General features: G+C 40.0%; 2 protein-coding genes and 1 long non-coding RNA gene across 5 annotated transcripts; 2 read left to right on the top strand and 1 right to left on the bottom strand.

The window, feature by feature from the left end:
* The first annotated feature begins 14,303 nt into the window (after nucleotides 1-14,303).
* ZNF674 (zinc finger protein 674) lies at nucleotides 14,304-50,102 on the top strand. The gene is given in 8 exon segments (XM_089904983.1): nucleotides 14,304-14,769; nucleotides 15,521-15,682; nucleotides 16,948-17,016; nucleotides 17,610-17,653; nucleotides 19,171-19,297; nucleotides 19,606-19,704; nucleotides 48,510-49,730; nucleotides 49,733-50,102. Coding segments are annotated over 6 exon segments (1,800 nt in total). The 5' UTR covers nucleotides 14,304-14,769; nucleotides 15,521-15,682; nucleotides 16,948-16,973; the 3' UTR covers nucleotides 49,999-50,102.
* KRABD4 (KRAB domain containing 4) lies at nucleotides 45,495-74,759 on the bottom strand. Of its 3 annotated transcripts, none has more exons than XM_089904989.1 (9): nucleotides 74,647-74,759; nucleotides 72,390-72,458; nucleotides 71,753-71,796; nucleotides 57,977-58,103; nucleotides 57,561-57,659; nucleotides 55,455-55,498; nucleotides 53,807-53,933; nucleotides 53,400-53,498; nucleotides 45,495-52,208 (listed from the first exon to the last, which is right to left on the bottom strand). In XM_089904989.1, exons 2-9 carry the CDS (start codon nucleotides 72,430-72,432, stop codon nucleotides 52,141-52,143), a joined length of 651 nt encoding a protein of 216 aa, XP_089761115.1. In that variant the 5' UTR covers nucleotides 72,433-72,458; nucleotides 74,647-74,759; the 3' UTR covers nucleotides 45,495-52,140. The 3 variants fall into 3 exon arrangements, with proteins under 3 accessions (XP_089761115.1, XP_089761116.1, XP_089761114.1); XM_089904990.1 differs by lacking the exon at nucleotides 74,647-74,759 and adding an exon at nucleotides 73,731-74,552; XM_089904988.1 differs by lacking the exons at nucleotides 72,390-72,458; nucleotides 74,647-74,759 and having other exon boundaries at nucleotides 71,753-72,358.
* Nucleotides 74,716-175,872, top strand: LOC111165583 (uncharacterized). Its single transcript, XR_004024906.2, has 5 exons — nucleotides 74,716-74,862; nucleotides 81,039-81,169; nucleotides 153,603-153,688; nucleotides 160,801-160,969; nucleotides 165,653-175,872. It is a non-coding gene; the product is annotated as an uncharacterized LOC111165583 (long non-coding RNA).
* The last annotated feature ends 112,486 nt before the right edge of the window (nucleotides 175,873-288,358 follow it).

Consider the following 288,358-nt stretch of genomic DNA (forward strand, 5'->3'; position numbering starts at 1 on the left):
CCCTATTGCTGTGCTCTCCTCTGTGGCTCTGAAGTTTCCCCCCTACCCACCCCCCATCTCCACCAGTGAAGAGTCTTCCTAGTGTGTGGAAACTTTTCCTCCTTCACAGCTCCCTCCCAAAGGTGCAGGTCCCATTCCTATTCTTTTGTCTTTGTTTTTTCTTTTTTCTTTTGCTCTACCCAGGGGCGTCGTGATTTTCTTGTCTTTGGGGAAGTCTGAGGTCTTTTGCTAGCATTCAGTAGGTGTTCTGTAGAAGTTGTTCCACACGTAGATGTATTTTTGATGTATTTGTAGGGAGGAAGGTGGTCTCCATGTCTTACTCCTCTGCCATCTTGAAGGTCCCCCTCAGCAGGTTAACTTTTTAAAGTGTAACTCTCATCCAGGCCTGCCATCTCTCTTAATCCTTCAGTTGTATCCAATGTCTAAAACCCCAAATCTAACTTAGTCCAGCATTTAAGTACTATCAAGTCTGGTCAAAGCCATCTTTTCAGCCTAACTCTCCCCATTCCTTTCATACCAAATCTGGGTTTCCTACACAAATGCCCTTTACTCATTTTCACTTCTGTAGTTTATTCAAGCTATTGGGTTGGCCAACAAGTTCTTGTTTTTCCATAACATGGTATGGAAAAACCTGAACGAACTTCTTGGCCAGCCCAATCTTTCCTTTGCCTGCAATACCCTTCTTTCCTCTCACTCCCATTCACATCTCTGCATGCTAAACCCTGGCCATTCTTCAAGGCCCTGCTCAAATGTCACTTCTTCTATGGAGGCTTCCCCAATTTTCCGTTGAAGCTCTTTTGTTCTTCCAAAGTCCCCCTTAATGCATTTATTATTCTCCTATAGATGTAGCATTGTTAGACAGGTTTCAGCCCTACTGGAAGACTCTCCATGCCAAGAGCTTTGTCTTATGCTCAATTATCTTATGTTTAACAACTCATTGTCTGTTTTATACCTGTTATAGGACCTCACACAGTAGTGTAGTAGAGGTGGATGCTCACTCAACAAATATTAATTCATTACTCTGAACTACCCACCAAAAAAATACAGCAAAATTCCCCTCTTCCTACTGCACTTGTGAGTGTCAATCCTACTAGGACTCTGGCTGGATTCAAGATACCAGACAGGGGACTCTCAACAACTCTGCAGAAAAGCCTCATTACCAAAGGAACATTCTCAGAAAGGACATGGGTGTGAGGCTCTTTGCTTGTTTTTTGAGTTAACATTTGTTCAGGCCTTGAGACATGCATTCATACCCTTGCTCATTTAGTTTTCTCATGCTGGGGAGACACCTTGTCAGGAGTCAGTGGCCGAGTCAGGGTGACTTACTTCTTACTGGCTTGAGCTAGAACTGAAGCCAGGAGTTCATGACACTAGAGCCTCCCAGGCTTACCTGTCATTCTTGCAAATGGACTTCCTGAGTGGAAATTTTTTTTTGGCCACCCTGGCTTGTGGGATCTTAGTTCCCTGACCAGGGATTGAACCCGCACCCTCGGCAGTGAAAGCACAGAGACCTAACCATTGGATCACCAGGGAATTCCCCTGAGTAGAATTTTTTGTTTTGTTTTGTTTTTGTTGAGCAGAACACTGTGTACTGGTTACCAGTCCCAGGTGAGGATTCCAAACACTTCTGCCCACTGCATCTTGATATTGGAGTCACCAAGGAAAATACAATGCAGTCAAGTACTGAATGCAACAGTACTTTACTTACATAGAGAAGAGACAGCAAGATGAGCTTCAGTAGTGTGTGTTGGTCCCCCGTGGCCACTGGGTCTCTCTCCACAGCTGACTCAGGGCAGTTTGCCTTTGCACACCTCTCTTGTACCTTAGTAAAAGGCCCTGTCCCCTCCCCTCATTGGACAGATACAGCAGTGGGGTTGGCCAGGTGCCATATGACACACATGCTTAAGTGGTACAAAGGAGCATACATTGAGCTGGCAACAGGGAAAGATATTCACTCAAGCAGAGGTTGTGTGGGCTCTTTATCTCTTGATCAGGAAGTGTTCCAAGCCCAAGGCCCATTCTTATATGGCCAAATGGGGGTCAAAAGACTGCCTGATAATATTGCCTGTCCCCCAAACTTCTGTTTTTGATAGGGCCGGGGAAGGCAGAAGAAAGGTTTACTATGAAGAGAAACTAGGACTAGAAAATGTCAGCAAACATCACAGGCATGTGAAGAGGCTGGCAAGGGCCATCAACACTGAATTCAAGAGGATCTCAGATACACTGAAATAATGACATTAATAGCTAACACTTATAACGGTGTTTACTGTATATCAGACACTGTTCTAAATACTTTATGGATATTAACTCCATTTAGTTTCCACAATAGCCCTAAGAAGTAGGTACACTTATTATTGTCATAATAATATAGATGAGAAAACTGAGGCACAGAGAGTTTAAGTAACTTGCCTAAGACCATGCTGCTAGTTAAGTGGCCGAGCCAGGCTTCAAACTCAGGCAGTTTGGCTCCACAGAACATGCTTTCAATCACTGTTCCATGGTGACTCTTGAGAAGACAAGGGACTCACTGCAGTCTGACCAAGACAGGACCAGGTCACCAAGATGGAAGAATGGCCCCGGGTCTGAGAAATACAGAGATTGTGATGCCAAGGAGAAGAAGGTGAATACAACCATAGGCTATATGCCTGTGAGGCTGATAGTTGGACTAGGCGTTGTCAGTGTCATGACTAAGCATTGTTAATATGTTCACATTTCCTTATAAGTGCTTTATTTACTGATTATATAAATGTGATGGGGAGAAAACAGGGTGTAGGTCACTTAGCTCTTTTTTGTACAGTCGAAAGTGTTTATTACTTCTTATGTATTGGTTTTGAAAAAATTCATTTTGAGTAAAGCATTTGATTAGTATTCCCTTTTCAAGAGTCTAGTTGCTATGTAAATCTAGTGATAGGTACAGTGTGTTGATGTAAGAGCTTTGGAATAGGGCAAGAGATACGCAGTCACTTTAAGGTTAGACCGCAAGGATGTTGGAAGCTCCTGGAAAGGAAATGTAGGACTTGAGTGCTCTAACCCAGGCAACTGAATCAATTATAAATAAAGTATATACCAATACCTCTCATGAGCAAGGGATGCAAAAATCCCCAACATAATACTAACAAATTGAATCCAGCAATATATAAAAAAATAATAATTACCATGACTGTATGGGTTTATTCCAGGTACGCAAGGAAGGTTTGACATTTGAAAATCAATGTAATGTGTCATATTAACAATTTAAAGAAAAAGATGACCTGATAAGATCAATTGATGAAAAACAATTTGAAAAATATTTGACACCCATTCACAATAAAAATCCTTAGCAAACTAGGAATTCATCCTTTTGACCAGGGTTTGACTTGTGTTAGACGAAGTAGGCATTTGACAATGGCATAATAGGGACTGATGAGAACAAAACCAAACCAAACAAAATCTGCCTTAGGAAAATTTTCCTCCTCCAGATTCTTTTGACAGGCTTTTCTTCTTGTCTGCCTATCTGGGCTCACAGCAGAACTCCGATGGAGGATACGAAGTCACCCATTTTCACTCATAGGAGGCCACTGTAAGGGAAAGATCTCATCAATCACTGAAAATCTAAAGAACCAATCACTTGTTCTTCAGTCTTTAATTCTCATTGCCTTCCCTTTCTATCATTCCTTGGCTGTCATTCGGGCTCCAGTTTCATTACTTCCAACCATCATCTACTCCCTCCATCTCAGAAGAATCACATGGCCTTGATAGGAAATGTAATAAACTGTAGTGTATGCGGTAGTGTGCCTCTCAGATGTCTCCCCCTTTAGGACTAAGTTACTCATTCTCTCAGCTGCTTAGAGATTCAGCAGCCAATAACTCTCAGCTGAGTCTCTCTCAGGACTTGCCCTTGGCTCAAGAAAGTCATCTAATGGAAAGTCATGCCCCATCTCCACATCCAACAACTGTTTCAATGCCTGGCACCTTTGCTTCAATTAGGGATAACACTGAAGGGCCTTTCCAACTCCAGGAAGACTTAGTACAATTCACCAATCAACATAGGGTTCCAAATGTTAACAACTCTACCAAATCATGTCTGTGCTGAATAATCCCCTTTTCTTCTACAGTTTCACTCACCAACCTTCTCTACCCTGCTTTGTGTGTCTTAGGAGCCTCTCCTCTGCATCCACCAGGCTCCCTAGCCTTCTGGCTTCTAGCTGAGAAAATGGGAATCACAAAGCAAGTCTTTTAAAAAAATATTTTATCTAGGGTCTTAGTTGCGGCAGGTGGGCTCCTTAGTTGTGGCTTGTGAGCTCCTTAGTTGCAGTATGTGGGCTCCTTAGTAGTGGCATGTGAACTCTTAGTTGCGGCATGCATGTGGGGTCTAGTTCCCTGACCAGGGATTGAACCTGAGCCCTCTGCACTGGGAGCGTGGAGTCTTATCCACTGCACCACCAGGGAAGTCCCACAAAGCAAGTATTAACAGAGTAGGAACATGGGAGATGATCCATCTGAGAGAAATTTTTTAGAGATGATGAGTTTTGCTACTTTTCTGTATTTTCAGCTAAAGAGCTCTTTGAGCAGTGATGACCCTGAATTAGACTTTGCCATCCCTCTCTACTAAGGCTGCAACAAGATTTCTGCAATGAGAAGATTATTAAGGCACTGTTTGACTGTAGTATTTAAAACCAGATTAATTTTAAAGGTTACATATTTAAGATATTTTACCTCTCGGATGCACAATTTTAAGACATGGTATAAAACTCTCATTTATTTATCTATTAATTCAACAAATATTTATTCATCATCTATGATGTTTCCAGCAGTATACTAGGCACTAAGATACAGATTACACAAAAATCCTTGTCCTCACGGGAGCTTATATTCTACGTAAATTGTGAGGAATAACATTGCACCCAGGCTTGAAAAAGACAACCTTGCCAGAGGGTTAAGGTTTTTTGGGGGGGTAATTTTTAATTGAAATTTAATTCACATAACACAAAATTCACCATTACAATGTTCAATTCAGTGGTTTATAGTATATTCACAATGTTGTGCACCCACCACCACTCACTAATTCCCAGAACAGTTCCATCACCCCCAAAAGAAACTCCATACCCATTTGTTACAGGTTGAACTGTGTTTGTTCCCCAAATTTCATGTTGAAGCCCTACTTCAGAAAGTGTCCTTATTTGGAAATAGGGTAATTGCAGATGGAATTAGTTAATATGAAATCATACTGGAGTAGGGTGGGTCCCTAATCCAATGTGACTGATGTCCTTATAAAAAGGGGAAATTTGGACACAAAAACAGACACACACACAGGGAGAACACCACGTGAAGATTAGTATTATTCTGCCACAAGCCAAGGAACTACCAGAAGCTGGGAGAAAGGCCTGGGGCAGACACTTCTCTAGTGCCTCCAGGGGGAACATGGGCACTGCCAGCACCTTGATCTCAGACCTCTAGTTTCCAGAATTATGAGACAATGAATTTCTGTTGTTTAAGCCACCCAGTTGTGGTACTTTGTTATGGCAGCCCTAGTAAATTAATAAACCATTAATAGCCACTCTCCACTTCCCCCTCCCCTCAGCCACTGGAAACGAATCTACTTTTGTCTCTAGGTATTTGTCTATTCTGGATATTTCATATCAATGGAATGATAGAATAGGTGGCTTTTTGTGTCTGGCTTCTTTCTTTTTTTAACTGAGGTATAGTTGATGTACAATAGTATATGTTTCAGGTGTACAACATAGTGATTCGATTTTTAAAGGTTATATTTCATGTATAGTTATTATAAAATGTTGGCTATATTCCCTGTGATGTACCATACATCCTTGCAGCTTATTGATTTTATACATAGTAGCTTGTACCTCTTAATCCTCTACCCTTATCTTGCCCCTACCCCATTCCCTTTCCCCACTGGTATTTTGTTGTCTATATCTGTTTCTGTTTTGTTATATTCATTAATTTTTTAGAATCCACATATAAGTGATTTCATGTAGTATTTATCTTTCTCTGATTTATTGCACTTAGCATAATACCCTCCAAGTGCATCCATGTTGTTGCAAATGGCAAAATTTCATTCTTTTTCATGGCTGAGTAGTATTTGACTTCTTTAACTTATAATGGTTCATACACATTGCACATTGTATCAGTACTTCATTCCTTTTTATGGTTAATATTTCATTGTATAGATACACATTTTTTTATCCATTTATCAGTTGATTGACATTTGGTTTGTTTCCACTTTTTGGTTATTAGGAATGATGTTGCTCTGAACATTTATGTACAACAAGTTTTTTTGGTGAACATGTTTTTCAGTTTCCTTGGGTATACACCTAGGAGTGAAATTGCTGGGCCATATGGTAACTGTTTAATCTTTTGAGGGGCTGCCAAACTGTCTTCCCAAGTGGCTGTATTTTTATTCAATACATTCCCACAAGAAAAGTAGGAGAGTTCCAGTTTCTTCTCATTAATTTTAATACAATGATTGCATGTTACTCTGATTAAAACTATGATGAGTTTGTTTGGCTTTTAATAGGTTTGAGGTGTGAATTAGATTCCCAAGCATTATGTGCAGTAGGAAATGTAAGATTTTATTTTTACATCTTTATTGGAGTATAATTGCTTTACAATGGTGTGTTAGTTTCTGCTTTATAACAAAGTGAATCAGTTATACATATATGTATGTTCCCGTATCTCTTCCCTCTTGCGTCTCCCTCCCTCCCACCCTCCCTATCCCACCCCTCTACGTGGTCACAAAGCACCGAGCTGATCTCCCTGTGCTATGTGGCTGCTTCCCACTAGCTATCTATTTTACGTTTGGTAGTGTATGGAAATGTAAGATTATAGTTTAGAAAAAATTCAGAGTCAGAGATGCAAATATGAGATTGAGCACACCTCCCCCTCATAAATATGAACTTCCTTTATTCCTTTGAAGACTATATCCACATGGTATACCATCCAAAAGAAAAACCAGTTCAAAATAGTTACAACTTTTTTCTTATTCTGTGACTAGCTTCTTCATATTCTTTGTCCATTTTTCTATTTTTCTATTCTCTCTTACAACAGTTTGTGGGGATATTTTTATTAGGAATAGTAGTTCTGTTGTAAGTGTTGCAAATATTTTCCCCAATGTCCATCTTTTTTTAAAAATTTATTATTTATTTATTTATTATTTTGGGGTGCATTGGGCGTTCGTTGCTGCGCCTGGGGTTTCTCTAGTTGTGGCAAGCGGGGGCTTCTCATTGTGGTGGCTTCTCTTCTTGCAGAGCACAGGCTTTAGGCGTGTGGGCTTCAGTAGTTGTGGCTCACCGGCTTTAGAGCGCAGGCTCAGTAGTTGCGCCACACGGGCTTAGTTGCTCTGCGGCATGTAGGAACTTCCCAGGCCAGGGCCGTGTCCCCTGCATTGGTAGGCAGATTCTTAACCACTGTGCCATGAGGGAAGTCCCCCCAATGTACATCTTACCTTTTGATTTTGTTTTTATTTTAAAGATGTTTTAATGAGGTCTAGGATTTACTTCATGGCTTCTGAGTTGTTCCTATTTATCCTCCATCACAATGTTATATGATATTTTCCTATATTTCATTATGACATTTTATTATTTTGTCATATTTAATTTTAATCCATCTGGAGTTTGTCATTGTATACGATATGATTTAGGGGTCCAGAATTTTTTTCCCTTACAAATAGATTTACATCATATCAGCACTATCAGTTTCCACAAACTTGGAACAACACATTTGTCATGTTATTTTCCATATATGCATGGCTATGCATTGGACCTCTGCCTTCCACTGACTTTTTCATCAACCATCATAAACTAGTTTAAGTAGATTTATAACTTTATATACAGTAAGGCAAATTCCCCTCTCAATTTCTTAGTTTTTTCACAGTATTGTTAGCTAAACTTCATTTAGTATTTCATATACTTGACACTGATTCTGGATTTTTTATTCTGTTTCAGTGATTTCTTTAATTCTGCTCTATGCCACATGTTTTATTTACTGTAGCTTATAATGGAGTATAATATCTTATATGTCTTCCCTTATTATAACTATCCTCAAAATACCCTTGGCTGTTTTCATATATATTTTTTCCTGCCAATTAAAATGAAGAATTGTACCAAAGGCCCCTGATCCTATTTAGAATATTGATTCAAATTGCCTGAAATTCATGGATTAGGTTTATGGACAACTGGGGTTTTACAGTATTGAGTCTTCATTCATGAATACAGCTTATTTATTCTCTTTTATATAGATGACATACAATCTTCTTAGGTTTATTTATAGTTGAATTCTTGCTTTTTGATGTGCATTATTCTTCCTAGTATATATATTTTACTAGTTATCATTGACATGTACATGATGGCTAATCTTGATTCTACAAAGTCCCTAGTTGGTATCTAGCTAGGATATCTGTGCATATTAACAATGACACAATTTTCATTTCAGAAAAAAGTGACAATGCAAAGGTTAATTTGAGATGCAGAGGGGAAATGCGAGGCATTTCAGGTAAAAGTTATCTGTGCTAAAGAAAAAACTGGGGAAAAAAGAGGCAAATGTAACAAACCTGGTAAAGGTTTCCATTTGAAGCCAGTGGTTCAAGAGCATTTTCACAAAAGGAATTAGAGAAACTCAGTATTATATATATGATAAAAAAATTCCCATATAAATTTACTCCCAATTAAACAATATTATATATGTGATATATATGATATATATCAGTATTATATATTAATACTGTATTAGTTTATACCCAAATAAATTTACTCCCAATAAAACAAAGTTGCTTATGCTAAAGAAAAACCCTTGAAATATAATGAGCGTGAAGAGAATTCTACTCTTGGGAATTCCCTGGCGGTCCAGTGGTTAGGGCTCTGCACTTCCACAGCCATGGGCCTGGCTTCCATCTCCAGTCAGGGAACTAAGATCTCACATGCCCGCGTGGTGTGGCCAAAAATAAATAAATGAATAATTTTAAAAAAGAACCCAGCATGTTTTAAAAAAAGAGAGAATTCTACTCTTGTGCTCAAGGACAAAGATTTATTTTGAGTAAAATCCTATAAGCTTGAGAAATGGCAAAGACTTTTTAGTTAATGCTCAGCGTAAACATCAGAGAAAACATGGTGTAGAGAAAACGTACAATTCAAAGCAATTTGCAAATGCATTTAGTTCTGGATCACAACTTATTCAGCATTATAAACTTTCTACTGAATAGAAAACTTATTAAAGGAACATGGAAAGACCTTAGCCAATACTCACTTCTTACTCAACATTAGAGAATTCATATCAGAGACAAATCCTGCAAATATGTTGAATTAGCCAATCCCCATATCTTACTCAACATCGTAGCATTCATACTGAAGTGAAACTCTGTAAATGACATGAATGAGGGAAGGCCTACAGATATGACCTCTGTGTTGCTGCGATATGAGAATTCTTGCAGGAGAGAATCCTACAAATGTATTAAATCTGGGAAATCCTTTAGATGTGGCTGCACTGTTGCCATTACCAAGCATGAGAGAATTCATACTTCAGAAACCCTGTGAATATAGTGAATGTGGATGGGAGGGATGTGTTCTTACTTAGAAAACTCATATAAAATAGAAATATGAATCTCCTCTATACTCTTTTAAGCATACCTCATACTTTATTCACCAACAGATAATTTAATAAAATCTAAATAATTGTAATTCATAGGTTGTCCTATTTTTTTCTTAAAGAATCAAGCATTTTTAAGGGAATTCCCCCATCTTATTATTATTATTTTAAAAAATTATTTTATTTTTGGCTGCGTTGGGTTGTTGTTGTTGCACACAGGCTTTTCTCTAGTTGCAGTGAGTGGGGGCTACTCTTCGTTGCGGTGCACGGGCTTCTCATTGCGGTGGCTTCTCCTGTTGTGGAGCACGGGCTCTAGGCGTGCAGGCTTCAGTAGCTGTGGCACACGGACTCAGTAGTTGTGACTCGCAGGCTCTAGAGCACAGGCTTAGTTGCTCCGCGGCATGTGGGATCTTCCCGGACCAGGGCTCGAACTCATGTCCCCTGCATTGGCAGGGGGATTCTTAACTACTGCACTACCAGGGAAGCCCTATAGGTTTTTCTTGGTTTAGCATGTGAAATTCACACTGGAGATGGACATTAAGAATTAGTTTTGTGCTACTACATTACAAATCAACAGGAAACTCGTACAAAAATAACTGAAGCAAGCAGAAGTATAAAAATACATTTGGCTACAGGCAATAATTTTAATATATTAACCAGTGGTAAGACATCTGGCAAAAACCACTGTTAAATTCAGATGAGATAGTGACATCAACATAGGACATGACGAGTACAGCAAAATGACTGAAGAGAGGGGCACAAGAGGAAAGGGCCTTCACTTCTGAAAACAGCAGCTCTACTCACTCTACATACTCTCCTGCCTGTTTCCCACAGTACATATTATTACACACTGGGCTTATTACAACATCCTTCAATAACAGAAAGAGACCTTGAAAGTAGAATCGTCATCAGCTAGCTGAAGTCTTCCTCCTTTGGGTTTCATTGTGGTACACACACTTCTCAACTAACAGACACAGTCATCCAAAGACTGAAGCTCTAACCTCTGTGCCACCTGACAGTCATGTGATTGGCTTCATGCCAACATACTGGAGCCATCAACCAGTTCCCTGGGGTGGATTCCCATTTTGTCTATTCCAGCCCCATTCACTCTGCACACTCTCCTGCCTGTGGGAAATCTGCAGAGGCAGTGGCACGCACAGCGATGCAGTGCAGCAGGAGATGAACACTTGCAACTGGCCTTCCCTTTCCTACAGGAACTCACCCAGTTCAAAGAGCAGAACGTCATCAAGACATTGCTTGATGGACCTGTCACCTCAGTCACTGCAGGGAAGACTTCCAGGAAGAGGCATGTACCAGGGACCCTCAGCAGAGCCCTGCACCACAGCAAGAAAGCAAGCTCGCTCAGCTGCCACCCACTGCAAGTACTCAGCACCTCTGCTCCTCGGAGGCGGGAAAATCACAGCAGTACCCTCCGGCTGCTGCTCCTCAGGTCTGCAACCTCCGCACAAACACCAAGCAAGTGTACTGCTGGGGGCGGAGTCACACTGTGTTCATGAGGTCCACCCACTGGGATGGTTGAAACAAACGAACCTCAGAATCTACAGGAACAGTATGTTCGGGTTCCCCAGGACCACCCTCAGGCTTAAAGGTTCCCTAGAAGGACTCGGAACTCAGAAAAGCTGTTAGTTCTTTTCAGAGTCTGTGAGTCCAGCTGAGCTGTTATATACAGAATTATTATTATTTTTAAAAGAAATTTATTTATTTGGCTGCACCAAGTCTTAGTTGCGGCATGCGGGCTCTTTAGTGTGGCATGCGGGCTCTTTAGTTGTGGCATGTAGGCTTTAGTTCCCTGACCAGGGATCGAACCCAGGACCCCTGCATTGGGAGCATGGAGTCTTAACCACTGGACCACCAGGGAAGTCCCATACGCATAGTTAGGATTTATGACAGTGAAAGTAAAATCAGCAAAGGCAAAAGGTGCAGGGCTGCAGTCCAGTGGAAACCAGTGGTGAGATCCAGTTGTCCTCTCCCAAAGGAGTCACATGGACAATGCTTAATTCTCCCAGAAATGATGTGTGACAACACATGCAAAGTGTTGCCAGTCAGGGAAGCTCACCCATGCCTAGGGGTCCAGAGATTTGACTGGAGGTCAGTCATGCAGGCATGCAGCTTCCACGTCACTCACTTTAGCTACTCGGTCTACAGCCCCCAGGTGTCAAACTAATACAGCACAGCCGAGGGCCTCAGACATACAAAACAGACCCTCACCATACGTCACACCATTAGCATGAAGCACCTGGTCAGATGGAACAGAGGTGCCTGGATTACAGAAATACCCTACTAGGCAGAACACGCCAGGCTCTTTGTGGTGCTCTCCCAGGAGTGGGACAAGGACCAGTCTTCCTGAGACAGGCTTTTCTTGGGAACGTAAGGGCTTGAGTAACCTGGGCCTGCTGAGGTTACACTTTACAATGAATTTTAACTTAGAGGCCTAACTGCCATTTAAAAACATGTTTTCAGGGAATTCCTGGCGGTCCAGTGGTTAGGACTCTGTGCTCTCACCGCCAAGGGCCCGGGTTCACTCCTGGGCCCTGGGCAAAAAAAAAAAACAACAAAAAGACGTTTTCAGTGGTGACCCTGGGCAAGGTTGGTGGCGAAGGGGAGGGAAGCACACAGTGCAGGAAGGAGCAGCACTGGCACCAGCATGCTCCCTAGTGTTGGGGAGAGGACAGCAGAAACTGCCACGGTAACCAAGCAGGACCCTAGAGGCCTTCCGGGGACAGACCCCTCCCATGTCCTCCACCTGCTTCTCATCTGTAGAAAAACTCTGGCCTCTTTGGTCTTCCCCAAGTTTCAAAGAATAATTTAATCAGAGAAGTGAGAAAATGCAGAAACAAAGGAAAACAGTCAAGCAAGACAAAATAATAGTTTAGCCATTAAACAAAGTCAAGGACCTTTAGTTCCTCCCCAAGGGCTATAGATAATATCCAGAGCCATATCCTGTGAGCTGTTTTGCAGATACTGAAATCCCCATCAGGCGGAAGACCTTAACTGCATGCTGACCACAAGCACTTAGACCCCAGATTGGTTGGAAGCAGAAGGTTGATGAGGTTGACTCCCCGATTACCTCACCAGCAACCAATCAGAAGAATGGCCATCAGCTGATCACACATCCCACAACCTCCTGCCTCACTCTGTCTTTAAAAACCCTTCCCTGAAAGCCATTGGGGAGTTCAGGCCTTTTGAGCACTAGTTGCCTGGACTCCTTGTTTGGTGCCCTGCAGTACACGCTGTACTTTCCTTCACCACGACCTGGTGTCAGTACATACGTTTTATGGGGTGTGGGTGAGTGGACCCAAGCTTGCTTTGGTAATACCACCACTTACCAGGTGCCTGCCTTAGGACACATTCTGGGCTGGGGGCGCTAGAGATGTTCCTTTAAACAATCCTGACAGCCCGTTGGGATGTGCGGTCTTTAGCTATGACATACAAGAGGCCCAAAGGGCCGGTAAGTGGTGGAGCCAAGCCTTCTCTTCTACGGATCGGTAGATCCCAACAGCTGGGCGGAGTGTGGGCTGGAAGAACACCTTGGCATGTTTCTTGGTTCCTGGATGCCCAAGTCACACTAGGAAATGCTGGCACGGTATGAGCAACAACTGCATGCCCTTCGCCAGCCCCTTCTCTTTGAGAAAGCATTCATTCCTGCAGAGTCAGGATATGGGGAGCGTCTGACCAGGGCCAATGACCAGGTCTTTCTGCAGCTGGGGGTTTCTCTACTGTCCTCAGGACACTGTCATACTAATTCTATTAACTTTCTCCTGCCTCCTGACAGTGGTGTCAGAAAAACTTATCAGGTCACCTCTCTTCTGGAAATAAATAGGTTACCATCCCTAAACCTGGCCAACATTTAAGGTACAAAGAATCACAGTGGGGGGGGGGGCAAGTCCCCAGTCACGTGCCTGACAGAAAACAGACTCTTCTCCCGGGACTTCTACACAAGACTGGGACAGAGTCACTTCCCAGGAGACCTCCAGGTTGTAGATCTGGGCAATGATTCATCCAACCAACCTGGGAATATCACACATGCCACCACCTCCTCAGAGGCGAAAGGGAAAGACAGGAAGAAAGCAGTATGTTCAGATGGAAGAGTAAATAAATGTATGTTGGCTTCCATGACTGCTTTTGTCACTTGCTTCTCTCAACAGTGCCTGGCACCTGTTGGCTGTAGCACAGAAGGAATTGGGTGTACTGAGCCCAGACCCTGTCTTGCCCAGCCCAAGGAGTTCTGCTTGGTGACCAGGCAGGTACCACAAGCACACGGCACACCCTTGGTCTCTTTCCCCAGACCCCGACAGGGAACAGAAAACTTTCCTCAAGGGCACTACAGGACTTTTAGCAGGCCATGTTGCCACTGGCTGGCATCGTCAGAGAAACAGCTCTCCCCCCACTTTATGCTGTGCTTTCCAACCGGCAAAGCCCAGATTCTCCAAGGATCCCCAAGGTCCCAGAAACCGGAGTTCCTCGACTGATTTCAGGAGAATCAGGCATCATGGTTTCCTCCTCATTTGTGCATGCTGCCTGCCCTGCAGCACAACTCCCAGCCCCTCCTGCATGCTGCTTCCCCGACTGAGCTTGAACCCTGCTCCCCGACCCCTGGCCTGAGACCAGGGCCCGGCTCCGACGGTTCCACCCCGCGCCCAAGACGGCCGCGCCCATGTGCCGCCGTGGAGGCAGCAGGCACGACTACCGGTTTCTTTTTCTGAGGATCTAAAGAAAGAGGAGAGCGTGGCTTTGGAACATGGAGGGGCGGGAACTCCCCAGGGAGCACAGCAACAAGGAGGCCCGGCCGCGCGGGAGAACGGACTGGGAGAGCGGGCCTCGGCCTCGGAGGCGGCGGACTCGGATCGCCACGACAGTCCGCGCGGAGCCCGCTCGCCTCCCGCCGCCCGACACGCCTCCCCAGCCTCTCGTACGACTCGTCGCGGAAAATGCTCGCACGCTCTCGTCGCTCCATCTAACCTCAGAGGGAACCACGTCAGAATCCTTTGTCCCCGAAAGGCGCCGTGTTGCCCATTGGCTGTGTTGTCCCCGCCCCCAAAGCTAGCTCCTGCGCGTGCACAGCGCTCGGGCTCCCGGGACGACGGCGAGCGGAAGTGCCCTGCTGACCCCGAGGGCGGTGCGAGTTGACGCTTCCGGTTGTTATCTGCCCTGAGACCTCGGGTTCCTGGCGGTGGAGTAAGGAAGGGCGGAGTTGGTGATGGGCTGGATGCGGAGGTCGGAGGGGCCTTGGGCAATGAGGTCGCGCCCCTGGGGGGTTGAGTGACAGGGCCGCGGTGGTGAGGGGAGGGGGGGGCTACGGGAGTCAGCGAGTGATTGGTTCATTGCTTGATTCATTCAGCGACCGTTTCCTCAGTGCCTAGTAAATGCCGGGCACCCCTGTGTTTCACAGTAGTCTGTTCACAATAGCCCTGTGAGTAGGTACTACGATGCTCTTTGTTTTACGGAGAAAGAAAGAATAGAAAGGATGGGAAACCTAACCAAAGTCACACAGTAAAGTGGAGGGATCCTTTTTCTTTTTTCGTTTTTTCGGCATAACGTTTATGCCTTTCCAACAAACGCACCCTACATTTATCACTTTGCTGGCTCACTGTCTGTATCTCCCCTGCTAAGAGTATGGCTCCGCAAGATGGCGGAACTCTGAAGTTTTGTTCACGTAGAACAGTAGAACCCGTAGAACAGTAGAACAGGCACACAGTAGGCCCTGACCTCTTACGAAACGAATAAAAGCGGCAGAGCAGGCGGTCAGTTTCGTTCCAGAGCCCAGACCTTATCGGGCGGTAATTCAGCTCTTACTGAATGTCAATTCTTAAAACTACAGTGAGGCACTGTGCCTTCTGATGGCAAGGAAAACTTTGGGGTTTTCCTCAACTTCGCTCCATCATGGAGGTTGCTAATTGCATCGCCTGTGTGGTCATTGCCTTTCCAGGGTCAGGGTTCATAACTGAGCCCACAGCTCAGCAGCTTGACACCAGCTGATCTGCCATGGGCTTCCTTAGACTACAGAAGACCCAGCCTGAGGCCTCAGAAGGAGGTGAGCTCCTCGGGTCAGAGGCAGAGACATGGTCCTGAAGTGATGGTCCCAGCAAAGGTACCTTTGTCTTTGAATCCTTGGGTCCTGCCTCCTTAGAAATAAAATAGCTCCTCTGAGGGGAGTTGGAAGAGGAGCGCCAGCCCAGACCCCAGGGGCAGAGGGGGAAGGCTCACAGGACAGACCCAGATGCTCTGGTTAGAGGGAGGGGGCTCACAGGATAGCAGGTCCTAGAAGAACTGGACCTGCAGTGCCCTCTGTCCCTTCCTTCAGCTGAGAGAGAGCAAGGCTGACTCGGTGACTCAACTTCTAGCCACCATCAAGAGCTGTGTGATGGTGGTCAGTTGAAGCCCTATTGGAGGAGAGGGATGAAAGTTACAGACGGATGAAGGGATGCTGCCCTGCTGTAGTGCCTGCAAAGGCAGGATCAGGCTGGAAAGATTGACCACCTGCCTCACGGGACTTTCTCCACTCTTGACACATTTGTGCACATATCATTATACTTCCCTCTTGTGCCATGGGCTATTTTTGTTTTGTTTTTGGCCGCCCCGCATGGCATGCGGGATCTTAGTTCCCCAACCAGGGATGGAACCCGCGCCCCCTGTGGTGGAAGCACAGAGTCTTACCCACTGTTCGGCCAGGGAAGTCCCCTGGGCTATTTTTGGATTTGAGTCAGTCCCATAGTATAAACAACCCACTTACCTGTAGCAGAAATGTTGAATCTCCTCTACCCTGACTAGATGACCAAAGAGGTGTCTTTGGTTTGTCTGTGTGTGTGACCTTTCAGCGTGGTCTCTAGGTAGGCCATCACCTAGCTCTGCTGCCTCTCATTTTGATGCTAGTAACTGGGTCTGGGAAGTGACTCATTAAGCTGCATCTTGCTGAGCCCTGTTGTCCTGATCTTAAGGCAGGGATTGCTACGGTAGCAATGGTTAACAAAAGCTCCTTGCTGAAACTGTGTTTTGAACACCGCCAAATAAGGGAGAGCATGGCGATCAAATGGACATAATAGGAACTAAGGAAGTATTGGGGCGGGAACAGGGTGGCGGTGGCCCACTGACGGTCCGAAGGAGCCTGGCGCAAGGTCAGTGGTTTCCAGCTCCATGTGGAAGTGACCAATGCCTGGCCCTTAACCTCCCTCTACCCCGCACCTCTCCTCCCTCCTCGCCCCTCCCCTCGGCCCTGCGCTCAGCTCTGGTTTGTCTCCTTCCTCCAAACCACAGCAAGCTGTCCCTGTCCTCCAGACTTTGCTCAGGGTCTATCACCTCCAGGGCTCAGTGTGATAATAGGTGATTTGTAATAATTTCTCCTTTCTGTTTTACTAGTAAATGATATTGTGAAAAATGAAAAAATGCAAGTAAATAAAAGAGGAAAGGTGGAATTACCACTGGAAGGTAAGCAGTGTCAACGTTTTCATAAACGCCCTTCTGCACTGCTCTTCCTCAATAAATGCATATTGCTTAACAAAGGAGATCGCACTACACTTGCTTTTTGGTAACCTACTTTTAAATACGTTAAGAAATGAGAACAGGATTGCATTGCATTTTTAAAGCCCATGTGGTATTTCCCATGTTGCGTGTCTAATTTTTGATCTGAGTCCCCTTTGCTGGAGGTTTAGTTGCTTCCAAATTGTTGAATGGTGGAAACACCTACAGTTAACATCCTTGTAGCCTGTGCTTATTTATGATTGCCTTTTTACGATAAATTTCCAGTCATAGAATTCCTGAGAGAAAGGAGATGTCAGGTTGTTAATGGCTTCCGAGGAGATGTCTTTAAACACAAGTCATAAATCTGTCCAGGAAGAGAAAATAAATTGACGTGGAAAACACACAGGATCTTAGCCGTGTCCCAGGGGAACAGGCTGGAGCTACCAGCCACGTGTCCAGATCATCCCCGCTGTGGGGCAAGAGCGATTGTTATTAAGCTGGTGATGGTGGTCTCATGGCTGTATGCACTGATCTCGACCCTCCTAATTCTGCCTTCCTAGATCTCCATCCTTTGTCAGGGCAGAGCCAGATGGCCGTGTCCCAGGTGAGTTCCTAATTTACCCCCTACTTTGTTTCCAGTGAATTTGAGGCAGCAATTAGGAAATTACATTGCAGCCTTGAAAAATCTATTAGTCCACTTAGCTCTGGCTGTTTTCTGTTCAACCTGTCATCCACCTCAGATTCTCCAGTCCTTCCCCTCCTCACCAAAAAAAAAGAGAAAAGAAAAAGGAACAAGATAGAAAGGAAAAGACTTTTAAAATCTACTTCTTACTCTTGGGACTGCTCTTCTTCTTTTTTTTCTTTTCCTTCTCAGAGAAGATTGTTTAAATACATAGACTCATCTTGCTTTTTCTATTTCTTCACTTTCAGTTCACTTTTTGCTTTTTCATTATGTTTGAAATAATGAAAGTAAATCCATGTCTCATGTTCCAATATGCATAAAAACAGTATCCAAAAGATCCCTACTTCTTCTCTCCCCAGTACCACATCTTCCTCGCAGATGCCCACTGTTAACAATTTGGTGATAAGGTGCTGTAGATGCATTTACATCAATTTAACTAAAAATAGACATATATGTAACATGTGTTTTTGCACAAGTGCCATCACACTCCCATACCCATCTTGCTTTTCCCACCTGATTGTATTCTGGGTTTTGTTCCTCATCAGTACATAAAGATTATTTCAGTTCCTATTTCATGGTATAGAAGTATCATTTAACTATTTCTCTACGAATGGACACTTAGATTTTTAATTTTCTTTTTCTATTATATACAGTGCCTCATGAAGAACTTTCTATGTATCTCTTGGCCCATTAGTACAGGTATTTATGGAGAATACACCTGGAAGTAGGATTTTTGAATCAAAGGTGTTCACACTTTACATTTGCTCTTCCAAATCCTGGACTAATTGCTGCTTTCACAAAATTTTAAAGAGCAGATAATTTCTGTGTTCAACTTTTCCAGGCTGTTAAAAGGTGAAAAGGAATCCAGTACATGTTATGATGCCAGTTAACTTAAATTCAAGGAAGATACTACAAGAAAGCAAAAAGTGAAAGACCACTTTCACTTAAGAATATGGATGCCAAAATTCTAAAAACATGTTCTGAATAGAGCATTAATAAATTGAATTGAGTATTTTAAAAAGTACTCTGTGCATATGGCAAAAAATTCAAACAAAACTTTGTTCATCAAAAGGTGAAAAATAATTTTCCCTCTCACCCTGTCTTTGTGTCTCCTTCATTTTTTCATGCATTCTTCCGAAAATCATGTGTGCCTATTTATCTATCTTAAGAATCCCTTTTTCTTTTTATTTTCTTCTTTTCGCATATTACAGCACATTCTAGTCCTTTTCATGATCATTCCATTTCACTGCTCAACCCCAGGTTTTCTCACCTGTGCCCTCTTGACGTTTGGGCAAGATAATGCTGTGTTGTGGAGGGCTGCCATGTGCATTGGAGGATATTTAGCAACATCGATGGCCTCTACCCTCTAGATGCCAGTGCCCCCCCCCCACTGCCCACCTTGTTTTGACAGTGGGCTAAGGAGGAGTGTGCTGTTGCAGGAAATGTTGACCTTCAGGGATGTGTTTGTGGACTTCACCCTGGAGGAGTGGCAGCAGCTGGACGCCACTCAGAAGAACCTCTGCAGGGATGTCATGCTGGAGAACTACAGCCACCTTGTCTCCGTGGGTGAGGGACCCTTCACAGGGTGACTGGAACGCACCCCCCGGGGCTCCCTCTCTGTCGGCTGCTGCAGCTCAGGGGCGTCTGGGCCCTGAATGAATCGGGCCTTAGGCTCACGGTCAAGAATTCATAATGGCGTTTGCACCCTGTCTGTGCTGTCACCTTCTCTGTGGATGGTCTGCACTGAGGGCCCACTAGCTGGGCTCACGGGGCAGTCACCGAGGCCAGACCATCTCTGCCCTGCAAGGATGGGCCTCGGTTCCGGAATGCCTCATGTGTCAATTAGAAAGTCCTCTGTCATTTCCCCTTAACAGGATTCCTCGTGGCCCAACCAGGTAGGATCTCCAGGTTGGGACAAGGAGAAGAGGAGGCCAGGATGGCAGCTGGAGAAAGCGCAACACGGAGGTGTCCAGGTGAGCCCGTGCCGGGCCAGTTGGGCCAGGGCAAGGGGACCTGGTGGGTCAGGGAGAGCTTGGCCTCGGGGGCGCACCCAGGAGTTCTTCTCAGAAACCCCAGACCTGGGGACACAATTCGGGTCTGATGGAACGAGCTGCTGTGATAGCCACACGATGCCCCACCTGCTGCCCCTCTGCAGCCCCTTGTTCTTGGGGTTCAGACAGAGGCAGCCACTGCTGTTCTGTAGATCCCGTCTCCACCTTCCAGCATCTGGGTGGCTAGGGAGACGTGCCCAGCCTTGTCTCCTTCCTCCTCCCTCTCCTTTCTGGAAGCTGTTGGGACTTTCCCCATCTCTTGGGCATTTGTGTGTTCATCAGAAGACAAGCAGATGGAGGGGTGATGTTTCCTCTTTACTTGGCATACTGTGGGCCCTCGAAGTCTGAAACGCAGAGTCTTTAACCTCAGGGAAATTATCCTACCTGGTTTACTGGAGTTGGGATGGACAAAAAAGCTTTGCTAGTGACCTTCAGCTCCACCAGGCCAAGTACCACCATGTCCTTTTCTGCCCTCACTTTGTGGTTAAACAGTGCCCACTTCACACAGGTTTCTGTTTTCTTATTTCTCTGAGGCTCTTCCAAATCTGACTTGATTCCACCTGTTGTTAGATTCCTCCTCCTGTCAATACTTCCCTCCCACTCAATTATTTTGTCTTTTGTGTTATCTCTATTTATTAAAAAAATAAATAAACTTGAGAGCATATTACTCCCACGATGGCATGCTTCAGTGAGCAGTGTCTCAGTTCTGGACAGAGCTGCTTCTTTCCTTTTCTGTTGTTTCTTTGTTTTTTTTCTCAGGGCCCCTTATCCAGAAAGTCTTCAGACATTGGTCTTCCTCCTTTTCCCTCCCACTCACAGTGGCCACTCAGTGGCCTCTCCCGAAGAAGTCTGTCTGGAGCGCTGTAACTATTCACTGTGGTTCGTGGACCAGCAGCCTGGGCATGGCCCGGCCTCAGAGTAGAAGTGCAGACTCTTGGGAGCCACCTCAGATTGACTGAATCTGAATCTGCTTTTCAACAGCTGTTTAGAGTTTAGTTTCACAGCTGCAGCTATAGTCAGACGCAGGCCCAGCTGATCCCAGGTGACTCCCCAGCTGTCTTTCCCAGAGCCCACTCCTGCCTGGCAGATGCACCCTGTCGCTCAGAGCCTCCACAGTTTTGCTGGCGTGTGCACCCACCTCCCTGTACCTTCTCCCAGGGACTTTTTGGGCTACAATTCCCTCTTTATTGCTCCGTCAATCCCGTATCTGCTGCCCTGTAGAGATTCATCAGGGTTTCTTGTCTGGTAATGGCATGCCTTATCATGCTTCCAGTGTTTACAGGAAGGAGGAAGCAAACTCAGAGGCACCTTCCACCCTTTGAGTCACATTTCACTTATATTACAAGCTGTATTATATTAAAAGTGTCACATGCACATGTTCAGTCTAAGTCTGCAGAACATTATGGAGTACAAAGTAATCTCGGTGCATTCCCAGTCACACCTCCAAGCACAGCTTGTTTTCAAGGTTTTTGTTTTCAATTCCTCTCATGTGCATCTCCATAGGTCCAGCGTATACCTACACATCTGCATTTCTGGAGCTCTCAGTTTTCTCTCCCCTCTATGAAAAAATAAGGACTTACCTCAGTTACACAGCCTTCTGCTCCCCTGTTCTTCTCAATGTTTATTAAATTTTTATTTTTTGTTTCTTTGTTAGCTACATTTGTAACTTTAAATAACATAGCTAAACTTCTAGGTTTGCATTCCATTTGGTAACTTTTTTAAAACCTAGCCAAGTGCCTGTGGCTTTTTTCTCTGCCTGGAACACAAACCCCTAGAGGCGAGAGCCTGCATCTTATTCTCATTCATCCAGGCGGGGGGCTGGTAGAAGCACTGGATAAGTATTGCTTTCATTGTTTTGGACCGGAGCAGAGGAAGGAGGTTTGTTATTCTTCCACAGCCCAGTGGTGAAGAGCTTGGGCTTTGGAGCTCACAGCCTGGATTCAGATTCTGGCTTCTTCACTCACAAGCTGTCACTTTGCACGCGTGGCTTAGCCTTTCTCTGCCTGTTTGTAGAATGGGGCTAATGCTAGAATTTACAGGATTGTCGGAATTTAATGAGTTGATGAATGTATAGCACCAAAAAGGGTGCTTGGAATAAGGGAAGTTCTCAATATATATTATCACTCTTTTTATTATTGTTATTAGCCATACGGAATATTTTTTTAAACGTAGTGGTCGTCAACTGGAGGTGTATCACATAGTGATCTGTGGAACCCTTGGGATACTCATGAGTAGGCCCCACCCTCTAGAAATTGTTTCAGAAATCTGGGGTAGGCCTAGTTATGCACGTTGTGAGTAACACCCCAGATAGTTGTGAAGCCCATGTCTAGTTCAGATTCATTGCTTTAAATGTCCGCTGCGAAGGGTTCAAAGGACTGGGAGACTTAGCAAGGCCATCACCTAGGAGCACAGGTCAGGTGGGATGGAAAACAGGAGCGCAACAGCTTGGTTCTCTTCCCCCATTCCTCCATTCTTTAAGCTACTTCAGGGCCTGTATTCTCCTCTGGCCCCTGGATGAAATCTCTGACAGGTCTCATAAATTCTCTGGTCATTCTGAGATAATAAAAATCTTCTATCAAGATCCAAGTATCAAGAGTAGCCTCACTGTCATATTTATTATTTTAAGTTTGTTGAGCTTTTCACAGAAAGAACTTTTACCTTTGTTAATTTTCTCTATTGTGTGTTTTCCATTTTCCTTTTACTTTTATTTCTACTTCTACTTCTTTGAGCTTACTTTGCTGTTCTTTATCAGCTCCTTTTTCCCCCAACATTTTATTATGAAAATTTTCAGACAAAACAAGCAAAAGAATTATGGTTTGAACATCCATATAATACCACCTAGATTCTACAATGAATGTTTTGCTATATTTTCTTTATCTCCTATTTGTGTACTAATTCCTCTGTTGTTCCATCAATCTCCCTTATTTTTTGTGTGGGATGCATTTCAAAGTACGTTGTGGAGATCAGTACACTTCACACCTAAATATTCCCACAGGCATATCATTAACTAGAATTAAATATTTGTTAGTATTTTTTCTATCCTTAATACTTAACAGGTAGTTTAATAAAAGGAAATGCATAAATAGCACAATATGATAGCGGGTTGTATATGGTAATGTTTTAACGTAATTTCCATATGCATTTTCCATGTATTGTCATGATATATTTATTCTGATGTAACTGCATTCTTTTCTTTAAAATGAGGTTTATTGAGGTATAATTTATATACCATGAAGTTCACCTCTCAAGTGTACAGTTCTATAGGTTTAACAAATATATAGTCATTTAAACACCACCACAATCAAGATATTGGACATTTTCATTCCCCCTAAAACACTCCCTTGTTCCCCTTTACAATTAAACTTCTCCCCTACTCCCACACCTGATCTTGTTTCTTCTTCTAGTTTTGTTTTTTCTAGAATGTCATATAAATGAATCTTAGAGTATGCAGCCTTATGTATCTTGCTTCTTTCATTTACCTTAATGCTTTTTAGGTTCATCCATGTTGTGACGTGTATCAGCAGTTTGTTCCTATTTGTAGCTGAGTGGTACTCCATTTGCTTATCCATAGACCAGGGTATGCACTTTTGAATTTTTTCCAACTTTTGGTTATTATGAAAGAAGCTGGTATGAACATTCATGTTCAGGTCTTTGTGTGGACATATATTTTCTTATTTCTTAGGTAAATATCTAGAGTGGGATTGCTTGGTCATGTGGTAAGTGTATGTTCAACTTCACAAGACGCTACCAAACTGTTTTCCAGTGTAACTGTACCATTTTGGATGCCCAGCAGCAGCATATGAGAGTTCCGGTGTTTTGCTACTTTGCCGGCACTTGGTATTATTAATATTGTTAGTCTTTCTTTCTAGTAGCTGTATAAGAGTATCTCATTGTGATATTAATTTGCATTTCTCCAGTAACTGATGTTCAGCATCTTTTCATGTGTTTATTTGCCACCTATACATCTTTGGTGAACTGTTTCTTGTAATTTGTTGCCATTTTTGTTATTATTAAGTTGTGAGAGTTCTTTATATATTCCGGATGCAAGCCCTCTATCAGCTATGTGTTTTCCAAGTTTTTACCCCCATGCTGTGGCTTGATTTTATCTTAACAGTGTCTTTCCATAAAAAGATATTTTTAATTTTGATAAAGTCCAGTTTATCAAGTTTTTCTTTTATGGTTCATGCTTTTTGTGCCCTATATAATAATTCTGTAACCCAAGGTAACAAAGATTTTCTCATGTTTTATTTCAGAGGATTTATAATTTTAGCTCTTATATTTAGGCCTATGGCCAATAATGAGATGGATATTTTTACCTGGTATGAGGCAAGGGTCATTGTTTTTCTTCTTTATTTGGCATATGCATATTTAATTGTTCAAGCAGCATTTTTGGAAAGACTGTCTCTTCTCCACTGATTTACCTGGGCACCCTTGTCAAAAACAGTTGAGCACATAAGCGTTGGTCTACCTGCCAATACCACAGTGTCTTAATTACTGTAGCCTACATTAAGTGTTCACATCAGGTACTGTGAGTCTTCCAACTTTGTTCTTCCTTTTCATAATGTTTTGGTCCTTGATATTTTCATATAAATTTTAGAGTCAGCTTGCCAATTTCTGCACAAAAGCCTACAGGAATTTTGTTTGGGATTACTTTGAATCTGTGGGTCATTGAAATACTAACAATATTGAGTGTTCCGATTCACAAACATAGTGTATCTCTCAATTTATTTAGGTCTATAAAAATTCATCTCAGTAATATTTGGTAGTTTTGAATGCATAGGTCTTGCATAGGGAATGCAACTGCAATTTAAATATTTCATTTTAAACCTATCTATTTGCTTTTTGTCAATATCTCCTTTGTTTTTTGTTTTTTTTACTTTAGTGGTTGCTCTGGGGATTAAGATATACATACTTAACCCTTTCACCACCTGTAGTTATATTTTAACTTTTCAAGTCATATGTAGAAGGTTTACAGTAATATAGGTCTCTTACCTTCCCTCCTTTATGTTATAGGTTTTCATATTTTAAACTGCTCAGACGATGTTATAATGTTTGCTTTCAACTGTCATACATACCTTAAAGAATTCAAAAGGAGAAAAATAGTCTCTATATTTACCAGATATTTTACCATTTCTGTTGATCTTTATTTATTCCTGAAGTTCCACGTTTCCTTCTGATATGATTTCCCTTCACCCTGAAGAAGATCCTGTATCATTTCTCTTAGAACAGGTCTGCTGGTGACAAGATCTCTTACTTTTTGTTCTCCTGAGAATTTTAAAATTTTGTCTTCGTTCTTGAAGAATATTTTTGCATCAGTGTAGAATTCTGGGTTGACATTTCTTTTCCTTTAGTATTTTTAAGGTGTTCCATTATCTTCTGGCCTCCATTGTTTCTGATGAGAACCTCACAGTCATTTGAATCATTGTTTCCTCATATGCAGTGTGCTTTTTTTTTTCCTGGCTATATTCAAGATGTTTTCTTTAACTTTGCATTCCAGATATTTGATTGTCATATTTCTGGGTGTTTCTTTGAGTTTATGTTGTTTCTGGTATGCTGAGCTTCTTGAATCTGTCAATTTACGTCTTTCTCCAAATTTTGGAAGTTTTTTGGCCGTTATTTCTTCAGACCTTTTTTTCTGCACTAGTCTCTTTTCCTTTGAGGACTCCAATGACATGAATGTTGGACCTTTTGATATTGTCCTAGGAATACCTGTTGCTGTATTTCTTTCTTTTATTTTTCCCATTTTTTTTTTGTCTCTACTCCTCACCTCGGCAGGTTGGATCATTTCTGTCAGTTTAACTCCAAGTTCATTGACTCTTGCCCCTGTCGTCTCTGTTCTGCTCAGTTCATCCCATGTGTTGTTTTTGTTTGTTTGTTTTTAATTTCAGATATTGTCTTTTTTAGTTCTAAAGTTTCCATTTCTTTTTTTTTTTTTTTTACAGTTTCTGTATCTCTGTTGAGAACTTCTGTTTATCCATTCATTTCAAGTGTGTTTGCCTCATAGAGCTTAGTTTCAACAGCTGTTTAAATGTCTTTGGTATTTCCAGCATCTGGCATCTGTTATCTTTTCCCTTGAGAATTGGTCACATTTTGCTAGTTGTTTGTTATGTTGAATGATTTTGGATTCTATCTTAGATAGGGGTGATAGTTTTGTTCCTTTTAATCTTTGTTTATCATGTAATAAACCTAGTTAGATTCAAACCACTAGTTTTGTCTTGCCTTCTGTGGGTGTTGATTCCGGTTGGTTCGGTGTTCAAAGCCTTTGCTGTGCTTGTTTGCATCTGTGTTGTGTATGCACCATTTGGGGGTTAATTTGAGACTTTAGTCTTGTGTGGTGGTTTAAGTCTTTGTGCAGTTTTCAGAGCCTTTGCTCTCCTGTTTTACGGTTGTCTCCATGCATTTCTCACTCAGGTGTTAGACTTGAGCTGTGGTTGAAATCTTAGTTTTGTTCAGTTCTTAAAGCTTTGGTGTGAGGCTTTGCTTTCCCTTGTACACACAGCTCTTGGATGAGCTCAGGACTTCTGGAGTTTTGTATGCCATTGGGACAAAGTCTTGTGAAAAAAGAGCAGGGACAAAAAAGAAACTCACTGGTGTATGGGCTGCTTCTCCACTTTTTGACTCACCTTCAGAGTCTACCTGCTTTTTTTTTTTTTAACTTGTCAGAGTCCTAAGTAGCTGCTTTATATATTTTGTCCAGAGTTTTTAGCTGCAATAATCAGCAGGAGACAGGGGCTGTAGTAGACATACTCCACTGTGGCTAGAAATGGAAACCTTGATTTCATTCGTTCTTGCTTTTATCTTTATTATTTCTGTTTTTCTGCTAGTTTGAATTTAATTTTCTCTTTTCCTAGTTTCATAAGGTAGAAGCTTAGATCACTGATTTGATAGCTTCCCTTCCTAATATAAGCATTGTGAATGCTATGACTGCCTCTAAGTACTGATTTAGCTGTTTTAGCCTCTGTATTTGTGGTATAACTGACATACAAAAAACTGCATATATTTAAAGTGCATAATTGGATAAGTTTTGACATGCACACACCCAAGAATCCATCACCACAATCAAGATAGTGAAGTCATAGAGTGAGCTAGGAAGTATTCCATCCCCTCTTTAGTTCTTTGGAAGAATTTGTATGGAATTGGTGTTATTTCTTCCTTAAAAGTTTGATAGAATTCCCCAGTGAACTCATCTGGGCCTGGGGTTTTCTTTGTGGGAAAGCATTAAACTACAAGGTCAATTTCTTTAATAGATATTGGGTTATTCAGATTATTTCTTCATGAACAAAAACTTTGGTAACTTGTCTTTCAAGGAGTTTGTCCATTTCACCTAAGTTGTCAAATTTATTGGCATAAATTTGTTTACAATATTTCCTTATTATCCTTTTAATTTCTGAGGGTGTGTGGTAGTCTCATTTTAGTTAAAAAAAAAAGTCTAATCACACGTAGAAGTGAAAACTATGAACTTCATTTAAAGGGAAATCTCTCCCCCAGCTAATGCCTGCTTCAGTGCTTCAGGCTGGAGTTTTTAGTAGCAAAGGAAGCATGCTCAGCTTTTTCTTTCTTTACTCCCCCTCACTCCCCTACACAACAACTAGGCCATCTCTGGCTCCTTGGGTGAAGCAAGTGAGGAAGGAAGGACATACAAAGGACAAAAACAGTTTGCCCTAACTGATAAAGATGTCATCTGATATCGATGCCCTCAGCATGTGGCAGATTTCCAAAGACTGATTCTTCCTGTCCCTGGCATGTTTATGGTTTCCTTGGAGACGTCCCAGCTAGGAACCTTGACTGCAGTTTCCTCAATATAGACAGTGCCTCTTTTCCAACAAGTTATTTAATATATCTCCTCCCCACCCTTACCCTGCAGCACCATTGTATACTTCCAATCTCTTTTTGCTGAGGTCACCTTGATATTAGCAGAAAGCTCTCTCTCCAAAGTAACCCAATCCTGTTCCTATCCAGAGGGTCCACATCTGGCTTGTGGAGTTATGTGTGTGTGGTGGGATCTGCACCTTGATCTCTTCACCCCCCATGCAACCTCTTTTCTGTGGTCACAGACTGCCTAACCCTGCCTGTCACCTGTAGAGGTTTTCTAGGTGCAAATCAGGTGCCAAGTCCCCTGCATCCCCAAAACTCTACTGGGCGTATATCAAGCAAGTTGTCTCCTTGAAGATTTTCTTACTAGATTAGGGCTGAGGCTAATGTACTCCTCCCGCCCCTATTTTTAGAGAAAACGCCACAGCTTTCCAATAGCTCTCTCTGAAGAAAGTTTCTTCCTCAGCTTCTTCAACCTTAATACTCATAGTTTTAAGGTGTCTGTTACTGCTGAGGGACATTAAGTGGTTTTGGCCTACTCATTTTAAGTCCTGCAAAGGCCTCTGGACTGGGGAAGCACTTGGTAGTATTTTATTACCAGCCTTTGAAACAAAAAGAGTGGGGTTTTAAAAATGTTTTTATTTTCTTGTGATGAGAACATTTAAAAAATTGTTTATAAAACAATTTCATAATAGATTTTTTAATTGAGGTATAGTTGATTTACGATGTTGTGATTCAGAGATACATATATACATACATATACGCATCCTCTTTTATATTCTTTTCCATTATGGTTTATCACAGGATATTGAATGTAGTTCCCTGTGCTATACAGTAGGACCTTGTTGTTTATCCATTCTATATATAATGGTTTGCATCCGCTAACCCCAAACTCCCACTCCATCCCTCCCTCACCCCGCTTCCCCCTTGGCAACCACAGGTCTGTCCTCTGTGTATGTGAGTCTGCTTCTGTTTCGTAGATAGGTTCATTTATGTCATATTTGAGATTCCACATATACGTGGTACCATATGGTATTTGTCTTTCTCTTTCTGAACCTACTTCACTTAGTATGATAATCTCTGGGTCCATCCATGTTGCTGCAAATGGCATTATTTCATTCTTTTTTATGGCTGAGTAGTATTCCATTGTGTGTATGTACAATATACATACTTCTTTATCCATGTGATGAGAACTTTTGAGATTCACTCTCTTAGCAACTTTCAAGTATGCAATACAGTATTATTAACTATAGTCACCATGATGTTACATGGGTTTTAATAAATATCATGTTAAACCAATTCCCTAAGAGCATGGATTGCAGCTGGGTTGGCAGATGTAGCTTCTCAAACATCTGAAACTTCAGCTTTTGAACAGGAAGTGTCAATGTAAAAATGCAAAGCTCTGTAACCTTATGCAGCCATACTGATGATACAGACAATGTATGACTCAGACCACTGCTGCCCAATAGAACATTCTGCAGTGATGGCACTGTTCTTTCTCTCTAGAATTGTAGTATGGGCACACTCTTTACATTTTGGTAATCTGTTAAGTATGAGTTGGTATCTTATTATAATTTTCGTTTCCCTGATTATGAGTAAAAGTATTTGTCATTTCATATTTGGTGTTGACTGTTTGGATTTCCTCTTCTGTGACTTAACCTGTGCATACCCTATATTTGTGTTTTTGTTGGGGTGTTTGTCTTTTTTGATTTATATAGATTCTTTTTTTTTAACATCTTTATTGGAGTATAATTGCTTTACAATGGTGTGTTAGTTTCTGCTTTACAACAAAATGAATCAGTTATATATATACCTATGTTCCCTTATCTCTTCCCTCTTGCGTCTCCCTCCCTCCCACCCTCCCTATCCCACCCATCCAGGCGGTCACAAAGCACCGAGCTGATCTCCCTGTGCTACGCGGCTGTTTCCCACCACCTATCCACTTCACGCTTGGTAGTGTATATATGTCCATGCCACTCTCTCACCTCGTCATAGCCTCCCCCTCCCCCTCCCCATATCCTCAAATCCATGCTCTAGTAGGTCTGTGTCTTCATTCCCGTCTTACCCCTAGGTTCTTCATGACCTTTTTTATTCTTTCTTTCTTAGATTCCATATATATGTGTTAGCATACGTTATTTGTTTTGCTCTTTCTGCCTTCACTCTGTATGACAGACTGTAGGTGCATCCACCTCACTACAAATAACTCAATTTCGTTTCTTTTTATGGCTGTGTAATATTCCATTGTATATATGTGCCACATCTTCTTTATCCATTCATCTGTTGATGGACACTTAGGTTGCTTCCATGTCCTGGCTATTGTAAATAGAGCTGCAATGAACATTGTGGTATATGACTCTTTTTGAATTATGGTTTTCTCAGGGTATATGCCCAGTAGTGGGATTGCTGGGTCATATGGTAGTTCTATTCGTAGTTTTTTAAGAAACCTCCATACTGTTCTCCATAGTGGCTGTATCAATTTACATTCCCACCAACAGTGCAAGAGGGTTCCCTTTTCTCCACACCCTCTCCAGCATTTATTGTTTCTAGATTTTTTGATGATGGCCATTCTGACCGGTGTGAGATGATATCTCATTGTAGTTTTTATTTACATTTCTCTAATGATTAATGATGTTGAGCATTCTTTCATTTGTTTGTTGGCAGTCTATATATCTTCTTTGGAGAAATGTCTATTTAGGTCTTCTGCCCATTTTTGGATTGGGTTGTTTGTTCTTTTGTTATTGAGCTGCATGAGCTGCTTGCAAATTTTGGTCAGTTGCTTCGTTTGCAAATATTTTCTCTCATTCTGAGGGTTGTCTTTTGGCCTTAGTTATGGTTTCCTTTGCTGTGCAAAAGCTTTGAAGTTTGATTAGGTCCCATTTGTTTATTTTTGTTTTTATTTCCATTTCTCTAGGAGGTGGGTCAAAAAGGATCTTGCTGTGATTTATGTCATAGAGTGTTCATGTGTAGTCAGTATCTTTTCTTTATCTTGGTTATTGCTGGTGTCTTTTTAATAGAAGTTTTCATTGTAATTAGATTGATCAACTTTTTACTTTGTGCTTTTTGTATAATTTTATGTAACTTTTTTCTGACTGAGCTCATAAAGATGTTGTCATATAATTTTCTTCTAAAAGTTTCAAATTTTGCTTTTTATTTTCTTAAAATCTGCCTGGAATTTATTTTTATATAACTCGTGAGGAAGGAAACTATTACATCACCTTATTTCCCCACGTGGACATACACTTGTATCATGCTGCATACTGAACCCTTTCAACAGTGGGTTGTGATGCCCCTTCAGCTACAGGTCAAGGTCCATATCCATGTGGGTCTGTTCCCAGGCTATGTTGTTCCATTGGTCTGTTTGTCCCTTTTCCATTTGCACGTTTTTATAACTTTATTCTAATGAGCTAAAGTATGTAAAGCACTTACAAGTGCCTGATACTGAGTGAATGCTATTTAAATGTCAACTGTTACACACACCATTCTTACTGTTACTGATGTTGTAAATAGTTGGTAGGATGATTCTCCTTATCTCTTTGGACTCTTTGGTCTTCAAATAGGAATCATAGGATTCGTTTGTGAAGTTCCATGGAAAACTAGTAGGGATTTCAATTGCAATTGCACTGTGTTTGGAGATGAGTTGGAAGTACGTTGGGGTTTGGTATCTTTACTCTATTGAATTTTACCATCAGTGAACTCTTATTCAGCCTGTGTTTTCTGCCATTTAGTAATGGTTTGAACTTGTCTTCAGGAAGTGCTTGCACATGTTTTATTAAATCTGTTCCTAGATACCTCTTAGGTATGATTGCAGTTGTGTTTGGGATCTTTTTTCCTATTATGGTTCCTAATTAGTTAATACTAATGTATGACAATGCAGTGATATTTATATATTCAACTTGTGTACAGAAACCTCTCTGAATGCTTTTATTAATACTAATAGTTTTTAGATTCTCTTGGGTCTTCTGTGTAAACAATTATCTTCATAAAAACAATTTTGTATTTTCCTGTCCAATTATACATTTTCTTTTTCTTCTCCCATTCTATTAGTCAGGGCCTGTATTACAGTGTTTTAGATACAGTGATAGCGAATTCCTTGTTTGTTTCTGATTCTAATGGAAATAATGATGAAGACAATGCTAGAAATGTAATGATAGTCAATGTGTGAGCACTTGCTGTGTGCCACAAATGCAGCATTCTGTGTGCTTTGTACACATTACAGAGTTTAATCCTCCAAATGACCCTGTAAAGGAGACTGGTTGTTATCCTTATTTTATAGATGAGAAACTGAGGCACAGAGAGAAAATGTAACTTCTAAAACTTTCACCATTAAGTATATTTGCTGTGGTTTTTTGAAAGATACCTTTCATCAAAAGCTCCTTTTATATCCCTAGTTGACTAAGACTTTTTTTTTAACATCTTTATTGGAGTATAATTGCTTTACAATGGTGTGTTAGTTTCTGCTTTATAACAAAGTGAATCAGTTATACATATACATATGTTCCCATATCTCTTCCCTCTTGCATCTCCCTCCCTCCCACCCTCCCTATCCCACCCCTCTAGGTGGTCACAAACCACCTAGCTGATCTCCCTGTGCTATGTGGCTGCTTCCCACTAGCTATCTATTTTACATTTGGTAGACAATGGAATATTACTCAGCCATAAAAAGAAATGAAATTGAGTTATTTGTAGTGAGGTAGATGGACCTAGAGTCTGTCATACAGAGTGAAGTAAGTCAGAAAGAGAAAAACAAATACCATATGCTAACACATATATATGGAATCTAAGAAAAAAAAAGGTCATAAAGTACCTAGGGGTAAGACGGGAATAAAGACACAGACCTACTAGAGCATGGACTTGAGGATGTGGGGAGGGGGAAGGGTAAGCTGTGACAAAGCAAGAGAGAGGCATGGATATATATACACTACCAAACATAAGGTAGATAGCTAGTGGGAAGCAGCCGCATAGCACAGGGAGATCAGCTCGGTGTTTTGTGACTGCCTGGAGGGGTGGGGTAGGGAGGGTGGGAGGGAGGGAGATGCAAGAGGGAAGAGATATGGGAACATATGTATATGTATAACTGATTCACTTTGTTATAAAGCAGAAACTAACACACCATTGTAAAGCAATTATACTCCAATAAAGATGTAAAAAAACAAAAACATTAGTTCCTGTAAGAAAATAGTTTTCATTCAGAGTTTCATTTTATTACCTTAAAATAAGGAGTAATATAATATTGATTTTCCTGAGAAAGAATGTCTATGAATATACACAAAGTTTTTGCCAAAGATCTAGAAGATGAAAATTATATTGTCTAAATTATTTTGTCTTATTTCTGGTTATTTAATTTTTTTTCAGCTTTATTGAGATATAATTGATATACAACCATGTATTTGTCAACAGATGAATAAACAAAATGTGGCATATATGCACAGTGGAATATGTTTCTGCTTTAAAAAGGAAGGACATTCTGACACAAGCTACAACATGGGTGAACCTTGAAAACATTATGCTAAGTGAAATAAGACAGTCATGAGAGGGTAAATGCTATATGATTCCACTTATATGAGGTACCTGGAGTAGTTAATAGAGACAGAAAGTAGAATGGTGGTTTCCAGGGGTTAGGGGAAGCAAGGAATGAAGAGTTGTTGTTTAATGGGTACAGAGTTTTGGTTTTATAAGATAAAAAAAGCTATGGTGATGGATAGTGGTGATTGTTACACAACAATGTAAGTGTATTTAATGCCACTGAACTATATACACTTAAAAATGATTAAAATGATAAATGTTATATTTATTTTACCACAATTAAAAATAAATAAGAAAAAAATCATGAATGTGTGTTATATTTTCTGAAATGCTTATTTTCTGCATCTATTGGGAAGATAATTTTTTTGTCCTTTAATCTATTAATGTGGTGGATTATATTAATAGATTTTCTCATGTTGAACTGTTCTTGCATTCCTGCACTAAACTCTACTTAGTTGTAAAACATGTTTTTAATAAATTGAATTCAGTTTACTCATATTTAATTTCAGAGTTTTCCGTTAATGTTCAGAAGTGAGACAGATCTTAGATTTTCTTTTCTTGTACTCTACTCTTACTCTGGTGTCTATGGTTATCCTAGCTGCATAAAAGAGACTGGGTGGTACTCTTCCCTTTTTTTTTTTTTTTTTTTCCTAGTTTCTGAAGCTGCACTGACTGAAGTATACCTGTTCTTAGGAGTTTGATAGCAGTCATCTACAACAACATCTGGATAAGAGGCCCCATTTTAGGGCAAGACTTTTGATTACCTAGTGAATTGTATAGTTATTTAAAATAATTACTGATTTATTCATGTTTTCTGTATCTTCTGTCAATTCTGGTCATTTTTTTAGACAATTATGTTTCATCTGAGATTTCAAATTTACTGACCCAAGGCAGTAGTCTCTTTTGATTAAAAAAAAGTTTAATTTTTATCAAATTAAATCATGCCCGAAGTTTAAAGAATAAAATAAATGTGATAAAACTATAATGAATGTCAAGGGCATGATAGTGTACTTGGTCTTAGCCAAAAGGCTGAGAAGCAGTCAGGGCATGACAAACATAAAAATTCAGAATAGTGATTATCTGAGAAGAGAATGAAATGGGCACATGAAGAACTTCAAAGGTAAAAATAATTTGTTTTTTAATAAGTGGTGGATGCGCAGATACTTTTTGGTATCTCTGTTCTTTATAATTTACATATATCTTACAAAAATTATTTAAAATTTTCTGCTATGGAAGATGAAGATTTAGCTCACTTCATTGTTTTTGCCACTCATACACATACAAACACACAAAGACTTCTTTTTTGAATGTTTTTTTTTCTTTTTTATTGAAGTATAGTTGATTTACAATATTATATTAGTTTTAGGTGTACAACACAGTGATCTGATATTTTTATAGAATACTCCATTTAAAGTTATTATAAAATATTGACTATATTCCCTGTGTGTACATTACATCCTTGTGTCGTATTTATTTTATACCTTGTAGTTTTTATCTCTTAATCCCCTGCTCCTATCTGGCCCCTCCCCCTTCCCTCTCCCAATTGGTAACAACTAAATTGTTCTCAGTATCTGTCAGTCTGTTTCTGTTTTGTTATATTCATTTGTTTTAGTTTTTAGATTCCACATTTAAGCAAAAACACGGTATTTGTCTTTCCCTGTCTGACTTATTTCACTAAGCATAATACCCTCCAGGCCCATCCATGTTCTTACAGATGGCAAAATTTCATTCCTTTTTATAGCTAAGTAATATTCCATTGCATGTATGTGTGTGTGTATGTATGTATGTGTGTGTGTGTGTATCTTCCTTATCCATTCATCTCTTGATGGACACTTAGGTTGCTTCCATGTCTTGGCTATTGTAAATAATGCTGTTATGAACATTGACATGCATGTATCTTTTCAAATTAGTGTTTTTGTTTTCTTCAGATGTATACCCAGGAGTGGAATTACTGGATCATATGGTAGTTTCTATTTTTGACTTTTTGAGGAACCTCCATAGTGTCTTCCATAGTGGCTGCACCAGTTTGCATTCCCGCCAACAGTGTACAAGGGTCCCCTTTTCTCCACATCCTCACCAACATTTGTTATTTGTGTTCTTTTTGATGGTAGCCATTCTGACAGGTGTGATGTACTATGTCAGTGTGATTTTGATTTGCATTTCCCTGATGATTAGTGATGTTGAATATCTTTTCACGTGCCTGTTGGCCATCTCTATGTCTTCTTTGGAACACAAAAACTTCTTGTTCTCCCATGTTCCCAATATGATTATACCATAAATTTGGTTTACATCAGTACTACTGTTTATAATATAATGACCATATAAACACTATAGACAGCTTAGCCATGTAGTCATCTATGATTAATTTACCTTTTCTGCATAACTTTTAGTTTCCTTTGGTTAAAAATTGTCTTGTTTCTTTCATTTGCTTCTTTCGCTATGTACTTATCACCAGTTTAACTTAAACATGACCAGTTGTCTAGAGTGATTCTGAATGCTTTCAGAGCTTCAAGTGTCCCATCAATGTCATACCCCTGAGTTTCTCTGGAGGCCTCTGACCACTTCCTTCTGGGTGGATTATCCTCATTCCTGTTTGCTCAGCTACCATCCTGACATCTCTTCACCATCATTCTGGGAATTCCCTCCACTTTCTGCATTGTTGGATTCCTTCGTTTGCTTTATGCCATGCCTTTTTCCACATTTCACTGGAGCACATTCTTCCAGTACTTTCCTAAGAAAGAATGTAGGTCCATGGGAGGTAAATTTTTTGAGATTTTTGAATATCTGAAAGTGTTGAATCCTCATCCAAGATGGAGAGTTGAGCTTGGTTGGGGTAGAGTTCTAGGATGGACATTTCTTTCCCTTAGACTTTTGAAGGCATTGTTCCATTGTCTTCTGATTGTAATTTTCCTTTTGAGAACTCTGAAGCCTATTCTGATTATTGATACTTGGTATCATTTTTTTTCTATCTGTAAGCTTGTAAGATTTTTTCCCCTTTATTTCAATGCTTGCTGACATTTCTTCATGTGTCCTAATAGGGGTTCATTTTCACCCGCATTGCTGGGCACTTGGTAGAGGAGACAAATCCCCGCAGGGATAGTTGCTCCTTTCTCGTGCAAAGCCAAGATGCTACAGGGCTAGACAGCTGCAATTCAAGTCCAAGTGGCAAGTAAGGCTTTATAGAAAGCCCTTTTCACTTTGTCTGTGGGAGATTCCAAATTGACCCACTAAAAATAGGCACCGCCAGGCATCTAGTCACCCAGAAGAAAATCAGGTGTTCAGTGCCCCAGGCAGGCAAAAAATCATCTTATCAACATAGGGAACATTCTACAATCTGCATTCCCAAACTTCAGGCAGGAGCCAGGCCTGACATGTTAACACTTTGCTGCACATTACCTTTACTGGTGCTGTTTATTTCTTCATGGGGATTGGTGTTACCATATACTGTCCCTTCTTTCTTGGAGCTGAGCTCCAAGTTAGGTCAAGTAATGACAGCACTCTGGAGATGAGGCTTTTGGTGGAACTCCCTTCAGTTGCTGTAACAATGCCAGTTTTCACTGCTTCCGGACCACAGAGCTGAGGAGCCAGGGGTTTGGGGTGGAGGTGGGGGTGGGGGAAAGTAGCACCAAGTGGAAAACCACACACTTGGCTGCTCTTAGTGAGGTTCACTGGTTCTTCTTGAATAAATGATTTTTAATCTGTTGTGTGCCTTTGGTTAATTTCCAAAGTCCTGAAATGACAGATTTTGATAATTTTGCCAGTATTTTCATTGCTTTTATGGGGAAGAGGATTTACTAAGGTCCTCACTCCACTGTTCCAGAAGCCCTGCCTTAAGGCATTTCTCTTAAAACTGCAGAAAAGTATAGAAAATCATAGTTATAACAAATACCCTTGTAGTTACCTCCCAGAATTAGCAAATGCTAAGATTTTGTCATTTGGTGGTGGTGGTTTTGTGTTTATAAAAGAAATAGAGGTTTACAATTAAAGGTGAAGCCTCCCTTTTCCTCTCCTGAATCCTGCTCCCTTCATTCCCACCCCAGGCAAACAATATCATGAATTTGGTGCGTTATCTTTCTAACCCATGTTTTTAAACTTTTACTACATAAATTTGCATCTGTAATCAATATAGCATTCTTTTTTGTAAATTTACCAGATTAGTGCTCTAGAACCATAGGGGTCTTTCTACAGCTTTCTTTCAGTATTCAGTGTTACCCTTTGAGTTTAGCTATGCTGATATGTTAGATTTAGTTCATTCATTTTTCACTCCTGCATAGCATTCCAACATCTGAGTATCACAGTCCATCAATCCAAGCCTCTATTGCTGGACATTTGGTTGTTTCTAATATCTTGTTGCCATTCTTGTACATGTACATATTTGCAGAATTTCTCTCTGGTATAACTATAAGTGGAATACATAGTAGGGTATATACATTTTCAACATTACTAGATGTATAACCTTTTTTCTGTCATAAATAGAATCAATTTGCCTTGTATATTTAAGAGTTTTGCATCTATGTAAGTGAAATTGCTTTATAATATTGTCATATTCTGTCCTTACTTGCTTTTGGCATCCAGGTCATTCTGTTTTGTATAACATAAGCATTGTTTTACCAATTTTCCTTTGGTTAAGTGCCAAGTATATTTCTATGATTTTATTTTCAACATTTCTTTCTTTTTGCTCTAATTGTCTTTTGAAAACTTATAGCTGATTTTTAAAAGTACAATTTAATACGGTTGGCCTATAATTAATGGGATTAATATTTATTGTGCTACTACTTTATTTGTATTTCTTATTTTATTGTATTTTCTAGATATCCTGCTTTTCCTTTACCTCTTTTTTCCTGCCTTTGCTGGATTTTCTTTACCTTCCCCCCTGCCTTTTTCCCCTTTGGTCATTTTCCTCCTGAATAATTCAACATTAAGCATTATTCTTAGCAGGCTTTGTTTGTGGCAAATTCTCTGTCTTTTCTTGTCCAAAAACATCTTTATTTTGTCATCTTTCATTGCAATAATTTATCTGGGGATAGAGTTCTAAGGTGACATCTTCTCTTAGGACTTAGAAAATATGTAACCTTTTGGCTTCTTTTTTAGCTGATGAAATCTATTGCTGACCTAATTGTTTCTTTATAGGTGATTTTTAAAATTTCTTCATGGTAGCTTTCAATACGTACTTTCTTAAAGTCTTACAGTTACACAGAACTGTGTCTAGGTACAGATTTGCTTTTATTTACCACACTCAGGACTCTGGACATTTAAGAGTAGGATACATGCCTTTCTTCCATACCAGGAAACTGCCAGTCATTGTTTCGTCAAATATTGCCTAGATTGGGGGTCCCCCAAGACCACTACCACATTCAGAGATTCTCGAGAGGGACTCCCAGGACTTGGCATCTAGTTGTATTTACAGCTAAAATTTATTACAGTGATATAGTAAGGATATACAACTAGAGCATAAGGGAAAAAGACATTAGCAGAATCTGGAGGACTCCATGTACAGGGTTCCTTATGCTCTCTCCCTCCCACCTAGGGTCACACAGGGCACACTTCTCCCAGCAGTGAAAGTGCAGCAACATGTGTGTGATGTTTATGCCCAGGGAAGCCCATTAGAGACTCGGTCAGCGTCCTCACATCACAGACTGCCTAGCACATACCAAAATTCCAGACCCCCAGAAGGAAAGGAAATGTTCTGCTTAAATCACATTGTTTGTACAAGCAGCCATATCAGTTAGGCAGTGGTGGGGACATTCCTGAACTCCAGATTCCCAGATGGCAGCCAAGGGCCAACCTTGCAAGCTTCCCTGTCTAAGTATAGCAGTCTCAGGGTTGCTCTGTTAACCCGTTTCTTGGCATATTGCCCCCTTTCCCTTTTTCTCTAGTCTTCCATTTGGATTTGGTATTAAACCTATTTTGGAACTTATCATTTCTCTATTTCTCTTACCATATTTCCATTGTTAGCTCTTCATGCTGCATTTTGGGTGATATCTCAAGATCTGTCATCTAATTTGTTAAATCTGTCTTTATCTGTGACTAGATAGAAGTAGTAGTTAGAAGTTCAACTTCTATCTACTGTTCAACCTCTTTATTTAGAGTTTTTAAAATAATGCCTGTATATAATTTTCCTAGTTTTTTCCCCCATAGTCTAGTTCTTACCTTATTTCTTTGAATAGTTGAAATATATTTATTTTGAAGTTCACATGGTTCTACTAGCTACAGTTCTAGGAATGGGAGTATCTTTAAATGTATCTGCTGATTCTCTTTCATGATGGGTCATTTCCTTGTGAAGTTATTAATTTTTTACTGTGAACTCTTCAGTGAAAATTGGTATTCCATAGATATCCTGTGATTCCTAAGCTATAAAAACATAATATATCTTTTGGAAAGCTTGCCACTACTAGGAACCTACTAATACAGGACCAATTTTTAGTTTAATTTTTCAGCTTATGGGCTCTGTACTACACTTATAATCATATGGATTGAGTTACAGAACTAGGCTTTTGATTTTTTTAAATTTTATTAAAGTATACGTGATTTACAATGTTGTGTTTAATTTCTTCTGTACAGCAAAGTAACTCAGTTATACATATATATTCTTTTCCATTATGGTTTATGACAGGATATTGAATATAGTTCCCTGTGATATACAGTAGGACCTTGTTGTTTATCCATTCTATACATAATAGTTTGCATCTGCTAGTCCCAAACTCCCAATCCATCCCTCCCCCGTGCCCCCTCCACCTTGGCACAGAGACCCTGGAACAGATCACAAGTCTGTTCTCTATGTCTGTGAGTCTGTTTCTGTTTCATAGATATGTTCATTTGTGTCATATTTTAGATTCCACATATAAGTGATATCATATGGCATTTGTCTTTCTCTTTCTGACTTCACTTAGTATGATAATCTCTAGGTCCATCCATGTTGCTTCAAATGGCATTATTTCATTCTTTTTATGGCTGAGTAATATTTCAGTGTGTGTGTGTGTGTGTGTGTGTGTGTGTGCAACATCTTCTTTATCCATTCATCTGTCAATGGACATTTAGGTTGCTTCCATATCTTGGCTATTATTAATAGTGCTGCTATGAACATAGGCGTGCATGTATCTTTTCGAATTATACTTTTGTCCAGATATATGCCCAGGAGTGGGATTGCTGGATCATATAGCAACTCTATTTTTAGTTTTTAGAGGAACCTCCATACTGTTCTCCATAGTGGCTGCACCAAGTTACATTCCCACTAACAGTATAGAAGGGTTCCCTTTTTTCCACATCCCAATGCAGCTTTTGTCATTTGTAGACTTTTTAATGATGGCCATTCTGACCGGTGCGAGGTGGTACCTCATTGTAGTTTTGATTTGCATTTCTCTAATAATTAGCGATGTTGAGCATCTTTTCATGTGCCTATTGGCCATCTGTATGTCTTCTTTGGAGAAATGTCTATTTAGGTCTTCTGCCCATTTTTTTTATTAGGCTGTTTTTTTGTTATTGAGTTGTATGAGCTCTTTGTATATTTTGGAAATTAAGCCCTTGTCGGTCACATCACTTGTAAATATTTTCTCCCATTTCATAGGTTGTCTTTTCATTTTGTTTATGGTTTCCTTTGCTGTGCAAAAGCTTATGTTTGATTAGGTTCCATTTGTTTATTTCTGCTTTCATTTCTATTGCCTTGGTAGACTGACCTAAGAAAACACTGGTAGGATTTATGTCAGAGAATGTTCTCTTCTAGGAGTTTTATGGTGTCATGTTTTATATTTAAGTCTTCAAGCCATTTTGAGTTTATTTTTGTGTGTGGTGTGAGGGTGTGTTCTAACTTCATTGATTTACATGCAGCTGTCCAACTTTGCCAAAACACCTTGCTGAAGAGACTGTCTTTCTCCACTGTATATTCTTGCCTGCTTTGTCAAATATTAATTGACTGTAGGTGTGTGGGTTTATTTCTGGGCTCTCTGTTCTGTTCCATTGATTCATATATCTGTTTTTGTGCCAATATCATGCTGTTTTTTTTAACATCTTTATTGGGGTATAATTGCTTTACAATGGTGTGTTAGTTTCTGCTTTATAACAAAGTGAATCAGTTATACATATACATATGTTCCCATATCTCTTCCCTCTTGCGTCTCCCTCCCTCTCACCCTCCCTATCCCACCCCTCCAGGCGGTCACAAAGCACCGAGCTGATATACCTGTGCTATGCGGCTGCTTCCCACTAGCTATCTACCTTACGTTTGTTAGTGTATATGTGTCCATGCCTCTCTCGCGCTTTGTCACGGCTCACCCTACCCCCTCCCCATATCCTCAAGTCCATTCTCCAGTAGGTCTGTGTCTTTATTCCTGTCTTACCCCTAGGTTCTTCATGACATTTTTTTTCTTAAATTCCATATATATGTGTTAGGATACGGTATTTGTCTTTCTCTTTCTGACTTACTTCACTCTGTATGACAGACTCTAGGTCTATCCACCTCATTACAAATAGCTCAATTTCTTTTCTTTTTATGGCTGAGTAATATTCCATTGTATATATGTGACACATCTTTATCCATTCATCCGATGATGGGCACTTAGGTTGTTTCCATCTCCAGGCTATTGTAAATAGGGCTGCAATGGACATTTTGGTACATGACTCCTTTTGAATTTTGGTTTTCTCAGGGTATATGCCCAGTAGTGGGATTGCTGGGTCATATGGTAGTTCTATTTGTAGTTTTTTAAGGAACCTCCATACTGTTCTCCATAGTGGCTGAACCAATTCACATTCCCACCAGCAGTACAAGAGTGTTCGCTTTTCTACACACCCTCTCCAGCATTTATTGTTTCTAGATTTTTTGATGATGGCCATTCTGACTGGTGTGAGATGATATCTCATTGTAGTTTTGATTGGCATGTCTCTAATGATTAATGATGTTGAGCATCTTTCATGTGTTTGTTGGCAGTCTGTATATCTTATTTGGAGAAATGTCTATTTAGGTCTTCTGCCCATTTTTGGATTGGATTGTTTATTTTTTTGTTATTGAGCTGCATGAGCTGCTTGTAAATTTTGGAAATTAATCCTTTGTCAGTTGCTTCATTTGCAAATATTTTCTCCCATTCTGAGGGTTGTCTTTTGGTCTTGTTTATGGTTTCCTTTGCTGTGCAAAAGCTTTGAAGTTTCATTAGGTCCCATTTGTTTATTTTTGTTTTTATTTCCATTTCTCTAGGAGGTGGGTCAAAAAGGATCTTGCTGTGATTTATGTCATAGAGCGTTCTGTCTATGTTTTCCTCTAAGAGTTTGATAGTTTCTGGCCTTACATTTAGGTCTTTAATCCATTTTGAGCTTATTTTTGTGTATGGTGTTAGGGAGTGATCTAATCTCATACTTTTACATGTACCTGTCCAGTTTTCCCAGCACCACTTATCGAAGAGGCTGTCCTTTCTCCACTGTACATTCCTGCCTCCTTTATCAAAGATAAGATGACCATATGTGCATGGGTTTATCTCTGGGCTTTCTATCCTGTTCCATTGATCTATCTTTCTGTTTTTGTGCCAGTACCATACCGTCTTGATTACTGTAGCTTTGTAGTATAGTCTGAAGTCAGGGAGCCGGCTTCCTTCAGCTCCCTTTTCCTTTCTCAAGATTGCTTTGGCTATTCAGGGTCTTTTGTGTTTCCATACAAATTGTGAAATTTTTTGTTATACTTCTGTGAAAAATGCCAGTGGTAGTTTGATAGGGATTGCATTGAATCTGTAGATTGCTTTGGGTAGTAGAGTCATTTTCACAATGTTGATTCTTCCAATCCAAGAACATGGTATATCTCTCCATCCACTTGTATCATCTTTAATTTCTTTCATCAGTGTCTTATAATTTTCTGCATACAGGTCTTTTGTCTCCTTAGGTAGGTTTATTCCTAGCTACTGTATTCTTTTTCTTGCAGTGGTAAATGGAAGTATTTTCTTCATTTTTCCTTCATATTTTTCATCAATAGTGTATAGGAATGCCAGAGATTTCTGTGCATTAATTTTGTATCCTGCTACTTTACCAGATTCATTGATTAGCTCTAGTAGTTTTCTGGTAGCATCTTTAGGATTCTCTATGTATAGTATCATGTCATCTGCAAACAGTGACAGCTTTACTTCTTCGTTTCCGATTTGGATTCCTGTTATTTCCTTTTCTTCTCTGATTGCTGTGGCTAAAACTTCCAAAACTATGTTGAATAAGAGTGGTGAGAGTGGGCAGCCATGTCTTGTTCCTGATCTTAGTGGAAATGCTTTCAGTTCTTCACCATTGAGGACGATGTTGGCTGTGGGTTTGTCATATATGGCCTTTATTATGTTGAGGAAAGTTCCCTCTATGCCTACTTTCTGCAGGGTTTTTATCATAAATTGGTGTTGAAATTTGTCAAAAGCTTTCTCTGCATCTATTGGGATGATCATATGGTTTTCTCCTTCAATTTGTTAATATGGTTTATCACATTGACAGATTTGCGTATATTGAAGAATCCTTGCATTCCTGGAATAAACCCCACTTGATCATGGTGTATGATACTTTTAATGTGCTGTTGGATTCTGTTTGCTAGTATTTTGTTGAGGATTTTGTATCTATGTTCATCAGTGATATTGGCCTGTAGTTTTATTTCTTTGTGACATCCTTGTCTGGTTTTGGTATCAAGGTGATGGTGGCCTCGTAGAAGGAATTTGGGAGTGTTCCTCCCTCTACTATATTTTGGAAGAGTTTGAGAAAGATAGGTGTTAGCTCTTCTCTAAATGTTTGATAGAATTCTCCTGTGAAGCCATCTGGTCCTGGGCTTTTGTTTGTTGGAAGATTTTTAATCACAGTTTCAATTTCAGTGCTTGTGATTGGTCTGTTCATATTTTCTATTTCTTCCTGGTTCAGTCTCGGCAGGTTGTGCATTTCTAAGAATTTGTCCATTTCTTCTAGGTTGTCCATTTTATTGGCATAGAGTTGCTTGTAGTAATCTCTCGTGATCTTTTGTATTTCTGCAGTGTCAGTTGTTACTTCTCCTTTTTCATTTCTAATTCTATTGATTTGAGTCTTCTCCCTTTTTTTCTTGATGAGTCTGGCTAATGGTTTCTCAATTTTGTTTATCTTCTCAAAGAACCAGCTTTTAGTTTTATTGATCTTTGCTATTGTTTCCTTCATTTCTTTTTCATTTATTTCTGATATGATTTTTATGATTTCTTTCCTTCTGCTAACTTGGGGGTTTTTTTGTTCTTCTTTCTCTAATTGCTTTAGGTGCAAGGTTAGGTTGTTTATTCGAGATGTTTCCTGCTTGTTATGATGGGCTTGTATTGCTATAAACTTCCCTCTTAGAACTGCTTTTGCTGCATCCTGTAGATTTTGGGTTGTCGTGTCTCCATTGTCATTTGTTTCTAGGTATTTTTTTATTTCCTCTTTGATTTCTTCAGTGATCACTTCGTTATTAAGTAGTGTATTGTTTAGCCTCCATGTCTTTGTACTTTTTACAGATCTTTTCCTGTAATTGATATAGTCTCATGGCGTTGTGGTCGGAAAAGATACTTGATACAATTTCAATTTTCTTAAATTTACCAAGGCTTGATTTGTGACCCAAGATATGATCTATCCTGGAGAATGTTCCATGAGCACTTGAGAAAAATGTGTATTCTGTTGTTTTTGGATGGAGTAGCCTATGAATATCAATTAAGTCCATCTTGTTTAATGTATCATTTAAAGCTTGTGTTTCCTTATTTATTTTGATTTTGGATGATCTGTCCATTGGTGAAAGTGGGGTGTTAAAGTCCCCTAGTATGAATGTGTTACTGTTGATTTCCCCTTTTATGGCTGTTAGTATTTGCCTTATGTATTGAGCTGCTCCTATGTTGGGTGCATAAATATTTACAATTGTTATATCTTCTTCTTGGATCGATCCCTTGATCATTATGTAGTGTCCTTCTTTGTCTCTTCTAATAGTCTTTATTTTAAAGTCTATTTTGTCTGATATGAGAATTGCTACTCCAGCTTTCTTTTGGTTTCCATTTGCATGGAATATCTTTTTCCATCCCCTCACTTTCAGTCTGTATGTGTCTCTAGGTCTGAAGTGGGTGTCTTGTAGACAGCATATATATGGGTCTTGTTTTTGTATCCATTCAGCCAATCTGTGTCTTTTGGTAGGAGCATTTAGTCCATTTACATTTAAGGTAATTATCGATATGTATGTTCCTATTCCCGTTTTCTAAATTGTTTTGGGTTCGTTATTATAGGTCTTTTCCTTCTCTTGTGTTTCTTGTCTAGAGAAGTTCCTTTAGCATTTGTTGTGAAGCTGGTTTGGTGGTGCTGAACTCTCTCAGCTTTTGCTTGTCTGTAAAGGTTTTAATTTCTCCATCACATCTGAATGAGATCCTTGCTGGGTAGAGTAATCTTGTTTGCAGGTTTTTCTCCTTCATCACTTTCAGTATGTCTTGCCACTCCCTTCTGGCTTGCAGAGTTTCTGCTGAAAGATCAGCTGTTAACCTTATGGGGATTCCCTTGTGTGTTATTTGTTGTTTTTCCCTTGGTGCTTTTAATATGCTTTCTTTGTATTTAATTTTTGACAGTTTGATTAATATGTGTCTTGGCGTATTTCTCCTTGGATTTATGCTGTATGGGACTCTCTGTGCTTCCTGGACTTGATTAACTGTTTCCTTTCCAATGTTAGGGAAGTTTTCAACTATAATCTCTTCAAATATTTTCTCAGTCCCTTTCTTTTTCTCTTCTTCTTCTGGAACCCCTATAATTCGAATGTTGGTGTGTTTAATGTTGTTCCAGAGGTCTCTGAGACTGTCCCCTGTTCTTTTCATTCTTTTTTCTTTATTCTGCTCTGCAGTAGTTATTTCCACTATTTTATCTTCCAGGTCACTTATCCGTTCTTCTGCCTCAGTTATTCTGCTATTGATCCCATCTAGAGTCTTTTTCATTTCTTGTGTTGTTCATCATTGTTTGTTTCATCTTTAGTTCTTCTAGGTCCTTGTTAAATGTTTCTTGCATTTTGTCCATTCTATTTCCAAGATTTTGGATCATCTTTACTATCATTATTCTGAATTCTTTTTCAGGTAGACTGCCTATTTCCTCTTCATTTGTTAGGTCTGGTTCATAAATCTTGCTCTCAAAGTCCACCTCCTCAATTTGGGATGATTCGTTGTCTCTTCATGTATTCCACAGATGCACGGTACATCAAGTTGTTTGTGGAGCTTTAATCCGCTGCTTCTGAGGCTGCTGGGAGAGATTTCCCTTTCTCTTTGATCTCACAGCTCACAGGGACTCAGCTTTGGCTTTGGTCCCGCCTCTGCGTGTAGGTCGCTGGAGGGCGTCTGGTTTTTGCTCAGACAGGACGGGGTTAAAGGAGCCACTGATTCGGGGGTTCTGATGCACTCAGGCCAGGGGGAGGGAGGGGCACAGAGTGCGGGGCGGGCCTGCGGCGGCAGAGGCCAGCGTGACGTTGCACCAGCCTGAGGCCCGCCATGCATTCTCCCAGGGAAGTTGTCCCTGGATCCCGGGAACCTGGCAATGGCGGGCTGCACAGGCTCCCTGGAAGAGGGGTGTGGATAGTAACCTGTGCTCGCACACAGGCCCCTTGGTGGTGGCAGCAGCAGCCTTAGCATCTCCCGCCCGTCTCTGGGGTCCGTGCTTTTAGCCGCGGCTTGCGCCCGTCTCTGGGGTCCGTGCTTTTAACCGTGGCTTGTGCCCGTCTCTGGGGTCTGCATTTTTAGCCGCAGCTCGCACCCATCTCTGGAGTTCTTTTAAGCAGCGCTCTTAAACCCCTCTCCTTGCGCACCAAGAAACAAAGAGGGAAGAAAAAGTCTCTTGCCTCTTAGGCAGCTCCAGACCTTTCCCCGGACTCCCTCCCGGCTAGCCATGGTGCACTAACCCCTTCAGGCTGTGTTCACGCAGCCAACCCCAGTCCTCTCCCTGTGCTCTGACCAAAGCCCGAGCCTCAACTCCCAGCCCCGCCTGCCCTGGCGGGTGAGCAGAGAAGCCTCTCGGGCTGGTGAGTGCCGGTCGGCACCAATCCTCTGTGTGGGAATCTCCCCGCTTTGCCCTCTGCACCCCTGTTGCTGTGCTCTCCTCCACGGCCCTGAAGCTGCCCCCTCCACCTCCGCAGTCTCCGCCCGTGAAGGGGCTTCCTAGTGTGTGGAAACCTTTCCTCCTTCACAGCTCCCTCCCACTGGTGCAGGTCCCGTCCCTATTCTTTTGTCTCTGTTTTTTCTTTTTTTCTTTTGCCCTACCCAGGTACGTGGGGAGTTTCTTGCCTTTTGGGAGGTCTGAGGTCTTCTGCCAGCATTCAGTAGGTGTGCTGTAGGAGTTGCTCCACGTGTAGAGGTATTTCTGGTGTATCTGTGGGGAGGAAGGTGATCTCCGCGTCTTACTCTTCTGCCATCTTCCCCCTGGATCCCATGCTGTTTTGATTACTGTGGCTTTGTAGTATTGTCTGAAGTCTGGGAGGGTTTTGCCTCCTGCTTTGTTCTTTTTCCTCGGGATTGCTTTGGCAATTCTGGGTCTTTTATGGTTCCATATAAATTTTAGGATTATTCTAGTTCTGTGAAAAATGTCATGGGTAATTTGATAGGGATCGCATTAAATCTATAGGTTGCTCTGGGTAGTATGGCCATTTTAACAATTCTTTGAATCCAAGACAATGGGATATTTTTTCTTCAAACCCTCTTCAGTTTCCTTTATCAATGTTTTATAGTTCTCAGCATATAAGTCTTTCACCTCTTTGGTCAAGTTTATTCCTAAGTATTTCATCTTTTTGATGTGATTTTAAAAGGGGTTGTTTATTTACTTTCCCTTTCTGATATTTCACTGTTAGTGTAAAGAAATGTAACTGATTTCTGGATGTTAATCTTGTATCCTGCTACCATACTGAATTTATCAGTTCTAGTAGTTTTTGTGTGAAGTCTTTAGGGATTTCTATATATAGTATCATATCAGGCTTTTGATTTCTTATATATAATATCCTTCTTTCCAGTTTCCTTGACCAGTGGGGAGTCTTTCTAGTTCCTGTTTAACACACATGGATGCCCTTTGTGGCTCCTACTTTAAGTGCAGATTATATTCTAGTTTCCTGAACATTTGTGCCCTGTGGTCTGGATTCCCCTGCAAATCTTCAACCTTCAGTTTCTGTTCACCCCATCACTTTAAACTCTCACTTCAGTTTTGACACCTAAAAACTTTCTTTTCTTGGTTTTGAGCTTGACTGGGTATTAAATTATTTTCTGTTAAATGTGGGCCAGCATTTGTTTGTATTTACAGTTGAGGGAGGTGGTGGTGGTGGAGCATAGGGAGGGTTCATCCACATCAGCTCAGGTCCATTAATAGGAGTTCACAGCAGGGCATTTATGAATGAATTTTATGCCATAACATTATAGTAGAAATATTTACAAGTTTGATGATTCATTGCATTTTTTCCCTAGAATTCTGGCAAGTTGGTGACCCAATAGATAATCATAAGGAAAGCCAAGACAAACCTCTGTGGCAAGCTGCATCCGTTGATAAGGAAACACTGAAGGATGGAAGTGGCCCAAAATTCAGAACATACGGAAAAATCATTTATCCAAGCACAAACTTTGTTTCTATAAGACAAAGACTCCCTAAATATGATTCATGGGGAAAGTGTTCAAAACATAATTTAAATTTTCTTAGTCAAAGTAGAAGCTATGTAAGAAAGAAAGATGATGAATGTAAGGCATATTGGAAATTATGCTTCCATTCTAATCTTGATAAAGCTCAACCTGGAGAGAAATTCTTTGAGCCTAATGAACATGGAAAAGCCCTCCACCATAAGCAATTCCTTAATAAAAGTCCAAGAATTCAAACTGGGGAGAAATTCTATAAATGTTCTGAATGTGGAAAAGTATTTATCCAGAAAGCAAACCTTGTTGTACATCAGAGAACTCACACCGGAGAGAAACCTTATGAATGCTGTGAATGTGCAAAAACCTTCAGCCAAAAGTCAACCCTCATTGCACACCAGAGAACTCATACAGGGGAGAAGCCGTATGAATGCAGTGAATGTGGGAAAACATTTATCCAGAAGTCAACTCTGATTAAACATCAGCGAACTCATACAGGAGAGAAACCATTTGTATGTGGTGAATGTGCAAAAGCTTTTAAGAGTTCATGTCACCTTATTAGACATGAAAAAACACACATTAGACAAGCATTTTATGAAGCTATCAAACGTGGTAAGTCCAGCCTTACACATCAAAGGACTCATACAGATGAGAAACCTGAGTGCAATAAACATGGGAAAGCCTTTGATGAGACGCCCACCCCCATTAAACATCAAGGAACTCATACAAAAGAGAAACCTTATGAGTGCAGTAAATGCGGAAAAGGCTTCAGGGGAAAGTCACACCTTTCTATTCATCAGAGAGTTCATACAGGAGAGAAACCCTATGAATGCAGCATATGTGGGAAGACTTTCAGTGGAAAATCACACCTCTCTGTCCATCATAGAACTCATACAGGAGAGAAACCTTATGAATGCAGAAGATGTGGGAAAGCATTTGGTGAGAAGTCAACCCTTATTGTACATCAGAGAACTCATACAGGAGAAAAACCCTATAAATGCAACGAATGTGGGAAAGCCTTCAATGAAAAGTCACCACTGACTAAACATCAGAGAATTCATACAGAGAGAGACCCTATGAATGCAGTGACTGTAGGAAAGCATTCAGTAGGAAGTCAGCTCTCATTAAACATCAGAGAATTCATACAAGAGAAAAACCCTATGAATGTAGTGAATGTGGCAAAGCCTTCAGTGCGAAATCAACTCTCATACATCACAGAACTCATACAGGAGAGAAACCTTATGAATGCAGAGAATGTGGCAAAGCCTTCAGTGGGAAGTCAACTCTCATTAAACATCAGAAAAGTCATACAGGAGAGAAAACCTATTAAGATACTTTACTGTGAGATAATTTCACTAGTTACACCTCATTATATTATATATCAATTCATCCTGGGGAGTAACCTTATAAATATCAAAAAGTGTCAAAAACTCTTCATATATTAATGTTCATTTAACTTAATAAAAGGCACAAAAGTATAATTCCAGAAGGATATAATAAATGTGATCAATTTTTCACGCAGAATTCTTACACAAGTGGAGAACTGTATACCAGAGAATTCAAAAGTGGCAAAACTGTGAATATATTGATGTGGAAAAGACTTTAGAAAGAATTTAAATATCCTTGCCTATCAGAGTATTTTTGCTGACCTATCAGAGTATTTATGCTGAGGAAAAACAAAGAATTTAATGAGTTTAGAAAACTGTGTTAGAAATTATGAGAGAAATATGTTCCATAGTCTATACCACACATTTTGTGTGAAAGGTGCAGAGGTTGCAAACAAGCACTCAATAATTAAGATATGTTCACTGTGGAGTAGAGGATGACATTTTTGAAAGAAAAATATAAAGCAAAAATTGTTAATCCTAGCTAGGGCAAACTCCCAGTTTACTTCTTAAACAAAATAGAAAAATTGCTTCCTTAAGTGGTGTGACGGAGGATGACTCATCATGATCCCTGAAACAAAGGAGCTCAAACAGGAGATCTTACACATATTCATCAACACTTTCAGTGCAGAAATGCAAACCCCTTACAGAAAAGTCATATATTAAGCTTTGACACACCTCACTTAGGAACAGTGCTTATAACTTAATATTTAAGGGTAATCATTTTATGGTTACATTTATGCCTCATTTTATTAGTCAGTAAAAGGTCTTTAATTTTCAGCTTATCTCCCTTAACATAATACTATTTAAAATAGAAAAAAAATAAATTGAATATCCAATAGTCAATTGATTAAAAACTGACATATCAATAAGATAGAATAGTATGCACTAATTAAAAATTTTTTCATGTTTGAGGATTTGGGGAAATGTTCATGGTAATTGGCTAAGTGAAAAAACATAAAACAATGTACCACATAACTTACATTATAAAAAAATACATCAAGGATGGATAATGCACCATTATATCAGTGACTCTGGATGGCAGAAAAGTAGCAGTTTTATGCTGAGTAAAATTATTTGCACATACATATGTATACAAATATATTTGTTTTATATTTGTATCTGTTGTAGGTGTGTGTGTATAGGTAGACACAGAACAAAAAGCTCGGAAGGAAATACAACAAATTATTAAGCAGATTATCCAGATTATCACTTGGGTGGTAGGATTATTGAGTTTTTAATTTTTTAAATGTCGTCTGCAGAAACTACCAATAAAATGATCTTGTGCATAGTTGATTCTGTCTTCCAATCCATTTTCCCATTCAGCTTTGTCTTTAATATGTGACACAATTCTCCTCTTAAAAGGACCCCATTTTCACATATGTCTATATATTCCCTATTCCTTTTCCATGTGGTTGTTTGAGTGTATGGTTTTGAGTATATGTTTTGCATCTTAAAAATGGGTATCCTGTGATTGTAATATCTGTATGTGATTTTTTTGGATAAAAATAAGTTATCTCCATAGTTCTTTATTCTGTAACCACTGAATACTGTTACATAAATTATCAGCTAACAAACTTTACAGGTGAGGAGAGAGGTAGTAAATGGTCCAACTGATAAGTATATGAATTCCAATTGTACACTAGGAGACTGAGGAAATCACCACTGGATGGGTCTGCGTGTGCAGTGGGCCACTGTGAATCAGGTTTAAGTGAGGACTCAGTGTAACACCTCTACCCAGTAAGCCCCCACTCTTAACAGGAGGGCCATGGTGATGCTTTGCATATCTGGGTATTAATGTCAACTCAGAAAGCTGTGTCCAATAGTCCTAAAAATATTCCCTTTTCCCCAATGACCATAGTCACCCAGATAAATGGCCATAGGTTCCCTCAGAAAGGGACTAAGATAAGTATTTTATGTTTGCTACAATGTTGTAGGGTTCTTCCTATAAGGGACATGGGCACCTCTCTAGACAATTGGTTCCAGATCTAAAATTTGGCTCAGGTCTGGGAACTCAGCAAGGGACCCTCACTTTTTAATGAAGCACTTGCCCTCAGACTTCTCTCTTTGAATCTTGCCTTTTTTTTTTATTTTTCGCCGTACCAGCTGGCTTGCAGGATCTTAGTTCTCTGACCAGGGATCGAACTCGAGCCCCCTGCAATGGAAATGCGGAGTCCAGTGGTTAGTCCCTGGTTAGGCCAGGGAATTCCCAAATCTTGCCTTTTTCTGATTGTAATATTAAACTGCAATTCTGTTGGTGCCCATCAGTCTTACTCCTAGGGATGCCAGGCTCATCATAGACTCATTACAACCAAGGAAAGAATTAATGAGCTTGAGAGAAAGTGTTTAGGCTTGTACCATTCAATATGGTGTTGGCGTTTTATAAATGCCCTTTAACAGACTGAGGAAGTTCCTTTCTATTCCTAGTTTATTAAGGGATTTTTTAAAATCACGAACATATATTAATTTTGCCACATTATTTTCCTGTAACCATTGAGATGATCATATGCTTTTGCCTTTATTCTGTTAATATATTTAATTAAATTGAATTCTGAATGTTAACCTTGCATTCATTTTCAAATGTTATTGGATTCCATTTGCTAAATATTTTGTTAAGGGTTTGTACATCAATATTCATGAGATTTATTGGTCTGTACTTTTCTTTCCCTTTAATTTCTTGGTCAGGTGTCAGGGTAATGCTGGTCTAAAAAACTTGCTGGGAATTATTTCCTCCTTATTTTCCTAAAGGGTTTGTATAGGATTGATATTATATCATTATAAATATTGGAGGACAATCTCCATGAGACCATTCTCACTTGCCTGGTAGAGCTGAAGGCCACTAGCAAAGCTTTTTTTTTTGTCCATCCCAACTCCAGTAAACCAGGTAGGATAATTTCCCTGAGGTTAAAGACTCTGCGTTTCAGACTTCGAGGGCCCACAGTATGCCAAGTAAAGAGGAAACATCACCCCTCCATCTGCTTGTCTTCTGATGAACACACAAATGCCCAAGAGATGGGGAAAGTCCCAACAGCTTCCAGAAAGGAGAGGGAGGAGGAAGGAGACAAGGCTGGGCACGTCTCCCTAGCCACCCAGATGCTGGAAGGTGGAGACGGGATCTACAGAACAGCAGTGGCTGCCTCTGTCTGAACCCCAAGAACAAGGGGCTGCAGAGGGGCAGCAGGTGGGGCATCGTGTGGCTATCACAGCAGCTCGTTCCATCAGACCCGAATTGTGTCCCCAAGTCTGGGGTTTCTGAGAAGAACTCCTGGGTGCGCCCCCGAGGCCAAGCTCTCCCTGACCCACCAGGTCCCCTTGCCCTGGCCCAACTGGCCCGGCACGGGCTCACCTGGACACCTCCGTGTTGCGCTTTCTCCAGCTGCCATCCTGGCCTCCTCTTCTCCTTGTCCCAACCTGGAGATCCTACCTGGTTGGGCCACGAGGAATCCTGTTAAGGGGAAATGACAGAGGACTTTCTAATTGACACATGAGGCATTCCGGAACCGAGGCCCATCCTTGCAGGGCAGAGATGGTCTGGCCTCGGTGACTGCCCCGTGAGCCCAGCTAGTGGGCCCTCAGTGCAGACCATCCACAGAGAAGGTGACAGCACAGACAGGGTGCAAACGCCATTATGAATTCTTGACCGTGAGCCTAAGGCCCGATTCATTCAGGGCCCAGACGCCCCTGAGCTGCAGCAGCCGACAGAGAGGGAGGCCCGGGGGGTGCGTTCCAGTCACCCTGTGAAGGGTCCCTCACCCACGGAGACAAGGTGGCTGTAGTTCTCCAGCATGACATCCCTGCAGAGGTTCTTCTGAGTGGCGTCCAGCTGCTGCCACTCCTCCAGGGTGAAGTCCACAAACACATCCCTGAAGGTCAACATTTCCTGCAACAGCACACTCCTCCTTAGCCCACTGTCAAAACAAGGTGGGCAGTGGGGGGGGGGGGGGCACTGGCATCTAGAGGGTAGAGGCCATCGATGTTGCTAAATATCCTCCAATGCACATGGCAGCCCTCCACAACACAGCATTATCTTGCCCAAACGTCAAGAGGGCACAGGTGAGAAAACCTGGGGTTGAGCAGTGAAATGGAATGATCATGAAAAGGACTAGAATGTGCTGTAATATGCGAAAAGAAGAAAATAAAAAGAAAAAGGGATTCTTAAGATAGATAAATAGGCACACATGATTTTCGGAAGAATGCATGAAAAAATGAAGGAGACACAAAGACAGGGTGAGAGGGAAAATTATTTTTCACCTTTTGATGAACAAAGTTTTGTTTGAATTTTTTGCCATATGCACAGAGTACTTTTTAAAATACTCAATTCAATTTATTAATGCTCTATTCAGAACATGTTTTTAGAATTTTGGCATCCATATTCTTAAGTGAAAGTGGTCTTTCACTTTTTGCTTTCTTGTAGTATCTTCCTTGAATTTAAGTTAACTGGCATCATAACATGTACTGGATTCCTTTTCACCTTTTAACAGCCTGGAAAAGTTGAACACAGAAATTATCTGCTCTTTAAAATTTTGTGAAAGCAGCAATTAGTCCAGGATTTGGAAGAGCAAATGTAAAGTGTGAACACCTTTGATTCAAAAATCCTACTTCCAGGTGTATTCTCCATAAATACCTGTACTAATGGGCCAAGAGATACATAGAAAGTTCTTCATGAGGCACTGTATATAATAGAAAAAGAAAATTAAAAATCTAAGTGTCCATTCGTAGAGAAATAGTTAAATGATACTTCTATACCATGAAATAGGAACTGAAATAATCTTTATGTACTGATGAGGAACAAAACCCAGAATACAATCAGGTGGGAAAAGCAAGATGGGTATGGGAGTGTGATGGCACTTGTGCAAAAACACATGTTACATATATGTCTATTTTTAGTTAAATTGATGTAAATGCATCTACAGCACCTTATCACCAAATTGTTAACAGTGGGCATCTGCGAGGAAGATGTGGTACTGGGGAGAGAAGAAGTAGGGATCTTTTGGATACTGTTTTTATGCATATTGGAACATGAGACATGGATTTACTTTCATTATTTCAAACATAATGAAAAAGCAAAAAGTGAACTGAAAGTGAAGAAATAGAAAAAGCAAGATGAGTCTATGTATTTAAACAATCTTCTCTGAGAAGGAAAAGAAAAAAAAGAAGAAGAGCAGTCCCAAGAGTAAGAAGTAGATTTTAAAAGTCTTTTCCTTTCTATCTTGTTCCTTTTTCTTTTCTCTTTTTTTTTGGTGAGGAGGGGAAGGACTGGAGAATCTGAGGTGGATGACAGGTTGAACAGAAAACAGCCAGAGCTAAGTGGACTAATAGATTTTTCAAGGCTGCAATATAATTTCCTAATTGCTGCCTCAAATTCACTGGAAACAAAGTAGGGGGTAAATTAGGAACTCACCTGGGACACGGCCATCTGGCTCTGCCCTGACAAAGGATGGAGATCTAGGAAGGCAGAATTAGGAGGGTCGAGATCAGTGCATACAGCCATGAGACCACCATCACCAGCTTAATAACAATCGCTCTTGCCCCACAGCGGGGATGATCTGGACACGTGGCTGGTAGCTCCAGCCTGTTCCCCTGGGACACGGCTAAGATCCTGTGTGTTTTCCACGTCAATTTATTTTCTCTTCCTGGACAGATTTATGACTTGTGTTTAAAGACATCTCCTCGGAAGCCATTAACAACCTGACATCTCCTTTCTCTCAGGAATTCTATGCCTGGAAATTTATCGTAAAAAGGCAATCATAAATAAGCACAGGCTACAAGGATGTTAACTGTAGGTGTTTCCACCATTCAACAATTTGGAAGCAACTAAACCTCCAGCAAAGGGGACTCAGATCAAAAATTAGACACGCAACATGGGAAATACCACATGGGCTTTAAAAATGCAATGCAATCCTGTTCTCATTTCTTAACGTATTTAAAAGTAGGTTACCAAAAAGCAAGTGTAGTGCGATCTCCTTTGTTAAGCAATATATATTTATTGAGGAAGAGCAGTCCAGAAGAGCATTTATGAAAACGTTGACACTGCTTACATTCCAGTGGTAATTCCACCTTTCCTCTTTTATTTACTTGCATTTTTTCATTTTTCACAATATCATTTACTAGTAAAATAGAAAGGAGAAATTATTACAAATCACCTATTATCACACTGAGCCCTGGAGGTGATAGACCCTGAGCAAAGTCTGGAGGACAGGGACAGCTTGCTGTGGTTTGGAGGAAGGAGACAAACCAGAGCTGAGCGTAGGACAGAAGGGAGGGGCGAGGAGGGAGAAGAGGCGGGGGGTAGAGGGAGGTTAAGGGCCAGGCATTGGTCACTTCCACATGGAGCTGGAAACCACTGACCTTGCGCCAGGCTCCTTCAGACCTACAGTGGGCCACTGCCACCCTGTTCCCGCCCCAATACTTCCTTATTTCCCATTATGTCCATTTGATCGCCAAGCTCTTCCTTATTTGGCAGTGTTCAAAACACAGTTCAGCAAGGAGCTTTTGTTAACCATTGCTACTGTAGCAATCCCTGCCTTAGGATCAGGACAACAGGGCCCAGCAAGATGATGCTTGATGAGTCACTTCCCAGACCCAGTTACTAGCATCAAAATGAGAGGCAGCAGAGCTAGGTGATGGCCTACCTAGAGACCACGCTGAAAGGTCACAGACACACAGAAACCAAAGACACCTCTTTGGTCATCTAGTCCGGGTAGAGGAGATTCAACAGAAAAGGAAAGAAGCAGCTCTATCCAGAACATGCCATCGTGCAAGTAATATGCCCTGAAGTTTATTTTTTTAATACATAGAGATAACACAAAAGACAAAATAATTGAGTGGGAGGGAAGTATTGACAAGAGGAGGAATCTAACAACAGGTGGAAAAAGTCAGATTTGGAAGAGCCTCAGAGAAATAAGAAAACAGAAACCTGTGTGAAGTTGACACTGTTTAAACACAAAGTGAGGGCCGACAAGGACATGGTGGTACTTGGCCTGGTAGAGCTGAAGGCCACTAGCAAAGCTTTTTTTTTTTGTCCATCCCAACTCCAGTAAACCAGGTAGGATAATTTCCCTGAGGTTAAGGACTCTGCGTTTCAGACTTCGAGGGCCCACAGTATGCCAAGTAAAGAGGAAACATCACCCCTCCATCTGCTTGTCTTCTGATGAACACACAAATGCCCAAGAGATGGGGAAAGTCCCAACAGCTTCCAGAAAGGAGAGGGAGGAGGAAGGAGACAAGGCTGGGCACGTCTCCCTAGCCACCCAGATGCTGGAAGGTGGAGACGGGATCTACAGAACAGCAGTGGCTGCCTCTGTCTGAACCCCAAGAACAAGGGGCTGCAGAGGGGCAGCAGGTGGGGCATCGTGTGGCTATCACAGCAGCTCGTTCCATCAGACCCGAATTGTGTCCCCAAGTCTGGGGTTTCTGAGAAGAACTCCTGGGTGCGCCCCCGAGGCCAAGCTCTCCCTGACCCACCAGGTCCCCTTGCCCTGGCCCAACTGGCCCGGCACGGGCTCACCTGGACACCTCCGTGTTGCGCTTTCTCCAGCTGCCATCCTGGCCTCCTCTTCTCCTTGTCCCAACCTGGAGATCCTACCTGGTTGGGCCACGAGGAATCCTGTTAAGGGGAAATGACAGAGGACTTTCTAATTGACACATGAGGCATTCCGGAACCGAGGCCCATCCTTGCAGGGCAGAGATGGTCTGGCCTCGGTGACTGCCCCGTGAGCCCAGCTAGTGGGCCCTCAGTGCAGACCATCCACAGAGAAGGTAACAGCACAGACATCCCGTGCAGGGTGCAAATGCCATTATGAATTCTTGACCGTGAGCCTAAGGCCCGATTCATTCAGGGCCCAGACGCCCCTGAGCTGCAGCAGTCGACAGAGAGGGAGCCCCGGGGGGTGCGTTCCAGTCACCCTGTGAAGGGTCCCTCACCCACGGAGACAAGGTGGCTGTAGTTCTCCAGCATGACATCCCTGCAGAGGTTCTTCTGAGTGGCGTCCAGCTGCTGCCACTCCTCCAGGGTGAAGTCCACAAACACATCCCTGATGGTCAACATTTCCTGCAACAGCACACTCTTCTTTAGCCCAGTGATTGGCTTGCAGATGGAGACAGTATGTTACATCAAGTGCCCACTCTGTGCCCATCCTATGTCCTTCACACGTAGAAAGATTTCAGTCCTCCCCACCACCCAGGAGAACCCTGACAGATGAGGACAGGAAGGCTCACAGAGTGTGAGGTCACCTGCTCAGGATCACACAGGTAGGAATTAAGGATTAAAGTCCATTCAGTCTGGTTTCCGCACGCACTTTTTAGACACTGAATTGCCTTTCTCTACGTAATTGTTCTTATGCTATTCACCATCCACAATTTGACATAGTATAGTATATAGGGTGCTTATGTAACTAAAATTATTTTAAACTCTATGGGGAAAGAGATCGAGTGTTAGAAATATTTTACCCTGGAAATTCATTCTTCCAACACATATTTATTGACTGGAGAGCAAGCTGATAAATTCTAAGGATGTAAAGGTTAATAAAAACAAACACCTCCTGAATTGAAGGAGCTACATACAGTCTAGTAGAGGGAGAAAAACAACACTTACAAACTCATACATGAAAGGGTGGGAGGAAAGGAAGGAGGCAATGGCAGAGGTAGGGCAGGGAACCCAGAATAGGGAGAAGTCAGTTCTGCTTAGGGCTGACAGAGAAGGCTTTGAAGGGGATGTAGATCTAGAAGAAACAGTTCGAAACACAGCTACTCAATCACGACCAACAGTGCTGATTATCCAATCAATCATGAGTCAAAGAACAGGACTATATCTGGCCTGGTCAGCAGATTGAGGTAAAAAAGGAAAGGTCTGTACTTGATCTTATCACCACCAAATAAGAATTTACTTCTCTAAGTGCCTGGATTCCTATCAGAGAGCAATAATCCACCTATTTACATTCTGGATTCCATCCTGTCCCACCCACACTTGGTGGCCTTAAATTCAAGGAGACATTTTGCACCCACAAGGCCCCCATGGGCCATATGTGGCACCAGTTTACTCAGCTTTGCAGAGGGAGACAGGAAACAGTGGGCCAAAGGGCAGTGACGCCAGCAAGAGGAGTTCTCAGTACAATCCAGTAGCTCAACCTGCCCCGTCCCACCTGAGGTGCCCGGGAACAGGGCCACACTGGCAAGTGCAGGCAGTATCTGGCTTGGAAGCCAGAAGCTGCTCCATGTACCAGTATCTCTTGTAACAGGCCCCTGAGCACATCTTCCAAGGTCCTGGCAAAGGACATGCCCAGTTATGAGAGTTACACTGGACTCAGGAAAACCCAAATCGGTGGCTTCCTATCAGCTATTTTCAGTTATTCACAGTCCTCCCAGTCCAGGTGCAGTTTGTTTACCAATCAAGAGTCATTGTGGCTTTTACATCCAGGAAGCTTCGAGTTTAGGTTAAGGAAGCTGAACTAATTGTTCCAGTGGATGATGGAAAATGTAACAAGGTATCAAGAAATCCAAAGCCATATGAGTGAAGTCTTATTTAGCATCCTGCAGTACACTGCCAAACGTGATCTTAAATCTCAAGTGTGGTATTTAAATGGAGAATAAATGAGTGCTTCCTTGCTATATAAATAAAATGCTTGATTTGTACAGATTAAAAAGAGTCATTTTGATCCTAAGTAACAACGCCTGGTAATACAGCTGTCATTCCACCATTATTGGGTTTCCAGGGACACAAAGCTAAAACCAGGTTAACTCGAGGTCAGATTTCCCTAATGAGGAGGAAGAATTTTATTCATGCTATACTTAGTGTTATGCTTCAGTAATGACAATGAAGAAAGTTAAAAACCCCTAACAGATCCTACACACACAGGGTCAGAATTTAGTCCAGAATGAAAGTATCTCAAATCGCTGTAGAAAAGAAGTCATTAGCAAAATCTGGCTAGGTATTTATGCAGGGAAAAAGCATACCATAAAGCTGCATTAGCTATCTCACTCCGAACTCCAAAATAAATTACAGATATGTCAGAGATTTAAATGTGTGCAGGATGATCATAAAATTACTAGTTGAAAGTTTTTATAATTCTAGAGTGGCAAAAGTCTTTCTAAGCCATCCCCAAATTCAGAAGACATATAGCTAAAGACTGGCAAACTTGATTACCTAGACGTTAGAAATTTCTAAATAGCAGAAAGAAAATAATTTTTTAAATTCTCAAACATCAGTATCAAAGTGGTAAAAATATTTGTAAGCTACATAACAATGATCTAATTTCCTTCATACACTAAAATTCTAACAAATCTTTAAGAAAGAGACCACAACCTAATACAGTATAACTGGAGGAATGTGAAATAAATTTATAATAGTATACCATTTATCACCCTTCAGATTCTTTTTCTTCTTGAGATATAATTAACATATAACATTGTGTAAGTTTAAGATGTACAATGTGTTGATTTGATACATTTATATTTTGCAATATGATTACCAACAGTCCAGTAGCATTAGCTAACACCTCTATCACGTCACACAATTATCATTTCTTTTTTGTAGTGAGAACAATTAAGATCTAGTCTCTCGGCAACTTTGAAGTTTATAATACAGTACTGTTGACTATAATCACTATGCTGGGCATTAGATCTCCAGGATTTATTTATACCCTTCAGCTTCTTAAACCTTCAACAGGTTGATAATACCTACTGCAGTCAAGTGTGTAGAAAAACACCAAAGAAGTTATAAACTATTTATTGCCTTCGGGGGAAGGGGGTGGAGCAACAGGTTAATATACATCAAAATGTATGTTGCAAATACTCTTTAATGCAGCAGTGCCCTTTCTAGGATTGTTACCCTAGACTTTTTGATGTCAGTTAAGAAAACACAACTCAATAAAATAGACAAAAGATTCATAGCAACAAAAATATAAGCATAAACATACAAATAGATTATAAACCTCATTAAAGTTCAAATACATGCTAATTAAACAGTAAGATACTGTCTTTTACCTATAAGGTTGGTAAACATTCAAATGATAGAGAAGAGCCACTGTTCACGAGCGGCTCACTGTTCATGAGCCACTGTTCCTCATATAGGAACATGAATACTCTCATAGAAGGCTGGTTGACAGGTAGTTTGGCAGTACCTATTACATTTTTTCTCATATTTTAACCAGGACTCTATCCTACTGAAATATTTATATGGGCATAAGGATGGTCAAGGCAGCATTATTTGTATTAGCAAAAAATAAGGGGAGACGGCCCTCAATGTCCTGTGTTCCTGGGAATCTAATAATGGTGGCATGACAGCTATATCACCAGGCAACATTGATTCTGATAAGAATGAACCCTGATAGTCAACAAGCTGCATCTGGACTGGTGGATGACAGAGTGGTTAAATAAATTGTTATGGCTATACTCTAAAACGGCCATTATAAAAATTGGCTGACATGAAAGGATGTCTGATATATTTTTGTTAAATGAAAAAAAGCAGAGTATGCATAGTAGGAGCATATTTTCATTAAAAATAACCCGTGCAAAAATTTTGGGTTTTTTTGTACACACACACACACACACACACACTTCCACCTGGAAGGCAAACAGTTAGTAGAAGGGCCAAGACTGGTTTCATTTGTTGGAATGCAACAGAAAAGGAGGAATAAAAATGAGCCATAAGGAAAAGGTAAACATCTTCCCTTACGGCATCACCCACTTTTTTTTTTTGGACTGTCTGTACTATCTTTCTATTTTTCTATCACATTTTTGGTCTTTTTTGTATCATCAGTTTGCATTTTCTGTATATAAATCCTCTGTGTATCATATGCACCGCCTTTCAGCCTCAAATGTCTTTTGACTGTACAGATTTTAACATTTTAATGCAGTCTAATCTGACAGTCTTTCTCTGTATGGTTTCTGGGTTTTGTATTTCATTAAAAATATTTCTTGCATTGAGCAAGGTTACAGAAATATCCTCTTAAATTTTCATCTAATTTCTCAAATATATATGTAGTTCTTTAATCAATCTGGCATTTTACTTTCATATGATGTAGAAGAGTCTAGCTTTGTTTCCATCCAGATGGAAACTCAGTTGTGCCACCATCATTCATTAACCACTCCTTTTCCCATAACTGAAATGACATTTTTATAATCTTGACTCACAAAAGCCTTTTGAAGCAATACATGAAATCTGGAAGCCACTAAAGATTGTGAAATTAGATCACATTTTAAAAATTTAAGTGTCTACTCTCCAAGATATGTAAACCCAGTCAAATGAGAAACCATGAAAAAATATTTACAACATACATGATAGAGGTCTAATTTACTTATTAAGTTAACATAAAGAGCTAGCAATCAGCAATCAAAGTAATTCCACACCCAAGAGAAAAATGTGCAAACAACTTAGAATAATCATCTGAAAGGAAAAAGTGCAAATTACATTTAAAAATATGAACAGACACTCAATTCAAGAAATGCAAATTAAAATGCACCACTCTTTTTTCCCCTCACAATGGCAAAAATCACTGTGATTGCCTGTTTATGGGAAAAGGCATCATACTGCTGCTAGGAGTACAAACTGCTACGTGCTATTTGGAGGGCAATTTGACAATCTTAAATCAAAATTCAAAATGTCTGTAACCACTGACCTAGAAATGTCACTTCTAGAAAGATATACTCATATGCATACAACTGGAATGTACATGGATATTCACTGCTATGTTGTTTATGGTAGCAAAAGCCTAGAAATATCCTAAATATACATCACTAGGAGAAAGGTAAATAATAAATGGCATTTCCATCCACTAGAATATCAAGTGGCTATTTTTGTAAATAAGGTAGACCACTGGTTTGAAACCTTGTGTAATTTTGTCCCCCAGGAGACACTTGGCAATGTCGGGAGACATTCTGGTTGTCAAAACTGGGGGAGGGAGTGCTACTGGCATCTAGCGGATAGAGGACAGGGATGCTGCTATACATGGTAAAATGCACAGGACCATCCCAAACAACAAAGAATAATCTGGCCCAAAATGGCGAGAGTGCCACAGTTCAGAATCCCTGGGATAAGCTATATACAACTGCAATGGAATGATCATTAAGACAAGGACAACAATGTGCTTTAATTTGCAAAAAAATTTTTTAAGAGATTCATATATCTAGATAGAGATGCATACATTATCTCTGGAAGAATGTATGAAACACTGAAGGAGACATGGGGACAGAGTGAGAGGGCGAATTATTTTTTACCTTTTCTTGAACAAAGCTTTTGCTTGAAATTTTTACCCTGTGCATGCATTACTTTAAAAAATGTGTAATTCAAATTATTACTATTCTATGCAGAATATTTTTAAATTTTGGGCATTCATATTCTTAAGCAAAGCTGGTCTATAATTTTCTTTTTTGTAGTATCTTCATCAAATTATTTTTTTGGCGGTACACGGGCCTCTCACTGTTGTGGCCTCTCCTGTTGCGGAGCACAGGCTCCGGACGCGCAGGCTCAGTGGCCATGGCTCACGGGCCCAGCTGCTCCGCAGCATGTGGGATCTTCCCGGACCGGGGCATGAACCCGTGTCCCCTGCATTGGCAGGCGGACTCTCAACCACTGCGCCACCAAGGAAGCCCTCTTCATCAAATTTAAGTGGCTTCATAAAATGAATTGGGTGCCTTTTCATCTTACATTTAAATTTGTACTCCCAACTCCTTCATAATTACTACTTTCATTAGTTTTCAAAGACCAGATAATTTCTGTGATCCAATTTTCCAGGCTTTTATTCAGCAATCTGATTTCCATGTGAACCCTCCACAACACTTATACTACTGAGCTTATAGATATATAGAAAGCTGTTCATGAGGCACTGTTTATAATAGTAAAAAAAATGAATAAAAACCCCAATATCTACGAATAGAGAAATAGTTAAATGATACATCCATACCACGAAATAGGAACTGAAATAATCTTTATGTATTGATGAGAAACAACACCCAGGATATAATCATGTGGGGAAAGCAAGATGGGTATGGGAATGTGATAGCATTTGTGCAAAAACATGTTACACATACGTCTATTTTCACTTAATTACACTGATGTAAATGCATCTACAGTGCCTTATCACCAAAATGTTAAAAGTGGGCATCTCTGAGGAAAATTGAGGTACTGGGGGGAGAAGAAATACAGATGATCGGGCTACTATTTTTATATGCATTTTAAAACATTAAGCATCGATTTACTTTCATTATTTTCCCTAATTAAAAAGAAAAAAGTGAACTGGAAGAAAGGTAAGTCTATGTATGTAAACAATCTTCTCTGAGAAGGAAAAGAGGAAAAGATGAAGTGCAGTTCCAAAAGGGACTGGGGCTTCTGGGAAGATGGCGGAAGAGTAAGACGTGGAGATCACCTTCCTCCCCACAGATACACCAGAAATACATCTACACGTGGAATATCTCCTACAGAACACCTACTGAACGCTGGCAGAAGACCTCAGACCTCCCAAAAGTCAAGTAACCCCCCACGTACCTGGGTAGGGCAAAAGAAAAAAGAATAAACAGAGAAAAAAGGATAGGGACGGGACCTGGACCAGTGGGAGGGAGCTGTGAAGGAGGAAGGGTTTCCACACACTAGGAAGCCCCTTCGGGGGCGGAGACTGTGGGTGGCGGAGGGGGAAGCTTCGGAGCCACGGTGGAGAGCGCAGCCACAGGGGTGCGGAGGGCAAAGTGGAGAGATTTCCGCACAGAGGATCAGGGCCCACCGGCACTCACCAGCCCGAGAGGCTTGTCTGCTCACCCGCCGGGGCAGGCGGGGCTGGGAGTTGAGGCTCGGGCTTCGGTCGGAGCGCAGGGAGAGGACAGGGGTTGGTGGCGTGAACACAGCCTGCAGGGGGTTAGTGCACCACGGCTAGCCGGGAGGGAGTCCAGGGAAAAGTCTGGACCTGCCGAAGAGGCAAGAGACTTTTTCTTCCCTCTTTGTTTCCTGGTGCGCGAGGAGAGGGGATTAAAAGCACTGCTTAAAGGAACTCCAGAGACGCGAGCGAGCCGCGGCTAAAAGCGCGGACCCCAGAGACAGGCATGAGATGCTAAGGCTGCTGCTGCTGCCACCACGAAGCCTGTGTGCGAGCACAGGTTACTATCCACACCCCCTTTCCGGGGAGCCTGTGCAGCCCGCCACTGCCAGGGTCCCGGGATCCAGGGACAACTCCCCCGGGAGAACGCACAGCTCGCCTCAAGCTGGTGCAACGTCACGCCGGCCTCTGCCGCCGCAGGCTCGCCCCGCACTCCGTGCCCCTCCCTCCCCCCCGGCCTGAGTGAGCCAGAGCCCCCAAATCAGCGGCTCCTTTAACCCCATCCTGTCTGAGCGAAGAACAGATACCCTCCAGCGACCTACATGCAGAGGCGGGGCCAAATCCAAAGCTGAGCCCCTGGGAGCTGTGAGAACAAAGAAGAGAAAGGGAAATCTCTCCCAGCAGCCTCAGAAGCAGCGGATTAAAGCTCCACAATCAACTTGATATACCGTGCATCTGTGGAATACATGAATACACAACGAATCATCCCAAATTGAGGAGGTGGACTTTGAGAGCAAGATTTATGATTTTTTCCCCTTTTCCTCTTTTTGTGAATGTGTATGTGTATGCTTCTGTGTGAGATTATGTCTGTATAGCTCTGCTTCCACCATTTGTCCTAGGGATCTATCCGTCCATTTTCTTTTCTTAACAATTATTTTTTTATTTTAATAACTTTATTATATTTTATCTTGCTTTACTTTATTTTACTTTATCTTCTTTCTTTTTTTTCCTTCCTTCCCTCCTTCCTCCCTTCCTTCCTCCCTCCCTCCCTCCTTTCTTTCTTTCTTTCTTCTTCTACTAATTCTTTCTTTCTACTTTTACTCCCTTTTATTCTGAGCCGTATGGATGAAAGGCTCTTGGTGCTGCAGTCAGGAGTCAGTGCTGTGCCTCTGAGCTGGGAGAGCCAACTTCAGGACACTGGTCCACAAGAGACCTCCCAGCTCCACATAATATCAAACAGCGAAAATCTCCCAGAGATCTCCAACTCAACACCAGCACCCAGCTTCACTCAACGACCAGCAAGTTACAGTGCTGGACATCCTATGCCAAACAACTAGCAAGACAGGAACACAACCCCACCCATTAGCAGAGAGGCTGCCTAAAATAATAAGTCCACAGACACCCCAAAACACACCACCAGACGTGGACCTGCCCACCAGAAAGACAAGATCCAGCTTCATCCACCAGAACACAGGCACTAGTCCCCTCCACCAGGAAGCCTACACAGCCCACTGAACCAACCTTAGCCACTGGGGACAGACACCAAAAACAACGGGAACTACGAACCTGCAGCCTGCAAAAAGGAGACCCCAAACACAGTAAGATAAGCAAAATGAGAAGACAGAAAAACACACAGCACATGAAGGAGCAAGATAAAAACCCACATGACATAACAAATGAAGAGGAAATAGGCAGTCTACCTGAAGAATAATTCAGAATAATGATAGTAAAGATGATCCAAAATCTTGGAAATAGAATGGACAAAATGCAAGAAACATTTAACAAATACCTAGAAGAACTAAAGAAGAAACAAACAGTGATGAACAACACAAGAAATGACATGAAAACGACTCTAGATGGGATCAATAGCAGAATAACTGAGGCAGAAGAACGGATAAGTGACCTGGAAGATAAAATAGTGGAAATAACTACTGCAGAGCAGAATAAAGAAAAAGAATGAAAAGAACTGAGGACAGTCTCAGAGACCTCTGGGACAACATTAAACGCACCAACATTCGAATTATGGGGGTTCCAGAAGAAGAGAAAAAGAAAGGGACTGAGAAAATATTTGAAGAGATATAGTTGAAAACTTCCCTAATATGGGAAAGGAAACAGTTAATCAAGTCCAGAAAGCACAGAGAGTCCCACACAGGATAAATCCAAGGAGAAATACGCCAAGACACATACTAATGAAACTGTCAAAAATTAAATACAAAGAAAACATATTAAAAGCAGCAAGGGAGAAACAACAAATAACACACAAGGGAATCCCCATAAGGTTAACAGCTGACCTTTCAGCAGAAACGCTGCAAGCCAGAAGGAACTGGCAGAACATATTTAAAGTGATGAAGGAGAAAACCTGCAACAAAGATTACTCTACCCAGCAAGGATCTCACTCAGATGTGATGGAGAAATTAAAACCTTTACAGACAAGCAAAAGCTGAGAGAGTTCAGCACCACCAAACCAGCTTTACAGCAACTGCTAAAGGAACTTATGTAGGCAAGAAACACAACAGAAGGAAAAGACCTACAATAACGAACCCAAAACAATTAAGAAAATGGGAATAGGAACATACATATTGATAATTACCTTAAATGTAAATGGACTAAATGCTCCCACCAAAAGACACAGATTGGCTGAATGGATACAAAAACAAGACCCATATATATGCTGTCTACAAGACACCCACTTCAGACCTAGAGACACATACAGACTGAAAGTGAGGGGATGGAAAAAGATATTCCATGCAAATGGAAACCAAAAGAAAGCTGGAGTAGCAATTCTCATATCAGACAAAATAGACTTTAAAATAAAGACTATTAGAAGAGACAAAGAAGGACACTACATAATGATCAAGGGATCGATCCAAGAAGAAGATATAACAATTGTAAATATTTATGCACCCAACATAGGAGCAGCTCAATACATAAGGCAAATACTAACAGCCATAAAAGGGGAAATCAACAGTAACACATTCATACTAGGGGACTTTAACACCCCACTTTCACCAATGGACAGATCATCCAAAATCAAAATAAATAAGGAAACACAAGCTTTAAATGATACATTAAACAAGATGGACTTAATTGATATTTATAGGACATTCCATCCAAAAACAACAGAATACACATTTTTCTCAAGTGCTCATGGAACATTCTCCAGGATAGATCATATCTTGGGTCACAAGTCAAGCCTTGGTAAATTTAAGAAAATTGAAATTGTTTCAAGTATCTTTTCCAACCACAACGCTATGAAACTAGATACCAATTACAGGAAAAGATCTGTAAAAAATACAAACACATGGAGGCTAAACAATAAACTACTTAATAACGAAGTGATCACTGAAGAAATCAAAGAGGAAATAAAAAAATACCTAGAAGCAAATGACAATGGAGACACAACGACAGAAAATAAATGGGATGCAGCAAAAGCAATTCTTAGAGGGAAGTTTATAGCAATAGAATCCTACCCTAAGAAACAGGAAACATCTCGAATAAACAACCTAACCTTGCACCTAAAGCAATTAGAGAAAGAAGAACAAAAAAACCCCCAAGTTAGCAGAAGGAAAGAAATCATAAAGATCAGATCAGAAATAAATGAAAAAGAAATGAAGAAAACAATAGCAAAGATCAATAAAACTAAAAGCTGGTTCTTTGAGAAGATAAACAAAATTGAGAAACCATTAGCCAGACTCATCAAGAAAAAAAGGGAGAAGACTCAAATCAATAGAATTAGAAATGAAAAAGGAGAAGTAACAACTGACACTGCAGAAATACAAAAGATCATGAGAGATTACTACAAGCAAGTCTATGCCAATAAAATGGACAACCTGGAAGAAATGGACAAGTTCTTAGAAATGCACAACCTGCTGAGACTGAACCAGGAAGAAATAGAAAATATGAACAGACCAATCACAAGCACTGAAATTGAAACTGTGATTAAAAATCTTCCAACAAACAAAAGCCCAGGACCAGATGGCTTCACAGGCGAATTCTATCAAGCATTTAGAGAAGAACTAACACCTATCCTTCTCAAAGTCGTCCAAAATATAGCAGAGGGAGGAACACTCCCAAACTCATTCTACAAGGCCACCATCACCTTGATACCAAAACCAGACAAGGATGTCACAAAGAAAGAAAACTACAGGCCAATATCACTGATGAACATAGATGCAAAAATCCTCAACAAAATACTAGCAAACAGAATCTAACAGCACATTAAAAGGATTATACACCATGATCAAGTGGGGTTTATTCCAGGAATGCAAGTATTCAATATACGCAGAAAAATTAATGTGATAAACCATATTAACAAATTGAAGGAGTAAAACCATATGATCATCTCAATAGATGCAGAGAAAGCTTTTGATGAAATTCAACACCCATTTATGATAAAAACCCTGAAGAAAGTAGGCATAGAGGGAACTCCCCTCAACAAAATAAAGGCCATATATGACAAACCCACCGCCAACATCGTCCTCAATGGTGAAGAACTGAAAGCATTTCCACTAAGATCAGGAACAAGACAAGGCTGCGCACTCTCACCACTCTTATTCAACATAGTTTTGGAAGTTTTAGCCACAGCAATCAGAGAAGAAAAGGAAATAAAAGGAATCCAAATCGGAAAAGAAGTAAAGCTGTCACTCTTTGCAGATGACATAATACTATACATAGAGAATCCTAAAAATGCTACCAGAAAACTACTAGAGCTAATCAATGAATTTGGTAAACTAGCAGGATACAAAATTAATGCACAGAAATCTCTGGCATTCCTATACACTAATGATGAAAAATCTGAAAATGAAATCAAGAAAACACTCCCATTTACCACTGCAACAAAAAGAATACAATAGCTAGGAATAAACCTACCTAAGGAGACAAAAGACCTGTATGCAGAAAATTATAAGACACTGATGAAAGAAATTAAAGATGATACAAAGAGATGGAGAGATATACCATGTTCTTGGATTGGAAGAATCAACGTTGTGAAAATGACTCTACTACCCAAAGCAATCTACAGATTCAATGCAATCCCTATCAAACTACCACTGGTATTTTTACAGTACTAGAACAAAAAATTTCACAACTTGTATGGAAACACAAAAGACCCCGAATAGCCAAAGCAATCTTGAGAACAAAAAACGGAGCTGGAGGAATCAGGCTTCCTGAATTCAGACTATACTACAAAGCTACAGTAATCAAGTCAGTAGGGTACTGGCACAAAAACAGAAATATAGATCAATGGAACAGGATAGAAAGCCCAGAGATAAACCCACGCACATATGGTCACCTTAGCTTTGATAAAGGAGGCAGGAATATACAGTGGAGAAAGGACAGCCTCTTCAATAAGTGGTGCTGGGAAAACTGGACAGGTACATGTAAAAGTATGAGATTAGATCACTCCCTAACACCATACACAAAAATAAGCTCAAAATGGATTAAAGACCTAAATGTAAGGCCAGAAACTATCAAACTCTTAGAGGAAAACATAGGCAGAACACTCTATGACATAAATCACAGCAAGATCCTTTCTGACCCACCTCCCAGAGAAATGGAAATGAAAACAAAAAAAAAACAAATGGGACCTAATGAAACTTCAAAGCTTTTGCACAGCAAAGGAAACCATAAACAAGACCAAAAGACAACCCTCAGAATGGGAGAAAATATTTGCAAATGAAGCAACTGACAAAGGATTGATCTCCAAAATTTATAAGCAGCTCATGCAGCTCAATAAGAAAAAAACAAACAACCCAATCCAAAAAAGGGCAGAAGACCTAAATAGACATTTCTCCAAAGAAGATATACTGACTGCCAACAAACACATGAAAGAATGCTGAACTTCATTAATCATTAGAGAAATGCAAATCAAAACTACAATGAGATATCATCTCACACCGGTCAGAATGGCCATCATCAAAAAATCTAGAAACAATAAATGCTGGAGAGGGTGTGGAGAAAACGGAACCCTCTTGCACTGTTGGTGGGAATGTAAATTGATACAGCCACTTTGGAGAAAAGTATGGAGGTTACTTAAAAAAGTACAAGTAGAACTACCATATGACCCAGCAATCCCACTACTGGGCATATACCCTGAGAAAACCATAACTCAAGAAGAGCCATGTACCAAAATGTTCATTGCATTTCTATTTACAATAGCCTGGAGATGGAAACAGCCTAAGTGTCCATCATCAGATGAATGGATAAAGAAGATGTGGCACATATATACAATGGAATATTACTCAGCCATAAAAAGAAAAGAAATTGAGCTATTTGTAATGAGGTGGATAGACCTAGAGTCTGTCATACAGAGTGAAGTAAGTCAGAAAGAGAAAGACAAATACCGTATGCTAACACATATATATGGAATTTAAGAAAAAAAAAAGCTCATGAAGAGCCTAGGGGTAAGACAGGAATAAAGACACAGAACTACTAGAGAATGGACTTGAGGATATGGGGAGGGGGAAAGATAAGCTGTGACAAAGCGAGAGAGAGGCATGGACATATATACACTACCAAACGTAAGGTAGATAGCTAGTGGGAAGCAGCCGCATAGCACAGGGAGATCAGCTCGGTGCTTTGTGACCGCCCGGAGCGGTGGGATAGGGAGGGTGGGAGGGAGGGAGACGTAAGAGGGAAGAGATATGGGAACATATGTATATGTATAACTGATTCACTTTGTTATAAAGCAGAAACTAACACACCATTGTAAAGCAATTATACTCCAATAAAGATGTTAAAAAAAAAAAAAAGGAAGCAGTTGAGAGGCGCCTTTCATTTTACCCTTTTTTTTTTTTTGGTGGGGAAGAGAAGGAATGGAGAAACCTGAGGTCGATGACAGGTTGAACAGAAAACAGCCAGAGCTAAGTGGACTAATAGATTTTTCAAGGCTGCAATATAATTTCCTAATTGCTGCCTCAAATTCACTGGAAACAAAGTAGGGGGTAAATTAGGAACTCACCTGGGACACGGCCATCTGGCTCTGCCCTGACAAAGGATGGAGATCTAGGAAGGCAGAATTAGGAGGGTCGAGATCAGTGCATACAGCCATGAGACCACCATCACCAGCTTAATAACAATCGCTCTTGCCCCACAGCGGGGATGATCTGGACACGTGGCTGGTAGCTCCAGCCTGTTCCCCTGGGACACGGCTAAGATCCTGTGTGTTTTCCACGTCAATTTATTTTCTCTTCCTGGACAGATTTATGACTTGTGTTTAAAGACATCTCCTCGGAAGCCATTAACAACCTGACATCTCCTTTCTCTCAGGAATTCTATGCCTGGAAATTTATCGTAAAAAGGCAATCATAAATAAGCACAGGCTACAAGGATGTTAACTGTAGGTGTTTCCACCATTCAACAATTTGGAAGCAACTAAACCTCCAGCAAAGGGGACTCAGATCAAAAATTAGACACGCAACATGGGAAATACCACATGGGCTTTAAAAATGCAATGCAATCCTGTTCTCATTTCTTAACGTATTTAAAAGTAGGTTACCAAAAAGCAAGTGTAGTGCGATCTCCTTTGTTAAGCAATATGCATTTATTGAGGAAGAGCAGTCCAGAATAGCATTTATGAAAACGTTGAGAGCGCTTACCTTCCATTGGTAACTCCACCTTTCCTCTTTTATTTACTTGCATTTTTTCATTTTTCTCAATATCATTTACTAGTAAAACAGAAGGGAGAAATTATTACAAATCACCTATTATCACACTGAGCCCTGGAGGTGATAGACCCTGAGCAAAGTCTGGAGGACAGGGACAGCTTGCTGTGGTTTGGAGGAAGGAGACAAACCAGAGCTGAGCGCAGGGCAGAAGGGAGGGGCGAGGAGGTAGGAAAGGAGGTGGGTAGAGGGAGGTTAAGGGCCAGGCATTGGTCAGTTCCTCATGGAGCTGGAAACCACTGACCTTGCGCCAGGCTCCTTCGGACCTTCAGTGGGCCACCGCCACCCTGTTCCCGCCCCAATACTTCCTTAGTTCCCATTATGTCCATTTGATCGCCATGCTCTTCCTTATTTGGCGGTGTTCAAAACAGAGTTTCAGCAAGGAGCTTTTGTTAACCATTGCTACTGTAGCAATCCCTGCCTTAGGATCAGGACAACAGGGCTCAGCAAGATGCAGCTTAATGAGTCACTTCCCAGACCCAGTTACTAGCATCAAAATGAGAGGCAGCAGAGCTAGGTGATGGCCTACCTAGAGACCACGCTGAAAGGTCACACACACAGAGAAACCAAAGACACCTCTTTGGTCATCTAGTCAGGGTAGAGGAGATTCAACATTTCTGCTACAGGTAAGTGGGTTGTTTATACTATGGGACTGACTCAAATCCAAAAATAGCCCAGGGGACTTCCCTGGCCGAACAGTGGGTAAAACTCTGTGCTTCCACCACAGGGGGCGCGGGTTCCATCCCTGGTTGGGGAACTAAGATCCCGCATGCCATGCGGGGCGGCCAAAAACAAAAAACAAAACAAAAATAGCCCATGGCACAAGAGGGAAGTATAATGATATGTGCACAAATGTGTCAGGAGTGGAGAAAGTCCCGTGAGGCAGGTGGTCAATCTTTCCAGCCTGATCCTGCCTTTGCAGGCACTACAGCAGGGCAGCGTCCCTTCATCCGTCTGTAACTTTCATCCCTCTCCTCCAATAGGGGTTCAACTGACCACCATCACACAGCTCTTGATGGTGGCTAGAAGTTGAGTCACTGAGTCAGCCTTGCTCTCTCTCAGCTGAAGGAAGGGACAGAGGGCACTGCAGGTCCAGTTCTTGTAGGACCTGCTATCCTGTGAGCCCCCTCCCTCTAACCAGAGCATCTGGGTCTGTCCTGTGAGCCTTCCCCCTCTGCCCCTGGGGTCTGGGCTGGCGCTCCTCTTCCAACTCCCCTCAGAGGAGCTATTTTATTTCTAAGGAGGCAGGACCCAAGGATTCAAAGACAAAGGTACCTTTGCTGGGACCATCACTTCAGGACCATGTCTCTGCCTCTGACCCGAGGAGCTCACCTCCTTCTGAGGCCTCAGACTGGGTCTTCTGTAGTCTAACTAAGGAAGCCCATGGCAGATCAGCTGGTGTCAAGCTGCTGAGCTGTGGGCTCAGTTATGAACCCTGACCCTGGAAAGGCAATGACCACACAGGCGATGCAATTAGCAACCTCCATGATGGAGCGAAGTTGAGGAAAACCCCAAAGTTTTCCTTGCCACCATAAGGCACAGTGCCTCACTGTAGTTTTAAGAATTGACATTCAGTAAGAGCTGAATTACCGCCCGATAAGGTCTGGGCTCTGGAACGAAACTGACCGCCTGCTCTGCCGCTTTTATTCGTTTCGTAAGAGGTCAGGGCCTACTGTGTGCCTGTTCTACTGTTCTACGGGTTCTACTGTTCTACGTGAACAAAACTTCAGAGTTCCGCCATCTTGCGGAGCCATACTCTTAGCAGGGGAGATACAGACAGTGAGCCAGCAAAGTGATAAATGTAGGGTGCGTTTGTTGGAAAGGCATAAACGTTATGCCGAAAAAACGAAAAAAGAAAAAGGATCCCTCCACTTTACTGTGTGACTTTGGTTAGGTTTCCCATCCTTTCTATTCTTTCTTTCTCCGTAAAACAAAGAGCATCGTAGTACCTACTCACAGGGCTATTGTGAACAGACTACTGTGAAACACAGGGGTGCCCGGCATTTACTAGGCACTGAGGAAACGGTCGCTGAATGAATCAAGCAATGAACCAATCACTCGCTGACTCCCGTAGCCCCCCCCTCCCCTCACCACCGCGGCCCTGTCACTCAACCCCCAGGGGCGCGACCTCATTGCCCAAGGCCCCTCCGACCGCCCCATCCAGCCCATCACCAACTCCGCCCTTCCTTACTCCACCGCCAGGAACCCGAGGTCTCAGGGCAGATAACAACCGGAAGCGTCAACTCGCACCGCCCTCGGGGTCAGCAGGGTACTTCCGCTCGCCGTCGTCCCGGGAGCCCGAGCGCTGTGCACGCGCAGGAGCGGGCTTTGGGGGCGGGGACAACACAGCCAATGGGCAACACGGCGCCTTTCGGGGACAAAGGATTCTGACGTGGTTCCCTCTGAGGTTAGATGGAGCGACGAGAGCGTGCGAGCATTTTCCGCGACGAGTCGTACGAGAGGCTGGGGAGGCGTGTCGGGCGGCGGGAGGCGAGCGGGCTCCGCGCGGACTGTCGTGGCGATCCGAGTCCGCCGCCTCCGAGGCCGAGGCCCGCTCTCCCAGTCCGTTCTCCCGCGCGGCCGGGCCTCCTTGTTGCTGTGCTCCCTGGGGAGTTCCCGCCCCTCCATGTTCCAAAGCCACGCTCTCCTCTTTCTTTAGATCCTCAGAAAAAGAAACCGGTAGTCGTGCCTGCTGCCTCCACGGCGGCACATGGGCGCGGCCATCTTGGGCGCGGGGTGGAACCGTCGGAGCCGGGCCCTGGTCTCAGGCCAGGGGTCGGGGAGCAGGGTTCAAGCTCAGTCGGGGAAGCAGCATGCAGGAGGGGCTGGGAGTTGTGCTGCAGGGCAGGCAGCATGCACAAATGAGGAGGAAACCATGATGCCTGATTCTCCTGAAATCAATCGAGGAACTCCGGTTTCTGGGACCTTGGGGATCTTTGGAGAATCTGGGCTTTGCCGGTTGGAAAGCACAGCATAAAGTGGGGGGAGAGCTGTTTCTCTGACGATGCCAGCCAGTGGCAACATGGCCTGCTAAAAGTCCTGTAGTGCCCTTGAGGAAAGTTTTCTGTTCCCTGTCGGGGTCTGGGGAAAGAGACCAAGGGTGTGCCGTGTGCTTGTGGTACCTGCCTGGTCACCAAGCAGAACTCCTTGGGCTGGGCAAGACAGGGTCTGGGCTCAGTACACCCAATTCCTTCTGTGCTACAGCCAACAGGTGCCAGGCACTGTTGAGAGAAGCAAGTGACAAAAGCAGTCATGGAAGCCAACATACATTTATTTACTCTTCCATCTGAACATACTGCTTTCTTCCTGTCTTTCCCTTTCGCCTCTGAGGAGGTGGTGGCATGTGTGATATTCCCAGGTTGGTTGGATGAATCATTGCCCAGATCTACAACCTGGAGGTCTCCTGGGAAGTGACTCTGTCCCAGTCTTGTGTAGAAGTCCCGGGAGAAGAGTCTGTTTTCTGTCAGGCACGTGACTGGGGACTTGCCCCCCCCCCCACTGTGATTCTTTGTACCTTAAATGTTGGCCAGGTTTAGGGATGGTAACCTATTTATTTCCAGAAGAGAGGTGACCTGATAAGTTTTTCTGACACCACTGTCAGGAGGCAGGAGAAAGTTAATAGAATTAGTATGACAGTGTCCTGAGGACAGTAGAGAAACCCCCAGCTGCAGAAAGACCTGGTCATTGGCCCTGGTCAGACGCTCCCCATATCCTGACTCTGCAGGAATGAATGCTTTCTCAAAGAGAAGGGGCTGGCGAAGGGCGTGCAGTTGTTGCTCATGCCGTGCCAGCATTTCCTAGTGTGACTTGGGCATCCAGGAACCAAGAAACATGCCAAGGTGTTCTTCCAGCCCACACTCCGCCCAGCTGTTGGGATCTACCGATCCGTAGAAGAGAAGGCTTGGCTCCACCACTTACCGGCCCTTTGGGCCTCTTGTATGTCATAGCTAAAGACCGCACATCCCAACGGGCTGTCAGGATTGTTTAAAGGAATATCTCTAGCGCCCCCAGCCCAGAATGTGTCCTAAGGCAGGCACCTGGTAAGTGGTGGTATTACCAAAGCAAGCTTGGGTCCACTCACCCACACCCCATAAAACGTATGTACTGACACCAGGTCGTGGTGAAGGAAAGTACAGCGTGTACTGCAGGGCACCAAGCAAGGAGTCCAGGCAACTAGTGCTCAAAAGGCCTGAACTCCCCGGTGGCTTTCAGGGAAGGGTTTTTAAAGACAGAGTGAGGCAGGAGGTTGTGGGATGTGTGATCAGCTGATGGCCATTCTTCTGATTGGTTGCTGGTGAGGTAATCGGGGAGTCAACCTCATCAACCTTCTGCTTCCAACCAGTCTGGGGTCTAAGTGCTTGTGGTCAGCATGCAGTTAAGGTCTTCCGCCTGATGGGGATTTCAGTATCTGCAAAACAGCTCACAGGATATGGCTCCGGATATTATCTATAGCCCTTGGGGAGGAACTAAAGGTCCTTGACTTTGTTTAATGGCTAAACTATTATTTTGTCTTGCTTGACTGTTTTCCTTTGTTTCTGCATTTTCTCACTTCTCTGATTAAATTATTCTTTGAAACTTGGGGAAGACCAAAGAGGCCAGAGTTTTTCTACAGATGAGAAGCAGGTGGAGGACATGGGAGGGGTCTGTCCCCGGAAGGCCTCTAGGGTCCTGCTTGGTTACCGTGGCAGTTTCTGCTGTCCTCTCCCCAACACTAGGGAGCATGCTGGTGCCAGTGCTGCTCCTTCCTGCACTGTGTGCTTCCCTCCCCTTCGCCACCAACCTTGCCCAGGGTCACCACTGAAAACGTCTTTTTGTTGTTTTTTTTTTTGCCCAGGGCCCAGGAGTGAACCCGGGCCCTTGGCGGTGAGAGCACAGAGTCCTAACCACTGGACCGCCAGGAATTCCCTGAAAACATGTTTTTAAATGGCAATTAGGCCTCTAAGTTAAAATTCATTGTAAAGTGTAACCTCAGCAGGCCCAGGTTACTCAAGCCCTTACGTTCCCAAGAAAAGCCTGTCTCAGGAAGACTGGTCCTTGTCCCACTCCTGGGAGAGCACCACAAAGAGCCTGGCGTGTTCTGCCTAGTAGGGTATTTCTGTAATCCAGGCACCTCTGTTCCATCTGACCAGGTGCTTCATGCTAATGGTGTGACGTATGGTGAGGGTCTGTTTTGTATGTCTGAGGCCCTCGGCTGTGCTGTATTAGTTTGACATCTGGGGGCTGTAGACCGAGTAGCTAAAGTGAGTGACGTGGAAGCTGCATGCCTGCATGACTGACCTCCAGTCAAATCTCTGGACCCCTAGGCATGGGTGAGCTTCCCTGACTGGCAACACTTTGCATGTGTTGTCACACATCATTTCTGGGAGAATTAAGCATTGTCCATGTGACTCCTTTGGGAGAGGACAACTGGATCTCACCACTGGTTTCCACTGGACTTCACCCCTGCACACCTTTTGCCTTTGCTGATTTTACTTTCACTGTCATAAATCCTAACTGTGTGTATGGGACTTCCCTGGTGGTCCAGTGGTTAAGACTCCATGCTCCCAATGCAGGGGGCCTGGGTTCGATCCCTGGTCAGGGAACTAGATCCCGCATGCCACAACTAAAGGGCCCGCGTGCCACAACTAAAGAGCCCGCATGCCGCAACTAAGACCTGGTGCAGCCAAATAAATAAATAAATAAATTTCTTTTAAAAATAATAATAATTCTGTATATAACAGCTCAGCTGGACTCACAGACTCTGAAAAGAACTAACAGCTTTTCTGAGTTCCGAGTCCTTCTAGGGAATCTTCAAGCCTGAGGGTGGTCCTGGGGAACCCGAACATACTGTTCCTGTAGATTCTGAGGTTGGTTTGTTTCAACCATCCCAGTGGGTGGACCTCATGAACACAGTGTGACTCCGCCCCCAGCAGTACACTTGCTTGGTGTTTGTGCGGAGGTTGCAGACCTGAGGAGCAGCAGCTGGAGGGCACTGCTGTGTTTTTCCCGCCTCCGAGGAGCAGAGGTCCTGAGTACTTGCAGTGGGCGACAGCTGAGGGAGCTTGCTGTCTTGCTGTGGTGCAGGGTTCTGCTGAGGGTCCCTGGTACATGCCTCTTCCTGGAAGTTTTCCCTGCAGTGACTGAGGTGACAGGTCCATCAAGCAATGTCTTGATGACGTTCTGCTCTTTGAACTGGGTGAGTTCCTGTAGGAAAGGGAAGGCCAGTTGCAAGTGTTCATCTCCTGCTGCACTGCATCGCTGTGTGTGCCACTGCCTCTGCAGATTTCCCACAGGCAGGAGAGTGTGCAGAGTGAATGGGGCTGGAATAGACAAAATGGGAATCCACCCCAGGGAACTGGTTGATGGCTCCAGTATGTTGGCATGAAGCCAATCACATGACTGTCAGGTGGCACGGAGGTTAGAGCTTCAGTCTTTGGATGACTGTGTCTGTTAGTTGAGAAGTGTGTGTACCACAATAAAACCCAAAGGAGGAAGACTTCAGCTAGCTGATGACGATTCTACTTTCAAGGTCTTTCTGTTATTGAAGGATGTTGTAATAAGCCAGAGTATAATAATATGTACTGTGGACTTAGACTATGCCAGGCACTGTGCTATGTTATTTATATTCATTTGTAATTTAAAATTATTAGTAGAATCCCTCACTATTATTATACCATACCTTCCAGATCGGGAGACTGAAGCATACAGATGTCAAGTGAGTTATCCAACGCTTCACAGGTAGTAAATGAAATAAAGAGTTAAGATTAGGCGGTTTGGCTCCAGAATGCATACCCTTGACTTCTATACCATTCAGTAGTCATGAGCACATCCTCATTTAAGAAAAGGATTTGGATGGTTACATGTCTTGGTAAATTTTGTGGAGTAAGTAAGTGGCAGAACTCAAACTAGAATTTAGGTGTCCTGACTCCAGATCCCATTCATTTTTCAAGGTGATTTGTCTTTTCCCCCCGTCCTCTGGAGCAGTACATCTTAGACTTGAATTTACATAGGGTTCCCCTAGGGATCTTGTTAAATTGCAACTTCTGATTCAGTAGTTCTGTTGGGGACGCTGAGTGTCTGCATTTCTCACAAGCTCCCAAGTGGTGCTAATATGCTAGTCCTCAGAACACACTTTGAGTCCAAATAAGGTTTTACGGACCCTCTGGTTTAGCAGCTATGACTTCTGCTTGGAACACACACACACACACACACACACACATGCACACATGGAGACACAGTGATGAGGGAGTAGGATTGGGGTGCTTTCTGATCTCACTAGTGAGACCCCTCACTAATTCTCTTTTGGGGTTGAAGACTCTGAGGCCCGTGGAGGGAGAGGATGCTTCAGGGAGTTGTTAACAGGCTGAGACTGGGACCTATTCCACTTGACTTCCCAGCCAATGTGCCCCTCTCCTCCTTCCCTCCCTCTGTTGCACAGGAGCTTCTGGGGGAAGAGAATAGTAAAGGAATGGGCATTGTTCAATGATGGATTATTTAAGACTTTATAAGAACCACCAGGGTGATCTCCATTCCAGGCCTCCTTGTCTCCATGTTGTACTGAACACAGGTCTCAGCTGCCCAAGAGGACCCAGCTGTACTGAGCCCAGGTCAAAAGGTCAAAATATTGCGTTGGCCAAAAAGTTTGTTTGGGTTTTTCCATAAGATGTTACAGAAAAACCCGAACAAACTTTTCGGCCAACCCCAATAGCTCTCCTCATAGGTCTGCATACCCATGCAGGCACCACTCTGGGGAAAACGGACCCACAGAGGTCTCTCTGATGGTCAGACAGTATTTGTAAGCACACCCCTGTCTACAAACCCCAGGGACTACCAGTAACTAGATACATGCTACAACTCTTGTATTAGTCTGGGTAAGCCAAACTACTGGAGTAATTAGACGGAAAATATAATGGCTCAGACACAACCTTTCTTGCTCGCATAAGAATCAACCATGGGTAGTCCATATTGACCGGTGGTGTTCCTCCATATAGATCGAGGCTGTTGGCATCTCTGCCCTCTTCAACATGGCTTCCAGGGCACTCTAGTTGTCATCATTCCTGGAAGTGAGAAAGAGAATGGAGGAGCACAGGTCAGGAGCCACCACTAGCTTTCAGGATCACCATGGTACAGAAAGTCAGGAAGTTTTTTCTGAGACCCAGAGGTCAAAAAACTGCAGAAAACCATTGCTGACAGCACAGGTGTCCCATGGCCCCAGGGTGGTTGGGTGATTAGCATAGCAAGGAGTCTAGCAGGTACTGCAAAACGCACATCTGCTTGCAGCAGAAATTAATACAACATTGTAAATCAACTATACTTAAATAAAATTAAAACCAAACAAAACTCACATCTGCTGAAAAATACTTGCCTACTCTTCCTGCTAGAGGAAAAGTATGGTTTCTAACTCCCTTCTCCCTTCCAAATTTCATGCAGAGAGGTCACATTGGCAAGCAAGTCTGAGAAATGTAATCTCAATGCTTCCAGCCCCGGCAGTACAGGAGAGGGGATGGGAATGGGAATGTCGCAGAGTGCCAACAGACAATACCTGGCACATCTTTGAAAATCCCATTAAAATTGAAAGATTTGTCTCCCTTTTCCTCCTTCCAGACTGAAGTTGATCCCTGCCGATGTCTCCAGTGTCACTCTGCAAACTGAAGCATCAACTGCTGAGGCAAGCAACAGTGGTTTGTGTCATGGAATTGTCTTCTTCTCCTGGCCCTGGACCCTATGGATATCAAGTGAGCCCTAATTTGTGCTCCCCACTATCTTTGTACACACTTGTACATGTATGTTCTTATAGATGTGCAGGTACATACACACAGACCCACATCTCAGACAGCAGATCCTCAAGTGCAAAGTACTGGCCTCCAAAGCCCTGAGCAGCTTCACAGTGGAGAAGCCCAAAGCAGGTACATACACACAGACCCACATCTCAGACAGCAGATCCTCAAGTGCAAAGTACTGGCCTCCAAAGCCCTGAGCAGCTTCACAGTGGAGAAGCCCAAAGCATTCATAGGTGTTAGGGCCAAGGAGGCTTCAGAGAGTTGGGAGAAATTCCTAGATTCTGCCCAAATGCCCCTGACCTCAGAGGCCAAGGCTGTAGTCATGGGGGCATTCGGGTAAAGAGCATCCTCCTGGGTACTGAGCTTGGAGATGGATTCCAGGATTTATTTTATATGACACCTCAGAGCATTCCTTTCAATGGAAAGAACTTTCTCCCCTTCCTGAGGGACCAGTCTACTCAGTAAAGAGTCAGTGAACATGAGCAAATTATAATGAATGAAGACTCACATTTCCCAAGTTGTGTTCCTGTTGGAGGAATTCTTAAGTCACCGATTCTGACCTAGAGGAATCTTTTGCCAGAGAAAATAAAGCTAGAGAACCTAGATCAAGACTGGCAAACCTGTTGCCCTTATGCTGCCATTATATTCTACATACACGGCAGCTATCGTTTGTCAATAATGTGAATTGGGAGATTGGGATTGACATATATACACTAATATGTATAAAATAGATAACTAATAAGAATCTGCTCTATAAAAAAATAAAATTCAAAAAAAATAATGGTACTCTTTCTGGTCAAGGTCAGACAGGCTCTTAGAATTCTTCTCAACAGCATGTTCTAGTCTACCTCTACCAATCAGAGTTGGTAATTATGTTGAAACCTATTTGCTATGCCTGCCCTAGGTCAGCATTTCACAGAATGTCTTCCATGAAACACTGGTTCTCTAGCTTATTAACAATCATGATGTGAGTAAAAGGTTCTATGATCATAAAAACTTGGGAAACATTGTTTAGATGTGTTTTTTTTTTTAATGGAGAGACTTCTACAACCACTAGGATACTATGTAGGTAGGATACTATATAGATCTCCCAGAAGGTCTGTAAAATACAGCATTTTCCAGGGGCTTCCCTGGTGATGCAGTGGTTGAGAGTCCGCCTGCCGATGCAGGGGACGTGGGTTCATGCCCCGGCCCGGGAAGATCCCACATGCCATGGAGCGGCTGGACCCGTGATCCATGGCCGCTGAGCCTGCGCGTCTGGAGCCTGTGCTCCGCAACGGGAGAGGCCACAGAAGGGAGAGGCCACAGCAGTGAGAGGCCCACGTACCGAAAAAAAAAAAAAGAAGGTGAAAAAAAAGGTAAAAAAAAAATACAGCATTTTCCAAATGTATTTCACCATAGAACTCTTTCCAAAGAGCGTGTTGGGAGACAAAAAGGATTATACGCGGAATAATAAGAGGCTTTCTCTGGGTGGCCTGACAGTGGGCTAGGCAGGACCAGTGGCTCCTCCTCCCCCAGATAGAGTGAGGGGCTGCTCATGATCTCAACTTCCCACAAGGTTGCTGGGCAGCTGTCATTTTCAGCATTCCCCTGAACATCTGGCACCTGAGCTCAAATACTTTTCCTCTGCTTACAATGGCACTTTCATGCTCATGCTGTGAAAAGGAAGATTGTCAGGGGTGGTCCTGGTCCAGCTGCACCCAACCCAAGCATGTCTCTCTACAGGATAACGAGAGAATGTGAGACTTGTGCTTTGTGCTGATCCATGTGTCTGTGACCCAGCCTGCCTCAATGATGCTTGCTGGTGATTGAGCCCTTTGCCTGACAGTGGTACCTAATGTGGAGTGAACATGGCAGAAAAGTTGAACTGTTTCACTTGAGGGGTGGGAAGCATCCTCTCTGGGGTTGAGGACAAATCACCAGTAGTGCTAATGATTGAATGGCCTCATTTTCTGTGGGCCACAAATGCCCCTGAACTGGCAGGCCATGTGAACTTATGGCCTTATGATTGTATGGCCACAATGTCTATAGGTCCCAGAAACACTGCTGAATGGGCAGTTCATTTGCTTCTTGGTGGCTAGTCACTGTGTAGTTAAAATGTCTAGGGGCCACAGATGCACACCTGAATGGGCAGATAATTTGGCTGTGTCACTATGAAAAATTGAGGCTGAGAGACAAGGCTGCCCGTTGTTAGATCTCTCATTTACTCTACTTTTGAGCTTTTTTTTTTTTTTTTTTGCTGTACACTGGGCTCTCACTGTTGTGGCCTGTCCCGTTGCGGAGCACAGGCTCCGGACACGCAGGCTCAGTGGCCATGGCTCACGGGCCCAGCCGCTCTGCGGCATGTGGGATCTTCCCAGACCAGGACACGAACCCGTGTCCCCTGCATCGGCAGGCAGACTGTCAATCACTGCGCCACCAGGGAAGCCTACTTTTGAGCTTTAAAGATGAAAAGAAAGGGACAAGAGAGGGCCCCTCAAATCCAGACACCACTGTGGCAGCTGATGCAGCCCAACCCCTCAGATTTTATCATCATTCAGTGTACCAGATAGAGGACTTCTGGAGAAAGTCAGGTGCGTGTAAAAATGTGACACTTCATGGAAATAGTAAGGCTTCCCCCAAGACTGGTACCATGAAGGGCTGAAGGAATCTGAGAGATTGGATAATTTGTCTAGATGAATCAATTAACTTTTTTTTTTTTTAATTTTTGGCTGTGCCACATGGCATTCGGAATCTTAGTTCCCCGACCAGGGATCGAACCCATGTCCCCTACACTGGAAGCACGGAGTCCCAACCACTGCACCACCAGGGAAGTCCCTTGATTAACTTTTATCATTCCATTTCCCTTCTATTGCCCTGTTAGTTTTGCAGTCTTTAATTATTCTTTTTTCTTTTTTTTTTGCTGTACGCGGGCCTCTCACTGTTGTGGCCTCTCCCATTGTGGAGCACAGGCTCCGGACGCGCAGGCTCAGCGGCCATGGCTCACGGGCCCAGCCACTCTGCGGCATGTGGGATCTTCCCGGACCGGGGCACGAACCCATGTCCCCTGCATCGGCAGGCAGACTCTCAGCCACTGCACCACCAGGGAAACCCCCTAATTATTATTTTAGTGATTACCCTAGAGATTATGACATACATGCCTCAATTTATGTCTTCTGTAGATTAATACTTTTACTGCTTCTTCCACAATTCAATGATAGAAAATATTTTAGGTCAATCCCCTCTTATCATTTATACTATTGTTGACCTGAATTTTAATTCTACATATATTTTAAGTCTCTCTATGCATTATTATAATTGCTTAATACAGTCAGTGTTCATATAGTTTTATCTACATATTTACTCTTTATTCTTCATAACGCTTTCACTTTCTATTTTTTAAGCATCATTATTTCCTAACTTTAAGAAATCCCTTTAGTGTTTATTTTAGTGTAGGTCTGCTGGCAATTAATTATATCAGTTTTGGTTTTTCTGAAATTAACTTTATTTCATCTTCGTTTAAAGGATATTTTCCTTGAGAATAGAATCCTAAGTTAGCAGTTATTTTATTTCAGCACTTTAAAGATATCATTTCATTGTATTTGTTGAAAAGTCAGTTGCCGTTCTTACTGTTTCTCCTTTGAATGTAATGTGCCTTTTTTCTCTGGCTGCAATTAGATTTTCCTTTTTTCTCTTTTGTTTTCAGCAGTTTGACTGTGATGTGCCTAGTTATGATTTCCTTTGTATTCATTCTGTTTGAGATTAGTAGAGCTTTTTGAGTCAGTAGCTTGATATCATTTGTCAATTCTGGTATCTTTGCAATCTGGTATTCCTTCCAATTAAACATATATTGAACCTTTACACCATGTTCCATGTCTCTTACACTCTTCCCATTATTTTTCGTTCCTTTTTTTCATAATGCTCCAGCCTGAATAGCCTCTGCTAACTCATTTCCAGTTCACTAAACTTCTATTATGCTATATCTAACATCTACTTAGTGCTTAATTTAAGCTGTGTTTTTTAGTTCTAGAATCCCCATGTGATTCTTTCTAATGTCAATAATTTTGTCACCTAATTTCATTTTATTTTTATGTGGACCATTTTAAAAGTTTTTATTGTATTTGTTACAATATTGCTTCTGTTTTATGTTTTGGTTGTTTTGGCTGCGAGGCATGTGGGATCTTAGCTCCCTAACCAGGGATCAAACCTGTACCCCCTGCTTTGGAAGGTGAAGTCTTAACCACTGGACCGCTGGAGAAGTCCCTGTCACCTAATTTCTTGAACATAGTAATCATAGTTTTTTTTTTAAAGTTGTGTCTGATAACTCAAATATTTGGATCACTATTGGGTTTATTTATATCACCTGTTTTATCTTGGTTTCCTTCATCTGATTCATGGCATGCCTGTGATATTTTTTTGTTGTTGAATGCCAGAAATTGTATATGAAGTGTTTTAAAAAATTTTTCTGGATAATGTTTCATCCTCTAGAAATAATTTACTTTTCTTCTGGGGGCCAGATACAGTAGAAGCAGATAACCTTGGTCCATCAAGGATTAAGATGAGGGCTTCCCTGGTGGCACAGTGGTTAAGAATCTGCCTGCCAATGCAGGGGACACGGGTTCGAGCCCTGGTCCAGGAAGATCCCACATGCTGTGGAGCGATTAAGCCCGTGTGCCACAACTACTGAGCCTACACTCTAGACCCCGCGAGCCACAACTACTGAGCCCACATGCCACAACTACTGATGCCCATGCTCCTAGAGCCCGTGCTTCAGCAACAAGTGAAGCCACCGCAATGAGGAGCCCACGCACCTCAACAAAGAGTAGCCCCTGCTCGCCGCAACTAGAGAAAGCCCGTGCGAAGCAATGAAGAACCAACGCAGCCAAAAATAAATTAAATAAATAAATAAATAAATTTTAGAAAAGGATTAAGATGATCTGAGAATCTATTTCATCTTCATGAGGGCTGATGTATAACTGGTTTGCCTCTCCTAGGACAAAGCCATTCAGGATTTTTACCTGAAAGCCTGGTAGACCCTGATCTCTAGTTTTCTAGTTTTTGTCTCTATTACTATGAGACTTCCAAAAGCTCTGCTTAAGTTTTTAGCTTTTTAGTTGCTGCTTTCTGCTTGACTTCATGACATCTTGTGAACTATGCTCACAATTTGGAGCTCAGTTTTCTGTGGTTTTTGGATCTTGACCTTCAAGTCTTGGCTGCCTTAATAACAAGCAGTAAATCCAATTTTTGTGCCCTACTTCATGAGACTTCTCAAAGCTATGAATCGCTATTTTCTGCTCTTCACCTTGGCTCTTCACCTTGGCTCCACACAGCTTAGGAACTGAGAAATGCCTCAAGGGAAAAAGAAGCAACTCACCTCAGTGTGTTTCCCTTTACTTAATCATCTAGACCTCTCTAATGCTGGTTTCCTTGCTTTATCTCTGATGCCTTTAAAAAGCTGTGATCTTTTGGTGTTTTGTCTAGTTTTCATAGTTTCTATCAGCCAAAGAATTGGTATGAGAGAAGATAACCTGTCACATTTGGAAGAAAAAGATCCTTGCTATAGAATTTCTATAGATATCAGTTACCAGTTGAAGAAAGATTCCTTCTATCCCTGGTTTGCAAAGAGGCTTTAATATGAATGGATGTTACATTTATTAAATGCCTTCTCTGTATCTATTGAGATGTGATTTTTCTTCTTTATTCTATCATTATAACATTGCATTCATTGATTTATGAATATTACATTCCCAGAATAAACCCAGTTTACTAATGACCTATTATCTTTTAATATATTTATGGAGTTAATGTACTAATGTTTCATTTAGGATGTCATGAAAAAGATTGAACTGAATTTTCCTTTCTTGTAATGTTCTTGTCAGCTTTTGGATCAAAGTAATGCTGACCTCATAAAATGAGATGGAAAAGGTGCCCTTCATTCTTCTCTTTGAAAGAGTTCCTTTTCTTTTTGTTTTGTTTTGTTTTGTTTTTGCGGTACGCGGGCCTCTCACTGTTGTGGCCTCTCACTGTTGTGGCCTCTCCCGTTGTGGAGCACAGGCGCCGGACGTGCAGGCTCAGCGGCCATGGCTCACGGGCCCAGCCACTCCGCGGCATGTGGGATCTTCCCGGACCGGGACACGAACCCGTGTCCCCTGCATCGGCAGGTGGACTCTCAACCACTGTGCCACTAGGGAAGCCCTGAAAGAGTTTCTTTTCTTTGGAAGAGTTTGTGTAATATTGGTGTTAGTTCTTCCTTAGCTCCCTGATAAAATTTGTCAAGTAAGCCATGTGAACCTTGAGTTTTCTGTATGGAAAAGTTTTAAATTATGGATTAAATGTTTATAAATAGATGCAGGAAAATTTAGATTCTCTACTCATGTGTCAGTTTGTTACAGTATTTCCTTAGAATTTAGCTCATTGCATCTCAGTTTCATATTTTTAGTAAAAGCTTTTCATAATCTTTTCTAATGACCTTTTTAGTGTCTGTAAGATCTGTGGTGATATTCTTTTTCATTCCTGATATTAATTTATTTGTGACCTCCCACCTTAATCCAGTCAGATATTGAGCTAATTTAAGTCCAAGCTTCATTCCTAGGAATGATCTATTTCAGTTCACACTTATTCCAGTTAAAATCTTGGAGTGTTTATAAAGACCTCTCTGCATTGGCATGCCCTGAACTTTCAACGACCACGAGAGTGCTGAAATCTCTGAGTTGCAGCTCTCACTTGTAGAATGCGCAGAATGGTGATCACTTTGAGAGGAAAGCCAGCCGTTCTTGGCTTCCTTCTACTTCTGGGTCTTAGCTGTACAAAGTCTTAATGCCTATGATTCTATGATGCCTTCAAACAGTTGTTTTTATATTTTCCCCAGGTTTTTTAGTTGTTTTCCCTGGGATAGTTGGTCCAAAACAAGTAATTCATCTTTTGCTAGAATTTTTTCTTACATGATGTTAATATTATATCTCAGTTATATTGAGAAAACTAAATAAAAATTCTTCTCCAGTGAACAAGGATCACATTTTTTATAGCGTATCTTGTCTTCAGATACACATACTAAATATAAGTACTTTGAGGTCTTTTTGTTCAAAGGAATCCTTTTTTACATGAATCAAGCTTTGTCACACTTTGTCAAAGTTTTACCTAATGGAATTATCTAGTAGGAAGAATGTTGGCTTTAATGCAGATACCACAAGAGGTACTTTCAACATCCATTCTTGACTCCTTCTAACTTTCCCTCCTTTTAACAGTTATTGGAAGTTAAGAAATAAAACCCCTCAGTTTTCTCACCTACCTTATATTGAGTTGGACTCGTGACAGTTCTGTCCAATAATGATTAAGTGGAATTATATGGAGAGGGCATCTTTCTCAAATTAAAAAAAACAAAGCCTGGAAAGGAGAAAACTTTTTTACCATTAACCTCTTTATCTTTGCTTATTTTTGCCTAGAATATAGATAATATCTGGTAGGAGCCCAGTCATCTTGTAAGAACAAGAAAAGAAACATGAGAACAAACTAAGAAGTGGTTAAATAGTAACAGTTTGGGTCCCTGACAGGATTATTGAGCCATTGCATCAGTCCCAGACTGGCTATCATCAGACTCCTTATTAGAGGAGCTAACTAAACATCTTGTTTTTCCCAGGCCATTGTGAGTCAACTTCCCGTTATTTGCAGCTGAAAATATTTCTAACTAATAGAGACTGAGATTCAGGAGAACTTGGTTCTAATTCTAATGTGACCACAGTGAAATGTCTATGCAAAAGTAAATTGTATTTCTGTATACCAGCAAAAAGACATTTAGAAAATGAAATTAAAAGAAAACATTTTATCCCTAGTGCCCAGATCTTGATCTTTAACCACCATTCCCACTAAAAGGGAACCAGAGATTTTTAGAGAAATATCTGATTCTGGGTCTGGACCTAGAAGAATACATGATGAGCATAGGTTATCTTCTTGTGCTAGAAAAGACACACTTAAAGATTAATGTCTAGGGCTTCCCTGGTGGCGCAGTGGTTGAGCGTCCGCCTGCCAATGCCGGGGACACGGGTTCGTGCCCCGGTCCGGGAAGATCCCACATGCCGTGGAGCGGCTAGGCCTGTGAGCCATGGCCGCAGAGCCTGCGCGTCCGGAGCCTGTGCTCTGCAACGGGAGAGGCCACAGCAGTGAGAGGCCCACGTACCGCAAAATAAATAAATAAATAAATAAAAGATTAATGTCTAAAGGGCATAGGAGGCATCATGAAGGGCCTTCACTGGCCACATTTGATCATTTGAGCACAAAGACGAAAATGGCTGCAATTTGTTGTAATACATTAAATAAATACAAAACCATGAGTTCATACTGATACTCCAAAAAGAGTCAAATGAAAAAAGATGAAAGAAAAAGAGAAGAAAGCTCTTTGTCATTGTCTTAGAATGAGTTCTGGGTTAACAAAAATGGAAAGTTACATACAGAAGGTTTATTGGGGAGAAACATCTGTAAGAGGTTGAGGGGGATAGGATTGGACAGAGGGAGAATTTACCCTCAATGCAGTTGCAACTGAGGCCTCAGACAGTCTTACAGGGAGCTCTGGAGCTGGGATGGCCCTTCAGAGTTGTCCCAAATGGAAGGCTGGACCTTTGTGTTCCTGCATAAGACACTCATTTAATACTGCCTGCTCCCTGAGCAGAGGTGGGGAGGTGAGGGCATAACTTTGAGTGAGGCAGTTGCCTGTAGCTGAGGGCAGTTCCCAATGAGAGAGATAGCTATGAGGTCAGTAGCTGATTTTCCCAGAAACTGGGGGATAATGTATTGGCCCCAAAAAAGAGATTTGAGTGGAGCAACACAGTATTCACTACAGCAATTATTTATAGAAGAATGCCACCCAATAAATAGAGAAAGAATTAGATAATTGATTCAGGTAAGGAACCTCAAGAGATGTTACCTTAGCTTAAGCTGTTAAAACAAAATGCCATAAACTGAGTGGCTTATCAACAACAGAACTTTATTTTTCACAGTTCTGGAGCCTGGAAATTGGAGCTCATGGTGCCAGTATGGTTGGGTTCTTGGTGAGGGCCCACTTCTGGGTTGTAGCTAGCTGAACTTCTTGTTGTATCCTCACATGGTGGAAAAGGAGCAAGCTAGCCCTCTGGTCTCTTCTTACTAGGGCAGCAATCCCATTCATGAGGCTCCACCCTCCTGACCTAATCAACTTCCAAAGGCCCCACCTCCTAACACTATCACATTGAGGGTTAGGATTTCAACATATGGATTTGGGGGGGACACATTCAGTCCGTAGCAGATGTTAAATGCATTTTATAAAAGGTTGTTTGAACAAGATGCTCACGTAGAACCAAAATGTTATTCTACAAATTATTTGCTAATTGCATCCTTAATAGGGGGTTGCATAGTAGCACCTATGAAATATTCTTGGCAGTTATTAAGTATTTGTGTTAAAAATGCTTAACCTGGGCTTCCCTGGTGGTGCAGTGGTTAAGAATCCGCCTGCCAATGCAAGGGACACGGGTTCGAGCCCTGGTCCGGGAAGATCCCACATGCTGCGGAGCCACTAAGCCCATGTGCCACAACTACTGAGGCTGCGCTCTAGAGCCCATGAGCCACAACTGCTGAGCCCACATGCCACAACTACTGAAGCCCGCGCACCTAGAGCCCGTGCTCCGCAACAAGAGAAGCCACCACAACGAGAAGTCCGCACACCGCAACGGAGTAGCCCCCGCTTGCTGCAACTAGAGAAAGCCTGTGCACAGCAACAAAGACCCAATGCAGCCAAAAATAAAATAAATAAATTTTTTAAAAAATGCTTAACCTAAAACTGATCAAACTTCTATACCTAACTTCAAGTCTGTAGAAAATACAGGAGAGAAAAGAAAAGTTGAGATGAGATCATAGGAAACAATCAGATGACACGGAACATGGGACATTCTACAAGTCAACTAGCACTGTTTCTTCAAAAGTCAGTATTAGGCTAACAGGTCATGGCAAGGTGATGATGGTGTAGATTTGATTTCTCTAAATACTGTCTTAAAAATAGAACCATTATGATAGCAAAAGAAAAGCTTCACAGACTACGTTTTGAACAAAACAAGGTGACAAGCATCCCCAGGAACCTTATAATGCAAATGAGTGAAGCCAAGACATTAATAACAGCAAGATCTTTGCACAGGTTTAGCAGTACGGAAGAGTACCAGAGGGAATATAGGGTCATTCTGATGGTCCATGATCCCAAGAGCACTGAATTCCTCAGTGTTTACTCCTCAGCTCACTTACTTACTGCCTCAGTTTCTACCACAGGGGTTACCCCTACCCCTAGTGTCCTCACCTGACACACTGTCCACTTGGGTCAAGACCCTTTAAGATTCTTCCAGCTGGATGCCTTCTGTGGCATCCACTTGGCCCCTGGGAAAACCCAAACACTCTCACTCCACCAAACTCTGGACATGCAAACTGTCTTCACCACTGCTCTTTCTTCATCTTGCCATTTCAGGCTGCTATACCAGCCTCTGCTCTACAAGTTCATCTAGGTGGGAGAAGTCATCAGTCATTATCTTCACCAACACTCCAAAGTCCTGAGGACAAGCTTTACCAACAACTCTCTCAAGTTGCACCCAAGAGACAGGATTGGTCTGTGAATTTCTGCAGCTCAGCAGCTGGGGAAGAAACAGATGTCAGCCTCCCCATCTGAAAGGCAACCTCCATTATTCTGAGTTATCTTGGGACTCCCCTTCTTAACTTGAGGTGGTGGTGGTGAGATCCAAAAGAAAGCAGCAAAGTAATCTCTAAAGCAAGATTTCCTTTCAAAAAATACTTTTAAAAAAGAAATATCCAACCTACTCTCACAAAGGTTGAAGGAAAATGATGGACTGATAACCCAAGAACTTGGCTACCTTACAGTTAAATTTCCCAGAGTATGTCTAGACACCACATAAGAGAATGAATCTTCCAGAAATTAATAGATATAAATAAAATATTTGTACTCTTCCCATTTTATCTTTGTACCTGCCTGTAGGATGGGATACCTAGTATTTTGTAAAGCCAAAATAACCTTATTTTTAATTTTTAAAAAAATTTAATATTTTTTAACATCTTTATTGGAGTATAATTGCTTTACAATGGTGTGTTAGTTTCTGCTTTATAGCAAAGTGAATCAGCTATATGTATACTGATATCCCCATATCCCCTCCCTCTTGCGTCTCCCTCCCATCCTTCCTATCCCACCTCTCCAGGTGGTCACAAAGCACAGAGCTGATCTCCGTGTGCTGTGCGGCTGCTTCCCACTAGCTATCTATTTTACATTTGGTAGTGTATATAAGTCCATGCCACTCTCTCACTTTGTCCCAGCTTACCCTTGCCCCTCCCCATGTCCTCAAGTCCATTCTCTACGTCTGCGTCTTTATTCCTGTCCTGCCCCTAGGTTCTTCATAACCATTTTTTTTCTCAGATTCCATATATATGTGTTAGCATACGTTATTTGTTTTTCTCTTTCTGACTTACTTCACTCTGTATGACAGACTCTAGGTCCATCCACCTCACTACAAATAACTCAATTTCGTTTCTTTTTATGGCTGAGTAATATTCCACTGTATATATGTGCTACATCTTCTTTATCCATTCATCTGTCGATGGGCACTTAGGTTGCTTCCATTTCCTGGCTATTGTAAATAGAACTGCAATGAACATTGTGGTACATGATGCTTTTTGAATTATGGTTTTCTCAGGGTATATGCCCAGTAGTGGGATTGCGGGGTCGTATGGTAGTTCTATTTGTAGTTTTTTAAGGAACCTCCATACTGTTCTCCATAGTGGCTGTATCAATTTACACGCCCACCAACAGTGCAAGAGGGTTCCATTTTCTGCACACCCTCTCCAGCATTTATTGTTTGTAGATGTTTTGGTGATGGCCATTCTGACTGGTGTGAGGTGATATCTCACTGTAGTTTTGATTTGCATTTCTCTGATGATTCGTGATGTTGAGCATCCTTTCATGTGTTCGTTGGCAATCTGTATGTCTTCTTTTGCGAAATGTCTATTTAGGTCTTCTGCCCATTTTTCGATTGGGTTGTTTGTTTTTTTGATATTGAGCTGCATGAGCTGCTTGTAAATTTTGGAGATTAATCCTTTGTTAGTTGCTTCATTTGCAAATATTTTCTCCCATTCTGAGGGTTATCTTTTCATCTTGTTTATGGTTTCCTTTGCTGTGCAAAAGCTTTTAAGATTCATTACCTCACATTTGTTTATTTCCATTTTTCTAGGAGGTGGGTCAAAAAGGATCTTGCTGTGATTTATGTCATAGAGTGTTCTGCCTATGTTTTCCTCTAAGAGTTTTATACTGTCTGGCCTTACATTTAGGTCTTTAAGCCATTTTGAGCTTATTTTTGTGTATGGTGTTAGGGAGTGTTCTAATCTCATTCTTTTACATGTAGCTGTCCAGTTTTCCTAGCAGCACTTATTGAAGAGGAGGTCTTTTCACCATTGTATATTTTTGCCTCCTTTATCAAAACTAAGGTGACCATATGTGCGTGGGTTTATCTCTGGGCTTTCTATCCTGTTCCATTGATCTATATTTCTGTTTTTGTGCCAGTATCATACTGTCTTGATTACTGTAGCTTTGTAGTGTAGTCTGAAGTCAGGGAGCCTGCTTCCTCCAGCTCCGTTTTTCTTTCTCAAGATTGCTTTGGCTATTGTGGGTCTTCTGTGTTTCCATACAAATTGTGAAATTTTTTGTTCTAGTTCTGTGAAAAATGCCATTGGTAGTTTGATAGGGTTTGCACTGAATCTGTAGTTTGCTTAGGGTAGTATAATCATTTTTACAATGTTTATTCTTCGAATCCAAGAGCATGATTTATCTCTCCATCTGTTTGCATCATCTTTAATTTCTTTCATCAGTGTCTTATAATTTTCTGCATGTAGGTCTTTTGTCTCCTTAGGTAGGTTTATCCCTAGGTATTTTATTCTTTTTGTTGCAGTGGTAAATGGGAGTGTTTCCTTAATTTCTCTTTCAGATTTTTCATCATTAGTGTATAGGAATGCAAAATATTTCTGTGCATTAATTTTGTGTCCTTCTACTTTACCAAATTCATTGATTAGCTCTAGTAGTTTTCTGGTAGCGTCTTTAGGATTCTGTATGTATAGTATCATGTCATCTGCAAACAGTGACAGCTTTACTTCTTTTCTGATTTGGATTCCTTTTATTTCTTTTTTTTTCTCTGATTGCTGTGTCTAAAACTTCCAAAATTATGTTGAATAATAGTGGTGAGAGTGGGCAACCTTGTCTTGTTGCTGGTCTTAGAGGAAATGGTTTCAGTTTTTCACCATGGAGAACGATCTTGGCTGTGAGTTTGTCATATATGGCCTTTATTATGTTGAGATAAGTTCCCTGTATGCCTACTTTCTGGAGGGTTTTTATCATAAATTGGTGCTGAATTTTGTCGAAAGCTTTTCCTTCATCTATTGAGATGATCATATGGTTTTTCTCCTTCGATTTGTTAATATGGTGTATCACATTGATTGACTTGCGTATAGTGAAGAGTCCTTGCATTCCTGGGATAAACCCCACTTGATCATGTTGTATGATCCTTTTAATGTGCTGTTGGATTCTGTTTGCTAGTATTTTGTTGAGGATTTTTGCATCTATGTTCATCAGTGATATTGGCCTGTAGTTTTCTCTGTGACATCTTTGTTTGGTTTTGGTATCAGGGTGGTGGTGGCCTCGTAGAATGAGTTTGGGAGTGTTCCTCCCTCTGCTATATTTTGGAAGAGTTTGAGAAGGATAGATGTTAGCCCTTCTCTAAATGCTTGATAGAATTTGCCCGAGAAGCCATCTGGTCCTGGGCTTTTGTTTGTTGGAAGATTTTTAATCACAGTTTCAATTTCAGTGCTTGTGATTGGTCTGTTCATATTTTCTATTTCTTTCTGATTCAGTCTTGGCAGGTTGTGCTTTTCTAAGAATTTGTCCATTTCTTCCAGGTTGTCCATTATATTGGCATATAGTTTCTTGTAGTAATCTCTCATGATCCTTTGTATTTCTGCAGTGTCAGTTGTTACTTCTCCTTTTTCATTTTTAATTCTATTGATTTGAGTCTTCTCCCTTTTTTTTCATGATGAGTTTGGCTAATGTTTTCTCAATTTTTTAAATTTTCTCAAAGAACCAGCTTTTAGTTTTATTGATCTTTGCTATTGTTTTCTTCATTTCTTTTTCATTTATTTCTGATCTGATGTTTATGATTTCTTTCCTTCTTCTAACTTTGGGGATTTGTTTTGTTCTTCTTTCTCTAATTGCTCTAGGTGTAAGGTTAGGTTGTTTATTTGAGATGTTTCTTGTTTCTTGAGGTAGGATTGTACTGCTATAAACTTCCCTCTTAGAACTGCTTTTGCTGCATCCCATAGGTTTTGGGTCATTGTGTTTTCATTGTTATTTGTTTCTAGGTATTTTTTGATTTCTTCAGTGATCTCATGGTTATTAAGTAGTGTATTGTTTAGCCTCCATGTGTTTGTAATTTTTACAAATTTTTTCCAATAATTGATATCTAGTCTCATAGCATTGTGGTTGGAAAAGATACTTGATACGATTTCAGTTTTCTTAAATTACCAAGGCTTGATTTGTGACCCAAGATATGATCCTTCCTGGCAAATGTTCGATGAGCAATTGACATGAAAGTGTATTCTGTTGTTTTTGGATGGAATGTCCTATAAATATCAGTTAAGTCCATCTTGTTTAAAGTATCGTTTAAAGCTTGTGTTTCCTTATTTATTTTCATTTTGGATGATCTGTCCATTGGTGAAAGTGGGGTGTTAATATCCCCTACTATGATTGTGTTACTGTTGATTTCCCCTCTTATGACTGTTAGCATTTGCCTTATGTGTTGAAGTGCTCCTTTATTGGGTGCATAAATATTTACAATTGTTATGTCTTTTTCATGGATTGATCCCTTGATCATTATGTAGTGTCCTTCTTTGTCTCTTGTACTAATCTTTACTTTAAAGTCTATTTTGTCTGATATGAGAATTGCTACTCCAGCTTCTTCTGATTTCCATTTGCATGGAATATCTTTTTCCGTCCCTTCACTTTCAGTCTGTATGTATCCCTATGTCTGAAGTGGGTCTCTTGTAGACAGCATTTATATGGGTTTTGTTTTTGTATCCATTCAGCCAGTCTATGTCTTTTGGTTGGAGCATTTAATCCATTTACATTTAAGGTAATTATCAATATGTACTTTCCTATTACCATTTTCTTAATTGTTTTGGGTTTTTATTGTAGGTCTTTTCCTTCTCTTGTGTTTCCTGCCTAGAGAAGTTCCTTTAGCATTTGTTGTAAAACTGGTTTGGTGGTGCTGAATTCTCTGAACTTTTGCTTGTCTGTAAAGGTTTTAATTTCTCCATCAAATATGAATGAGATCCTTGCTGGATAGAGTAATCTTGGTTGTAGGTTTTTCCCTTTCATCACTTTAAATGTGTCCTGACACACCATCCTGGCTTGCAGAGTTTCTACTGAAAGATCAGCTGTTAACCTTATGGGGATTCCCTTGTGTGTTATTTGTTTTTTTTCCCTTGCTGCTTTTAATATTTTCTCTTTGTATTTAATTTTTGATAGTTTGATTAATATGTGTCTTGGTGTGTTTCTCCTTAGATTTATCCTGTATGGGACTCTCTGCGCCTCCTGGACTTAATTAACTATTTCCTTTTACATATTAGGGAAGTTTTCAATTATAATGTCTTCAAATATTTTCTCAGTCACTTTCTTTTTCTCTTCTTCTTCTGGGACCCCTATAATTTGAATGTTGGTGTGTTTAATTTTGTCCCAGAGGTCTCTGAGACTGTCCTCAATTCTTTTCATTCTTTTTTCTTTATTCTGCTCTGCAGTAGTTATTTCCACTATTTTATCTTCCAGGTCGCTTATCCGTTCTTCTGCCTCAGTTATTCTGCTACTGATTCCTTGTAGGGAATTTTTAACTTCATTTATTGTTTTGTTCATCATTGTTTGTTTGCTCTTAAGTTCTTCTAGGTCCTTGTTAAACGTTTCTTGTATTTTTTCCATTCTATTTCCTAGATTTTGGATCACCTTTACTATCATTATTCTGAAATATTTTTCGGGTAGACTGCCTATTTCCTCTTCATTTGTTTGGTCTGGTGGGTTTATACGTTGCTTCTTCATCTTCTGTGTGTTTTTTTGCCTTCTCATTTTGCTTATCTTACTGTGTTTGGGGTCTCCTTTCGCAGGCTGCAGATTCGTAGTTCCCGTTGTTTTTGATGTCTGCCCCCAGTGGCTAAGGTTGGTTCACTGGGTTGTGTAGGCTTCCTGGTGGAGGGAACTAGTGCCTGTGTTCTGGTGGATGAGCCTGGATCTTGAATTTCTGGTGGGCAGGACCCTGTCCGGTGGTGTGTTTTGGGGTGTCTGTGACCTTATTATGATTTTAGGCAGCCTCTTTGCTAATAAGTGGGGTTGTGTTCCTGTCTTGCTACTTTTTTGGCATATGGTGTCCAGCACTGTAGCTTGCTGGTCGTTGAGTGGAGCTGGGTCTTAGCATTGAGATGGAGATCTCTGGGAGAGCTTTCGCTGTTTGATATTATGTGGAGCTGGGAGTTCTCTGGTGGACCAATGTCCTGAACTCGGCTATCCCACATCAGAGGCACAGGCCTGACACCCGGTCAGAGCACCAAGACTTTGTCAGCCACACGGCTCAGAAGAAAAAGGAGAAAAAAAGAAAGGAAGAAAGAAAAAATAAAGTTATTAAATTTAAAAATAAAAAATAATTTTTAAAAATGAAAAAAATTTTAAAGTAATAAAGAAAAAAAAAGAGAAGGAAAGAAGAGAGCATTCAAGCCAAATAACCAATCCACCAATGAAAAGCACCAAAAACTGTACTAGAAAACAAAAACAGCAACAACAACAACAAAATAATGGGCAGGCAGAACCCTGGGACAAATGGTAAAAGCAAAGCTATACAGACAAAATCACACGAAGAGGCATACCCATACACACTCACAAAAAGAGAAAAAGGAAATATATATATATATATATCGTTGCTCCCAAAATCCACCACCTCAATTTTGGGATGATTCATTATCTATTCAGATATTCCAGAGATGCAGGGTACATCAAGTTGATTGTGGAGATTTAATTCACTTCTCCTGAGGCTGCTAGGAGAGATTTCCCTTTCTCTTCTTTGTTTGCACAGTTCCTGGGGTTCAGCTTTGGATTTGGCCACGCCTCTGCGTGTAGGTCGCCTGAGGGTGTCTGTCCTTCGCTCAGAGAGGACGGGGTTAAAGGAGCAGCTGATTACGGGGCTCTGGCTCACTCCGGCCAGGGGAAGGGAGGGCCATGGAATGTGTGGTGAGCCTGTGGTGGCAGAGGCCGTCATGACATTGCAACAGGCGTGCTGTGTGTTCTCCTGGGCAAGTGGTCCCTGGATCACGGGACCCTGGCTGTGGTGGGCTGCACAGGCTCCTGGGAGGGAAGGTGTGGATAGTGACCTGTGCTTGCACACAGGCTTCTTGGTGGCTGCAGCAGCAGCCTTAGCGTTTCATGCCCATCTCTGGTGTCTGTGCTGATAGCCACAGCTCACGCCCATCTCTGGAGATTGTTTACGCGGTGCTCTGAATCCCCTCTCCTCGCGCACCCTGAAACAATGGTCTCTTGCCTCTTAGGCAGTTTCAGACTTTTTCCTGGACTCCCTCCCAGCTGGCTGTGGCAGCACTAGCCCATTCAGGCTGTGTTTATGCAGCCAACCCCAGTCCTCTCCCTGGGATCTGACCACTGAAGAAGCCAGAGCCTCAGCTCCCAGCCCGCACCCGTCCCAGCCAGCGGGCGAGCAGACAAGCCTCTCAGGCTGGTGAGTGCTGGTCTGGCACCAGTCCTCTGTGCGGGAATCTCTCCGCTTTGCTCTCTGCACCCCTGTTGCTGTGCTCTCCTCCGTGGCTCTGAAGCTTCCCCTCCACCACACCCCATCTCCGCCAGTGAAGGGGCTTCCTAGTGTGTGGAAACTTCTCCTCCTTCACAGCTCCCTCCCAGTGGTGCAGGTTCCATCCCTATTCTTTTGTCTCTGTTTTTTCTTTTTTCTTTTGCCCTACCCAGGCGTGTGGGGAGTTTCTTGCCTTTTGGGAAGTCTGAGGTCTTCTGCCAGCGTTCAGTAGGTGTTCTGTAGGAGTTGTTCCACATATAGATGTATTTCTGATGTATTTGTGGGGAGGAAGGTGATCTCCAAGTCTTACTCCTCTGCCATCTTGAAGGTCTCTCCAATAACCTTATTTTTTATAGACAGATGTGTTTTTCTAGAAATAATACATATAGTCCTTCAGGCTGACAGGAAATGACACTAGGTGGTAACTCTAATTCACCTAGAAAAATTAAAAGTTCCAGTAAAAGATAAAATGTAGGTAAATATAAAATGCTATATATGTTTAAAACATTTTCTTAACAAATTTAAAAGTAATAAGGTTTCATAAAATAATAATTATAAGCCTCTTTTGTTCAGCTTGTAACATATAAAGATATAATATATGACAATAATAGCACAAAGAAGGGGGAGGAAGAAATGGAGCTACGTTAGTGTAATTTTTCTATATTTTGCCAAAGGTAAGTTAGTATTAATATGAAGTAGATAGTGACAAGTTAAAATACATATAGTAATCCCTAGAGCAACAACTAAGACCATAACTTAAAAAAAATAGTGAAACAATTCAGCAAAGGAATTTACATGGTATAATATAGAAAAATGTATAACGGCAAAGAAGAAAGTAAAGGAGGAACAGTGAAACAAAAAAGACATGGGACATATAAAAAATAGCAAAATGGGAGATGTAAATTCACCATATAAATGTGAGTAGATTAAGCATTCCAGTCAAAAACCAGACATTGTTAGCACAGAAAACAAGATCCAGCTTTATGCTGTCTGTAAGAGACACACTTTATTTTGGAGGACACAGGTACGTTAAAAGTAAAAGGATGAAAAAAGATATACAATGCAAACAGCAACTAAGAAAGTGTTGAAGTGGCCATGCTAATATCTGACAAAATAGAGTTTAAGACAAAAAAGTATTATCAGAGTTAAAGGAGGATATTTCATGATGATAAAAGTGTAAATTGACCAGGAATCTATAACAATTATGAACCTATATGCACATGACAATAGAGCCCCAAAATGCACTAAGCAAAAGCTGATAGAACTGAAAGGAGAAATAGACATTTAACAATCATAGCTGGAGATGTCAACACCCTACTCTAAATAATAAATAAAAATCTAGATAGAAAATCAGCAAGGATATAAATGACTTGAACAAGATTAACAAACTTGAACTGACTGACATCTATAAAACATTCCATCCAACCAAAGCAGAATACATATTATTTTCAAGTGCAAATGGAACATTCTCTAGGATAGACCATATTAGTCCATAAAAAGTCTCAGTAAATTTAAAAGATTTGAAATCATGCAAAGCATATTCCCTGGCCACAACAGAAATGAATTAGAAACCACAAAGAATGAAATTTGGGAAATTTCCAAATATTTGGAAACTAAGTAACAAACTTCTAAATAACTCTTGAGTGAAGGAAAAAAATCAGAAAAGGAATTTAAAAATATGTTGAAGTGAAAGAAAATGAAAATATAACATATCAAATTTTATGGGATGCAGCAAAGGCAGTGCTTAGAGGGATATTTTATAGCTTTAAACACGTATATTAGAAAAGATAGAGAAGATACCAAATCAATAATCTAAGCTTATGTCTTAAGAAATTAGAAAAAGAAGAACAAACTGAAACAAACGGAAGAATATAATAAAGATTAGAGGAGAAATCAATTAAATAGAAAACAATAACAAAAACAAAACTTTTGAGAAAATCAATGAAACCAAAAGTTGGTTTTTAGAAAAAAATCCACGCATTTGAAAAACCCTTAGTTAGACTGACTAAGAAAAAAAGAGAGGCACAATTTACCACAATCTGGCATGAAAGAGGCATCATCATTATTGATCTTTCACTGTTGATGAAAAGAACGGTTGGGGAATACTATGAACAACTTTATGCGAACAAATTAGAAAATGTAGATAATATGGACCAATTATTAGAAATATATAAATCACCAAAACTGATAGAGTATAGATAAAACTGACAGAAATAGAGAATCTGAATAGACCTGTAATAAGTAAATGCAGTGAATTTAGTAATTAAAATTTTGCCTACAAAGAAAAGTTGAGGCTCAGATTGTTTCACTGGTGAATTCTATGTAATATGTAAAGAAGAATTAACATTGATTCTCACAGAGTTTTCTAGAAAACAGAGAAGGGAACACTTCCCAATTCATTCTATGAGACCAGTATTACCCTGATACCCAAACCTGATAAGGATAGCACAAGAAAAAAGTAAACAATACTGACTGATAACCTTCATGAACATAGATACAGTAATCCTCAACAAAATATTAGCAAACCAAATCCAACAGCATATTAAAAAGATTATACACCATTACCAAGTGGAATTTATTTCAAGAATGCAAGATTGACTTTATCATCTCAAAATCAATTTATATAATAAATTGTATTAGCGAGTAATGGATAAAAAATGCATGAATCATCTCAATAGATACAGAAAAAACATTTAATAAAATCTAACATTCAAGATAAAAACACAAACCAAAACCTGTCAGCAAACTAGTAATAAGCAGGGACTTCTCAATTAGATAAATGGCATCTATGAAAAACCTACAGCTAAAATCCTATGTAATAATGAAAGACTGAATGCTTTCCCTAAATTGGGAAAAAGGCAAGATGTTTACTCTTGCCACTTTTATTCAACATTGAACTGTATGTTCTAGCCAATGCAACAAGAGGAAAGATTAAAGGCATCAAGATTGGAAAGAAAGAAGTAAAACTATCTTTCTTTGCAGATTATAGGACCCTGTATGTAAGAAAATCCTATGGGAATCTACAAAAAGCAATTACTAGATCTAATAAACAAGGTGAACAAGGTTGTGGGACACAAGATTGATACACAAAAATCAATTGTATTTTTATATACTAGCAATGAACCATCTGAAAATGAAATTTAAGGGAAGGATTCCATCCACGCTAGCACCAAAGACAATAAAATACTCAGGAATCAATGTAACAAAAGAAATGCAAGACTTGTACACCGAAAATACAAAATATTGCTGAGGAATTAAAGAAGATCTAAGTAAATGGAGAGACAGTCCATGTTCATAGATTAGAAAACCAAATTCTGTTAGCTAGATCTATAGATTCAACTCAATCCTTACAAAAATCCTAACTGGCTTCCCCCTGCCCCCCAGAAATTTACAAGTTGATCCTAAAATGGCCCAGAATAGCAAAAGGATTTTTGAGAAAGAAGAACAAAGTTGAAGGACTTTCACTTCTTCATTTCAAAAACTTACTAAAAAGCTACAGTAATCAAGACAGTGTGGTACAGGCAGACAGTGGTACAGAATCAAGACTCCAGAAATAAACCCTTATATTTATGGTCAGTAGATTTTTGACAATTGAAATGCCAAACCCAATAATGCCAAGAGAGAAGAGGAGACCAAGATGGTGGAGAAGGAGGAGGTGGAACTCAACTCGCCCTATGAACACATCAAAAATACATCTACATGTGGAACAATTTTCCCTGAAAACTAACAGGAGACTGGCAGAACTACTCCTGTACAGCCAAGGCTGTAAGAAAGATCCACACAGAATCGGATAGGAAGAGAAGTGATTAGGGTGGGACCTGTGCCCCTAGGAGGGGACTCAGAAGAGGAGGGGGATTACACAGGTAGAGATCCTCCCTGGGGAGTGGTGGTTTGAGCCACAGATTGGGTGCCTCAGCCCTTGGGTCTGACACTGGGAAGATGAGTCCCCTTGGCTGGTTGGAGGGTCAGTGGGACTAACAGGAGGGCTGTGGGAAGCCTGGACTTCACTCATGAAGAGTGAGCACACATTTACTCCTGAAACAGGGTAGAGAGGGCAGATTGAATCTTCATGGGTCACTGGCCAGTTTCCCCCACCACCCTGGTGTGCACCCCAGTCTGAGCTGAGTGACAGCTTCATGGCGCAGCTCCACACTGGGGCAAGGACTGCCGCAGCCGAGGATAAAGGTGGCCCAGTCCCAGAGCAGCATCTGAGCAGGGCAGGGGCAGCCATTACTGGTGCTTACACAGGCAGGGCATCAAAAGCGGTCAGGGTCACTGACTGTGACTTGACCCCCACAGCCTGCACCCCAACCCATGCCCAGCACCTGCATCAACTCCTGCCCCAGCACTGCTCCCCTCTGGGGCAAGGGTGCTGGTGCTGGGAATGGGGAGAGCACACACTTAAAGGGAATGGAGCCAGCTGGGACTCAACCCTCAGGGTTTCTACTCCAGCAACTTGAGATCCAGTCCCAACCCAGAAAGGGCAGGGATGGCCACTGAGCAGAGGAGAACCCTCAGCTGACACCTGGCTCAGCCCCTAGCCCCTCAATCTCCAGCCCTACCTCCTATCAAGGTGATAACTGCCTGCACACCCTGGGGAAAGATGTGACTTGTGTTCATGTCAGATCCAGTTCCTCCTTCAAAGCCACGGGACACATGCAGGCAGTATAGTGTTGCTCCCACACAAGGACACCCCTTCAAGACCGCAATAGGTAACTGTTTCACCTACTTTCATAGGGACAGAGAAAGTTAAGCAAAATGAGAAGACAGAAGAATTTGTTTCAATTGAAAGAGCAAGAGAAAACCCCTGAAAAAAGCAACTAATGAAACAGAAATAAACAATTACCAGAACAAGAATTCAAAACATTAGTAGTAATAATGTTAACTGAATTAGGGAAAAGAATAGATGAACACAATGACAATTTTAACACGGAAATAGAAAATATTAAAATGATCCAGTCAGAACTGAAGAATTCAATAACTGAAATGAAAAACACACTAGAAGGAATTAACAGCAGACTAGGTTATATAGAAGAACACATAAGTGATCTGAAAGATAGGATAATAGAAATCACCCAATCAGAACAGCAAAAAGAAAACCAAATAAAAAAATTAGAAAGGGATCTTTGGACAATATTAAGCATACCAACGTTTGCATTATAGGGATCCCAGAAGGAGAAGAGAAGAGAAGGAGGTAAAAAATGTGCTTGATGAAATTATGGCTGAAAACTTTCCAAAAAAGAAGAAGGAAACAGATATCCAGGTATAGGAAGCAGAGAGTCCCAAACAAGATGAACCCAAACAGACCTACACCAAGACATAATTAAAATGGCAAAAGCTAAACATAGAGAATTCTAAAGGCAGCAAGAGAAAAACAAAGAGTAATATACAAGGGAACCCTTGTAAGGCAATTGCCTGATTTTTCTGCAGAAATGTTGCAGGCTAGAAGTGAGTCACATAATATATTCAAAGTGCTGAAGGGAAAAACCTGCAACCTAAGATACTCTACCCAGCAAGATTATCATTTAGAATTGAAGGAGAGATAAAGAACTTCTCAGACAAGCAAAAACGAAAAGAGTTCATCAACACTAAACTGACCCTAAAAGAAATGGTAGAGGGTCTTCTCCAAGTGGAAAAGAAAAGGCTATAACAAGAAGTATCTATAGGAAAAGAAATATCGCATTAGTAAAGACAAATATATGTTAAAGGCTGAAGGTCAACCAGTTATATAAGCTAGTACAAATATTAAAAGACAAAAATTGTAAAACAACTATAACTACAATAATGAGTAAGGGGATGAACATGAAGATGTAATATAGGACATCAAAAACACAAAATGTGTCAGAGGAGAGGAAAAATGCAGATCTTTTAGAATGTATTTGAATTTAAATGACTACCAGTGTAAAACTAGTAGATATAGTTATAAGTCAATATATATGAACCCCATGGTAACCACAAATCAAAAACATACAGTAGATACATAAAAACTAAAGAGAAAGGAACTCAAGCATACCACTAAAGGAAATCATCAAACCACAAATGAATAAACTAGAAGACTTAGAAAAGAGCAGAGAATAACTACAAAACAACAAGAAAACAAGTAACAAAATGGCAATAAGAACATACCTATCAATAATCACTTTAAATGTCAATGGACTAAATGTCCCAATCAAAAGACATAGGGTGGCTGATTGGATAAAAAAAAAACAAGACCCATCTATATGCTGCTTACAAGAGACTTACTTCAGAGCTAAAGACACAGAGACTGAAAGAGAGGGAATGGGAAAAGGTATTTCATGCAAATGCAAATGACAAGAAAGCAGGTGTAGCAATACTCAGACAAAATAGACCTTAAAACAAAGTCTATAACAAAAGACAAAGAAGAACATTATATAGTGATAAAGGGGAAAATATTAGAAGAAGATCTAACGCTCATTAACATATATGCACCTATTACAGGAACACCTAAATACATAAAGCAAATATTAACAGACATAAAGGAAGAAATTGACAATAACACAATAATACTAGGGTACTTAACACTCTACTTATATCAGTAGACATATCATCCAGACAGAAAATCAATAAAGAAACAGTAGTCTTTTAAGACATATTAGACCAGTTGGACTTAATAGATATTTACAGGACATTCCATCCAAAAACAGCAGAATGCACATTCTTTTCAAGTCCACATGGAACGTTCTTCAGGATAGATCACATGCTGGGGCACAAAACAAGTCTCAACAAATTTAAGAGGTTAGAAATCATACCAAACATTCTTTCTGACCACAACAGTGTGAAATCAGAAATCAATTACAGGAAGAAAAGTGGGAAAAGCACAAACATGTGGAGACTAAACAACATGCTACTAAAAAACCAATGGGTTGGGCTTCCCTGGTGGCACAGTGGTTGAGGGTCCGCCTGCCAATGCAGGGCACGCGGGTTCATGCCCGGCTCTGGGAGGATCCCACATGCCGCGGAGCGGCTGGGCCCGTGAGCCATGGCCGCTGGGCCTGCACGTCTGGAGCCTGTGCTTTGCAATGGGAGAGGCTGCAGCAGTGAGAGGCCTGTGTACCGCAAAAAAAAAACCCCAAAAAACAAACAAAAAAAATGGGTCAGTGAGGAAGTCAAAGAGGAAATCAGAAAATACCTTGAGACAAATGAAAATGGAAACACAATTTTCCTAAATCTATGGGATTCAGCAAAAGCAGTTCTAAGAGGGAAGTTTATAGTGATATAAGCCTACCTCAAGAAACAAAAATCTCAAATAGACACTCTAACCAACATCTAAAGGAATTAGAAAAAGAAGAACAAAGTCCGAAGTCAGCAGAAGGAAGGAAATAATAAGGATAAGAGAGGAAATAAATAAAATAGAGATCAAAAAACAATAGAAAAGATCAATGAAACCAAGAGCTGTTTTTTTTGAAAAGGTAAATAAAATTGATAAATCTTGTCAGGCTCATCAAGAAAAAAAGAGGACCCAAGTAAAATGAGAAATGAAAGAGGAGAAATAATAATCAATATCATAGAGCTATAGAAAATAATAAGAGAAATTATGAATGGGTATATGTCAATAAATTGGACAACCTAGAAGACATGGAAAAATTTCTAGAAACATAACATTTTCCAAGGCTGAATCAAGAAGAAATAGACAATCTGAACAGACTTATCTCTAATAATGAAATTGAATTTGTAATAAACTCCCAGCAAGCAGAAGTCCAGGACTGGATGGCTTCACAGGGGAATTCTACCAAACATATAAAGAAGAGCTAATACCTATCTTTCTCGAGCTATTCCAAAAAATTGAAGAGGCTGGAATACTCCCAAATTCATTCTATGAGGCCATTATTACTCTGATACCAAAAACAGATAAAGACACTACAAAAAAAGAAAATTACAGGCCAATATGAATTAGATGCAAAATCCTCAAAAAGCTATTAGCAAACTGAATTTGACAATGTATAAAAAGGATCATACACCATGATCATGTGGGATTTATTCCAGGGAGTTTCAATATTTGTCTACAAATAACAAATGTTGGCGAGGATGAGGAGAAAAGGGAACACTTGTACACCTATAGTGGGAATGTAAATTGTTGTAGCCACTATGGAAAATGAGTGTGGAGGTTCCTCAAAAAACTAAATATAGAATTACCATATGATCCAGCAATTCCACTGCTGGGTATATATCTGAAAAAAAACCCCAAAAACGCTAATTCAAAAAGATACATCACCCTAACAGTCATAGCAGCACTATTTACAATAGCCAAGATATGGAAGCAATCCAAGTGTCCATCAACTGATGAATGGCTAAAGAAGATGTGGTACATATATACAGTGGAATATTACTCAGGCATAAAAATGAATAAAATTCCGCTACTTGCATCAGTGTGGATGGACCTAGAAGATATTATGCTTAGTGAAATAAGTCAGATGGAAAAATACAAATACTTTACGTTATCATTTATATGTGGAATCTAAAAACTAGGGACTTCCCTGATGGCGCAGTGGTTAAGAATCTGCCTGCCAATGCAGGGGACACAGGTTCGAGCCCTGGTCCAGAAAGATCCCACATGCTGCGGAGTAATGAAGCCCGTACGCCACAACTACTGAGCCTGCACTCTAGAGCCCGTGTGCCACAACTACTGAAGCCCGTGCGCCTAGAGCCTGTGCTCTGCAACAAGAGAAGCCACTGCAATGAGAAGCTCGCGCACCACAACGAAGAGTAGCCCCCTCTCTCCACAACTAGAGAAAGCCCGCGCACAGCAACGAAGACCCAATGCAGCCAAAAATAAAAAAATAATAAGTAAAATAAAAAAACAAACGAATGTATATAACAAAATAGAAACAGACTCACACGTAGAGGACAAACTAATGGTTACCAATGGGGAGAGGTAAGGGGGGGAGGGGTAAAATGGGGATATGGGATTAAGAGATGCAAACTACCATGTATAGAATAAATAAGCATCAAGGATATATTGAACAGCACAGGGAAATATAGCCATTATTTTGTAATAACTTTAAATGAAGTATAATCTATAAAAAAACTGAATCACTGTGTTGTACACCTGAGACTAATATAATATTGAAATCAACTATACTTCAGAAGAAAACAGTGCCAAGACAATTCAATGGAGAAAGGGTAGTCTTTTCAACAGATGGTGCTGGGATAATTGGATATCCAGATGTAAAAGGATAGATTTGTACCCTTAATTCACAACATACACAAACATTCAGTTAAAATGGGTCATAGACCTAAATGTAAGTGCTAAAACTGTAAAACTTTAAAAGGAAAATGCAGGAGAAAATCTTGTTGGGTTAGGCAAAAATGTCTTATATATAACACCAAATGCAAAATACATGAAAGAACAAATTAACAAATTGGACTGCATCAAAATTATAAAACTTTTGTGTTTCAAAGGACATTATTAAGAAATTGAAAAGACAATCCACAGACCAGAAAAAAATATTTGCAAATTGTATTTCTGGCAAAGGACTGTGTCCAGAATGTAAAAAGAACTTTTATAACTTAATAATAAAAAGACAACTAAATTTTAAAATGGGCAAAATTTTGAATACACATTTCACCAAAGAAGACATACAAATGACCAATAAACACACGAAAGGTTGCTCAACACTCATTAATCTTTAGGGAAATGCAAATAAAAACCACAATGACATACCACTTCATACCCATTAGAATGTTGGTAAGGATGTGGAGAAATTGGAACATTCACACATTGCTGGTGAGAATATATAATAAAATGTGACAACCACTTTGGAAAAAACCAGTTTGGCTGTTTCTTAAATAAAGTTACCATAAATTCAGCAATTCTCTAGGTATCTAATGAAGAGAAATGAAAACATAACATAGAAAGACTATATCTTGACCTTCAATGTTCATAGTAACATTATTCATAATAGTTGAAAAGTGGGAAGAATTCAAATGTCCATCAATATACAAAATGGGTTATATCCACTCAATGGACAAGTAAAAGGAATGAAGTACATATACATGTAATAACATGGAAGAAGCCAGAAGCAAAATAACATGTATGATTCCATTTATATGAAATGTCCAGAAAAGGCAAATCTATAGGGATGGAAAGCAGTTTAATGGTTGCTTGGAGTGAGGAGTTGGAGTGGGGATTGCAGACATCATACAGGATATTTTTGGAGTGATAGAAATGTTCTTAAACTCGATTGTGTTGATGGTTTCCCAATTCTATAAATTTACTAAACATCATTGAATTGTACATTCAAAATGGGTGAATTTTGTGGCATATAAATTATTCATCAATAAACCTGTTTTTTTAAAAGTCAAAGCAGGCATGTTTCATACCCATGAGATGCAAGGTGCCTGACATTTAGCTGAGGTAACAGATCTCTAAATGTAATATTTTAAGCTAATTTCATTTATAGAAATATATTCAACGTGCTATGGTTTTCTTTCCCATTATATTTCATACCTGATGTTAAAATTCAAAATTCTTCTTGGGAAAGGTGGATTTAAATAATAGTATCCTGAACTCTCCTCTCATTATTGTGTGTCTCTCTCTCCATATATATATCCCATTGTAATAGTGTAGGAGAAGGCAAAATGGAAAGGCAACGTGCAGTCCTTACTTTTGAATAGTTTATATATAAGTTCCTACTCATTCTTTCTCTTTGTCTTTTTTTCTTTGTCTCTTTCTATCTTTGGCTCTGTTTTTTCCTTCGGGTGGAAGATACTGAATTATTGGCTTGAAATAAATATGGGAGAATAATTTGATTCAGTAGTTGTTGGCCTCTGTACAGAGAAAAACAAATGTATTTGCTTGGCTAAACTTATTGCATGACAGATTTTTAAGGAGTGGGTGTAGGATGGAAAGATTATTTGAAGGAGACCTGAAAATAACAGATATGAAACTTGGTTGAAATTCTTCACAACTCTCACAGCACGTAGCTAAGACGTTGGTTGAAGTAGCTTCCATAATTTGCTTACTGAATTCCTGGACATGAACTGTTTTACCAGTTTGGATATTGCAGAAACTTATGGAATTTAGAATGCCAGAACAAGGGCCTTCAATTCAGAAAGATGAACCAGAATTTACTACTGGGATCTCTTAGGCTGTCTTGGAGAGATTTAATTTTTTTTCAATTTTTATCATTGGATTTTCTTAGGGACACAGAAAAAGAGAAGCCCCTTACCCAAGACTGTACCCTTATTCTCCACAATTCTTAATTTCACATTTTTGATGTTGGTGTGTGAGATGTACTTTCATGTGATTAAGGAAAGTAAAGGATGAACTGTGGCCACATGGGGGCAGCAGACACTTGGCTTTTCTAGCTTTCTCTCCTGGAACTGTGGTAAATGGAGAGATCGATTCTCTTTGATCTAAATGCCTTTTCCAGACTGCCCGACTAAGAGAAATGACTATCCTTAAAATACTAATAACAGAAACTGCACGAGTTAATTAGAGGTTGGGCAGGAGCTTGCTTTTTTTTTAATGAATTTTTCAGTGGTCACTGAGAGCAAGGGACTGTTTTTTAGTCATTGGATATCCTCAGGGCAACCATAGTGCCTGGCGTTTAGTGAGGGCTCAATAAATGTTTGGTTTTCATTAGTGCTTTTAGAAGGTAACTGCTACAACCCACCAAAGCATAAACTCTAAGCTCTTGGACCACCGCATACAGAGGGGGCTATATCTCTTTAGCTAAGGGTGCTCACACTGTCTAGAAGATCTGCACAGTTTCTACAGTTCTACTGTCATGAATCTATACATGATTCAGTCCCTGGCTTCTCAAGGAACCTTATAAAATCAGTGATTCTGGGGGCAAGAACATGGTGCTGGGGCAAGAACTACAGTGGAGGTCTGAGGTTGGGAGGGCCAAGGTTGCCATCCTGTGTGTATCACGCCCTTCGTCCTGCCTGTCCCCCTACCAGCCTTAAACATCAGGGCCTCCTAGAGGAAGTGAGACATTTATGCCCACCCTGCCAACTGCCTAGCTCTTTAGCTCTTTCACTGGCTCTACCTCATTTGTTTCATCCATTTGTTGAATGCCTACTCTTCCTTAGGTGCTCCTCACATATATCTCATTTAATATTTCACTACATTGTAGGAAAGCTGGTTCATGTCTTATTTATTAAAAATAATTTTATTTATTTATTTGGCTGCATCGGGTCTTATTGCAGCATTTGTGATCTTTAGTTGCAGCATGTGGGATCTAGTTCCCTAACCAGGTTTCGAACCCAGGCCCCCTGCATTGGGAGTGTGGAGTCTTAGCCACTGGACCACGAGGGAAGTCCCTGTTCACATTATTTTTGCAGGTGCTACTCTTTCTGCCCGGAATACCCTTTCCTTCTTCTCAATCTAATTCCTATGTGTCTTTACAGTCCAGCTAAAAGCACACCCTGTTCTGGGAACCCCGGTACAATTTAGATGTGGCCTCAATAGACTCTCATAGCACCTGGTCTTACCCTGAGCACAGTGCTAGATCACAGAGCTCCTCTTCCTCTCCTATGAGACCATAAACTCCCTGAGGCCAGAGCTCTGCCTCATTTGGCTTTGCCTTCCCAGAGTCTAGCAGAGTTTCTGGCACCTTGGAGCTGCTCCATACATGTTTGTGGAATGAGTAAATGAATCAATCCATTTATCACTGAATGAGATGTTTCCCTTCCCTTCCTTTCCCGAGTTAAAATGCCTTGATATTTAAAAAAAAATCTTCCTTACAAAATTATTTTTAAAACAAGCAGTCAGCTTTTACCTCCTACACAAGGGACATCAGAAAATACCAATGAACTGTAATTTATAAGTGGGACTTGCTGAAGGAAGAAGCTTGTAGTGTGAACTTCTCAACATCCCAGGCTCTGTGCAGTCCTATGGTGATATGGGCCTAGCTCCAGGCATGCAGCCCTGGGAGATGCCCCCTATCGGGCTTCCAGAAGCCTCTCGGTGTTCTAAGGATGCTATTTGTCAATTCTCACAGCATCTCTGAATGATAAGCAGGAGAAATGGAGAATTTCTTTCCTTCCTTCTCTCTCTCTCTTTCTCTTTCTCCTTCTTTCTTCCCCCGCCCCTTCTTACAGTTGGAGAGTTACAACACAGAGAAAGACCTAAGCAAATTGCCTAGCATCACTTAAAAGAGAACAGTCAAGCCAGGACACACTCTGGTGCTCATTCCACAAAGCTGTGCTTCCTGTAGCAGAAACAGGTCTGTGTTTTAATGAATTCGTGGCATATGGGCCATAATAATCAAAGTGCCTGGCATTTCCTGGAATTTATGATCAGGTGGGGGATAGGTTATTTCTACTTTTGAATGAATTCTCACATGCCTAGCTCTGGAGTTAAGAAACTTGACATAAGTGAAAATAGTTTCTGGAATAAGTAAGGCTTTTTTGTTTGCTTTTTCTACTATCTGGGCCCATATCTTCTCTTTCTCACCTCAAACCTCATCCCTACCCATGAACTGCCATAACTCTTTCTTCCCTGGCATTTTAATAGTGAGTGCAAGATATTGTCCTCAAAGTCGGTGTCATGGGGGAAGAAACATTATTTTGTTTGCTAGCTTCTCTGCGAACAGAGAAGTTCACAGTCCTTCATCAACCTACAGTTGTTGCACACTTGCTTGTAGACAACTCTCCTTCTGTCTCTTTTCTTTTTCTGGTTTCCAAAAAGCCTTGTCGAGCCAGGTAGCAGTGAATGTCTGTGAATTCCAAACTAGCCTGACCAATGTTTTCTATGTTTGGCGGTCTTCTGGAGTTTTCTTGAGTGTAAGAACAGTAGCTGGATCCCGAGAATCTGTTTGGTCCCACTTGCTGAGAAAGTTGCCATTGAGTATTTGTTGTGGCCATTTAATTCTCAGTAAAGTTTACACCAATTGATGCAGCGAGCTTAAGCAAATACCTGTGCTACTGATATTGATGTTTGTGTTATGTTCTTGAAGTGAATTGAAGTTCCCCCTAAGCCTGACCTTTTCTTCTCCAGCAAATCTCTGGTTGCAATGATGGCAGATTGTTTTTCCTAAGAACTTCAAATTGAGTTTCTCAGGAGTATCTTTGAAAGGAGATTTTTCCATGCTTTTTTTTTTCTTTCTTTCTAATATCTTATGTGTGCAGTTCTTACCAGCTTATAAGAACTCTTTAAAGTGGAATCCCTGAATATGTCTGTGAAATGCATTCTTTTCTAAGACAGACTGTCATGGGAGCTATTTAGAGCCCACATCATTCTGTTTCAGAGCTGAATGATGCACTTTTCCAAGCATATTCTTAACTCAAACAACAAAAGCCTGCAAGTTTGTTGAATATTTCCAGGCCCAGGCAATTTGTCAGTGAACGGTAGATCTTCAGGATCTTCTCTCGCACCAGCAGCCCTCCAGAAGCATCCCTGGAATTTCCAGAATGAGTCCTCAGCATGTTGAAGCCACTGGCATGACCCTAGGTTCACTGGCATCCAGGAAAGTCCTTTTCTCTGTGTTAAAGTTACCCCTGCCATACACCTTGGTTAAAATATTTGGAATTCCTAAGCTAATATAATAATGAGGAAACTTCTAGGTTTCAGAGGTCCCAGTTCAAATCTAAACATCAGGAAAAGTAGAAAGTAAGTCTCCTGGGTTTGGAATTCATTATAGATGCGCAAGTCTTGGGGTGTATGGGGGCACACAAAGCCCTCCTCTAACTGAGGAGAGACAGATGCTGGGGGAGAAAAGAGAAGCATCTCCCAGGGAACTCAATTCAGGCAGGTACACAGTATCTGCATCGGATCTTGTTAGTGTCTGATGGGGCAAGAGGGTTCCCATGGCAATTCCCTGAGGTTAATCAGCTGTGACAGGAGAAAGTGATAGCCACATGATTCATGAATGTGTATAAGCAAACTGTCCCAGGCAAGGTTCACGGGGTCACATAGAAACCAGTGTCTGAGGTCAGGTTTCAGGCCGCTGCATGTGCTGTCCTCTGAGCAGACAGAAAGAGAAGCAGTAAGTGTCGACCTGAATAATACCCCCATCCATGATTCAACACCACTTAGGATGGAATTTGTTAGGGGCATAAGATGAAGTGTTTTTTCTCTTTCTTTCTTTCTTTCCTCTCCTAGGAGAAAAATAGAAAGCTCATAATTTTATTTGGATTTCATTGAGAGTAGACTGGTATCATTTAATTGATTTGGATCTTATAGGGCTTCTCAGATTCACAACTGACTTACCTGGTTTGTGAATTGGTTATTTTAAAACTTGAATGATGCACGGTAACATTCCACAGTTCACTGTGGGAAGAGTTTAGAAGGGGAAAAAAATGACCCATGGTGTAAGGCCGTAGGCACATCAAAATCAGAATCTGTACTAGCTAAAATAACTTCCTCTTGAATCTCAGATTACCTTGGGAAAATGTATGATTTTCTGTACCAGTATTTCAAAACATTTAAGCTTCCGTAATGCCTGCTTGATTTAATTCCAAATGCATTACCTTCTACAGATAGAACATGAGAGCAGGGATTGACTTTGTAAATAGTGTAGATCAAATGAGGCCCAGTGACTTGCCCAAGCTAATAAGTGCCGAAGCCAAGACCAGAAAATCAGAATACAGGGTTTGTTTTTCTTTTTTTAATTTATTTATTTAATTTATTTATTTTTGGCTGTGTTGGGTCTTGGCTGTTGCGTGTGGGCTTTCGCTAGTTGCGGCGAGCGGGGGTTACTCTTCGTTGAGGTGCACAGGCTTCTCATTGTGGTGGCTTCTCTTGTTGTGGAGCACCGGCTCTACACGCGCGGGCTTCAGTAGTTGTGGCTCGTGGGCTCTAGAGCACAGGCTCAGTAGTTGTGGTGCACTGGCTTAGTTGCCCTGCAGCATCTTCCCGGACCAGGGCTCGAACCCGTGTCCCCTGCATTGACAGGTGGATTCTTAACCACTGTGCCACCAGGGAAGCCCCAGGAATACAGGGCTTTATCTTCTGAGCTAGTTTACCTTAGTTTTTTACTCCCTTTGGCTGCCCAAACAGTGTTAAATTTTGAGGTGATACGTTTATCAGATGGATTCTACTTCAGTCATTCAGTCGTATACTTTCCTCTTTTTCTTACAAATAGTAGTACAGGAAAGAAATGTTGATATTACATTTTCAGATTTGTTATTTACATTTTGTATCACATGAAGCACAAACAAAATTGAAGTCACTTTTGTGTGCTTTTATAGTGTTAGGTTTAGAAATCTTATCTTAGTAGAATAGACATGTTTATAAATGTTCTTGAATTTTTTTGAGTAAATCTAGGGTTATAAGAAACTGCTCTTCAAGCCAGTAGTTTAAAAACTTGCTTTCCTATAAGCATAGGCTTAGAATAAGCCGAAACCAGATTGAGCAGGCTTATCAACTGAAGTTCAAGAGGCGTTGCTGATCTCATTATAACACATTTCTATTTTGACAGTTAAGTTAGTGAATTCTTTACTTTAAAATGGATTCTATTAAGAATGATATATTAAACAATGAGATTGCTTAATCCAGCATAAGTTTTGCCCTGTATTTTCAACTAGTCCCACAATTGGTAGGGAAAAGTCCTGGTTTATAATAATAAGACAGTCCCTTTTACTCTTTTAATTTATGTTTTGATTTTTATTTTCAAGTAATACTATTATATTTTTGCTTGTAGCGGAATTGTGGAATGCCTTTTATCCTTTCACAGAGAATGGAAATCCTACTTATGCTCCATGAATATGTTCAAATACTAGTTCCTTTGTGAGGCATTATTGATTTCTACCCCTCCACAGATACTGGAATAGATTCCTTCCTCTTCAATATTCTCAAGGCTGTTTCATTACACATCTATTCTGGTACTTAATTTAAATCTGCCTTCTGAGTTGATTTATTTGTTGGGCCCCTCTATGTATTAGGTGCTAGTCTGGGCCTAAGGATAGAACAGTGAATGAAATAGACTGAAGTGAATGAAATAGACAGTCTCCAGTCTCATGGAGATTATGTTCTAGTGAATAAATGAATAGCCATTGAGAAGAAAAGAAAACAATGTAAGAGAGTTAGGGAGTGCTAGAAAGAGATAGGTTACTATTTTTTATTGGGTGATTGGGGAGTGCCTTGGCGGGAAGGTGACATTGGGTAAAAATCTTAAGGAAGGGAGGACGTGAGCCATGCAGATATTTTGGGTAAGAGCATTCCAAGCAGAGGGAAGAAAGGCCCTAAGGTAGGATGGTGCTTGGCGTGTTTGAGGAAGGGCAAGGAGGACAGAGATGTAGAGTGAGTGAGGGGGAAAGCAGAAGATAAAATTGGACTATGGAAAGGACTTGGGTTTTTACTCTGGTGGGATGTGAAGCCACTGGAAGGTGTTGAGTTGAGGAATGACAGGGTTGCAGTGTTGATAGGCTGTTGATGGGCAAAGAGTGAAGAGCTGATAGTGGCTTGCACTGGTAAGTGGTGAGAAGGGATCATCTGGATATAGTTTTTGGGTAGAGCAGAATTGTAGAATTGATGGATTGGACATGGGGTATCAGAAATCAAGGATGACTCCAATGTTTCTGCCCAGAACAGATAGAAATACTGAATTGCTAAATCCCAGGATGGGGAAGATGGTGCAAGGAGCAGGTGAGGGGGGCAAGATCAGGAGTTTTATTTTGGATTTGTTAGTTTTTTTTTTTACTTTAAAAATAATTTTAATTGAAATATCACATTCTAACAGAAAAGTGCTCATTGAATTTTCACAAAGTGACTGCATGCATAACCTGCATTTGGCTCAAGGAATAAAACACTATAACAGACACAGAAGTAGAGATTTCAAGTAGGCATTTGGGTATACAAGTCTGTAGCCCAGCGGAGAAATAAATTTGAGATTTGTCAGCATATAGATGGTAGTTAAAGCCATGAAACAAGATGAAATCACCTAGGAAGAGGATGTGGATAAGGAGGGGGTTTGAGGACCGAACTGTGGGAACTTCTAACCTTTAATGATTGGGGAGATGAAGAAGACAACAAAGGAGACTGAGAAGGAGCAGACATGGAAGTAGGAGGAGACAGCAAGAAAGAATGAGAAGAAAGGAAGAGCACCTACTAAGTATAAGATTTCTGCTAGGTATTGGGGATAAAGCAGTGAACAAGATCGACCATGTCCCTGCCCTCATGGACCTTATGTCAAGTGGGGTATACAGACAGGTTAAAAAAAAAATCATCCATATCATCTATCATCTCTCTCTCTCTCTGTGTCTCTTTCTCTTGGTCTCTCTCTCTCTCCCCCCCCCCATTATGGAGTATAATACAGGCTCTGAAGGAAAAGCATAGTGAAAATATATACAGGGGGGATCTGATTTAGTTAGGAAAGGCTTCTCTGAGGAAGTGATATTTTAGTCGAAGATTGAAGGATAGAAAGGGATCATCCAAGATAAAATTGGGGGGATATATTAGTTTGATAGGGCTGCCATAACAAAATACTATAAGCTGGGTGGCTTAAAACAACAGAATTTTATTCTCTTGCGGTTCTGGAAGTTAGAAGTCAGAAATCAAGGTGCAACAAGACCAGGTTCTCTCTGAAGCCTCTAGGGAAGAATCCTTTCTTGCCTCTTCCAGCTTCTGGTAGCCCCAGGCATTCATTGGCATGTGGCAGCATAACTCCAATCTCTGCTTGTGTCTTCACATAGCCTTCTTCTCTGTGCATATGCCTCCGTCTCCTCTCCTCTTATAAGGACACCAATTATTTGATTTAGGGCCCACCTTAAATCTAGCATGATTTCATCTTGAGATCCTCAACTAATTAAATCTGCAAAGCCCCTATTTCCAAATACGTTCACATTCAGAGCTTCTGAGTAGACGTGAATTTTGGGGGAATACTATTCAACCTACTACAGGGGATGACCAGAAGAAATAATATGTTTGAAGCAGTGACGTGCAGAAGTTGGCTCGAATGCACTCTTAAGAGCTGATTGTTAAATTTTCAGCAGTTTTGTTATTTGGTTGACTTTACATTAGTAACTTGAAATTGGCCGTGATGGGAGTATTTACACCATGGAAATTGTTGAATGCTACAAATCGGATTTGTTTATTTTTCTTCTGGAGAGGCAATTGTTAAACATTCAATCAGTGCGCTACTGTTTTAAAGACCTTGAGTCCAAAAAGAGATGTGTCTCACTAATTATTAGAGAAATGCAAATCAAAACTACAATGAAGTATCACCTCACACAGATCAGAATGACTATCATCAAAAAGTCTACATGTAAATGCTGCAGAGGGTGTGGAGAAAAGAGAACCCTCCTACACTGTTGGTGGGAATGTAAATTGGTGCAGCCAATCCTCAAAAAACTAAAAGTAGAGCTACCATATTACCCAGCAATCCCACTCCTGGGCACATATCTGGAAAAGATGAAAACTCTAATTTGAAAAGATACGTGTACCCCAATGTTCATAGCAGCACTATTTACAATAGCCAAGTCATGGAAACAACCTAAATGTCCATTGACAGATGAATGGATAAAGAAGATGTGGTATATATACAATGGAATATTACTCAGCAATAAAAAAGAATGAAATAATGCCACTTGCAGCAACATGGATGCAACTAGAGATTATCATACTAAGTGAAGTAAGTCAGAAAGAGAAAGACAAATATCATATGATATCACTTATATGTGGAATCTAAAATATGACACAAGTGAACCTATCTACGAAACAGAAACAGACTCATAGACATAGAAAACTAACTTATGGTTACCAAAGGGGAAAGTGGGGAGGGATAAATTAGGAGTTTGAGATTAACAGATACACACTACTATGTGTAAAATAGATAAACAAGGACCTACTGTATAGCACAGGGCACTATATTCAATATCTTGTAATAACCTATAATGGGAAAGAATCTGGAAAAGAATATATATATATAACTGAATCACTTTGCTATACACCAGAAACTAACACAACATTGTAAGTCAAGTATACTTCTATTAAAAAAAAAAAGACATGTGTCTCCTATGGCTGGACCATAATGAAGTGTGGCTGGAGGGGAGGTGCAGACCAAGTCATACAGGGCCTTGAAAACCACAGCAAGGATTTTGAATTTTAACCCAAGTATATCTAGGGGCTATCTGAGAGTTTAAATCAGGAGAGTTGCAGGGTCAGATTTGTGTTCTTGTTCTAGTTGTTTATATGCCAGTCTTTCCTATCAGAGAGAAAGCTCCTTTTATTTTCTGCTGCTTTTTTTTAAGAGTGCAAGCTCCTTGAGAGGGATTTCATCTTCATTATTTTTTTAAAAATTATATATTTATTTATTTATTTTTAGCTGCATCAGGTCTTAGTTGCAGTGTGCAGGATCTTTCGTTGAGGCACGTGGGCTTCTCTCTAGTTGTGGTACGCGGGTTCTCTTAGTTGTGGTGTGCAGGCTCAATAGTTGCGGTGCGTGGGCTCTCTAGTTGTGGCACATGGGTTCTGTAGTTGTGGCACACAGCCTCTCTAGTTGTGGCGCGTGGGCTCAGTAGTTGCAGCGCGTGGGCTTAGCTGCCCCGCGGCACATGGGATCTTAGTTCTCCGACCAGGGATCGAACCCACGTCCCCTGCATTGGAAGGTGGATTCTCAACCACCGGACCACCAGGGAAGTCCCTATCTTCATTATTTTTTGTATCTCCTGTAAAATTTTGCACACTATAGACAATTTATAAATGCTGGTTGATCTAATGGAGTTTCATAAATACCATACAGACTGGTAAAAATAATGGTTAGTGAAGCCAGCAAACATGATCAAACAGGAGTATGTCATGGAGGAATTACAAGACAGTTGTGTCATTATTATACGCCATCCATTTAGCAGGCATGCACTTAGAACTTACTGTCTACAGGCACTGTGGTGAGATTGCAGTGGAGAAGACAGATTCCTACCCATAAGTTGGAATCTTGTAGAGAACACAACAAAAGCCTGTTTGAGCCCCTTGTGACAAACTGTATGACAAGGTAAACATTAGAGGATCTCCTGAACTTTGGGGGCTTGGGGAAGCTCCCTTAGGAAACACAAGTTTTAGAGTACTGTGCTCTGAGTTCAGTATTGCCCTCTAAAAAGGGTGGTAAGCACGCTTGGAGGAATAAGGGAGCTGAAGGGTTTGTGCTTTTGAAATGACCCTGGAGGCTTGTTATACCCACTACTTGCCCACATTCACTATTTCTGTCACCTTTATCCATTTGGGCTGTGGTAGGCAGAATTCTAAGATGGCTCCCCATGAGCCTTGCTCTTGTATAATCCTCTCCCCTTTGAGTGTGGTTGGAACCTGTGAATATATTACTCCTGTGCTGATGTTATGTTATATAGCAAAGGGAGGTTATCCTGAGTGGGCCTGACCTAATCAGGTGAGCCCTTTAAAAGCAAAGAGTGAGGACTTCCCTGGTGGCGCAGTGGTTGAGAGTCCGCCTGCCGATGCAGGAGACACGGGTTCGTGCCCCGGTCCAGGAAGATCCCACATGCCGCAGAGCGGCTGGGCCCGTGAGCCATGGCCGCTGGGCCTGCGCGTCCGGAGCCTGTGCTCCGCAACGGGAGGGGCCCCAGCAGTGAGAGGCCCGCGTACCGCAAACAAACAAACAAAAAAAAGCAAAGAGTGTCCCTCTGGCTGGCTGCCAAAAAGGAGGGCAGAGATTTGAAGCACAAGAATCAAGGTGGAGAAAGACAAATATCATATGGTATCACTTACATGTGGAATCTTAAAAAAATGATATAAATGAACTTATTTACAAAACAGAAACAGACTCACAGACATAAAAAACAAACCAGAGGGGATAGTGGGGTGGGGATATAAATTGGGAATTTGGGATTAACAGATAGACATTACTATATATAAAATAGATAAACAACAGGGAACTACTGTATAGCACAGGGAACTCTATTCAATATTTTGTAATAAGCTATAATGGAAAAGAATCTGAAAAATATATATACATAAAACTGAATCACTTTGCTGTACACCTGAAACTAATAAAACATTGTAAATTAACTATACTTCAATTAAAAAATGGTTAAAAAAAAGTCAAGGCACTGAGAAATAATGATGTATTTCTAAGAGCAGGGCATGGCCCCCCGTTGAGAACTAGCCAGGAAATGGGGACTCCAGTCCTACAGCTTGCAAGGAACTGAATTTTGCCAACAATCAGAATGAGCTTGGAAGTAGATTTTCTCCCCAGAGCATCCAGACAAGAACCCAGCCAGGCCAACACCTGGATATCAACCATGTCACACCCTGAGCAGAGAGCCAGCCATGCTGTGCCTGACTTACAGAACTGTGAGGTCCTAAATTTATGTTGTTTAAGCTGCTGCATTTGTGGTAATTTCCTACCTAACTATAGAAAACTAATACAAGGACCTCCACTCTGGAGGTCCAGCTCAGACACAGTGAGGACAAAATTTCTTTCACTCCTACTAAGTTGAAGAGAGGAAAGCTTAGTGCTAGTTTGCAGCACAGGAGCTGAGAACAAAGAAATGTGCGTGAGGCTCCTAAGGGGACAGGAGTGACATTATTTTACAAGGTGTTATTACATATGATTATGACTTCACAACTGTCCTGTAAATTACAATCACGTTTACGGTTTTCTGTCCTAGTTCTTATGTGTTGTGCTGTTACAAATAAGGATAATGCCAGGATTTGCATGTAAGCCCTGATGCAAATCCTGGCCACGGAAAAGGGTCTCATGAGACACTGCATCGTGTTCTTTCAGAATCCAAGTTGCTCTCTTGGAATGTAGTTGTTCTCTTTTTGCAGGTTAGGCAGGGGGTCTTGAGGATGTGGGGCCTTGGAGAGAACTCCAGACTTCTATTTGCTATATAGAAGCAGCAGCTTGCACAATGGAATCCTAGTGACAAAAAGAGAATCGCAATGTTTCTAGAGGTTTCCAGTCTGTGTAGGGGGAATAGCTTGGCCCTTGCATGAATGTATCTCAGAAGAGAATTTCTGATTCAGTGATCCATGATAGACATTTATTTTACTTTGTATGTGTTGATATAACTGGCTTTATGAAGCATGCACTGATGAACAATGCTGACGAGTGATAGATGGTCCATGGCTGCACTTTGAGTTAGTTTTTTGATGTCCATTTCCTTCAGACCCTCCCTAAACATGAGTTCTGACTCGAATTTCATGCTACCTAGCTTCTCTCATTTACTTAAGGTTAGGTCTCTATAGGAATAAGCAATCTTACTTGATTCTATGTAAAATCAATGCATGTTGTAGGTATAGATGATGGGGGAATGGCTTTTAGGAAATCTTTAAAGGAAACAAAAGCATCTGCTCCCATGCAGATGTCTTTGAAAAATAATATAATAATGACATAATACCTTTCCTTTCTATAGCACTTTCGAATCAAAAGCAGTTATTATCTCTATTTCACATATACATAAACAGTGAAGTTCAATAGCTTCCCATTGAGAAAAAATAAATCTGAAACTAGATATGTGAATGAGAAGAGAATTATCAGAGCAGAGCACTGGGTAACAATACCAATGCTAATGATAATGATGAGGACAATGATTTTGGAAGAGTGTTGGAATGAGAGGGACCTTCCCAGATGCGTAATATTGAAAACCACACAACTCAGATGGGATTTGAATGCAGCCAAAACTCAGATTGGGACTTGAACCCACAGATTGGGACTCAAACCCACTACCTTTTAATTGAAATTGCACACCTGGTCTCAGGACTTAATGAAGCTCAGGTTCTTTATGTCTCAGCACAGAAGGAATTCAGCCAGAGGCAAAGTGATAGGTAAAAAGTGGATTCATTTAGAGAGATACACATTCCATAGACAGAACGTGGTCTGTCTCAAAAGGCGAGAGAGGCCCTGAAATATGGTGTGGTTAGTTTTTATGGCCTGAATAATTTCATAGGCTAGAGTGGGAAGATTATTCCAACTAATTTGGAGAAGGGGTGGGGAGTTCCAGGAATTGGGCCACCGCCCACTTTTTAGCCTATTATGGTTAGCCCCAGAACTGTCATGGTGCCTGTGGATGTGTCATTTAGTGTATGCTAATATATTAAAATGAGCATATAATGAGGCTCAAGGTCTACTGGAAGTTGAATCTTCTGCCATCTTGGGCCTAGTTGATTCTCAGTTTATGTCATACCCACAACGGCTCTGTCATTCTTTAAGGGTTGTGCCCTGCCCCCTTCCCTCCTGTTTCAATATGGATCTTGATTAAAAAAAATTTTTTTTTCATTTCAGATAACTTCTAGTAGTGGACTGAGAAGGAAGGATATCTCCCACTTGATAAAGATAAATTCAAAGGGGCAAACTGAGTTTTATTAATTTGACCTAAAACATTTCTTGCAAAAAATATTTCCTGGCCTGGTAGTATAGGGGAGGAAATCTTTTCCCCCCTCTATCCTCCTGGAGCCTGTGAATCAAATTGATAAAATACCAATTAACAAGAGAAAAAAACAATTTTAATTATGTATGTGCACATGAGAAATCACAAAGAAAACTGTAGCTCAAGTAGGTGGCCAGATGATGGAAGCTTTGTATACCACCTTAGGCTAAACAAAGGAAAAGGGGTTTGGGGCTTCTGGGTGGGGGAGGTAAATTATGGGAAGGGGAGGGGAGGAAATGTGTGGTAAATAAGTGTTATCTTGTATACAGATAAGAGTCTCTCAGGTGCTGAGTTGTCTCCTGAGAAGTAGCTCTCTTTCTGGTGGGAGACAGCTTTACAAATGGAAATTTCCTTTATAAATGTAAATTTCCTATACAAAAGGGGAAATTTATACTCTATTTTCAGGCAGTGAGGGGGAGATAAAGAGCTTTCCCTGTGTCTGCTGGTTCTCAATTGACTCAAAATAATCCATATGTCAAAGATGCATATTTTCGGGTGGCATGTTCTGATCTCTTCAGTAGGCACATATCAACCTTCCTTTAGAGGTGGCTTTTTCAATGTCATTTTATTTTGCACATATTTTTTCCACATATTTTTGCTTCTTTAAGTTAAAGATAGAAGAAAAAACCTGTCCAGTCGATTTACAGCAATATTACTTTATACATTACTTGAGGTGAGACATATGTGGGGGAACACTTGGGCAGAGACAGAAGAAATCCAGGTCAGTTCATTCAACAAATAACTATTGAACCAGCGGTACAGATAAGGTCCCTGCCTTCACAGAGCTTACAGTATAGTGATGAGGAGATAGCAATTTAAGAAAATGAAACTTAATAAGAAAATTTAAGGTGGGAAAGGGGATCAGAATATGTCATCCCAAAATATGCCACTTTGGTATATTATTTTGAGCTGAAAGCAATTAAGAAACAGTAGACACAGGAGGATCTCTTTGCCTTCTCCCTTTCTGCCTTAAAGCAGGGCAAAAATTTCCATTTGTAATGGTGTCTCCTTTTCACAAAAAAGGAAGAGGAGAATACTCTTAATCACCAATGATGACTCTTATCACTGGAGATGGCACTGACTTGAATCTACATAACAAACCTTACTAAACAACCCTCATCTAGCATTAGTTTCCCCCATATATTTACCTTCCCACAATTTATAGCTCCTAGGAGCTCAAATCCCTTTTTACTTTGACTAGTTACTGTTCCACAATTTATCACTCTTTTGTTAAAATGGTACCTAAGCCCGGAGTCTAACCGGGGCTTAGATAAAGTCTAACGCTTTGGAGTTTTCACTTCTTTTCTGTATAGCACCTCCCCCCAACATAAAATTAGAAATATGAATTAACTATGTATGCCTTTTTCTCCTGTTAAGCTGTCTTTTGTCTGTTTAATTCAAGGTCTCAGGTACTGACCCTAAGAGGGTAGAGGAAAAGTCCCTCCCACCCCTATAGTGATAACTGTTATGAAGATAAGAAAAGAAAGTAATGAGATAGGGGATTGAGGAAGGTGACTTTTTAAAGTATTTAGGGAAGGCTCCTCTGAGGAGGTGACATCTTAGTTCAGACCTGTAAGATGAAAAGGCATAGGCCATACCAAGACCTCAGGAAATGCATTCCAGGCAGAGGGAGTAAGAAGTGAAACATTCCCCAGTTAGACATCAGCCTGGGGTATTTAACAGGCAGAAAGAAGGCCAGAGTGGTTAGAGGGTTAGAGCAGAGTGGACGAGGCAGGGAGTGGAACTAGATGAGGTCAGAAGTGTTGGCAAGGACCAGACTGTGTGGCATCTGGTAACTCAGTGGTTCCCACACTTCAGTGAGCATCAGAATCACCTGGAGGGCCTATTAAAGATAGGTTATTGGGCCCCATCCTTAGAGTTTCTGATTCTGAGAATCTGGAGTGGGTCCAATAATTTTCACAGGATGAATGAACTCAGGTTAGAATGACCTGAGTTCTTATCCTACTTTGCTTCTTCTTGAATGAAACCATTGATGTCACTGAGCCTCAATTTCCTGCCTGAATATTAAACATCAGAAATGAAAACTTCATAGGGTGTTAAATGATTTCATATATGCACTAGAACTGGGAAAACTTAAAGTCTTATGATTCTTAACAAAGATTACATTTCTGGGTTGCAAACAAAGGAAATCAAAAAGTAGTTGTGGGCTGTGGTAAAGGATGTAAGTAAAGAAGAAGGAGGAGTCATGGAGAGTTACAGGCAGGCATGATTTTAAAAGAATTTATTTTATTCACTTATTTTTGGCTGTGTTGGGTCTTCGTTGCTGCCCGCGGGCTTCCTCTAGTTGTGGGGAGCGGGGGTCACTCTTTGTTGCCGTGTGCGGGCCGCTCACTGCGGTGGCTTCTCCTGTTGCGGAGGGTGGGTTTTAGGCGTGCGGGCTTCAGTAGTTGTGGCACACAGGCTCAGTAGTTGTGGCTCGCGGGCTTTAGAGCACAGGCTCAGTAGTTGTGGCACACGAGCTTAGTTGCTCTGCGGCATGTGGGATCTTCCTGGACCAGGGCTCGAACCCATGCCCCCTGCATTGGCAGGCAGATTCTTAACCACTGCACCACCAGGGAAGCCCCAGGCATGATTTTTTTAATTAAATTTAAATTAAAAATTTTGTTAAATTAAGAGCCCAACTTGGGCCAGAGATTAGATTTTTAGACTGAACTTGAATGCCTTCATGAATTTACTTATTCATGGAATTATGTGACTTTGGCCTTTTGAAAAATAAAATACTTTCTTAGAGGCTCAAAAGACTTTTGTCAGATGAGACCAGTAAGCAACTCTTAAAACCTTTTCGAAGTGGAAATGATTCAAAGTACCTAATATTTCACCCATCAGGGGAGAGGGTTTGGTGAGGCTCACCCTAGGGGCTGTCTTTGACTGTACCCTTAATGCTGATAACAGCTGGGAATTTAACCTAAAGATATTTGAGCATAATGTGTGTGTATGAGAAGAGTCAATATTTATTAATTTTAGATAACACAATTGAGAAAGACTGGAGGTGGAAAAGAGGGGTGTGTGTGTGTGTGTGTTTGTGTGTGTGTTTACATGTATGTAGGATACTTCTGTTTCCAGTCCGATACCATTCTGAGGAAATCTACTTGATCTGTGGAGAAGTTGGAGAGGAGTGTGGTAGTTAAAGCACTCCTATTTTCTTAAATGCCTTTTATGACTGGTGTCAACCAGTCCTCACACATTTCTAGGGACAGAGAGACCAACAATCTTATAGTTTTATATTTAGGAAATCCCTATGTGTCTTGGTTTGGTCACAGCTTAATAGTAACCCCAAGTGTTTTATGTTTGAGCTGTTTGAAACTAGAACCTGATGGCAGAGGGACTTTCTCTGAAGGTTTCTGAGGAAAGGGTAGACTCCTATCTCGTAGGAATAGTGTCTGTGTCATGCTTTGTGGATGTGAGCCAGATCAGGATTTCAAGATACATGTTCTCAAGAGAGAGAGACGGGGCTGGAGAAGGCTTTGCTTGGGTATCCCTTATTGGAATTGAGATATTCCAGGAACCCGTCACACTTTCAGTTCTGATCAGTTAACAGGGATTGAGACTGACACCTAGATAGGTGGGGTGGGAACCCAGGAGCAAAAAGGGGGTGATGTCAGAAGTGGTGGGCTGGTGTTGCCAACAAAAGAATGTCACTCGCCATCTGGCTCTGCAAGGATTGAGTTATTGGCCACTGCAGTTGCTGACCTTTAGAACCCTCTGAAAGGAGTTCAGGGTGGAGATCAAGAATGAGGCATTCTGTGCTCTGGGAAAACTGGCAGAAGAAGGCTTCAGATGGTTAGATATTTTCAGGAGAAATTTTTATGAACCCCATTTCTTGCATCTTCCCATACTTAGAAAAGCACTAAAACCATTAACTAAGATATCTGTCCCTCATGACTAGCAGCAACCTGACGAGATGTGTGCTTGGTTGCATGTACCCCCTTTGCCAGTATCACATATATACTAACATCTCCCCTTACCTCTTTGGAACAGTTTCTCAGAGCTCTCTGAGAGGCTGTGTCCCAGGCTGTGGTCTTCAGTAAGACACTGAATACATTCGACTCACAGCTTTTACATTGTGCTTTTCTTTTTCAGTCGACAGTGTCAAAGGCAGACTTTGACCAAAGTTTGGCTTGGAGCCCTCTCCTTCACCCCAGATGCAGCAGGTCCTACATGATGGTGGGGAAGGGTTTGGGTAGGACTCGGGTTACTTAGGCTAGATACTGGCTCCATTGTGGTGCCATTTTGAAGAAACTTTTTTGTTTTGTATTGTACAGAATAAATACCTACCTGATATCACGTTCTTTTGACATTTCTCTCATGTGTCCAACAGCTACATAATGTGCTTTTCCCCTCTGGAGGTTGTACTGGAGGACTCATTTTCCTCATGCCTCCTCTCATCTCTCTTCCTGCTCTCAAAACTCCATTGTCAGCCTCCATGAAGTAGGTCATTCCAGAATGGATGATTTGTGGTGCAGGGAACTGCTGGCGAACCAGGGAGGTCTTAGGCAAGGAACTTGGTCTATGGAGTCAAACAGAGCTGGATCAAAAGTCTAGCTCTGTGCTTCCAGGGTCTGTAGCATCAGGCACCCCTGTATCAGTCAGGATTAGGACAACAAAACAGAAATTACTCTCAGTATTTCAATCAATAAGGGTGATAACACAGAGACTTGGATGCTTATGTGACTGTTGGAAGGGCTGGAAGAGCAAAGGTCAGGGAAAGCCACTGGTAGCTCTCAGATTCCCTGCTGGCTCTCAGAGACTCAGGAAGTTGCTTCAGCTGTTCAGCAAAGGAATTGCAGGACACTGCCACCAGTGGTCGCAGCTGCTGGCACCATCAGGGAGGGTGATTAGCAGAGAAACATCTGGAGGCTAATTAAAAGAATTCATATCTGTTGATACATATAGGTCTACCTGCTGGTACCTTTTCTCCACCTACCCAATTTCGTGCATATCCATTTCATTAGGGGAACCTAAACTGAATCCAGAATCCTGTTGGCAAGGAAATCTGGGGAATGTGGTTCCCAGATTTCTAACCCCTGAAAACCAGGCGAGGTATAGAAGGAGGTAAAAAGAATGCTGAGTGCCAGCACAGTCCAGCACAACTGGACTACACAGGCATTATGTCCCTGAGCCTGTGTCGTCATTAGTAAAATAGATATCATAATATTCACAACTACAGCTATCACACACACACACAAAATGTGCACAAAGTAGCTTTGTGATACAAAGCTCAAAAATGATTTGTCCCTTTTCCTCCAATGGAAAAATCATCATAGGATCACAGAAATCCAAAACACTTTTTGAATGAAAAACTAAAAAAGAATTTTTGTACTATTTATTCTTTTAAAATATAAGAATAGGGCTTCCCCGGTGGCACAGTGGATAGGAATCTGCCTGCCAATGCAGGGGACACGGGTTCGGTCCCTGGTCCAGGAAGATCCCACATGTGGTGGAGCGGCTGAGCCCGTGCGCCACAACTACTGAGCCTGTGATCTAGAGCCTGCGAGCCACAACTACTGAAGCCCACGCACCTAGAGCCCGTGCTCTGCAATGAGAGAAGACACCACAGTGAGAAGCCCGCACGCTGCAATGAAGAGTGGCCCCCACTGTCCGCAACTAGAGAAAGCCCATGCGCAGCAGTGAAGACCTAACACAGCCCAAAACAAAAATAAATTTTAAAAATTAAAAAAAATAATAAATAAAATATAAGGATAATGAAGGCATTCAGAGTATGCCTCCCCAAAATATGCTACTCCAGCATAAAGGTTGTTTTGAGCTGAAGGCAGTTGAGAAGAAGCAGACACAAGAAAAACTCTCTGCCCTCTCCTTCTTTACCAGGAAGGGCAGGAAGAGTCTTAATCCCTGGAGACAACTCTAGACTCAGCCCAGAAAGGGCACCAGAAGAATCTACATAACAAACTTTACCAGCTAGCCCTTATTTTCCATTAGTTTCCACATGTATTTGCTGTCCCACAGTTTTTTGCCCCCCAAAACTCAAAGTCCTCTCCTTTGTCTTGTCACTTCGCTAAAATGTATTGTTCTTTAGTTAAGATGCTATATAAGCCCAAGTTCTAACCACCTCTTTGAGTTACTCATCACTGAGTATTCCTGTGTATATGCACAATGCACATGTTAATAAACTCTGTTTATTATCTCTTATTAATCTATCTTTTGTCAGTCTAATCTGCAGAGCCCCAACTGAAAAACCTAGGAGAGTAGAGGAAAAAAGTTTTTCCTGTCCTACAATAATCAATACTGATTGTAAAAATTTTGAAAATACCATCAAAGACAAAATGCACTGGACAATTAAGGAGATGATTTTATGCAGGCTATTGCAATAAGGAGAATGTTCATTAATAACGAACATCTCAAAGAAGAAAGAGAACACCTGAAGTTTTACACAGGCAAGTAGTAAACAAGGGAGTCATGGGGCAGGGTAGACAGGGAGTCTTGTGGGAGTCAGGAGGAGCCACAAGGAATGGTGGAGGTGGGTCTTTATCTCTGAATACCAAGGGCAGGTGGTCCTTTGCACTTACTCTTTTCTGGAAAGGGATGGTGAAATTCTTAACCCTTGCTGCTTTCTAGGAGCACAGGCTTCAGATAAAATTCAGTGCAGTCAATCTCCGCTTTTGTTCAAGACAAATATCATGAGTCAGTTAACAACACAGAGGTGATCAGAAACTTCCTGAGTGGAGGAAGCAGGGTCTAAGAAATAGTCTTTCCAGGACTCTTGTTGGCATTGTTCCTGTAAAACCAGTGAAACCATCTGTTGAGATTTGCTGGCAAAGGTAAGTTGTTTTAGGATCCTGGAGACCAGGCATTTCAAAAGAGGGTTGCCCCAAGTGAAAAAGAGAAACACCAATATAAAAAGAAAAAGTTATGTTGAACACTAAGGGTTGAACACTAAGGGTAACCAGTCCACTAGATTCCAAGAAATGGGTGGAGGAAAATATTTAGCTCAAGAGTCAGGAGAATTGCAGACACCTGACAGATTTCTTTGTTGGCCTCTCAAATGTGATTATATGAAGATGTCAAAGAAGTTTCGGGAAACAAGTTTAGAATAGTTGCTTCCACTTACTGTGCATGCACCCTGTCTGGAAGCCAGAATTATGTGAGCACCAGTTGGTTAGGCAGCACAGCTCACTGACTTTCTTGAAGCTCTCAAGTTAGTATGTTCATGCTCATGGCCATGTTGTCCACAGTCTTGGTTGCCTCTCATATAAGGGCATGTGTGGCCTGATCATTTCACTGGACATCCTTAAGTGGTCCAGGCAGTGGCTTGTCCATGCAGAATTCTAGCCCATGCCTGGTCTGCTGGGGTAGTGAGTCCTTCAAGGTTTTTATGGAGTCTTGCTGATTCAGCTTGCAAGGTTTCTTCAAGTCCTAGGGGAAAAGGCCAGCTGCAAGGGAGCCCAGGGTCTCAATAGGGATCTGGGTAGTCAGATTTTAGCTCTTGGTGACTCTGAGTCAGGCAGGAGGGAGAAAAATTGGATATGTTAGTTTGGAGGGTTGTAGCCAGATTTTGAAGAAAACTGGAAGAATGGACAATGTGTTAAGAATGGACAATTTGGGTAAAGTAATAGGATCCAGTCCAGTTTGCAGGTAAGAACCCAAACTGGTTTTTCCAGAGGGAGAGGAAGTCAATTAAATCTCCCGTCAGACAAGGTAGAGTTTGAATATTTACTATTTACCTGTAATTTACAAAGAGATGCAAAACAGTTCAAAGACAATGAACAGGACCAGAATCTGATAACCCAAAGGGTGTGCTATAAAAGATGCAGTGTTCTCCATTGAAACAAAATTTTTCTCTGTAATACTGAAGAGTATTTACTTACCAATTCTGTGAACATTTGTTATATAGTTGAGACCATAATGAATATTCAATTCAGTATTTGGATTTATTTTTTGTGTGCTTTTTTTCCCTCTCAAAAAAGAATTCTTTTAGAAAGGGAAAATATTATATATGTCTAGAATGGCAAATCACTCTGAAAACAGAATCTATTTTCAGTGCCAAAAAGTTAACAAAGTTCAAAAATCAACAGGATAGGGCTTCCCTGGTGGTGCAGTGGTTGAGAATCCGTCTGCCAATGCAGGGAACACGGGTTTGAGCCCTGGTCTGGGAGGATCCCACATGCCGCGGAGCAACTGGGCCCGTGAGCCACGACTACTGAGCCTGCGCGTCTGGAGCCTGTGCTCTGCAACAGGAGAGGCCGCGACAGTGAGAGGCCTGCACACCGCAATGAAGAGTGGCCCCCACTCACTGCAACTAGGGAAAGATCTCGCACAGAAATGAAGACCCAACACAGCCAAAAATAAATAAATAAATAAATAAAAATTTTAAAAAATCAACAGGATATAAATTGGGAAATAGAGGGGAAGGAAATGATACTACAAAATGCCAAATATTTATGTACTGGATGCTCACAAGTGACTTTTCACATATTTATTTTTGCATCCCTCCAGCAGGAACATAGTCGTCAGCACTGAGAAGCCCTTTATTGAAGTATAGGAATGAGTGTTTTTTGATCTTAATTGGAAACAGAGTTTTGTCTGCCTCAGTGAAAGGAGAAACTGAAGAAACACAGCAGCCATTGTTCCTGCTAATTTGATGCTATGATTCAATACAGGGCTGGAAAACTATGCCCCTTGGGCCAAATCCAACTTTTGGGGAGAAAAACACCTTTTTATCTACCCTCTTAGGTTCAGTGCTCAGAGACCTGCAAATTAAACTGACAAAAGAGAGATTAGCAAGAAAAAAAGACAGGTGTTTATTTGCATAGGTACTCAACAGTTTGCAGAAAAATGTGACTCAAGGCGGTGGTTAGAGTTTGGAGCTTATATATCATCTCAATAGGAGATGGGGAGGGGCAGGGGGTACTTCTGGGAGGACAAATGACTTTTTAGAGAGGGGTTGGGGACAGAGAAAGGGTACTAATGGAAACACAAATGACTTTTTGGAAGGATAAATGGGTCCTTAGGAACATAGATGGGAGTTATGATAGTTTATGGTAATGTCTGTTTGAGTGTGATGTCAACTCCTCCTCTCCTGGAGAAGAGAAGATGGGATTTTCTCCTGGGGAGAGATTTGTGACAGTTGAGTTCTTGTGGGAGGCTCTGCTTTTAGGCTGATAAGGAATTTCTGGAACTCAAATGCCTTCAGCTCAAAATAATTCTTAATGCCAGGGTGACATCCTGGTCCCTTTCATGGCCCACTGCCTGCTTTTATAAATAAAGTTTTATTGGAATACAGTCATGCCCATTTGTTTATACATCTATGCCTATTTTTGCCATAAAAGTAACAGAGATCTTATGGTTCATAAAGCCTAAAATATTTACTGTCTGGCTCTTTTCAGGAGAAGTTTACTGATCCCTGATTTAGATATATACATATGTTTGTATATTCCACAGTTTGTCCCTGAAGATAAAATAAATCTCATACAGATAAAAACCATGTATACAGGAATGTATTGTGTGGCCTGGCTGTTGTTAATAAGCTTCAGTTTAATACATGATGATGATTATCCTTTTGAGCTCCTACTATGTGCCAGGCCCCATGCTTGAAGTACACACTTTACCTCTGCTCTCCAAGGGCTTTTCTAGCAGAAGAACAAGAGGCCAGAGGGCCTGTAATCTGAGGCAGCCTGTGGAAATGTTAGAACAGAGAAGAGCCAATCAAAGGAAGAGCAGACATAGTCAAGGGATGGACTCTGTAAGGGTCATCAGGGAAGGATTGTGGAGGAGGAATGATTTAAATGATGTATGGAGGGAACTGTTAGTACATAGTCAGGTAAGGATGGGAGAAAAGACCATTCCACACAGGGGGAACACCATTCATTCACTCATTTATTTAACAAATATTTATAGTACACCAAGCAAAATTTCCATTTTCACAGAACTTATAGTATTTTGAAGCAAAAAAAAAAAAAAAAGCCCTAGTAGGAGAATGCAAGGTGTTTTAGGGACCTATTGCATTGTCTTCTGTGACTACAGAGTACGGTGCAGGGGATGGGATATTGGGAAGCCATCTTGTCTGGAAAAATAAACAGTGATCAGATCATGGGAGGCCTTTAATGCGAAACTGAGAACTGCATTTTGTTTTGTATTGTTTTGCTTGTTTCTGGTTTGGCAATAGGGAATCACTGGAGGTTTTGAAGATGATCTATGTGCTTTATGTTAATTGACTGATGTGCTTTTGTAGATAAAACTCTGGCTAAATATAAGACAGAGTAGGAAGAACTGGGCACAGGGAAAGAAGCCACTTCAGAGGCAAGAGTTAAGAAGGATCTGAAGTAGGATACAGGTGGTTGCAACAGACAGGGAGCAGGAAGGAAACGATTGCAGAGATAGAATTATTGTAATTAGTAAACTGACAGAACATAGAGCTGTTCAGATGTTTTAAGCCAGAGAGAGAAGTTATTGCTATTAGAGAGATTGGAAGTACGGGAGGGGGAGGTTGAGGTGTGGGTTATTATAGATTACTTATCTGCTTCCCTCTGCCAAAGGACAATCTAGAACTTCACAGTTCCAAGATGTGAGCTTCATCTGGATAAGTCTGCTAAACTAATTATTTTTAAAAAATCATTCAAACTAGCCGTTTCCAGCTCTGATTTTGAGACTTCCCCTCTAAAAAATAATAATTTGAAGCACATTCACAATATCTTTAACAGCTTTGAAACCTATATTTTTTCCATTTTAATTTAAAACAAAAATATCAGCTATCCAACACTTTCAGGAATGGGATACATTAGCAAATAAAAATTGTAGCACTCAGTTCTTCAGACGTGGCAAATTAATGTCAGATTGACTGTGAATTTTATTTTTCATACCGATATTTTGGCTTTCTCTAGAGAGAGCCTCTGTAATTTTTACAATGACAGTTTCCATGCTGAATGAGTTAATCATGGCATTGTCCTTTGCATGTCTGCGAAAGAAGAGGCTGTAAAGACCTGGGAGTAAAGAATCAGTCTCAACACAGGGAGCAAGAGTTGCTTAAAGGGAGGAATCAGAAAGACATGGGCTGACTCCTGACTGTCACTTGCTAGTTGTGTTAGGCTCTATACAGCTAGCTTGACAGGTTATTTAGTCTCTTGATGCCTCTGTCTCCTCGTTTTAAGATGGAAATAAAAATATCTATTTCAGATGGTTGCCATGAGAGTTAAATAATCAAATGCAGGTATGAAGTAGCCAGTGTGGGGCCTGACCTTGGTCAACGCCAGCTATGGTTATATTTCTATTGGATGTCCTCAGCCCTTGGTCCATGAGCAGGGCTACTATTTTCACAGGCTTGTACTCTGTGTGCCTCTGCTCAGTCAACCCAAAGGATTCCTGTTTTTGTTTTCTGCACACCATCAACGTAGTGAAGCAGAAGCTTGGTGTGAAAACAGGAAATTCCTTTTAGAGATGTTACCCTTTGTATTCTGATTTTCTCTTTTAAGGATACGGTGTTAGCCCTTCTGTCTCTTTTGGGGAAATTGTTTACGTACGGGAAAGAGAGATTTGTTTCTTGACAGGTTTGATTTTTTACTTCCCAGTAGGGTTCTGTTCCCACATTTCCAAGTACTAGAGCTAATCACTCTTACTTAAGCTCAGGTATTCAGAAGGTGTATTTGAGGCTAGTGTTAGGATGGGATTTCTGATGATTGATGTTTTATAAACGTCTGTGGTGAGTTTCTATGTCTTCCCTATGGATATTTTAACAATTTGAATATGACCATCCCTTCCCACTATCACTTTATACCTTGGAAGTTTGGGGTTAACCTTCTGAGTATTTATATCACCAGGTGATATAAAAAGCCATGCTTTCTACATTCCACAAAAACATTGGTATATTATTTAGGATGCTCCAGAGAAGCAGAACCAATAGGATAGATAGATAGATAGATAGATAGATAGATAGATAGATAATTATAGGAATTGGCTCATGCAGTTATGGAAGCTGAGAAGTTACCTGATCTGCTGCCTGCAAGCTGGAGAACCAGGAAACCTGGTGGTATACCAGTCTGAGTCCGAAGGCCTGAGAACCAGAAGCACCAACGTCCAAGGGCAGGAGAAGATGGATGTCTCAGCTTAAGCAGAGAGAGTGAACTTTCCCTTCCTCCCCCTTTTTGTTCCACTCAGGCCTTCAATGGATTGGATGCTGCCCACCTGCATTGGTGAGGGGAATCTTCTTTACTCAGTCTACTGATTCAAATGCCAATCTCTTCCAGAAACACCCTCACAGACACATCCGGAAATAATGCTTTGCCAGATATCTGGGCATCCCTTAGTTCAGTCAAGTTGACACATAAAACTAACAATCACAATTGGCCACCTATCGAAGGACTTTCCACTTTCAGTTGTGTGTTTTGTGAGGAAAAAAATGCCTTAAATCAAGTTGCCAATAGCCAATATTACAGAAAATAAGGCCTTTCCTCATCCCCTCACCAATTCCATAAGCACAAGTAAAGTGGTGGTAAAATAGGTAAGAAAAGTTACCTGTTTTGTTAGGTTGTTTTCAAATGCACTCCCTTCTAGTTTCTTGAGTCCTTTCAGCTTGGTTTCCATTGGATTTGGGAATTTGTGAGGAAACATGCTGGGGTTTTTGCTCTGGGCAGGTACTTGTACTCTTGGCCTTATGATATGAGAAGTGTGGGAGGGCAGATCAAGGGCTGTGGCCCTGAAACTCATGTCATTGAAAGCTGGATAACTGATCCAAGCCAACGACTTAGAAGAAAAAAAAAGACTCTGAATGCTAGAATTATGTCTTCAGTTAAAATCGATCATCTTTCCATAATTGGAGAAATAATTGACATAAACAGTCATATATGTGTCAGTTGACTGTCAAAGCAAAATTGTTTCCTCCTCATCACGCTTTCAGAGAACTGGCAAATTCTACCATTCTGGAGAGTATTTATCTTTGTGATAAAGAGATAAAAAGAGATGTGTCTCTACAAAATGTAAAATAGATAGCTAGTGGGAAGCAGCCGCATAGGACAGGGAGATCAGCTCTGTGCTTTGTGACCACCTAGAGGGCTGGGATAGGGAGGGTGGGAGGGAGATGCAAGGGGGAGGAGATATGGGGATATATGTATACGTATAGCTGATTCACTTTGTTATACAGCAGAAACTAACACAACATTGTAAAGCAGTTATACTTCAATAAAGGTGTTAAAAAAAAAGAGAGATGTGTCTAGAACAAGATCTAGGAGGGTTTTCCTGTCTTATGCTTACTTTGAATTCAGAGCACAATGTGTTTAAGGATGGTCAGCTGTGAGGGGGAAGTTATAAACTTTGCTCCCTGCCCATCTCTGTTTCTGTACCATTTTGAGCACGCTCTTCTCTAGGGGTTCTTGGTACATTTAGGGGCAGAACGTGACTCTGTTCATTCTCATTTGTATTAATTAAGGCATGTTCACCTTTTATACAGTTCTCATAACTGAGTTTTAAGTCCGACATTAGCTGATCTATTGTTGTAATTGTATGTATTAACTTTCCCTTCCAACTTAATTTCATATGCATATTTTTCTCTCTCATATGTATTCTTTGAGGATAACATCTCTAAAAACTCCTTATATTCCCTGGTACCTTTGTGTGAATTAACTAACCCTGTGTTTAACTCAGCAAAATACTTCAGTTCATTTGTTTAAGTGTATGACCATAGCTTTCCTCTTTCTCAGTGAGAAATAATTCTTTTCTCATCTCTTTCATTTTTTTAAAGGTTTTTTTTTCATGTGGACCATTTTATAGTCTTTTTTGAATTTGTTACAATATTGCTTCTGTTTTATGTCTTGGTGTTTGGCTGGGAGGCATGTGGGATCCTAGCTCCCCGACCAGGGATCAAACCCACACCCCCTGCACTGGAAGGCGAAGTCTTAACCACTTGGACCGCCAGGGAAGTCCCTCATCTCTTTCATTTAATATCAAACTTTCTTATTCATCTCTATGTTATGTAAGGGCCTAATCAATGACCCACAAAAGATTACTCATGGGAGTGAAGAAATTGACCTTGTCAAAGGTGCCTTTAAGTAGAGAAAATGTGACAGCTTCCTCACTGGCAGTCATGGTTTGGACATATTGGTTTTTGTTCCCTGAGATCTAGTTTTCTTGTTTTGTTTTTAAATTTGAGTTTTTTACAGTTTGTAAACAACCATCTCAGCTCCTGCATACACAACACATATGTACGCACACTCACACAACACACACCAGCTTATTTGGTTAATGAAATTAAGCAACTGGATGGTTAGGTTTTTCAAAGTTGAGTCAGTTGTCTGACGCTTAGGGAGAAAAAAGCTTTGATGGGATCAGTTTGTTGCTCAAAGTCAGGCATGAGGGAGCAGGTCCCACAAGTCCACAGCAGCTATCCCAACTCTTGCTGATACATGTCACAGATTTCAGCAGAAGAAAAACCTTTACTCAAGGATGCTGTGATAATGCCTCAAACAACTGTGGAATGATGGTTCTGCAAACCAGAAATGGATATGTTCTTCTTGTAGTCATTTATTGCTCTCACAGAAACAATATGTTCAATGGTTATTTGAGTAAATAAGTCCTTCCTTGTAGAGACAAGATGAAGCAGTCTCTCAAAAGAAGTATTTTCAAAAATCAAAAAGGTCAACACTGGGACTTCCCTGGTGGCGCAGTGGTTAAGAATCCGCCTGCCAATGCAGGGGACACGGGTTCAAGCCCTGGTCCGGGAAGATTCCACATGCCACGGAGCAGCTAAGCCCACACGCCACAACTACTGAGCCTGTGCTCAAGAGCCCGTGAGCCACAACTACTGAAGCCCACACGCCTGGAGCGAGTGTTCCGCAACAAGAGAAGCCACGGCAGTGAGAAGCCCACACACCACAACGAAGAGTAGCCCCCTCGCCGCAACTAGACAAAGCCCGCGTGCAGCAACGAAGACCCAATGCAGCCAAAAATAAATAAAATTTTTAAAAGTTATTTAAAAAAGAAAGTCAACACTTGTAATAAAAAAGAACTATGCTAAAATCCACTGCACAGATTTTTGTAGATATTTGATTGAATATTGATATCTTGGACCACTAAATATAGAGAACAACCATTAGCAATGTTACTGATTGAGATCATATTTCTATTTTTATTATTAATTAAAAATAGTATATGTATTTGGTTGCGCTGGGTCTTAGTTGCGGCACGTAGGCTCCTTAGTTGTGGCTTGAGGGCTCCTTAGTTGCGACAGGCTGTCTCCTTAGTTGTGGCATGCAAACCCTTAGTGGCGGCATGCATGTGGGATCTAGTTCCCTGACCAGGGATCAAACCCGGGCCCCCTGCATTGGGAGCACAGAGTCTTAACCACTGCGCCGACAGGGAAGTCCCAGGACCTTATGTTTCAATGAAGGGCATCAACATGAAAAGATACTGTCACTATAGGATAGAAGTAACTGGGTACTATGGGGTCCAGTAGAGCATCAGCCCTACAGAAGTGGGAGATGATTCAGGAAGCCTTCTAAAGGTGATACTGAGTCTTCTTTTTCATTTCCAGAGTTTTTTAAAAAATTGAAGTATAGTTAATTTACAGTGTTGTGTTAGTTTCAAGTGTACAGCAAAATGATTCAGTTACACATATATATTCTTTTCCATTATAGGTTATAACAAGATATTGAATATAGTTCCCTGTGCTATACAGTAGGCCCTTGTTGTTTACCTATTTTAAATATAGTAGTGTATATCTGTTAATCCAAAACTCCCAATTTATCCCTCCCCCACCTTTCCCCTTTGGTCACCATAAGTTTGTTTTCTATGTCTGTGAGTCTATTTCTGTTTTATATATAAGTTCATTTGTATCATTTTTTTAGATTCCATGCATAAGTGGTATATGATATTTGTCTTTCTCTGTCTGACTTACTTCACTTAGTATGATAAATCTCTAGGTCCATCCATGTTGCTGCAAATGGCATTATTTCATTCTTTTTTATGTTTGAGTAATATTCCATTGTGTATATATACATGACATCTTCTTTATCCATTCATCTGTCTATGGAGACATCGAGTCTTGAAAGATGAGAAGAAGTTAGCCAGATGGAGAAGAGGAAGTCACTGTAGACAAATAAACATTATTGCTTTTGTTGTGGTGGTGATTAAGAATGAAAAATTCCATCAGAGTTGGGTGCTTGCATACACACTCAATTATAAATGGTACCTCTAGAGAGTTGAAAAAGGCTTTTGAATTTTCACATCTAGAGATCCTTAGGAGCTAAATGTTTTAAAAAATTTGATAGTAAAAACTTACTTTATGCAACCATCTTTCCTATACATGAGCAAGAAAATCAACGTATTTTATATATTCTATAACTTACTCCTATAGAACTATGAAGTTTATGTTTCTATTTCAACTAAATAGCCATTTACAAGACACTTATGTGGAAAGCATTAATATTGCAGGACTGCTCCATAGAGTTGGGCAGACTGTACACTGCACACCTCCAGAGGGCGCATCTACATAGAGCAGGATGCATAGCCTGCACAACTATTATATGGAGGCCCTACTTTGGGACAAAATGATAAATAAGAATCCTGAACTCAGATTTATATTATAAGAGGAAGAATAGGACAAATGCCAAAGATGACTCTTTTCTCTTTATAAAGCTTCAAAGGGCAATGAGGTCACAGTTAATTGAGGCTTCTTGGGAGAAGATAAACAGGTAGTATTCTAGTGGAGATGGAGTTGGTAGGGAAAGAAATAAGGAAAGGAGTAGGGAGAGCAGCATGAACCAAGAAGGGTGTGAGAAAAGCCTGAACAAATTGATTGATGAGCATGTGGTCCCTTTAGGATGTAAGACAGATTAAGGAACATTCAGTAGAGGGATATTTGGCTGGAAAAGGTCCATATTGTAGAGGAACTCGAAGTCCTGGCAGTGATGTTGACACAAATTTGGTGAAGGAGATCAAGCAAACATTGCAAACCACTGACCCCATGGTGTAGCACTTGTATGATTATACACTGCCTAACCCTAAGGGTACTGTTTATGTTGTGTTCTACATGAATGGTGCCTATAGGGTTTTGCAGTACATAGCCTACACAACCATACACAATGGCTCTGACCCATAGGCTCTGTTCAGCTGCTAGAGGTGTTTGGCCTCTACACCAATAGCTTGCATACATATTTTTTCAATTATGTAATTAGTTGCCAATATTTAAAATATGTCATGTAATAATATGGATATCAGTGTATTACTGTACACAAGTAGTGTATTCCATCCTTAGATTCAGCCATTTCTCCAGGGAACCCGAGTTCCTTTTATTAGAGAGTAGTATTTAAAAGCCAAGATCTGGGCACTGGGAGTGCTCATTGGTACTGAGATGTCATTGCTTCTAGACCCTCTCAGCAGACAGAGAAAGGAAATATATGTATGTATACTAACTCCTGTATACACAAATATCTATAATTCTGTATCAATCTACCTATAAATATCTATCTACCTACCTTCCCACTTACCTACCTACCTGTATTCATACTGATATTTCTGATTCTAATCTAGCACCCCAGCACCTCTGGGTTTATTCTAGCTTATCCCACTTGCTTATTTGTAAGTTCTTTCTCTGACAGGGAGAAATCTGGGTCCTATTACCACAATTTGCTTACTTATTTGTTCAACAATAATAATGTAAAGTAGTTTTAGAATTGTTGCTGTGAGAAACAAAATTATCAACTAGAATACGGTGTTTATGTAAAGTTCTTTTTGTATTTAGCCTTAGATTGTTCAGTGAAAACACTGTTTTCACAAGTTAATCAGAAATGCTTGAATAAATAGATAAATGGGGGAGGAGAGACAAGTCTTGCTTACAAAAGAATTCCAAATAATATAGGTGGATACTCCCTCCGAGGGTGGGCTAGACTTAGTGGCTCATATCCAAAGTAAAGTAGGGAAAAGGAAAAATAGTAACCCTACAGTGGAGAGACATGGCAAACACTACATTAACCAAGTGATGTGAAGGTTGACATCATCAGTAATAAGTGAAGTTGATAATATATACCAACTGATATGATGTGATAAGAAAGGCACTTCACCTCTGTGGTATTCTTCCCCAAAACTAATAATACCAGTATAATCCTGAGAAAAACATCAGACAAACTCAGACTGAGGGACATTTTACTGGATATAAGGCCAGTATTCCTCAAGAGTGTGAAGGTCATGGAAAACAAGGAAAGACTGAGAAACTGTCAAAGACCAGAAGAGACTGGGGAGACATAAATAAATGCAATGTGGTATCCTGGATTGGATCCTGGAACAGAAAAGAGAATGTTAATAGAAAAACTGGTGACATCCAAATAAAGTCTACAGTTTGGTTAATAGTAATGTACTAATGTTGGTTTCTTAGTTGACAAATGTACCGTGAAAATGAGAGATGTTGACAATAGAGAAAATTGAATAAGGAACCCTGTACTATCTTTGTAACTTTTCTGTAAATCTAAAATTATTCAAAAATAGGTTTATTTTTTAAAAAATTAATGAGGTTGGCTTTTTTTCTCTCACAGCCTTCAGTGAAGTCATGTCATGCATTTGTAATATACTGAAATTCATTTGTCACATGTTTCATTCCATCCTGGGATGCCCTGATATCTTGGTTGACGTTTTTTACTTGCATAAAGTTTACTTTTTGTTTTGTAAAATTCTATGGGTTTTTACAAATGCATAGAATCATGGATCCACCACTCTAGTACCATACTGAAGAGTCAGTCTCATAACAGAAAAATTTTCCTGTGCAATCCACTTGAAGTTAACTTGTCTTCTACCCCAACCTCTGGCAACTACTGATCTTTTTTCCATCCCTATAGTTTTACCTTTTGCAGAATGACATATAGATAGAATCATACAATACATAGCCTTTTGTATATGGCTTTTTTCACTTATAAAAATACATTTATGATTCATCTACATTGTTGCATGAATCAAGTATGTTCTTTTTATTGCCAACTAGTATTCCATTGCATAGATATAACATAGTTTTTTTTTGTTTTTCTTTTGTTTTCTTTGACAGTTGTGGTTGTTTCCAGTTTGGAGTGATTATGAATAAAATTACTCTGAACATTAGCATACAGGTTTTTTGGTGTGAGTATAGTCTTTCAGTTCACCTGGGTAAATACTTAAGAGCAGAATTGCCGGATCATGTGATAAGTCTATTATATGAGCTTACATTTATAAGAAACTGCCAAATTTTCTTCCAAAGTGGCTGTACCACTTTGCATTTCCACCAACAATAAATGAGATTCCTGTTACTCTGTCTTTGACAATATTTGGTGTTGTTGTCAGAGGGACCCTAACCCCACCCTTAAGTTCAATAATTCACTATAAGAACTCACAGAACTCAAAAAAAGCTGTTAAGCTCATAGTTATGGTTTATTACAGTGACAGGATACAGATTAAAATCAGCAAAGGGAAGAGGTGCATAGGATAGGGTCCAGGAGAGTTCCAAGTGAGAAGCTTCCAACTGTCCTTTCCCAGAAGAGTCATGGACAAAGCTAACTCCTCTCAGCAATGATGTGTAACAATACACACAGATTATTATCAACCAGGGAAGCTCACCTGAGCCTTGGTGTCCAGAGATTTTATTGGGGCTCAGTCACATAGACACAGATGACTGCCTGTGTGGCCAATCTTAGTTTCCAGCTCCTCCAGAGGGGAGCTGATACCACATGACCCAAAGCCCCACCGTAAATCACATTGTTAGAGTATCTGGTGTGGTCCAAGGCTGCCCCCCCACCAAGTAAAACAAAGACACTCATCAGGTGGGACTACTAAGGACTTAAACATTACCTCCCTAGAGCCATGGACACAAGCCAGACTTTTGTTTGGGTAAGGTTAATTCTTAACTATGCAAATAAGAACTTAATATTTTCTAATCCATTATCTGAGTTTACATGAAAAAAAAAACAGAAGCTTTTTCTGTAAACAAAAATAGTTAACTTTTCACTAAAAAGCCATAGTACTGTGGTGAGTGTGTTTGCGTGTGTGTGTGTGTGTGTGTGTGTGTGTGTGTGTGTAGAAAGAAAGAGTAGTGACAAGGAGGGAGGAAGAGGTAAGGAGAGACTGAGATTATAGTAATAGTATATTTAGGAAACTTTCTCAGATTGTATTACTGTCATTTATATGTTTGGTTTTCTTCTTCATTTTAGTTGCTAGGAGGTATGAGATGAAGTTACAAAGTCTTTTGTCTATTGTTTCCTCTTTTACAAACTTCTGATATCAATACTGTTGAGGTTTTAGTTAGATTGTAAATTTGTGTTTTACTTTATTTCATTGCATCTTTTATTATTTTAAGGTTGATAGGACACAAGCATCCTGGACAAATTTTTCAAATGTCATTGTTAGGTCATTGTCAGATTTCAAGCACAAGATGAGAAACCAACACTTGTATTTGTCTTGCCTTTTTCCAAAATCCTAGTGAAACATCCAAATAGATATTTTTTAAAATATTCATCCATAAAAGCTCTGAAAAAAGAAGGATATCATCAGTGGACCAGAACTTTTAAGTAATTTTTGGAAGATGGAAAGTGGAAAGGTTCCTAATTGATGAGAAAACCGAAAGAGGACAGCTGCCTGGAGAGGGCCCCCTTCTTCCCCAGAGACCCAAAGACATACCAAACTCTGAGTTCACAAGCACAGAGAGGAAGAATGGTCATAATTATAGTAAGGAGGTACTCTAGTGAAGATATAACTTGTATGTTTAGTGCCTCCAAGTCCATAACAGCACCTTCTGCATACAAGATGGTGCCCCTTCTTGGCAAATGAATTACAAAATGGCATGTCTTCCTCATGGGTTTGCCCACACCAAGACACAGAGTTTTGAAAGGCGAATATAACTGATTTCAGTCCTATTCACTGCCTCAGTGGGATGTCTCTGTTCAGGGAAAAACCTCTACAGCCTTAGCTGGTTGCCCTGTTTGGTTTTTTTTTTCTGTTTTGTTGTGTCTGCAAGATAGGTACGTGAGAGTTCCTCTGTCTTTCCTAGGGAAGGTGGTTCTTCAAGTGCTACGTGGAAAGGTTCCTCTAAGGTAGCACAAACAGCATTGTATGTTTTTCACATCTGGGCCCTCTTCAGAGGCTCTCAAATCTAATATTCACTTCCAGTTCTGTCTGAGATGGAGTAGCCCCATTCCTACCACATCCTATCTCTTACAACTTAAAAAAAAAACAAAACCCTGGAAATAGCACACAAACAAGCATAAGAAGAATCTGAAATGTGGAAAGAAGATGGTAGATGGTCCAGGGACCTCAGGACTTGAGGAACAACATGGTAGTGAGTTTCCTTGGCTTCCTTATTGCCTCTACATTCTGGACAATGGCTGCAGAAGCCTCCAATCTGGAACTTCCAACAGGCACAGAGCAAAAAAAAAAAAAGAAAGAAAAAAGAAAAGGAACAAAAAGCTCTAAGAAAAGCCTAGTTTCCCTAGCCAAAGGAACAGGAAAAGGGTGGCCTTCCAGAACAGAAAATCTTTTTGATAATACACACCTTACTCCAGGGGGGCCAAACAGGGAACTGATCTTCCACCCAACCCCCCTCCTTGGCCCTATGGAAACAGGCAGTGGCATTCCAATGTCCCTACCCGGTGGTGTTAGGGGGCCGAGCAGATTACATTATGTAGGACCTTTTAGGTGATGGTAAAGACTTGGAGTTTTACTCTGAGAAACCAGTTGATGGTTTTGAGCAGGGAGTGACATGATCTGACTTAGTTTTAACAGGATCTGCCTGGGGAGTTGAGGATAGACAGGGAAGGGGCAGAAACAGGCTGTATTTTCTTTGTTGAACTGCAAGACAACAAAGTTGTCAGGGCATGTTTTATCACGGCATTTTTTGGTTAAGACAACTGAGACTCAGAGAGGTAAAGTAGCATGTTCAAGGTCACACAGCTAGTATAGGACAGAGCTGCATCTAGCACCCGGACCTTCAAACTTCTGTGAAAGGAGTAGCTGAATTTACAGAATGCAATATCACTTCAGGAAGATTTTTAAAGAATCCCTACTAAAATGCTGCCAAGTATTTGTGAAAATTGCATCAGAAAGGGGGAAGGGGGGAAAGCAGAGATTAAAAAAAAAGGGTGGAAGGATGCTAAATGTAGGCCTGCACTGTCTCCCTTCCACCATTAGATGGCAATTTTCTATTTGTTACGGAGGAAATGGCGCCACAGTTTCCTGGGCAGTTGACAGAAATGAAGGAATTACGAAATGAAACTAATGAATAAGTGGATCAAGGCTTTGAAAAAAAACAAAATTTAATAGATCCAATACATGTGTGGGGCGGTAAGAGAGCGGGATCCGGGATTTAAGAGCAGTGGTAGAATGAACAAAATAATTTAACAATCACTGCTGACAGCACAAATTAGAACATTGATTTTCAAACAGCAGGTTGTAAAGAAGAGCAGTTCCTAAAATCAATTCAGTGAGGGGCAACTAACAATCTTTTAATTCAAAAGAACAAAATAGAAAACGTTGGAATGCATTGCAAATAGTAAGATCAGAATTAATTTGTGACTCTTGTCTGGTTTTATAATAATAAATACATATGTATTGAGCCATAATGCAAAATGTATTTAAAAATTTTTTATCATGAGTACGGTCAAAAGAAGTTTAGAAGACTCTGGGCTAGATGAAATGTAAATGAGCAGGATTGCACCTACTTGAAACACATGATTTTGTGGAGGTGTTTATCTTGGTTTTAAACTTCCTTTTTTCTCTCCTCCCCACTCACATCCAGTCTCAGGGCCTGTTATGGGCTGAATTTGTGTCCCTCCCACCAAATTCACACGTTGAAGCCCTAACCCCCAGTACCTCGGAATGTGACTGTATTTGGAGATAGGGCCTTTACGAAGGTGATTAAATTAGAATGAGGCCATTGGGGTGGGCCCTGATACAATCTGACTGGTGTCAAAGGAAAATTTGAATACAAAAACAGACACCAGGCACGTGCATGCACAGAGGAGAGAACGTGTGAGGACACGTGTGAGGACACAGTAGGCCATCTACAAGCCAAGGAGAGAGGCCTCAGGAGACACCAAACCTACAAACATCTTGATCTTGGACTTCTAGCTTCCAGAACTGTGAGAATATTAATTTCTGTTGTTGAATCACCCAGTTTGTGGTATTTTGTTATGGTAGCCCTAGCAAACTAATACAGAGTTAGAGTGTGATATTTTGTTTCTGAGACCTGGGACAAGAAAAGACCTGGGCCAACTGAATGTCCTGCTGCTTTCCAAATGAGAGTTTCTGGATTCGATTCAGTTCTTCACAGAGGAAAGCGCATAAGCTCTTATGCCAAATGTACCTGCATTCTCCATCATTTTAATAAAGGTGTAATTTTGGCTTAGTTAACCTCTCCAAGATGAAATTTCTTCGTATATAAAATTGCACTAATAATACTTTTCCTGCAATGTTGATGTAAAGATTAAATGATATACAGTTGGCTCCCCATATCCACAGGTTCCACATCTGCAGATTCAACCAACTCTGGATCAGAAATATTTGGGAAAAAAATTCCAGAAAGTTCCAAAAAGCAAAACTTGAATTTGCTGCATGCCAGCAACTATTTACGTAGCATTTATATTGTATTAGGTATTATAAGTAATCTAGAGATGATTTAAAGTATACGGGAAGATGTGCATAGGTTATATGCAAATATCCTGCCATGACATTTTATATAAGGGACTTGAGAATCCATGGATTTTGGTGTCCACAGGGGGTCCTGGAGCCAATCCCCTGTGGATACCAAGGGACAGCTGTAATTATCTAGAATTCCTAGCAGTTAATAAATCATTGTAGTTTTTCCTGCTGTCGTCATTGTAGTTGCTTGTTAGTGTTATGTATTCATTTTGTGGCTGTTCCAATTTCTGTCTTTCCTTGAAAGTATGTTGTCTTCTGGAACATTCACTAAAATGGTTAAGAGGTAGAAAGTGGGCATGAGAGGAGTTGAAAAGACCAAAATTATTTGATCCAATGTAAAAAGGTTTGACTCGGGTAGAGGAGTTGTTGCCACATGCCACACGTTTGACTAGGGGAGAGGAGTGGTTGCCACCATGTGATGCAGCACTAGTGCAGGAGATTAAGAGGTTAATTAGTAAATGGATCAGAGATTTTAATAATAATAAAAATAATAGACAAAAACATGAATTAATTTCTTTTTAAAAATTTTGGGATAATTGTGGATTCATATACAGTTGTAAGAAATAATACAGAGAGATCCTGTGTAGCCTTTAGCAGTTTTCCCCAATGATAACATCTTGCAAAACTATAGTACAAACAGGCAGATTCAGAGACAGAAAGTAGAATAGAAGTTGCCAGGGGCTGAGAGGGGAAATGGGGAGTTATTATTTAATGGTTATAGAGTTTTTGTTTTGAGTGATGGAAAAGTTTTGGAAATAGATAGCAGTGATGGTTATATCACACTGTGAATGTGCTTAATGCTACTAAATTATGCTGTTAAAAATGGTCAGAATGGCAAACTTCATGCTATCACAATAATAAAAATTTATCACAGTAATAAAAAGAAACCGTGTTATGGACTGAATGTTCTCTCCCAAAATTCATATGTTGAAGCCCTAACCCCTAATGTGATAATATTTGGAGGTAGGGCCTTTGTGAGTTAATTAGGTTTAGATGAGGTCATGAGAGTGGGGCCCCCATGATGGTATTAGTACCCTTATAAGAAGAGGAAGAGACACCAGAGTTCTCTCTCTTGGCCGTGTCAGGATACAGCAAGAAGGTAGCCATTTGCAAGCCAGGAAGAGGGCCCTTACAATAAACTGAATCTGTCAGGACCTTGATTTTAGATTTCATAGCCTTCAGAACTGTGAGAAATAAATGTCTGTTGCTTAAACCACCAGTCTATGGTATTTTGTTATGGAGGCCTGAGCAGACTAACACACCTACAGTACAATATCACAACCAGGATACAGTCAAGATACAGAACAGTTGTATCACCACAGGGATCCCTCATGTTGTCTTTTATAGTCACACTCTCCTCCCTTATCCCTGACCTATGGCCACTACTAATCTGGTCTCCATTTCTATAATTTTATAATTTCAAGAATGTTGTATAGATAAAGCCATGTAGTATGTGACCTTTTGGGATTGGCTTTTTTCTCTCAGCCTAATTCCCTTGAGATCCATCCAAACTGTTGCTGTATCGACAGTTTGTTCCTTTTTATTGCTAAGTGGTGTTCCATTGGTATGGACGTATCACAGTTTGTTTAACCAGTCCCCCACTGAAGAACATTTGGGTTATTTCCAGTTTTAGATTATTATTAATAAAGCTTATATGAACATTTGTATACAGATATTTGTACGAACATAAGTGTTCATTTCTTTGGGATATATGCCAAATAGCGCAATTTCTGGGTTGTATGGTAAGCCATGTTTAGTTTTCTAAGAAGGTGCTGCCCTCTTTATCAGAGCGGCTGTACCATTTTCCATTCCCACTAGCCATGTATGAGTGATCCAGTTTCTCCACATCTTTGCAAACATTAGGTGTTTGTACTCTTGTCTTTTATTATAGCTATTCTGGTATTCAAATGTTGAACCAGCCTTTCACACTTAGAATAAATCCCACTTGGTTATGGTGTATAATTACTTTTATATATTGCTGGATTAGATTTGCTAATATTTTATTGAGGACTTTTTGTGTTTAAGTTCATGAGAGATATTGTTCTACAGTTTTTCTTTTTCTTTTCTTTTTCTTGTTACTGTCTTTGGTTTTGGTATCTGGGTAATATTAGCATCATAAAATGAGTTGGAGAGTGTTCCCATCTGCTATTTTCTGGAAAAGATTATGTAAAATTGGTGTTAATTCTTCTGTAAATGTTTGGTAGAATTCCCAGTGAAACCATTCAGGAGCTTTTTAATTACAAATTCATTTTTTTCAGTGCTTATAGGACTATTTAGGTTGCCTGTTTTATTGAGGTTGAGTATGGTAGTTTGTGGATTTGGAGGAACTGGTCCCCTTCTAAGTTTTCAAATTTATGAGCATACAGTTCATAGTATTCCTTTATTATCCTTTTAATGCCTTCAGGATCTGAAATAATATCCGATGTTTTATTTCTTATATTGATGATATGTGTCTTCTCTCTTTTTTCCTCTTTGTCAGTCTTGCTAAAGGTTTATCAGTTTTTATCAATTTCTTAAGAAGAACTTTCTGTTTCATTGATTTTCTGTCTTATGTACCTGTTTTTAATTTCATTGATTTCTGCTCATATCTTTATTTTTTCCCTTCCTCTGCTTCCTTTGGGTTTATTTTGTTCTTCTATTTCTAATTTCTTGCTTTTACCCATTCTGATGTTCTTCTTTCCGTTTTGAAGTTCCAAGCCTTCTTCTCCTATCATCTTTGCTATTTAGAGAAACTTCTTTAGCCATTCTTTAAAGGTAGGTTTGCTAGTAACAAATTTTCTTAGTTTCCTTTGACCAAGAATGCCTTTACTTCCTCTTAATTCCTGAATGATATTTTCACTTGATATAGAATTCACAATTGACAGATCTTTTCTTTCACTACTTGAAAAATATTGTGCTATTTCCTGCTGGCCTCCATGGTTTCCTTTAAGAAATACCCTGTGATTCAAATTGGTATTCCACTATAAGTAATGCATTATTTCTCTCTGGCTGCTTTCATGATTTCTTTTTTTTTTCTTTTTGGTTTTCAAAACTTTTCAGAAGTTTTGTGTCTTGACATGAATTTTGTTAGGTTTATCCCTGTTTGAGTTTCACTCAGTTTCTTGAGTCTTCTTGAATTCACCACATTTGGGAAGTTTTCAGCCATTATTTCCTCAAAAATATTTTCAGTTCCATTCTCTCTCTCTCTTTTCTGCTATCCCATGATACAAATGTTAGATCTTTTGTTATTACTCCATTAGTCTCTGAGACTGTTCATTCTTTTCTCTTGTTGTTCAGATTGGGAAAATTCTATTGATGTGTCCTCAAATTCACAGATTTTTGCTTCTGTCATCTCCATTCTTTTTATTATTGTATTTTTCAGTTCTGTAATCTCTATTTGGTTTTCTCATATAACTTGTATTTCTTTGCTGATATTTTCTATATTTTTTTATTTGTTTGAAGAGAATTTGTAACTGCCTGTTGAAGCATTTTTATGATGGTTACTTTAAAATTCTTGTCATATCATTCCATCATCTGATTCATTTCCATGTTGGTGTCTGTTGATGGTCTTTTCTCATTCATGTTGTGATTTTCCGGTTCTTGGTATGATGAGTGACTTTTTGATTGTATCCTGAAAACTTTGGATACTATATCAGTAGACTCTGGATCCTATTAATTCTTTTTTTTTTTTTAAACAATCAGTCCCCTGGTTGAGTTGTAGCAGGAGGGCTGAGTGGTGTATATGTTCAGCTTCCCTCTGGTGCCCGATGATACTACCCCAGCAAAAGTAGGCAGTGACTCCACTGCCATATTTTAGATATGTGGGCTGGAAGTTCAGCTCCCACCTTGGCTCCATGGACACCTTCCCAGTGAAAATAGGGCACTGACTCATGACATCTCATTGCCTCCTAGTGTGGATGTAAGCTCAGCTCCCCGCTGGTTCCCACTGACATTAATGAGGGGTAAAGCCAAGGGTTGACTCACTGCTTTTTTGCTACAGGGTAGGGGCAGTAGCTTGGCTTTGTGCTGAGCCCCTCAAACATACAGGGAGAGGAAGGGGAAAGTGGAATGCCAACAAACCTCACCTCTCACCACCTCCTTCTGCCTTGTTGATGCCTGGTAGGGATGGAGGTTCATCTCCTGACTGGGTCCCACTGATACTAGGGGAGGGAGAAAGCAAAGTTTGGGTTAGCTCACCTCTCACCACCTCATTCAGCCTCATCATTAATGTTGGGTGGTACTGGAGGCCCACCTCTCCACTGGGACCTGCTGATGGAAGCAGACGGGAGAGAAAAGGAATGCCTGCTAGCCCTGTTTCACACCACCTTATTCAATCTTGTTGCTACTGGGTTGCTGTGGAGATTCAGCTTCCTACTGGACCATGCTGACACAAGAAGCAGGAGAATAGTGGATGGTGTAGCACTGACTAGACCTGATTAGCACCACCTTGTCCAGTGTCATTGATGCCAGATGGGGGTGGATACTTAGTTCCCCACTGCTGGGCCCTGCTAACACTTGGGATGGGGGGAGATCAGAGTACTGACTAGTTTCATTTCTCACTGCCTCGTTAAGTCCCCCTACTACCCAGTGGGGGTGGAGGCTCAGCTCACTGCTGGATCTGCTGATACTACCCTATGGGGGGGGAATCAGAGCACTGCCTGCTTCCTTGCACGGGGATAGAAGCTCAGCTCTCTGCTCAGCCCCATCAGTACCCCTGCAGGGAAATTAGAACACCACCTGCTTCTTCCAGTGGGGCTTGGAAGATCCCACATAAGGAGACGTGCTTTTTTTCTGTTGGTTGGTTGGAGTAGTGCCGGTGTTGCCAAAAGAGTTTTCTGTTGTTTTGCCATCCTTTTTCTGGTCCCTCAACTAGGGGTATCCAGCTTTTCTTGAAGCTTTTTCTTTTATCTGTACCTGTTGGCAATTCTTGGTTTGAGGTTTCTACCGGGCCCTATCTGGGATATAATGGAGGCAGTAAGGAAACCCAGGGATCTCCCCTGCGTTGTCATGTTTCAGGTCCCTGGGAAGTTTGACTTCTTTCCACCTTTCAGAGTCTTCCTAAGCTTGTTTGTTGTGTTATAGCCAGGCTTTCTTAGTTGTAAAGGGAAAGCCCTGGGAGGAATGAGGCACTCCATCTTGGCCCAAACCAGAAGTTCCTTGTATTTCTTTTTAATATGGGAGTAGAGAAAGCTTTTTGAACTGACTCAACATTTAGAATCAATCAATAAAAGATTAATACATTTTCTTACATTAAAAACACATAGTCATAATCAAATGTAAACCTGGAGAAAATATTTGACATGTATATGACAGACAAAAGATTAATTTCCCTAATAAATAAAGAGATCTTAACAATGAAGACAAAACAGTCTAAAATCTTGATAGAAAAAATTGTCAAATGGCAGAGTTCGCAGAGAAATGCAAATGAACATTTGAAAAGATGCTTACTTTCACTCATAATAATAGGAATGCCAATTAAAACTACACTGTTACCATTTTACCAAAATCACATTGGCTAAAATCCTCAAGTTTGACAGAACACACTGTTGACAGGCCTGTGAAGAAACAAGTACTCTCATACATTGCTGGTGGGAGTGCAACATGGTACAATTCCCAAGGAAGGGAATTTGGTTTATCTAACAAAATTACACTTACCCCTTGACTTAGCAATCTCACTGCTAGGAATTTACCTGGTAGGTATGCTTCTATAATTATGAAATAATAAATGCACAAGGTTATTTATTGTGGCATTATGTTTAATAATGAAGAGTGGAACTCTGAAATGTCCACCAATAAAGGACCTATTGAATAAACAAAGGTATAGCCTCATAATGAAGTATTATACAATTGTATAAAAAGAATGAGAAGTTGACTATGTACTGATATGGAGGTTATTTTGCTAAAAAGATGTGCAGAGCATTTATATAGTGTTTTATCTTTTGTATATAAAAGAAAGGAAGTAAGAATATGTGTATATGTTTGCTCTCCCCTCCCCCCAAATACCAGAAACTAATAGAAACAGTTACCTGTAGAGAGCTTGGGAAGGGGCTGAAGAGGAGAGAATAGGAATTGGAGAGAGATTTCCCTGAGTATGCCTTTTTATATAGCTTGACTTTTGAAATATATAAATGTTTAACTTCCAAAAAATGCAATGAAATAAAAAAGAAGACAAAGCAAAGCCTAAAATTGGAAAGAAACGAATAAACCTGACTCTATATCAAAGGTAACAGAATTGCTCAGAGACAAGAATTATTTCAAATAATTTATGAACATAGTATTTCAACTGTACTGAAGTCAAAAAGAAGTGAAAAGAATCTTAAATGTTACTTTGTAGTTTTATTGTTAGTGGTAACATTGGTATTGAAATTTTGAAACTCATGTAGGTGTATGTTTGTATTATAGATAAAGCAAATAAGTAATTATGTTAATTATATATAGAACTAAAATCTTCAGTATAATAGGAAATAAATACATGTATAAAATAACTTTTGAAAAAGCCTTATAATGTTAAATTTGAATGGAAAATATCAGTATGATCTCATGATTAATATATATCATATATATCAAGCATGATATCATGATTAATATATATATAATATATAAGTTATTATATATATAAAAATATAAAGCGTATATGTATTTTTCAGGACCAGCGACATAATTTGTGTGGCCCAGTGCAAAACGAAAACGTGGGGCTATTTGTTCGAAAACCAGGAATAAAGTGCCATTAAAGGTAAAACATAAAGGCTTTTCCTTTCTTCTACAGTCTCTCACTCACTCAACTTGTCATGGTGTTTTTTATTTGCCCATTTAATGGTGTTCTAAGTAAAGAAAAATTAAAAATTTAAATTATTAGCATGAATTTTACCCTTAGTCTTTATATTGTACAATGTCAGTTTTAAAAGCAAATGTAAGAGCATTTGACTTGCATGTGGAATAGCTGAAACGTCACAATTTGTATTTTGTGACTTATCCTGGAGACTGTCTTGAGCTGGCCGGAAGAGACTAACACAAACCAGATTTAGGAAATGCGAAGGAGGAAGAAAAGGTATCCCTTTGCATGGGATACTCAGGAGGCAAGTACAGATGCTCCCAGGCTCCCAGGGGCCCTGCCCTATGACAATGGGGCATGACTAATGTGATATGATGTACACCCCGGGCCAGGGGCAGGGAAGTCAAGCCAGCCATTTCCCCTTCCTATGGGCCTGCTGCTCCAACTCAACAGCTAATGGGAGACCTCCAAGCATATTGGAACTTTAGTGCTGGGATACACTAGTGATCTGGATTGGTGGTGGGGGAGAGGCTATCCTTGCTTGGTCACCTGCTAAATGTGATGTGGCACTGCTAACCTGGGGTGGGGACACCACCACCATGCCTTGTCCCAAGATGTTGTGGGGCAAATGCACCCAACCCTGACCTTCCCTACACTCACACCCAGGCTCCCATTCGGGACAGAGGGCAGCCAACAGTGGTTGCTAGGAAGGGTTGGAGATGGGGAGGCTGGGCAGGGCCCAGGGCACCAGGAGGCACAGGAGCAGCCCCTGGGAACCTGTCCTGGGGACCCAAGCATGAACTGAGGCTCCAAGCCCCTGGCGCATGCTCCATTATCACATTGGACTCTACTGACCAAATATAAAGATAAAATTGCAAATAATTTGAAGACAGTGATTACAGAGTATTAAATTCCAAGCACACGGCCCTTCTGGGCACAAGTGCCTGTGTGACTGTCCTGGTAGCTTGCCCATGAAGCTGGCCCATCTATTTCATAGCGCTGTTCACTTCTCTGGTCTAGAAGCAATGACATCCCAATAGCAATAAGCTTACATTGAAACCAGATCTTGGTTTCTAAATTCCCTAATAGAAGGAAACAGTGCTTCTTGGAGAAATGGCTTATTTCTGGCTTGGTACAGACAATATATAAGGTGAGGCTGGGGCTTCTTATGCCAGAAATTAAGAAAGCACCAAAAGACCAATGGGAACAGTTGAGCATCAAGAGGAATAATGAATGCCTTTGCTTATGATGATTGAATAAATTAAAACCATGAGTATCATGAGTCCATCATGACACTCAAATGAGAGAAAAAACTCATTAGTGATTGGTGATGACTATTATACAAACACTTTATTCTGAAAATTGGCAACCAAAGGAAAGAGTTAAGTGTTTACCCTGACTTTTAAGGAAAAACTTGTTTGTCTCCTTTTGATTCTTCTTTATAGAAGAATGCCAGCTAACAGTTGCAAATGAATTTTTACAGTAGCATCATTTTGGCATCTTCCAAGAATATAATCCATTCAGGCAAGGATCATTAAGGAATGCTAAAACAATTGGGTGACATTGATGGAGGCCGTATACTTATGTGGTATCTAAGTATCACCCCTCAAGTTCCTTTTTAATTACAAAGAGAAAAACTTAGCTTGGTTGTCATGACCTTAACCCTGTGATCATAGTTAACACCACTTACAGTGAGGTAGACTGAGGCTATGTGGTATAATATGATGTGATGCAATATGAAGACCACAGTGTCACCTAGGTAGCATTCTTGCCAAAAATGTTTAACCTGAATCTAATCAAGCCTCTAGACCTAACATCCAGTTTATAGCCTAGTTTACTAGGCTGCCATAACACAGTACCACAAACTGAGTGGTTTAAACAACAGAAATTTATTATCTCACAGTTCTGGAGACTGGAAGTATGAGATTAAGGTGTGGGTAGGGTTGGTTCCTTCTGAGGTCTGTGAGGATCTGTTCCATGCCTCTCTCCTAGCTTCTGATGGTTTGTTGGCAATCTTTCATCTTCCTTGATGTGTAGAAGCATCACCTTGATCTCTGCCTTCATGTTCACATGGTGTTGTCCCTGTGTGCACATCTATCTCCACATTTTTCCTTTTATAAGGACACCAGTCATTTTGGATTAGGGACCCACCCTACTCCAGTATGACCTCATCCTAACTAATTACGTCTACAACGACACTATTTCCAAATAAGGTCATATTCTAAAGCACTGGGGGTTAGGGCCTTATAGAGGAGGAAAAATAAATTTCCCTCTACCTTTCTAGGTTCTTGGCTGAGACCTCCCTGTAATAAAAAGACAGATGAACAGGAGAGAAACAAACAGAAGTTTAAGAACATGTATACTGCCAATTTACATGGGAGAGACCCAGGAAAGCTGAGTAATCCCCCCAAGTGGCTCAAGCCACCACCTTAAATACCATCTCCAGCTAAAGACAAAGACAGATGGGAGGACAGGGGAGGCAGTTATGGTAGGCTACCAGGAAAAGCACAAGGAAAATGAAGTAAAAAAGGGTATGGTTGTTAATGAATATTTGAGTCCGTGCCTTCTCCACTGATAAGAGTTTCCAGAGATTTAGTCATCATCTCTTCCTGGTACAGAGAGGGAGACACCCTTACAAATGGAGACCTCCCTTATAAATGTAAATGTCCCTTACAAAGAGTAACTTCTACTTGGTTTTCAGAGCTTTTCCTATGTCTGCACTTTCTTAAAAAATAATCAACCAAAAATAATCCTTATGCCAAAGGGGCAGATTTTAAGGTGACAAATTCTGCACACCTTCAGCTTCAACATATGATTTCAGGGGACAGACACAATTCAACTCATAACAACAGGAAATCTAGCAGAGAGAAGAACAAGTTAAATATCACCACAAGGAAATAATCAGACAAGTCCAGAATGTGAGACTTCCTATAAAGTCTCTTCAAAAAGATAATGTCATTTATAAAAAGAAGTAGGGGGACTATTCCAAAAAGACTAAAGAAACCAAATGTATGAATTGTGATTGGATCCTGGTTTAAAAAAGAAACTGCTATAAGACATTATGATGGAAATTGGGGTGATTTGACTATGGTCTGGGTATTCTAAGAGTTAAATGATATTATGGAATTACTGTTAATTTTCTTAGGGGTGCTCGTTCTGTGATAGCTATATATGAGAATGAACTTATATTAGGATATGCAGGCTAAAGTGTTTGGGGTGAAGTGTCATGATGTCTCCAATTTACTTTTATTTTTATAATGCAGTCTTTTAGGAATTTTATCATTTTATTTAATTTTTATTTTATATTGGAGAATAGTTGATTTACAATATTGTGTTAGCTTCAGGTGAACAGCAAAGTGATTCAGTTATACATATATCCATTCCTTTTCAGATTCTTTTCCCATATAGGTTATTACAGTAGAGTTCCCAGTGCTATACAGTAGGTCCTTGTTGATTATCTATTTTATATATAGCAGTGTGTGTATGTTAATGTCAAACTCCTAATTTATCCCTCTCCCACCCCCTTTCCACTTTGGTAACCATAAGTTTGTTTTCTATGTCTGTGAGTCTGTTTCTGTTTTGTAAATAAGTTGATTTGTATCATTTTCTTAGACTCTACATATAAGTGATATCATATGGTATTTGTCTCTTTCTGACTTACTTCATTTAGTATGATACTCTCTAGGTCCATCCATGTTGCTGCAAATGGCATTATTTCATTCTTTTTTATGGATGAGTAGTATTCCATTGTATATATATATATACCACATCTTCTTTATCCATCCTCTCTTGATGGACATTTAAGTTGCTTCCATGTCTTGGCTATTATAAATAGTGCTGCTATGAATATTGGGGTGTATGTATCTTTTCGAATTAGTGTTTTTGTCTTTTCTGGGTATATACCCAGGAGTGGGATTGCTGGGTCACATGGTAGTTCTATTTTTAATTTTTTAAGGAACCTCCATACTGTTCTCCATAGTGGCTGTATCAATTTACATTCCCACCAACAGTGCAAGAGGGTTCCCTTTTCTCCACACCCTCTCCAGCATTTATTGTTTGTAGACTTTTTGATGATGGCCATTCTGTCTGGTGTGAGGTGATACCTCATTGTAGTTTTTTTTTTTGTGTGTGGTACGCAGGCCTCTCACTGTTGTGGCCTCTCCCTTTGCGGAGCACAGGCTCCGGAGTGCAGGCCCAGCGGCCATGGCTCACGGGCCCAGCCGCTCCGCGGCATGTGGAATCTTCCCGGACCGGGGCATGAACCTGTGTCCCCTGCGTCGGCAGGCGGGCTCTCAACCACTGCGCCACCAGGGAAACCCCCTCATTGTAGTTTTGATTTGCATTTCTCTAATAATTAGTGATGTTGAGCATCTTTTCATGTGCTTGTTGGCCATCTGTATATCTTCTTTGGAGAAATGTCTGTTTAGGTCTTCTGCCCATTTTTGGATTGGGTTGTTTGGTTTTTTTTGATATTGAGCTGCATGAACTGTTTGTATATTTTGGAGATTAATTGAGCTGCATGAGCTGTTTGTATATTTTGGAGATTAATCCTTTGTTGGTTGCTTCATTTGCAAATATTTTCTCCCGTTCTGTGTGTTGTCTTTTTGTTTTTTATTTATTTTTAAAAATTTTTATTGGAGTATAGTTGCTTTACAATGTTGTGTTAGTTTCTACTGTACAGCAAAGTGAATCAGCTATATGTATACATATATCCCCTCTTTTTTGGATTTCCTTCCCATTTAGATCACCACAGAGCACTGAGTAGAGTTCCCTGTGCTCTATAGTAGGTTCTCATTAGTTATCTATTTTATACATAGTATCAGTAGTGTATATATGTCAATCCCAATCTCCCAATTCATCCCACACCCCCCTTTCCCCCTTGACACCCATATGTTTATTCTCTACGTCGGTGTCTCTATTTCTGCTTTGTAAATAAGATCGTCTATACCAATTTTTTCAGATTCCACATATATGCATTAATACATGATATTTGTTTTTCTCTTTCTGACTTACTTCACTCTGTATGACAGTCTCTAGGTCCATCCACGTCTCTACAAATGACCCAATTTCATTCCTTTTTGTGGCTAATATTCCATTGTGTATATGTACCACATCTTCTTTATCCATTCGTCTGTCGATGGACATTTAGGTTGCTTCCATGACCTGGCTCTTGTAAGTAGTGCTGCAATGAACATTGGGGTGCATGTGTCTTTTTGAATTATGGTTTTCTCAGTGTATATGCCCAGTAGTGGTATTGCTGGGTCGTATGGTAGTTTTATTTTTAGTTTTTTAAGGAACCTCCATACTGTTCTCCACAGTGGCTGTATCAATTTACATTCCCACCAACAGTGCAGGAGGGTTCCCTTTTCTCCACACCCTCTCCAGCATTTATTGTTTGTAGATTTTCTAATGATGCCTATTCTAATCGGTGTGAGGTTATACCTTATTGTAGTTTTGACTTGCATTTCTTTAATAACTAGTGATGTTGAGCATCTTTTCATGTTCCTCTTGGCCATCTGTATGTCTTCTTTGGAGAAATGTGTGTTTAGGTCTCCTGCCCATTTTTTGATTAGGTTGTTTGTTTTTTTGATATTGAGCTGCATGAGCTGTTCGTGTATTTTGGAGATTAATCCTTTGTCAGTTTTTCGTTTGCAAATATTTTCTCCCATTCTGAGGGTTGTCTTTTCATCTCATTTATGGTTTCCTTTGCTTGCAAAAGCTTTTGAGTTTAATTAGGTTCCATTTGTTTATTTTTATTTTCATTACTCTAGGAGGTGGATCCCAAAAGATCTTGCTGTGATTTATGTCAAAGAGTGTTCTGCCTATGTTTTTCTCTAAGAGTTTTATAGTATTCTGTCTTACATTTAGGTCTCCAATTTACTTTTAAATAGACCAGCAAAAAAATGTATATACATACATAAAGCAAATATGTATGTACAGTGTGTATATAGACAAAGCAAATATACCAAAAGGTCAGCATTTGTTGAATTTAAATTGTGGGTATATGGGGTGTTCACAGTACTATTTGTTCAACTTTCCTGTATGTTAGACATTTTTCATAATAAAATGTTGACAGCAAATAAAGAAAAAAGTTTTTTTTTTTAAAGAGAAGATTCTGCCCACCAACTCTCAATTGAAAATGGAAAAATTCAACAGGCTTAAAGTACAGAAGGCGAAAATCCAGTTAGTGAAAAGGAGAAATTCGCCGTCAAGGTTGTTAAACAGTTGGGCTGCTTTCCAATTGATTCCTTCCCTCAAAGTCTTCATTACTGGGAGTTGGAAGCTAGAGTACAAGGCTCTCAATCAAGATGATTTGAGGGCCCCCCAAAGACCTGTTGACCTCTAAATATCTCCCCTGCTGGCTTCCCATGTGGCCTGAAATCCCTGTAACCTGGGTCGGTTCTTAGGAATAAAGTATTTTCTCACTATTCTGGGGCCTCCTTTTAAAATGCAAAGCTAGGAGGATGCTGGGGCCCATTAAGTGGGAACAATTGTCTTCGGAGCCAGTGCCCGCCCAGAGGCCCTCCATTCTAATAGCTCCTTTCCCAACCTCTTACCACCGCTGTGACTGGACAATACGTGCTCTAGGAAACTGAAATTGGACAATGTGTGCTCTAAGCAACTTCTTAGGTGAGGATACCATTTCAAGAAAGCTTACTTTTCGTGAATAAAATGGGGTGCATAAGGTCATTGCTGTTTTTACTTTGTCAACTGGGTGGCCTCTGAAAGCTTCTTAGAACACTTCAAAGGAAGCCTTCTCAACTCTTCCAGCCCTCCACCCCTTCCCTTTGTAACTGAATTCTTACTGACCCCGAAGCTTTTCACTGAATGAAGAGTTTCCAAGGGGTCTAAAAAATACCTGAGACAATTAGAGAAATGAAAACCAGGGGGTCAAGATGAATTGACCCTTGGCGGAGGATTTACATAAATAGGTCCTAACCTCTGGCTGTGAATAAAAGATAAATGCCCCATTAGGGTCAGAACCACAGTTCAAGGGCGTTTGCAGGGCCAAGCCTGGCTTCTCTGCTATGTCAGGAATTTCAGGAATGCCACTGATCATTGTGTGTTGGCAGAGCGCAGGGGGTTGCAGGCCGGATAACAGAAACCCAGCCCTGCCCACTGGGTGAAGCTGCAGCTCTCCCACACAGCGATCTGCAAATCGAGAGCGTGAGAAACCTGCAAGTGGAGAGAGGAGCCAGAAGTAATGCCTTCGAAAATGGAACGGATGCCTTCTCCTGAAAGGTGACTAAATTCATGTTTTGGATGGTGGTATTAACCTGTAAGATTAGAGGGGAGAAAGGGCATGTCCCCTGAGAAGAGCCAGTTCGCTCCCCTTACCTGTAGATCAGATGACCCCGTGCTAGCCTCCTGCCGCCTGAAGGGCTCCACCACGTTTCCTTCTGCTGCTACCCAATAAAGAAGTCTTACAAGGGTGTTCCAAGACAATTTTTAGAAAAAAGGTAAAATCCTGATCCTTATACAGACATAAAAATGAACATGTGTTAAAGATTTTATTTTACTCGTAATAACTGAGGGAACTAGGCACGTGTTATAACTGATTTAAAAAAGAAGCAGCCCAGATTTATAGGGAGTAAAGAATGTTGAAATGAATTACAAATGGAGGCAAACATTCCCCGCCCCCAGCCCCCCACAATGAAGGAGGTAAGTTGAACCAGGCAGGACAGAATTCACATGTCTATCCCTTCTCTACAACTTACAGAGTTATATAATAGCTCCTGTAGGAAACAAGTGCTTTAGGCAATAAAGAGTTTTCCCCTGAAGTATGAATTTTCTCTACAAGGGCAAGAAATTTTGCTTTCTACATATTGCCTTAAGAGAAGTGTCCCCTCTATCTGCTTACCTCTAACCCCTGCCCTGTCTCCGCGCTCCCCCCCCCCCCAGAAAACCGTATGTGTACTTTTTAACCAAAGACTGAGGTGGGCTTGAGAACCTTTGGCCAAAGTTGATTTCCCTCTTCCACAATTTTCTACCTTATTTTATTTCTTTGTCACATAAAAATGCATAGAATCCTGGTTGGGTTGTTCCTTGGCAAGATGAGAAGGATGACGAAGATGCTGCTTTGCCCATGTCATCTTGCTCTCTGTCACACCTCTTGCACTAAAGAGAAATCACAAGGAGAATGGGAACTTGGGATGGAGAACCCACCTGCTCTGCAGCTGTTTTGGCCAGCAGATGTCTTAATCCTGATGGCCATTTTGGGCTTATTTTGCTGAGAGTCTCCAAAGTGACCCATTGCATCATGGAGACAAAGAGCAGGGATATCTTGGATTCTACTGCTTAGAGAGTATGTCTTTTTCCCCCTGTTGCATCAAAGAGATCTGTCAAGCTTTCTAAAAGTACTAACTCTGACCTGATATCTAAAGTAACAGATGGAAATATGGGCTCTTTAGATGGAGCTCTTTCCCCAAATCTGTATCTAAGTGAAGAGGTAGAGATTCAAAACAAAACCATGTTGGAGAATTACTTCTCATTCCTGGATTTAATGTCTTATTTTTATATTGTTGCATAAGAAATTGACTCTGAAAAGCATCTGTTTTCGAATTTGGGAAATATTGTTCTAGGCTCATTTATTTAAAGACAAACAACCAAAAACACCAAACCCACTAGCCCAGGCTTTGATTGACCACCTCCTCCCCCATTTTCCTCTGGAGCAGTGATTTTCGGGCCACTGCATGAATTTCAATCTATTATCTAACGAAGAACGCCAAGGCTGGTGATACTGAGAAAGCATGAGAGAAAAAAAGATATCACAGTGACAACACACTTCTGCAGAGTTACATCCGAAAGCAAATAAGTGACCTACTTACTGTTCTGTAAAGCACAGGGCAGATTCTCACGTGGAAAAATGCCCTCAGAAGTACATGGTATGGGTAAAAGAATTTATGCAGGGCTGTCTTCACATAGGCATGCAGGTATGTGAGTGTGGGTTAGCAGACATTCCTTTCTGACTCATTACCCACTTTGCCCCTGCATTCCCCATTCCTTAGTGCTTGAGGCACTTTTTTTTTCCAGATTTCCCTAGGCTGGGACAGAGATTGATGGTATCTTGGAGCTCTCTAAAGAGAAACTGTGCCCCTTTGCACTTTCCTTTTGTGGCTAATCATTAAGACTTGCTGCCAAGCTCTGTCATATGAGCATGGCACAGCTGCCTCTGAGCTGAGAGCTCTTACCTGTCACAGGCTCTGGTACATGTAGACTCTCCTGGCAGTCTGTCAGTCGATACATATTTTTAAAAAATATTTAATTTATTTATTTGGCTGCGTCAGTTCTTAGTTGTGGCACGTGGTATTTTTGTTGCCGCATGTGGGATCTTCATTGTGGCATGTGGGATCTTTAGTTGTGGCATGCGAACTCTTAGTTGCAGCATGTGGGATCTAGTTCCCTGACCAGGGATTGAACCTAGGCTCTCTGCATTGAGAGCGTGAAGTCTTAACCACTGGACCACCATGAAAGTCCCAGTCAACACATATTTATCAACTAGACAGACAGTGAGACAGACAGTAATTTAGGGGAGAAAAACTTTTACTCTCTCCTCTTCTGTTCTATAGCTGGGACCTGCGAATAAAGTGACAAACAATAGATTCACAGGAGAAATTGATGTTAATATGTTTTTCATTCATGGGGGCTTCACAGAAAAGAAGTGAAATCCCCCAAAATTTATCAAGCTTGAGTGCTTATATACCATTTTAACAAAGGGTGATAAACTGTGACTAGGTAAAGGAAAGGGGGTTTGGGCTTTCAGGGGCAATAAAATGTAGGAAGGTGACTAGGAAATATGTGGGGGAAATTAATGGTGGACAAAGGCTATTTAACAGGTTTGCTTATGCAGACTCATCTTGGTACCTTCTCTGTCTCAGTGATGTGTTTTTGTCCTCTTCCTGGTATGGGAAAGGGGGACATGTTCACAAGGGAAACTTGTGAGAGAACTCTTCTTGTGATTGCTTTTTCTCAATTGTCTTCAGTTCAAAATAATCCTTATGCCAAAGTGGCATAATTTGGGGTGTCATATTCTGATCCCCTTCATTGAGAGGCATCAGAATGTTTTACAGGGCTTTAAAATATAATACTTGTATCACTGGAATAAGGAAGTGAACTTCCTAGCATAGCCTAGAGATCCGGAGGCCGTGATAGATGAGGCCAACTTCCCCCATTTGAGTAGAGGACTCAGAGGCCTGGGGAAGCCAAAAGCAGGGATGGGAGTCAAGGAGGAGGAGTTCCAGGAAGGGCCTGAGAAAGAGCGTCTTTGATCAAGCATTACCTGTAGGCCACAGCTGCCCCTATTGCCCCAAAGCTACATCCTGAGGCGGGATGAAGAAAGAGTCAAAGTTTAGCATCTTATATTCTGAAAAGAGACTGAGGGAGAGAAGAAGATGGAGAAAGGAGTAATGAGATGTGAACCCACTTTTGTGCCTCAAATTCCTGGGAGTTTCTCATTGGTTCCTGTGTCCTGTTGCTGTCTACCATCTGCAAAGGAAAGATGAAATCGATTGCCTTGCAGGCATAGATATAATCACCAATGAAGGGGATGCTACCCTAAAATATGCCATTTTGGCATAAAGATGATTTGAGTTGAAGGCAATTGAGAAGCAGCAGACAAAGGAAGAACTCCCCCTTTCTGCCTAAAAGTAGGGCATAAATTTCCCATGGTAAAAGTGACATAAACTTCCATTTGTAAATGTGTCCCCCTCTTCTATACAAGGAAGAGGACAAGACTCTTATCAGAGAGCAACTTGAGTCTGTATAACAGATCCTACTGAACAACCCTATCTACCATACATTTCCTAGTCACCTTCCCACAGTTTACTGCCCCTAAGAACCCAAACCCCTTTTCCTTGTCTAATCATTTCTCCACAATTTATTGCCCTTTGTTAAAAGATCTAACTGCCTTTGGGTTTCACTTTGTTTCTATGAAGCCCCTGTGCACATAAAAATATTAGCATCGATAAAGAAACATGCCTTTTCTCCCGTTAATCTGTCTTTTGTCAGTTTAATTCACAGGCCCCAAGAACAGAGTCTAAGAGGGTAGAGAAAATTTTTCCTCAGCTATACCACCATTAGTATTCCTTTGTTTGACTTTGTTTGATTGCTCAGGAAACGAGTTATTGGATTTCTTTCCCCCTGTTTCTATTAAACATATGGTTTACCATTGTGCTGGCTGAGTAGCAATTAGAGATCTCCATAGAGGCTCCTCTAACATGTTGCTTATTCTGGAAGACAGCTAGTAAGACCCTCATGACCATGTGTTTAAAGTGTGCTGCCCTGAGGGCTGCTGCTTTGTACCTTGGCAGTGTTGCCTTACTGAGTCCCAGCAGTCCAGGAAAATTCCTTGGATTCAGACTTTCCCATTATTCTGGAAAATTCATTTTTTCCTTTCTCCCACATGGGCCTGCTTAGACAGAGTGACTATAGACCACTGACTATAAAGTCATGGTCAATTAAAGAAAATGACTTCTCCATTTCATGCCTTCAGGGTTAATAACAGAGGCCCAGGGACTCCTGAGGTGTCTGAGGGAGGCAGTAGGCTAGTCTCCCAGTGAAACCAAGTAGAGAAAAGCAAAGAGAGGAATCATCAGGGGGGCTGTTGTTTGAATTTTATGTTTACAATTTAATTCTATAAATCAAATAAGGGAAATTCACACTGGTTCTGTATAGCATGTGATAAACCACAGCATTGCTACCAACAACTTTTTTCTCTCTTTATGATCAGTGGCCTCAGCAAAAGTGCATATTTTGAGTTTTGCAATACCTGACACATAAGTTGTAAAGAAGAGGAGTTTTTCACAGGTTAAAGAGATATAAGGAAAGCAGCAAGATCTTGTATCTGGAACATTTCTGAGGGGTATATGTTTATTAGAGTATCCAGTTATTCTATGACTAACTTCATTTTCTATGGTTTTTCTTAAGAAAACATTTGTGGAAGTATTCAATTATGATCACAAACTACTTCTTGTGAATTATCTGTGATGACTACATTGATTTCCCCTGAAGATTTATACAGCCAGGATGTTTGAAAGCTTGGACATCATCTCCTCTGACATAAACAATTTTCTGTGAAACCTTTCCATGTTAACTTGTAGTACCTGATTCTCAAGCCTGATATACAATTAATGTATTCTCTTCTCCCACAAAATGTGTTTGTCGCTGTTTTGCTGTTATCCTCAAAGTATACACTTTCTTCTCCTAACCGTGGGCCCCAAATCCCACACAATGAGGGCGAACCACAGAGTAGCAGAGAGAAAAGAACATTGCTTTTCTTACATGAAGACTTTTCATCCAATTCCACCTCTCTGTTCTGTGGATACTATTTGGTGTTGGGGAAATAGTAGCATTCACAATTTGGTCTTCTAGATTTAATTTATACTACTTCAATTGGTGCCTTAAAAAAAAAAGCACCTCAAAAAAGCAAAATGGGATGCCCTAAATGCTGGGTTTTCTCCGCCTTTGGTCCAAGGGGTACCCAAGGCTCAGTGTATATTCATCATCACCAAAATATTGCCTTGTAGATATCTTTGAGAGCCAGAGATGAATTTATAATGTTTTACAGGCCTGGTTTGGAGCTCTACGCCCTTTTCCTTTTTGGTAGTCAACTTGTTATATCTGTGATGAAAATAGTCACTGTGTGTGCCTAAGTACATTCAGAACCAGAAACCAACAAAAAATCAAGATTCCAATAACTCAGGAGAACCTACCAGATTCTGACCATCTGACAGTTTCATCTCGACACCTACCAGTCTTCACTGATCAGAAAGGTGATCAAAGCCCTGAGCTCTTGATTTTATCACAAAGCGTTTTTTCTTTGTGGGTACCTTGGATCTGGAGATAGAGCATCGGGCGATCAGATAAAGCCATGTGGAGGGCTGAAAGTTTGCTGGAATGATGCTTGGGGCACAGTTTATGCTGTTGGAGCATTTCCTGTGTGCACTTTGAAACCTCTGAACTCAGTTCTTCAAAGTGAGAGCTACCTTATTCTGTCTTTCCGCTGAACAATGCATCTGCCACTTATCATCTTGGTTTTTTTTTTTTTGGCCACCTCCACCCTAATTGACTTAGCTAACATTGATTTATCAAAGCAAAAGCATGGCCCTGACTGAGTCATAAGTTACACTTTTACCTGACATTATCTGGACCTTTGGAAATGAAACATGCAAATAATGGACGTTTTGTGCACGGGTCTACACACACGCACATATATGTGTCTTTCTGTTTGCTTCATTCATCATGTTCTCTATACTCCCACTGTTTTTCTCCATACTCCCACTGTTCTTCTCCCCCCTCGCACCCCTTCTCACCCATAGTAGTTTAGGAGAGAGTTATGTTTTCTCATGAGCCAAAGGGTCATTTTTCAAGTTGAGCCCTGTTAACCTCAGTGACAAATGCTTGTTTTTCAGAAGTTTCCTCTTTGCAAAACTCTGTTTTTAGGACAGAAAATTTATTTCGCTTTAGAGAGCCAGTGTGGTAAGAGGAAACTGAAGCTGGTCTCTGGGTGTGTGTTTGTGCTAATTTGCTGTACAGTCAAATGTGGATATAGGTCAATAAAAGCTGTTCTTTGATCTATTGCTGCAAAAGATTCATTGTAAATACATTACTGGATACGAGGGTTATGGCTGTGTAACTGCCCCTTGCAAACAGTGCCCTGTGCCATCCTTTAGCACGTGCAAGAAGTGAGACATCTGGCTTCAACCTGCCTGGGTTTTTTTTTTTTTACTGAGGTAAAAAACATAACAAAATTTACCATCTTAACCATCTTTTTTTTAATATTTAACAAATTTAATTTTTTTCACATTATTTTGGTTCCAAAAATACCTGGCATGGTGGTTAAATATAACAGCTGTTGCATCTTAACCATTTTTAAGTGTACCTTACAGCGGTGTTAAGTACAGCCTCCCTGGGTTTTACTTTGCTGATTTATTTATTTTTAATGGGTAGCCACAATATCATTTCATTTCTGGGTATCCCCATAAAAGGATAGCATCCGGGGAGAGAAATAACCTTAAAATAACAATAACAGCAACAAACACTTAGCAACAAGAAGTGAATAAAACGAAACAAGGCCAATATTCCTACAGCTAACTCTTTTGAGTTAATACCTGTTATTATTATGTGTCTAGCACTGTCCAAGGCATTCATTGTAAAGAATGCAATGAGATATGATCAGTGACCTCAAGAGGTTTACCCTCCTCTTATGGGATGCAGGTATCAGAGTAAATCATGTTCACTAAAATAGGAATCAAGGCTTCAGCCATATCTCCCTTACTCAGTGATTGTATATGGAGACACATTTCCTTTTACCCATAAATGCATAGTCTGTGTAATTAAGTAGCGAAGCAGAGCAGCCAGTTGAAAAGGTCATTGTTTGAAGTCATAGGCCCTATCTAGGTGTGACAAGCAACCCATGGTGGCAGGGGATTTGGAATCAGCCTCTGCTGAGGGCTGGTTGGGCCAGCGTGGCCCATAGGAATCTCAGTGGGAGAACAGGGAAAAGGCTTTGTGAGAGTGATGCGATCTTGACTGTGAATTTCAGGTTTCCATGGTCAGCCTCTAAGCCTTTCTCCTCTTACCTGCCTTGTGAGACTGGAGGGCAAACTGGGTTCGAAAACCAAAAGACAACCGCTTCCCCCCAGATTGCTTGATTGTCAAGACAAATAAAAGAAAAACATTCCCCTCCTTCCCTTCCTTCCTTCCTTCCTTCCTCCCTCCCTCCTTCCCATATTTGGAGATATGTCTGGGTGTGGGATGAGCCGTTGGGAAGATGTGGATCATGAAATCCCTAACACAAAGCTGGTGTGTGTTCCATGGATAAAGACCCCACCTCTCAGATCTCATTTAGACGACATCCCTGCAATGTTTACACTGCTTGCTGTCATAGTCAGCCTTCAAATACAGGCCATTCACTTAAGCCAAGTTGATCCTCTAACAAGTGACAATTCATACGAAAGCATTTGTAATGTCTAATGTGCTAAGAAAATATGAATGGTATGGTTTCAGTTTTTATATTATTAAAATCAACCTTTAAATGTCATTTCTCTGCCGTTTCCTGTAAAAGCAGCATCACCCACCCTGGGTCCTGGGGGGAAAGATGGAGGAAAGGAATTGACTTTCTCTGGTTCACACTGGAAATCAAACTGGGCCCACCTCTCCTGCAGTCTGAGTCAGTGACTCTCATTTGCTTTTATTTTTTCTTGTTTGCTTTGACCTATTCTGCAGTCAGCACATACAGGTGTACAACGCCCCCACAAGCAAACGCACTCGATAAAGCGTATTGCGCTACATCATTGCTATAGTGATAACCTTGAATCTGCTCTAATCTGTGAAAGAGCACATCATTCAGAACATCCCATACTTTATTATTAACAGATTACTTATGACTCACCTCATAAATGACCCCAACAGCACCCGTGATTGTGACTCAATGTTCCCAGCGTCAGTCTGATGCTCTGGCAACAGAATTGTTCTGTTTCCCCTTGCATTGACTCCAGTTCTGGGAGGCTTCCAGATCCTTTCAGTTCAATGATTTCTATTCAATTCCGCAGACATTGAGCACCTACTGTGCTCAAGTACTCAGCCTGTTCAGGGGACACAGACATAAAGCAGCGCTGGTTTCCACCTTCCTGATGCACACAGTCTAATGGCAAGTTTTTTCTGTGATGCTGTCCCCAACTCTCTCTCTTCTTCTTCCATTGGTGCTTTCTGGTCCCAGCTTTCTCCCATCTCTCCACAATTGAGGTCCCAGGAAGGCTTGTAAGGGACCTTTCAGGGGTGTCTGAGACTCCTCTTTGCTCTCATAGACCTCTGGATTTATGTTAACCATTCCATTCCAAAGTACACTGTATTGCATCTTAGCCAATGTGCCAGGTGCTATGTACTTAGCCCTGTCTAATCCTCACAACCCTGTGAAGTAGGTTCAGATGAGGAAACTAAAGCTAAAAAAGCCAAGTAGCCTGTCCAAAGTCACATAAGCAGTAGCAGAAGAGCCCCGGCCTGAACTAGGCAGTCTGATTCGAAAATCTTTGTACTATTCTAAGAGTGAAGCAAAACTTGGTACCCATGACTTATAACCATCAACAAGTGTGTGGCATTTAAGCAAATATTCTGACCATGATTATTTGAAGACCCTATACTTAAAAAATTTTTTATTGAAATATTGATTTACAATGTTGTGTTAGTTTCAGGTGTACAGCAAAGTGATTCAGTTGTACATATGTATATATCTATTCTTTTTCAGATTCTTTTCCCTTATAGGTTGTTACTAGATACCAAGTATAGTTCCCTGTGCTACACAGTAGGTCCTTGTTGGTTATCTACTTTATAGACAGTAGTGTGTGTATGTTAATCTCAAACTCCTAATTTATCCTTCCCCCTCCTTTCCTCTTTGGTAACCATAAGTTTGTTTTCTATGTCTGTGAGTCTATTTCTGTTTTGTAAATAAGTTCATTTGTATCATATTTTTAGATTCCACCTATAAGTGATATCATATGATATTTGTCTTTCTCTGTCTGACTTGAAGACCCTATACTTTTTTCCATTTCCAGATATCCCTGATTCACGATATTGGGTCTTAAGAATATTTTATGACTGCTATGTCCACTAAAATCTTAATACACTTATGGCAGGGATTAAAAAAATACAAATAACTTTTAAAAGACCCAGTGCTTACCACCACCACCCCACCATTCCATGAGGTGAACCAGGATTCTAGCCTAATTGGCAAGCAAGCACATTTCCTATGAGGTCCATCAACCTGTTGATGACATAGGGCCCCTGCCAGAGCCTACACAGTGGATTCAAGCATGGGGCAGAGCCTTGGACTCTGAGCAAATGTTTCTGTGGAGAAACAGCCTTCACTGCATATGTAAAAAGGCTTGGATTTGCTTTGTTTTGTTTCTGTTATGAGAAATGGCCAGAGGGCGGCCTGATGTGCCAGGTAAGGTAGAATCAATGAGAAGCAATTTACCAAATGGAGATACCAATATTATCTGTGTGGTTAATCTGTAGCACCTACCACCTTGTGACCCTCCATGAAGCTTTGAATCCTGTAAATTCAAACAGATTTTTCAATCCACTTTGCATTTAAAATCACCCAGATCTGGGAGAAATTTGTTGTTACCATGGTAGCCAGCCTACATAACAGAAAGTTTTCCAATGTACTATTTTCTTTGCATGGGCTTCAGTTAATAACTCGTGGAGAGCTTCTACAGACCCTTAATATGCTGAGATCCACAGTCTAAGAGCTGGGCACGTTTCTCCCCCACTTATGAAAGGCTAAAGCCAAGGATTGGACTGGCTATGCAGGGAACCTGGAAGGTCCCTTGACCTCTGGTGTGAGTGCTGTTAGGCGGCAACCAGAGCTGGCAAAAAACCCCAAAGGAATACAAACCTGCCATGTGTTCAAGAATACTCCTGCACACTCAAAAAGATAGGCCCAGTGTGGGAAGCAGCAGTGCTTGTCTTCCTGTTAAAAAGCCCACTGATGAAGCCGGATGCCTTGCCCTGGGTCAGTGAAGATTATATTGTTTTATCCTACTCTGCACAGAGAAAACAGATTAAGAAATGGAATTAGGCACTCCTCCTACACTTTCCCCCAGGATCCTCTCTGTTCTGATTGCCTATTGACCTGCTTTCCAAACTGGACTGCTAATTTCAAAGGGGCCAGGGCTATGCTTGTCTTGTTCATTCCATAGCAAGGACTTAATCAATATTTGCTGAAATGATGAAATGGCTGAATGAATGAGGCTTTGAAAATGCTCATTCGATGAAAAATTGATAATAGACCACCATTTCTATGGAATTCAGTGATCTGATTAGAGCCGGCATGGAGAGAAAGGGAAGCTGTTGAAAGAAACTGAGGCTCGGGGATGCGAAAGCATCCTCCCACTTGTGACAACATGGGTGGACCTTGAATGCATTAAGCTAAGGAGGATGTCACACAGAGAACGACAAGTACTGTATGATATCACTTGTATGTGGAATCTAAACAAGTGAAACCTATAAAAAACAGTAAAATGGTGGTTACCAGGGAATGGGGGCAGGGGTATAAGAGTGATGGTGTTCAAGGGTACAGACTTGTAAAGAATAGTAAATGCACCATAGAGATCTAATGCACAGTATAATTAATATAGAAAATAATACTGTGCTGTAATTATATAATGTGATAAATAGAGATACATGGGCAAACATATTACAATATATAAATGTACACCTTCAATTCGTACTATGTTACATGCAAAATTTATTCAATAAAAGTTTGAGGTATCACATACCATTCAAAAAACAAAGAAATTGAGGCTCCAGGGGCATGCCACTTTACTCAAAGATAGAAGAGCTGTGGTGAGCGCTAGGAGAGGAACATCTTGGCTGATCAGAGGCAAATCAGTGGGATTTAGCTGCCCAGGTGATCTTTGTACTTTGGGGGAGCAGAGAAGCACAGCGGAAAGGAGGGTGGGGATACAATCTAGACTGAAGTGAAATCCTAGAGAATCAGAAAACAATCTCCCTCAGGGAGTTAAGAGAGCTGACTTGCAAGTGGAGCAGGGAGCATGAGAGAGGAAATGGGCTGGGACAAGGAGAATGGTAGATGCCCTGAGCAGCATCCGGCTAGTTCCACGAGCAGCCAGGTGTTCCTTATGCCCAAGGCAACCCTGAGACAATTTCACAGTAAGAGATTTTGCATCAAGGAGCTGACTCTTTAGTGGTGAGGGTCCTGGTGGGACTGCCTGCATGGCAAGCATGCAGACCCAGGATAGGCAAACTGGGATCTTTGGGCTAAATCCAGTCTGCCACCTGTTTCCGTAAATAAAGTTTTTTTTCTTTTCTTTTTTAAATTTTTTATTGCAGTATAGTTGATTTACAATGTTGTGTTAGTTTCTGGTGTACAGCAAAGTGATTCAGTTATGTATATGTACACACACATGTATATATTCTTTTCCATTATGGTTTATTATAGGATATTTAATATAGTTCCCTGTGCTATACAGTAGGACCTGTTGTTTATTTATTTTATATATGGTAGTATGTATCTGCTAATCCCAAACTCCTAATTTATCCCTCCCCCACCCCCTTTCCCCTTTGGTAACCATAAGTTTGTTTTCTGTTTGTGAGTCTGTTTCTGTTTTGTAAATAAGTTCATTTGCATCATATTTTAGATTACACATATAAGTTATATCATATGATAATTGTCTTTCTCTTTCTGACTGACTTCACTTAGTATGATAAACTCTAGTCCACCGTGTTGCTGCAAATGGCATTATTTCATTCTTTTTTATGGCTGAGTAATATTCCATTGTCCATATATATACAATGGAATATATATGTATGTATGTATGTATATATATATATATATATATATACCACATCTTCTTTATCCATTCATCTGTTGACAGATACTTAGGTTGCTTCCGTATCTTGGCTGTTGTAAATAGTGCTGCTGTGAACATTGGGGTGCATGTATCTCTTTGAATTAGAGTTCTCATCTTTTCCGGATACAGTAAGTCCCCTACATACGAACCTTAAAGTTGCAAACTTTCAGAGATGCAAATGGCTGTTCGCACGTCCAGTCACGTAAGTTAGTTCATGTGTCTGGTGTACACTGTCAGCGTGCGTGCATCCTCTACAAGTGGTTGTGCTTTTGTGTACTTTACTGTACAGTACTGTATAGAGTACAGTAGTACTCTATCTTTATTTCAATCCCAGGATGTCTGAAAGCAAGTGTAAAGGCAGTGGTGGTATAGCTGGTACAGTACTACCCAGACATCACTGGATCGTTTTTTCAAGAGGCTAGATAGAACTGAATCCAGCAAGGAACCAGAACCTTTGCCATCAACGTCAGGCATGAGTGAAATTGCAGCTTGCTTTCTGTCTCCTATTGCTGACGATCCTTCAGCTCTACCATCTCCCACCTCCTCTCCCTCCTCCAGTCAGTAACTCTTCTTCCCTGTTCACTCGATGCCAGCCCCTGGATGCCAGCTGTTGTACTGTATTATGGTACTTTTCAAGGTACTGTGCTATAAGATTAAAAATGTTTTCTTTATTTTTTGTATCTGTTTTTTTATGTATTATTTGTGTGAAAAGTATTATAAACCTATTACAGTAAAGTACTATATAGCTGATTGTATTAGTTGGGTACCTAGGCTAACTCTGTTGCTTATGAACAAATTGGACTTGCAAACTTGCTCTCCAAATGGAACTCGTTTGTATGTAGGGGACTTACTGTATATGCCCAGGAGTGGGATTGCCGGATCATATGGCAACTCTATTTTTAGTTTTTTAAGGAGCCTCCATACTGTTTTCCATAGTGGCTGCACCAATTGTAAATAAAGTTTTTTGGCTCATAGCCACTCCCATTTCTTCACATATTATGGCTGCTTTCCTGCTACAATGGCAGAGTAGCTGTGACAGAGACCATATGGCCCACAAAGCCTAGTCTCTTTACTATTTGGCCCTTTATAGAAAAAGTTTGCAGACCTTGGTGTAGACAATCAGTTCAGAGGGCCTCTCTGTGTCCTCCATGGTGATGAGAGGGGAGTAGATTGAGCATGTTGTGTGGAGTGGAAGTGGCCTGCTTGTCCTTGACTCTGGTCTTAGTTCATTGCAGACAAGTCAGTTATGGGAGTGTGCTGTACCAATCATGGTGTGGCTTGTAATTACTACCCTTTCTATTTTTCACGGTCTTGTGGGAAGCAAATGGGTGAAGCTGTGGGAAAATTACCCACAAAGTGCTCCAGTAAGTTGTCCCCCAGGACAGCCAGCTCAGGCATTAAGGAGTTATTTGTCACATGGGGCAGGCATGGAATTTTTGTGTTATACACCTTCTCCTAGGAAATCTGCAGCAAAGCCTCTATCCCATGATTTTTTGTCCCATTGTTTTATTGTGATAAAATACACAGAATATAAAATTTATCATCTTAAACATTTTAAAGTGTACATTTCAGTGGTATTAAATACATTCATAATGTTGTGCAACCATCACCACCATCAATTTCCAGAACTCTTCTCATCTTGTAAAACTGAAAGTCTCTATTCATTAAAAATAACTGTCCATTTCCGCCTCCCCCCCAGGCCCTTGAAACCACCATTCTACTTTTTGTCTCTATGATTTTGATTACTCAAAGTATTCAAAATATGAGATACTTCGAGTATCTCATGTAAGTAGAATCATACAGTATTTGTCTTTTTGTGACTGACGTTTCACTTAGCATAATGTCCTCAACGTTCATCCTTGTCATAGCACATGCCAGAACTTCACTCCTTTTTTCTTTTTTAAATAAATTTATTTATTTATTTTTGACTGAGTTGGGTCTTTGTTGCTGCGTGCGGGCTTTCTCTAGTTGTGGTGAGAGGGGGCTACTCTTCATTGTGGTGCACGGGCTTCTCATTGCAGTGGCTTCTCTTGTTGTGGAGCATGGGCTCTAGGCGTGTGGGCTTCAGTAGTTGTGGCACGTGGGCTCAGTAGTTGTGGCTCACGGGCTCTAGAGCATAGGCTCAGTAGTTGTGGTGCACGGGCTTAGTTGCACCGCGGCATGTGGGATCTTCCCAGACCAGGGCTCGAACCTGTGTCCCCTGCAATGGCAGGTGGATTCTTAACCACTGCGCCACCAGGGAAGTCCCTTTCACTCCTTTTTAAAGCTGAATAATATTCCATTGTATGGATATACCACATTTTGCTTATTTATTTATCGATGGACACTTGGGTTGCTTCCATGTTTTAGCTATTGTGAATAATGCTGCTATGAACATGGGTGTACCACTACCTCTTTGAGACCCTGCTCTCAATTCTTTTGGGTATATATTGATTTTCTTGATTGGATTTCATCATCAAAAATTAGGAGTTTTTCATAAAATTTGGAATTCAGCCATTATTCCTAGAAATATTTTGTCTGCCCCTTTCTCCCTCTCCTTTCTTTCCAGCACTCCCATTATGCATATGTTGGTGTGCTTAATGATATCAACTGTCTCTGAGACTGTTCATTTTCTTCATTCTTTCCTCTTTCTTTTCTTCAGATTGCATAATCTCTTTTGATTTATCTTCAATCTCCTTGATTCTTTCTTCTGCCAGCTCACATCTACTGTTGAGCTCCTTTAGTAACTTTTTCATTTCAGTTATTATACTTTTCAATGCTACTTTTCTCTTTGGTTCTTTTAAAAATGTTTTTTTTTTTTTTTTTTTTTTTTTGGCTGCACGGCATGGCTTGCGGGATCTCAGTTCCCTGACCAGGGATTGAACCCAGGCCCCCTGCAGTGGAAGCATGGAGTCCTAACCACTGAACTGCCAGGGAATTCCCTAAAAATGTGTATTTCTTTATTGATATTCTTTATTTCATGAGCCGTGTCATCATACCTTAATTTTTTAAAACATGCTTTCCTTTGGTCTTTGGACATATTTATAATAGCTGCTTTGAAGTATTTTTCTACTAAGTTCAACATCTTGGCCCCCTCAGTGGCAGCTTCTATTGCCTGGTTTGCCCTATGCATGGGTCACAGCTTCCTGTTTGTTTTTTTTTCCTTTCTTTCTTTCTTTTCTTTTCTTTTCTTTTCTTTCTTTCTTTTTTCTTTCTTTTTTTTTTTTTAACTATCTTACCATTTGGGGGAAAATTGGACATTTTACAGAATATGTTGGATTAACTCTGGATTCTGATTACCCAGGTCCACTTCCCTCCTGCCCCCCTCTTACCAGCCTTTTTGTTCTTGTTGCTCATTTTATGTTGTTCATTTGCTTATTTGTTTAGTGACTTCCCTGGACTAATTCTGTAAAATCTATTTCTCTTGCAGTGTGCAGCTTGTGATATAACTGCTCATGTTTTTTCCTTAAGCCTGGCATCCTGGAGGTCATCCGTGGTCAGCAGAGCTTATTGGTCAGTCAGTGATTGGCCAGAGGTTGAGCTTATGCCCCCTGAGCCAGTAAGCCTTCCACCCTTTGCTGTTGGATCTGTGGGTGGCTTGGGGACTGCTTTCAAAGTTCAGAGACTTTACAAGTATGTTCCACATTCAGTCAGGGACTGGAAGCTCACAAGTACCCTTTCTGGATGCCCCTAAGAGGGCACAGTCCTGCATATGCATGCAGTTTTCTGGAGCACCAAAGAAGAGTATGATTTTAGCAGGGTGCTCTTTGCCTATCTTTTTCCTGGCTCTCTCTGTCAAATTTCTGGCTGGTCTGCCATTTTTTTGCCTGTCCTAGTATCATGTAGCTGTTAGTCTTCTCTAATTTCTAGCCAGTATAATCTCTAATGTTTTCAACATTACTCCTGGGCATAAATTTCTCCATGCTCTGTTCCAAATAAAGTCATCCCTCTTAGGCAGAGCCTCAGACCTGCCAGCCTTCACAGTTTCCCATGCCCTATCATCTCCCCCCACCCCAAGGAGAGTTTGAGCCATAGGGACATATATGGGCTACTGTTCTTCCTGGCCTGCTTTTCCCTGCTAGAGTCAACCCTTTGTGCTACAGATCTGGAGCTGTAGGGGAGACGTGCAGAGGGGAGCCACTGGCCACGTGCCACCCCACCTAAAGTGGAACCTCCACACTGTGGAACCAGAACTGAAGGAGGGTGGGAGCTGCCGGTCTTCATGGGCTGCCTTACGCATCCAGAATAGATCTTCCACAATACAGAGCTGGCGGGGATGGGAGCAGTCCCTGGCTCAAATGTTGCAGGCTCCCATTGTTCTTACTGAGATTCAGTAGATTTTATTGAATAAATGCTTCTCAATTTATTGTTGTTTTTAACAGTTTCCCCCAGTTTTATCACTGTTTTTCTGGGGAGAGCATTGCTGAATTCCTTATACAGCCACTGTGGAAGTCCCACCTTCTATCCCATGATGTTTTCATAGCAACAGCTGAATGCTTCCTATTCTGTGAAAACATCAGATTCATGGAATTTGGTGGGGCGGGGGGGGGGTGGGGATCATCAAAGTTCATGTGGAGACTCACAGGTTAGTTCCCTGTGGCTGTATTCCCTGATGAGGCACACTGTTTGTACCCTTTACTGAGGTGGATGGTTTTTGTTATACCCTCTGGGGCCCCTACTGATCCTTTGCCTCTCTGTTACAAGTGTTTGGCAGAGTGGATAGAATTTGTGTATCTCTAGCTCAGGGAAGATTGACAACCTGATAACAAAGGACTGTTCATACCTTTTCATGGGACCCTGGTTAGGCTCTCCTGACCTTTGCATACACTTCTCACCAGTTTCAGTGAGCACAGACCCAGGTCATCTGTGGCTCCATTCCCTGCATCTTACTCTCCTCCCACTTGCCTAGATTAATTACTCTGGATACCTTTGGTCCAGCAGGCATCACACAATAGATATTGCTATTAATTGTTTATGCCTCTGCCTCCTCCTTGCCAGATTGCAGCCCCTTCGAGGCAGAGAATCTCGTCTTATCCAGGAGAGTACCTGATATATTATTGAAGTGGTAGTATTTACAATAGTAATAACTAAATATTATTATGACGATGATATCTAAAATTAAGTGCTAACTATGGCCCAGAAACTGTTCTAAACACTTTACTAACTCACTGAAGCCTCACAACCAGCCTATGAGGGGTGTATTATTATTATCTCCATTTTGCAGATGAGAAAACTGAGGCACAGAGCATGTATGTAATCTCTCAATATACTATATCTGCTAAGGGAATAATAATTAGTATTTATTTAATTGAAATATAGTTGATTTACAACGTGTTACTTTCTGATGTACAGCAAAGTGATTCAGTTATACATATATGTATATATTCTTTTTCATATTCTTTTCCATTAGAATAATAATTTTAAAAAAAATGTCAACTGCAGAAAAGGCAGCCAAGCCATCTCAAGTCTCAGATATAACAAAGCCCAGGGATGCAAGGGAGACAATGGAGTTTGCTGGTCTTGCTCTGATGTTAGGGGAACAATGATTTTGTGTTTCTAGGGCTTTGAAGCACACATCATCTCCCCCATGTGTCAGTCTGTGGCTCAGATACTTCATCCAGAGGCTTTGGGGTGCTACCGGGGATGGGGGTTTGAGGCTCTCCCTTGCTGCCCTCCTCTCAGAATTACCAGGGCAGCCTCCTGAGGGTGGGCTGTTCAGGTCAGGAATGAGCTCCTTGCAAGGGGCACATGCACTCTCAGGCCTGAAATCTTTTGTCATTTAAACTTCCTTCTTGGTTGTGCAGCAGCAATGTATTTTTGAGACCGCACATTTTACTTTCTTTCTCTCTCTCTCTTTTTTTTTAAGTGAAAGCTAGAAACGTGTGACTATCCTGGAGCCATTTCTAATTTCTAGCTTTTTGGAAAAAATGTGAGTAAGAAGCATCCACTTGAGGGATGCAGGGGTGGAGATTCACACCAGTGTCAGAGCCCTCACGTTACGCCTTTTGTAATTGACTTTAGACATGACTATACATTACCTTTGCCATGGTAGCCCCACAGCTTTGCCTACACTCAAGCCATAATGTGGCAGAACCTGCAGGAAAAGCATTGCTCTTTGCTCGTGGCTGTGACCATTTTATTGACTAATTTCCAGCCTCAGAGGGCCCACAGCATCAGGCCTTTCACTCTGCCCTTCTTCCTAGAGGCCAGAGACCAAAATAAATGTGACAGCTTGAGGATTTTCCTAGTGGTTAATTGCTGCTCACTCCACCCATAGAAAGAAAAACTGGTAGGGATTTTATCCTTTGGGGTCGCAATTACTTTTTGAACAGGGGCAATTGCAACTGTGGAATGGCTGAGTCAGGGAATTTCCTCTGTCTTTAAGATAAAGATGCTATGGGCTCATGTCATTGGTGACCTGGAGCCTCCCCTTCTACCCCCAAATCTCCTAAAGCCCTCTTATCGGGGTGTGGGTACCTGCCCCATATTTCCAACTCCTTCCTCTCAAAAGCCCTTTCCCGTATACAGCTGAAGTCGGATTGTTCCATTTTTATGAGGTTGAACTATATGAAATGGCTGATATTTGATCACTTTTTACCTACAAAATGGTTCAGCCTAATTCCGTTTAGAGGTTTTCTTTTGAGCAGGAGAGAGAGAGAAACATCACAGTCAATACGAACTGAGAACCGGAGATGGTGCTACTTCTTGGAGGAGAGGCCTGGGGCCAGAGGCAAGGGGTGGACGGGGGTTCCCAGCCCCGTTCCCAGGTGTGGGCACTGCAGCTGGTGCACCCATGCCTTGACTTCACCCTGGAGAGAAGATGCTTATTGGAGTGGGGAGGACAAACGCCGAGGAACATCAACTTCACTGATGATGAGTCATGAAATCCTACAAAGTCAAAGCAGCTTGTTGCGGTTGAAAAATGCAAACGACTGTGTCTTCATCAGAGTTAGAAAACATTGCCCATATGCACGTGTAAAGGAGCACTTTCAACCTGCTGTATTTCCCTTGCTTGGGCAAATGCTGAGCTTTGATTTTTTTTCTCTCTCTCTCATGTTCTTTATGGCAGTTGCTTTCCTAGATTAGAGAGGTTTGCATTTTCTCACATCTTTCTCTCATGCTGAGCATGGCTATGACATTACTCGAATCAAAGTAATAACCAAACCCCAACAGCTCCGCTAGAACATGTAGAGACTAGCCGGTTGGGGAATGAATGTAACCTTTTAATCTGCTAAGGAATGGGTTCTAAGTTGATTCATGCCAGTGAATAACTAGGAAAACAAAGATCACAATTTGAAATGGTGGACCCTTGCTTTTCTTCCTTAGTATCACAATAAAATGTGATTCGTGCTCCTGTTGGTTGCAGCATAGGACACACAGGCTCTGTTGGGATTTATTTAGCTAGAGGCCACTGACAGAATTCCCTGGATTTTGTATCTTCTTCAGTAACCTACATGCTAAAAAGGATAGACTCTTTTCTCCTTGCGTCCTCATGAAATTTGCACCAAATAGCCAGAGAAACCCGAGAAGGTTTTCAGTTCTTGGGCAGTTTCCTATCAACTGCTGGGCCCAAGGCCTTGCAGCAGTGTCGCAGATGCTGGCTATTTTTCGTGCAAACCACAAATCATCCAGTGCCACATTAGTGATCTTGATCCTGACCCTGGCTCTGCTATAGAAAACCTCCTGTCACTTGAACCCAGACCCCCAGAGCTCTCCTGGAAATAGTTTACTAGACTGGGTAAACCAATGCTCTCTACTCATCTCCTGTAAGGATTCTTATCACCTTAGTGGTGTAGCATTTGTTGTAGCCATTTGTTGTAGTTCAGCTAATCTGTAGTTCAGCTAACTAACTAACCAGTTTCTTCTTCTGCAAACTGGTGTAATAACACGACCTTACAAAGATGTTGCTATAAGCATTAAGATTAGATTAGTTAAGGAGGGAAGGATTGGGAGTTTGGGATGAGCAGATGCAAACTATAATATACAGGATGGATAAACAACAAGGTCCTACTGTATAGCACAGGGAACTATATTTAATATCCTGTGATAAACCATAATGGAAAAGAATATGAAAAAGAATATATATATGTATAATTTTTCCTGTACAGCAGAAATTAATACCACATTGTAAATCAACTATACTTCAATAAATTTTTTTAAAAGGCTAAAAAACAGATTAGTTAAAGAGCCTGAAACAGGGGCTGACACATAACAGATGCTCAAGAAATATTTATTATCCTCAACTAAAAGCAACTCACTAATTTCAAGCATTTACTTTGTGATGACATATGAAAACTGAAATCCAGTGATTTCTACTTCACTTTGTTAATGGTTTGCTAACCATCCCGGGACTTGGACCCCACATCAACCTTCCTGGGCCCCAAGCTCAAGCCTCACAGCCTCACATTAGGAGCTGGGGACCTCCTGGTGACTTTCGTCAGCTCTCTTCTAGGGCAGCTGTTCTCAAAAGCATGCTGTGGGACCAGCAGGAAGAGCAGCACCTAGGAACTTGTTAGAAATGCAAATTCTTGGGTCACATCCAGAGCTACTGAATCAGACACCCTGGGGTTGGGGCCTAGCAGGTTTTGACAAGCTCTGCAGGTGATTCTGATGCACTAAGCGTGAGAACCACTGCTGCAAATGTGAGCCACGGGGAGAGGTAAGGTCAGGGGGGAAGGCTTGGCTTCTTTTCTCTGGGGGTCCCTTCTCCTTCCTTATCTCGAGATTTTAAAAAAAGCAGCAAGAAAATCCCCTTGCTATTGCCAGAAGAAGATGTCAGGAAACACCTTTCATTCAGCCCCTCAGTTCCCAAATGTTTTCCCTCTCCTCCAGGGACCTCGAGTTACAGCTCTAGCAGGTCTCCTTGGCTCCTGTGTTCTGGGTGCCAGCAGTCTGCCTCTGCATGTTGGGCTTTAGGTGAGAATAAATTTTTCTCTCATCTCCTTTCCCTTGTTATCGGAGTCAGACATATTGAGGCATACCCCTTAAAGGCTTAACTTCCCTGCCCTCCCAATATGCCTAGCTCTGTCCTTTTCCTCATTGATGCTTGCAGTCCTAACCCCAAGGAGGTAAGGAAAATGGGGTGGACTGGAAAAAGGGGAGGAAGATGCCTAGCAAAATGGGACCATCCTGGGTTTTGCTGTTAGGTGGTGAGTAATAATTCTCAGTCCAACTTCTTGTCCTGGATTTTCTTTTTTCTTTTTTTTTTAATTGAGGTATAGTTAATTTACAATGTTGTGTTAGTTTCAAGTATACAGCAAACTGATTTAGTTATACATACACATACACACATACATCTGTTCTTTTTCCGATGCTTTTCTGTTATAGGTTATCACAAGATATTGAGTAGAGTTCCCTGTGCTATATGGTAGGTTCTTGTTGTTTATCTGTTTTATATATAGTAGTGTGTATATGTTAATCCCAAACTCCTAATGGATTTTCTTTCAGGTTGTATATGAAGTACCTTCAAAGCCATCCGTCTACTCCCTCCCCACCCACCCTCCGGGAGCCACTCCTTCCTAGTCTATTTACTAGTCCCTCTGTTGCTGAGAAGATTAAATCAGCAAATAGAAGCTCATCTGAAAGCATTAGGCAGCCCCTAGGAGGGGAGTGAAAAAGGCTGGTTATAATTTTTCCCGAGTGCAGTTTTTGTTCTGATGGAAACAAAACAGAACAAAAACAACCAAAAAACCCCACAAAACAAATATTGAACAAAAAATGAAAAAGGTTTGCCTTTTCTGTTACACACATCTGTGTCACCTCTCAAAAGTCATAGCAACCATCTACTTTCCTGAGAGATGATCCCATTAAAATATTAGCTCAGTGAATGGTGATGAGAAATGAAAATTGGATGTGTTCTTATGGTTACCAAAGGGGAAACGTGGGGGGGAGGATAAATTAGGAGTTTGTGATTACCAGATACACACTACTATATATATATAATAAACAACAAGGACCTACTGGATAACACAGGGAACTATACTCAGTATTTTGTAATAACCTACAAGGGAAAAGAATCTGAGAAAGAAGCACTTTGCTGTATACCTGAAACTAACACAACATTGTAAATCAATTCTACTTCAATAAAAATTAAAAAAAAGAAAATTGGATGTGTAAAACATCATATAGAATATATATATTTTAGTATTTATTTTATTATGAGAATTTCAAACATAAAAATAAGCAGACAGAATAATATAATGAAACCCCCCCTACCTATCACCCAGCTTCAACAACTGTCAGTTCATGGCCAGTCTTGCTTCATTTGAGCCCCATCCACTTCCCTCCTTCCCATATATTTTTTAAAACAAATCTCAAATGTCATATTATGTTATCCATCACTATTTTAGCATGTACCTCTAAAAGGTAAGGACTTAAAAAAAATATAGTCACCATTATCAGACTTAAAAAGGTAACAAAAATTTCTTAATGTCATCAAGTATCCATTAAGTGTTCAAATTTCCAGTTTTCTCATAAATAGCATAAATTGTTTTAATCATGATCCAAATAAGGTCCACACATTGTAATTGGTTATTTGGCTTTTAGGTCCATTTAAATCTACAAGTCTCTCTCTTCTTGTAATTGATTTGTCATTTAACATGACATGTTCTCCTGTCTTCTGAATTTCCTGTAAAATGTTATTTGAACCAGACTTGATCATATTCAGGTTTGATTTTTTTTTTTGCAAGAATGCTTCATATATGGTATGGCATATAGCACATTTCACAAACAAATATTAAGGATTATAGACTTATCAGCTATTTTGAATTACACGAATCACCATTTTATCTCTATCCTAGCATATTCTTGAGAATCTGTAGTATCTCCTAGTATATTTTAAGTCAATTTCAATGCTTCAGAAATTTGTGAATTTTTTTTTCTGTAGAAGAATTCTGTGTCTCTGGCTATGTGGAGTGGGAGGGCATTAAGCTCTAAATCAGACCAAAGGCCCTTTCAGTAAACAGTTAAGGGCTTTGCTCTTTGACTTTTTTTTTTGTAAATGGCTCTAGAAAAGTTTTCCAGAGGTAAAATCTAGCATAAGTCAAACAAACAAACAGTCATGTAATTTTCATCAGGGTTCTAATTCAGAATGTCTAAAGGTTTTCCAATCAGCAATAAGATATTCATTTATAACAATAATTTTATTTTCTTAATGTTTTCTACAACCTCAATTTCCATATCTAAAACTGGATGATCATTGAGAATGCCACCCAAATCTATTAACTAATTGTAGAAGGGTGCCTCCTAAAGGCTTTATCTTCCTAAAAGTTTAACCTGAAAAAAAAAGCTGGTCCAAATTATGCTTGCAAATGAATGTGTGTCCATGTTGTCAGGTCACAAGAAAAGGAAATATGATACTAAAAGAGCAAACAACTATCTGTAAAGCTGATTTAAATTTCTATTAGCTTCAAATGTGTGCTTGGAAAAACCATTTTCCCAGCTGTATTAGTTCTCAGTGGCTGCTGTAACAAGTTACTATAAACTTAGTGGCTTACAACAATACATTTTATTATCTTACAGTTCTGGAAGTCAGACATCTAATATGGGTCTCATTGGGGTAAAATCAAGATGTCTGTAGGGCTGTATTCCTTCTGGAGGCTCTAGGAGAGACTCCATTTCCTTGCCTTTTCTAGCTTCCAGGGGCCACCCACATTCCCTTTTCTCCATCTTCAAAGCCAGCAACATTAGGTTGAGTCCTTCTCTATTTCCATCACGCTAACCTCCTCTTCTGCATCCCTCTTTGACTTTTAAGGACCCTTGTGATTACATTGGGCACACCCAGATAATCCAGGATAATCTCCCTATTTTAAGGTTGGCTGATTAGCAACCTTAATCCCATCTACAACCTTAAGCCCCCTTTGCCTTCTAACATAAAATACTCACAGGTTCCGGGGATTAGGCTGTGGACATCTTTGGGGGGCCATTGTACTGCCTACCATACTAGCCAAACAGTGTGTGAGATCAAACCAAATAGCTGGGCTAAATATTTGAAGTTATTTGTTTTTGTGAACTGTCTCATATTCCTTTGAGTAAGGCAAGATATAAATAAATAACCAAACCAAATGCTGTTTCAATATTGAAGATAAACATGAATAATTACCCTAGTTTGTACCAAATAATGAACATGTGTCTATATCTTGCATCCTTGTTTCTGTTTATTGCCTTTTATTTTCCAAAAGAAACCTTAAAGTTAAGTAAACCTCTCTGGATTTCCAATTTAAAACATATTCTTTAGCAGATGTTTTCATTATCTTTAGTTTTCAGAAATTCTATTTTAATATGTCTGGGTATAGATATGGGTTTATATATTTGGGTTTTTCTCAGCTTCTTGAATCTGTAGGTTTGTTTTTCACCAAATCTGGGAAACTTTCAGCCATTATTTCCTTGATTTTTTTTTCAGCCCCATATTCTTTCTTTTCTTCTTCTGAGACTCAGATGACGTGAATGTTAGATCTCTTGTTATTTTCACATAGGTGTCTGAGGCTCTGTTCTCTCTCTCTTTTTCCAATGTATTTTCTCTCTGTTATTCAGTTTGGGTAATTTTTTTGATCTATCTTAACTTTCACTGATTATTTTCCCTGTCATCTCCATTTTGCTATTGAGCCCTTCTGATGAGTTTTTAATTTTGGTCAATGTATTTTTCAGTTCTGAAATTTCCATTAGTTTCTTCTTTATATTTTCTATTTCTTTGCTGAGACTACTTTTTTTATTTGTTTCAAACATGTTCATAATTGCAAATTAACCATTTTTATGATAGCTATTTTTGTAGGTTAGGGTTTTCTACATATACAATCATGTCATCTGGGAATAAAGACAATTTTATTTCTTCCTTTCTAATCTGTATGCTTTCTATTGTTTTTCCTTGCCTCACTGCACTAACTAGTAATTACAGTACAATTTTCAATAAGAGTTATGAGAAAAGATATCCTTGCCTTGTTACTGATTTCAGGGAGAAAGCATTCAGTCTCTCACCATTAACTGTAATGTTAGCTACAGGTTTTTTCTAGAGACCCTTTATTTCGTTAAGGATGTTCCCTTCTATTCCTGGTTTGTTGAGAGGTTTTATCATCAATGGATATTGAATTTTACTAAAGCTTTTTCTGCATTTATTGATATGATCATATGGGTTTTCTTAGTCTTTTCAAATGTTTAAAATTTTTTAAATATTGATTTTTGAATATTGAACCAGCTTTGTATTCCTGGTATGAATCCCACTTGGTCTTGATATTCTTTTTATATACATGACTGGACTCAATTTGCTAATTTTTAAAGGATTTTTGCGTCTATGTTTGTGAGAGATATTGGTCTGTATAGTTTGGTTTTGATTAGGATAATGCTAACCTCATAGAATGAGTTGGGAAATGTTCCCTCCTCTTCCATTTTCTATGAGAGATTATGTAGTATTGATATTGTTTTTTCCTAAATGTTTGGTAGAATTCACCAATGAAATCATCTGGGCCAGGAGTTTTGGGGGGGAAGGTTTTAAACTATCAATTCAGTTTCTGCAGTACATGGCTATTCAGGTTATCTCTTTGACCTTGGATGATATTTGGTAGTTTGTGTCTTTCATCTAAGTTATTCAGTTTATGGTCATAGGAATGTTCATAGTATTTGCCTATTAACCTTTTAGTATGATTGGCTGTGATCTTCCTCTTTTATTCCTGATATTGATAATTTGTGTCTTTTTAAAAATTTTCTTGGTTATGCTGGCTAAAGATTTATCAATTTTATTGATCTTTTCAAAGATCTAGGTTTTGCTTTTATTGAGTCCTCTCTCTTTTCAATTTCTTTGACTTCCCTAATTTTTATTACTTTCTTCCTTCTGCTTGCTTTAGGTTTAATTTGCTCTTCTCTAGCTTCCCAAAGTCTAAGCTTAAGTTATTGATTTTAGATATTTCTTCTTTTCTAACATTTTCATTTAATGCTATGCTGTAAATTTCCCTCTAAGTACTATTTTATCAGCACCCCGTGCATGTTTTACATTTTTTATTGTGGTACAATATACATAGCACAAAAGTTACAATTTTAATGATTTTTAAGTGAGAAATTTAGTGGCATTAAGTACATTCACAATGTTGTGCGACCACCACTATCCTTTTCCAGGACTTTTTCATCATCTCCCAGCCCCGCTAACTTCTATTCTACTTTCTATCTCCATGAATTTGCCTTTTTCAGGTACCTCAGATAAGTGGGATTATTAAATATTTGTCCCTTTGTGTCTGACTTTTTTCACTTAGCAGAGTGTTTTCAGGGTTCATCCATGTTGTAGCACTACAAATTTTTATACATTCTATTTTCATTTTCATTTTAGTTTAAAATGTCTTAAAATTTCCCTTGGGATGATTTCTTTTGACTCTCTAGAGATGAGTTACTGAGAAGCATATTATTTAATTTATAAATATTTGGTGATTTTCTGGACATCTTTCTATTATTGATTTTTAGTTTAATTTTGTTATGGTCTGAGAATGTACTTTGTATGATTTCTATTTTTTAAATTTGTTCAGCTTTGTTATATGTCCCAGAATGTGGTCTATCTTGGTGGATGTTCCATGTGCACTTGGAGAGAATGTGTATTCTGCTTTTATTGGATGGAGTCTTCTATAAACGGCAATTTGGTCAAGTTGCTTGATAGTGCTGTCCAGGTCATCTATATCCTTACTGAGTTTCTGTCTACTTGTTCTATCAATTACTGAAAGAGGTGTTGAAGTCTTCAACTATAATTGTGGATTTGTCTGTTGCTCCTTTCAGATCTATCAGTTTTTGACAGCCTTGTTTGATTGTTTAGGAAGTCTTCCTCATTTTTTTGGAAAATTTGATTCTTTTTTGAATGAGGTAGAGGGTGACAAAACTCATGGTAAAAAAAAATCTTTTCTTGAACTGAAACTGGAAACACAGTGTCTTGAACTTGTAGTTACTTGGTCATTTTGGTAAGCCATTTTGTTGTTTTTACCAGGACTCTCTAGTATTAAAAGAAACTGCCTGTCTTATGGAGTTTTCATATGCACAGTTGGCCGTCAAGGTCTTCATCATGTGGCCAATGATAAATTTAGGATTAGTAGAGCCACTTCAGTGGTACAGATTTGCCAAACTAAGACTCTTAAATATTTCAAGGTTCTAGCAACTGGTTTATGTCCCAGAAAGGAGATACAGAGATGGTGGCTTCCCTGGAGACAGGGACATTGGAGAGGTGAGAGTTTTTCTGTGGTTGCTTTGTATGTATCTAAGTATATATGTATTTGTCTTCTGCTGACTGCAGTCAGCAGTGGCCGACTACAATGCACTCACCATCTCTCCTTCAGCTTGTCACAGACTGTATGCCTCTTACAAATATGGCATAGCTATGTGGTTTGTCCTTGGTCTCAACTCTCCTGTAGTTCTGAGACCCAGAACAGGATCCAGAGTATAAACTACAGTTCCCTCCAGTTGTTTTGTTCCAACAAGGGTTCACACTGTGTCTTCAGGGCAGTGTCACTGGAGTTTGGAAAAGAAAACTCTAGTCCCTTTGAAGGAAACCTATCTGCTGTTCCATGCATTAAATATGGCTGTAAATTCTTTTCTACTTCCCCCATTAAGAGGTAGAGTTGATTTTCCCTCCTCTTCAGTCTGTGACTTGCTTTGTCCAGTATAATACAGTATAAGTGACACTGTGCAACTTCCAAGGCTGGGTCTTAAGATACCTGAAACTTCTGGTTTTGTGTACTTGGAAGGCTCCCTCTTAGAACTCATCTGCCATGTTATGAGAAGGCCAAGTTACATGGAGAGGCCATGTATAAGATATTTTAACTGACAGCCCCATCTGAGTTCTCTCAGCCTATAGCCAGCACCAACTGCCATCATGTGAGTGAGCCATTTTGGATGCTTCAATGTAGTCAAGTCTCCATATGTCTGCAGCCCCAGCAGACATTATGTGGATATGCAACAAAGGATTAATCTTCCCCAAAGAAAGGTTTGGTCCTGCTCAGCTTCTGAGAGGTATCTCTAAGACCTTGGAATGTCCTGTCTGGCAAGAGTGTCTTTGTTTACCTGGGGGCCATGGGCCATACCAGATAGTTTTTGCTAATAATGTGATTTATTGTAAGGGACTTGGGCCATGTGGTATCAGCTTGATCTTTGAAGGGGCTGGAGACTAAGGTCAGCCATGTAGGGGGTCAACCAAGCCTATGTGACCGAGCTCCAATAAAATCTCTGGACACCAAGTCTCAGGTTAGCTTCCCTGGTTGGTAATATTCTGTGCATGTTGCTACACATCACTGCTGGGAGAAGTAAGTTCTGTCCATCCAACTCCACTGGGCAAGGACAACTAGAAGCTCCATGCCTGGTCTCTCCTGGACCCTGCCCTATGTGCCCTTCCCTTTGCTGATTTTAATCTGTATCCTTTCACGGTAATAAATTATAACTCTGAGTATAATGGCTTTTCTGAGTTCTGTGAGTCCTTCTAGTGAACCTGAGGGTAGTCTTGGGGACGCCCAAATGCTGGCGGAAGAGAGGAACTGCCCAGCTAAGCCTAGCCAACCTACAGAATCATGAGCAATAGGAGATGGTTGTTGTTCTCTTAAACCATTATGTTTTGGGTTGGTGTGTTATGCAGCAATAGATAACTAAGACACCTGTCTTCTCTACTGGATGATAATATTTTTGAGAGCCAAGATAATTCTGTAATTTCCACTCCTTTAGCATAGCACCTTATGTGTTGCAAGTATACACATTTGTTAAATCGTTAAATTGGAGTAGTTAGAAACATCTTTGTGGACTAACTGAGAGAGACTGAGATAGGGGACTTGCAGAGTGATTGCATTATTTCCATCTGTATATAAAAGAAAGGAATCTCCACTCCTTTTGTATGAAATCTAAAGATACTTGCAGTTTTTCAGGATTGCTGTGCTAGTAATGATTTGTTCTTTCTTCTTTCAGAATAGTTGTACCATGGTGTAAAGAATACTGCTTGGAATATAACAGTTCAGTTCCCAGTTCTGCCTTTTCTCACTACTTTTATAAACTTGGGCAAGTCTCTTGACCTTACCAAATCTCATCTTGAAGCAGAGATAATAATGGCAGTTCCACAGGGTTGTCATGAAGTTTTAATGCATGCAAAAAGTGTTTTGAGAAATGTAAAGTGCTATGTAGGTATAAAGTATCATTGGAGACTTTGGATTGATGGTACTTGCTTAATTTTAATTTTTTTAGCCCTTCTAGCCCATCATTTGTCATAAATACTTTTATTTTTATTTTTAAATTTTATTTATTTATTTTTGGCTGCGTTGGGTCTTTGTTGCTGCGTGCAGGCTTTCTCTAGTTGCGGCGAAAGGGGGCTACTCTTCATTGCGGTGTGCGAGCTTCTCATTGTGGTGGCTTCTCTTTGTTGCGGACCACAGGCTGTAGGCTGCACGGGCTTCAGTAGTCGTGGCACGTGGGCTCAGTAGTCGTGGCGTATGGGCTTAGTTGCTCTGCGGCATGTGGAATCTTCCCAGACCAGGACTCGAACCCATGTCCCCTGCATTGGCAGGCGGATTCTTAACCACTGCACCACCAGGGAAGTCCCATAAATACTTTTAAATATGACTGGCATCTCAATAGCATAGGGAATATGAAAATTTGTAAAATAGTAATAAAACAACTTCTAAATAGTTTTCCCTCTTTTTTCTTACATCACATCCTCACCACCACAAACTACTCCACTGAATTTTTTTTCAGAAAAGAAATGGAGAAAAATAATCAGAAAATGTGGCATTGAAACAGGATTTCTTCTTTTTCCCAAACATGTCACATCTTCCTACCTCATCCTTTCACCTCTCTTATCGACATGCCTTTTAAGTCAGTGAAGAACGACTGCAAGGTATTGACAAGATACTATTTGTTATGCCCCAATAGCCACAGTGAACTCTGGGCCCTTCTTACTGAGTTAGTTTTGATAGTGTCAGGTGGCGATGCCCCCAGAGCTTTAGAACTGGTCCATAGGCCTATGAGAGCCACATTTGGGTTCTTCAGGTTTATACCTGCAGCTCAGAGAATAGAACCCAAAAGGGCTTCCAAAACCTTGCTGTGAACTTTCTTAACGATGCTGTAATTCCCCAGGGTCTTCCCCAGTTATGTTGCTTTGATGCCATTTATAAAACATTGGTTGTCTTCCTGGATCTCATAAGGTGCTAGCTGCCCCCTACATTTACATGCATCCTATCAACTGCAATGATTTTGAATATCTGCCAGTTTCTAACATGAATAAAAGATTAGAGCTGGAAGGAACTTTAGAGATTGGAGCCCTGACCCAGAAATTGTTTGTCATGACTTGACAGGAGTCAAGGGCTAGGAGTAATGGCTTATCGGAGTATGTGAGCAGGTTCTAAGAGTCCAGAAAGAAAGGGTTTAAACCAGAGCCTGAAGACATAGTGGTAAGTTCCAGGGATGGGGTGGGGGAGCATGGGAATGAGAATCACTCAAAGCAAGTTAATATGCTGGATGAGAAATCAGAATTGAAAGGTATTTTGACAGCTTGGAAAAATTAGCTGAAACAAAAACCAGGCAATTTCCAGAAGTAAATAAAAAATATTTCACATAGATTCCAAAATCAAGCATATAGGCATATAAGGGAAACCAGGTTTAATGGAAATTCAGTAAAACACTTAGGTTTCAGCTGCCAAGAAGGTCAGAATGAGTCAATCGTGTAACATCATTTTTTTACAATATGAATACAGTCTTAGGATGTGTGAGTTAAGCCCAGAATAAAGGAGATAATGGTCCCATTCTCCTCTGCTTGAGTTATGTGTAAACTGTATTCTGTTCTCAGTGCCATATTTTAAATTGTATGGATAAACGATACTGTATTTAGAAAAGGAATGCAATATGGTGGAAGGTTTAGAAACCACTTCACCTGAGGAATGGTAAGTTAAACTGGGCTAGTTGCCAGGTAGCAGAAGATAGTTGGGGAAACATATCAGGTGTTTTAAATAATTTGAGGGATTGTTATATGAAAGAAGAATTAGGCATATTCTTATGGGTCTTGAGGATAGAATTTTGATAACTGGATGGAAGCCATAATGGGCAAATTGGAGCTCAGTGACGGTGAGAACTCTACAGTGAAAGTTGCTCATACATGAGAGATTTAGTATGAAAGGGATACACTACTCACTGGGGAAGTGCTCAAAAAGAGGCTGAATGGCCCCCTACCAGGAACTCTGAAAAGTGGATTCCTATACTGGGTGGAGGGGAGAGGTTGAACCAAATGATCTTCAAGATCCCTATCTCTTTCAAGTTTCAGAGATTTCCAATGGCGGCCTAGCACTCTAACTTGCCACATAATTATGCAGTGGACTGGCCAGCAAAATGGCCAGTAGGTCTAGTGCCAGAGTAGAATGCCCATACAACTCAGGCATAAGGTCCTGAACTTAACTATAAATTTCTTGAAGGCAGAGATAGCGTCTCATCTGTTTGTGTAGCAGTGTCTTGCATGTAATAAGAGATGCTTTTCAAATGTTTGTAGAATGAATGAATGGACAAATGAATGTTGGGCCTATATTAGTCCCCTAGGCCTACCATAACAAATTACCACACACGGTGGCTTAAAACAACAGAAATTTGTTCTTTCACAATTCTGGAGGCCAGAAGTCTGAAATTAATGTATCAGCAGGGCTGCAGTCTCTCAGAAGGCTGTAGGCAAGAATCTGTTCCTTACCTCTTCCAGCTTCTGGTGCCTCCATGGTCACATTGCCTCCTCCTCTTCCGTCTGCCTCTTCTAAGGATACTTGTCATTAGATTGAAAGTCTACTTGGATAAACTAGGATGATCTCCTCATCTCAAGATCCTTAACTCAATTACATCTGCAAAGATCCTTTTTTTCAGTAAGGTCACATTCACACGTTCTGGGGATTAGGACATGGACATATTTGGGGGGCCACCATTCAAGCCACTACACTTACTTTTAATGGTCATTAAACTATCACCATTATTCATACAATAATGCTTGGCCTCTGATGATACTTTCTATGCGCAAAGCAGAATAGTATTGAGAGATTCTCAACAGAGACAGTGTAGTGCTTAATAAGGTAACTCTTGGATTCAGACAGACCTGAATCTGTTACCAATGTTGCTACTTAGTAGCAGTGTATCTTTGGCCAAGGTGTTGAACTTTTCTATATTTCATGTTCCCTATCCTAAAATGAGAATTGTAGTACCTATCTCATAGGTAAATATAAATGTTCCATGAAATAATGTTTGAAAATTACTTAACATAGGACCAGGCATATAGCTGACTCTCTACAAGTGGTCAGTATTATTGATTAGTATGAGCTCATTCCTTTTCCCTGGTTTCAGACTGCCTGAGGTGTCAGACTTTTGTTATTCCTTAGAAATTTAATTGAAATCAACCTATGCTTATGGAGGATTGACTCTGCACAATACACTATCATATGTAATAGGTATAAATGATAAACAAGACAGACACTGTCCTGCCCTCACAGACCTTAGAATGTGATGGCATCAGTGGTTAATAAAATATGGAATTATAATACAGCATTGCCATTATGACAACTGGGGAAACATAGAAACTGGAGAAGTTGATAGAAGGGGCACCTAACCCAGGATCTCTGTATATGGGAGGATACTTATATTTGTAGAAGAATGCCCAGCTGGGGCTGATCTGGATTCAGACCTTGGCCATGTCTAAGGAACTGGTGGATCAGTAGTTCCTCAAGTATTTACTGGTATGTGTTGATTTTGCCTGGGGAGATGTGTGCTCTTTGGGTCTGGAGAGAAAGATGGGGACATGAGGCAGTCGTCTTAGTTTAGTTTCCCCTAGAAGTAGACTTGAAGACAAGGATTTGAGTGCAAGTAGTTTTGAGGGGAGATAATCCTAAGAAATACTAATAAGGGGGTAGGGAAGTGAGACAGGTAAGAAAAGAGCCACTGAATGAATGATGCCTTATCAAGCCAGTTACCACTGTGGTTAACTGGAGTTTCCTTGTATTGGGGAACTCTAGAAGCTGATGTAGAACATAGGCCTTGGAGTTATCCACACCTATTCCTGTCAGTCATTGGCTGAGGACTGCACCCAAGAAGACTGCCTGCAAGCAGGGCAGGCAGGCTACTGAAGAAGGCCTCAGGCAAAGTGATGCAGCTGTTGGCCATCGGTAAGGCCTGAGGAGATATGGGCATGACACAGAGGGCATGTGACACAGGAGGAAAACATGGTATGTGTCCCAGCTTGTGGCCAGCGAGGAGGTATGCGGCCCATGAGCAGAAGGGCTTCTGGCAGAAACTAAAGAAGGTTTTCTCATGAGGCTTCCTGTAATACTTGGGAAAAAAATAGTGCTTCTTAGGGACCAGGTGACAAAATGCAGCACAGAGCTGGGAGGAGGGGCTTTTCTGCCATGAATGCCTAGAACGCAGTGTGGCGCATCAGAGTAAGGACTCAAAACAAAACAGTTCTGTTCAAATACCTCATGATCCACAGCTTTGAGGAGAAGCAAAAGCTGCTTCCCTGGCATGGAAAATGATGCTCTTCTGGAGAGCACTGAAGCTGGGGGAAATGGTGAAGGGAGGACTGTTTTTGGCCTCACAGGTCTTGGGGACTCCAAAACCAAGGCCAAGGTGGGTGAAGATTTTGTGAACACATATAAAATTTTTCTAAGAATTCTCAGAAGTAAGTGGGGAGACTTTGGGGAGAAAGGTGTCCTGGTGCAGGTGACAGGACTGAACCAGTGGGATTTGAGTTTCTACTGTCTACACAAAGAATTGGGCAGCCTGTGGAAATTTAAGTTACACGTGACTCCCTTCCTATACCTCCTCCAAAAGAGGCTGCTAATACTTCTGGACCACCTATTAGGGTGCCAAGCATTCTACAGATCTTATCTCATTTATTCGTTGCGATAAACCCAATGCATGGGTGAGAAAATTGAGGTTCATTGAGGGTAAATAGTTTGCCTACTAAACACAGCTAGTAAATGGCAGACCTGCTATTTGAGCCCTAACTTGTTTGACTTGGGAACCCATGCTTTTTTTACACTATCTCCTTATGCTACCTGGTAACATAAACACATCTGCATGTGTGGTTTTGCACATATATACAGTTTGAACCCAGAAATGGATTTCAAATTAATAGTCTTAAGAAGCTGAAACCATAACCATATTTTGAGTTATATGAGATGCTTAAGTTATGCAAGACAGTTTTTTTTTTTAGGAACAACCCCAGCAACATTTAAAACAGAAGAATAAAGAACTGAGGATGAAGGGAGTAAATGTCATTATTATTCACTGACATGAAAAAAAATGAGAAATGAAAGAATGGCACACCTCTGCCTTTTCTCCTAAGGTGAATAATAGCTATTTGCTTTACAATGACTTTTCTTTTCTATAGTTGGATGAAATCTGGGTCCATATATTGAAGGTTTGCTTTTCTGCCTGGGATATAGTGAATTTTTTCAGGGCTAAAAATTCCCTTTCTAAAATGGTTACCCAAACCATTTTTAAAACAGAGACCACGTGTTCATATTGGGGTCTCATTCTTGTGCTAAAAGCTCTGACACTGTGTCTCTGACTGCTATTATACCTATGAGAAGAGTTGACTTTATTTTGGGGGTTGAGCCCATATGTTAATCCATGATGCCCTTGAGAAGAAGGGGAAGGAAAAGAGAAATGGGGTTTGGAGTGTGGGAGTGAAGAAACTTATGCTCTCAAGTATCTGGAGTGAGCAAAATCTAAGTGAGGCCAAGTAAGACATTTAAAGAAAGTGTTGGGATCCTATATTCTCCTTGGTTTTGGCAAGAAAGATGTCAAAGATGTAAATAAGTGGCTGAATAAATACATGGAGAAAATATAAACCCGAGCCTTCTTTCATAATGTGAGTGTATCCTCAAGGAATGGAAACGAATTTTATTATTACTTTGATCCATAGTTAATAAAATTACAGATAACATTAACTAAGCATTCATTATATGGGAGGCAGTATGCTTTTTCCCCCACCAATTTGTGATTTTGTTTGTTTGTTTGTTTTGTTTTGTTTTGGGCCACGCTACGCAGCTTGTGGGATCTTAGTTCCCTGACCAGGAATCGAACCTGGGCCCTCGGCAGTGAGAGCGTGGAGTCCTAACCACTGGACCGCCAGGGGATTCCCAGACAGTATGCTCTGTTATGTATCTCAATTATCTCAAGGGCACCCCAAAGCAGGCTTTATTTTTAAGTGAGGAAACTGGGACTTAGAAAATTTACATGACCCAAGGTCTTACAACTTCTAAATGGTAGAGTTGAAATTTGAACTCAAGTAGTCAGACTTTAGGACCTGTTTTCCAAGATGAGTATGTTATACTGCTTCCCTGTATGCTAAAATAAGACCATGGTCCTGGTCATAAAAATTTTTTCTTGAAGTGTAGGGTTGCATATTTTTGGACTATCTTCTAGCATTGCTCACCCCTGTGAATAAATTTCTGAAATATTTATTCAATTTATGTGTCTGTCTTGTCCATCTCTGTATTTCCAGCACCAGGACAGTTAATTACGATACAGAATAGTTACTGAGAAATTTTTGTTGACTGAATAAACTCTTCATTCCTCTACTTCTCTCTGTTAATGGGGGTGGGGGGCAACCCAAGAGTTGCTGAGGAATGTAATACATTTTTAATTGGTTGGTTTCTAAAACAATGGTGTCCTGTCCTGATAGCTCTTTACACTTGTAATATCTAATTATTCCGAAGGCAACATTTGTTAGCTGCCTATTTTAGGCAGAATGTCAACTCTTAGATGTGAATTATATTTTCATATTCATAGGGTTCAGAAATGTACCTTTTGAAGCATTCATGGGGGTGGTACTTTAAATGTACTTTAAAAAAGCTGCACTCAAAGGAACTAATTTGGGTTTTGCTTTTGGCTGACAAGCTTTTCCTAGGTGTGGCTGAGACTCTAACAAATCTACCCTTCCAGTAATGTATGCATATCATAGGGTGCTATACGAGGAGATGCCTTTGTGCTCCTTCCCTTCCCTTGGAACCTTAGGAAAGGAGCCTATGTTCGATCTTTCCATACTCTGCAGTTGTGTGACCTATAAAATGTTTTGCTGACATGCATTCACAGTATCCAAGATGAGGTTTATGGTGCCAAGTACAGTGCACGGTACATGGTAGGCACTCAGTAAACGCTGGTTGGGTGATTAACTGAATGAATGAATGCATGAAGATATGGTTTGAATCAACTTGATATAATTTGAAGAAACAGAAATGCTCTCCCTTTGCCTGAAGATGACTAAAACCCTCATATGCATCCATTTGGGGGCTAAAGCTTTGGAAGGCAGTTAGAATGCAAATATACTGAATAAGTTACTAACCCACTACCTTGAATGAGTATCCTGGATTTAGAACTTTCCAAGCTCTAGATGAAAAGGAGGATTCAAAAAGATGGGATGCGGGACAGGTCCATTTTGATGAGGAATAGGGGATGTGGGGAGGTTCAGAGAAGCTATGTGCAGGATAGGAAATCAACAGAAGGGAGGATACCATAATAAGACTGCAGATAGAGAGGATAAGGGGATTTCAGAGGCGCCAAAAGTCATATTCTCGCTTCCCATTCACCATGTGGGTCCACTCAGATTGTCGCGTGTGGCAAGCAGAATGAGACTGCATCCCAAAGGGACAGGCTGCTATCCATGACTTTGGAGCAAGTAGTTTTAACTTGGTGAGAGTGTCATGTGTATGTCTGTGGTACATGTGGGACTGAACGCTTGGCAACTCCAGTTCTCTCAGCCCTCCCAGAGTGAGCTGAACCTTTGCTGTTAGCCAGCCTCCAAGAGGAACTGTGATGATCCCCTCCTCTTGGTATTTATGTTCTTGTGGAGACTCTTCCTACACTGAATAGGACATTGAAAAAATGATGGTGTGTGACCTTGGAGGTTAGGTCATAAAAGACAACACAACTGCAACTTTGATCTCTTGGACAGCTTGCTCTGGAGGAAGTGGGCAACCGTGTCATGAGGACACACATGCAACCCTGTGGAGACGACTGTGTACAGAGGAACTAAGGCCTCCCACCAACAGCCAGCACCAGCTTACCAAGCATGTGAGTGAGCCCCCTTGGAAGTGAATGCTCCAGCCTGAGTTGAGCTTTGAGATGACTGCAGTCCTGGCTGACATCTTGAGTGCAACCTCATGAGAAACCCTGAGCTACAACCACCCAGCCAAGCCAGCCCCAGATTCTTGACCTACAGAAACTGCAAGATAATAAATATTTATTGTTGTTTTACATCACTAAGTCTAGAGTAATTTTTTTTACACAGAATTGGAGACTAATACACTTTCTTTGTCTTAAAGTCTGTGATCATAATTGCTATTGTACTTACTATTCTGTCAAATGGGTATCAGGTCTTCCAGATCTCTTTAAAGGTGGTGGTTTGTTCTTTTTTTCTAGCTTCATATTAATAGATAAGAATATAGGGATGTACAGCAAGGACTCTAGAGTCAGGCAGACATTAATTTAAGTACTGGTTTGGCCACCTGTGTGACTTTCATGACGTTACTAAATCAAACTCAAATTTATTATGAGCATTAAAGGAGCAAATGCATTTCAAGTGCTTAGGGTAGTTTATGGCTTATGGTAAGAGCTCAATAACTGTGATAGTTATTATGGTTAGTAACTGTATAAAGAGATGCTTCTAAGGGCCTTGCTTTATGGACAGCAAAGTAGCTGAAGTATGTTTTGTACCTTAAGTGGGGAATTTGGTTTCCATTAGAATTATTAAATCAATTTATTGAGGTATAATTTGTATACTGTAAATGCACCCATTTTAAGTGTACGATTAATGATTTTTTTAATTTACTGAGTTGTGCAACTATGACCATCATCCAGTTTTAGGATATTTTTTCATCATCCCAAAAATAAATCTTGTGCCCAGTTGCAATCAGCCCCAGGCAACCACTAATCTACTTTCTGTCTCTATATATTTGCCTTTTCTGGACATTTCACCTAAATAGAGATGTACATTTTGTGGCCTCTGATGTCTGGCTTATTTCTCATAGCATGTTTCTGAGGTTCTTCTACGTTGTAGCAATTATCAGAACTTCATTTCTTTTTATTGTCAAATAAAATTCCATTGTTTGGCTATACCACCTTTTGTTTATCCATTCATCCATTGATGGACACTTGCGTGGATTCCACTTTTTGGCTTTTATGGATAATGCTCTCTGAATATTGGTGTACAAATTTTTTGTGTGGGCATATGTTTTCATTTAGCTTGGGTAGATACCAAGGAGTGGAATTGCTCGGTAATATAGTAAAGGTATGTTTAACTTTTTAAGAAATTCCAGTTTTTCAAAGTGGCTGCACCATTTACATCTCCCCCAGCAATGTATGAGAGCTCTTATTTATCCATATCCTTGCAACATTTCTCATTGTCTGTCTTTTTGATCATAGCCATTCTAGCAGATACGAAATGGTATTTCATTGTGGTTTTAATCTGCATTTTCCTAATGACTAATGATGGTGAGCATCCTTTCATGTGCTTATTGGTTATTCATATATTTTCTTGGGGGAAATATCTATTCAAATCATTTGCCAATTTTTAATTGTTGTTTATCTTATTATTGTGTGTAAGAGCTCTTTGTATGTTCTGTATACAAATCTTTTACTGAATATGTGATGTGCAAATATTTTCTCCCAGGCTGTGGCTTGTCTTTTTATTTTCTTAATGGTATCTTTTGAAGCACAACAGTTTAAAATTTCGATGAACTCCAATTTAACAATTTTTTTCTTTTATGGGTCATGTTTTTGGGATCGTATCTAGGACATTTTTATAGAACCTAAGGTCTTAAAAAATTTTCTCCTAAAGGTTTTTATAGTTTTAGCTCTAACATTTAGATCTACAATTCATTTTGAATTAATTTTTGTGTATAGTGTTAGGTAAGGGTCTAAGTTCATCTTTTGGCTTATAGATGTCCATGTGTACCAGCACCATTTGTTGGAAAGACTATCCTTTCTCAATGAATTGCCTTGGTACCATTGCTGAAAAATCAATTGACTGTAAATATAAGAGTGTAGTTCTGGACTCTCAGTTCTGTTCCATTTATATATGTCTATCCTTAATGCAGTATCATGTTGTCTTGATTGCTGTAGCTTCATAGTAAGCCTTTTTTTTAACTTTTTATTTTATATTGGAGTATAGCCAATTAACAATGTTGTGATAGTTTCAGGTGCACAGCAAAGCAACTCAACCATACATATGCATAGTAAGCTTTTAAAGTTTTAACATGAAAGTCTGCCAGATTTCTTTTAAAAATTGTTTTTTAGCTATTCTGAGGCTTTTGGTTTTTCATATAAGTTTTAGGATAATCTTATCAATTATAGAGAGAGACACATACACATTGCTGGAATTTTGATGGGGACTGCACTGAAACTATTGATTAATTTTGGAAGAACTGCCACTTTAGCAATATGGAGTCTTCCAATCCATGAACATGGAATATCTCTTCATTTATTTAGATTTTCTTTAATTTTCCTCAGCAGTGTTTTATAATTTTCAGTGTACTTGTCTTACAATTCTTTTGTTAAATCTATTCCTAAACTTTTATTCTTTTTGATGATATTATGAATGGAATTGTTTTCTTAATTTTACTTTTAGATCATTTATTCCTCGTATATATAAAGATATAATTGATTTTCATACATTGATATTGTATCTTGCAACCTTGCCGAACTTGTTTATCAGATAGTGTTTTGAGATTCCCTAGGATTTTCTATTCACAGGGTTATGTCATCTGTGAAGTTTTACTTCTTCTTTTCAACCTTAATGCTTTCTACTTCTTTTTCTTACATGATTGCACTGGCCAGACCCCAAGTGCAATGTTAAATAGAAGAGGTGAGATGGACATTCTTTCTTGGTTCCTTATCTTAGGAGGAAAGCATTCAGTCTTTCACCATGAAATATGATAGCTATAGAGTTTTCACAGATGCCCTTTCTCAGCTTGAGGAAGTTTCCTTCTATTTCAGGTTTGTTGAGAGTTTTTTTTGATCATGAATGGGTATTGGATTTTGTGAAATGCCTGTTCTGTATCTGTTGAGATGATCATGTAGTATTTGCCCTTTATCCTCTTAATATGGTTTGTTATGTTAATTGGTTTTTGGCTTTAAACCAACCTTGTATTCCTGGGATAAATCCCACTTGGTTGTGGTGTATAATCCTTTTTATATTTAACTAGATTTGGTTTCCTAATATTTTCTTGAGGATTATAGTGTCTATATTCACGAAGGATGTTGCTCTTTAATTTTCTTTTCTTGTGATGTCATTGTCTGGTTTTGGTATCATGGTAGTGCTGCCTCACAGGAGTTGGGAATTATTCCCTCTTCCTGTATTTTCTGGAAGTTTGTGTAGTATTGGCATTATTTCATTTTTAAATGTTCGATAGAATTTATCATTTAATCCATCTGGTCCTGAGTTTTGCTTTGTGGGAAGCTTTTAAATTACTAATTCTATTTCTTTACTTGTTATATGTCTATTCAGATTTTCTACATTTCTGAGTCAGTTTTGCTAATTTGTGTCTTTTTAGGTATTCATACATTTCATTTAAACTGTCTAACTTGTCATAAAGTTGTTCATGGTATTCCCTCATAGCTCTTCTATGTTCTGTAAGGTCAGTAATAATATCCTCTCTTTTTCATCCTGATTTTGGTGTTTTGTGGGTTCTCTCTTTTTTTCTTGGTCAGTCCAGCTAAAGGTTTATCAGTTTTGTTATCTTTTCAGAGAATTAACTTTGGTTTAATTGATTTTTCTTTACTGATTTTCTCTTTCGTATCTTATTGATTTCCATTCTAATTTCTGTTTACTTCTTTCTTCTTGCCTTGTGTTTAATTAGCTCTTTTTTGGGGGTGGGATTCATAAGGTAGAAGCTTACTATATTGATTTGAGATCTTTCTTCTTTTCTAACATAACTGTTTATGGATATAAACTCTTTGGCTTTAGCTGCATGCCATATATATATATATTTTTTTAAATTTTATTTTATTTTTTTGTGTTACGCAGGCCTCTCACTGTTGTGGCCTCTCCCATTGCGGAGCACAGGCTCCGGACGCGCAGGCTCAGCAGCCATGGCTCACTGGCCCAGCCGCTCCGCGGCATGTGGGATCTTCCCAGACCAGGGCACGAACCTGTGTCCCCTGCATCAGCAGGTAGACTCTCAACCACTGCGCCACCAGGGAAGCCCCCATATATTTTTATATGGTGTGTTTTCATTTTCATGCAGTTCAAAAATCTTTTTCTTTGTAATTTCTTCTTTGACCCATGGGTAATTTAGAAAAGTGATATTTAATTACCAAATATTTGTGGATTTCACAATTTTTTGTTTTTTTATTTCAAATTAAATTCCATTGTGTTTCAGAGAATATGCTTTAAATTATTTCAATCTTTTTCAATTTGTTGGTACTAGTTTTACTGCTTAGAATATGGTTTATCCTGCAGAAAGTTCTGTGTGTACTTGAAAAGAAGGTATATGACATTGTTTAGTGGAGTGTTCTGTAGATGCCAGTTAGGTCAAGTTGTTTGATAGTGTTGTACCTATAAGGTACAGCAAGTCTTATATATCCTTGCTGATTTTCTGTCTAACTCTTCTCTCAATTTTGGGGAGTCAAATATTGAAGTCTCCAAATTTATGGCTGAATTGCCTATTTCTTCATTTTTGTATCGTGTGCGTAGGCATAATTATGGCTCCCCAAAGATGTCCAAGTTATAATCCTTAGAATCCCTCAATATGCTATGTTACATGGCAAAAGAGAATTAAGGTTGCAGATGGAATTAAGATTGCTAATCAGCTGACCTTTATAATATCTGAAGTAGCTCTTAGTCTAAAATGAATCATTATTCCTTTCTGCCCACAAAACCACACAACCAATACCAAATAAGGAAACCATGCACTGTCTTTATAGAGTAAGGGAATAAGATCCAGTATCCCATTCACTATGTCAAGCAGCAACAGTATTTGGGCTCTTCTTCAGCCTTTTGTGTGACATTGAGCAAACTACTTAATTTTACCGAGCTTCAATTTTGTATCTTTAAAATGTTTTATACCTATTGCAGGATAATGTATACTAAATATTGAGCTCCTCAAACAGATGTTAAAAAATATAGAGAAAATAATCTAAAACTCATTTTGTGCAATGAGAGGTAGTGAGTTTGAAAACATTCACTACCTGGGCACTGGGAGGCAGCAACTCTTTTTTTAAAAAATGGAAAGGGTAAAACACAGAGAAAAGCTTGAGATTGCTTATATCTCACAACAAATGACATTCATGACCAATTCTGATTTTCCTTCACATTCTGTACCTTAAGCATCTAGGGAGAACAGCCTCACTCAGGCATCTGAAAACCTTTTTGCTGCCATGGTGCAGCAGAAACTCCTCCCCCACGCCATCTCTTTCTTCATCATTTGACTTGGAAAATTTAAGATGATAATTTTATTTCTGTGACTTTAATACTGAGAGTGAGCCCTTCAGAGAATCCAACTAGCACCTCCTTTTCTGAAACCCCTCTGTGTGTTCTTAATTCGGGCTTGCTACTGTCAGCCTACTCTCCAGCACCTTCCCTACCTCACTGCACCCCTGCTAACACACACCCACTGACACAGTTTACACCCACACAATGACTCCAACATAAAGTGTAGGCTTGTGAAGCAGCAGACTTTTTGAGAACCACAAATGCAGACATCAAGGCAATCTCCAGTTACATAAATTGCAGGGCCCCATGCAAAAGAAAAATGTGGGGCCCTTTGTTCAAAAAGCAGGAACAAAGTGCCATTAAAGGTACTAAATGATACTAACTTGTCCTTTCCTCTATGGTCTCTCTCTTTCTCTCGACTTGTCATGATGTTTTTTATTTGCTCTTTAATATGATTCTAAATAAAGAAAAATTTAAAAATTGAATTATTAGCATGAATTTTACCACTCATCTTTATATTGCCCAATGCTACTTTTAAATGCAAATTAACCTGTATGTCAAATCACCAAAATTAGACAATTAGTATTTTGTAGCTCACAGGTGCATATATATTTAATTCGTACCGGGACAGTAGAAATACTACACAAAATGACGCCAAATATTTTTTTTTTGCTCGTATCTCTTTGGCTTTATCGTCTCATTGGGCTTCACTTACAAAGCACAAGGTCAAAAATGAAATTATTAAAAATTTGAAGACAAAGCCAAATATTTTTATCTCACTTCTTGATATGCTCACATTCTACCAGCACTCTACCTTCAGCTTACGGATGAATAAGGAAAAAGTGAAAAGAACTGTGGGTTGCCCTATCTTTCCCTTTTCCTTCTGTGTCATCATTTTCAGAATAAGTGGTTGGCTAATGCAGCAAAGTACTAAGAGTAAGAAAGGATATAATAGGGCCCGTTGGTTGTTTGTGTTTCTTAGAATACCAATGCCATCTTAGCAATCTCTAGTTCAAATGGTAAATGTGGCTTCTACAGGCTGTCAGTGCCCCTACTTACTCAGTCGTAGATGTAGCACACTTACCTCGTACTCACTTTTAGTGTCACTGAACTCTTGATGCAACATGAGTCTACTGGAGCTCTGTGCTCATGAAATATTATGAATGTTATATGAGAATGGGGTGACAAGGAACAGTAGACACACACATTGCCCATATATTCCCTGCTCACACTCATGCTCCATTGTTCTATCAGATTTCCCTTAGAAAACACAAGTTTGAAGATAAAATTACTAAGAATTTCAAGACAGTGGGACAGTACAGCATTAAGCCAAGCACAAGACCTTTCTGAATGTGGGGCCCTGTATGACTGCACAGGTTGTACACCCGTGAAGTTGGCCCTGAAGAAATCTTTTCATTCAACTTCCTCCCATTTAGCAGGCATGTCAGCTTTTCTGTTAACTTCCTCTCTGAATCATTTTCTGAAGCAGTGTATAAATATACGTTTGTATCCATCACTGTTAGTTGGCATGCCAAGGTCAGGTGCTCAAGCAGGATTGTTCTTTCTCATTTGCCCTGCAAACTGCACATAAGCTGGTTGTTTTAGGAGGCTCTCTGGAAAAGAATACTCCAGCCCTTCGCTATCCCCTGTTGTACCATGAAATTACACTGATGGGTTCAAAGGATGCTGAAAGTGGCCTGAGGGCTTTGGCCTTGATGTCACCCAGGAGGTCCTGTGACTTCCCTATACAGAGGTTGTAGCTGGCAAGCACTCCGGCCTCATCTATTTTTTCTTGTATTTTATTATTTATTATAGTATAATAACAGCTTTATTAAGATATAATTCACATACCATAAAATTTATCCTTTTAGAGTGTACAGTAGTTTTCAGTATATTCACAAAGTTGTACAACCATTGCTACTGTCTAATTCCAGAACATTTTAATCACCCCCCCCCAAAGAAAATCCATATTCATCAGTAGCCATTCCCCGTTCCCTCCCCTGCTCCCAGGCCCTGGAAACCACCAATCTATTATCTGTCTCTATGGATTTGACCATTCTGGATGTTTAATATAAATGGAGTGATATAATATGTGGCCTTTTGTGTCTGGCTTCTTTAACTTAGCATAATGCTTTCAAGGGTCATTTATGTTATAGCACATATCAGAACTTTATTACATTTTTGGCTGAATAATATTCCATCATACGGATATACCACATTTTGTTTATCCATTTATCATTTGGGTTGTTTCCACTTTTTTTTCTAACAGCACAACATCTTAATTAATATCTGACACACCTCTAAAGTACTTTCCCTATGTTTTAGGCTGCATACTATATGATCACCTCTTTATATTACAATGATTTTATAATATATTTTTTATAGAGAGAATACAAAGATAGTCTTCCGTTTAGTATGGATGATTAAAATTTTTTATTATTGATGTGTTAGTAAAGCTCGTTTGGTTCTTATGAAAATGCTGCCATAAACATTCATGTACAACTTTTTGTGTGGACACATGCTTTCAGTTCTCTTGGGTATACAGCTAGGAGTAGAATTACTGGGTCATGTTTAACTTTGTGGGGAACTGACAGACTGTTTTCTCTGTGGCTGCACTATTTTACATTCCCACCAGTAGTGTATGAGGGTTCCAATTTCTCCCCAATCTTGTCAGCACTTGTTATTATCTGTCATTTTGATTATAGACATTCTGGTAAGTGTGAAGTGGTATCTCATTGTGGTTTTGATTTTTATTTCTCTAATGACCAGTGATGTTGAGTATCTTTGGATGTACTTATTGGCCATTTGTATAAATTTGGATAAATATTGTAAATATTTTATTATTTGGATAAATATTTACTCAAACATTTGCCCAGTTTTTAACTGGGTCATCTATCTACTTATTTTTATGTTGTAACCTCGTTTGTTAAATTTATTCCTTTTTGTTCTTTTTTGCTGCTATTCTTTTCTTTTTTTTAACATCTTTATTGGAGTATAATTGCTTTACAATGGTGTGTTAGTTTCTGCTTTATAACAAAGTGAATCAGTTATACATATACATATGTTCCCATATCTCTTCCCTCCTGCATCTCCCTCCCTCCCACCCTCCCTATCCCACCCCTCTAGGCGGTCACAAAGCACCGAGCTGATCTCCCTGTGCTATGCGGCTGCTTCCCACTAGCTATCTACCTTACGTTTGGTAGTGTATATATGTCCATGCCACTCTCTCACCTTGTCACAGCTTACCCTTCCCTCTCCCCATATCCTCAAGTCCATGCCCTAGTAGGTCTGTGTCTTTATTCCAGTCTTATCCCTAGGTTCTTCATGACCTTTTTTTTTCTCTTAGATTCCATATATATGTGTTAGCATACGATATTTGTTTTTCTCTTTCTGACTTACTTCACTCTGTATGGCAGACAGTCCATCCACCTCACTACAAATATCTCAATTTCATTTCTTTTTATGGCTGAGTAACATTCCATTGTATATATGTGCCACATCTTCTTAATCCATTCATCCGATGATGGACACTTAGGTTGCTTCCATGTCCTGGCTACTGTAAATAGAGCTGCAATGAACATTTTGGTACATGACTCTTTTTGAATTTTGGTTTTCTCAGGGTATATGCCCAGTAGTGGGATTGCTGGGTCGTATGGTAGTTCTATTTGTAGTTTTTTAAGGAACCTCCATACTGTTCTCCATCGTGGCTGTATCAATTTACATTCCCACCAACAGTGCAAGAGGGCTCCCTTTTCTCCACACCCTCTCCAGCATTTATTGTTTGCAGATTTTCTGATGATGGCCATTCTGACCGGTGTGAGGTGATACCTCAGTGTAGTTTTGATTTGCATTTCTCTAATGATTAATGATGTTGAGCATTCTTTCATGTGTTTGTTGGCAATCTGTATATCTTCTTTGGAGAAATGTCTATTTAGGTCCTCTGCCCATTTTTGAATTGGATTGTTTGTTTTTTTGTTATTGAGCTGCATGAGCTGCTTGTATATTTTGGAGATTAATCCTTTGTCAGTTGCTTCATTTGCAAATACTTTCTCCCATTCTGAGGGTTGTTTTTTGGTCTTGTTTATGGTTTCCTTTGCTGTGCAGAAGCTTTTAAGTTTCATTAGGTCCCATTTGTTTACTTTTATTTCCATTTCTCTAGAAGGTGGGTCATAAAGGATCTTGCTGTGATTTATGTCATAGAGTGTTCTGCCTATGTTTTCCTCTAAGAGTTTGATAGTGTCTGGCCTTACATTTAGGTCTTTAATCCATTTTGAGTTTATTTTTGTGTATGGTGTTAGGGAGTGTTCTAATTTCATACTTTTACATGTACCTGTCCAGTTTTCCCAGCACCACTTATTAAAGAGGCTGTCTTTTTCCACTATATATTCTTGCCTCCTTTATCAAAGATAAGGTGACCATATGTGCGTGGGTTTATCTCTGGGCTTTCTATCCTGTTCCATTGATCTATATTTCTGTTTTTGTGCCAGTACCATACTGTGTTGATTACTGTAGCTTTGTAGTATAGTCTGAAGTCAGGGAGCCTGATTCCTCCAGCTCCGTTTTTCGTTCTCAAGATTGCTTTGGCTATTCAGAGTCTTTTGTGTTTCCATACAAATTGTGAAATTTTTTTTTCTACTTCTGTGAAAAATGCCAGTGGTAGTTTGATAGGGATTGCATTGAATCTGTAGATTGCTTTGGGTAGTAGAGTCATTTTCACAATGTTGATTCTTCCACTCCAATAACATGGTGTATCTCTCCATCTGTTGGTATCATCTTTAATTTCTTTCATCAGTGTCTCATAGTTTTCTGCATACAGGTCTTTTGTCTCCTTAGGTAGGTTTATTCCTAGATACTTTATTCTTTTTGTTGCAATGGTAAATGGGAGTGTTTTCTTAATTTCACTTTCAGATTTTTCATCATTAGTGTATAGGAATGCCAGAGATTTCTGTGCATTAATTTTGTATACTGCTACTTTGCCAAATTCATTGATTAGCTCTAGTAGTTTTCTGCTAGCATCTTTAGGATTCTCTATGTAGAGTATCATGTCATCTGCAAACAGTGACAGCTTTACTTCTTCTTTTCCAATTTGTATTCCTTTTATTTCTTTTTCTTCTCTGATTGCTGTGGCTAAAACTTCCAAAACTATGTTGAATAATAGTGGTGAGAGTGGGCAAACTTGTCTTATTCCTGATCTTAGTGGAAATGGTTTCAGTGTTTCACCATTGAGGATGATGTTGGCTGTGGGTTTGTCGTATATGGCCTTTATTATGTTGAGGAAAGTTCCCTCTATGCCTACTTTCTGCAGGGTTTTTATCATAAATGGGTGTTGAATTTTATCAAAAGCTTTTTCTGCATCTATTGAGATGATCATATGCTTTTTCTCCTTCAATTTGTTAATATGGTGTATCACATTGATTGATTTACATATATTGAAGAATCCTTGCGTTCCTGGAATAAACCCCAGTTGATCATGGTGTGTGATCCTTTTAATGTGTTGTTGGATTCTGTTTGCTGATATTTTGTTGAGGATTTTTGCATCTATGTTCATCAGTGATATTGGCCTCTAGTTTTCTTTCTTTGTGACGTCTTTGTCTGGTTTTGGTATCAGGGTGATGTTGGCCTCGTAGAATGAGTTTGGGAGTGTTCCTCCCTCTGTTATATTTTGGAAGAGTTTGGGAAGGATAGGTGTTAGCTTTTCTGTGAATGTTTGATAGAATTCGCCTGTGAAGCCATCTGGTCCTGGGCTTTTGTTTGTTGGAAGATTTTTAATCACAGTTTCAATTTCAGTGCTTGTGATTGGTCTGTTCATATTTTCTATTTCTTCCTGGTTCAGTCTCGGCAGGTTGTGCATTTCTAAGAATTTGTCCATTTCTTCCAGGTTGTCCATTTTATTGGCATAGAGTTGCATTGTAGTAATCTCTTATGATCCTTTGTATTTCTGCAGTGTCAGTTGTTACTTCTCCTTTTTCATTTCTAATTCTATTGATTTGAGTCTTCTCCCTTTTTTTCTTGATGAGTCTGGCTAATGGTTTATCAATTTTGTTTATCTTCTCAAAGAACCAGCTTTTAGTTTTATTGATCTTTACTATCGTTTTCTTCATTTCTTTTTCTTTTATTTCTGATCTGATGTTTATGATTTCTTTCCTTCTGCTAACTTTGGAGTTTTTTTGTTCTTCTTTCTCTAATTGCTTTAGGTGCAAGGTTAGGTTGTTTATTTGTGATGCTTCCTGTTTCTTGAGGTAGGATTGTATTGCTATAAACTTCCCTCTTAGAAGGGAAGTTTTTTTTTACTGCATCCCATAGGTTTTGGGTTGTCATGTCTCCATTGTCATTTGTTTCTAGGTATTTTTTAATTTCCTCTTTGATTTCTTCAGTGTTTGCTGCTATTCTAAATAGAATTGTTCTTTTAATATCATTTTCAGATTATTCATTGTTAGTGTATACAAATGATTTTGTATATTGATTTTGTATCTTGCAACCTTGCTGAACTTGTTTATTCTAATAATTTTGGTGTCTATACCTTATGATTTTGTATATATAAGACCACATCACCTGTGAATATATTGTTACCTCTTCTTTTAAAATCTGTAAGTCTTTCATTTCTTCTTCTTACCCGATTGCCCTGACTATAACCTCCATTACAATACTGAATAGAAGTTGTGAGGATGGACATTCTTGTCTTGGTGCTGATCTTAGGGAGAAAACATTCAGTCTTTCACCATTAAGTATGATGTTGGCTGTAGGTTTTTGTAGATGTTCTTTCTTAGGTTGAGTAAGATCTCCTCTACTCCTAGTTTCTTGAGTGTTTTTATAATAAAATTGTGCTGGATTTTGTCAAATACTTTTTCTGCATTTATTGAGATGATCGTGTGTTTTTTGTCCTCTATTCCATTTATATGGTGTATTGCATTGATTGATGGTAGACTAACCTTGCATTCCTGTGATAAATGCCACTTTTTAATATGTTGCTAGATTCAGTTTGCTATTTTTTAAAGGATTTTTGTATCTATATTCATAAAAGGTATTAATCTGTAGTGTGTTTAGTGACTTTTCTGTATTGATCCTATAAAATCTATATTATTTGTTATGTGTGGCTACTGAAGTCTCTGCATGGTTAGCATAATGATCAGCTATCTACAGAGCAGGGATTTTCTTAAATGCTTTGAATCGGGAAGTCTCCTAGCATTTGCTGAGGGGCTCTGTACATGTGTTGGGGCATACTTTGAATGCTGTAGTAGGCAGTTTTGTACCTCTGTGTTAGCCTTCACTTCCTGCTTGTGCAGAGCCTCAAGTTAAGCCAGAGGTGAGAGTTTAGGGCCTTCTGAGGTCTTTCCTAGGCATGGGAACAGCCCAGAACACTCATGTGGCTGTCTAGATTTCTGAGAATATGTCAGAGCTTTTCAAAGCACCTTATGGAAATATCATTCCCCAGTTTTTTCTTTTAACTTTTTTGGTCAGCTTCTTTTGAATCCAACTTTTAATACCATCTGAGGCAGCTGTGATGTTAAACAGTTGCCAATGATTATTTTTACAAATGCCCTGCAGGTAAGCTGTTTGCACAGAGGAGGTTCTGAGCCCACCTCCTCTCATGGACACACCAAAATCACAACTCTCTGCAGAACATCCTTGATGAAAAAGACTGGAACCTACCAAAAAAAATATCTTCTACAATTAAAGACATAAAGAAGGAATCACAACAAGAAGGGTAGGAGGGGCAGACTTGCTATATAGTTAAGTCCCATATCCATGGTGGGTGACCCACAGAATGGGGAATAATTATATTGCAGCGGTTCTCCCAAAGGAGTGAGAGGTCTGAGCCCCACTTCAGGCTCCCCAGCATGGTGGTCCTGAACTGGGAAGATGAGTGCCCAGAGCATTTGGCTTAGGAGGCCAGTGATGCTTACTTTCGGGAGTCCCAGTGGGTTGGGGGAAATAGAGATTTCACTCTTAAAGAGCATGCACAAAATTTCATTCATTGGGACCCAGGGAGGGGAGCCTGGGTCACACCTACCTGCTGATCTTGGAGAGTCTCCCAGAGAGGCAGGAGGCAACAGCAGCTCACCCTAGGAACATAGACACTGGAGGCAGCCATTTTGGGGAGCTCCTTTTACCATGTGGACACTGATGCTGGCAAGCACCATTGTGGAATCCTCCCTCTAGGTCATTAGTGCCAGGACCTGGCACTGTAGGTGCCAGTGCTGAGATGCCTCCAGACAAGCAACTAACTGGGCAGGGACACAGCCCTACCCATCAGCAGACAGGCTGCCTTAAGACCCCCTGAGCCCACACCTGCCTTTAGACATGGCCCTGCTCACTAGAGGGACCAGGACCCAGTTCCACCTACCAGTGGGCAGGCACCCCAAATCCCCTAGGCCCTGGCCCTTCCCTCCAGGGAGCCTGGTCTAGCCTCTTGACCAGCCTTGTCCACCAGGGGGCAGACACCAGACTCAAGAAAACCATAATTCCACAGCCCGTGGAACCAGCCTGCCTATCAGCAGACCAGACCCTGCCCTAGGACCAGCTGAGCGCTGGCGCTGCCCGCTAGTAGGCTAACACAAGATTCAGGGCACCCCAGACCTGGTACCCAACTGTGTCAGGAGCTACCCCTCCCGCCCCCCTGCAATACCAGCTCTGGGACCCCTGGGTCCTGCAACCAGACTCCAGGACCTGGCTTCACCCACCACTGGGCAAGGAACAACCCCAGAGTTTTCTGGACCCTGACTCTGCCCACCAGTGAGCCAGCACAAGCCCTGGGGCCCCCTAGGGTTCTGCAGTCAGCTGCCTTGTAATCTGGTCCCGCTAACCAGAGGCTAGCAGCCTCCACACAAGGCAGACCTGGCAACCAACTGGACCTGGAGCCACCTGAGCCTACCAGACTGCCCACATAGTCAGTGCACCACAATAGAAGGACCCACACAGCCTGCCTAGGGGAAACCCCTACAGCCTGGGTGATAAGAGAGGAGTGCACTGCTGGGATGCATAGGACATCTACAAAAGACCAGTTCTCTAATGTCAGGAAATGTAACCAACCTACCAGATACATAAAAATAAAAATAGCAACTTGGGCAAGATGAAGTGACAGAGAAACATGTTCCAGACAAAGGAACAAGATAAAGCCACAGAAGAAAACTAAGTGAAGTGAAGATAGGCAATCTACCTGAGAAGGAGTTCAGAGTAGTGATGGGACTACATCAAGCTAAAAGCTTTTGCACAGTGAAGGAAATTATCAACAAAACGAAAGTCTACCTACTGAATGGGAGAAGATATTTGCAAATGATATTTCCAATAAGGGGTAAATATTCAAAATATACAAAGAACTCATGCAACTCAACATCATAAAAACAAACAACCAAATTTAAAATGGGCAGAGGATCTGAATAGACATTTTTAGAAAGAAGACATATGGATGGCCACCAGGCACATGATAAGATGCTCAACATCACTAATCATCAGGGAAATGCAAATCAAAACCACAATGAGATATCACCTCACAACTGGCAGAATGGCTATTATCAAAAAGGCAACAAATAACAAGTGTTGGTGTGGATGTGGAGAAAAGGAAGCCCTTGTGCACTGTTAGTAGGAATGTAAATTGGTTCAGCCACAATGGAAAACATTATGCATATTCCTCAAAAAATTAAAAATAGAACTAACATATGATCCAGCAATTTCACTCCTGGATATTTATGCAAAGAAAACAAAAATAATAATTAGAAAAGATATAGTCATCCCTATTTTCACTGCAGCATTATTTACAGTAGCCGAGATATGGAAACAACCTAAATGCCCATCAATAGATGAATATTAAAGAAGATGTGGTATATATGTATGTGTATATATATATATATATATATTTATATATACACATAATGGAATATTACTCAGCCATAAAAAAACAAAGAAATCTTGCCACTTGCAACAACATGGATGGACCTGGAGGAGTATTATGCTAAGTTAAATAAGTCAGAGAAAGACAAATACTGTATGATTTCACTTATATGTGGAATCTAAATAAGAAAACAAATGAAGAAACATAACAAAACAGAAATTGAGTTATACGTACAGAGAACAAACAGGTGGTTGCCAGAGAGGAGGGGGGTGGGGAGAGGAAGGAAATATGTGAGGGAGATTTAGAGGTATTAACTTCCAGGTGTAAAATAAATGAGTCACCAGTATGAAATGTACAGTGTGGGGAATATAGTCAATAACTGTGTGACATCTTTGTATGGTGGCATATTGTAACTGGACTTATCATGGTGATCATTTTGAAATGTTCAGAAATATCAAATCACTAAGCTGCGTAACAAGAGCTAACATAGTCGGGCTTCCCTGGTGGCACGGTGGTTAAGAATCCGCCTGCCAACACAGGGGACACAGGTTCGAGCCCTGGTCCAGGAAGATCCCACATGCCGTGGAGCGACTAAGCCCGTGTGCCACAACTACTGAGCCTGTGCTCTAGAGCCCACGAGCCACAACTCCTGGAGCGCACGAGCCACAACTGCTGAAGCCCGCATGCTGAGAGCCCATGCTCTGCAACAAGAGAAGCCACCACAATGAGAAGCCCACGCACCACAATTAAGAATTGCCCCCACTTGCTGCAACTAGACAAAGCCCGCGCATAGCAAAAAAGACCCAAGGCAGGCAAAAATAAATAAATAAATAAAATAATTTTAAAAAAAGCAACAACTAACATAGTGTCGTAGGTCAATTATACTTCAAAAACAAGCTCATAGACAAAGAAATCAAATTTGTGGTTACCAGAGACGGGGTGTTGGTAGTGGGGTAAATGAAGGTAGTCAAAAGGTACAAACTCCCAGTTATAAGAGAAATAAGTGCCAGGGATATAATATACAACTTGTTCTATGTTATATATGAAAGTTGTTAAGAGAATAAATCCTAAGAATTCTCATCGAAAGGAAAAATATTTTTTTCTATTTCTTTATATGAGATGACAGATGTTCACTAAACTTATTGTGAGAATCATTTCATGAGGTACATAAGCTAAATCATTATGCTGTACACCTTAAATTTATACAATGCTGTATATCAATTATATCTCAATAAAACTGGAAGAAAATCCTATTTTATTATTTTAGCCAGCACTCTGTTTCTATTGAGGTTGGAGATTAGCTAAATATATTTTCTATGTGGTGCCTGTTAATGTCTTTTAACCATTTTCTTACTTAGGTTTTAGTGTTTTTCAATTTTACACATATTTGCAGATGTAAATTAATGTGCATTGGGAAATCTGGAATATTTAGAGTGTGATTAAGATGGCAGTTCATACTGTGGAAAATAATAGGGGGTATAATTAATGGTGCTGTGAAAGATAGTTCTTTCTTTGGGGAAAAAAAGAGTTAGATCTTTATCTTACACCATTCACAGAAATAATTCCCAGATGAAGAGCTAACTATAAAACAAAACTATGAAAGAATTAGACAAGGAAATATTTTTCGTATTTGAAATGGAGAAGGATTTTTTAAGACACAAAATTAATTCTCAGTTCACTAAAGTAAAACACCAACACATGTATCTACACAAAAGTACAGACGTTCTGTGTGGTAATGACACATAGGCAAGCAGGAAAAATTAGTGACAGACTGAGAGGACATATTTGCACCACTAGAAACAGGCAAATTATTAAGATCCAGATTACATAAAGTACCCTACCAATTGATAAGAAAAAGATAAGCCACCCAGTAGAAATTGAGATGGTTAACACATATAAACAGATGATCAGACCAGAGGGCAGACAGCAGAAGCAAGAAGAACTACAATCCTGCAGCCTGTGGAACAAAAACCACATTCACAGAAAGATAGACAAGATGAAAAGGCAGAGGGCTATGTACCAGATGAAGGAACAAGATAAACCCCCAGAAAAACAACTAAATGAAGTGGAGATAGGCAACCTTCCAGAAAAATAATTCAGAATACTGATAGTGAAGATGATCCAGGACGTCAGAAAAAGAATGGAGGCAAAGATCGAGAAGATGAAAGAAATGTTTAACAAAGACCTAGAAGAATTAAAGAACAAACAAACAGAGATGAACAATATAATAACTGAAATGAAAACTACACTAGAAAAAATCAATCACAGAATAACTGAGGCAGAAGAATGGATAAGTGACCTGGAAGACAGAATGGTGGAATTCACTGCTGTGGAACACAATAAAGAAAAAAGAATGTAAAGAAATGAAGACAGCCTAAGAAACCTCTGGGACAACATTAAATGCAACAACATTTGCATTATAGGGGTCCCAGAAGGCGAAGAGAAAGAGAAAGGACCAGAGAAAATATTTGAAGAGATTATAGTCGAAAACTTCCCTAACATGGGAAAGGAAATAGCCACCCAAGTCCAGGCAGCACAGAGAGTCCCAGGCAGGATAAACCCAAGGAGAAACATGCCGAGACACATAGTAATCAAATTGGCAAAAATTAAAGACAAAGAAAAATTACTGAAAGCAGCAAGGGAAAAACGACAAATAACATACAAGGGAACTCCCGTAAGGCTAACAGCTGATTTCTCAGCAGAAACTCTACAAGCCAGAAGGGAGTGGCATGATATACTTAAAGTGATGAAAGGGAAGAACCTACAACCAAGATTACTCTACCCAGTAAAGATGTCATTCAGACTTGATGGAGAAATCAAAAGCTTTACCGACAATCAAAAGCGAAGAGAATTCATCACCACCAAACCAGCTCTACAACAAATGCTAAAGGAACTTCTCTAAGTGGGAAACACAAGAGAAGAAAAGGACCTACAAGAACAAACCCAAAACAATTAAGAAAATGGTCATTGGAACATACATATCGATAATTACCTTAAATGTGAATGGATTAAATGCTCCAACCAAAAGACACAGGCTTGCTGAATGGATACAAAAACAAGACCCATATATATGCGGTCTATAAGAGACCCACTTCAGACCTAGGGACACATACAGACTGAAAGTGAGGGGATGGAAAAAGTAATTCCATGCAAATGGAAATCAAAAGAAAGCTGGAGTAGCAATACTCATATCAGATAAAATAGACTTTAAAATAAAGAATGTTACAAGAGACAAGGAAGGACACTACATAGTGATCAAGGGATCAATCCAAGAAGAAGACATAACAATTATAAATATATATGCACCCAATGTAGGAACACCTCAATACATAAGGCAACTGCTAACAGCTATAAAAGAGGAAATAGACAGTAACACAATAATAGTGGGGGACTTTAACACCTCACACCAATGGACAGATCATCCAAAATGCACATAAATAAGGAAACAGAAGCTTTAAATGACACAATAGACCACATAGATTTAACTGATATTTATAAGACATTCCATCCAAAAACAGCCTATTACACTTTCTTCTCAAGTGCACACAGAACATTCTCCAGGATAGATCACATCTTGGGTCACAAATCAAGCCTCAGTAAATTTAAGGAAATTGAAATCATATCAAGCATCTTTTCTGACCACAACGCTATGAGATTAGAAATGAATTACAGGGAAAAAACCGTAAAAAACAGAAACACACGGAGGCCAAACAATACATTACTAAATAACCAGGAGATCACTGAAGAAATCAAAGAGGAAATTAAAAAATACCTAGAGACAAATGACAATGAAAACACGACGATCCAAAACCTATGGGACGCAGCAAAAGCAGTTCTAAGAGGGAAGTTTATAGCTATACAAGCCTACCTCAAGAAAGAAGAAAAATCTCAAATAAACAATCTAACCTTACACCTAAAGGAACTAGAGAAAGAAGAACAAACAAAACCCAAAGTTAGGAGAAGGAAAGAAATCATAAAGATCAGAGCAGAAATAAATGAAATAGAAACAAAGAAAACAATAGCAAAGATCAATAAAACTAAAAGCTTGTTCTTTGATAAACAAAATTGATAAACCGTTAGCCAGACTCATCAAGAAAAAGAGGGAGAGGACTCAAATCAATAAAATTAGAAATGAAAAAGGAGAAGTTACAACAGACACCGTAGAAATACAAAGCATCCTAAGAGGCTACTACAAGCAACTCTATGCCAATAAAATGGACAACCTGGAAGAAATGGACAAATTCTTAGAAAGGTATAACCTTCCAAGACTGAAGCAGGAAGAAACAGAAAATATGAACAGACCAATCACAAGTAATGAAATTGAAACTGTGATTAAAAACCTTCCAACAAACAAAAGTCCAGGACCAGATGGCTTCACAGGTGAATTCTATCAAACATTTAGAGAAGAGCTAACACCCATCCTTCTCCAACTCTTCCAAAAAATTGCAGAGGAAGGAACACTCCCAAACTCATTCTATGAGGCCAACATCACCCTGATACCAAAACCAGACAAAGATACTACAAAAAAAGAAAATTACAGACCAATATCACTGATGAATATAGATGCAAAAATCCTCAACAAAATACTAGCAAACAGAATCCAACAACACATTAAAAGGATCATACACCATGATCAAGTGGGATTTATCCCAGGGATGCAAGGATTCTTCAATATACGCAAATCAATCAATGTGATACACCATATTTACAAATTGAAGAATAAAAACCATATGATCACCTCAATAGATGCAGGAAAAGCTTTTGACAAAATGCAACACCCATTTATGATAAAAACTCTCCAGAAAGTGGGTATAGAGGGAACCTACCTCAACATAATGAAGGCCATATACGACAAACCCACAGCAAACATCATTGTCAATGGTGAAAAACTGAAAGCATTTCCTCTAAGATCAGGAACAAGACAAGGACGTCCACTCTCACCACTGTTATTCAACATAGTTTTGGAAGTCCTAGCCACGGCAATCAGAGAAGAAAAAGAAATAAAAGGAATACGAACTGGAAAAGAAGAAGTAAAACTGTCACTGTTTGCAGCTGACATGATACTATGCATAGAGAATCCTAAAAATGCCACCAGCAAACTACTAGAGCTAATCAATGAATTTGGTAAAGTTGAAGGATACAAAATTAATGCAGAGAAATCTCTTGCATTCCTATACACTAATGATGAAAAATCTGAAAGAGAAATTAAGGAAACACTTCCATTTACCATTGCAACAAAAAGAATAAAATACCTAGGAATAAACCTACCTAGGGAGACAAAAGACCTGTATGCAGAAAACTATAAGACACTGATGAAAGAAATTAAAGATGATACCAACAGATGGAGAGATATACCATGTTCTTGGATTGGAAGAATCAATATTGTGAAAATGAGCATACTACCCAAAGCAATCTACAGATTCAATGCAATCCCTATCAAATTACCAATGGCATTTTTTACAGAACTAGAACAAAGAAATCTTAAAATTTGTATGGAGACACAGAAGACCCCGAATAGCCAAAGCAGTCTTAAGGGAAAAAAACGGAGTGGGAGGAATCAGACTCCCTGACTTCAGACTATACTACAAAGGTACAATAATCAAGACAATATGGTACTGGCAGAAAAACAGAAACATAGATCAATGGAACAAGATAGAAAGCCCAGAGGTAAACCCACACACCTATGGTCAACTAATCTATGACAAAGGAGGCAAGGATATACAATGGAGAAAAAACAGTCTCTTCAATAAGTGGTGCTGGGGCTTCCCTGGTGGCGCAGTGGTTGAGAGTCCACCTGCCGATGCAGGGGACACGGGTTCGTGACCTGGTCTGGGAAGGTCCCACATGCTGCGGAGCGGCTGGGCCCGTGAGCCATGGCCGCTGAGCCTGTGCGTCCGGAGCCTGTGCTCCGCAATGGGAGAGGCCACAACAGTGTGAGGCCCGCATACCAGAAAAAAAAAAAAAGTGGTGCTGGGAGAACTGGACAGCTACATATAAAAGTATGAAATTAGAACACTTCCTAACACCATACACAGAAATAAACTCAAAATGGATTCAAGACCTAAATGTAAGACCGGACACTATAAAACTCCTAGAGGAAAACAAAGGAAGAACACTCTTTGACATAAATCACAGCAAGATCTTTTTTGATCCACCTCCTAGAGTAATGGAAATAAAAAGAAAAATAAACAAATGGGACCTAATGAAACTTCAAAGCTTTTGCACAGCAAAGGAAACCATAAACAAGATGAAAAGACAACCCTCAGAATGGGAGAAAATATTTGCAAATGAATCAACGGACAAAGGATTAATCTCCAAAATATATAAACAGCTCATGCAGCTCAATATTAAAGAAACAAACAACCCAATCCAAAATGGGCAGAAGACCTAAATAGACATTTCTCCAAAGAAGACATACAGATGGCCAAGAGGCACATGAAAAGCTGCTCAACATCACTAATTATTAGAGAAATGCAAATCAAAACTACAATGAGGTATCACCTCACACCAGTTAGAATGGGCATCATCAGAAAATCTACAAACAACAAATGCTGGAGAGGGCGTGGAGAAAAGGGAACCCTCTTGCACTGTTGGTGGGAATGTAAATTGATACAGCCACTATGGAGAACAGTATGGAGGTTCCTTAAAAAACTAAAAATAGAATTACCATGTGATCCAGCAGTCCCACTACTGAGCATATACCCAGAGAAAACCATAATTCAAAAAGACACATGCACCCCAATGTTCATTGCAGCACTATTTACAATAGCCAGGTCATGGAAGCAACCTAAATGGCTATCGACAGATGAATGGATAAAGAAGGTGTGGTACATATATACAATGGAATATTACTGAGCCATAAAAAGCAACGAAATTGAGTCATTTGTTGAGATGTGGATGGATCTAGAGACTGTCATACAGAGTGAAGTAAGTCAGAAAGAGGAAAACAAATATCGTATATTAACGCATATATGTGGAACCTAGAAAAATAATACAGATGAACTGGTTTGCTGGGCAGAAGTTGAAACACAGATGTAGAGAACAAACGTATGGATACCAAGGGGTGAAAGTCGTGGTGGGGTGGGGATGGTGGTGTGATGAATTGGGCTATTGGGATTGACAGGTATACACTGATGTGTATAAAATTGATGACTAATAAGAACCTGCTGTATAAAAAAATATATAAAATAAAATTCAAAAATCCAAAAAAAAAAACCAAGGTGATCAACCACATTATAGCCCAGGTTAAGAAAGCACAGCTCTACTGCCTTCCCACTGCTTGCACGAACAATTCAAATTTCATATTTCTTCCCCTAATTTCACTCCTGTCTCTGTTTCTGGCCTCATCCTGGCCCTTCTGTCCCCACCCCCAAACTTCACACTTAAGACATGAGGACCTCCTCAGGACTCCCAGCACAAACTTTGTTGTTTCTGATGTACCTGCCGTGATCCTGTTTGGCATGCCACCTTGGTGGCCTGCTGAACACTTCCTCATAATCTCGAGACAATTATCATCTCATGTATAAAATCTTTCCTGCCCCTCCACCATTGCTCTTTGTGGAAGCCATTGGCAAGGTCTTCATCATCTTTGTACTCCTAATGCATATATATATATATATCTCCTAATGTATATATATGTATGTACTCCTAATGCAAAGAGACTATCCAGTCAGTCCTTATTAAATTGAACCTATATCCCCTCTTCTTAGAGATTAAGTCAATGAAATGTAGAGAGTTTATTCTGACAGCTAGATAGGATTAAAGTTAGATTAAAACCCATTTTCTCTTGAATCCTAGACTTTTAAACTTTCTTATTAACCATATTTAACTGAAATTTATTTTAAAAATTCAATTTTCAATATAAAACCTCCTATTTATAAAAAATCATAGAAAGTAAAGTTAAAAAGCATAATTAACCGACCTCTCATCCACATATCTAGGAGGAGAACCAGAAGAGTACATGCACCGAAGTTAAGAAAATACAATTTTAGAATGTAGGCAGCAGACAGCTACATCAAAGGCCTCCAAATTCAGTACAAGTGAGGACAAAAATGGTACACTCCTTTTGGCAATAAGGAGGTTCCTGGTGACTTCTTCCAGGGTGGTTTCAGTGAAATGATTAAGGACAATGCAGTAGGACAGAAATAATGAGAGAAGAAGTGGAGACAGTGAATGGGGACTATTCTTTAGAGCAACATACCCTGTTCTGTGATTCTCAAACCATTGGGACCAAAGATCAGGGCTGGCTGTTCTGAGTTTTGCAATGCTCACTTGTAGGAAGTTAAGTGAAGGCAGAGACATTTTTGTCTTGGTCGTACTAAATCTACACTACCTACCTAGCACAGTACCTGGAACATAGTATATGCTCAAAAAATACTTGTTGAGTACTGAAATATTACTGTAGACCTTGAGAAGAAACTGAAAGTCCAAAGGTTAGTAGCTCAAGGTTAATGTAATTGACATAATTTGGGGAGACTCTGGGTCAAAATGATTCCCCACTGGCCAGGTCTGGGCTCTCTTTGCCATGTTTCTTGTGCGAGACTCTATCACCTTAGTCATGAGGAAAAGAAGGAGGAGTGAATAAAACATTGATGAGCACATGCTCCAGTTTTCTTCCCATGACCTTCTTTCTTAGCCTTGGGTAGAGAAGATCCTCTTTCCTCTCCAGAGCTGGGGCCATCAATGTTTGAGTCCAGAACTGCCAGAGGCCATGTTCCCTGACACAAAAATAAAGTCCACTGAGAGTAGGAGAGACCAAAGCCAAAATGTTGAATAAGCAGAGGGCAGGTCCTAAGGAGTTTGAACTCCTGGAACTGTTTGTCCCTGAGCCCAGCTCACCCATGGTTAGGTTACCTGAGTCACTAAATACTCCCTCTCCCCTACTCCATTTCCTTTGAGCTCATTTGAGTTGGGTTTCTCGCCCCTGCATCTGAAAAAAATAGAGAGACACGGCTGCAATTAGCAGCCCAAGCTTTTCCACCACAGTCCACATCTGCCTCTCATACCTGGTACTGGTGACAGACCAAGATGACACCTTTTCTTCAAAAGGACAGATGAAAAACACAGTCTCCTGTTTCTGTAAATACCATTTTATTGGAACACAGCCTTGTCCACTCATTTACATTTTGTCTACAGCTCCTTTTGTGCTGCGATGGTAGAGTTGAATGGTTGTGACTGAGACTATGGCAAAAGCTTAAACTATTTACTATTTGGCCCTTTACAGAAAAAGTTTGCTCACTCCTGATTTAGAAGATAATGGTGGAGGGGGTGGTAGAGGATGCTGCTGATGCCTCACCCAGTTTCCCTTTTCCTGCCCTTGCACTCATATCCCAGCTGCCGGCACTGTTGGCTGATAACTTATGGGATACCTTCTTCTCCAGAGACAATTGCCTAGCAATCTCCATGCTCTTCTGCCTACTGCAGACTTTGGCCTACTGATACACGGGTAGGATTAGTGCTCTAGAGCCTCCCCATGGGATCAGGCTGAAGCTACACTCCTGCTTGGATCATGTTCCTGCTTGCTACATCTCCCCCGCCCCCAGCCCCCCCCCCCCGCCCCAGCCTATAGTCCTTCCTCAATACATCCCTTCAACTGGAATTTCTATGTCAGCCACTGCTTCTGGGAACCCTGCCAAAGTCAGGGGGGAAAGGATGTTTTGCAGGTATGACTTAGTCTTGGAAGCATACTTCATGAAGACTGGTTATGACCTTTCTAGTGTTTCTGGATAGGTGAGCTGGACCAGGGAAATTACCCTACCCATCTGTTCTAATGCAATTTTCTTTTGCCCTTATATTCCCCCACATGTCAAAGCCCCTTCTTGACCTAAGGTACTTCAACATTAAATATAAAAAGAAAAAAAATTGCCTTTCTAGCATTGGAACCAGAACAAATACAAAGAGAACAAGGTATGGGGTTAGGGCTGCATCGGTGACTTCTAGGAGAAGACCTGATATTTTGACTGAAGTCCTTAATCAGCTGGGGAGTTAGACCTTTCAGGTTCTACCTTTCCTTCTTCCCTTTGACCTCTTCCTTACACAAAACTTCAAGACTCTGAACTTCTTTATGATCGGATATTCAGATCCTGTGAATGGTGGAGTCTGCCATTTCTGGGAGAACGTGTTGCTGAGCTAAGAAATGTATGAGCAAAGCTAAGTTTATCAGCTTTACATTTATTCATAGCTTGGTGATATTCATTTCTGTATTCACTGATGCTGGCCCAGAGTAGCTGCTTAATGCTTGCTTTCCAGTGAGTCAGGCTGTGCCCCACTCCTGGGCAGGGAAACGCAAGACTGTGTGAGCCTCTCAAGTTTGTAGCCTCTGGGAAGAGGGAAGAGATCAGACTAGCTCATTTCCTCATAGACACAGGTGTTCCTTAGCTCCAAACTTGGCCTCTGGCTTGCATGTGAATTCCAGGTTCAGGAGTGGCCAGTGTCTCAGGGTGGGGCAAAGGTGTGGGTGGGCAGAGTTCAGGAATGCATTGTTCCAGAAAATTTGTCCAAACAGTTTTTCTGCCTCCTTTTCCCTGGCTGGCTGCAGTTTCAGTCATAGAAAATCTGCCCATGAGGAGTTTGTTTTAGCTGCTACCGCAGTGGCCAAAGGACTCTTGCTATATTTGAGAGGCCCATTGCCAAGGGCCTACTAGATGCAAAGCACAGGTTTTTAACAATAAGCAATTATACAGAACCATATTCTCTCACCTATCTGAGTTTATGACCTCTTTAGATCAGGAGTCAAACTCTCGATCCCGAAATGTAAGAATAATACAAGGGGAATCAAGCACCCCTCTTTGCAAAACATCCATTTCCAGCAAGTGATGCAAAGGAACTATGTGAAGAAGCTAAAAGACTCAGAATCAATCTAGATGTGTTCACCACCACCTGGGTTGGATTTTATGCTGTGGTTATCACTAAAAACCCTGTGGGCTTATAAAAATTTCAGTCACCCACGCCACCAACAATGTCACCAAAATATTGAAACACTCAAGAAATACCAGAATTCCAGAGGCTGTTGTCCACCATTGACTGGCATTAGACATCATCCTGATACCTAGGGGACACACTTGTGCAGTTGTCAATGATGATTGCTGCACACACATCCTCTAAAACTTTCTGATGTCTTTTTGTTGAATGAGCACATCTGTGAAGCAAACCAAGACATTTGTTGAGTGAATGATGCAGTCCTTTGCTCTAGGACCTATGGATCATCCTCAGGTGATTGGGGAAGGAACCTCTTTCCCTGGGTCTTCATAACAGGGATACAGTCCATGGGATACACTTTTTTAAAAAATTAATTAATTAATTTTTGGCTGCATTGGGTCTTCGTTGCTGCACGCGAGCTTTCTCTGGTTGTGGTGAGCTGGGGCTACTCTTCATTGCGGTGCGTGGGCTTCTCATTGTGGTGGCTTCTCTTGTTGTGGTGCACAGGCTCTAGATGCGCGGGCTACAGTAGTTGTGGCACGTGGGCTCAGTAGTTGTAGCTCATGGGCTCTCGAGTGCAGGCTCAGTAGTTGTGGCGCACAGACTTAGTTGCTTTGCGGCATGTGGGATCTTCCTGGACCAGGTCTCGAACCCGTGTCCCCTGCATTAGCAGGCGGATTCTTAACCACTGCGCCACCAGCGAAGTCCCATGAGATACACTTTTGGCCGAGGGCTAGTGATCATTTCCTTTTTCTTCTTATGGGAAAACCCCTCCTCAAGTGCATCCAATCACATCTAATCAAGACTGGCAGCACTGTCCTGTCCAAAGAGTTGACCCAAACTATGGTTAAAGACAGAAGACCGAAGAACAAACTGCTCCTCCAACCCATTATGGGAGCCTTCTTGACTCAATTCCTGAATGCTGAACATCCCTGTAATTTTGTTTTCACCCCCAAAAGATTTTCCTGGAGATAAAAGTAGTTTATCTTGGCCAAGAGGAAGAGCTATAAAAGAATTAAGGCAGACCTCAGTTTTCTTTGCCTAGACCTTTGCCTCCTTTTCTTTTTTTCCCTCTCTTCTCCTTTCCATTTTTTCCCCTTTCCTATCTCCCACTCCCCTGAATCTTGACTGACATTAGAGAGCTTAAAGACAACTGTCCCGGCTTACAAAGATAGCTCTGGAAAGAACTGTTCTATCTGCTGCCAATATGAGATGGCACCAGTGATCCTGAGGCATGAAAACCAACCTATTCCAACCCACCAACCATTCCAACCGCAAGTTTTGCATCAGTTACAGATAAAGAAAACTGCAACCAGAGACAAGACCAAAGTCATGTACCCCTCTCTTCTCCAATCCTGCTTCAGCTCAGGGAGTTACCTAATTTTGGGGTGCTCCTTGATGTGCATCATTTGAATAAAACCTGTAATCCCTATTGAGTCACTTTAACTATATTTTTCTTGACACTAAAATCTTTGCCAGATTCACTCTTCACCCTCTCCATCCTGCTCTGTTCTTCAGGAGACTGACATCTATGGGTTATATCAATAGGCTCCCTAACCTCTGGCTTTGTTTTGGGTTCAGCCAATGGGAGGCACTAGAAGGAAGTCAGAGGGTGGACAGAGCAAAGTCAAGGTATATATACTCTGGGTCCCTTCCAGCCTGATCATCATGAGTTGACTGAATCCTTGACCTAAGGCTCCACCCAAGGCTCCTGTTTGTCATACTTTCCCTGGTTCCTGTAACTTCTTTTTTTTTCTCTCTCTCTCTCTTTTTTAAATTTAAATTTATTTATTTTTGGCTGTGTTGGGCCTTCGTTGCTGCACGTGGGCTTTCTGTAGTTGCCGCGAGCGGGGGCTACTCTTCATTGTGGTGCGCGTGCTTCTCATTGCAGTGGATTCTCTTGTTGTGGAGCACAGGCTCTAAGCGTGTGGGCTTCAGTAGTTGTGGCACGTGGGCTCAGTAGTTTTGGCTCATGTGCTCTAGAGCGCAGACTTAGTAGTTGTGGCGCACAGGCTTAGTTGCTCTGTGGCATGTGGGATCTCCCCGGACCAGGGATCAAACCTGTGTCCTCTGCATTGGCAGGCAGATTCTTAACCACTGCACCACCAGGGAAGTCCCTGTAACTTCTTTTTCTTGCCTCTTCAGGCCTAGGGGATAACAGCTCCCTTTTGTCGCTAGCCTCAGGGAATTGCACAATGCCCTGACCATTTCCCTAAACTCTGCCAATTCCTTTGGAAACAACCTTAAGATGTATGACGTGATTTGATACACATATATATTGTGAAGTCATTAGTACAATAAGGTTAGTTAACACATCCATCACCTTACATAGTTATCTTTTTTTTTTTTGGTGGTGGTGAGAACATTTAAGGTCTGCTTTCTTAGTAACTTTCAAGTGTATAATATTGTTAACTATAGTCAACATGCTGTATATTAGATCTCCAGAACTTATTCAACTTAAAACTGGAAATTTTTACCCTTTGACCAACATCTCCACATTTCCCGCACCCCCAATTCTGATAATTACCATTCTACTCTCTGTTTCTATGAATTTGACTTTTTTAGATTCCACTTATAAGTGATATCATACAGTATTTGTGTTCTCTGTCTGACTTCTTTCACTAAGCATAATACCCTCCAAGTCCATCCATGTTGTCACAAATGGCAGGATTTCCTTCTTTCTCATGGCTTAATAATATTCCATATATATATATATATATATATGTATATATATGTATATATGTCCCACATATTTTTATCCATTCATCCACTGACAGACACAGGTTATTTCCATTTCTGGCTGTTGTGAATAATGCTGCAATAAACATGAGGGTGCAGATATCTATTCAAGATAGTGATTTCATTTCCTTCAGATATATTCCCAGAAGTGGGATTGCTGGATCATAGGGTAGTTCTATTTTTAACTTTTTGAGGAACTGCCATACTATTTTCCATCATGGCTGCACCAATTTACATTCCCACCAACAGTGTAGGAGGGTTTCCTTTTCTCCACACCCTCTCCAGCATTTGTTATCTCTTGATTTTTGATAATAACCATTCTAACAGGTGTGAGTGGTACCTCGTTTTGGTTTTGATTTGCATTTCCCTGATGATTAGTGACGTTGGGGTTGTGTATAGGGTGGCCTGGTACTGGAGTGGGCTGGGGGCTGGGTTTGTAGGAGCCCATTGGGAGCTTGGGCCCACAGGAGCCGCCTTGCGTTGGTGTGGGCCTGGTGCTGGGGTCCGTGTTGAAGTTGGGTGTTCACTTCACTCTCCTTCCCCCACAGGGAGAGCATCTCTCTCCACACTGGGCCGCTGGGACTTGGGGGAGAGGTGACAGGACTAATGTGGGACTCTTTCCTACCCTCTTCAATGTGTCTTTTCTTAGTTCTGTGCCCCACTTTGGTGCTTTAATCCCTCATATGGAATCCTTAGTTCTTATGAATTTATTTTCAGGTGTAGATAGTTGTTTAAATTTATGTTTCTGGGGTGGACAAATGCTACAAATTTCTATACCACTATCTCGCTGATGTTATTCCTCAGAATTCCCTCACACTTTATCTTACTCTTTTCCCCAAAGTTGGTTTCTTCTTGAGACACTTAAAAAAAAATAAAAAACAAACCTTAACTTTCAGGATATTTCTTGGCTTTCCTCCTACCTCAGTGGCAGCTTCACTGCAGCTTTCTTTTCTAGATCATCTTCCTCTTAGAGATGGAGTAATACAGGAGGTCCTCAAATCTCTTCTGTTCTGTACTTGGTAAACAGAATTGTTGGGTATCTCCTTTGGCATAAGGATTCTGTCTAAAAAATTACTGAGACCCTAAGGGTGCCATGAACCAAGAAATTTAGGGAACCAGTGCTCCAAGTCATCACATATGATTCTATAGCTCTAAATTCCTCCAGGGTGTTAATTACTCACTTTTCTCCATATCCTCTCCAATATTTGCTATTTGTGGTCTTTATGATGATAGCCATTCTGACAGGTGTGTGGTGATATCTCATTGTGGTTTTGATTTGCATTTCCCTGGTGGTTAGTGATGTTGAGCATCTTATAATGTGCCTGTTGACTATTGGTATGTATTCTTTGGAAAAATGTTTATTCAGATCCTCTGCCCATTTTTTAATTGACTTGCTTTTATGATGTTGATTTGTATGAGTTCTTTGTATATTTTGGATATTAACTCCTTATCAAAAATATCATTTGCAAATATCTTCTCCCATTCAGTCGGTGGCCTTTTCATTTATTTGATAGTTTTCTTCACTGTGCAAAATCTTTTTAGTTTGATGTTGTCCCATTTATTTTGCTTTTGTTTCCCTTGCCTGAGAAGACATAGCCAAAAAAATATTACTAAGATCAAGTTAGATTGAGTAGATAAGAACTTACTGTCTATGTTTTCTTGTAGATGTTCTATGGTTTCAGGTCTTACATTTAAGTATTTAATTCATTTTGAATTTATTTTTGTGTATGGTGAGACAGAGTAGTTTAGTTTGATTATTTTGCATGTAGCTGTCCAGTTTTCCCAACACCATTTATTCAAGAGGCTGTCTTTTCCCCATTGTACATTATTGCTTCCCTTCCTCATTGCTTTAAACTTCAGAGACTTAACAATGATCAACATATTTCATTTTGCCATGTTGCCCCAAATCAAGTCAACATGATGGCCTTCCTTTTACACCTAAGACCCTGTTGCTTGAATAGCAGCCTCTCACTTGGCTGCTTTACACTGACCAGAAGCTGCTTGCCTCTCTTGCTTTCTTTGAGTGCCAAATTCCTGATCTTCACAGAAAACCTCTGTGTATCCTGGAAGCTTCCTTTCCAGAGTCCTTATGTATGGACATCATTCCTGTTTTCTATACAACACATACTTTCATTGTTCTCTTGCCCACTGGCTGCTTGCTGTTATACCATCAATCACCATGGTACTCAGGTGTTTTGCAAAGGTGAAATGAGGAATAGATGCTTTTAATCATGTGATAGCTGAGCTGTGATAAGCCTGGCTTCCTTCAGATTCCTTTGTACTGAGAAACTCCATACTTGGGCTGCCCTATCCTTGATGTACAGGAATGCATGGACTGGGAAAGCTATCTGAGGAAATGAACCTGTTTGTGAAAGCAGGTAGAGTATGCCTGCAGCCTACTAGAAACCAATCTTACCTGGAATCAGGAGAGGTCTGTTCTCAGTTGTTGCCTCCTCACATCAGCTATGGGTCTGACCCAGTGTATCAGTTATCTATTGCTGCAAAACAAATTACCCCCAAACTTAGAAGGTTAAAACAATAAACACTGATTATCTCACAGAATTTCTGAGGGTTTGAAAATTGGGAGAGTTTAGCTGGATGGTTCTGTCTCAGGGTCCCTCAGGAGTAGTCAAGTTGTCAGCTAGGACTGCAGTCCTCTTGAAGTGACTAGGGAATTCACTTTCAAGCTCACTCACATGACTGTTGGCAGAAAAAAAATGAAACATAGGCCACGTGGTCCTCTCTGAAGGACTGCTCGCAGCATGGCATCCCTCAGAGAGTGATCTGAGAGTGTGCACCCAAGACAGATGCTGAAGTCTTTTATAACCTAATCTTGAAAATGACATGCCATCACTTCTACCATAGTTCTTTGTCACATAGAAGAACCATGGCACAATGTGGGAGGGGACTACACAAGTGAAGAGTCAGGGACCTTTGGGGGCCATCTTGGAGGCTGCCTATAACACCCTGATCTTGGCAAAATGTTAGACAACGAGGCTCCTCATGATAGAGTCCAGGAGCTCCTCTCAGCAGTGAATGGTCAGATACAAAAGGCTCTAAGAAGTTTTAACTGTGTGGCTGGAGAAACAGGAACAGGCCCTGTGAGTATTGATGTCCCATAAATATAACCCTGGCTGTGGTTGACACACTATCTAAGGGATCAAGAACTAAGGATCCAGAGTGTATCTGCAACTTCTTTGGTTCCAAAGACAAACCAGTTTTGTCAGAATCACCTGGATAACTTGTTTAAAACACAGACTCCTTGCCCAAGATATACTATATCAGAATCTCTGTTGTGGGCTCACTAAATAATTTTGATGTGTAGCCAGGTTTGGAAACCACCATGAGATCACACAAGTTTATAGGAAGAACATGTAACCTGTAACTAAAGTGAGAGTTTGGCTTTGACTGATGGATGGATGAAGTGAGTGTAGGCTGGGTCCATAACTGCAGCTGTTTGCAGGTATGGTGGTGAAAGACACCCAAGCGGCTCTTGTTGACTTATTACTATTAATTATTTAAGGACTGCTTCTCTACTTGACTTGGGATTAGAAGAAGAAACAGACAGAATTCAGAATGCAATGGACTAAATAAAACACAAAAACACAGTATGAATTTTTTTTTTTTTTTTGTGGTATGCGGGCCTCTCACTGTTGTGGTCTCTCCCATTGCGGAGCACAGGCTCTGGACGCACAGGCCCAGCAGCCATGGCTCACGGGCCCAGCCGCTCCACGGCATGCGGGATCCTCCTGGACCGGGGCACGAACCCATGTCCCCTGCATCGGCAGGTGGACTCTCAACCACTGCACCACCAGGGAAGCCCTGAATTTTTAATTAAATCAAATTCTGACCTTCTTTTTATTGAGTGGTTGGTCATGGAAGGGCCTAGAGACACGGGGAAGTTTATGTAGGCTTAAGGGGTAGATGAGAAAATGCTATAATGCTTTCCTCAGGATATAAATGTTCAGTATCATTTTCCTTTCTTCATCTTCTGTTTCATAGCAGACTGATCTGAACAATTATTTGTATGCCATGCCATTGGAGCTACTGCTCTATGGCCTTGGTAGAGTAACCTCTTTGCTATGAAGATAGTTAAAAATTGCTTTTGAACATCTCTCCGAGGGAGTTCTGATTTCCATACAGAGATTTAGAAAGCTAGAGTGAGTCATTCCCAGCTTCGCAATAAAGAAGGCTAGCCAAATTGCATATACATGAATTTTCTTGAGAGAGCTGAGTAGCAGGGTAACCAACTAGCCTGAAATCAAAGGGGAGATGGGCATCCTGGAGACAGGATGTAAGCACTTTTTTTTTTTAACCAGGGCAGAAGTTCCTAAACACTGGTATGAAAACTTCACCTAGAAGCAGTGGAGGCTGAGTGTGGACTGGTGAGAGAGTGTGGAGACCCTGGGGGCTGCAGATATAAGAAAAATTTTCTGCATGGACTCCACTTGCTAAGAGTTCTGAGAAAGCATCCTTCTTGGTGAAGGCCTGTGGGAGAGGAGTAGCAACCATTGTGGAAAAGGCAGAGATCCAGGGGCATGGGGCCTGCCTAAAACTGAGGTTTAATCAGAACAATAGATACCCTGCTGCCATGCTTCCTTACAACCATTTAACAAGTGTCAAGTAACAAGTAATAGTGGAATACTGCCAGAAGAGTTGCAAGACTGTAGAGATGGTCACAGTTTAAAAAGAAAATCTAAAGCTGATGTGACATTGAAAAAAGTCTCTTTAGCAAACTGGTCTCCAGTCTAAGCATAAGGTATTGCTATAGGAATTTGAAGTCTAGGGGGCATTGAGGGTACACTAAAGCAACAACAAACTAGAGCAACAACAAACCTCCAGCCCAGCTCAACTCCTTACTAGATTCTCAAACCTCCACATTAAAGGCTTAGCAAAAGAAAAAGCATGTCCATTTCCAGGCATCAAAACTATTTACTTTGGTCTCTGCTACACAAGATGTCTGGGATTCAACTTAACATTATGAGGCATACAAAAGGAAAGAAAAAAATAAAACACATCCAAGAGACAAAGAAATCAACAGAACAAGATTCAGAGATAACACAGATGTTGGAACTATCTGACATGGAATTAAAATAGCCATGAGTAACATGCTGAAGGCCCCAGTGCAAAAGGTGGACAGCATGCATAATCAGGTGGGAAATTTTCAAAGAGAGACCAAAACTATAAGAAAGAATAAAATGAAAAACATTGTAACAGAGGTGAAGAATACCTTTGACTGGCTCATTAGGAGACTTGACACACCCAAGGAAAGAAACAGTGAACTTGAAGCTAGGTCAATAGATATGATCAAAACTGAAACACAAAGATAAACATGAGTGAAAAAAAAAAGTAGAACAGAGCATCCAAGAGCCATGGAACAACATTAGATAGTCTAACATACACACAATTGGAATCCCAGAACATTAGATAGTCCAACATACACACAATTGGAATCCCAGAAAGAAAAGAGAAAGAGAATGGGACAGGAGAAATATTTGAAGAATTAATGGCTGAGAATTTTGAAACAAAACGAAGAGGCTGAGAATTTTGAAACACAGAACCAAGAGGCTGAGAATACCAAGAAAGATAAATACTGAAAACCCAAAACCAACCCCCACCCCCAGCATACCCACCTAGGCATAAAATAATTAAACTGCTTAAAAGGAAATACAAAGAGAAAATCTTGAGGCATCCAGAGGAAAAAAGACACATTACATACAGAGGAAGAAGGATAAGAATTACCATAGACCTCTTGTCAGAAACCACACAGACCAGAAGACAATGAGTGACAACTTTAAAGTGCTGAAAGAAAAGCAACTGTTTCAACCCATAATTTCTAAAGTCCACAAAAATACCTTTCAAAAATGAAGGAGAAATAAACACTCTCTCTGACAAACAAAAAATCAGAACAATTTTACCAGAAAAGTTAAAGAAACGTCTTCAGGCAGAAGGAATGTGATACTAGGTAAAAACTTAGACACAAAGAGATGAAGAGCACTTGAAATGGAATAAATTAAGGTAAAATAAAATTTGCTTTCTTCTTACCTTAAATTGTCCTAAAATAAAACTAACTAATTAAAGCAAAATTATATATGGCATAATATGTAAAAGTTGAATGTATGACAATATGGAATAAAGAATGGGAGAGAGGAATTGGGAGCACACTATTTAAGGTCTGTACACTACACATATAGTGATATTATATTATTTGAAGATAGATTCTGTTTAACTGGTGATATATATTGTAAGCCCTAGAATAACACAACGATTTTTATAAAGTATAAATAATAAGTTTTAAACAGTAGTGGAGATAAAACAGAATAACAAAAAGCTCAATAAAAATATACAATGAATACAAGAGAAGGCAAAAAAATAAGAACTATATGCTGCGACAATAAATCCACTTAAAATAGAAAGATAGGTACGTTAAAATAAAAGGATGCAAAAGATGTATGATGCAAACACTATAAATAAAGAAGCTGGGTAGCTATAGTATTATCAGACAAAGTAAAATCCAGAACAAGGACTATTATCAGAGATAAAGAAGGACATCACATAATAATAAAGGAATAAATTCTTTAAGAAGGCATAGCAATTTTATATGGACATGCACCTAACAATAGAGTTTCAGAATACATGGAGCAAAAACTGATAGAGCTGAAAGGAGAAATAGACAAAACTACAATTATGGTTGGACACCTCAATACTAGTCTGTCAGTAATTGGTAGAACAAGTACATAGACAGTAAGAGCACAGAAGAACTGAACAACACTATCAAACAACTTGACCTAAATGCCATATATAAAGAATGCAAACCAGTAAGAACAGAATCCACATTTTTTTCAAGTACACTTCCCCCAGGTAGAACATATTCTGTGTCAAAAATCATGTTTAATATTAAAGAAATCATACAACCTATGTTCTCTGATGATAATGGAATTGAACTAGAAATCAATCACAGAAAGATTTCTCTAAAATCTTCTAAGGTATCAAAATTAAGCAATATTGTTGCTATGAACATTCAAGTTTTTATATGTACATAGATTTTCATTTCTCTTGGGTATGTAACCAGGAGTGGAATTGCTGGGTCAAATGGTAAGTCTGTGTTTAGCTTTTTGAGGGACTATAAGACTGTTTTACAAAGACTGTTTTTCCCCATTGACTTGTCTCGTCACCCTTGTTGAAAATCAATTGACTATAAATGTGAACATTTATAGTCAATTTATATATATATATGGAGAGAAGACGGGGGGAGGCCTATAAGCAGTCAAACACCTTAGCACCCAGATCTTGGTTTCTAAAACATCATTCTTCAATAAAAAGAACCAGGGCTTCTTGTAGAAGTGGTTGATTCCAGAGCTGAGAAAAGGAAAACACAAGATGAACTTGGAGCATCTTGTGTGCCAGGAAATAAGGAAGTTCTTTAAAAAGTATGGGACTTGTCAAAAGAGCATAGAGACCAACCTGAAAAAGCTCCTAATGGCCAAAGATGGAGCAATTTGAGTAACAAAATGAATAACAATAGTATTGAATCATAAACCACAGGATAAAATAAATACTCATGTGTCCAGACTGATGTAAATAAATAATTGATTGAATAAATAAATGAACAGGGGAAAAAGATAGCTCTTCCTTACAGAAGAATTACAATTAATATATATAGAAGGTATAAAGGAAATACAAAATCACTATTAGAAGACTGCAGTAATAATTGTTGCAAGCAAGATATCCACTAACGAATGCCAGAATTAGTCAACAACTGAGGAGAAACAGGATATTTCTGTACCTTAAGAGTATCTCTCCCAAGATATTTATTAACTACAAAGAGAAAATAATAATTTTACATACAGTAAAGAAACTCAGCAGATAATACCTTAATCAAGTGATCAAGGTTAACATCACCAGTCATAAGATCCTCTGATATGATGTACTGAGAAAAGCATAGCATCACTTCTGTGATACTCTTGACAAAAATGCATATCCTTAGTATAATCATGAGAAAACATCACAGTAATCCAATTTGGGGGACATTACACAAAATAACTGACTGGTACTTTTCAAAAGTGGCAAGGCCATGAAAGACGAGAAAGGGTGAAGAAATGTCACAGACTGGAGGAGACGAAGGCAACATGATGACTAAATGAAATTTGGAATACCCATTTGTATCCCAGAACAGAAAATGTTCATTGGTGGAAAAACTGGTAAAATAAAAATAAAGTGTGTAGTTCAGTCAATGTTACTGTGCCAACATCAATATCTTGGTTTTGGTAGTTGTACTATTGTTATGTAAGATGTTAACATTAGTGGAAGCTGGGTGAAGAACACATGGGGATTCTTTTTACTATTTTTGCAACATTTCTCTATATCTAAAATTATCTCTATCTAAATTTGAAATAAAAAGTTAAAAAATGTCTCTCTGAAAGAGTCCAGATACAGCAGAGATTCAAGCAAAAGAAAAATAACCACAAAACAAAAATTTTGTCTTTGCGGTTGAGGAACAAAGTATGCTAGAGATAACAGCTTCTGGAATTTCTGAATGGCTGCCTTCCACACCTGAGATTACTCTAGGTCAAAGGACTCAGCTACTGGAACAGCAAAGATAAATCAACGTTGTACCACACAAATGCCCTTGAACAAGTTGGCAGTTTGGGGCAGGCACAGTTTATCCTGCCCTGGGCCAGAGCTGATCAGCAAAATTATCAGTAGAATATATTTTAATAAGCAATACTAGAAGGATAAAAGTGGAAGTTCTTTGTGTTAATTGAATAAAGCTTGATCAGTGCTCCTTCCAGGGAATCTGGGAGTCTGAAAAACTAATGTCAAAAACCAGCAACAAGCATCCCTGTGTAGTTAGCCAAGTAGGTGAGAGTTAAGTGAACTCTAAACTGAGTGTGTGATGATAGAAGGGAAATACAAAGAAAAGGGAAGTCATTTGTTTCATAATTAAAATCAATATTTATGAGAAAAGCAAGTATTTATAAAGTGTCTACTGTGTGCATGGCAGCAAATAATTGTTTAATTTCTGTAGCACTTTACCAGCCACCAGATTCTTTTATTTATTTATTTATGGCTGCGTTGGGTCTTTGTTGCTGTGCACGGGCTTTCTCTGGTTGCAGCGAGCGGGGGCTACTCTTCGTTGTGGTGCGTGGGCTTCTCATTGCAGTGGCTTCTCTTGTTGCGGAGCACGGGCTCTAGGCAGTCGGGCTTCAGTAATTGCAGCACGTGAGCTCAGTAGTTGTGGCTCACAGGCTGTAGAGCACAGACTCAGTAGTTGTGGCGCACGGGCTTAGTTGCTCTGTGGCATGTGGGGTCTTCCCGGACCAGGGCTTGAACCCATGTCCCCTGCAATGGCAGGCGGATCTTAACCACTGCGCCACCAGAGAAGTCCCCAGCCACCAGATTCTGACATAAACCATCTTGTTTGATCCTCACAAAAAGCAGGTGAAGTTCACAAGGTATTATATGGTTTTCACAAGTGTGAAACAGTCTCACAGAGGTAAGAGGCTTTGCCAAGGTCACACGTTAAATGGTCAGACCAGGACTCCAATTCCTAGCTCTTTTTGAGAATGTCATTTTAAAAATAAAAATAGCTTTCCATCTGCATCTCTTGATAACGCCCGAGTGAGCATACTAGAGATCTGGATACATCTAAAATTTGAAAATTTGTTTTAAATGTGCTACACTGGACATAGTCCAGAATATGTTTCAAAAGACACATTTTCTCCTTAAATGTTTAAATGCACGTCCTTAAGAATAAATGAAATCCATATGCTCCTGATCAATTTACATGTACCGTAATTCATTAAAATGCTGTGTTGGAAGTTATTGAGTGTTTGAGCACATTTTGAGTCTTTCTCCAAGTATCTGCAAAAGTTCCATGGATGGTTTTAAAATTGATGTAAAGTTTTTGGCGTAAGTACAGACTTGGTCCATTCATTTTCAGGAAGATGATCCTTGGGCCAGTGTAGCAGATTCGGACTTCATCTCGTTTCCCAGCCTTCTTAATCTTAAAGTGGAAAGAGAAGTGCCCCACACAGGAGTGGGGAAGCCTTTTGCCCTTTGAATGCTCAAAGTCCAATGGAAGAGGAAGTTAATACATACATTACAGATCTCTAGCATGTCTAAATACAAAACCCAACCATATTCTGTCCGTCTGTACATCCATCCATCCATCCATCCATCCATCCAGGTACTCAATCATTCAAATAACATTTACTGGAGTCCTACTATGAATCATGTATTGTAGAAAGTTCTGACGGAAAAATGAGTAGCATTCTTTTCCTGTCATGTTTTATAAAGAATATTATATTAGCCTAAGAACAATCTTACAATTTAGGGAGATAACTCTATTCATACTTCATAGAAATGGATAAAGGGGGCTCAGAAAGGTTTAGCAACTTGTCTGTGATTTCAGATGATTCCTAACACACAGCAGATGTTCTGTGAATGTTGAATTGAAATGAATGAGCGAGATGTGTGGTGTTTTCTTTGGATCTGCTCTGGTTAGGAGCCAAAGTATTAGAACAGAGTAGTGGTAAAAATACGGGCTTTGGAGCCAGACTAGGTCTGGGTTCCAATCCTACCTCCATGACTCCATAACCATGTGTATCAGTCAGGGTCCCAGGCACATTCAAAGTAGGATGATTTCAGGAAAGCTTAAAAAAAGAACAATTTGCAAAGGTGTGGGAAGGGTATAGGAGAACCACATAGGATAGTGCACTCATGGAGTGGCTGTTACTACTCCTGGGCCTGAAAGAATGAGAAGGGAGTGGTTACAATAGCCCAGAGAGGGGCATCTGACAGGAACTGTGACCTTCAGTTGAGGGCTGCAAACAGCCTAAAAGGACCCTGCAGGGAGGAAGCCAGGGAATAACTACCCTGACCTCATTCTCCTCCTGCCCTCCCATAGCCTGCCAGGACACCCATTGGTTGAACCTAGTTGGGCAAAGGGACCATTCAGACTTTGGGACAGAGAGCAAGTGGGGGAGTGGATCTGGAGAGGCAAATGGAAGATATCAGATACCGCATGTGATGCTGGGAGATTATTTCACCTTTTTTACCTCATGGCTCTCCTCCTGGATATAATGAAACCCACCTTTTGGGGTGGCTGAGGGGGGGATTATATGGAATTGTGTTGATCCATATACTCAGCATTGATCACAGTGCCTGGTAGCAGAGCTCACTTGCGATTCTTCTTTCCGGGGCTCTGGTGCCCAAGCATGTCGGCCCCAGCAGCTCTAAACAATCCAATACTCAGTCAACCTTACTCTCTGAGATGTGCAGTCCTTAGTTTCACAGAATTGTGCTTGCCATGTCTTGGGGACATGGTACTGACAGTTAGGGGCTGGGTCCTGATGACAGCTGGGGGAGAACGCATATAAGATGGGAAAGGTGACAGGGTTTGTGCCCAGAGCTGACAGCAACATAGGGAGCCAGCAGAGAGTGACCAGCAGGTGTGTGTGTGAGCAGCAGTGGGGGAGGAGAGGCAGGAGCAGGCACTTCTGAGATGCTCAGGCAAGGAACAGGGCTTCACTGAAGAGCATCATGGTCTTCACACTTTCAAGTGCAGCTGATTCAATGTTATTGCTGTGGGTCTGAGTGACGCCCAAGAATCTGTGTGATTACACACCCCCTTCCCCTTGACAGATGGCCCTGCTGTGTAATTCCGAAAACAACCATGCTTTCAGCAACACTGCCATGATGTCTGGGGGTAGATTTTGAAGTCAGACTGACCTAGTTTGAATCTTGGTTTTATAATTTCTAGCTATGTGACTTTAGGCAAATTACTCATCCACTCTCTGCCCTGTTGCTCATCAGAAACACTGCCATCTTGTCAAATTACATGAGGCTGAAATGAGATAATCCACGTAAAGAATTTAATAAATATTAATGCTAAGTCTGTGAACAAATGGCAAGACCCCAGGCACTTCACCAGGGTTCTGAGAGGGACCACTGACACTTGTATAGGTGGATCAGTCCAACATGCATCTTCCTGAAATGACATGAACCAGTTTCAATGCCCATATTTCCACAATATCCACCATTAGACCTAATTTGGAGACAAGGAAAGATGGAGGCTCAAAGCCAAGTGGTTCCTCCTAAAGCCATGCAGCATTTGATGATCTTTTCTAACCAGAGAATTTCCTATTGTTTCAGCCATACACTGACCAGTTCACATCCTCTGAAACATGTCTAATCAGGAAAGTGGAAATAGAGCAGAAGTAGCTATTTCCCCCAGTACCAGGGTGGTAGTGAGATATGGGGATTGGAGCCAAACAAAGCTGTGTTTGAATCCTTATTCTGATATATATTAGTCATGTGAACTTGAAGATGTCATATGACCTTCTGAACCTCATGTGAACCTAATGATGCATACTTTACCTGATTATTGTGAGGATTAATCAAGAGCATGTATATAACTTCTTGGCATTTAGTGACATTCAAAAAATTACTATTATTATTGTTTTCAGCTTTATAAAGTGGTTCTCTTATCATTTGAATTTCTACAATATATGCATGCATTTTTTTAAATGATCAACAAAACTGCACCCAAAGAACTTTAGTTTTTGTTTCAAATCCCTCTCAGGTGAAGAGAACTCTATATAGGCAATGCCCTTTAATATGTTGTCAATTCTCATTGGTAACTACAAACTTTATCATTTTGGAGGTAAAGGTTTTGATCTTCCAAATTAAGAAGTGCTGAGGTAAAATTCTCTTGGGATATTCTTTTCAAAAATTTTATATCTTTTCTTGTCTTTGAACAAAAAATTAAATAAAGCCAAGATTCCTGCATACAAATAATTTACCATGGGATAACATGGATGAAGTAAATACTAAACAGAGGTATCTCTGTTCTGGGGTTTAGCATTTTTGTAGTAAAGGACTCAGAGAAGGACAGGAAGGCTGGTCCAGGCCCAATCACAGATCCATCTCCATGAATCTATTAGAACATTGTCAGAAATCAACAGTGTTCCCTTAAGAAATAGAGTGGGATGTTCTCGAGGGTCTTAAATGGAAATAAAAGGCAGCTACAGCCAAATCATCTTTTCTGGCAAATTGTCTCTGGACTGTAGCCTGCGTACCTCTACCATCTCCTTGGTCCCCTCTCTTCTGCTTCTGAAACTCATCTGGCTGTTGGGCTTGTTTATGGCATTATCATCTTTGTAATCCACCCACAGCTCTTCGTTGACTCACCAGCACTGATCCGTTTCTGGCTTGGTTTCCCCAGCTGTAAGTCAGAAATAATAAAATCACTCAGAATTTTTATCATCATTAAATAGGATAACATGAGTAGAGAGCTCTTTGTGTGAATATCCTAGACTTTATAATCTAGCCTATCTAATACAAAGCTTCATGATGCCCTCTGGTGCAATTGAGTGAGCCAGAGAAAATTACTCTTCTTGAGCCTTAGTTTTTCTTATCTGCAAAATGGAGACAATAATGATTATTTTGAAGGGATATTATGAGGAAAGTATTTAGCACCAGTGAGACAGAACCCTGCCTAAGAGTTTGATCTGTCCCAGTTTCAAAGATTTGACTGGTCCTTTAGGAAGTTACCTTCAAAACTGCCTTCCTAACTAATTATGCATTGAAGACAAATCTCCAGATTGTTTAGGAGCAAAATGTGATGCATTTGTAAATCTGGATTTTGTAACAGGCAGGGTGTGCTTTTCCATGTAGGGTTCATCATGTTAGCTTTATAAGGAATGTACATTTCAGTGGATTATTTTTTTAATAAGGAAAATATGATACTTGACATAAATTACATTGGTAAAAATCAATGTTATACATACAATTTATATTTTTCCCCTTTTGATACCTGTAAATGTTTCAAAATTTACCTCCTTTGCAATAAATGATGGATATTTATCTTCTTTGTTGAATGCCCATAGCAAGAGGCTCTTTTTTCCCCATCTGGTCTTCCATTCAAATGTTCAATGCCAATATTTTTGGCTTCTCTTTAAAAAAAAACTTTACTGATGAATAATTGACATACAATAAACTGCATATAATTTAACCATGAAATTAATAAATTTTTACAAACTGGTAAAATGTATATATACATTTTATCATTTTGTAAAAATTTATATATATATCTGTGAAATTTATGTATATATATATTTGAAACTATCACCACAATCAAGGCAATGAACATATCCATCACCCCCAAAAGTCGAAAGTATATTAGTTTGCATTTTCTAAAGTTTTATGAAAATGGAATCATAAAGCATGCACTCTTTTCTTCTGGCTTCTTTCACTCAAAATAATTATTTTGAGCTTTATCCATGTTATTGCTTGTATCAATAGTTCATTCCTTTATATTGCTGAGTAGTATTCTGTTGAATGCACAGCTTATCCATTCATTGGTTGATGGAGACTTGGGTTGGTTTGGCTATTATAAAGAAAGCTGCTTTGAACATTCATGTGCAAATCTTTGAATAGACATATGCTTTAATTTCTCTTGGATAAATACCTAAGAATGGAATGGCTGGGTCATATAGTAAGTGCATGCTTAACTTTTGAAACAACTGCCAAATGGTTTTCCAAAGTGTTTGTACCATTTTACATTCTGATCACCAATGTATGAGAGTTATAGTTGCTCCACATCTTCACCAATACTTAGTTTGGTCAGTCTTTTAAATTTTAGCTATTTTAATAAGTGTATAGTAATCTCTCATTGTGATTTTAACTTGTTTTTCCCTAATGACTTTTCATTTGTTTCTTTGCCTTTCATATATCTTCTCTGGTCTGTTTAAATCCTTTGCTCAAATATATTATGATTTTGTTATTCTATAACCAGGGTTTCAGAGCTCTTTAAGTTCTCTGATGGATGTATTAATTAACTTGATGGGAAGAATCTTTTCACAAGGTATTGTACACTTTAAATATCTTACAATTTTATTGTCAATTATACCTCAATAAAGCTAAAGCTGTTTTTCCTGATTAGACTGGCTAGAGGTTTATCCGTTTTATGGATCATCTCAAACAGCCAGCTTTTGTTTTTGTTGATTTATTTCCTTTCTTCTACTTACTTTGAGCTTAATTTTTTCTTCTTTCTCTAGTTTCTTTGGGTAGAAGCTGAGGTCATTGATTTGAAACCATTCTTCTTTCTCAAATATAGGAGTTAATGCTAAAGAATTTCCCCAAAGGATTATTTAAGTAGCACCTCACAAATTTTGATATGTTATGTCTTCATTTTAATTTAGTTCAAAATATTTTCTAATTTCACTTTTGATGTCATCTTTCATTCATGGATTATTTAAAAGTATATTATTTGGTTTCCAAATATTTGGGGGATTTTCCAGATATTATTCTGTTATTGATTACTAATTTAATTCCATTGTTGTCAGAGAACATACTTTGTATGACTTAATTCCTTTTGTTTGTTTTAATGTATTTTTCTCTGAAAACAGTTTATTTTGGTAGCTGTTTCATTTGCAATTAAAAAGAATGTGTATTTTGATATTGTTGGGTGGAATGTTCTATAAATGCCAATCATGCTTTTAGTTGATCATGTTGATCAAGTATACTATATTCTTGCTAATTTTCTGTCTACTAGTTCTATCAATTATTGAGAGAGAAGTATTCACGTATCAGACTATAATTGTTGATTTGTCTATTTCTCCTTGCAGTTCTGTTAGTTTTTTCTTCATGTATCAATATCTTAAAGCTCTGTTATTAGGTGCATGTTTAGAATTGCTGTGTCCTTTTGATGAGTTGACCACTGTATCATTTTGAAATGACTCTTTTTATCCCTGGTAATATTCTTTACTCTGAAATCTACCTTGATATTAATATAGCCACTCTAGCTTTCTTTTGCTTATTGTTATGATAGAATATATTTTTCAGTTCTTTTACTACTTGTGACTTTATATAAGTTCATTTCTCATAGGCAGCATATAATTGGGTTTTGCCTTTTAATTCAATCTCACAATCTCTGTTTTTTAATTGGGGTGTTTCACACTTTTAGCATTTAATGTGATTGTTGATATGGTTGGGTTTAAAGCTACCAACTTGTTTTCCATCTCCTCTTTGTTCCCTTTTCCTTATTTTCTATCTTATTTTGGAGTATTTATTTTTTATTGTTGTGTTTTATTTCCTGAATAGCTTAGTAGGTAGACTTTTTTTTTGTTATTTTAGTGGTTGCTTTAGGGTAATAGTATGCATCTTTAATTTATCACGATCTACCATCTAGTGATATTGTACCGCTTCTCCTAGAGTATAAGAACCTTACAACACTATGCTTCTATTTTTCCCCTCCCAATTTTTGTGCTATTATTGCCATACAGTTTTCTTTTACATATGTTACAAAGTCCACCTCCATTCATTATTATTGTTCTTTAAATAGCAATTTTTAAAGAGATTTAAATAAGAAAAAAATCTTATATGTTTTTCCATGTATTTACCATTCCTTTGCATAGATTCATATTTCCATCTGATACTGTTTTCTTTCTGTCTGAAGGATATTCTTTAACATTTCTTGTAGTGTGAGTTTGCTGGTCATGAGTTGTTTTATCTTTTGTATGTCTGAAAAGTATTTTTCCTTTGTTTTTGAAAGATATTTTCACTGGATATAGATTTCTAGGTTAAGAGTTTTTCTTCTTTTATTACTTTAAAAATATTGCTTGCTGTCTTCTCACTTGCATTGTTTATGATGAGAAATTTGCTGTGATCCTTATCATTGGTTCTCTATACATAATGTTTTTTCTTCTCTTGCTGCTTTTAAGGTTTTACCTTTCTCATTGTTTTTCAGAAATTTGTTTATGATGTGGTTTGGTGTAGTTTTATTCATGTTTCTTGTGACTGGGTTTGTTAAGTGTCTTTGATCTGGAAATTTGGAAAAATTTGGCCATTATTTCTTCAAATATGTTTCTCTCCCCACTTTTCTTCCCCATCTCAGGGACTCCAATTGCACATACATTAGGCCGCTTGAAGTCACAGCTAAATGATGCTCTGTTGTTTTCTTCTTTACCTTCTTTTTTTCCTTAAAAATATATTTTTTTCTCTCTGTGTTGCATTTGGATAATTTTTATTGCTATGTTTTCAAATTCACTATTTTTTTTTCTTTTGCAGTCTCTAATCTGACATTAATCCCATCCAGTATATTATTTTTGTCTCACACATTATAATTTTCATCTCTAGAAGTTTTTTTTTTTTTTTTTTTTTCTTTTTTTTTTTTTTTGCGGTACGCGGGCCTCTCCCGTTGCGGAGCACAGGCTCCGGACGCGCAGGCTCAGCGGCCATGGCTCACGGGCCCAGCCGCTCCGCGGCATGTGGGATCCTCCCGGACCGGGGCACGAACCCGTGTCCCCTGCATCGGCAGGCGGACGCTCAACCACTACGCCACCAGGGAAGCCCTCTCTAGAAGTTTTATTTGGGCCTTTTAATATTTTTCACATAGCCACTTTCCTTTTGAACATATGGAATACAGTTACAAGCTGTTCTAATATCCTTTTCTACTATCTTTTTTTTTTTTTGCGGTACGCAAGCATGTGGGATCTTCCTGGACCGGGGCATGAACCCGTGTTCCCTGCATCGGCAGGCGGACACTCAATCACTGCGCCACCAGGGAAGCCCCCTTTTCTACTGTCTTAATATCTGTGTCTCTTCTCTGTCAGTTTTGACAGATTGAATTTTCTCCTCATTTTGAGTCATATTTTCTTGATAATTTTATATTTGATGCCAGATATTGTGAATTTTACCTCTGTATGTGCCAGATATTTTTGTATACTAAAAGTATTTTTGAGCTTTGTTCAGGTATGCAGTTAAGTTACTTGGAAACTGTTTGATTGTTTTGGGTCTTCCTTTTAAGATGTGATAGTCAGAACAAAAGATGTGTTCACTCTAGGACTAATCACCACTACTGAGGCAAGACCCCTCTCTATACTTAAACCATGGGACTTCCCTGGTGGTGCAGTGGTTAAGAATCCACCTGCCAATGCAGGGGACATGGGTTCGATCCCTGATCCAGGAAGATCCCACATGCCGTGGAGCAACTAAGCCCATGAGCCACAACTACTGATCCTGCGCTCTAGCGCCCACGCGCCACAACTCCTGAAGCCCTCACGGTCTAGGGCCCATGTGCTGCAACTACTGAGCCCACGTGCTGCAACTACTGAAGCCTGCATGCCTAGAGCTCCTGCTCTGCAACAAGAGAAGCCACTGAAGTGAGAAGCCTGCATACCACAACAAAAATTAGCTCCCACTCACTGCAACTAGAGAAAGCCCACGCACAGCAACGAAGACCCAAAGCAGCCCCCCCAAAAAATTAGACTCAATGTTTAAAAAAAAACCCAATGCTCTGTGAATTTTGAGGCTTTTCAGTTTGGATGGTGGGAACAGGCACTATTACCAGCCCTATGTGAGGGCTTGGCACATTGTCTCTAATCCTTGTAGGTGGTTCCTTCCTTGGCTTCAGGTAATTTCCTCACACATATGCACTGATCATTACTAAGCTGAATACTTCAGGGGGACCATCTGCAGATCTCCAGAACTTTTTGTGAACAGTCATTTCCTCTTCAGTACTCTTTCATGAGAACCTTAGTTGCCTTGGTGTCCCCAGGCTCTCAGATTTGTCTCTTCGATTCAGGAAATCCCTGGACTCTGCTTGCATTTCCCCTTCCTGATGCATGGCTTGGAAAATCCTTCAAAGCAGTAAGCTGGGAAAATTGTAGGGCTCACTTTCTTTGTTTGCCACCTCTCATAGATCACAGTCCTTTTTTTTTCTGATGTACAGTGTCTTACAAATTGCTATTTCCTATGACAAGTCTATTTTTTAGTTGTTTCAATGTGTAGGTTAAATCCTGGCAACATTATACCCTCTTGGCCTGAAACTGAAGTCTTCAGGTGGTTCCTTTTATGATCTATAAAGAAGAGTTTTGCTATTCCTCTTTTTTCTTTCTTTCTTTTTTTGTGACTGTACATTTCCATTCTCTTACTGAGATTCTAGCAGTTCTGTTAATAACTATTGATATTATTAGCCTTGAAATTTATTTATCACTTTGGATACTGTTCTCTCTTCTGACTATTGAATCCCAGAACAAAATTGACAGATGGAATATAATGCTACAAAAGTTATTTGCCTAAAGGAAAATGCAAAAAATAAGCTACCCCTCTGTATTAATTATCTATTGCTGCATAACAATTTACTACAAATTTAGCACCTTAAAAAATGAACATTTATTGTCTCACAATTTCAGTGGGTCAGGAATCTGGGCATGGCTTAGCTAGGTTCTCTGATTCAGACTCTCTTATAAGGCTGCCATCATGATGTCAGCCAGGACTGAGGTCTCATCTGGAAACTTGACTGCAGAATGATCTGCTTCCAAGACCATGTAGTTGTTGGCAGGATTTATTTCCTCTAAGACTGATGTACTGAGGACCTCAATTCTTTGCTTGCTATTTGCCAGAGGCTGTCTTCATTTCTTTGCCACCTAGTCCTCTCCATTGGGCAACTCAAAATATGGCAGTTTGTTTTACCAAAGCAAGCAAGTCAGAGGTTCAATTAGCAAGACAGAAGTTACAATCTTATGTAACATAATCACAGAAGTGATACCCCATCACTTTTTTTTGGCTGCGTTGGGTTTTCATTGCTGTGCACGGGCTTTCTGTAGTTGCGGTGAGCAGGAGCTACTCTTCATTGCAGTGAGCGGGCTTCTCATTGTAGTGGCTTCTCTTGTTGTGAAGCACAGGCTCTAGGCATGCGGGCTTCAGTAGTTGCAGCACACGGGCCCTACAGCATGGGGGCTTCAGTAGTTGTGGTGCATGGGCTCAGTAGTTGTGGTGTGCGGGCTCTAGGGCGTGTGGGCTCAGTAGTTGTGGCTCGCAGGCTCTAGAGCACAGGCTCAGTAGTTGTAGCACACGGGCTTAGTTGCTCCATGGCATGTGGGATCTTCCTGGACCAGGAATCAAACCCGTGACCACTGCATTGGCAGGCGGATTCTTAACCACTGTGCCACCAGGGAAGTCCCAATATCCCATCGCTTTTGTTGTGTTCTGTTTGTTAGAAGCAGGTCCCACCCGTACTCGAGGGCAGGGGATCATGCAAGGGTGTAAATATCAGGAGGCTGGGGTCCTTTTAGAGTCTGCCCACCAAACTCTCCTTTCCTAGAGGTGGACAAAGTGTAGGCTTCTTTAAAGTATCTATGTATAGTTAGTTCTTAAGCCTAGAAGTTCCTGTCAATAGAAAACAGCTGACTGAATAAAAAACTAAAGTGCTAGAGATACAGCATTAAGAAATATTGCTGGGAATGAAGGCTTATGGTCTAATTGCCCTAAGAGAGAAACAGTTCTGCCTTAACCCCTACCTTCTATTGTGTTCCCTTCTCTCCAGAATGCTGGTTCTTTACGCTTAGAAAATAATCCTGCCATCAGAAAATATTTAACCTGCTTTAACATGTATTTTATTCAACAAACATTTATTAGATACCACTCTGTAGCATTCTTCATACTAGATGTAAGAGATAAAATAGTGAATAAGAGAGTATGGGTCTCCCAGTATAATAGGAAATTAGCCATTAAACTAATGTGGCCAGTGCTACCAAAGGAAAGAGTGTCTTGGTGGTGGATAAGCAGGACAACTTATCACTTAGGTGTTGAGGAGCCCCAGTAAGCACCTGGAATTTCATAGCAGTTGAATGTTGCTTCATTAGCCCTTCCCCTGTGGTCAATAATGCATTAATCACAGATGTTGTATTTCTAGATCTTAGGACCATGCTTGGCATATAGTAGAACCTCAGTAAATGTTTGCTGACTTGAATTGTAAAAATCAGAAGTTTGGGGATTCAATATGATATATGCAGTAATGCCTATAAGAGTGTTGAAAATAAACTGAAGGTCAGAATGTATGCTGGCTGCCCTGACAGCCTTCCATGAACAGGATGATTGGAGACCGCTGAGTACACGGAACCCAACATACCTGCATTCGACTTTCTCTAAACGTTTGCCTGTAGAAGCTGTTATGAGTCAATGTAAATCAATAGTTTACATGGAAGCAAAATGAACTTGCAGAGATGTGGAAAACACTAAGGTGTTCTAGCACTGCTAAAGTTGTGTTGTTTTTATCTATGGAGGTCTACTTAATCTGTGACAACCCACAAGTAAGTTATTCTTTCACTCTTTATTCACTAGTTTCTTCAGAAAAGAACTAGGTGACTAAGATCCTGTCTGACTCAGGCCTGGGTGAAAGTCTTTTTGAAATGCCCAAATTCTACATTGTGACCTTCCTAGTCCATCTCAAAGGAACAGACAAGGGATTTAACCCTTACTCTAAATTTTAGACTCACTGTTACCTTTCTCAGGTCATTGGCATTTTAAGTCATATCTTATTTTGGAATAAAGTGTTTTAGTAATCAGTTATTCATGAATCAAACATAATTGTGTACCAGGTATTGTGCTGGGAACTAGGGATACAAAACAAAGGAAGCATAGACACCTTCATTAGGAAGTCCACGGTCTTTTTCAGGATCATCATGTACAGCTGTGCAGGTTTTCTATTGTACAGGGGCATTTGATTGTGATGGCTGCCTTCTTCTAATACTTGACAAAGGTGTTGTATGGGCAAGCAGTTGCTCTAGGTTTCATCCCCATTATTGAAGCAAGAGTTCTCAAACTGGAGTTTATGACTTTTGGAGCCCATGTACTCCTAGAAGTATTATTCACAATTGGGTATATATTTTTCCATTTTTCTGGGAGAGACTTTATCTGATCTTCAATGATGTATGAACCCCCAAATGTTTAAAATCATTGCATCTAAAGACTCTCCTAAGTCACTTCTAGTCTTCTGAAGTAGGCAGAGCATAAATCATTCATAAAAAACTGACTAATAAATTAATAGAATTAATTGCAGGCACTAGAGGTTATTTTAATTTACGTGGCATTTTTTTATCCTCTAATGTCTCACCAAGTAGTTAAATGCCAATTCTATTAATGATCTAAATTTACTTCTTATCCAAGATTCATCTAGTAACCTGCAATTATGTCTTGGGGAGAAATATATCTGGTAGTGCTTAGTTCTGTAGCATGGTGTATGGAAAGGAATGGCTTTGAAGTGAGGTATTTGTGAATTCAAATCCCAGATCCAGGACCTATTCATTGTGAGTTCTTAGGCAAAGAACTTAAAGTCTCAGTTTCTTTATCTCTAAAGTGAAATAATAATATATTAAAGGAAGATTTTTACTACTGAATATAAGTTATGCCAAGTACCTGGCACATAGCAAATCCTTAGTAAGTGACAATAATGGTTGAATTCTAAAAATAATTCTATGACCAATTTACTCACTCTAAAAAAAGTCTTAAAGAAATTAGTAAAATTTAAGTACTAATTGCACCAAAATAACTAAAATGTCCCAAAGCCGTCTGGCCTTTAGACTGTCTTACTTATCTAAAAAGCTGAAATTCTGCAGGGCATCTAGAAAGGCTGTATAAGCCTCTCTCCAAAAGGCAATGCTAAACTGGGCACAATTGTCAAAAATTACCTTTTAAAGACTCTGAAAATTGACTAAAGACATGGAACAAATCAAAGAGTGTTTATTCATGAAAATTTAATGAACATCTATAAAAACAGTAAGAGTCTCTGGTGTTTTAGCCTTGTACAACTCCAATTCCTTCCCCTTAGCTCCATAATCCTACCTAGGTGGGCATGTTGTGCTCTGCAGCCGTGCAAGAATGATGACTTGTTCGCAGCATTCTATACCTGGGGGACTGTCAAAAACAATACCAATTTCAGTGGCAAACAATCAGGGAAGAACAACATCACAGCTAGACTGAGGTTACATTACTGGTTGGGACAAGCAGCAGAATGGCATCCAGCCATAAATTAATGTGTGACCTACAACCAAAATGGAATCAAATTATAAATAAATGACAGGAGGAAATTTGGGAAATCCATAAATATTCGAAAATTAGACAACACACATCTATATAAGTCATAGGTCAAAGAAGAAATTGTATGAAAAATTTGAAAATACTTTGCGCAGAATGAAAACAAAATGCACCATATCAAAATGTATGGGATGCAGCCAAAGCAGTGATTAGAGGGAAAGTTACAGTTATAAACACCTATTTTAGAATAGAAGAAAGATCTCAAATAAATAACCACACTTTTCACCTTCAGAAACTAGTGATATATGAGCAAATTAAACCAAAAGCAGGCAGAAGTAAGGAAATAATAAAGATTAGAGCAGGAATCAATGGAACAGAAAACAGAAAAAAAAATGCAGAAAATCATTGAAGCCAGAAGTTGGTTTTTTGAAAAGATCAACAAAATTGACCAACCTTAGCTAGACTGACCAATAAAAAGGAGAAGACAATTACAAAAATTGGGAATGAAAGAGGAGATGCCACTATTAAATTACAAATATTAAAAGGATTATATGGCAAAACTGTGAACAAAGTTATGTCAATAAACGTTACAGTTTAGATGAAATGAACACATTCCCAGTAAGATACAAATTACCCAAATTTACTGAAGAACAAATAGAAAATATGTATAGTCCCAGACCTAGTAAATAAAAATCTTACCACAAAGTGAAGTCCAGACACAGATGACTTTACTAGTAAATTCTACCAAACCCTTGAACAAGAAATAATATTAGTCCTTCACAACTTTTCCATAAAACATAGGAGGAGGAAACACCTGCCAAATCATTCTATAGGGCCAGTACCCTAATAGCAAAATCAGACAATACATTACAAGAAAACTATGCTAATATCCCTCATGGATATATACACAAATATTTCTGAGAAAATATTATCAAACCAAACCCAGCAACATAGAAAAAGGATTATATGCCATGGCAAGTGGGATTTATCCCAGGAATGCAAAGTTGATTTAATATCCAAAAATTAAGTAATTAATACACTATATTAATAGAATAAAGGACAAAATCATATGATCATCTCAAAAGACACAGAAAGATCACTTGACAAAATTCAACATTCCTGATAAAATCTCTCAACAAACTAGGAGAACTTCCTCAACTTGATAAAAGGCATCTATGAAAAGCCTGGAACTAACATTATAGTTAATGGTGAAAGACTGAATGCTCGCCTCTAAAGTCAGAAACAAGAACAAGGATAGGCATATTATAGATCAAGAGAACATAATTGAGAGTCCAGGGACAAACCCTTACAATTATGGTCAATTGATTTTTGAGAAAGTCACCAATGTATTCCAATAGGGTAACGATGGTCTTTTCAACTAATGGTGCTGGGACGATTGTATATACAGATAAAAAAAGATAAACGACTCTTATCTTACACCATAATCAAAAATTAACTCAAAATAGATCATAAACCTAAATGTAAGAGCTGAAACAAAGAAACAAAAAAAAACTCTTAGAGAAAAACATAGCAGAAAAATCTTTGTGACCTTGCGTTAGGCCAAGATTTCTTAGATATGACACCCAAAGAAAAAATGATGTATTGGAATTTATCAGAATTAAAATCTTTTGGACTTCAAAGGCACAATTAAGCAAATGAAATGGCAAGCCACAGATAGGGAGAAAATATTAATAAATCAAATATATTATAAAGAACTTGTTTTTAGAATATAGGAAATATCCTTTCAACTCAATAATAATACAAATAACCCAATTGAAATATAGGTAAAAGTTTTGAGATAGACATTTTAGCAAATACATATACTAAAGTCCTGTAAACACATGAACAAGATGCTCAATCCCATTAGTCATTAGGAAAATGCAAAGTAAAACAACGAGATCCTATTTCACATCCACTAGATTGGCTATACTCAAAAATACGATAATAATGTGTTGATGAGAATGTGGAGAAACTGGAACCCCCATATATTTCTGAGGGGAATGTAAAATGGTAGAGCCAGTTTGGAAAACAATTTGGCAGTTTCTTAAAAAGTTAAAATAAATCTACCATAGGACCCAGCAATTTCACTCCTAGATATCTCCCCAAGAGAGATGAAAACACATGTTCACAGAAAGACTTGTACACAAATGTTCATAGCCGCATTATTTATAATAGCAACTCCAAATGTCCACCAACTTTTGAATGATTAAACAAAATGTAATATATCCATACAATGGGATAATGAAGAAACCAGTCACAAAAGACCACATACTGTATGATTCCACTTATATAAAATGTCCAGAAAAGATAAATCTACAGAGACTAAAAGTAGATTATTGGTTGCTTGCGGCTGGGGATAGGAATGGGGAATGAGTGTAAATGGGTGTAAGGGATCTTTTTGGGGTAATGGAAATATTCTAAGTTGGATTGTAGTGATAGTTATAAGACTCTTTATACTAAATATCATTAACTTGTATACTAAAAACTGGTGAATTTTATGGTATGTAAATTATACTTTTTAAAAAACTGTTACTTTAAAGAATAGGAAAAAAGCTGAAGTCTTTTTTACTCTCCGCTTAAAAGGGAGTACTTTCTTGGGGGAGAACCTCATAGGTTCTGTTCTAATATCAGCACTGTTCCTGGGAAGATAAAATTGGAGATTAAGCTTCAAGAATACATGAGGGGAAATGTTTTCCAATAATGTAAGCTGAAATTCACATGTTCACTCATTCACTCATCACGTTAGCATAGAGTTCCTGTGCTATGGTTATTTTTGTAATTCTGTCAGAGCTTTTAAAATAGCACACAGTTTTATATACAACATCAGGTGTAATAGTAAACCTGGCTAAATTTTGTGTTACAAGCACGCAAGCAAATTTCAGCTGTTATTAAAAAAATTCTTTATTGCCAAAGGTGCATAAAGGTACATATGAACCCATTTTTAGCTGTACTTCTGGTGAGATCTCACAGGGCAATGATGGTGCTAAGAGGCATATGCTTCTGGCTTGCTGGGGGAAAAAAGAGAAAATACATTTTGAATAAATGTAAACTCTGTGAGATTTATTTCTCTCCCACCACTTATTGAAGAATGCATTTTCTGATTCATATTCATTTGTACTAGTATTTTCCCCAAGAGCATAATTTATGAGTTTTTCCTCTGAACACTCTGTATTAACCTTTGACTCCTTCTCCTCCACAATATCTACAATTGTATAGGTTTATTTTGGACACAAAATAGGTGTGACTACCTCCTGAATGGAAGTGGGTGGTTCCATGACCTGTGTAAAACGTATGCCTTCTGGGTTATCTAAATGTGGATAAACTTTTATAGTTTCCTTTGAAATGTATGTATTCTTTCTCTTTCTGCCCTCCCTTTGCTCTGAGCACTAGGGTAAGGAATGGGGAAAATCAGGTTCTGAAAATGCTTTGCACCCCTTTCATTATTGACTTTTTACATGATTTCCTTCCACCCCCAGGTATAGGAATGCAAGTAGCTGACAGAGCTCTGCAAGGGTGCGGTCATAGGGTAAACTTGGAACATTGTTGAACTAAGCTATTCTGGGAGCAGTTATGAACAATAGAGTTTCTTGAATTATAGTTTACTAAATTTGAACTACTATTCATTTGTTGGTACATTATTTGACTATTAATTTTTTTAAGATTGCAATTCTTAAGCATTCCCAAAAATCCATTTCTGAAATAAACCTGTACTTTTAGAAGTTTTAGAACTAAAAAGAAGAACTCTAAGTAATTATGGCATCCATGAAAAATTAGATTTAGTTATTGTTTATACATTCTTTGAATAGCCTTATAGCACTTAACCATAAATAATTTTACTAGAACCTGAACTCTTCAGAGTGATCTCATGGGGCAATTCTAAGTGCTGTCAGTAGAAAGTGCCCTCTTATTTGATTTCTGCTTCATGCTTTATAATCACCTGATTAGTGCTTCATGCTTTATCCTACCCTATCGACACACATGCCTAATGCTCCACATAAGATGAAACATGGTTAACATTCACAGTGAATTTTATGACACACACTATGAAAAAAATTTTTACACCTGTAATTAGCATAATTACTAGAGGTAGTCAGAGCTTTCAAATACAGCTGCCCCTACTAATAATATTGCTGAGCATTCAGGATTAGTTCATTCAGCCTCGTGTAATAGTTAATGTGAATAAGTATGTTGTCCATACTTATGGACATGGGGTGGGCTGGTTCATTCTCTGATCCATTGTTATTTGAAACCCTAGTTAGACATTTGGGAGTTTGAAAGCATCCCTAAAGGCATTTGTCTTAGTTGTCTTTTCTCTTAAAATAGAAACAAAAGAATAGATTTTATTTGTGATCAAGAGAACACTAATCCATTTACACCATTGTTTAAAATATTTTATGTTAGTTGATGCCTGGAATCACTTTCAGAAATTTCCATTACTAAGTCATAGTTTATCCAGAAAAAATTATAGTAAATCCTGAAGTGTCTGAGGTTTCTTTATACTTACCAGTGATGGATTTGAACAGGCTTTTAGCCTGGTACAATCATTATTGGCTTGGACACAACTATACCACTAGGTAACAAGTTTTGTGGCTGCAAATGTCTTTGTTCTAAAGAGTTGTAAAAATGAGAATATGATCTAATAAGGTAGTTATTCATTTACCACTTCCTGCTCATCATCTCCAGCTTAACACTCGAGGCCTGCATGTTTCCAATTTCAATTCCAACTGCTGTAGAAAATGTTTTCTATAAAAAGAACTCAGAGTTAACCAGCACTGTTCTGGTGCTATAGACAAATTCTCATAATGCCACAAATAATTCTGCAATAAAGCAGGGCCTGTAATATGCTCCTTTACTTTAGTAGGTTGAATGGAGGTGAGAATCTGGTGAAAAGTAACTAAGGGGAGAGAAGTCTAAGGAGTGACTAAGCTTGCAGAATGCTTCCTTCTTTAGTAAAAGACTGGCTTGAATTTATTCAGTCTTCTGTCTCCCTTTTATAGACCTTCCTACTTGCCTCCCATTCACTTAATTCTTCAGCTCTTTCTTCTCATCTCCTCATCCTGAGCTGGACATTTCATTTCTATGGCTCTCAGGCACTGCCCTGGGGGACTGCATGAGTTGGTTCATCATTCTCTCCAGGCATATATTCATTCATTCACAAACATTTACCAAGTATCTCTTCTGTTCTTGACTATGTGCAGGGCACCAGGGATCCACCTGGAATAAGACAGTTTCTGTCTTATAGAGAGACAGGGAGTAGGACTTCACAATTCTGATGAGTCAAGTGGCTTCCAAGCTACAAAGACTGTTGCTGTAGTTTGCATAATGGGTTTGTTTTGATTGTTGAAGTTGTACAGATATTTCCATTATTCCTCCTTAAATGTCTATCCTCAAAGGAGAGTGGCAACTTTAAGAGCAGAGGCCTTTAATCTCTCCATCTGGGCATTCATGGAAAGTAGAACTTGTGAGCCAAGAATAAATCTGAGCCTTTTACTTAGGAGTTGAGACCAGAATGGATCAAATGTTAGACTAAAGCTGACTGTCACAGTGTGGGGTCACCAGGAATCAGACTCCAGGATGGAGATCAGCATACAAGGTATTTATTAGGAAGTGCTCTTGGGATCAATACCTGAAAGGAGGGGAAGGAAACAAGACTGGGTTGAGGGAGAAGTTGAGCTGCCAGTCTCAATGAAGCCTTCAGCTGATGTCCTGGGGAGCAATGGAATTGTGATAGCTCTTCAGAGCTTCTCTACTTGATGCAAGGGGGCCAGGCTTTTATAACCCCTGCATTGTTCAGGCATTGGATGTGGGCTTCCCCAGTTGCACTTTGAGTGAAGGAATTTTTTTTTCAGCCAAGGCAAGCCCTGAAGGGGGCTGAGAACTGAGAGCTATTAGTAGGCAGCACTCCCAGTAGCTGTGGAACAAGTTCTTCATTTCTGAAGGAGGATCTGGGCAGCACATCACAGTGTCTACCACAACTCTGTGCAATCAGTTCTGAGGACACTAATGTAAGCAGATAGATTAGGGGGTTCCCAGAGAAGGAGAACCAGGAATAGCTTTCTTGACATGAGAGAACCCATTTTGGCCTAAGCTATTTTGTGATCTAAGCCTGGCTGCACTGCTTGCCCTTGAACAGGTCTCAGTAATTCATGATCTTAAGGGAGGGAATGCAGAAACTAAGGAGGAACGATCAAGAAACACTAGTGCAGGCTTGGGGCAGGGTCCTGGTTCCTCAAGGGATATACATAACAATATATCTTTGAGTTCAGGAACTAAGGCCCCCACCCAGCTGGAGAAGGAATGATGATGTTGACGCTCCTGATCTCAATCAAGTAAAGCTTGGACTCTGTCAACATTTTCCCCAATTCTATGCTGAATTCTCCTCTGCTCAAGTCCCCACATGAATATGCATGTACCTGATGCTGAAAACTCAGCCTCTGTGCACCGGTGCTGAATTGAATCTCAGAGATAGAGTTTTGGGTGAAGTAGAAAAGAATAGATTTATTGCTTTGCCAGGCAAAGGGGGACACAGCGGGGCTCATGCCCTCAAAAACTGTGTGTTCCCCAGTCAGAATGGCCATCATCAAAAAATCTAGAAACAATAAATGCTGGAGAGGGTGTGGAGAAAAGGGAACACTCTTGCACTGCTGGTGGGAATGTGAATTGGTACAGCCACTATGGAGAACAGTATGGAGGTTCCTTAAAAAACTACAAATAGAACTACCATATGACCCAGCAATCCCACTACTGGGCATATACCCTGAGAAAACCATAATTCAAAAAGAGTCATGTACCAAAACGTTCATTGCAGCACTATTTACAGTAGCCAGGAGATGGAAACAACCTAAGTGTCCATCATCGGATGAATGGATAAAGAAGATGTGGCACATATATACAATGGAATATTACTCAGCCATAAAAAGAAACGAAACTGAGTTATTTGTAGTGATGTGGATGGACCTAGAGTCTGTCATACAGAGTGAAGTAAATCAGAAAGAGAAAGACAAATACCGTATGCTAACACATATATATGGAATTTAAGAAAAAAAATGTCATGAAGAACCCAGGGGTAAGACAGGAATAAAGACACAGACCTACTAGAGAATGGACTTGAGGATATGGGGAGGCGGAAGGGTAAGCTGTGACAAAGTGAGAGAGTGGCATGGATATATATACACTACCAAACGTAAAATAGATAGCTAGTGGGAAGCAGCCGCATAGCACAGGGAGATCGGCTCGGTGCTTTGTGACCACCTAGAGGGGTGGGATAGGGAGGGTGGGAGGGAGGGAGACACAAGAGGGAAGAGATATGGGAACATATGTATATGTATAACTGATTTACTTTGTTATAAAGCAGAAACTAACACACCATTGTAAAGCAATTATACTCCAATAAAGATGTAAAAAAAAAAAAACTGTGTGTCCCAATCTGGGGGAATTTGGCGAGGAGTTTTATAGCAGTGGTTCAAGGGTGAGGTTACTGTTAAGGATCAGGGTGTGTGCAGGGCCTGCACTCCTTTAATCTGTCCTCAGGTGGCCTCCTGATGCGCTTCTGTGGTTCTCAATGTTATCAAACTGTGACCTTCTGCCTGGAATGAAGAATGTTCCATCAAGTAGTTAACATCTTCCATTTGTTGGGGGTTTTAGCTCTTCAGAAGAGCTCAAAGATATTGCTATGTGTATCCCTTGAAGTGGAACCAGGATCCTGTCCCAAGCCTGCACTATTGTTTCTTGACTGATCCTCCCTTGTCTCTGCATCCCCTCCCTCACCTGATTAGCAACGGTTTGAACCTATCCTTTGGAACTCAGGGAAGGTCATGGAGGCTAAAGCCTATTCCCTGCAAATAAGAAATGGGGGACAAAGAAAAGGCTTCCATGCCTAGGAGCCCCACAGGGTCCTGCTTGGTTTCATATCCTTAGCTTAAAACTTCCCCATTCTTGCTGTTGGGGAGACACTGCTTTGGGAAAGATCCCCAGTGTTCTCCTTACTTGCTGCAAGTGATAATAAATCCTTCCTTCTCCTGATCTTTGGCTTGGTTGTGTCTATTGGCTCAACACCCACCACGAGGTAAACCCAGTTTGGGGGTAACACTAAGGCAATTTATCTAGATCCAATAAAACCAGGGAATTCAGGCTGCCTGGGGAAGAAATGTCATCCCCACTAGCCACTTGGAATGATACAGTCAGAACATCTAGTAATTAAATTCCAGTCAGTTGACTAAATTTTTCTTTTCTGACATTTGTTCTGGCATTTTTTGTTGACAACACAGCTGGTGTAGGGGAGGAAAAAATTTTTGCTTCCTTTCTTCTAGGTTCAACGTCTGGGGCCTGCAAACCAAATTGATAAAAGATAGATTAACAAGAGAAAAAACGGTTTTAATGATGTACAAGGGAGTTACAAAGAAAAATGTGGCTCAAGTAGGTGGCCAGATGATTGAGGCTTATATACCATTTTAGGCTAAACAAAGGAAAAGGGGTTTGTGACTTCTGGGCGGGGGAGGTAAATTTTGGGAAGGGGAGGGGAGGAAATGTGTGGTAAATAAGTGTTATCTTGTATGCAGATAAGAGTCTCTCACGTAGGTGATAAGAGTTGGCTCTAGGAGTAGCTCTCTGCCTGGTACAGACATTTTTACAAAAACAAATAAGGAAATTTCCTGGGCTTCCCTGGTGGCGCAGTGGTTGAGAGTCTGCCTGCCGATGCAGGGGACACGGGTTCGTGCCCCGGTATGGGAAGATCCCACATGCCGCAGAGCAGCTGGGCCCGTGAGCCATAGCCACTGAGCCTGCGCGTCCGGAGCCTGTGCTCCGTCCGCAACGGGAAAGGCCACAACAGTGAGAGGCCCGCGTACCGGAAAAAAAAAAAAAAAAAAGAAAGAAGGAAATTTCCTATATAAATGTAAATGTCCTTACAAAAGGGGAAATTTATACCTTATTTTTAGGCAGTTGGGGGAGGTAAAAAGCTTTTCTTGGGTCTGCTGCTTCTCAATTGCCTTTAGCTCAAAATAATTCTTATGCCAAAGTGGCATATTTTGGGATAGCATATTCTGGTCCCCTTCACTGGTATAAAAAGAATAAAGTTCCTCCCTACTCTCTAAAAATGATATCATCTCAATAAGAGATTTCAGTAAATGTTTCTCCTTCCATAGGACCTCACAATGGAAATTCTTCAAAAAGAGACATCTGATGGTATTTAAAAGGGTGACTATATGGAAAGACAATGGTATGTTTTACATATATCTAGGGTGCCATATGTCCCCATTTGCCTGGTACAGTCCTGATTTGTGCCTTTGTTGCAGCATAATTATTATTTTTTTGTTAGACTAACAGTTATGGTTTATTACAGTGAAAAGGTGTGGAGTAGGATCAGCACAGGAAGAAGAGACATGGTGCAGCGTCCAGAGAAAGCAGGAGCAAGATTCCAGGGGTCCTCTCCCAGTGGATGTGCCTAATTCCCTGCCCATGTGAGGTGTTGCCAGCTAGGGAAGCTCAGATGAGCTCTGTGTCTAGGACCTTCATTCAGGGAGCAATCCTGTAGGCCTGAAGTGCTTATATGTTGAGGGTCTTAGTTCTTTGAATTTTCATAATCCCTGTACCAGGCCTGACTTTAGGTTTGCTGTGTTGTTCTTGCAGCTCCATTTAGATTAGAGAGGTCACGTTACAGCAAAGCTTCCAAATTGGGGATGGGGAGTCCCATGAATGCTCTTAAGTGGGCAAAGTTCTAGCATTGCTCTTCTAAATGGCTTACATGGCTTTATACTTTCTCCACCCCAACACCCCCAGACTCACCCACACTCATTTTTCTTAACATCTTTATTGGAGTATAATTGCTTTACATTGTTGTGTTAGTTTATTCCAGCATAATTATTAATAGCACCCTTTTCACTCTCAAAAGTGCCCCTTTTGGGTACAATACATTATATGGTGACCTTACAGATACCAGAGAGAATTTGAATATCCAAATGACTGTTATGCTTCAAAAGAATCATCTTAAAAGACCAAATAAATACTTGTTCCAAAGATGCTGTCATTGACTCAAACATTTTTAGAATTATACTGTTGGAATCACTGGCAGGACTAGAATATGAAATATTCACAAGAGCCATCCAATTCCTTTTAATCCCTTCTTATTCTGCATTTTTCTCTCATTGTCTCACACTATTTTTCACTACCCTAAGAAGAAGCAATCCTGTTACCCACACCAAAGTCATTCACTACATCCATTGGACTTGGCTGTGATGAACTTTGTCTCTTAAATCAAAACTTTGTTCCAAGGATGAGAATGTGAGAATTTTCTACAGTGGTATGTCCAAAATTGTGAACCATAGGTACATTCTGCCTCTCTCCCTTCTCCCCCCACCCTGACTCCTATATGTAATATCAAATAACACAGTATAATCATAGCTATTATAGGTTGAAGGGGCTAATACATAACACCCTTCTTTCCCATGCCTGAGCTCTATACCAATGGTTATAAGCAGCAGAGTGGCTGATGGAGACTAAAACATTAGCTGTATTGATGTTGGAGAACCTGGTGTAGATGAGCAATAGCAGTGGGTTTGCCAATAATGATAACATTCCCTACATTTTCTCCTCTCACACCACTAGATGAACTAGTAAGCCTATAATAAACCAGTGGTGTGTCTGGTCCCCCGCTGGAAGAGGTCAGTTATTCTAGTCCTGTGTTTGCTAAACGACTCCCACAATGATGAATGAGAAAGGGCATAGAAGGAGTTTCTCTGTGTGGCTTCTCTGAAAACTTCCCACACAACTGAGAACTAGTTGGATTTTCTTGAGAAGCTGTGGCCAGCTCATCACCTATATATGCTCTCTCTCTTTCCTTGCCCCACTTTCCTTTTTCCCTCCTTCTTGCTTCCCTAGGATTGTATCCTCCTGAATAATACATTGGTATACAAATGTAAAATAGATAGCTAGTGGGAAGCAGCCGCATAGCACAGGCAGATCTGCTCAATGCTTTGTGACCACCTAGAGGAGTGGGATAGGGAGGGTGGGAGGGAGGGAGACGCAAGAGGGAGGGGATATGGGGACATATGTATATGTATAACTGATTCACTTTGTTATAAAGCAGAAACTAACACACCATTGTAAAGCAATTATACTCCAATAAAGATGTAAAAAAAAATACATTGGTATATAAGCCTTCCTCAGATTCTAGGGAACCCAGGCTAAAACAAAATGTGACTTATAAGATATGACATCAACTGACTTTTAATAAAAGCATTTCATGATCATTCTACGCTAGAACTCTTCTGCCACAAAAGAAACCCTCTTTGCTCTCCCTACTTTTACAATCACTACTCACAAAGCCATTTTTCTTTAATCCAAAAGATTGTACCCATGGTTCACTACCATTATTATTCTTTTTCTTGTCCAACCTGAAATGAAAAGAATTGTCTTTTCTCTACTAGTCTTTAATTATTGTCTGTCTTGTCATTTTGCCAAATTTAAAGCTCTTAACACTCATCTATCTAACATGGAGGCAATTAATCAGCAAAAGTGATGTTATCAAACTCCACCTTTAAAATGGCTACTCTTGGCAAAAAAGTTCAGAGACTAAAAATATTTGCAGGTTATTGCATTAGGCATATATTTTCCATCTGGATTAAAGGTGAAAACCAGTGTAGCAATAAGATAATAGAAAAATTCTTCAGAATGAAAAAATAAAAGTTAGAACAAAGATATTTAAATAATCTATCTTTTGAAGCGGCTTTAAAGCATGAGGGCATTAGTCCAAGGTCAACAAAAGGGAGCTGGTAAGATTGTAACGAACACAGGGAATAGATAGTAGCACAAAAACTCAGCCATTAGACCCTTTGTTGCGGCTCTGTACCTATCTCCATGGGTGGTTAACCTCACACATCAGAGAAAAAGGAGTTTCTGAAATCCTGGGGACCTTCAGACTCTGGGAGAATGGTCATTTCTATCTCAGTAAAGGTGAGCTTTCACCTGTCTTTTTGAGTTTGTTCTGGTCTTGAGGTAATGCCTGCCCATGTCTGCTTTCACTAAACCTGTGCAGGCTTGTCATGTTTAACTAGACTAATCTCATTTCGGTTTATCTTTCAGTGGATTAGATATCAGAAATACAATGGTATTTCTGTAATTTAAGGAGGCTTGATGCCCCTACTTTGCCTTTCTCGTATCTCCAGTAGGTGGGCATTCACCTTTATGCTACTTAACATGTTGGTTTTTAGTGGGACTCATGTCATATTTGATTACTGCCATACATCTCTGGTGACTCTCGTGACATTTCTCTCTCTCGCTCATTCTCTCTCTCTCTCTCTTTCTGTCTCTCTCTCCGCTGCCTACAGACACACACACACAGATTATTTTTAACTTTGCCTTTTGAAATAATTTTAGATTTGCAGGATAGTTGCAAAAATAGTAGAAAAATTTCAGGTATATGTTTCACCCAACTTCCTCTAATGTTAATATCTTATATAAGCACAGTACAATTATCCAGACTAGGAAATTAACATTGGTACAATATGATTAACTAAGCTACAGAGCACATTTGAATTTTACCAGTTTTTCCCCCAAAATTAACTTTTTCTGTTCTAGGATCCTGTGTTGCATGTCACTGTGTCTCCTTTGTCTCCTCCAATCTGTGACCGTTCCTCAGTCTTTCCTTGTCTTTTGTGACTGTGAAACTTTTGAAGAGTACAGGTCAGTTATTTTGTAGAACCCTTAATTTGAGTTTTTCTGGTGTTTTCTCATGATTAGCTTGAGGTTATGCATTTTTGACAAGACCAATATAGAAGTTATGTCGTGTCCTTCTCAGTGCATCATACTGGGGGTACATGATGTCAATATGTTTTATTACTATGAACCTTGATTACTTGGTAAGGGTGGTGCCTTCCAAGTTTCTCTACTGAAAATTACTATTTTTTCCTTTGGAATTGATAAATACCTTGAGAGAGATATTTTTAGGGTATGCTAATACTCTGTTTCTCCTCAAACTTTCACTCACTGATTTTAGCATCCATCAGTGGATCTTGCCCACAACAATGATCACTGTGGTGTTTGCCCCATCGTCATTTTTGCATTTCTCTCATTCTTTCTACGTTTTAAAATTGGAATTCTTCAGTAAGGGAGAGCTGTCCATTCTCACTCACTGATTCATGTGTTAATTATTTTTATCAACATAGACTCATGAACATTTATTTTTTTCTGTGGATTATAATCTAATACTGTCATTATTCATTTCATTTCTCAAATTGTTCCATCTTTGGCCATTGGGACCTTCTTCAAGTTGGGTCCTATGTCCTTTTGACATACCCTCATCCTTTTCTGAGTACTTCTTTATTTCCTGGCACCACAAAATATTCCAGGCTCATCTTGCAGTATTCTTGTCCCTGTCTTGGAATCAACTACTTCTCCAAGGAGTCCTTGTTTCTTTTATTGGAGAATGGTGTTTTACAAACCAAGATCTGGACACTAGGGGTGCTTATTGCTACTGGGATATCACTGCTTCTAGGCTCTCTCAGTAAACAGAGCTAGGAAATATATCTGTGTGTACTAACCCATATATACACACGTCTGTATTTATTTCTGTAGCTATCTAACTCTCTCTCTCTCTCTCTCTCTCTCTCTCTCTCTATATATATATATATATATATATATATATATATATATATATATATATATATATATATAAAACTATGAGTTCCTTCTGATACCTCCAATTCTAATACCACACCACAGGGTTCATTCTAACACTTTCCTTATTTGGAATTCTGAGAGTGAAAAACCTGGCTCTCATTATCTAAAATATATTTACCTATTTGTTCAACTCTAGATTTCATATAAAATAATTTCAGAATTGCTAACCCATATGCCTGTGAGAACCAGACTTACTAACTATAATACAGTATTTCTGTCCAGTTCTTTTTGTCTTTAGCCTTACTCCAGTATCCAGTCAAAATACTCTTCTCCAAGTATACTTAGATTAGGAATTTTCTTCCTGATTTCTTTCAGTGTGGTTATGCTATTCATTTGTAATACACTTCTGTTCATTTATTATTGTTTGTATTCCATTTTGGGTTGCCCTCACATCTTGGTTTGTTTCAGCTATTTATTGGGGAAGATATGTTAAGCATTATTATGTTTCTAAGAGTCAAAGCTATACAAAAAAGTATAATCAGAGAAGTGTAGCTCCTTCTTCATCCCTACTAACCCATTCCCATTTCACCTTTCTTTTCCCTCTTTTGTTGACCATTCCTAATAGGAGAGAAACACTTTTAGTGTATGGTTTATTCTTCTTATATTTCTTTTGCACAAAAGAGCAGATATGCATGTACTTTTATTTTTTTTGGCCGCATGGATTGTGGGATCTTAGTTCCTTGACCAGGGTTTGAACCTGAGCTCTCGGCAGTGAAAGCACAGAGTCCTAACCACTGGACTACCAGGGAATTCCCTGCGTGTATTTTCTTATATCTCTTTCTTACAAGAACTATAGATACTTTTTCGCACTTTGATATTTTCACCCTAAATCAGTTCATAGAGATCTTAGTCATTCTTTTCTTTTTCAAAAAGCTGCAGAGCACTCCACTGTGTGGATACACCATAGTTTATTCAACCATGCTATGTATGGGCATTTAGATTGTTTCCAATATTTTGCAATTACAAACAATGCTGCAATTAATAACCTTGTGCATATGTATTTTTGTATTGTTAGAGGTATAATTTCAGGGTAGATTTCTAGTATTGGAATTGCTGAGTCAAAAGGTAAGTGCATAAGTAGTTTTGTCAGATATTGTCAAATTTCGCCCCAGAAGGATTATTCTAATTTGCATTCCCACCAGCAATGTATGAGAGTGCCTGCTTTCCCATAGCCTCACGAACTAAATGTGTAGCCATACTTTTAAAGTTTTGTCTGTCTGATAGGTGAGAAATGGTATCTCAGTGTTGTTTTAATTTGCATTTCTCTAATTATGAGTGAGTTTGAATAGTTTTATGTTGAGAGAGAGAGACTATTCATGACTTTTTTACATTTTTCTATTGGTTGTTTGGCTTTTTTGTCTTTCAATATTAAAAATGTTATATTAAAGACGTTGAAGGCATTATGCTAAGTGAGATAAGTCAGACAGAGAAAGATAAATACTGTATGGTATCACTTATATGTGAGATCTAAAAAAGCTGAACTTGTCAATACAGGGAGCATTGAGGAATTCTTTAATTTCTCTCAGCAATGTGTCATTGCTTAGTGTTCAGTTATGTTATAATACATTTAACTTCCAATTCTTTACTAGAACACAGACATTCAATTAAATTTTAAATATTGATCTTCTGTCATACAACCTTGCTAATCTCACTGATTTTCACATTTTTGGAGATTCTGTATGGTTGATCATATTTGATCATATTACCTACAAATAGAGTTTCTAATCTGGACAGCTTTTATTATTCTTGCTTTGATACACTGATAGAGTCTCCAGTACACAGTTGAATAGAAGAGCAGACATGTTGAATAGATGTCTGAATATAGAGCAGACATCCTTACATTGTTTCTGAATAGAAGGGGAAACACTTAGTCTTTCACTATTACATGATGTTGGCTGTAGGTTTTTCATAGATCATTTTTTTCAGGTTGAGGGTGCTTCCCTATTATTCCTAGTTTGCTGAGAGTTTTATCCAGAACGGATGTTGGATTTGTCAAATGCTTTTTCTGTGTCTATTGCAATGATCATATTTTTTTCCCCTAATCTGTTAATTTGGCAAATTACATGGATTGGTTTCTGAATATTAAACTAACTGTGGAAACCTTGCATAAATTTTCCTTGGTCATGATGTGTTATCCTTCTTATACATTGTTGGATTCAATTCACTAAAATTTCATTAAGAATTTCTTTATCAATTTTGTTCATGAAAGATATTGGTTTGTGCTTTCCTTTCTTGTAATATCTTTATCTCATTTGTTGGCTTCAGAGAGTGAGTTAGGAAACATCCCCTCCTCTTTAATTTTGTATAAGAGTTTATTTATAACTGATATTATTTCTATTTTTATTTGCATTGTTTCTGACACAAAATCTGCTGTTATCCTTATCTTTTTGCTTATTACATAGTGTGTATTTTTCTTTGACTGTTTTTAAGATATCTTTATCACTGGTTTAAAGTGATTTGGTTATGATATATATATGTACACATATGAATGTATGATATGTGTGATTTCTTTGTGTGATTTTCTTCATGTTTCTTGTGTTTGGGGTCTGTTGAACTTATTGTATCTGTGACTTTATAATATTCAATTTGGAAAAGTTTTGTGTATTCAAGTATTTTTCCTGTCCCTTCTCTTTTCAGGGTCTCTAATTATATTAGGTTGTTTGAAGTTATCTCATAGCTCAGTGATACTCTTTTAGTTTCTTTTAATTTCTTTCTTTCTGTCTTACTCTTTTTGTCTCTGTTTCATTTTGGCTAGTTTCTATTGCTATGGCTGTAGGTTCAGTAATCTTTTCTTTTGCCATGTATAATCTGACATTAATCTCATCCAGTGTATTTTTCATCTCAAATGTAGTTTTCATCTCTAGGACTTCTATTTCAGTCTTTTTAGTGTTTTCTCTTTCTACTTAACATGTTCAATCTTTATTCTAGGTTTTTGAACATATGAAATGCAGTTATAGTAATTGTTTTGTGCCCTTGTCTACTAACTTCATCATCTGTTTTTTTCTTGGCCAGTTTCAATTGATTGATTTTATCATCATCATGAGTCATATTTTCTTGCCTCATTGCTTACCTGATGATTTTGATTGGATGACAAACATTGTGAATTTTACCTTATTAGGTACTGGATATTTTTGTCTTCCTATAAGTGTTCTTGAGCTTTGTTCTGGGATGTGTTTAAACTATCCGGAAACAGTTTAATCCTTTTGAGTCTTGCTTTTTAAGCTTTGTTGGGCAGGACTAGAGTACCATTTAGTCGAAAAATAATTTTGCCATACTATTGAGGCAAGACCTTTCTGAGTACTCTACTCAATACTCATGTGTATATTTTTCTATTGCTGCTGTAACAAATTTCCACAAACTTAGTGGCCTGAAACAACACAAATTTTTTATCTTAAATTTCTGGAGGTCAGAAGTTCAAAATCAAACTAATTGGGCTATAGTCAAATGTTAGCAGAGTTGGTTCCTTCTGGAAGCTCTCAGGGGGAGAATCAGTTTCCTTGCCTTTTCCAGCTTCTGTAGGCTGCCTGATTCCTTGGCTTGAGGTCCCTTTCTCCATCTTTGAGTCAGCAGCATAGCATCATCCAGTCTCTCTCTCTCTCTTCCTCTCTTACCTTTGCTTCCATTGTCACCTCTCCTTCTCTGATTCTGACCCTCCTGCCTCCCTCTTATAAGGACTCTTGTGATTACATTGGACCCACATAGACAATCCAGGATAATTTCTTCATCACAAGACCCTTAATGTCATCACATCTGCAAAGTCCCTTTAGCCATGTAATACAACATATTTGCAGGTTCTGGGGATTAGGGCATGGACAACTTTGGAGGGCCATTATTTAGTCTACCACACCATATATGAGGTTTTCTACTTTGTTTTGTGGGAATAAGAACTATTTTTTGTCCTGTGTGAGTTTTGAGGATTGTTTCCTCCAATCCTTTAAGTAGTTCTTTCTCCAACCTTGGGTATTTTCTTCGTTGGCACGTGCTGATCTATATTCACCTAAATACTTGAGGGGATCCCTCTGCAAATCTCTGGAGCTCTCTCTGTGTCCCGTTCTCTTCTGTCTGTTACTCTGCCCTTGAAATCTAGCAACTTTGGGCCTCACTGGACCCCTTGTTCTTGCTTCTCAACTCAGGGTGACTGCCCTACAGCCTGGAATCTCTCTCCAAGCAGTAAGCTGTGGTAATCACAGGTTCACTTCGTTTGTTTCCCATGTCTTGGCAATCACTCTTCTCCACTGTTTCAGGTCTGATATCTTGAAACCCATTGTTTCATATAGTTTTCCAGTTTTTTAGTTGTTTTTTGGGGGTGGTCCCTGTTATTTCAACTTGACCAGAAGGGAAAGTAGAGATATTATTTTTCAAATATGCTTGATATTATACCTGCTATGGTCACAGAAGTTTATAAAATAGGGGCCTATACAAGAGGAGCAACATTTCATAATTCAACATTTACTGAGCAACTTTTATGGACAAGGGTAATGCACTAAACACTGGGAAGAATACACATAAGCTCCCTGGTCATGAGGGGCCAGCACATGGGAGGGAATCTGGGGCTTTTTGGAGGTATTAGGATGGAGAAGAGAAAGAGATATATATCACAGTATGTTAGAAAGTTATGTCTCTTTCAGAACAGCTCTTTGAATGGGGCCTAGGCTGGAACCACTCTGGGTTGGCGGGTTGCCTCAGCCAGGAAAGTCCCTGAGGGGGTAGCTTCCCCACTTGGAAAGCACTGCCGTCACCCTGCCTTGATAAACCCCAGGACCACTAACTTCTTTATCTCATCAGTTCCCTAAAATGCTTGTTTTTGTCCACTATGCAGATGACCCCCAACAAACAACTCTGAACCTTGCAGGAAACACATAAAGGCAGGCAAATCACATTTAATAAATACTCTGCTGTCACCTGGATAGTCATTTTTATATGCATATTGTCCAAGAAGAAACTGAGACTTCTCTTACCTAGGTCTCCCAGCTAGTAAATGGCAGAGTTAGTGTAGGGATCAAAGTCTGACTCCAAGGCCCATGGTCTTTTATTTTCTGGCTCCAGCAAGACTGCCTCAGTTTCAAGAGTACAAAAGTATCCATTACTGCTCATGTCCTCTATTCGCTGACTGTGTTCCTGACACCCAGAATCCCTTAACCTCTTGGTTTCTGATTAAATTCCTTAGGTTGGAAAATACAATTCTCTTGTTCCCTGCTTGGGTGTGACTTCTGATGCTTTGCTTCCTGGTATATGTATTTCCATACTCTCATGTCTTCCTCATACCAGGCTCTTAGTCATCACTTTGATCTGACTCTTTTTCTATTTGTTTGTTTGCCTTTTACATGGTCTTATTTCCAGATTCCTCCACTCATTCCCTGGCATTGCTACTGTAGGATAAAACTGATGTGTTTCTTCCAGGTCTGATTCCAACCCAGTTCAACAGAGCATTCCCTTGGCTGAGTTTCAGACATAATTGAATGTCCATAGGCATGTGAATATTGAATATTCATGAACTAATTTATTTGTTCACAAACACAGTTTCATTGAACACCTATTATGTGAGAGACTCTATAGACACAGTAATGCATGAACACAAATAGGTGGAGTATCTGACCCAGGTGGCATAGAGTTCTAGTATCAGGTGATTGACAAACATTTAGGCAACACCGATCCTGCTGTACAAGTTCATCAGAAAGAGACAATCACCACTATCACCAAAGAGAGATGAAAGAGAAGAGAGTGGTTAAAGAAAAAACACCAGTATATTGCCTCCACATAGTACATGGGGTTGTGCAGGTTGTGGTCTTCACTGCAACTCACTGCCTAAGGCTCCTTTGTATTAGTTTGCTCAGGCTGCAGTAACAAAGTACCACAAGTTGGGTAGCTTAAAATAATGGAAATGTCATAGTTCTGGAGGCTGGAAGTCCAAGAACAAGGTGTCGGCAGGGTTGGTTCTTTCATGTCTCTTACTTAGCTTCTAGTGGTTTACTGGAAATCTGGAGTTCCTTGGCTTGTAGATGCCTCACTCCAATCTTCCACCTTCACAGGGTGTTTCTTACCATGTTTCTTTACGTAGTCTTCCCTCTGTGCATGTCTGTCTCTGTGTCCAAATTTCCCTTTTTTATTTTGTATTTTTTTGATTTTTTTAATTTAATTTTTATTTTATATTGGAGTATAGTTAATTTACAATGCTGTGTTAGTTTCAGGTGTACAGCAAAGTGATTCAGTTATACATATATACATATACCCATTCTTTTTCAGATTCTTTTCCCTTATAGGTTATTACAGAATATTGAGTAGAGTTCCCTGTGCTATACAGTAGGTCCTTGTTGATTATCTATTTTATATATAGTAGTGTGTATATGTTAATCCCAAACTCCTAGTTTATCCCTCCCCCCGCCAACCTTTCCCCTTTGGTAACCATAAGTTTGTTTTCAAAGTCTGTGAGTCTGTTTCTGCTTTGTAGATAAGTTCATTTGTATCATTTTTTTAAGATTCCGCATACAAGTGATATCATATTATGTTTGTCTTTGTTTGACTTACTTCACTTAGTATGCTAACAAATTTCCCCTTTTTATAAAGACGCAAGTCATATTGGATTAGGGCCCGCCCTGATGACCTCACTTTAACTTGATTATCTCTGTAAATACCCTATTTCCAAATAAGATCACATTCTGAGGTACTGGGGGTTAGGCCTTCCACATATCTTTTCTGGTGGATGCAATTCAACCCATAGCACCCCCTTTAAGGAAGATCGTGTTGCCTTAGCTGCCGAGAATGCTGCCTGCAAACAGCTTCAAGCTATCAGCCTCTACGAGGCCTGCCTCAGCTGCAGAAAACCATCTCACTCAAGGCCATGCCCTTGACCAGGGTGGCCCATACTTGGTGACTGATGGAGGCAGGTCTGGCTATCTTGTCTCCACTTGCAACAGCTCCGAAGGGCCATTCTAACTTCAGAGTGCCCCCCAGTGTTGCCTAACGTCTTTTTTGGGCTGGCACTGACCCAAAAGCCTGGATTTCTCCTTCTGCTCATGGCTGCTTGAGCCCCCTACCTCTTACTGGTATTGATCCTTACATCAGCACCCTGCGTGCTAAACCCTGCCACAGGTTTTATTTCCAGGAGAACCCAACCTGCAACAGGTGGAAAGAGAAAATAAATGTCCTTAGGGTGGACAGGTCCTGGTAGGCAAGATAGAATGGAAGGAGATTACACTAGAGAGGTAAGCAAGGGCCAAGTCATGCATGATTTTGTAAGCTATGGAAGAGTTTGGGTTTTCTCCTAGATGCAATAGATGGGAATCCATAGAAGAATTTTGAATAGAGAGTAAGAGGATCCATTTGCATTTTGACAAGATAACCCTGATTGCTGTTTGTGCCACCTGGTCTCTGAGCCTGTTAACTGTCCTGTGAGATGTAACTCTTCCCTTGAGACAAGGCAGTTGCTTGCCTCAGAGGGGCCTATGCTAAGACCACAAGGAGAGACCTCCAGCTTGCACTGGACTTGAGCCTAGAAATGCCTCACCCCTGCTGGCCTCTCCTCTTCATCCTCTCAGGCTGCCTTGGGCTGAACAGAACTACATCTTCAACCGCCTTTATTATAAAGAGTTTTACTGGCTGGAAAGTTTTATTGGCATGGAATCCTGAATTGCCTTTTCCTCTTAGAGTAGACTTCCACTCAATTGTTTCAAAACCAACTTCATTTTTTTTCACTGTAAAAAAATCACATACTTTTTGTAGAAAATTTGGGAAATAAACCTTTCAAGGAGAAATTAAAAATCACCTGGTAATAGCTACCATTTTGGCATATTCATATCACATAGCATGAGGTACAAAGCTGAATGCTGGTTATTGGGCCAGGTGGATAACATAAAAAAGACACTGATTATGTGAATATTATACTCATCTGGGGAGCTCATGCCCGATCTAAAGGCTTTCAACTTTCAACTCTAGCTTGCTGGGTTTGGCTTAAACTGGTTCTAGTTTATGGTCCCTCTGTCTAAAGGATATTCACTAATGTATCCTGCCTACATCTCTATCTTTTTTTACTCTTCCCCTTTATTCCACTTTAGCTATACTAGCCTCCTTACTATTCCTCTAGCATGCCAAATATGCTCATTCCTCAGAGCCTTTGCACTTGCAGTTCCCTCTGCCTGGAAATATCCACACTTTGCTTAAAATTTACCTCCATGAAGAGATCTTTCTTTACCAGGCACATAAAATGACACTGCTATTATTCTCCTTCTGACCCTGATTTATATTTCTTCATATCAACAACTATCACATTACCTGTTTGTTTATTTTCCTTTGGTAAGACATCCTAACATTTTTTTCCATCATGGCACACTGAGAAAATGATACTGTTTGAACAGCATGCTGGGGAAAATGGAAGAAGCCAATTGTGATTGGCGTTAGTGAAACTGGAGTGCGGGAGACACTCCAGCCTTCATAGAAACCTCAGTGGATGAGACACATCTGTCACGAATCTGACACCTGTTAACACCCATCCCTCCACCAGAATGTAAGCCCCAAGATAGTCCTTAAAGCAGAACCTGACAAGTAGTATGTGCTAAATAAGTTATATCATGAATGTTTCTCCATATCATTAAAAAGTCATGAACATTTTAAAGACTCTGATCTTTTGTCAATTGGGGTATATTTCGTTTAATGGATACTCTATTATTGTACTTGTGGGGTTTGTTTTTTCTTTGGTACTTGAGTTAAAATCTACTTGATTTAAAATCTTGCCTCCTTAGTAATGAATTGCTGAAGACTTGGAAGAAATCATGTGTGTGTCACCATGCACAGCATCTGAGTAGCGCCATCTTCCTGGGAAAGACATCAGATTTGAGAAGGCACACACCATTTTAACTTGGATGCAGAGATACACATCATGCCCTAACGAATCCTGGTATGCATGCCCCGGAACAATCTGAAACATCTCTGGGCATGTTTAGTGTATCATTCAAAAGGAATGAGACTTGGTACATGTCAAATTCTCTGTGAACCTCACGTCCAACATGAACCACATAAGAATTCCACCAGTAAGTTTTTTCCTTGATAATCACTTCTAAAACAGAAACTTGGAATGGAATCAGGAAGGGATGTGAAGGAGAGTGAATGTATGAGGAGCAGGCAGGAGATGCTGCTGGTGAAACTGGACTCCCCTCCTTCCCGGTGATAAGGGAAACCATGCAGGCTAGTGTACTTAGTGAATGCCACAGGCATTTTTCTCATTCCTGATGGGCAGGGTGGAAGGTTAGGCTCTTCTAAATTGTATCTGTGTGCTAGGTCAATTAATCAAAGTGTAGGTACAGGACAAACACCCAAACATATTTTGTAAAATTCAATCCATTCCTAGCTGCACAAATGTCCATCTATCAGAATGTCAGTGACCTGTGTGGATTTATGTGTTTATGCACATTTTCTTAAAAGAATTTTTCTTACTGGAAAATTCGTGGATACATCAGGAAGATTTTTTTTTTCTTGTATGAAAGAAGAGATACTGTCAAGGGTATGAGTGAAGAACTTCTGGACTCAAATCCTAGTTCTGACACTTACAAATGTGTGATCTTGGACAAGTTACTTAACCTCTTAGTATCTCAGTTTTCTAAGGATAATACATATTTCACACAATATTAGGAAATGAGATAAAGACTCTTGGGGGCTTTACTGGTACTGCAACTTTCAACAGGATGAAGAATTAGATTTTCCTCTCTCCCCCTCCTTTTTAAAGTTCTCACTCTCTATCTAAAGACACATTTCTTGTGTGTTCCACAGAACAAATGTTCTAAGACATGTTCACAAAAAGAGGGACCACTACACCCTAACTTCCCTTTCAGAGATTCATTATACCAATTGGCATGTTGAAGACTCAGGAATTATACAGTAGAGAAAGCCGGTTGATTTTTATTTAATTTGGTGTTTCCCAATCTTATTTGACCAGAGGATTGTTTGTTTCTGATGATACCTCTTACCAGCTTTCTGAATGACTCTTTGATGAAAACACACTGTGAGAATGGATCCTCTAAGGCACCGTCGGAACAAAGGATCACTGAATTTAGGGGAAATCAGGAGTGTCCACAGTGAAGCTATAATGTCTCATCTGGAAAACTGGAGGTCCTAGCTTACACATTTTGTAATAAAGTGATAGTATGGTCTCTAAGTTTGCAATAATCCCAAATAATTATTAATTTTTATATATCTAATTCTTTTCTGCATGCTATCTTTTAATTTTTATCAGCCTCTGTTATTTTATTGGCTTGTTACTTATCTTTTATGTCTTCTTTTCAAGCATCAACTCTTGGTTTACTCAGTGCGGGTGTGTAAGGGTGGAGTCTCCCTTCTTCACAAAACCCCTAGGTAGGTACAGCTTCCAATAGTTGGTGACTCATGAATGACAAGACTATAAACACTTTAAGCATTGATTATAATGAGAGAGTAGCAAGTTATTGCTTGATGAAGTTGGATTTATTAATAGATGAGATAATCCGGTTGTTACCAAAAGTCTGACTTGTAGTTTCTTTGAAACTTCTTATAATCCTCTCTTATTTATTTAGAAAAATTTTCTGAATCCAATCCCATCACCATAAAACTTAGAGAAATGTCTTTATCAGCACTTCATAGGTAGCCAAGAAAAATAAAGTGGATTAAATCAAAAATTTTTTCTTTTCTTTATATATATATGTGTGTGTGTGTGTATACATATTATTGAAGTATAGTTTATTTACAATGTTGTGTTAGTTCAGCACAGTAATTCAGTTATATATATATATATATATATTCTTTTTCAGATTCCTTTCCCTCATGGGTTATTGTAAAATATTGAGTATAGTTCCGTGTGCTATACAGTAGGTCCTTGTTGTTTATCTATTTTATATATAGTGGTGTGTGAACGTTAATTCCAAACTGCTAATTTATCCCTCCCCCCCTTTCCCCTTTGGTAACCATAAGTTTGTTTTCTATGTCTGTGGTTCTATTTCTATAAAACAAATTTAAATAAGGAAAATAGAATAACAAGAGTTCAGGTAAGACAAAAAAAAAAAAAAAGATAGTTTTCCCTCACCCACACACTCCTACCAAAAAAAAACAAACCCAGAAAATGAAACTTACAAACCCTGATCCTCATTCTCATACAAACAAGAGAAAGGAAGGAAAAAATAATAACAAAGACTTGTGAGCACAAAATAAGAAAGGTCAATTTGAGAAGTGCTAACAAATATTCTGTAACATAAAGGTAATTGTAAAATTATATAAGTATGTCTGAAAAGAGAAAATTATAGAGAAAACGAAAATGTTTTTGACCCTCCCCCCCACTAACAGATGGGGAGGAGAATCTGTTCATTGCTGAGGCCAAAAGACAAAGACTCCTACTGAATATTTCATTTTTTTATCCCTAAAATAAAATAGTTGTGTGCAGAAACTAGAATGGGCAACCCCTCCCCACAAAAATAAAATGAAAATAAATAAAAATATTACAGCCATGTCACATCAGGGCCCATACAATTCCAATCTGCAGTGAGACTTTTCTTGTATACATTATTAATTCATTTCTGTTTCTAGTAATAGCAAGTTAGGTTATTAGGACCAACTTTTTTCAGAAAAACAACTGCAAATTATGGATAAAATGCAAAAAAAAGAATTTTTTTTAGAAAAAGCATTGAAGAGTTGACAAGATAGGAATTTCCAGGGCAAACTTGAAGGGAAAGCAGGAACCCAGACAGGTAAAGGGAGCCCAGAGACCTCTGAAGGCCTGTGTCAACCAGGAAAAATTAGAACTTTAGTGTTAACAGCCAGGCTGACATGGTCTGTCCAAGGTGGGAAGTTAAGAGGAGATGCTTTGCATTATAAGTAGAAATCCTAAAGGGCTATACTCTTAGGGTCAGTGTGAAGCAGAAGTAAATTGGCCTTTGAATGTATTTTTAGCTGAAATTGACATCTTATGGATGGCCAAAAAAAAAAAAGCAAACCCAGAAACAACAACATAAAAATGAAACCCTCTAGCTGAATTTAGTTTGAAGTGATACTGAACAGAGAGTGTCCCTAGATATTTGGTTTAAGCAAATGTGTATTTTTGCACCTTTTATAGCAGAGCTCAAATTATTCCTATAAATACATTTTCAAAGATATTTAGCAGCAAACAGTGCCATTCACACAAGAAAAAAAGCACTGTGCATGAGAACAAGCAGAAAGAACAGACAACAGAAAGAGATCCACAAAGACTCTGGATATGGAATTATTAGTTAAGGCTTGTAAAACAACTATGCTTTCAATGTTTAAATAAATAAAAGATAAACTGAAAATATCCTTGCAAACAGGAAACCTTATAAAGTAAAATCAGATCTGGAAAAGAACCAGTTAGAACTTCTAGAAATGAATATACTTATATAGATAAATAGATCAATATAGGTATATTCATGGATGGATATATATCTGTATAGATATATATGTATGTATATATGTATATATACATGCATATATATACATGTATATATACACACACACATACGTGGATACATTATGGATCAATGCATAGAATTTAAAAATTATTCATAGGTAAAAAGATAATTGAGAATTTGAAGATAAGTCAGAAAAAATTATCCAGAATGCACCACAGAAAGAATAAAGGATGGAAACTACAAAAGAGAGATTAAGAGACATGAGGGATATAGGGAAAGGGTTTAACAGTAATTTAATTAGAATCCCAAAAGGGCAGTAGAGAGAGAATAAAGCTATAATGGCTATTAATTTCTAGAACTTATGAAATAAATAAACCCAGCATTCTAGAAGTCCCCCAATTTCAAGTGAGAAATTGGATAAAGAAGATGTGGTATATATATACAATGACATATTACTCAGTTATAGAAAATAACAAAATAACGCCGTTTGCAGCAACATGGATGGACCTAGAGATTGTCATACTAAGTGAAGTAAGACTGACACAGAAAGACAAATGTCATATAATATTGCTTGTATGCGGAATCTAGAAAAATGGTACAGATGAACTTATTTGCAAAGCAGAAATAGAGTCACAGATGTAGAGAACAAACTTACGGTTACCAAGGGGGGAAGAGGGGGACGGGACGAATTGGGAGATTGGGATTGATATATACACACTACTATGTATAAAATAGATAACTAATAAGGACCTACTGTATAGCACCGGGAACTCTACTCAGTACTCTTTAGTGGCCTATATGGGAAAAGAATCTAAAAAAGTGTGGATATATGTATATGTATAACTGATTCACTTTGCTGTGCACCTGAAACTAACACAACATTGTAAATCAACTATACTCCAATAAAAATTTTTTTAATCAAATAATACCGAAATTAATGGAAAAATATGCCATGGTCGTGGGTCAGAAGACCCACTATTGTTAAGATGTCTATTCTCCCCAAACTGATCTATAGATTTAGCACAATCACAACCAAATTTTTCACCAGATTTTTTGTAGATATCTAAAAGTGCTTCTAAGATCTGTGTTGTAAGATAAAGAAACCGGAATAAGTGAAGGAATTTTGAAAAAGAGAAAAAAAATTGAGGGACTCACACTACCTGATTTCAATACATACTATAAAGCTACAGTAATTAAGTTAGTGTGATATTGGTGAAAAGATAGACACATAGATCAATGCAACTGAGTAGATGTTCCAGAAATAGACCCACTCTAATATGGTCAATGGATGCAAAAGTAATTCAATGTAGAAAGGATAGTCTTTCCAACAAATGGTGCTAGAACAATTGAACATTATAGGCATAAAAATGAACCGTATCCTATCCTTCACACTTGATATAAAAGTTAACTAAAAATGATTCCTAGATTTAATATGAATATAAAACTATAAAACTTTTAGATGAAATATAGAAAATCTCTGTGACCTTGTATTAGGGAATGAGTTCTTAGATGTGAACCAAAAGCACAATTTATAAAATAAAAATTTATAAGTTAGACTTTGTGAAAATTAAAGCTTTTGCTCTTTAAAATACTGTTAAAAGAATGAAAAGATAAGCCACAGACTGGAGAAAATATTTGCAAATTGTATCTGACAAAGTACTTATATCTAGAATATGTAGTGAACTCACAAACAAAATTCAACAATAAGAAAGCATACAACCCTCAAACATAGGCAAAGGTTTCAACAGACACTTCTCAAAGAAACTATGTGGAAGGAAAATGAACACATAAAGATATGATTGTCATCATTAGTTACTAGGGAAATGGAAGTGAAAACCACAATGAGATACTACTATACACCTATTAAGAGGGCTAAAATAAAAAATATTGACGATACAAAATATTGAAGTAGATATGGGACAACTGGAACTTTCATACATTGCTGATGGAAACTCAAGGTACATTTTCTTATAAAGTTAAAAATAAACTTACTGTCTGACCCAGTAATCCCACTTGCTAAGTATGTACTATTTACTCTAGAGAAATTAAAACTTATGTTCCCACACTAAAACTGTACATGGATGTTTATAGCAGCTTTATTCGCAATAGCACCAAACTAGAAATAACCCAAATGTCCTTCAGTTGGTGAGTGGATGAACAAATAGTGTATATCCATAAAATGAAATCCTACTCAGCAATAAAAACAAGCTAAATGTACATACGTGCAATGATATGGGTGTATCTCAAATGCACTTTTCTCAGTGAAGGAAGCCAGACTCCAAAGGTTATGTGTGGTGTAATCTCATCTCTATGACATTCTGGAAAAGGCAAAACTATAGGGAGGGAGAACGGATAAGTGGTTACCAAGGGTTAGGGGAGAAGGAAGGTTTGACTCTAAAGAGGTATGATGAGCTAATATTTTGGGGTGAGGGAGCTATTCTGTATCCTGATTTTGATGGCAATTTTACAACTCTGTGCATTTTGTCAAAACTCATAGAACTGTAAAATGGTGCATATTACTGTATATAAATAACAAAATTAAGCAAAAGTTAACTGCTTTAAATGCCTCATGCACCACAGAAATAAGGTTTAGCATTATCAGAAACCAAGGTTAGGGTGGTCGTGTAATGCATTCTTTGGAAACCAAAATCTTTGCTTTAAAAACAATGGTAAAAATGTGCTGCATTCTTTGTTAACTTGAACCAGGAACAAATGGATAATTTCAGAAGCATTTCTCAGATAGTTCTAAGTATAAGTAGTATGTCATGAATCATAATTGTCAGGGAAAATTCAACAGATTCTTCTACAGCATCCCTTGTATTTTATCAGGACAATCTACAGGACTTTTGGTACTATAACATTTAAAAGATGATGGCTCAAATAAGCCCTCTTAGTCGGTTTTGTAAACGAAGGCATCACTTAAGAAAATGCTATGGTTTGGGCTAATATATATGCAGTTTAAAATAATTATATTACAGTCTGTTGAATTTGCACATAGAACTGAATTTTCTTTTTAAAAAATATCATGCTATCGTTTAGTCAGTCCTGGAGCAATTCTCCAAGTCACTGTAGAACTACCAATAAAGATTGATATCCTTATGGAAACTACACACCACACACACATGCATACAAATGCTAATACAGAGACAGTTTCACCAGCATAGGCAGACACACATATATACACACACTCTCACATGCACACACGAGTAGACACATATAGGCACATATATAATGTACACACACGTAAAACACACAGGCATGTTCACACGTGTCCACACAGCATGCAAATTCACAAGCACATCTCCCCCGCACCGTGCACATACTGTTTTTTCTCTCTCAAAAATGTAGACCATCTCTTAGAATCCAGAGTATAAGAATTGCTTTTAAAGGTTACAGTGTCTACCTTAAATAAAAGGAGCTTCTGCCTTAAATCCATTTTGAAATAAGCTGGTTATAAATGAAAAACAGATGGAGAAAAGATCAGGCAATACTTGGGATTCTCAGCTAAATTCTTTGATAATATCCAAACATAATCCATTTAGGTTTGGGATGTTCACTCTTGGGACTCAGCCACCACACTGAATCCAACAGCCCCACCTCCCTGCCACCCTCAGCCCTGGCTGAACTCTCAGCTGGCAGCCAGCACTGACTTGTCATGTGTGAATGAGCCATCTTGGAAATGGATCCTTCAGCCCTTAGTTGAGCTGCCCTAGCTGATGCCATGTAGGGCAGATACAAATGCCCCTGCCAAGGCCTGCCTAAATTTCAGATTTGTGAGCAAAATTGTTGGTATTGTTTCAAACCATTAAGTCTTAGAGTGATCTGTTATGCAGCAATAGAGAACCCGTAAATGCAGAATAAAAAGATATTGAAATGACTTTATCTTCTTTCCCTTGACACTCTTTCTTCACTCTGCCATGCTGCAAACGCGTTCACACTCCACAATTCACCACACACACACACACACACCCATAATAGTGTAGAGGAGAGATAAGAGTTGTGAAAACTAGAGGGAGAGGAAGGGAGAGAATGAATTCATGAGTCTGATAAACTTGTACTGAGTAGTAAATGCAAGAAATCACTTCCAATATTTGAGTCAAACATGAGAGGCAGTTTAGGGATGGTGTGTCCAGAGGGTGATCTTAAGGGAAAAATTGGGGGAAATGTTTCTTAGAGGGATTTCAAGAGTTTGTGGTGCCAATTTGCAGGTGCCACTGCCAGGAGATGAACTTGTTTTGCTGAAGTTCATGATCTTATGGGTAGATGTTGTTGGTTCAAGTAGAAGATTCAGTCATAGGACAGAGAACCTCTGGAATGATGGCAATAAGAACCTCTGGGCATACTCTAAAAATATGCCCGGAAGAGGAAAAGATGGGTTCTTGTAGTAGGGATAAAAGACTAAGAATATTTATACATTATATTTACACATTAGGGATATTCTCAAGTGAGAAATATGACAGGGTGAAAGAAGCCACCTTGGAGCATTGGCCAGGGACAAGGGTTGGTGATTAGAAGTCCCTGGAGCTGAAAGCATAAGTCCTTCCATCAAATGATAGTCATTTAGTTATTGCCTTCAATAATTATTTCAATAAGCATTTATTGAGCATGTATTATATGCTACTCACTAGAAATATAATGAATAAAACAAATATGGTCCTTGCCCTCTTGGGGCTTATCAGTTAGTTGGAGTGAAACAGAAACTAATTAAATAATGACATAAACATATAGTTAGAAATGATGAGAGGTGTTATTAAAGAAAGTGCAGAGTTCTGTGAGAGGAAGAATTAAGAAGCCGAACATAGCTTCTGCCCTTTGGTTGGCTACAGTTTTTCTTCTTACCTCATCTTTTTCACACCCTCCAATAATACTTTGAAAGAAACTAAACTTCATTCCTTGACTTTTTGAGTGCTTATGAATGATTTAATTTTTTATGTATATACAACTTTGAAAAGACAGTTAAAGTAGATAAATAGGAAATATACAAATTCAAAGGTCTTTATAGTCCACATAATTCTCAGTCATGAGTTTCCATTTGGGTGCTAGGGATGTGGGCAAAACAGAGGACGTAAATGTTACAACTTCTGTCTTCAAGGTACTCACACCTATCTGGTGAAACAAAGGTAACCCACATTGAAAAAAATCCTTCCATAAGACAGACCACACCATTATTAAATCCTAGATTGTGTTGAACAGGCCTTTAAGTGCTAAAGAAACTCAGGGAAGCTATGATGAACCTGCTATCATCAAAAGAGGCTATAAGGAGGAGGTCGGTTTGGAAAAGGGTAGTGTTCTTGTTGTTTGGTTGGGGCAATGCAGAAAGAAGCATTCCAAGTGAGGAGAGGAACAAGGGTCAAGACTCAGAGGTGGAATGAAAGTGTTGTATAGAAGTAGATAAGTTTCCATTGCATTCATGAGGCATTATTTTACCATTGGTTTTGGGTGACATCAAATGCTTTAAAAGCAGGGTTTTTAATGAGTATAACCAAAATGGGGAGGATGGCGAGGGTGTTGGGCTTGCGTGGGAGGTGAAGCTATTTGATAGATTACTTTAGAATGCATAAACATTTAAATATGACCACATGCCCAATGTAGGTTCCTTCCTTGTTTATTCTACAATTAAGTTGGACAGTATGAAATTGCTGATATTCAATCATTTTGACCTACAGAAATGTCAAGGTCATATTCTTCAACCTAATAGATCATTAAATAACACTTGTATTTGTTTACCACTTCCATCTCTAGGCAGTTCTGCACTCTTTGGAAGTTGGAAATCTAGAAATTATCAAAGATATTTTGCTGTTATAGTTGACGAATGCTGTGATGTGCCACCTAGATTCTCCTGCAGGGGGAAACAATTTCTCCCCACCCACTCTGGCCAGCCTGGGAATACTGCTGACAGGTAGCCCTCAGCTCTTGAGCCTCTTAAGAGATTGCCTCAGCGCTGCCTGGCCCAAGGTCATGCTCCCTTCCCAGGGCAGCCCACACATAATGACTGATTCAAGAAGGGATAGAAAGGTCTGATCATCTCACTTCAACTCATAATAAATCCTAAGCTGACTGTAGGGTCAGCTGAGACCTCCACTGACTCTAAAACACAACTTAACTTCTCTCTCCCCCCAATTTTGTTTTCTCACAACTCTTCCATAGGCTTTGAACCCAATGCACTCCCTAATAACCCTACTGCACTGTAAGCTCTGTCTCTGAGACTGTTTCCCAGTTACCTGACCTACCACAGTTGGTGCCAGATCTGACAAAGCAAATACTGAGAATAGAATTAGGAACTGGATCACTTGCCACCCAACTGGCAATGAGAATTCTGCCACTGGTGATAGGTGGAACAGAAGGAGCTTTTGGCACAAGACAGCAGTGCCATTGTTAAAACTTTCAGTGCTAGTGAAATGGAATGGTATACTGGTGGAAAGGAATGCACTAGCTGATGATATGATTCTGGCATTTAAGAAACATGAGGGAAAGAGTAACTATAAGGACAGTGGAACTGAGTGGAAACTGAAGACCAAGGCTGGGACTTAATTTTAAGAGGAAAAGAGCTCCAAAGAAGATAAACTTTCCCCCCTCCAAAAAAAAAAACCAAGTTCTGTTATGCCAAGTTCCTGATCTGCGCTGGGAAAGAATACGACCCCGACACAAAGGATAGAGACAGATGGGTTAATAGTCTCAATAGTTTAAATACCCAGGTTCCCCTGAACCCTCTGGCCCCTCTTCTCTATAAAAAGCTAGCTCTCTCCAGTTGTTTGAAGATGATGCAGAGATGTCTACCACATAAGACCACCTGTGTTCCCCATCCAACCCCACACCCCAGGATATGCCCCATCACCATTCTGGTCACTAGCCCAATAACCAGGGTTAAGATATATCATGGCTTCTCCAGGGAAATGATGGTCTCATAAGGTAGGAAAGGAACTCGACCTCAAAAGATCTGCACTTCCCAGTCAATACATACTGGTATGAGTTGGAGGAATATAGGTGGGACTGGATTCTGAGGGCACTTGACTAAGCAGGGGAGGGAGACATAACATAAAGTTGGAAAAGGGAGAGTTTATTGATTTGGGAGCACTCTTCCAGGAAACAGGATTTGACTCCTTGGCAAGGACTCCAAGGATGGTTCCTTTCCAAACATGGACAAAGCAATGGTCAATGTTAGTTTAGATAGAAACACCAGAGTTGCCATGGCGGGTAGTGGAAGACTATATGGCAAAAGTGGGAATGCGAAAGTGGACATACTATGTAAGTCCAGAAAACCCACTGGAGGGCTGTATTTATTGGGAAGACTAAGAGGATACAGCACTTATCATCACATTTGCCAGATGTGATGGTGAGAGGGGACCAACATCACCAAAATGTTTTATGGTGGTAGTCTTCTGTTGGCCAGTGGTGGTGCTGCTATGAAAATGGCCTCACTGATAGAAATGGGGATGCTAGAAGCCAGGTGGAAGTGCTATAACCATTAGAAGCCAGGTGAATATAATTACAGTAATGAGCAACAAGTTTAGAGCAAGAGCCAGGGGACCCTGACCTTCAAAGAGTAATGGAGATGTTTAAGAGAACAGACTTGAGAATGGACTTGAGGACATGGGGAGGGGGAAGGGTAAGCTGGGACGAAGTGAGAGAGTGACATGGACATATATACACTATTAAATGTAAAACAGATAGCTAGTGGGAAGCAGCCACATAGCACAGGGAGATCAGCTCTTTGTTTTGTGTCCAACTAGAGCGGTGGGATGCGGGGGCGGGGGCAGGGAGACGTAAGAGGGAGGGGATATGGGGATATATGTATACGTATAGCTGATTCACTTTGTTATACAGCAGAATCTAACACAACATTGTAAAGTAATTATACTCCAATAAAGATATTAAAAAAGAGAGAGAACATGGCATCACTAGGAGAAAAACAGAAGGCAGCTACTCAGTCCATAAAATCAAATGAAATCAAGGATAGATGATCAGGTAGCTAAGCACAATTACTCCAGTAAAAGTTCCTATTTCTTGCCCAGTTCTGGACTTGAGTCAGTTTTTGGAATAGGAACCTATTAACCGAAAGAGGAGTAAGTAACTAGGAGAAAGGACCCTGCAACACGGTGGTAAGCACATGAGTAATTATTACCCCAGTCTATCCTGAGAGGGACCCATAGTTATTTACCTAGGTAACTGTACACTGAAGAAGAGGTAGTAGCCAAATATTTTAAGAACTTTTGGGCACTAGACCCAATTTGACATTGAAATCTGTATACCCAAAGCATCATGATGGACCCTCTATTTGAGTGGGGGGAAGTGAGTGCCAGGTAATAAGTGGAGTCATGGTTTGGATCACAGTGGTTCTACTGAGTCTATAGACCCACCCAGTGGTAATTTCCTTGACCCTAAACATGTAATTGAAATGGACATCCTTAGTGGTTGGCACAACTACCAGGATGAGAGCTATCATAGTAGGGAAAGCCAAGTGGCAGCCTCTAAAATTGCACCCCCTCCAAGAAATACCAAAGATGATAGTAGACAAAAAATAAAATCTAATCTTAGGGGAAATGGCAGAAATTAATGCCGCCCTAAAGGATGCAGTGGTGGTAGTCTTCTTCATATCTCCATTTGAGTAACCAGTCTGGTCCTTGTAAAACCTGGACATATATTGGAAGATAAAAGTGGACTACTACAAACCAAGTAATAGCCCCAGTTTCAGCTGCTTGTGCCAGGCATAGTACCTTTCCAGATCAAATTAACATGATCTCAGGTACATGGTATGTGGCTGTTGATCTGAAGAATGCATCTATTTTTATTCTTATCAGAAATTTTGTTCATTGGGAACATACCACAGAATACTTTTACAGTCTTGCCCCAGGACTTGCCCTGTCCTCTGTCTTAAAATAGTCCAAAGAGACCTAGATCAGCTACACATCCCACAGAACATCATAATGGTCCTCTCTATTGATGACATCTTGCCAATCTGACTTGTTAAGCAAAAAAAAAAAAAAAAACCTAGAATATTTCCAATGTCAAGACTCACGTACTGGGACTTCCCTGGTGGCGCAGTGGTTAAGAGTCTGCCTGCCAATGCAGGGAACACGGGTTCAAGCCCTGGTCCAGGAAGATCCCACATGCCGCGGAACAACTAAGCTCGTGCGCCACAACTACTGAGCCTGCGCTCTATAGCCCACGAGCCACAACTACTGAGCCTGTGTGCCACAACTACTGAAGCCCACGTGCCTAGAGCCCATGCTCCACAATAAGAAAAGCCACCGCAATGAGAAGCCCATGCACCACAACGAAGAGTATTCCCTGCTCGCCGCAACTAGAGAAAGCCTGTGCACAGCAGCAAAGACCCACACAGCCAAAAATAAATAAATAAATAAATAAATAAAGACTCATGTACTCCAGAAAGCAGGAGATAAACCCTATGAAAATTTAAGGGACTGCCACAAATAACAACAGTTTTACGACTTCAATGGTCTAGCGTATGCCAGGACATCCCCTTAACAATAAAGGAAACATTTTTGCATCTTGCCCCTCTCATCACAAAGAAGCACATCACTTCACAGGTCTCATTGGGCTTTAGGGGTATCTGGAAAAGTGCTTACACCTTTGAATAGTGCTATGACCACACATTGGGGTGACACTAAAGTCTGCCAGCTTTAAGTGAGGCTCAGAGCAGGAATAGTTCTGCAGCAGATCCAGGCTATGATGCAAGCATCCCTATTGTTTGAATCATATGACCCAGCAGACTGTACGGTATTAGAGGTATCAGTAGTGGGGAAAATTGTGTGGATTTTATAATAATCTCCAATCAGAGCCTCACAATACAGACCCCTGGGCTTCTGGAGGAAAGCCATATCATACACACCTTCTAAAAAAAACTCCTGATGTGCTCTGATAGAGATGGAGTGCCTGATCATTGGGATACCAAGTAATCATGAGGCCTAACTCATCTGGAATATTACCTATCTTGCCCAATTTTCTTTCACAAAACACTTTCAGAGACACCCTGCTCATCTGCTTGATGAGGTATTTTGAATCTAATTCTCAAATCTTCCTCAGACCTAGAATTCCAGCATAATGTTCTAATGAGCAGTACTGTGCTGATAAACGTTTAGCCACTGACTCTCTCAAACAAAAAGCAATGATTTGCAGCATTTGCCAATTTCCATGTTATTAATACTCCCACCATGGCTGATTCCAAGCTACCAACACGACATGATTGAATGCAGAGTTGGGAAGAGGTACACGGTAGCCACCATTACATGGTGTTTCCACCACACAGATAGAGTAGACGTTAACAACTTCAAGAAAATAGATAATAGAAAAAAATAGTGAAATAATTAGGAAGTGATGAGTTACAAGTATTTGTTACCTTTGCTTTATAATACAATTTCTTTAAATGTAAGTTTATATAATTTAAGTTTTAATAATGTGTCTTTCACAGCGATCTCAAAAAATTCCTGAAAATTTAAAAACTGGCTCTCATAGCCAATATGAGCTAGTTCCCATGCACCAGTGAAAGCTTCTCACCCTGTGAGATTTTCACTAGGTGTTGAAGGTCTATAAGTAAATGGAATTTTTAGTCATTTTGGCCTAAGATTTTTGATACTTCAGTGATGATGGTAGCTGACTCTCAAGTTTTCTTAATTACTACTTCAATGAACTGATTCTTTTTCCCTTGGGACCTTTCCAAACTAAATTATAAGTCTTTTTTGGGAAATAAACAGATTTTTTTTTGCATACTGTGGGATCACAATACAAACAGTTATTTTTTGCATATTGTGGAATCACTATAAATATTCATTAATTTCACCTCATATTTTACCTGCTAAACATGAAAGTCACGATCTCTAGATTCCAAATTAATCTAATAAGCTGCTCAGATGTACCATGTTCTCATCTTTAATGACAGAGTTATTTTATAAGCATGAAATGAAATGGGTAACGTGAATGGACCTAATATCATTAAAAAAACTTTATTATTCTCATTTCTGATGGTTGTCCAATCTGCTACCTAATACATTGGAAGTTTCAAAAAATGGTTACAACTTAAAATGTAAACTACCCTTAGCCTTAGAATATTGAAAAACACCATTGAATCATTTCAAGTGGATTCCTAACAAGGCATGATTAGCCTTTTCATCTTCTGCCTAGTTGCATTGTATAATTCTCAACTGACTTTTATCCCTGGAAGCAATATCACTGAAATGATAAATAAGTTTCATGAAGAACTTAACTGTACCCTCTCTCCAAAGTACTAACCATTAGAGAGAAGCCATGAATGTACTGATAGTGCCTCAAAACATTCAAAAACTATTTCACTGAATTTAACAGTTTAGATTAATTATAGTAAAATTTGAGCACCCACAGTCTAATCTGTACTTTAGAGCAGGGGTTCCCCAACCCCCAGTCCGTGGACCAGTACTGGTCCATGGCCTGTTAGGAACCAGGCTACACAGCAGGAGGTGAGCGGCAGGCGAGTGAGAGAAGCTTCATCTGCCGCTCCCCTTCGCTCACATTACTGCCTGAACTCGCGCCCACCCCACCGTCTGTGGAAAAAGTGTCTTCCACGAAACCGGTCCTTGGTGCCAAAGAATTTGGGGACTGCTGATTTAGAGTAAATGTCACCTATAATGGCAATGTACTATATTACTTCCATCTAAGCTGTGGAATGATTATTTTCGGGAAATATAAGTGTCAAGCCTATCAAAAGTACATGGTTATTACTAGCTTTATTTATGTGTGTGTGTGAGAGAGAGAGAGATGTGCACACATACATATATATCTTTGTCATGGGGTAACTGTACTAAGATTTTTAAAAAATATTTATTTATTTACTTATGGCTGCGTTGGGTCTTCGTTACTGTGCGTGGCCTTTCTCTAGTTGGCGTCGAGCGGCTAGAGGGTCTACTCTAAGTTGCGGTGTTCGGGCTTCTCATTATGGTGGCTTATCTTTTTGCGGAGCATGGGCTCTAGGCACATGGGCTTCAGTAGTTGTGGCTCGAAGGCTCAGTAGTTGTGGCCCACAGGTTCTATAGCGCAGGCTCAGTAGTTGTGGCACATGGGCTTAGTTGCTCTGCGGCATGTGAGATCTTCCCAGATCAGGGCTCAAACCCGTGCTCCCTGCATTGGCAGGTGGATTCTTAACCACTGCACAACCAGGGAAGACCTGAGATTTTTTCCTCTTTTTGTAGCTTTCATTTTCTGATAGACTTTAAATATTGACAGATTTTTCTCAATAATTAATGACTCTACAGAGAGATTAGCATTAACTAATGATAAAGGAGGGCCCAGGTCCTCTGTGGTTTAAAGGATTGTCTGGGATTATTATATTTATTTCAGTTGAAGTTTCTTCTAATTACCTCGTTTCTTCTTAATTGGTGTCTTCTAAAAATAAATTAAATACAATAATTAGCAATATTCATTTTTGACTTCTCTATATATCAGTCTAAATTGAACAAATATTATAGTGCACATACAAGTGTCATTTCAAGTGTCTTTTTTCAGACCTGAATTCATTTAAAGCTGTGTCATATTTATCACATA

This window comes from Delphinapterus leucas, chromosome X (genome assembly GCF_059928025.1).
Source record: "Delphinapterus leucas isolate spDelLeu-1000000601 "Yukka" chromosome X, BTC_Dleu_Yukka2, whole genome shotgun sequence".
Taxonomy (NCBI): domain Eukaryota; kingdom Metazoa; phylum Chordata; class Mammalia; order Artiodactyla; family Monodontidae; genus Delphinapterus; species Delphinapterus leucas.

Excerpts from the sequence above, each read along its gene's own strand:
- KRABD4 (XM_089904988.1), bottom strand. The coding sequence starts at position 71,842 with ATGGCTGTATGCACTGATCTCGACCCTCCTAATTCTGCCTTCCTAGAT. Across the intron at positions 53,934-55,454 it reads GCCAGATGGCCGTGTCCCAG|GAAATGTTGACCTTCAGGGA; the intron begins GTGAGTTCCTAA and ends GTGCTGTTGCAG. Across the intron at positions 52,209-53,399 it reads CGCAACACGGAGGTGTCCAG|GGGGCTCGAGTTCGATCCCT; the intron begins GTGAGCCCGTGC and ends TTTCCATTGCAG.